Source organism: Mus musculus, chromosome 3 (genome assembly GCF_000001635.26).
Source record: "Mus musculus strain C57BL/6J chromosome 3, GRCm38.p6 C57BL/6J".
In the NCBI taxonomy this organism is placed as follows: domain Eukaryota; kingdom Metazoa; phylum Chordata; class Mammalia; order Rodentia; family Muridae; genus Mus; species Mus musculus.
This window is the reverse complement of record NC_000069.6, coordinates 128,077,728-128,310,227: the sequence shown is the minus strand read 5'-3', so window position 1 is coordinate 128,310,227 and position 232,500 is coordinate 128,077,728. Positions and strand designations below refer to the sequence as shown.

General features: G+C 40.0%; 1 long non-coding RNA gene across 1 annotated transcript; it reads left to right on the top strand.

Annotated features, from left to right (window-relative positions):
* The first annotated feature begins 78,622 nt into the window (after nt 1–78,622).
* Nucleotides 78,623–193,213, top strand: D030025E07Rik (RIKEN cDNA D030025E07 gene). The gene is made up of 6 exons (NR_045704.1): nt 78,623–78,910; nt 98,622–98,709; nt 160,331–160,445; nt 185,503–185,637; nt 185,855–186,056; nt 191,694–193,213. It is a non-coding gene; the product is annotated as an RIKEN cDNA D030025E07 gene (long non-coding RNA).
* The last annotated feature ends 39,287 nt before the right edge of the window (nt 193,214–232,500 follow it).

The window sequence follows — 232,500 nt, the reverse complement described above, 5'->3', positions numbered from 1 at the left end:
CATAGTAACAAAACAAAATAAGAATCCTACTAGGACAAATGAAACATACAGAAAAATAAATAAAGCATATATAAATAAGCCAACATAGATACAGTTAAATAATTTTCTACCAGGATTCAAAAATATGCCTTGTTTTGAAAAGGCAGCCCTTTTTATAATATGCTGGAAAAACTTAACATCCACGCATAGAGAATCAAAGTAGGTTCACATTTCTTACCTGTACCTCCCAAAAAGGATCAGTTTAAAACAGATCAAAGACTTGAAGGTAAGACCTGGAACTTTGAAAGTGCCAGAAGAAAACACATAGAGACAACTTTAAGGGCTAGGCATAGAAAGGGACTTTCTGAAAAGACCTCCAACAGCCCAAGAAACAATCCTAAGCATCAACACATGAAATTACATTAAATAAAAAAGCTTCAGGAGACAAACTTAAACTATATCAAGAACAACAAAAACTAAACAAAAATAAAAATACACAAGCCAGTAATACATAAACAAATCAAATGATTTGACAGCTCTGAAGAAAAGACATACACGTGGGGCCAGTAAGTGTGTGAAAACACCTTCAATATGTGTTTGAATTGCACATTAAAAACTATTTGAAGTTCCATGTCACCCCAGTCAGAGTGACTAAATCAGAGAGCACAGAGGATAAAAGGTTGTGGCAAGGGAAAGAGGGACACATGCACACTGCTGTTGGAAATACAAACCAGTAAAGCCATTATGGCTGTCAGTGCAGCTCTTACTCAAAAGTCTAAGAATAGAATTTCCATGGGACCCAGCTCTACCAGTCCAGAATGTATGCCTAGAGGACTCTATGTCAACACACTAAGTCAACACACTCGCTTTGAACACCCATATTCTTTGATACCTCCTTTACAATAGTTAGAAGATGGAAGTAGTCTAGATGTCCATCTACAGATGTTACACGCCTACAGTGGAATTTTATTCAGTGCTAAAGAAAATGACATCATAACATTTGCAGGAAATAGGTGGAACCAAAAATGAATGAATAGGACCCAAGATAATTATATTCTGTGAAAGAAGACAGACTCAGAAATACAAATACTACATGGTTTTTCTCATATGGAGAATCCAAATTTAAATCAATTTCTTTGTGTGTCGGGCGGGGGTGAGCAGAGGGAGAGGGAGAGAGATGGAAGTAGAAAGGTATCATGAGAGAAGGGTGATATAGTCATGGTTGGGGGAAATGGATAAAGGGAGGAGCAATTGTGACATGAAGAAGGAAATGGTGAGTATTTGACTGGAATGGGGTGACCCACAAAAGAGGCAAAAGAAAAGAATGAGTAAATCAAGATAATACAAGGAGGATACAGGTAAAGAGGAATGGTTCATCACTTTGAAATATCGTCCAACATCCATGTTCTTTTATAGCCCATTTCACATGTGATATTGTGGTGTCCTTGTGAGTTAACCAGAAGATTGAGCCAAATGTTGCATCACTGAAATTTGGGGCCTACAGTCTTTAGAAGGCTGGCCACTTGTCTTGCACTTCGGGAAACTCATTAGCCATCATATCAGAAGTAAAACTCACCAACAAAGAAAGAACAGGGAGAGCTTATGTGGAAAGGCCACAAAGAAGAGGAAGTCCAGCCTTAGAGTCTAAACAAAGAGATCATGAGACCTGGCCTGCCTAGCTTTTCAGCTCTACCCAACTGACGTCCATTCCTTCCACGACCTGACAAGCCATCAGGATGTTCTAGTGTTGCAACCATTTACAACAGTTGTAAGAATGACCCCAAGTGAGACTAGCAGACGATGGCCACCTGGGTCCTAGTCAATCCCCAGACACATAAGAAACAATTAGAAACATTCTTGTTGATCAGTGAGGTGTTTTGTTATATAATTAGTAGACAAAATTGCTCCTACAAAATATATTTTAAAAGATGTGTAGTCAAAGATAAATTTAATACTTAGCCAACATCACCTACAACAATCCTTATATTTTCCTATTGCAGAGTCTTTACTGTATTTGAGCAAATCCATTTGGCTTGCTGTTCTTGTAACCTTTGATAATCTTGCTTGATAGAGAAGTTATCATTGTTTTTATCAAGGAATCTTTCTTCAGTTCTACCTCTGCTCTTTCTCAGCTCTGATAATATACAGAACATTCAGGAATTAGGCTCATTTTTGCCTCCATCCACTCCCCTCTCTGTTTTTCCTTTCTTCCTTTCTTTCCCCCAACCCCTGAAAGGGTTTCTCTGTGTAGCCCTGACTTTTCTGAAACTCTGTAGACCAGACAGGCCTTGACCTCAGATATCATCCTCTGCCTCCCGAGTGCTGGGATTAAAGGTATGTGCAGCCACCACCACCCAGCTCCTCTTTCAAGACTGGAAATGAATTTGTTTTCTACTCCATATAATACTTAGTATACTGCAGTCTTCCATGGTTTGGCTACCTCCCACAGGCACATAGATATCACCAAGCTCTGGAAACACCTAGCTAACATTTGTCTCAACTTGTAAATCTGTACCAGCAATGGCAACTTGCAAGGATGTTGATACCTAGTCTGCATACTTGGCATTTTAATTTCTATGCAATTGGCAGAAAAAGGCAAATTATATTTTGAGAAAGTGGAGGCAGGAGGGTCAGGAGTCTAAGGGTAAATTGGACTTTATAGAGGAACTGAAGTCAATCTGGATTGATTGAGACTGTCTCAACATCAGAAGTCAAAAGCTTGACCTGGAGAGGATGTCACAAACATGATTTAAATGCCTAAAGGAATCTAAGAGACTCTCATGATCCCACACACATAACAAAGATCGCCAGCTATACCCCCTGCCAAGCCCGGAATGTCCTAGGTCATCAGACTGTGCTAGATAAAACCACTACTCTGGCAAAATTTCATTCATTCAGAAACACTGAGAACACATGTACCATGTGATAGCTAGCTAGTGAGGAGAGAGCATGGAAGAAGCGACACTCTAGGAAAGGCTAACAGCTTGCAGTTAAACTCCCTAAGATAAATTTTTAAACAAAGATAAGGATGTGGATATGAAAAAAATCATAAATACTTCACTTCAAATTGTGAATCTGCATTCCGTTAATAATCAGGGAATAAGATTAAAAACTGTAAATTACCAGACATATAAAAATGTTAAGCCACACATGCCAGTGTGTGAGTTCTAAAATATTAAGTCCTTTTTATGAGTGCAGAGTCATTAAAATCTTTTATTGTAAAAGTGTCTCAATTTTTAAGCAAGCATAGTGTATATTGTGTTCTCTGGTCATTTTATGCGAACATTTATTTCTCCACAACTTCCCCAAATATCTAAGAAATGGAGGAGAGTTTTATTTGGTATAATGTAATGGACTGTTCCCATCTCCCATCCCTCAAACTTCTCAAAAACAAAACAAAACAAAACAAAACAAAACAAAACAACCCTCAGTACTGCAAACTTCATCACCTCCCCACAGGAAGCATGCAGCATCTGCATTTACCAGCATAATAGACCATGAAATTCTTTCTATATATTTCTAAAATATATAAATTTCCCTGTTAGAAAGCACATTACCCTCCCCCCTCTCCAACTCTCCCGAAGTATTTAACCTTCAGACATACAGTTCCAGTGACCTGAAAATGTCCATAAACACATTTTCTTCTGCTTATCTAGGGCTCCATTCAGTTCATTGGGATCAATGTTTAGATTATTTCCAGAGAGGAGACGAAACCTCATCAATGCCTGCAGAATGTCAAGGGGTCATCGGAGCTTCTACCCAGCCCTGGAGCCTGGAAGGAATGCATTTACTTTTAACAGGCTGCAGCTTCAGCCTGGGAAAAATTAGTATGTCAAGAGATAGTCACTTAAGGGGTGAGGGGGAGAGTCATGTAAAGTTCCTCTTCCATTTGGCCCACTGGGGAGGAAGAGCCAGGACTTTAAAAAAGTTTGGGAGTATTAATGGAAAGGAAATTATGGCATCATTGAGGCAAACTGTAAGCAAACCACCAGTAACAATAAAGGTGCTAACGGGACACAGGGTCTGCAAGGCTGTGAGGCCAGCTACTACTGTGTGAGCTTCCTGAAGCTTCCTCGCTGCAATACCTGCTTTTCTTAGTACCTCCAGAACACAGCGGCTACACTAGTATGTTTTATTAGCACCTAGAATTCTCTATTTTAAGTCTGTAGTGTATTTCAGTTGTCTTTTTATTTGTGTCTCAATTAGATCCCCTCCTCTGCTTTCAGCACAATTGTAGAACACACACAGAGTTCTTTGCTGAAAATCTTTAGCAGGTGTTTTATTTTTAAAAGGAAAGAGAGAAATTACCTCATCTAAAGTCATGTTTGCTGACCCTGGGGAAGAGAAGTTAACGTGGGACTCAATTAAGCAGTAGTGAGGTTGAAAAATCAGGCCATTGTTGGCTATTTCTCATTAGATAGATACTTAACTTCTATTTCCTCATCTATTAAAAACGTACCACAAGTGTTACTTCAGAAAGTTGTTAGCAGGCTAGTGTAGAGTTAGTGTAGAAGTTACCAAATCCACAAAGGTAAGCTCACATTTATTTAAAACTATATCAAAAGACAAACTATTTTAGCACCCAAAATACTTTCGCATAATGAACACCAAGAGCACACAGGCTCTTCAAATAGATTTCCTCCCTAGGCTAATAGTACCACCAGGCCCTGCCATGTAGTTTTTTTGTGAAGTACACTAGATCCAGAGGCTAAATATCAGTTTGATTAAACAATTCAAAGGAAATGAGACCAGAAGTTTCACAAAACAGGTTATGAATCAAGGCTTTTATACCCAAAGCTCTCCGGTTCTCTCACACAGCCCTTGCAGTTTCCAATGGGTCATGCCCCACCTTGCAGGACTGTTTGTCCCTGAATTACAGCATTACATTATAGGATGCACTTTCTGTGACTATCCCTGGATTTGTGCAGCCAAACAGGGCTCAAAGAGGAACTTGAAAGCCAGGAGAAATCTACAGATAAGAGCCAACACCATTTCTGGCTTGGGTTGAGATCAGGTTTTTGCAAAATTATGTCTGTAGTTTAACAGGCTTTTGAAGGGGGAAATATAATATGAATTCCTACTGCTAAAGTCAATTCTCCAATACTTCTGTGGACAGAGAGCAACTCTGCCTGAACAGGTGACTCATTCCTAGGAATGACTGACCAAAACAAGATATAGCAAGAGGATTAGCAGAGACTCCTGCTCAGCCCTGCTCTCCTTTATACAGGGCTCACGAAGGCCTTTTGCATCTCTCCACGCTAATCCCAGGATATTTCTCCTACAGCATCCTTCCTCTGAAATGCTCAGTCCCTATCAAGGTCACTCAGCATGTTGTTTTGTTTTTTGAAACAGGGTCTTTCTCTGTGGTCCTGGTTGTCCAAGAACTTGCTATGTAGACCAGGCTGCCCTTAAACTCATGAGATCCACCAGTCTTTGCCTTTGCTGGAACAAAAGGCAAATACCACTCCTGGCTCATCAAGGGCCTTTTTAAATACAACCCTTCTCTCTAGAATCACTTCTTAGGTATAGTTAAAGCCCCTCCTAAGATCTCCTTAACTGGAAAATTAGGTTGCCATCAAACTTCACTAAAATATAATTATATCTTATATAAACATGGTTATGGTGTTATACATATCACAGCAGACAGTAAAATGATGCCAGGGTATTGTTGTCTTTCCAAGAGATTCAAACCCCTCCATGTCTGGGGAAGTCAGATATGTAGAGACAACCACAATTATAAAGTAGAGTATCCAGAAGAGAAATTGAGAACTAAATTCTAAGGATGACTTTGAAGGAATATGTGCAGGATGTGACTAAAGTTGAAAGGAGAGAATTTAAAGGAACAGGACAACCCTAGTAGTGACAAAATTTTCCATCTACTCCTCGGTTTATATGAGAGGACCAGATGCCCTAAACAAGTCTAATTCAGGGACCTCATGAAACAACATATAGGGAAATGGGCTTGAATAAAACCACAGAGCACATTTCATACAAGGTCAGGTTAGAAGAAGAAAAAAATTCCACAGTTTGCCAAGGGGCTTCAAGTATAATCTGAAGAGGGAAGTTCCAGTTCAGAGGATGCTATTAACTTTTCCTGGGAAAGTTTCTTATACTCATCTCTTCAGGTAGGAAGCAAGAATTTCAGTGTGCTTACCCTAAAAGCATGTTTAAATGTGTTTGGCCAGGCATATGAGGTCATTGCTAAGCCTGACTGGGCCAGGCACTTTGGTGGCTTTGAAGACTTTAGTGAGTAAAACACATTAGGTCCCTGTCATCAGGGCTTGAAAGGAAGAAGTTTCAGGTTTATTTGGTGGTGGGAAAGTCATCCCCTGTCTCTTTAAAGCAGGGAAATACTGGATGGGAATGACTGAGGATGGGGGATGTTCAATAATGTACCAAACATGTAGTGGAAGATGTTCACAGGAGGGAGCTAAGAAGAGAAACAGCAACTTAGGAGTTTACCTGAAATAGTTCACTGGCATCTAGCTAAAGGAGATAAAAGGCATAATATGTAAATCAAGTGCATATCATTTATTTTCTTAAGTGGAGGTGGACTCTGATCACACCTACCATTTTGAACATTCCTACTCTTGACTGACGTCAAGGAGCACCAGACTTCGAAGAACACGTACTCCTCTTTAAAGATGTATTTATGTGTATGCGTCTCTGTATACATGTACACATGGCTGTGGGTCCCTGCTGAGTCCTGAAGAGGGGATCAGGTCACCTGGAGTTACAGGTGGTTTTGAGCCTCTGAATGTGGATACTGAGAACTGAACTCTGAATCTCTGAAAGAGTACTAAGTGCTCTCAACCACTGAGCCATCTCTCTAGTCCCATGGGAGTGTATGTTCCTTATGTGGGATTTATATTTCACTGTTGTTTTGTCTTTAGATTTCAGAGGTATTATCTTGATTCCCTAAGTAAATGAAAAATCACTTCTTCATTCCTGCCTTAATTCTCCTGGGCTTTGGCAATTGATTCTAGCAGCCGGAGGGTGGCAAACTTCCTCTGTTGAATGATCTATAAGATTCAATTACAGACCCAAGGAAGTCAACAGAAAGGACACTGAGCAGAGATCTGGGTAATCTGTATAAGTTTTATTGTTGCCATTGCAATTTTGAAAATAATATCCCTTTATTCTGCATCTCAGTTTCTTTAAGGTGAAGGTTTTAAGCCAGAGGTTCTTTCGGTCTCTGAATTGTGAATCCTATGACATAACTCATAGCTACTGTTTTCAGACAGTCTGCTCATGCAGACATCACAGTCATTCTAAAGTCTGACTTCAACTTTTCTTTTCAATTAGTAAAATATTTGACTTGATATCTTAAAGTTTTCACTTAATACCACAATTAAAAATAACAACAAATAGTCCAAGCATGATAGTGCACACCTTTATTCCCAGCATTTGGGAGGCAGAGGCAGGCAGATCTCTGTGAGTTCAAGGCCACTCTTGTCGACAAAGTGAGTCCCAAGAAAGTTGGAGTTATATAGTAAAAAGTTGTCTCAGGAACAAACAAATAAACAACAAAATAAAATAGACTGGAGTCAGTCAACGGTAGCTAGAGTTTATTATTAATGGGGATATTAAAAACCAATTGACAACAAGCTGTTAGGTTGAAACTAATCACAGTAAGATCATTGACACAGTAAAATGGAAATTATGTAACTTTTTATTTTAAGAACCAGTTGTTAAAACTTAATGTCATACCACTGGTCTTTAAGCTGGATAATCAACTGCAGAATAAGCAACAAGAGACTGGGATGGTGGCTCAGTCAGCAATGTACCCCTACATAGCATGAGGACTCGGGAAAACATCTCCAACACCCACTTAAAAGCCAAGAACAGCACATCTGCAGCCTCAGCACTGAAGAGAGGGGAGGAGGATGCTGAGCCACGTTGGCCAGACAGTTCATAAAACTCAGTGAACTATAAGATCAATGAAAGAGTGTGTCTCAGAATTAAGACAGAGAGCCTGGGAAAAGTGCCCAATATCAACCTATGAACTCCTTACTCCTCATATAAACACACACACACACACACACACACACACACACACACACGAGAGACAGAGAGACAGAGAGACAGAGAGACAGAGACAGAGACATAGAGAGAGAATATTAAGCAATAAAAATATTTTGTAATATTTGAATTGTGATTGGTTCTATGATATATAGGTCATTATATGTGTATGTATGTCACTAGACATGTATGTCATTATATATGTTTGTATGTATGTATGTCAGTGTGCATGTATGTCAGTATGTATGATGAATGTATGTATGAATGAATGAATGTATGTATGTAGTGGAACGGTTTTGAGAGCTATTCCCAACAAATTAAAGCAATCCATAGGAAGATATCACAGATAACAAAAGTTCTACTCTTGCATTTCATATGTTCCATATTGCCATAAGATACTTTCAGTTTGTATAAAAGAAAGAGAACAGAAGTGTATGGGCCTTCTTTCCGTAGCCCAGTTGGACTCAAAGTCCAGCCTCCCAGGCCTTGAGAGAGTGACTTGTCCTCCGTGCAATGTCCCAGGAAGTACATTAGCTTTGCATTAAATAACACAGGAATAAGCAGAAAAATTCACCCAAGGAGAGCCGCCAGGGGCCTAACATCAACCCACAGAAAGAGCTCCAGGCAAGTTTTACTCCTAATAAATGTCCCGATATTGAATCTAAGGGACTCTAAATTTAGTTTGCAAGATTGCCAACACATGTTACAATGCTTCCTGGGGCCCAGCATCACTCCAGAGCCATTCCAAAGAGAGCCAACAGTAGTGGGTGAAACAAGAATTTTAAATCTGGATTTAATTTTTCATAAATGAAAGAAATGTGTCTTTCTAAGGCTTTCCGTGTGCTGTTGACCAAAAAAGAAACACTGCAGATTTACAAAGCAAGAAATCTAAAAGGCTTTGTCACCGAGGAGTGAAGAAATGTTTGAAGCTAATTCATTACAAAGTCTTGCCAGAGCATTCCAGATGATAATTGGAATTTACACTGAAAAACATAGTTACCAAATCCAGTAATCCAGGGACTCATTGGATCTTTAGAATCTTTGACTTCTCTTGGTGCTTTTTTTTTTTTTTTTAAATCAAAGCATATTCTACTTAACAGTAAAAATAATAGTAAAGATAATTACTATTTTATCATTGCACATTTACTTAGGATTTCTTTTCTTGCCTTATGTTTTGTTGTTCTCATTGTTTGGAAACAAGTTCCTAACCTACAGCTCAGGCTAGCCTGAACTTGCTATGTAGTTCCGGCATCTTCAGATCTTTCACAATCCTCCTGTCTTGTCCTCCAGGGTGCTAGGATTGTATCCATGCCTGGCTTTGGGGATGTAATTGTGGGGTAACAGGCATGTGCGGCAGACAGATATGTACAGCTTCGTGTGTGAGTGCTTCGGCCATTAGAGGACAGGGGTTGTGCAAGTGGCTTTTTCAGTCTCCGTTTTGCTCCCCAGGCCTTTCCTTGAACATGGAGCTCACACAGCTCAGCTAGACTGGCTAGCCAGGGAGCCACTACAATCTGCTTGTCTTTACCTCTCAAGCAGCACTGCAGTTATAGTGCCTGCTCTTACCCCACACTCTTCCGTGCGAACTGTGACTCTGAACTCAAGCCTCCATGTTTACAGGGCAAACACTTTACCAACTGAGTCATCTCTGCAGCCACTATGAGTATAATTTTTAAAGAATATTTTGTTAAGAAAAGAAAGGGACCGAAATAGAAATCACAACAAATGTCACAAAACTCAAAGTGTGTATCTACTCACAAGCATGAACAATGATTTGTGCACTTGTGTTTAAAGTAAGACATAAACTTTATTTCTACCCAAACAGCAAACATATAAATGAGCCAGTCACGCCTGTATGGACTTGTCTATCTAATAATGAGTAGAAATATGAAGAGTCCTTACACTGTACACGGTGACCAATAGACAGCAGGACATTTGTAGACTAGTCCTGTGAGCATCCTCAGGAAATGGAAGAGTAGAAATATTTTCCCAGTAGAAACAAATTAGCAAAATCTTCATCTCAAAATTTAAAGTCCATATTGTTGTTCCACCTATAGGGTTGCAGACCCCTTCAGCACCTTGGGTACTTTCTCTAGCTCCTCCATTGGGGGCCTTGTGTGTTCTATCCTATAGATGACTATGAGCATCCACTTCTGTACTTGCCAGGCTCTAGCATAGCCTCACACAAGACAGCTATATCAGGGTACTTTCAGCAATATCTTGCTGGCATATGCAATAGTGTCTGCATTTGATGGCTGATTATGTGATGGATCCCCAGGTGGGGTAGTCTCTGGATGGTCCATCCTTTCGTCTTAGCTCCAAACTTTGGCAACAATATGAACTAACTAGTACCCCCAGAGCTCTTGTCTCTAGCTGCATAGGTAGCTGAAGATGGCCTAGTCGGCCATCACTGGGAATAGAGATCCCTTGGTCTTGCAAACTTTATATGTCCCAGTAAGGGTAATGCCAGGGCCAAGAAGTAGGAGTGGGTGGGTAGGGGAGCAGGGCCGGGGGAGAGTATAGGAGACTTTCGGGATAGCATTTGAAATGTAAATGAAGAAAATATCTAATAAAAAATTGAAAAAAAAATTAAAGTCATTGTTCTGTGCCTTACTTTAGGATCTTCTTCTAACAACCATTCCTGTTGACTCCAGAACTAAATGTTTCCTAAGATATAAATGAAGACATCAGCAGAAGATACACACATGTCCTGGGAAGACTGTCTTCCCAGTAGGACTCCACTGCCCTGTGGTGTTAGAGCTCTCAATACCAACATGTGTTACTACAGTTATTAAAATGATGTAGTGATGTACTTCTGAGAACTAAGAAAGTTTTCCTTTGCTGATGTTAAATCGGTATAGCATACGAAGTTTTCTGTGTCTCTCATGAGACAGAATTACTGTGTACAATGATTCTCTCGTATCTTTTCCAGTAGTTGTGTCTCAGTTGGACCATGCATGTGTATGTGTGTGAGAAGAATAAAAGGGGAGGAGGAGGAGGAAGAGGAGGAGGAGGAGGAGGAGGAGGGTGTTCTTTTTGAAATGTTCATGAAAATTTGGCAACCAAAGTGGGGCAAACCCTATAAACAGTTTGTGTCTAATGTGGAGATTCCCAGTTGCTGCTACAAAACAAGAGTGCCACACCAAATGCGTCCTGGGTATCACACTAACCACGCCTGACAGGGCAAGGATCACAAATCAGCCATAATCTTATTATTTGGCTGTAGTTTGGACAGTTTCTCGGCATGACTTTAAAAACAGAATTTAAAATATGACTTTCTCAAAAAGCATTTTCCCCTTCGCGCTTCTGTTTCTCATTTGCAGTCCCTCTCGATGGGCTTATTCTCTCCTGCACCCCTTTTCAGCTCACCTCTCCTCTGGCTGCCTGGCTTCTGGGCCAGCTCTTTGCTAAGTGGAGCGGGAGGAAACACACTTCCCTAAGATTGCCTGTTTGCTTATTATTGAACGAAATGCAAATTGTCTCAACAGTATGCTAACTCTGGAAGGCTGGGCGGGAAGTTGGCTTTCACATATGTAAAGTCATTGTTGTAAGGGGCGAATGTGGGTGTGGAGCCAACTGTTTCTCAAATGAATTTACCAAAGACCATTATCAAGGAGCTAGATCTTTGGAAACATTTATACACAACATGGTGATAGTGAGAACCAGATGCGTCTTTCTCGGCTGCAGCACATTTGGGAGGCGGGTTCTGTGTCTGCCCGTGGTAGGGAGAGCAAGATTTCAGACTTTATCACAGAAATATTGCAGCCGGCAGTATCATGCTTGCTTCCCATAATCTGTGCCTTTTATTACTATCAATGGAGAAGAGCTATAAATTCCACTCTGACACAGTTTCGATGGTGTGAACCCCAGATCTTCTCTAATCCCCTGATTAGATACTGAAGTGCGCCTTCAACCGAGCCCTATCCTATGGCTTGGCCCGTTCTCACTGCTGCATTTATTGATGATGCCTGCCTCGCTGTTACTAAGTTGTTAGCACTCAACCTTATCTACTGCTCCTTGCTTCTGACTAGCCCCGTTGTCAGAAGCCCCGCATTGCTAATCATGCCACCAGAGACAACTGGCTTGTTTTGACCCCTGCCTTTAGGATCCAGCCCTCTCCTCCAACAGTAATCATCTACCAATTTACTCTATTTTTAGAGTAGAAAGGCCAATTGCTGTTGATTTTGGTGCAGGGGGTTGGGGTGAGATTCTTTGATAATTTCAAATTCTCTTCTCTGTGTTGATGGGCTGTTCAGACTCTCAAAGTCACAAGGAGGGGTGGGGAAAAATACTTATGTTGATATTCGTGCTCTCCCCCCTCAAAAGGTTGCTTATGCCCACCTTCCCTATAAAAGATAAAGTTAGCAGTTTAGCTAATCATCTAGACACCAGACTGTGAGCTACAGGAAATAACTAAAGGAGCAAAGCTATCTAGAGATGTCCTAACAGATAAGCATATCTTGATAGCCGAAAATAGACCTTCCTAGGTTTTCTAAATTGCTGCCATTTCACAATATACAATTTAAGGCACACAGAGCACCTTGTGGTGTTGGACCTAATCCACATTGCCACTTAGGTATGTAAGATCCTAACACTGCTGCTCTCTCTTCCAAGCCACTAGGTTTTCTCAGAAGAGTTTTTGCATTTTTCTTTCTCTGTCTCTGTCTCTGTCTCTCTCTCTTAACAGGCAGTCATCTTCTGAGCAGCTGTAAGTATAATTTTTAAAGATTTTTTTGAAAGACTAGAAAAGGGCCAAGTTAAAAAAATCACAGCACACACACACACACACACACACACACACACACACACACAATTTTTTTCATGAGCTACACTGTGTTTTATCTTATACCCAGGCACCAGCAATCCATGCCAAGTGTCACCTAGACCATGGCAGTGGAGATTGACCCCTGCTCTTGTACATACATAAACAACTGCCCAAGATGATTTCAGCAGAGCACAGGGGAAGGTAATTGTTCTGGAAGGCAGCCTTTTGCATTTTCTTAGCTTTCCTTCCTTTGTCCATCTACTCTCTCCTCTCCTCCTTCCTCCTAGTCCTAGAAGTAAGACAGTTCTTATCTGTGTCTCACACTGATGGAGGAGATTCTTCCTGGATTTTGATATTTCATGTACATATGAACAAAAGGAAAGCACGATAAAGACAATGAAAGAGAGCCAGAAATAAAGTCATGGGAGAGAGCTAACAAAGTTGGCTCTTAACCATTTCATAGTGGTTTAATCAGCTTCATGATTTTTTTTTCTTTTTTGTCATAAGGTTAACAAAAACATGATTCTCAGAAACTAAACTGTCCCGAGTACTAAGATCAAAAAAAAAAAAAAAAAAAAATTTGTCCCGTTAAAAGGATACTCTGAAATGGAGTGATCGGAATTAAAAAAAAAAAAAAAAAAAAAAAAAAACCTCTAAACTAAATAAAACTATATATATATATATATTCCATGAGTATAAGAGCTTCAGGCAGTTAAATAAAACCAACCCTCTGGGAAAGAGTCAAATCCTTGATTTTGCAGCCACATCAGTAACATACAGAGGAGTAAAATTCAACATTAATTGAAGATGTTTTGAGAAAATTGAACAAGTCACTACTGTTTCTCTGGTTTTGTGGTTAGTGCAATCACAGTATGGTCTTCCACACATATGTCAACACAGTACCAACAAGTTTTTTAAAAAATGTAGTAGTGCTAAATTCATCAATTTTGAACCTAAAATACCTGCTTCTTTAAAAATGTGACATATAAGGAATAATAACATATAATCAAATATAGTTATTATGTTAGTCATTGTTCTATTGCTCTGAAGACACACCATGACCATGTCAACTCATAAAATAAAGCATTGAATTATGGGCCTGCTTACAGTTTCAGAGGTTTAGTCCATTATGATCATGGCATACTTGAAGCTGGAGCAGTAGCTGAGAGCTACATTCTGATCTGCAGACAGCAAGCAGAAAGAACCTGGGTCTGGCATGGGCTTTTGAAACTCCAAAGCCCATCACCAGTGACACACTGCCTCTAACAAGGAAGGCCACACTTCCTAATCCTTCTAATCCTTTCAAATAGCTACTCCTTGGCAACTACACATTCAGCAATTTATTTGTTTGTTTGTTTGTTTGTTTTAAGATTTATTTACTTAATGTATATGAGTACAATGTAGCTGTCCTCAGTCACACCAGAAGAGAGAGAGTGCATCAAATCCCATTACAGATGGCTGTGAGCCACCATGTGGTTGCTGGGAATTGAACTCAGAACCTCTGGAAGAGCAATCAGTGTTCTTAACCAATGAACCATCTCTTCAGCCCAACATAATTTTTCTTTTTTGGGCTGGTTCCACATCTGATCTGCAGCTTTTCTTGGCAGGTATCTCACATCTCTGGCACCTTCAAATACATTGGAATCGCCAACAAAATCCATGCAATGACATCTCGAGCCTACATATATGTACACCTCTGATATACACATGGCTAGCATCTTTCCTTAGCCACAGAGAGAGATCCCATAATCCCTTTCTTATATTCTTGTATTCTTGACTCTAAAGCCAGAATCCCATGGCTGAAACCGGCAAGTTCTACTGCTTGATGGAGCTGAAACTTGGCCCCCATTTGCATCAGCTTTCTATTGTTGATGGTTTCTGTCACCTCTTAAGATTTTCTTTAATTCATTTTCACAAGCTGGGATCATGCCCTGAGGTCACCATCTCTTTATCCCACTTAGCATTAGGTTTTCTTGTCTAGTTCAGCCCATTGAGAGTGCATTCCTGTACTTATGAGACAGATCCTATTTATCAGTGAAACAGGCCAATCAATATTACATAGAAGAAGATCACCCTGAAGTTTTCTTTGTGAACACTGTACTCACAAACATTCAGATTTGGTTAGATGCCTTCTCATCCATCATAGGGAAATACAAGAAGGCATACCCATTCGTACCACATGGAGAATTTCAATATTGCCCTTAAGGATTTTCTATCCTCATACAGCTTAACTTTGGTTGCATATATCATGAGCCCATCAAAGACAATGTAAGTACCTCTCCTAGATTCACCTTTGGCTCTGTCATGCCTGTTTTGGGTGCCAAGTATTGCATTAAATTTTCCTTTGGAGATATGAACAATTACCTAGGCACTTCAGGTCAGGTACCAATCACAGGCCAAAGAAATTATTCTAACACAGTCTAGCTTGGTGAAGCAATGTGCTTAATTGGTATTGAATGACAAGAGTGTAGACAACTTGTAGATGATTACACTGCTGAAGAAAAGTCATCCCCCTGTATCTCAACAATTGTTAACTGCTTGAATATCCAAGGGGAGTGGAGGGATCTAATGAGCTCTTCCAGCTCACATGAAAGGATGTTAATGGGCCAACTTGGGCACATCTGATGTGGATAATCACAACTGCTGAGAGTTCAAGAGAGCAATGGTTATTTCATGCATGGAGAATGCCATTCCACAATAGTTTCCTTGCACTGCTTGAGAAAAACATGAAACAGGTGACTGAGAAGAAAGTAAACCTGATTCTAAAGCTACATCAGCATCTGTACCCCTTTCTAAGATGCTTTTACACTACTAGAGAGCAGCATAGAAATGTGGTCATATTCATTGACACAATTTGATAGCAATAGCAGTTCTTGGATTCATTTTCCCTGTAACATAAAGTTTAAAGCATTTTAAATATTAGCCAAACATCAACTTTATAGTTTGCAGATCTGCTAAGATGTTAACACATGTCTAATGCGTGGAAGCAAATGTAATTATGTTGAAGGATATTAGAAACCAGAGGAGACATCAACCTAAAACAATCAGCTGAGGAGCTGGCAATTAAGGAAATTATTATTTCAAGATGTATTGGTGACTCCCCAAAACTCCATCATAACAAATTTTTAAATGGAGAAAGGAATGAAGGGAAAACATTTGTAATAACTGGGTCCTAAGCTTCAGGGCTTTAAATGAAGTTCTGTGGGGTGACACAAGTGGGCTGGCTACCACTTTTGTGACTTTTGCCACTTATGTAGCTTTAATGACCACCAAAAACTAGAAACATTTTAATTAAAAATTTGTCCATTCTGCCAGGGAAGATCCAGTTGTTGGAACTGAAAACCTTCAGTTAGTCTATGTTTCTCAGGAGCCCCTCAGCTTGTTTTTGACCACCATTCCACAGGATAATATAAAGCTCATCAGCCAATTATGTTGGTAGCCAAACATTTCAACAACAGAAGTGGTTACCTCCTTAGACATTTATCTGAGGGCACAATAAAAATAGAACATCCCTAAGGAGTTGTGTGGGATTCTTATCTTGCTCATCCTTTTCAAAACTAGATGGAGAACCAAAGACCTCAAGGCATCAAAGCAAAACAAATTGGAAAGCCTGTCTGTGATAGAAGAAACAGATAAGAGCTGTGGGCAGATACCACTTTATTCACTGCCCTGGGACTCAGCTGTCATTCTAGGTGCAGATCCAGGGTCTGTATAGCTCTTCAGTTGCACCTGCCTTGGCCATTCCTCCAAACCCATTTATATTCCTTTGTGAGTTCTCATTGCCTGCAGGATTTCTAACTAAATGGAATCCCATAGCCACCACACTTGGATGGGGCTCATGCAGGGTACCTGTGCCCTCCTTCTGCTCTTTCTTTGTGTTGTCTCTGGGGTATTCCTAGATATATTGATGCTGCACACCTCAGAGCCACCATTCCTAGTAAGAACCAGGGTCCCATATTTCTTCTTTGCTGTGTTCTTCAGACATTCCTCTCATTCCATCTCCATTCTCTTAGGACTTGAGATGCCATTCATAGTTAGAACCATTCCTAATTCTGTCTCTGCCCTCCTTCTTGGAGCGAGGTCCTGAATCTTGGTTAAGAGACTTCTGGAGTCAGTCCATCTTTCCTACCTGCTAGCCTATCATCCACACCACTCACCACCAACAGAGAAAATGGAAATGAATTAAAGACGAGAAAATATAGAACTACAAATAGATGATTGCTCCTTCAACTTTATTATGCATAATATATACAACTATATCATACACAATATAGTACATAACAAGAACATGAATTCAAATGAGAGTTCAAAGCTTATATATCAAACTAACTCCAGAACAAGACTGAGCACTTGGTGGTCACATAGTTTTGAGACCTTGTATAATTATAAATCTCTGCTTTATAAGGGGAGAGGGTCAGAAGAGTCAACCATAAGCAAGACAGAAGGGCAACAGAATGAAATTTCTAGTCAATACACAGCTGTTAAAATCACTAACTCTCCATAAACAACAATGACTGAACTGGGTCTGCACAACAGGGGCCATCAGAATCCAGTTATGGATGGAGGAGGGGCCCAAGGAGTCCCACATATCAGTGCTAAGCCATTTGCTACTGAGAGATTCAGAGGTAGGGAAAATGATTTCCTTCAGTGTGTGTCCACTGCTGATCTGATTATCCTCAGTGGACTCTGCAGATCACCTCTCCCTTGAAAAGCTTGGGTGTACGTCTAAGAGATGCCTTTGTCTGCATGCAATTGTGGAATGAGCTTAAATGTGTCACAGAATATTGAGAAGCAGCACAGAAGTGGGGCCATTTTCCAATGCCCTTGGCTTCCATGCAGAAGTCAGATAAGCACACTCAGGCACATGTGGTAACTGTGAAAATTCATGACTCAGATCTCCTGTGATGTGTGACATCATAACTGATGTCCAACCTTCACTGCTACATTTGTCTGTGTAACCAGAACTATATTCCCAGAGGCAACACTTCCTCAGGCTCTTCCTGAGCATCAAAGTACGTCTGGGTCCCTAAAAGACTGGGTTCTTTAATGGGCATCTTTCGTTCAGCATCCTTAGACAGCATGACCAGTCTGAGATGCAGTACACTCAAATGTCATCTCTTTGTTCTCTTCCATCCCAGGCATCAGACCTACAGTCCCAACTTGGCCTAGGATAGATGAGGATAAAAGTCTGAAATCTGCTTACTTATCCACAGAAGGCCAAGAACAAAATTCCCACAGATCATTTTCAACCGAAAGGATATCTTACAACTGTATGATACCATAATTGGCCAAGTGGATTGTTTCCTCACGATGTCAATCTTCACCTTATTTTTTTTATTGGGTATTTATTTCATTTACATTTCCAATGCTATCCCAAAAGTCCCCCACATGCTCCCCACCCACTCCCCTACCCACCCACTCCCACTTCTTGGCCCTGGCATTCCCCTGTACTGGGGCATATAAAGTTTGCACGACCAATGGGCCTCTATTTCCACTGATGGCCAAATAGGCCATCTTCTGATTCATATGCAGCTAGATATGCAGCGCCAGGGGAGGGGGGTACTGGTTAGTTCATATTGTTGTTCCACCTATAGGATGGCAGATCCCTTCAGCTCCTTGGGTACTTTCTCTAGCTCCTCCATTGGGGGCCCTGTGATCCATCCAATAGCTGACTGTGATCATCCACTTCTGTGTTTGCCAGGCCCCGGCATAGTCTCACAAGAGACAGCCATATCTGGGTCCTTTCAGCAAAATCTTGTAGTGTATGCAATGGTGTCAGTGTTTGGAAGCTGATTATGGGATGGATCCCTGGATATGGCAGTCTCTAGATGGTCCATCTTTTTGTCTCAGCTCCTAACTTTGTCTCTGTAATTCCTTCCATGGGTGTTTTGTTCCCAATTCTAAGAAGGGGTAAAGTGTCCACACTTTGGTCTTCCTTCTTCTTGAGTTTCATAAGTTTAGCAAATTGTATCTTATATCTTGGGTATTCTAAGTTTCTGGGCTAATATCCACTTGGATACTTTTGAAAATACAGACAAAATGCATAAACACTCTGCCTTTTTATTGAATACAAACTATTTTAATAAATGTATTCAGTGAGTTGCAATTTATACATTTTGTGGCTATTATCACAATTTTATAAAATCTTTGAGATAGTAAAGCATGGTCATATTTCATGTATGAAGAGAATGAGACACAGAAAGGTGGAGTAGCTTCTTGAAGGCCACACTGCCAGGAAGTGATAGGCTGAGTCCATAAATGCTGGCTCTCTGACTTCTTGGACCTTGAGTTTTGTTATCATGCCCCACTGTCATTTCCTGCATTTTATGATCTGGAGCGATCTAGACATCCCTTTGCTGGTTCAAATGAAGTGAAATCTACTCCATGTTGTATTTAAAGTCCACAAAGTTGACTTTACATACTCCCCCGCTTTGTGTCCTATTCCTGTGCTTAGTGATCTTCCATCATAGACAAAATAAAGTTGTATCAGTTCATTGTCCACCCTTAAATCCCTCATCCATTGCTGTGGGGTAATTTGTCCTCTGGCGTTTTTCAACAAATGTGAAAAATTACCTCACCAAGTGTGCACATACTCTGCCATTCAGTCAGAACTATAGGAAAAAGACATACTGTTATTATTATAAAGATAGGCCGGGAGAGGGTATAGGGGGCTTTGGGGATAGCATTTGAAATGTAAATTAAGAAAATATCTATAAAAATTGCCTTAAAAAGATAGGAAAAATTTTTATACTCAATGAAGTTGATTATATAGTGTCCCACACCACATAAATTAAGTAATATTTATATCTCAAGCAGTGCCATACATTAAAAAAATAATAGAGTGTTATGGTTTGAATATGAAATACACCCCTTAGGCTGATATACAGGAATCTGATAGGGGACTTCTGGAAGCGATTGAATCATGCAAGCTGATTTCACGAATGGACTAACCTCTGGGTTAAGTGAGGGGTTCATAATTTCATGACATTTGTAGGTAATGGAAGTATTAAGAGATCAGCCTGCTTGGGAGAAGCAGGATGCAGGCTTGCTTTTGAAGGAGATATCTCCTTTGCTGCCATATTATCTCCTCAATCAGTCCCTGCTTTCTGTTAGCCATGAGGTAAAGATGATACATTCTACCATGGGCTCCCCACCTCATCAGACCTACTCCAAAAGAGCCAGCTGAACATTAACACCTTGGAAACTGTGAGCCAAAATAAAAGCTTTTTTTCTTTAAATGGTTCCTGCCAGGAATTTGTTACAATGTCACTTAGAGTCTGACTCAAACATGGAGGAAGCACAGAAAGACTGAAGCAGGGTGGGTTAACACCTCCCTGTAATCTGGCACTCAGGACTCTCTTCAGCTAGATCTTGAGTTTAAATTTACCGTGGGCTACATAGTAATACCTTGTCTCAAAAGAAACAATAATTGGGGGGGGGGCAGACTGCAGAAGAAACGTTTTCTAGTTGGATAGTTTATTTTGGGTGGCCTGAAATGCACTATGTAGCCAAAGCTAGCCTCAAATTCACAGAATTCTACCTGCCTCTACCTCCTGAGTGCTTTGATTAAAGTCTTGTTCTACCATGATCAGTTTGGTTAGATGGCTTTGATGGTGAGAAAAGGGGAGGTAGGGAGGAGAGTGGCTGGAGGTGGGGAGTACAGTATGGAGGTAGGGAGGAAGGTGGCTGGAGGTAGAGAGAAGAAAAGCTAGGGATGAGGAGGAGGGTGGCGGGGTGGGGAGGAAGGTGGCTGGAAGTGGGGAAGAGGGTGGTAGGGGTGGGGAGGGTGGCTGGAGGTGGGGAGATGTTACCACAGAGAGATGAGGACGGTTTCAGCTTTGCTAAGGCTTACTTTGATACTAGAGCATAGGACAGAGAGACGACAAGAACCTGCCTCCTGTATCTATGACTGGGACAGCAAGAAAAGGTTGGTACTCTTTATAGAGATTAAAAAAAAACATAGAAGATCCAAAGTGTCCATTTTAAAGATAAGGAATTTCTAATGAGCATCTTGTTGATGACACAGAGAAAGAAACAAGACGGGGCATCCTGGGGTCCAACACAGGAAGAGTTTGGCCTTTCTCCTCCTGGGAAATTCTGTATGGTCTTCAGATTCTCCCAGCTCTAACAAACGAGTTTATATGGTTACATATTACTTGTTATCTATTACATATACTGAAAGCTTTTGAAAAGTAACCACAACACGTGGGAACTTCTCCCTGAGATAAGATGATGCAATGCTGAAACCAACACAAAAGAAAGTTTTCGGGTCTAAATCTTTAAAATTATCCCCATCTATAAGAAGTTTTTTATTATATGCATTTCACGATTACAATTTAACTATGTGGAAGTGTTGCTTATTTATTAATTCAGTTAAGTTATTAATTCAGTAATGGGGGTACAAAAGTTTCTTTTTTGTAGAGCACTGAACATTTGGATAACCACCAACCATTAATGATATTCACTAGAAAAGACATGATCGACTGTCAAGTTCTAATGATTGCACACTGCATTGTGGAAAGAAACAAACAGGGAAATCCCTGCTTCAGGAGCAAAGCACAAAGCCCCTCTGTGAAGTGATGTTTTCCTAGTGAGCTTCTGGGAAGAACACCAACACAAGAGGCAGACGCCCAAGACACTGTAAACGTCACAGTGGTCTAACACGAAATTAACAGGACACTTTAAATCCATGTGGTAAGGGCCGAGGAAATGGCTCAGTGCATTACACACTTGCCATACAAGAGTGGGCACCTGGATAGGAACCCGAGAGCACACATAAAGCTAGATACAGTAGCACAGGTCTGTAACTCCTGCATTCCTGTGGCAAGATGGGAAGAAGAAACAAGAGAAATACCAGAAGTTCTCAGTCCAGCTGGCCTAGCTAGCATATCCTCAGGGAATAGGAAACCCAGCATTAAACAAGGTGGAGGTTGATTCCCAACACCTGGAGCTGTCTAAGGAGACCTCTACATGAATGATATAGCATGTGTGTATGCAAACGTGCATACACACACACACACACACACACACACACACACACACACACACACACACATCATTTTATCATTTTCAGAGATGTACCTTAATAATATTTTCAAATAGTAAGTCTACGTATTTCCCTTCTGATGAACAGTTCCACTTTTAAACAGTTCATCAACATCTGCATAATTATGGAACCAAGTACAGTCTTTCTCTTTCTCTTGTGTGTGTGTGTGTGTGTGTGTGTGTGTGCGTGCGTGTGTGTGTTGTATCATAAAATATATTTCAAAGGTAGTCAAGAGGCTATACTCTCTTGCAGACTATGTATTGGTTCTGAAATTACAAGTTGATTTTAAAGACTGGCAGACTGTCTCTCTGTGTTTTTGACACTTGCTCAAGCACAGCACCAGGACGAGATGGGAACATTGATAAAAGTAAGCTACTTGCCAAGTCGGGTTAGCACATTTCAGTGTTGTTTCCAGTTGATTTCCCATGACATTACATAACAGGCTTCCCCAGGGATATTTACAACCTTGGTATACAAAGGTGGGCTGCATAAGCTCAGCTCCTGCCTGCTGATGTCTCCCAGTGGCTATCAAGCATTTTTATTATCAATTCAGAAAGTGTGCCAAACAGCTGCAGAATCTCCTTAAGACATTTTGAACAATTTTACAGACCTATTGGTACAAATAATAATTACTAACATGAACTAATAAAATAGAAGTAGATTTTTTTACTATCATCAAGAATGCCATCTCACATTGGAATAGGTTCCTGCCCCCCGCCCCCCCCCCCACACACACCTTGAAGTTTAATTTTTTTTTTCTTTTTTTCTTCTTTTTTCAAGACAGAGTTTCTCTGTATAGCCCTGGCTGTCCTGGAACTCACTTTGTAGACCAGGCTGGCCTCGAACTCAGAAATCCCCCTGCCTCTGTCTCTCTGTCTCCCGAGTGCTGGGATCAAAGACGTGCATCACCATGCTTGGCAAAGTTTAATTTCTTAAAACAAGAGTGAAACTCCAGCTCTAGCTTTCCCACCAGTGGAGACCAGTGCTAATCCAGGGGTCTCCCTTTCCCTGGGGTGGCCACACCTCTTCACTGTGCTCTCAGCCACCAGTCTCCTGAATCAAGCTGGGTAACTTCAAACATAATTACATAGATCTATTCCTTTCAAACAAGACAGTGAAGCCAGATGTAGATTTCCACCTCATCGTCAATACCAATCATAATGTTGTAAAAACGCTACTATATAACAAGTCGTAGGTAATGCATATATGAATACTATACCTATAGTACATGTATTAGTTGTTTGCCTGATGCTGTAACAAAACTACTCACAAAAGCAACTTACAGAATGAAAGGCTTATTTCAGCTCACAGGTGGCCAGCCGAGTCCATCATGGCCAAAAGTTTATACTGGTGGGGGCTTGAGGCAATTGGTTACTTCTGTTCATAGTCAGGAAGCAAGAGAGACACACACTTGCTAAACCACCTTCTTTTGTGTATTCAGCCAAAGATCCTGATGTAGAAATCTTGATGCTCACAGTCAAGTTGCATCTTCCTACCAAGATTAACCATTAACCATCACCAGTGTGTACAGAGCCTCGCCTCCTGGATGATTCTACATCTTGGGAAGCTGAACTGTCATAAGATGCATGTGTGTTATTTTATTCTTTCAGCCATCATACAAACCAAAAACTACTCATCTTCAAAGTGCAACAGCCAAAGTTACTCCTCCCCCATGATAGCAGCTAAGTAGTGATGGCACTAGCCTGCCACCCAGGCTTTTAGATTTCAGGTGTTTTCACTGTATAATATTCTGATGTTCTTCTCGGGCTTAACACTATAGAATAAAAGACCTATTGATGCATAAGGAAAAGTTGTCACATTTAAAAATCAATTGAAGAGGTCCATTATTGATATGGCTGTGTCCATGGCACAGTAGAAAAGAATAGTTCTTAAAATCGCAAAGAGATCAGTTAGAATAGAACTTAAGAGAGCTAGGTTTAAAATCTAATTACAAGTATTTGTGAAGTGATAGCTCTATTGTTTTAAATGCAATATGATTTTATTCCCTGAACCAAAGGAAAAAATAAACAACTACCTTGTATTTCAGTGCAAAGACCTCTCATGCATGTATGCCAGATCATGCATGCATCACATGCATAGATGCAGAAGTTGACATTGGATGTCTCCCTCAAGTACACTGTACCTCAATGTTTTACAAACATTGACCCTGGAGCTCAACAATTTGGCTAGACTTAGTCGCCAGTAAAGTCCAGGGTTTCTTCGGTTTCGACTTCTCCAACACTGGAATTCCATGTTTGTGCCATTGTGCCCTGCTTCTACATGAGTCCAGGGCATCGTGCTCAGGGTCTCATGTGTGAACAACAAGCACTTTATCAACTGAACCATCATTGCATCTCCCAGTAAAATCTCGGGGAATAACAAAACGTCAATCCAGGGTGACTTCATAGATTAAAAGCCTTGATTTTGTAAATAGAAAATAAAGCTCAAAACTTTCAAACTATAAAAATGTCATGAAAATATCCATCCCAGCAGTGATTGAAATAACAGAAGAAAAAAAAAGGGGGAGGGCAGGGAGAGATAGACAAAAAATTCTTGCCGAGCTAGCTCTTCTGCTACACATCTGTGCCCGCAAACCCTTAAGGTTCTTCATGGGCATCAGACTAGCCACTGTAAAGTAGGATTTCATTTATAGTCACATCACAGAATAAGATTACTTTCGTTGACTATGAGATTAGGGCTTTTCCCACAAATGTGTATTTTATAGCTACTGTTGGGTGTAAGCAATCATAGCTTAAAACTGGAAGCAAACACAAAGAAACCACCCGGTGGATTCTGACAAGAGGCTCTTAGGCAAGTCACTCTTCATTTGCCCACGTCCAGATAAGCAGTGTTAACATTCTCATTATTCATCAATAAAACAAGAAGGATAAAAAGAATGGGGGGTTACTGCATGTGATAAATGCCAAATAAAATATTTGGGAAAGGTGGATGTAGGAGTCGGGTGAGGGTGAAAAGCAACAGAACCCTGGGTCGGTCACTTAAAAGGCTGGGTACATTCGTCAGGGAATTCAACAGTGTTTGGTGAGTGTGTTAATTATAGACCTAAGGGAATCCTGACATGGCTAATATAAACACCCGACCCTTATCATATATCACCACCAACTATTATAAACTAAACCCAGAAAAACTATGTTTTCTTCCCAGCATTTAAAAAAAAGTGTGAAATTTGGGGGTCACGGTACCAGGCTTCTAAGAAGAATTCTCAACCTAAAAGTACACTCATCAAGTAAGACTTTCAGTAAATACTGACCTGAAAAGATGAATCCAGAAAATACATTTTATTCCTACTTCTTACAGTGTAGAAGGTGCAGTGCTCATGTCGATTGACTAAGATGGAAAACATCCTATTGAGAATACAGTGTTGAGTTTTTTTGGAATTCAGCTATAAAAACACAGAGTGTGATTGAAACTAAAGCAACACGTGACTCTGCATGAAAGCATTCATGCTTCTGCAACATGCAACACATTCATCCCATTCATGCTAACGTGAAAAGGTGACTCTTTAAATACTGCATGTTATCACTAGAAATGCATACTACAGGCAGGGCACTTGACAACAGCTATGCTCAATCATTGCAAGATAATCCAAATTCAGTAGAACTAAGCAAAGAAATGAAGAAAAACAAATGACATTCAGACTCTGCCTTGCCATATTCAATAAACTGCACAGAATGAAGTCACCAACAGTGAAGAGACCTGTTTAGAATCATAATATGCCTCTGATTTCTAAATGTATTATCAGCCAACAAACTATCCAAGTGTATAATGAAATGTGAAATACATCCTGTTCCAAAGGAGGTAAGACAGGAGTGAATAAATAAATCAGACCATAAATTAAATATCTAAAAATTATGGCTGAAATTTAGTCCTGGAAATAGCCTCAATAAAAAAAGTCTGAATTTATACTTTCATTTAACATTGGCATTAAGGCATTTCAAGCTCAAAATGAATGCTTTTGTTTTTAAGTGATAACATCAGAGAGTGAGGTAGCTTTGGGGCAAAGCTGTGGACACATCTTTCTCTTGCACCCAACCTTTCCGGGACCTTGAGGGTTATGCAGCTTTGATGGCTGAGCAGTGAGGACCACTGACTGGTCTTCTAGAGGAGCCATGTTTCATTTCCCAGTGCCCTCATGACATTCACAACTGTCAATAACTCCTGACTCATACCCCTCAACACTCGGAAAAAATCAACACACATGAAATAGAAATAAATATTCTTTTTTTTTAAAAAAAGAGAGAGGAGAAATAATATAAAATAAGGTATTTGTGCATAATTGTATTAAGAAATCTGTCTCTTTTGTCTTTTTTAAGTTTAGATTAACAATGTATATGGAACATAAATTTTAAGTTATATATAATGAGATACCATGTGATATATAATGTATTTTACATTACATGTATATGTGTATATGTCATAATGATTAAATAAACTCAAATATAACTAGGTCATCAAATATCTATCATCACTTTGCTCTGAAATAATTAAAATACTTTAATTTGAAATAGTCAGTACATACTGCTATGGATAGCCACTCTACTGGGAATACACCAGAACTTCTTGCTTTTATCTGACTGTAATTTGGTCAACTGGTCTATCTTTCCCATCTTTTCTTTTCTTCTTCTATCTCCAGCCTGGTGAAACAAGTGTTGTCTTCTCAACGTCTATGAGATCCATATCCCAAAAATAAATAAAAGTACAAGGGTCTCACCTGTCTGCACCTGACTCACTTCGTGGCATGTAGACTTTCTTAGTTTCAACCTTGCTCTCAGAAATTCCAGTATTACATGAGTTTCTTTGAAATACTGATTTCACTTCTTCATACACACAGACACATTGTGTGTGTGTGTGTGTGTGTGTGTGTGAGGGGGGGGAGGGGAGGGGAAGGGGAGCGGGAGAGAGAGAACCAACCAAGGTTTGCTTTGCTTCTGCTGCATCATATAGTCATTCTATTTGTAATTCTTCTGAAAAACAACCCCATGTGGTCTTATTTACATCCCCACTAATTGTCACAACTATCCCCTGCTTGCTAAACCCTCACTAACACTTCTCCACATCAAGCCACCAAGGCTGGGGCATCACACATGTATGTGGTCTGTATGCACATTGTGTGCAAGTGCGAGGCCAGAGGAAGACAGTTACATGCCATCCTGAGCCATCCTGGTCTACTGCTCTCCTTAGTCCTTTGAGATAAGAGCTCAGCTGAGCCACAGAGGCTCTTCTGCCTTTCTCTCCCAAAATGTTGGGGGTGACAAGTGCCATGTCCACTCCTGGATTTTATGTGCGTTCTTGGGATACAAGTCCAGGTCCTGAAGCTAAGATAGCAAGCACCCATTCCAGTGAGCTCGCTCCCCAGAAACCCAAGGACACTTTTACATGAAGCTATGGGAAAATCACCTGAAGGGTCATTTAGTTTAGATTAACTGAAATATATAGTGTGGATTTCAGCCATGTCTGTGCACAGTTAAGCTATTATCAGTCATAGGACTGTCTCATAAGTCCTCCTACTCAAAATTTACAGAGCCAGATGTAGCACCATGATATAAATAAGTCGTTCAAGACTGAACATGAAAAATATGTGCACATTACAAAAGGCGGCAAAGAGGAGAGGAGGTATGAGAAAAATAAAGGGGGGTGGGGAAAAGGGAAGAAAGAAGAAAGGGAAGAAGAAAGGAAGGAGCCTTCGGTTAGATTTTGATTATTTCCCAATCACTATACTAAGTTCTCACCAACGCCAAACAGAACCTCCATCCTCTCCATCAGGAAAAGCTCAAGACTACAGCTCATAACTCTAAGCTCCTCAGTTTCTGTCTGAGAACGTTGTTAGATGCTCCCAGGAACCCTGATTGCAGGACGCCGAGCAGTGCTGCTTTGACTGGAGTGTTTCTGCATGTCAATACATTGGATCATGTCTGAACATATCTGAATCACTGTGGCCTGATGAAACCTGCGGGTTCCAGATGGAAACTCATGTGAAGTTGCTCTGACCTCTGCAAGCCAACATGCAGAAACGACTGGACAGCAACGTTCCCCACATAGCCTTCAACTGGCCAATGCATGGAGCACCAGGGTGTGATTCCCTGTCTACTAAATCGAGGCTTCTGATTTGGAACTAATGGAAGCATGCTTAGTGATTTAAATTTATTCATAGAAGTCTGGTTAATAACTAGTAGGGTAGGCCTTTTGCACCATGTTCCACCCTCTCTACTTAGCCAGACCCTGTAATCCTTTACCAGTGACTGAATAGTAAGTTATCCCAAATCTTGCCCCCTGTACATTCCTCAAGCCCTCATATATAGAAGAGGCCCACATTCACTGTGCTGTCCTAGTCTGACCATCCTTGCTTACATTTTCCCCACACTCCAGTCTGTCCAACACATAGTCTACCAACCACCAACCCGCAGACTTCTCTTGCGGTACTACATCCAGCATCTAGTCAGGTGAATCTAACTGAGCTCCTCTTCCTGTAAACTCCCCAACCCTGGTTACTTAACTAAAGTATCCTATCTTCATATGAATTTGGAAATATTATGAAATCATTTTCTTTGTTTTAAATAACTGCTCCCTTCTAAAGCTAACTTTTAAAATTGTTATATTGGAATGCTTCTATGAGGAGTACCCAGAATATTGTATAATTTGTTTGATACATCACAAAAATTGTCATTCGCACTCAGGATTCAGAATTATAAGGCAACAGGACAGTGGTGGGGTACACCTTTAATCCCAACACTCATGATACAGAGGCAGGCAGATCTCTGTGAGTTCAAGGCCACCCTGGTCTACAAAGCAAGTTCTAGTACAGCCAGGGTCGTTACACAGAGATATCACAAAAGCTAGTTTCAATTCTCTGTTCAGCAAATCCCAGGTGCAATGATGGTAAGTTTTAATGATACCACCTCTATCCCAGACTATTGAAAAGATAAAACACACATGCTTTAACACATCATAATGTATAAGGTTTCATAAATAAGGGATATTACTTGTCTTAACATCTGACTGCCTTTCTTTTTAAAACAGTGTTTGCACGGGAAGTAAAACTACACCTATATTAAAAAGTTATTATATAACAGGCTTACACCACACAAGTTAATGTAAACATATTGGAGACTTTTCCAACAGTAAAAAGTCAAGTTTGGCCATGGGTTATTGTAGGAAATCATCAGGTAATCACATGGTCACCTGAAATTAACTCTGTAGAAATCTAAAGCAAATTATTTTTTTCCAAAATGGATCTGAAGTTCTGCTAAAGGAATTAGATTTTTTTCCTTCTGGTCCCAAGGCCTGTGGGAGTCTTGCAGCCATGAACCACACCACACACAACCAGTGTCTCAAATGGCACATAAATGGCATCAAGAAATCCCAGTCGCAAAGATACAAATCTCTTAGTAGGGTTGACCTCAGTTCCTGGAGAACATGCGCTTTGCCAAGAAGCACAACAAGAAAGGCCTGGAGAAGAAGCAGGCCAGCAATACAAAGGCAGTGAGTGCATGCGCAGAGGCCATCAAGGTCCCTGTGAAGCCTCAGGCCATCAAGCCCAAGATGCCAAAGGGCCCCAGCCGCAAACTCAGCCAGCTGGCTTTCATAGCTCACCTCAAGCTTGGGAAGCGGATTTGAAGCATGGCCAAGGGGCTTAGGCTCTGCCAACCAAAGCCCAAGGTTCAAATCAAGGCAGAGGCCACAGCTCCAGCTAAGGCCCAGGCTTCAGCTCTAGATCAGGCTCCCAAAGGTGCCCAGAACCCCTGTAAATACTCCACAGAAAAGACTTCTGACTCTGTGACACTATATATACTGTATTGCAGATTACCATTGTACACTGTTTGTACAAATAAACTTGAGGCAAGCTGTGTTAAGACAGACAGACAGACAGAATTATATTTATTTCAAGTTACTCCGTTAGTTTTTCCTACAAAATAATAAAGGGCTATTTGAAAAAATATATAAAATAATAAAAGATGAGTTATAAGCCTATGCATACATGTGCCAGTGATTTTCACTTACACAGCAAAAATGCGTAAGTAACTCGTGGAACATAAGTCAAACTCATGTCGCAATTTCACAGTACGAACGACTAGCCCCACAGACCTCATTACAGTCAGCCAGCGCCCCTCCGCATCTGCACTGCCAGTTCCCATGTCCCGCTCGCTTTGTGTTTTATTATAGTCCACTTCTGTGCCTTCATCCTGCTCTCATCATCTGCTTTCCATCACCAGCATATTTTTAGTTTCTGCTTTTGTGCCCTGCGCAATGGAATTCTCACTTTATATGTATTTCCTAAAGGGGAAAAGTTTGATACCTATGGTAATAGAATAATAATTTAATATCATACCTGTTGACATATAGCTTAACAACTGTTTTTGCTATGTCATATATTCATATTCATTCACTACTTGGCATAAAATGTTTTGAGTTATAGTGTATGTAAGACTACTACTACAAGTGAGATCCAATTATAGTATAATCCAATTCATATAGGCCTGATCTTACTTCTCTCATATGCAAATTTGGCTGGAAGGATCGTCCACATGGTAGCTGTGCCCTACAAGGGCCTCAGGGAACAATTTGCACTAGCTACTGCATCAAATAGCCCCAAGGGGAAATTCTTCATGCAAACTGTTGTCCACTGGCTTACATAGCAACATAGGTGCTTTAACTCCTCCACTTTGGGATGGTCTCCTATTTATGACAAAGACAGCAGCAAGTTAGAGGGACTAAAATGAAAGGACCAAGACTGCATCCATTTCATGCTCATAGTCCATTGGCTAGTGCGCTGAGCATCTGTGTCCTCACATTCATCCAGTAAGAAAGTTGTACTGTGTGGTCGTCTAAGCCTGTGGTTCCGGACCTGTGAGCTGCAACCCATTTGGGTTGAATGACCCTTTCATGGGAGTCATAAAAAAAATCAGAAAACATAAATATTTACATTACAATTGACAACACTAGCCGTGTAAATGACAGTTACAAAATAGCAATGAACATAATTTTATGATTTGGGTCACTACACCATGAGGGACTGTATTAAAGGGTCACAACACTGGGAAGGTGGGACATCACCAATCTATTCCATGTGTCAAGGCAAGGTGACAGAAACAGAAGTCAAAGGGAAGAAATGAAGGTAACCTAATGCAGTGTTATAAAAGCAACAAAGTCAATGAGACATTTAGGAACAGGGAGGGGCACCATCTCACTTTGCTTAGACTCTACATTGCTCTGAAGGCTTATTAAAGAATTAAACTTCTATATGAGGTGGAATAATATATAGTTTGTAGGAAAAAGACTTAATTTTTCCATGATGCAGGCATATTTGCATATGGGTGGTAGCTATTCAGAGGACTAATGCACTTTTTTTTTTTTTAACTTTCCAGTATACAAAGCACCTCTGGAGCATGACCTAAGTGCTCTGTCCAAGGGAGAAATCGTGAATGATTCTCACCAGGAGCAAGAAGCAGTGTCTCACACTATCCATCTTCTCCACTGTAGAGCCAGGGGTTTCTGCATCTTCCTCGGTGCCTGAGAAGACAGCTCTGTACTGAGGCAGCAGACCGGAGTGGACATAAACAGCTTGTGGGCAGGGAGGCTGGGACTCCGGTCCTGATGGGAACTAGTCTGCAGGTTCCAATAGTTCAGGGGCTAAAGAGAAGAAAGACTATAAATCATATTTTGATGTTGAGAAATAAAGTATTCTTTCCTGTCATCTGAGACCTTTCTCTGCAGTACTCTGAGAAAGGAGTCAAACCCAAAGCCAGAGATGGAGAGAGATCCCTGTGAGTCTTCCTCCAGTAAGTGACCCAAGCGCACATGGGAGGCATCCTTACTGGACTACAAGCACTTCTGTGGCATGTGCATTGTGAGTCGTTAGAATAATCCAGAGAAAGAGTATATTCTTCTACAAACTCAATGAATTGAAACCCACCTCATGTTGGGTAATTTGGAATAGACTGAGCGAGTTCCAAGCCACAGTATTTCAGCTTTAGCATGATCTTCTCTGGTAACGATTTAAATTTGATAACAAGCCAAAATTCCAATTTTTTTTTAACCTCTTCCCCCAAATTGATGCAGAGAGCTATGAATTTATCATACACTGAAATCATTTTTATATTGCTGTCTTACTATTTTATAGACGGATCATATTTTCAAGAAAAAGAAAAACTGATTTCATGTCCGTATTTTCCATTTGTAGAACCCATAACAAATAATTAACTTTCTGATGGCTAGCTTTTGACTTTTTTTTTCCAGTAAGTAGAAAGAAATGTGACTCTATCTGTGGCTCAGAAGGGCCCCATGCGTGGCATAGCACAATTTTGAAAAGAGACAGATGGAAAGAGTTTATTCTTAGTGTGAAAAGCTATAATTTATTTCTTGGTAAACAAATAAATTAAAGACCAGTCCCATTTGGACTTGACCAGAAACAAATGTGAAAGGCCTTTCCTGGGGTATGATGATAGCTTTGAGGTCCTTTTAAGTAAACAAAACTTGAGCCTACCATTGACATTGGTATTTGGTGCATAATAAACAGGGGAAGGCCGTGATACTCATTCTTAGGCTGTGACCATGTGCCATAGTCCAGCAAAATAGTTAATACTGTACTGCCTCTGCATCTAAAGAAGAGAACGATTACAGACACTTCACCCTGAATGTCATCGTATTGCATGAAACATGGAGTGTAGGGATGGATGAATGAAAGTCTACCGACCTTTATCATGAGCAACTCTGCCTCTCCGATCCCTTTGTCCATTGTCCACATTGTTTGGCTTAAAATCTCCCCCCGCATCTTGGTCATTTCACTATAAATGACAATGTATGTTTTCATTAAAGTATAAAGTCCCTGAGTGGACACAGTGATGCATAACTGTAATTCCAGTGAATTGGGAGGTGAGGATAGGACAGCTTCAAATCAGGAGTTTGAGGCATCTGGGCATGGTGTGATGCCATGACAAATGAATCAAGGATATATCCATACATAAATACATTCATACATAGATGGCATAGCATAGCATAATATTTGTTTCAAATTCAGTGTCAAGGTTTAAGCATGATTTGACTGTCGTAGAATATTGAGTCTAATAACCTTTCTTTGTATTTTCCTTTTTCTTAACTTGCATTAGGTGTCCTGGTATTTGTAGTGTACTAACGATCACTATCATCATTATCCTCATTATCTAAAAGAAATTATGTCATCCTATGAGCTTATATAATCAAAGAATGATGTGGACTCAACTCCTTCCTTGACATCTATATCCTATACAGGCTATAGCCAGCACACAATAAAAATTTGCTTGTGATTTCTCCTATGCAATAGTGGAATTGGATAAAATACATTATTAAAACATCCACAGAGTTAGTGAGAGATCTGTAGGGAAACAGGATTTGAAGAGCAGTGGGAAGCTGACAGTTGACAATTATTCACAATACCTGTGGCTAGACTTAAGCCCTCTAGAGTGAACACATGGTCATATTCACAATGAGCTCGGTACATAGACCAGGAAAATGCAATGTTTATAGAAATCCCACCAGAAACAAACACGCCTAGCAGGTTAGTGCACAATGCTCTCCATGTTGGATATGAGAACTGACCTTTTCAGGCAGACCACTCATTGTCATTGTTCTCCAATTGACATTTGTAGCATGACTTCTTCTCCTGTGTGAACTTATTACCTCCAACAAAGACTAGAGAGCTTGCACTTAGGAGGTGGCTCAGAAGGTGGGACAGTGGCTGCCAAGAATAATAACCTGAGTGCAATCCCAGGATCCACAACGTGGAAGGATAGTCCTGTAAGTTGTCCTTTCCCTGCATACAAAAGTTTTGCCATGTGTGCACATGAGCACACACACACACACACACACACACACACACACACACACACTTGCACAGACACACTCACACACACACACACACGAATAAAACAATAAAGAGCTTAATATTTTAAAGGAACTGATGATTTTATTTAAACTAGTTAGAAATGTATTTCACTCTAATACTAGTCTGTGTATGTGTGTGTCTGTCTGTCTGTAGTATATGTGTCTTTGTGCTGTGTCTGTCTATCTATATGTCTACTCATACAGAATATATGGCTTGCATCTTTGCTTCATCTCAGTGATATTTAAAAAATAAATTTTCTTTTCTTTTCAAGGCTGAGAGAATCTCTGGACTCTCTGCATACTCTCAACCTAAGCATCAGTTTCATTGATGTCCGCCTGTATTTCCTGTAAATAAGCACATACATTTAAAAAGCAAAATGTTTCCCTACAAGAAACATGTAAAGAAGAAAAAAAAGGTAGAAAAATCTTTAACTATAAATAATTAAAATTAAAATCTCATCATTTGAGACAAAAGAAAATTTTAAAAGTGTACTAAAAATGAAATGAAAGAAAAACATCTTGTAAGCAAATGAGTAAATGTCAAGTGATTATCAAGACGGAACATGGATGGATAAATATAGAAACAGATAATAAAGACTCCAATATACAATTAAGTGAACAGAGTTCAGTGAACTGGTATACCACGTACCTGTAGAAACTAAGTTCCCATAAACAAGTCAGAACATAACCAACATTTCAGATGTTACATATCCAATACTAAGAGACAAAATACAGAAACCAGAGTTAATCCACAAATCTAGAACCCAGAAAGAGATTCTCTCAGCCTTAGAAAGAAAAAAAAAAACAAAATTTGTTTTTTTAAATCTACTCACTATGACTGTAATGAAGCAGAGGCTCAAGCTGCGTATTCTGGACTGCAGCTTCCATCTAACGTGAACAAAGGAAATCTGCATACACATTCACATTTGTCCGTAAGCTAAAAAAAAAAAAAAAAAAGATCAAGAAGAAAAAGTGCTCAAGAAACAGATAAATTTCTACAATTATTACAGAAATAAACTTTATGGCACTTCAGGTTCCATATCCCCTGCTGCTAGGAGTCTCAGCTGGTGTTACCCCTATATCCTTCCACAAGCTTTCCCATCCCAGGTCTCAGGTTTGTCCCAGGGATGACCATCACACACACATACACACACACATTTTCCTTCTCTCTCCCAGCCCTCTCCCCGCCCCCCATGTCTCCATTCTCCACACACCTGATCCCCATCTCTGTTCCTTCCCCAACCCCTCTGCCACCCAGTTCCCTTTCTCTATCCATTTCCAACATCTATTTTATTTCTCATCTGAATGAAATTCAAGCATCCTCTCTTTGTCCCTCCTTCTACTTAGCTTCTTTGAGTCTGTGCAGCATGGTTATCATGTACCTTATGGCTAATTCCAGGCAGGACTTTTAGTAGAGGGAGGGGGACACCAGCCCACCCACAAAACCTCCCACCCAAAATTTGCCTTGCATACAAGATGTGCAGGGATAAAGATGGAGCAGAGATTGAGGGAATGGCCAACTAAAGACTGGCCCAACTTGAGATCCATTCCATCGGTGATAGCCAACCATAATACTATTAATGATACCCAGCTATGTTTGCAGACAGGAGCCTAGAACAACTGTCACCTGAGTGGCTTCATCCAGCAGCTGACAGAAAAAGATGCAGAGACCCACAGCCAAATATGAGGCAGAGTCTTGTGGAAGAGTTGGGGGAAGGATTGAGGGAGCCGCAGGGGACAAGGACTCCACAATAAGACCTACAGAGCTAACTGACCTCGGTTCAGGGCGGCTCAAAGAGACTGAACCACAAACCCAAGAACCTCCTTAAGGTGGCCCTGTGTAGCAGATATGCAGCTTCGTGTTCATGTGGGTCCCCTAACAACTGCAGCAGGGGTTCTCTCTGACTCGGGCTCGGTCACCTGCCTTTGGATTGCTTTCTTCTAGCTGGGCTGCCCTGTCTGGCCTCAGTGGGAGGATGTGCTTAGTCCTGATAAGAACTGATGTGCCTGGGTGAGTTGGTACAGGGCATGGGGTGTTGGGAGCTTCTCCTCCTCTTCAAAGAAAGGGAGAGAGGGGGCTAAATGTAACTTAATAACAAAAGAAAAGGAAGAAATAAACTTAGGGAGGAAAGTTTCAAAGTTGCGAAAGGAAATATCAGCACAGAGAAAGGAAATAGCGAAACAAGTAAAAAAAATCTAGGCAGCACATAAAAATGTAAAAAAGTGATATCAGATACATTACCAGTTGCATATAAAAATGAATTAGACATATTCAAACAGGTTCTTAGGTTGGATTGCCTTCAATATTTACACATTATCAAAGGCAGGAGTGCAATGCAATGACACAGTTGTTAGGATAAAATGATGACAAATAACCCCAAACAAATATTGACCAAAATAATATTTAGTTTAAATGGATAAAAACCAAAAACATTGGTAGGGTGATAACATGATACTATCAAATAGTAAAAGAGGTAATACTGCAAGACATCATAACAATCATAAGAATAAATATATATGAAATATTTCTTCAGACTCATTAGAGCAAAACATAACAAAATAACAGGGAAAACTGATTAATCCCTAACATTTAAATGGATTTCCTCTTATTTCTTCCTAAAAACATATAGGCTGTTTGAAGGGAGTATATGTTTAAGCAACACAATTAAGGGCTTTTAATCAAATAGTTCTATGTAGAACCAGACACACAGCAAATACCAGACTCATGGGCTGTTGTGTAGTAAACAATTAAGGAAGTCTAAATCTATCCCAGATGTCAATATAAAAGTCACAGTGATGATAGTGGAGACTTGTGCCACCTCAGATTGAAAGGCACTGGGAGTCTGAAGTGGAGGACTCTCTCTCTCTCTCTCTCTCTCTCTCTCCACACACACACACACACACACACACACACACACACACATCTTTTCCAAGTTGCATATATCATTGTCACTATAGCATTGAAACAAGACCAAAGCCTGAAGAGAAGGAAGGAGGTTTTGTAGTAAATGGAAAGATAAAGAAAGCGCAAATCAAGTCACCTGAACAGAGCTGTGGAAAATAGGATGAATGAGACAGCCATCTCTCTCAGAAGAATTAGATATAAATGTAAGGTCTCTGACAGTGGGACTGCCATTTTCTAGTGCAGTTAGAGTCCATTATATGATGTGTTTTCAAACTAGTTTCTACTTTGGGAGAACAAAACAAATTCAAGAGGATTGGATAAAGCCAGGATGAGTCCAGTGGTCCTGTGCTTCCCCTACACAGAACCTTCCTCACCTTTGAAATGGACAGCTATATGATATTGGGCTCCTTGGGTCTTAAAAACAAACAAACAAACAAACAAACTAAAAACTATGGGGCTTGGTGGTTAGTTATCAATTCTGAGTTCATTTCTCAGGAAGAAGATCAACTTAATTGATCTTCGTTTGCCACATATCCTTCTCACATTCTAACTTCTCCAAAGGAAAAAAATTAAAACAGATTTACAAAAGGTAAGGCAATAACAGTCTGTGCTAAGAAGGGTCAATAAGTAAGATGGTCACTTCTCTTCGAGCCAAGCATCACAGGAAAAGTTAGGAGACGCGAACTTGAATCTAGCTACCCACAGTCTTTGGGTGAATTTTGCCATGTTTTTCTAACTTATTAACGTCTTCCATGTCTCTCCATTTCTCGTAGGAAGTTCTTTCAGGTACCAGGTGTTAGCTGCTATGTTTTAAAATTGGCCAGTCTGGTCTACAAAGTGATTTCCAGGATAACCAGAGCTATACAGAGAAACCCTGTCTCGAAAAACCAAAACCAAAACCAAAACCAAAACAAAACAAAACAAAAAACCCAAAACAAAACAAACAAAAAAACAAACAAAAACAAAACCAAACAAAACAAATGCACAGATTTAAGACACAGGTTTTTAATTCTGAAATGACTGAGAGAATATTGTTGCAACCTTTGGCTTGGTTTCCTTCATCCCCCATTGAGGCATGTAATTATATTTAAATTAAACACTTTAGCATTTTCATTCCAGTGGTATTTTTTCCACCACATCCAGAAAGCTTCCCCTTTTAGACATTAAATGTCCCAATGATGGCTGACCAGGCCATCTTCTGCTACCTATGCAGCTAGAAACACCTGCTCCGGGATTACTGGTTAGTTCATATTGTTGTTCCACCTATAGGGTTGCAGACCCTTTCAGCTCCTTGGGTACTTTCTCTAGCTCCTCTATTGGGGGCCCTGTGTTCCATCCAATAGATGACTGTGAGCATCCACTTCTGTATTTGCCAGGGAGGAGAGGCCCCTTGGTCTTGCAAACTATGCCTCAGTACAGGGGAACGCTAGGGCCAAGAAGTGGGAGTGGGTGGGTGGGGGAGCAGGGTAGGGGGAGGGTACAGGGAACTTTCAGGATAGCATTTGTAATGTAAATAAAGAAAATATCTAATAAAAATTAAAAAAAAAAAGAAAAAAATTTAATGTCCTAACTTTCTTCCACACCTGTCCTTTTAGGGGACCTTAAAAAGAAAAGTATATATTTTTTCACCTAGATTAATGGGTTTCAACCTTCCCAAAGCTGTGATCCATTCATAGTTCTTCCTGGTGTGATGACCCCAACCATAAAATTATTTTGTTGTTACTTTATAACTGTAATGTTGACACTGTTGTGAATTGTAAACATCTGATATGCAGGATATCTGAAATACAACCCCAGTGAAAGAGTTGTGTCAAACACACACACACACACACACACACACACACAAGCCTGACAAAAGCATCATAACCCACAGGTTGAGAGCCACTGATCTGTAGTCTTCATATCATTTGGGACTGCTGAGCCTGTCCTCAAATCTTCTTCTCCATTGTGTGACACTGACTAAGTACAAGAACTAAACAAAGAATTCTATATGCTCCTTAAACCACCCTAGATTACCAACTGAAAAATATATCACAGAAAATATGCGACCACTAAACTGTTTGTTATATAACATGCCTATAAAAAGAAAACAATTTAGATTTAAGTTGATAGGTGGATGGAGCCAAAGAAATGCCTGCCTGTCCCTTGGGATTATTCTCTTCAACAAAGTCTGTCATGCTCGATAAGTTCCAAATGACAGTGTGGGAACATGTGAAATTGAAATTAGATTGTTGGAGAAATATGAGAGGAGACAGGAAAATCAGAGCAGGCTCTGCACACACTATTGTTTTCTCTGTTGGCCATATGATTGAGCTCCTTCTTAAACTATTTATTCTTTAATTGCATTTTACTAAGTTAATAACCAGCTGAATAAATCCAATACATTATTAGAAGACCAAATATATATATAATTTATTATATATATATATATACATATATATATATATATATAAAACAGAATGCTTTTAAGACATTAAATATATCATAATAACACCTCATGGCTCAAAACGACTTAAATAACACATACCCGTTTTTCCCAGTATATAAATATGGCATTGATGCTTCTAAATATCCATCATTCAATCATTTTTTAAGGAGTACAGCTTTAGCTATAAATTATTGTTGCTTTTTTTTTCCTGGAGGCTTCTATTGTTACCCAAATCTATTCTCAAATACGGAGATTATGTAATTCCTGTAACCTTAGAGATGTCCATTTGAATCTGTCTAAAGTATGTGTTTATGCCACGATGTCATGTTCATAATCAACTCACTTTTTTAAGTCTTTAGAAACAGACTCTTCCTTCTGCAGCTGGAACATTGCCAAGAATTCAGCTCGATACTGTCCCTCTTGGCAGCAACTCTGCCCACATGCAGACACATCTACATGCTCTTCAGAAGGCCCCCCGCCTTCCAAGGCCCGTGAGAAAGCAGAGAACTATGGCTGCTATTCCTGCATAAATAACTCACATGAAAGAAATGCCAGGAAAGCTTCTATTATCTGACGGAGTTTCACATCCCAGAAAGTCAAATTGACTACAGTTTTACCTCCTTTCCTGCAGCCCCTAATGGTCTGCTGCAATGCTAGCTACAACACCTTGTGTCTATGTGGTGTTTCAGGTTGGGGGTCCATTATTCTTTCCAATTAGTGATGAAAGTAAATATCACAGTGATTCTTATTTGTTTTCTTTCCAGAAGAGTAATCTAAAACTCTGACAGAATTACATAATCATAGATTGAAAGTTTTAAACTAAGTTTTTAATTCTCAGCTCAGGGCTACTTTTGTTAGATCATTAAGTAGTTGCTCTAATAAACAGTGGCAAATAGTGTATTATATCAAGATACAAATTAGAAAATTCTTCTACATAACCAAGATTGAAAGATTCATAGCAAGTGATATTTGGACAATTAACTTGGATCCTCACATCCTCATACTCATTAACCCTTTATTTTCACTTAAAAGGAAGATCAGGACATACACAACTACCTCATGCATTAGAAGTATTCTACAAATAAATTTCTCTGTATTCGTCTACATTTATCCCGCTTTAACTTCCTGTCTAATTTGACATGACACTTGTGTGGCTTTCCATAATATCTCATCCAACATCTCCAATGACTGTATGAAATAGGGAAGCATTAAATCTGTTTTACGAGGGAGCACCTTGGCCTGAAAAGATTAAGAGACTGGCTCCTCGGGTAACAGTTTCACTGCCTTTTACACAGGATAATATTTCCTGGCATTGCTAAGACTAGTTGCTACACACATTTACTATAAGAACTTTAACCCACATTGTGAAACATAAGAAGAACACACACACACACAATATGACTATTGGCAACACATGCAACACCAGGAAACTTCACAAATAAAACTTCTCTTAATTGCCCTCATTGATTAGCTTTCTTCAAATGCTTCTTGTTTATGTGTAACATTTGTCTCTATCCCCACAGATATCGGCACTAATAGGGATAATACCTCTTGCTCACCTCTGTCTTTCCAGGAGCATACTTAATTAAGGTCAATAAATAACCAATGAAGTATTAGAAGAAAACCAATAAATTTAATATATTCAACTGATAAAGACAAAGCTTTAGCTGGAAAAAATTAAGCGTCATAACCTAAGCAGCCAAGGTGGTTATCCTAGCTGCCTGGGAAGGCATATTATCCTACATGACCCTTAACCTTCTTGTTATCGAACTTTTTGTAATAAAAATTGTTTCTACAGTGTCTACATTAACTTCAAAATATACATTTATTATACCACTGTTAGTTATTAAAATAAAGTTACTATACTCCACAGAGACCACACTTAGGCCTCAGAAGGTAAGAGTTAAAATGTGTGCTATTGTACGTTATTAGAGATGAAAATGAATGATGACCTGCTGAGACGAAGAAGAAAGAAGCACATGACCAGAACTTCCATAAACCACTTTTATCCTTGAGTTGTGTAAATCCTCCAAAGCCCTTCCATTCATAATCACAGAGTGACTTTTCAGCTTCAAATACCACCAGCAGAGCCAGGGAAACAGGTCTAGACCTAATCAGCTTCCCTCTAAGAGCAGCAATGTAGGATGAATGGGAACGGGAAAGAAATGTGATCTGCAATTGATCCCGTTTGGATTTAAATTAAGATACACTATGTGTTAAGAGTCAATCTCCGAGCTTAAAGGACAAATGCCTCTGTGGTTTGCTTCCCAGGGCTTCCCCCCTAATGCATCACTGACAGCAGGCCAGCCTCTTAAGAACTGTGAGACAGTGCCGATTCACCAAGGACAGGGCTAGGTTTTGAACAATTGCTCAAGTCTGGGTCAAACTATTCTGAGGATGACAGTCACGGTGTGCCACACCACTTCCTCGGTCTTTAAACTCCAACTTGTGAGGTCACAGGGAAAGGGTCGTCCGTGTTTGGGTCTTTCATAGGTCTGGGTAAGGGTCATAGTAAGTCAACAGAATGGAGCAACATAGGCCAAAAAAGTATATGGCCCTGTGCCTACCCTGAAACAGTTTTCTGAACGCTGTATGCCTGTTTTTGTGAGCATACGCATGCAATTTTGCTGAAAGCTTCGGTAACATTAATCAAATAAGCTCCCCCATCAGTTTCCCCAAGAATCTAAAGACTAAAAAAAAATGGCTCGAAGAAGCATAGCTTTGCTGCTGACATGTGGTTGCTGAATGTTTTATGGACTGCTGCTAACGGCTATAAGTGAATATGAAATACATTTCTTTAAGTTTTTCATGATCCCATCTCCCAAGTCAAAAGTTGAAAGAGAATGATATAAAGTTCAGTAAGAGGCACTGACTCCATATATAACTGGGTGTGGACAAACAGCAGACTAGCAGAAATGTTTCACATGACGTGATAAGCCATAATACTAATACATAATACATAAGCTAATCTACCTGACTCTGGACTAAGTCCTCTAGCATTTAAAAGAGTAGTAACTAAGATGGCTAAAAGCATGATGTAAGGAAAAAGTATTTTCAAAGTGTTAAAATAATCATCCTAATTGCTGAGATCTCTTGTACAGGCAAGTTAATAGATGGAGATGCTACTATAGGTCTGAAATAAAAATTTTAGCCATCTCTGTGATTTACGTTGTCTTGAAATTAGCCTTTCAATGAATCAATTGTTCAAAAAGATATTAGAAAATTTTTTTGCAGCAGCAGCTTGAAACAAAATGGGAAAAATAGGTTGGCGTGGTGGGTAGAGCGACAGCCAGGCAGCCATCAGTCACTCTTCGTTTGACTGAGCAGCCTGCGCTCACTTTAAATGCTAAGCTGCTTTCTAACCACCCTTGCCCTAGAACCCTGGGGAACTCTTCATGTATGGCATTAGCTTAGTGTTTCCACATGCTCCCAAGGTCTGTTTTCTCTTTTGAACAGAAATCTAGATAGATAGACTGGCAGACTGGCAGGCACACCCTTTTCACAGTATGGGAAAGCAATTTACCAAGGGTTACCAAGTGAAACTTGAATTTTCTTGTGTTTGGTAAAATGAGAAGACAAAAAAGTAAAAAGAAAAAAATAGAAGAAAATTAAATATTAAATAAAATGTATTCTTTTTAAATTTTCATGTCTTGGTTTTTAAAATATCCTTTATATAAGCAAAGTATTCCAGTGGAAGAAGGCAGTTACTTTATTTATTAATTTATCTTGATAAATAAAAAAGGCTCAGTTTTATTTATTTTGTGTGTGTGTGTGTGTGTGTGTGTGTGCCTATGAAAGCCAGAAGTCTTGAAATCATGGGGTTTACATTTCACATGGAAATAAGTATGTGATCCCTGGAAAAATAAAGTACACTTAATTCAGAGGATTGTAGCAGTGATAGCTTTGCTCTGCCCGTATGTATATATCTTCTCATACTGGAAACATCTTAAGAGATTGTTTTTCCAGTAGTAGTTTTGACTCTGTGTACCTATTTGTGTTACCCATCTCACCTTTCCTTCCTGTCTCCACCACAGTGGCAAATATTGGCCCATATCTCCATAAAGAGAGAAAAAATTTTTTTAAAGTAGAGGGGAAAAACAGAGCATAGGTAAGTTCGTAACAGGTTTCTCTGATGAAAGTCTTGAGGGTCCTAGTTACCTGGATTTGTTTTGGTAATTATTCAGAAACCAGTTTCGGAATCATAAGAATAGCCAAGGAAAAATTCTTAAAAATCACTAGAAAATGACTCCAGTTATCTCGCTCATGTTTGTGTAATAAGTTCTCTGTATAGTTTCAGAATTCTTTTCAAATATGTGGAAAGCCGATGAGGTTTTAACGTGATTACGTATGCTGGCTGTATATGTTTGCTTAGACTTGGATAATGTCAAGTCCTGGAATGCAAAGAGAAATAAATCAATCTCTTATTCTCCTGGAGTTTCTTTAAAACTGTCATAATTTCTTTCCCTAAGAATAGCATAGCAATCATATATTTGTCCCACAAGCCTCAGACACAGACTAATTCATTAAAGTAATCAAAAGTTAAAGTGCTTTGAAATTGTTCGTCAAACTATGTTTCTAGGAACTTTCTGTATGACTCTAATTCCTACGTGGATAAAAACTATGATTACCATCACTGACCATTCCAACTGACTTCCATGCCTGAGCCTAACTAATATCACAACTCACTTAATGCTTGTAAGTAGAGAGCAAGAACCCCTTTAAGAGGAAGACATTACATAGGAAAGATTAACACTATATATACTTCAGTGGAGAAGGATATCAAATCATAGGTCTACTTCTTAAAATCTTTTGAATTTGACCATCAAGTGATCTCTACTAAGACTAGATTCCCCTATTTCCTTTGAATTAACAAACAAATTTCTTCGTGGTGGTTAGAATATGATTTCTCCCATACTCTCTGACATTTGAATACTTGGTTCGCACTTGTGTGGCACTGTTTGGATAGGATTAGAATGTGCAGTTTTGTTGGAAGAAGTACATCACTAGACGTGAGCTTTGATGATACGAAAGCCAAATCATACCCAGTTTGTCCCTTTAATTCCCCCTTGAGGTTTGCTGTGGGCTGTCAGCTGCCGTTCCACTACCTCTGCTCCACCATCACTGACTAGTATCCTTCTGGAACCGTAAAGCCACAAAAATCATTTCTTCCTGCCTTAGTCATGTGTTCTATCACAGCAGTAAAAATGTGCCTAAGGCATCCTTCCTTAAGAGAATATTTTATTTGCCAGGCACTAGCATAGCCTCACATGAGACAGATATATCAGCATCCTTTCAGCAAAATCTAGCTGACATGTGCAATAGTGTCTGCGTTTGATGGCTGATTATGGGCTGGATCCCCGGATGGGGTAGTCTCTGGATGGTCCATCCTTTTGTCTTAGCTCCAAACTTTGTCTCTGTAACTCCTTTCATGGGTATTTTGTTCCCTATTCTAAGGAAGAATGAAGAATCCACACGTTGGTCATCCTTCTTCTTGATTTTCTTGTGTTCTGCAAATTGTATCTTGGCAAATACAGAAGTGGATCCTCAGTCATCTATTGAATGGAACACAGGGCCCCCAATGGAGGAGCTAGAGAAAGTACCCAAGGAGCTGAAGTTGTCTGCAACCCTATAGGTGGAACAACAATATGAACTAACCAGTACCCCCTGGAGCTTGTGACTCTAGCTGCGCATATATCAGAAGATGGCCTAGTTGGCCATCATTGGGAAGAGAGGCCCCTTGGTCTTGCAAACTTTATATGTCCCAGTACAGCGGAACGCCAGGGCCAAGAAATGGGAGTGAGTGGGTAGGGGAGCAGGGTGGGGGGAGGGTATAGGGGACTTTCGGGATAGCATTTGAAATGTAAATCAAGAAAATATCTAATAAAAAATGAAAAAAGAGAATATTTTAGGAGTTAAATAAAGTCATCAAAAGGAAACTATTTCCTAGAGGTCAATTTCATATCACTATCTATATTTTTATAGACTATGGGCTAGAGAATGTTTCTTACATTTCTAAAGAAGAAAACTATTTTGTAATTGTACTTGCTGGTTCTGTGTGTCAACTTACCACAAGCTGGAGTTATCACAGAGCAAGGAGCCTCCCTTGAGGAAATGCCTACCTGAGATCCAGCTGTAAGGCATTTTCTCAATTAGTGATCAAGGGTAGGAGGGTCCCCTGTGGATGGTGCCATCCCTTGGCTGGCACTCCTGCATTCTATAAGAAAGCAAGCTGAGCAAACCAGGGGAAGCAAGCCAGCAAGTATCATCCCTCCATGACCTCTGCATCAGCTCTTGCTTCCTGACCTGCTTGAGTTCCAGTCCTGACTTCCTTTGGTGATGAATAGCAGTGTAGAAGTATACGCTGAATAAACACTTTTCTCCCCCAACTTGCATTTTGTTCATGATGTTTTGTGCAGGAATAGAAACTCTGCCTAAGACAGTAATGTTAAAGAATATGCTGACAGTACAACTTCAATATCTAAAATGTAGGTGGTGAAAATCTTTCATGTGGGCTATGTCGATGGCTGCTTTCAGGTGACAGTAATCCAAGTTAGCAGCTGGAAGAGAAAACATTTGCTAGGAAACTGGCAAACACATAAAGTACCGAGGATCTGATTTTATGCTTTTTATGGAACTGTCTCTCACAGGCAATGTGATGGATTGGTGGTCACTTGATGGGTTTCCCAGATATGACTGGGTCGCAAGGGCTCCGACCCAATCTGTGGAATACTCCCATGGCCAGCTCATTAATATGATTGCTTTGCTGGGCAGTTAAAAGTGAGAGATCATAGGGGAGTGTCTTTGAAGAGGTGACTTGTCCACTGCTCCCACTTCTCTGCTTCCTGCCTTCCAGGATTAAGCATCCTCTACCACACGTTCTTATTGCCATAGCCTGCCTCTCCTCAGGACCAAAGTTTAGAACGCAGATGACCTTGACAGAAACCTCTGAGAGCATGAGCTCAAATATCTTTTTTATTTACTTTGTTTTTCTCAGGTGTTTATCACAGTAATAGTCAGTTGACTAACAAGGCACTTATCTATGGTTTTCCCAGCCCAGAATAACAGAAAGAAGAGGGAGTGGTGTAGAAACCAAGCTAATAATAGCCCAGTTATACAATATATTCCTAATTAACATATTCCTGATATAAAAAATGTGATTTTTTTAACCATAACTGTATTTTATATCTAACAAAATGGTTTTGAGAAATTCATATTAAAACATGGAAGCCTAGTTTATCATTTTAGGAATACAATAACAAGGAATCTATTCTTGAGGCTGGACAGGTGTCTCGGCGGTTAAGAGGCTTGTTATTCTTCCAGAGGGCTGGATTTTGGTTCCCAGAAATCATGTTGGGTGGCTCACATCCTTCTGTAACTCCATCCCCAGGGATTGGATGCCTTTGACTTCTATAGGCACCTTCACATATCCACACACATACACACATACTCACACATACACATACACAAACACACACACACACACATGTATTAAATTCTTTTAAGATATAAATCAATTCCTAAGAATACACTGTTTCTGTGCTAAGCCACAGTGGTGAACTTCAAAACCTAGTAAAGGATATATCTTTTATTCAGATAATAGACTATGGTATACACACAAGTAAAGAAATAGATATGACAGATACCAACTTAAGATAAAACTTCTAAAACATTGTTTAAGGGCCTATCATCCATAAACATAACAAATATCTGATATTTTTCTAAAGCCAAAGTTTAATTTTAGAGAAAAGTTCCATGTGTTAAATTCCCAGGACTTCATGAACTTCAGCTCTTGGCTAAATGTAAGAGCCATGTCTGAAAGATGAAGAGGACTCTCATGTTCTGCAGTGCTGGTAAGTAGCGACTAGCAGATAATGGCTTCTTGCTTGTTGTTATTTGCAAGTATACACTTAGGCAGAATCGTCAAATCACCAGTCACACTCAGGAGTTTGGATGTCTAGGTCTAAAGAAAAAATTTTGACTAGAAATATTCATCTCACAATTTTGTCAAATATAAAGTGAAGCAGCATTACATCCTCAGTATCTAAGATGGGGAGAGATGTTATGTAATGCAAGAACAAGGATTAAATAAGTCTATAAAATACAGCATGTGACCTTCACAGTCTTCACACGTCTTCCTTGGACTAGGAAGCAAATCCCACACTGTATGCAATGCATATAAGTGGGACAAGAAAAGATTATATAAGTCCCACTTCTATTTTGAGATAACTTTTTAATAGTGTGAATTAATATACTATTTTGTATTTGTATATTGTCCATTAATGAACAAATGCATCTCTAATGACAGAGGACCATCAGTATATTTTTTCTGGTTTTGTGCTTTTATTGGGGTTTTATTATGGGCAGGAGTTGCCACCACAAGGTATGCCCCTCCCACCAAGCAGGTCCATTTTAGTCCTCCTGTGCTTTCTGGGACTTTTTCTTTTTCTTTGTGCTGCTCTTTGTGAAGCTAGCAGCCACTTCAGGCTCCTAAGAAAATTTCCTTTTCTTCTTAGGGGAGTATATTTTACTGATAGGGATACATATAGAAAAAGTCCCGGAAAATTACTGATCTAAATTATTCTAGGTTGGTGTTAAAGTCTAATAAAGAGCAATATTGTTAAGAATTTTGAAGTAGTTTGTGACAGTCAGTCTTAGAGAAAACACTTGACTCCCTAACATTCTTGTTATAATCTCTAAACATAGGTGACTCTCAGAAGAAGTGAGGGGGGCTCTTTGAGAAAAGAGTTTGTCTCACCTCCAGGATGGAGAAAAACAGATTTTTGTGTCTGGTCCTGCATTAGGAAGGTTCGGTGACTATTCAAGAAGACGTATCCTACGACCCAAGAGGTGAAGGACAGGACAAAGTGCATTGTTCATCTTCAGAGAAGGCCAAGAAGATGAGTTATTTTGAAAATTGTTCAACGAAAGACAATAATGAAGGCTTTAGCCCATCCTTTTATAAAATAAAATATATAAATTATAAAATAAAAATATACCAGGCAGAAGTAGAACAAAATAAATAGAAGTGAAATTGTACACCCGAAGTTAAAAAGTATTTTTACAATTTTGTATTTTCTAATTATAGCATGAATTCTTCTCATGTTCTTGCTATAAAAACACTCAACCAAATGCACAATTACATTATGTTTCCCAAAGAATTTTCGAGCTTCATGCTCTGAGTGGTTGATTTTATGAAGATAAATAGCTCTACTATCTCATTGAAAACCTCATGGAATCTATAGTTGAGATTGGTTCTCTACAAAGATGGTCGAAGCGAAGAACTGTTAGCAAGACTGTTTTTCTTTTCAGTAGTTAATTCATCAACTCTGAAAAAAAATCCCTCTAAGTTGATAATGTTTCTTTTTTGGTTTTTTTGTTGTTGTTGTTTTTGTTTTGTTTGTTTGTTTGTTTGTTTGTTTTTGTCTTGCCAGTAGAAATAAAGCCAAATAAAATGCTCTATCCTGCAGGCCTCCTCCAGGGTGTAAACGGGGCTCACAGTGTTCTCATCTCCCCCCTATGATTCCTGAAGGCCCTGTAGCCATTCAGTTATCTAAGGAGGAACTGTAGCTCCTTTTCTAGGTATTTTATGTGCTGTCTTCTCATGTCTTTAAAACTGTGTGAGCAACAGTAAAAAGAAACCTGATTCCTTATGAAAAAGAAAACATTAAGATGAAATTGGTCACATCCCCTGGATGCTTGCCCACAATGCTAGCACAGGAACATTGCTTCTAACTGCTGATACTATGCCGTTCAGGGTATAAAAGGAGCTATGTATGTTAGCCAGAGGCTCTAAGATTAGTAACATGGATTTAACATGAAGACAGCAGAAGAGAGAGTTGGGGGAAGGAGATGGTGCAGGGAGAGAAAGGGGGACGTTGTGTTATGATCTCATGTCTCACACCCAAAGCTTTACCACACCAGAGATGAAAACAGTCAGTAGCATCCAAATAGGCTACCAATCTCAGTCTTAGTCCTGTTACCTTGTAGTTACCAATGATTTAAACTCCTGGGCACTCACTTTTCTTTTCTATATATGCAAAATAATAATAAAAATAAACCTAATCAAGTGAAACGATAAAGTTGTAAGTGTGATAAAGATATAGAGTAGTCTATTACACAGTTACCATTCACCTGGAGAATTTGAAAGATCATTGATACCACAAAGTCTTCATGTCATACACTGGGTAAGCACCTAATGTTTCTATTTTACTCCACTTAATTTTCACTAGGACTCTGAAGAGTGTGCTAACACCCTCGGATTCTTACCAGTATAACTTGGAAGAACTTTGCCGTGTGCCCAGAGACAGATATAAAATACGTACCCGAGATTAAGTGTGAACCCGGCCTTACTGACTGCACTGTCATGCCTTCCCTCAGGTCTGCAGCCTGCAGCCTGCAGGAGTCAAACGGGGAGCAAGAGGCTGAAAACCACGTAGTACTATTTGGAAACAGCAACTGTTGTGTTGAAAGGGTTGGCACCTCAGTCTCTGAAAAGTGTTTATATAAAGGAGTTTAATATAAGTGTTTATATAAAGGAGGTTGCTTTGTAGGTGAAGCGTCTCTTCTTTAAGCAAATTGTTTCTATATGAACACAGTAAGGTGAACTCTACCGCTCACATGTGGTCCCTCATCCTCTCTCTTCCTGCCTCAGGATCTTAGCATTCACAGAGGAGACCCTTTTCCTGCCTGCTTCATAGGGCTTATTTCAAGTGCTCTAAAATTGCCCTACACAGAAAGCCTTTTTGATACAAATGCAGTTAAATCCTCTTACATTCAACCCGAATCCAGAAAATGAGTTTGAGTTTCTCTGAAACTCTGGGCCCCGTAGGGCGTTATAATGCTGACATACTATCTCCAAAACAAAGTGCACAGCTGTCTGCTTGGACTCTCTCTCTCTCTCTCTCTCTCTCTCTCTCTCTCTCTCTCTCTCTCTCTCTCTCTCTCTCTCTCTCTCTCCTTCTGCCAACTCTCTGTATCTCTCCGTCACTCTCTCCTTCCCTCCATTCTGAATTCTGTTTAATCTCTCTTCCTCCCTCTATGTCTCTCTCTATCTCTCTGTGTTTCTATCTCTCTCCTCGCTCCCTCAATTCCCAACCCCCCTACCCCAGCTCTCCCCACCACCCTACACCTGCCCCAAGGTCTCTACCCCAGGGCCTCACATATGTTAGCCAAGAGGGAAAAAAAAACAAGCCTGTGAATGCCATCCATCCCAGGACAACACAGTGAGTGGACAGTCAGGGAGTAAAGGTGAAGTATAGGCCCGAGAGGCAGATGGAAGATGACTGGGATAAGCACCCTCTGCCGTGTCTCCCTCCTGGAATTGTAAAGATGTGACTATGATACGGTCTAGCAGTCTTGATATGGTTCCCCTGCTCTGCCAGTTAAAGACTGAAAAGGCAGTGGAAACCTCAAGTGCCACAGGTAGCATCAGAGAAATCTCAAACAGCAGCAGACAGAATCAACAATGTGAGAACACCATTTCCTGGGAGGGAGAAAATACAGACACTCAGCAGACATACAGAGAAAAAAGGCCCTCTGTGTGGTGGGGGGGGGGGAGATAAAGGAGAAAATGCAGAGGGCAAACAAGAAGAGCCAAAAAGTCCAATCTCTTCTTGAGGGTTGGTTGTGTCTGTTTGCTTGTTTTCTTTTTGTTGTTATTGTTGTGTTGTGTTTTATTTTGTTTTGTTTTAAGCCTCTGTAGTAGCTATTCCTGGTTGTCAACTTGACTATATTTGGAATGAACTACAATCCAGAATTGGAAGGCTCACCAGTGACCCTTATCTGGAGGCTTGGAGATCCTTATCTGGATCTTGGTTTGGAGATCTTGAGCCATAGTGGCTATGGATTCCAGAAGATTGAATCTCCGAGTTTAAGGAACACACCTTTAATCTGGGCTACACCTTCTGCTGGAGACAATATAAGGACATTGGAAGAAGGGAGTCTAGCTCTTGCTCCTTCGCCTGCTTGCCGTGTGAGACTGAGTAGCTGCTAGATCCTTGGACTTCCATTCACAGCTGCGACTGAACAATTGTTGGGAATTGGGCTGCCGACTGTAAGTCATCAATAAATTCCTTTACTATCTAGAGACTATCCATAAGTTCTGTGACTCTAGAGAACCCTGACTAATACAGCCTCTAATGACTTTTCCTTCCCTAGTCTAGAATTGGTCAGTTTGAAGAGACAAGATGGCCAATTAGCCCACAGCTGTCGTGTATCTTAAGCAGTCTTCGGACTTGTCCATCTGCAAGTTTATCTGCTGGAACTTAATGGCTAGCAGGAGAGAAAAACAAGTCTACACAGCCTTTGTTTTGAGCTGCCAGGTTTTGTCTCAAGTCAGGAGGACAAGGAATAAGCCAGCCATCTTGGAAATTCGACTCCTTCATTGCCTAGCTGTGGCCCTTCTCTCTATTTGTCTGCCCACCAGGTTAGCTGTCTAACTCTTAGTCTCCCACTCCTATCTTTACAATTCTGGAAAAAAAAATCTACCTGTACTTAAAAAAAACAAAAAACAAAAAAAAAACTCTGGACTCTACAAATAAGAGAGAGCATGCACCATTTGTCTTTTTGGGTCTACATACTTAACCCTGTGTAATCTTTTCTAGTTCCATCCATTTACCTTCAACTTGCATTACCTCATTATCTTCACAGATGAAATGGAATTACACTGTGTGTTAATGTACCACACTTTCATAATCCAATCATCAGCCAAGCGACATTTAGCTTGTTTCTATTTTGTAGCTTTTGCAAGTAAAATGGCAGCCAGCACAGTTGAACAATTATCTCTGTAGTAGGGTATTGAATCCTTTGGGTACTTGCCAAGGCATGATATATCTGGACCACAGACCTGCTTTTGGCATTCTGAGAATTCTCGACACTGGTTTCTACAGGACTCTACCCTATCTGCAATCCCGATAGCGAATGTGGATTCTTTCTCAGGACCCTCGAAAGCATTGGCTGTTTTCTTGATCTTTGCCCTTCAGTCACAGGTGAGATGAAATCTCAAAACTGTGCTTGGGTTTCCCTAACAACTAAGGATGGTGACCACCTTTTTTTTTTTTTTTTTTTTTTTTTTTTTTTTTTTTTTTTTTTTTTTACTGTGTCCTCTATGTGACATTTTCTTTTTTTTTAATATTTTTTATTATTACGTATTTTCCTCAATTACATTTAGAATGCTATCCCAAAAGTCCCCCATACCCCCCCCCCCACTTCCCTACCCACCCATTCCCATTTTTTGGCCCTGGCATTCCCCTGTACTGGGGGATATAAAGTTTGCTTGTCCAATGGGCCTCTCTTTCCAGTGATGGCCGACTAGGCCATCTTTTGATACATATGCAGCTAGAGTCAAGAGCTCCGGGGTACTGGTTAGTTCATAATGTTGTTGCACCTACAGGGTTGCAGATCTCTTTAACTCCTTGGATACTTTCTCTAGCTCCTCCATTGGGGGCCCTGTGCTCCATCCAATAGCTGACTGTGAGCATCCACTTCTGTGTTTGCTAGGCCCCGGCCTAGTCTCACAGGAGACAGCTGTATCAGGGTCCTTTCAGCAAAATCTTGCTAGTGAATGCAATGGTGTCATCGTTTGGAGGCTAATTATGGGATGGATCTCTGGATATGGCAGTCTCTAGATGGTCCATCCTTTTGTCTCAGCTCCAAACTTTGTCTCTGTAACTCCTTCCATGGGTGATTATTTCCAATTCTAAGAAGGGGCAAAGTGTCCACTCTTTGGTCTTCGTTCTTCTTCAGTTTCATGTGTTTTGCAAATTGTATCTTATATCTCAAGTATACTAAGTTTCTGGGCTAATATCCACTTATCAGTGAGTACATATCATTTGAGTTCTTTTGTAATTGTGTTACCTCACTCAGGATGATGCCCTCTAGGTTCATCCATTTACCTAGGAATTTCATAAATTCATTCTTTTTAATAGCTGAGTAGTACTCCATTGTGTAAATGTACCACATTTTTTTGTATCCATTCCTCTGTTGAGGGGCATCTGGGTTCTTTCCAGCTTCTGGCTATTACAAATAAGGCTGCTATGAACATAGTGGAGCATGTGTCCTTCTTACCGGTTGGGACATCTTCTGGATATATGCCCAGGAGAGGTATTGCGGGATCCTCCAGTAGTACCATGTCCAATTTTCTGAGGATCTGCCAGACTGATTTCCAGAGTGGTTGTACAAGCTTGCAATCCCACCAACAATGGAGGAGTGTTCCTCTCTCCACATCCTCGCCAGCATCTGCTGTCACCTGAATTTTTGATCTTAGCCATTCTGACTGGTGTGAGATGGAATCTCAGGGTTGTTTTGATTTGCATTTCTCTGATGATTAAGGATGCTGAGCATTTTTTCAGGTGCTTCTCAGCCATTCGGTATTCCTCAGGTGAGAATAATTTGTTTAGCTCTGAGCCCCATTTTTAATGGGGTTATTTGATTTTCTGGAGTCCACCTTCTTGAGTTCTTTATATATATTGGATATTAGTCCCCTATCTGATTTAGGCTAGGTAAAGATCCTTTCCCAATCTGTTGGTGGCCTTTTTGTCTTATTGATGGTGGCCACCTTTTAATATGCTTGTGAGCTAATTTCCTTCCTTTTAAAAAGAAGTTTTTGTTCAGACTTCTAACACATTTTTTTTTCAAGACAGGGTTTCTCTGTATAATCCTGGCTGTCTTGGAACTCACTTTGTAGACCAGGCTGGCCTCGAACTCAGAAATCTGCCTTCCTCTGCATCCCAAATGCTGGGATTAAAGGTGTGTGCCACCATGCCCAGCTCTAGCACATTTTTAAAATTGGGTCATTTTTTTTCCTTGATTTTTTTTTTTATTTTTAGCTCTTTGTATACTCTGGATATGAATCTTCTGGACATATAGCTGGCAAAGATAGTCTCCTACTCTGTGAATTGCCTCTTCATCAGCAGATAGTTTCTTGCTCCTAAATTTAGTTTTAGACTCAGATGTCAGAAAAAAAGAAATAGGCCATGATGGGGAAGGAGGTCGAGACTAATGCTAGAACAGAGACTGTGTTTACAAATAACACACAGCATGCTTCAGCTAAGTTCACACCTCCATATTATTTTGTTTGCTATGGAGTAGTGGTATAAAGCCAAAGGGGGCTGCATTGGCACCATGCACTCAGCTTTTTCAATAAGACAGCAGCATGGGGTTAAATGACAGAATCCTCATACGCCTACCTCCCAGTAGAAAGGCAGAATCACGGAGTGTCCCTAGCCTGCCTAGTATGTTATCAGTGCCTCCTGGAAGACTCTGGAGTTCTTATTCCTTATAGTTCAGCAGCAAAGCTCAGTTAAGTCAAGGTCAAAGTTGATGTATAAAAGATTGGTGGGAACATTTAATAAAAAAAAAATAAGGCTATTTGTTTTTGCAATGTGAAGAGACATTCTTCCAAGAGCAGACAGTCCTGGGTTCCCACTCAAGATCATTGGCCTTGTCTCACAGCTCATTAGGGTCCATGGAACTCCATTTCCTCCTAAAGAAAAGGCGGAAATGCCTACCTCAGTGGGCTCTGATGTTGAAAAGATTATGTTTGCAATTCACCACGTATGATAGCATAAAAACATGTGCATTAGCAAGACAGGTAATAACAACGCCAACCACTGTCGTGGCCAAGACAGCCCGGTCTCAGCCTTTCCTATTCCTATCTGGAGAAGAGTCAGCCTCAGACCCCCACTGCTCCCTACAGGGTCTCACTTCACACCAGTCCTGCAGACCCTGATCACATACTCACTGCCCACGGAGCCAAGGTGCTTTACTGAGGTTGGCTCCGGAAATGCTTGAGTTTTCCATTCTTAGTCGCTGGCATCAGGCTAGTGATTTTAAACCTGTACAGTGAAATATCACACAAAACAACTGTAGAAAACAGAATGGCAATTCTTCCAAAAATTATCTATGCTTCTGTTTTATTATGTCTAATCTATTATATGCTCTCCCATTCTATTCCTGTTACTAGGTATTGCGCAAAAGAACTGAAAACACGTAGTATGCAAGTATTCATAATGGAATTATTCACAATAGCTAAGTGGAGGACAGACTTCAAATTCTTAACAATAGATAAGTTCACTTTAATATGTATGTATGTGGGGTGGGGGTGCACAGTGTGTCATGTGTTTGTGTGTATGTGGTATGTTTGTGTGTGTTTTTGTGGTATGTTGGTGTGTGTGTACATTTATGTGTGGTGTGTTTGTGTGTGTATGTGGTACATGTGTGTATGTGCTTATGTTTGTGTATGTGTATGGGTGTGGTGTGTGTGTGTGTGTGTGTGTGTGTGTGTGTGTATGCTCATGTATGGTGTGGTATAGGCTTAGATTTTTCAAAGCCTACTTTAATAAGGGTTCTTAAAGGCTTCAACCTCCCCTCTAGCCCATCCATCAAGTATAGGGGAGGAAGATGGTTAATGGGATGAAATGGGTGTGGAACTGTTTAGAAGTAGTTTGTTGGGGTGATTCCAAACCCAAATCAGTAGTAGAAGTCCAGTCTAATCAGCAAATATCAAATGTGAACCAGTAGGAGCAGCAGCAGCTCAATCCAGAAGAAACCACGAGGCTCCCCCAAATTGGCATGCATCCATGGAAGCAACAAGACGAAGCTGGAATACCACGAGAAGCCCTTCGGCTCATTTTTCTCTAGAAAGTTATAAGCAAAGATCAGCAAAGACCAGTAAAGTGTTGTAAGTCGAACCAATGCCAGAGTGCCATTGACTGTTGGGCTCTACTTACACTCTTTACAAACATCTCGAGTCCTCTCAAGTGACTGCCTCAGCAAAATGTGCTCTGGAATGTCTGCTTCAGCAAAACATCCTCTCATGAGACAGTCGCCAGTAAAGCATCATGTGCCACAAAAAAGTTCCCAAAGAAACCAGACATTTCCACATTAGTGGTGTGTGTGTGTATGTGTGTGTGTGTGTATGTGTGTGATGAAAGCATCATTCAGTCATAGAAAGGAAATCAAGTTCAACTCTACACTGTATCATGAATCAAACTCCAAGTTAAAGTGGAAAGAGCCAAGAATGATATGCAGCCAAGAAGGTTACATATTACAAAATTCCATTTATTTTAAATTGCCAAGATAGATAAATCCTCAGAGGCAGAACACATACTAGTAATTCCCTAGGGCTGGATGATAAAAATGATTTTAACTAGATGTGTCTGGTATTCATACAGCACTTTGAATGTAGTGTAAGCTGCTGAATCATTGTCTTTTTATATCAAGTATTAAGGGTTAGGTTTTGTAAGGTTTTTTTAACTTTAAGGATGTTCACTAAAGTTGATTATTTCAAAATAAGGTGAAGGTAAATTTATAACATTTTATATACTCATTATAAATACTAATGACTTTTGTTTTCACAAAAAAAATCTTAATTGACATCATTCTTAAAGCAGAAACATTGGGTAGGCAATGTCACTCAGTCCAAGTATTTACATACTACACACACACGTACACACACGTACACACACACACACACACACAAAATTGAAAAAAAAAGAAATGCATTTTGTTTTTAAATTTAGTTTAACATATAATTGATTTTAAAATTAATCATAGCTAGAAGAGTTACCCCCAAAAAATAAGTCAGTTCAAGGTGGGGGTATGCTCCAAAGTGTGTGAGTCACACTTAGCAAATTTGCATACCATAGTGACATAGTGTGCTGCATCCAGAATGGAGCATGTGTTCTTCTCCATTACAGAATAGTACACGTGTGGCCCCTACCTATTATCAATCAATTACTAGAACTTACTGTCATGATCTGATATAATAGTGCTACAGATAACCAAGATAACTCAGAAAAAGTTTGCTAGCAAATTTATATCTCTCCCAAGAAAACCAATTATTCTTACAAACTGTGTGGATTTCTCCTTTAATATTTTTAAACACTTGATTCAAACCTACTGAAATTGTTCCTTTGGGAAACTTTATAGCTTAAAAATTCCAGCTTCTAAGAGAAATTTAAACTGTAGGTCTGCACAGATCTTATAGGTGGCACCATATTTTGACAATAAAATCACACAGTGCCTCGGAATTTTCTAAATCAATGTCTCAAAATACGTTTTCCAAGACCACACATTTGTTTTGATCAGCACTTACTCTGTCACTCACCGTGTAAATGATGGACTCTAGCTGGTTTGCCATTCTGACAGTCCCCATTAGGTCGCATAGCACTCACACGCACCTGATATCACAGAAACAGCTGGGACACCGAATCCCTTTTATTTTCATCTTGACAAAGGACTGTGGGTGACCCGTCTTGACAGTTCACATGATACCATGGCCCTCTGAGGTGTAAACAATGTTAACAACCAGGCCACTTCATTCTGGGGGTTCTGCTGCTTAAAATCTTTGGTTTATCAAAACAAAAATCAGTGACACTTTGAAACGTGTATGGAGACCTCACATGTATGGGGAGTGTAGAACCCCTGAGATCCCTACAACCAATGGCACCCAGTCTTCCTCATTCACTCTCCAGGGTATATGATGGTCTGATATATACCAAGCCATCTTCATCCACACCTCAGGATGTATCTGACATGCTGAGGGGAGGCTAGCGTTCAATCAGTTGCTCAGTATTACGGAATTTCTTTCCTTCCTGGAAATGAAAATCAACATTTGTACAACTTATAACCTTGTTTCCTGCTCCAGCAGACAGAATGTCAAACATCTCAGGGAACAAACGTTCCCTTTGGAGACCCCTATTTCCTTGGACAGCCCAAGAGATACAGAATGAGTAGTTTGGGTGAGCCCATCACATAAACTAGCACATCTAAGAATAGGTTGTTCACACTAAATACATCTTTACTATATTTCTAACAGCAATGTTCTCTGATTTTCAAAAGGAATATTGGTGAGACATCTTGAGGAATAGATGCTGTAAGCAAATGTGTGGTCTAGTTAAGCATCAAACTGAGCTTTGATATTTCATGATTTCTGAAACTTTATTCAAAGATACTAATTGCATAAAGGGTCTGAGTAGCTATAGAAGGTTATGTTCTGGGGGTGGAGAGTGGTGGGGGAGTATGTTCTTTACTAAGGTCAGACAGGCAGAGTTGTTTGTCCTGCACAGGCTCTCTCAGACCTGCAGGTTTCTAGGAGGCATCTGGGACCTCTCAGGCTGGGAAATCCACAGAGACAGAGTTCACATCAGAGATGTGCCTTCTCACTAACCACGCCTACCTGGAGCCCAGAATCAGGCCATTGCACTGGCCAGCAATAGAGCTTTTCTGATCATTATGCACTTACCTTTAATTGACAAATTAACATAACTTATTATAAGGAACAAAAGGAAGAGAAGAAACTGTGCATTCCCTTTCTCAAATGCCAACTTTTGCTGTGTTCCTTTCATAGAAATTTCACAGCTGTTTTGTAGTTTTAACCCTGTGAACTCCGAGCTCATCTCCACCGGTAAATTTTATCTGAACTACAAATTGTGGTCCTTAGCATTACCTTTTGGTTGGTTTGTTTGGAGTTTTGTGTTTCTTTGAAGTAAGATCTTATTCTGTAGCCCAGGCTGGTCTACAATGCACCATGTAGCCCAGGCTAGCTTTGAAGTCATGATTTCCCTGTTTCAGCCTCTTGAATTTGGGGATTAGAGTTATATACTTACACCCTGGAAGTTATGCTTTGTCGCAGTGTTTTGTTTCTTGTCTTAGTTTGTCTGTTTTGTTTTCTTATGGTACCAAGGATTGAATCTAGGGCCTTGAACACACCAGGCTATGCTACAAGCCCAGTCCTTCCTGTACAATTTTTTCTTTACCTTTTCAATCTGGAATGCTCCCACTGGTGAAGTGTTCTCTGCTTATGAACATGCCTGATGCTGTTCTTCATCTTACAGATTTTGAACCTACCAGGACAGGTTACTCCCCGCAGATTGACAAGGTTCACAGAGGTATTCCACTATCATTAATACAAAGCTAGTCTAAGTCAATACACATATTAACCAAAATACTTTAAACTTTTCGCAGTCACAGCCCACATCTCAGTTTACTATTTCTGCAACTTTCTGTCCAGCTAATGGCTGTGCATATTCATCTCACCCTCTTGGGCTGTCATTTAAAATAAAGCACTTCCTCTTAAGAGTAATATTTAAGTCCTCCATCGAAGAACTAATGGACTAATACATTTATAAAGTCCTCCATTACAGGAAAATAGATGACTTCGATGCCCAGTTGGTCTAGACACAACCAAAGCCAATAGTGTTAGTGACATAGTCACTGAGTAATCACACAGTCCCACACCACAAAAGCAGATGCAAATGGTCTTTGTGTCTTCTAATCCCAAGGGATTGTGGTTACATATCCTACCATGGAACGTGCAAAGACATAGAGGCAAAAACCAGCATGAGCATCAGCCGACTTACAGTGCCACCGTCTACTCCCCATCTCTGTCTGTATGGAGGAAGCCACTCTTCTTTCCCTGTGGCTGTGTTTGCATTTTCTCCACAGCACTGATGTCATCCTCTGCATAGCTGTTATTTGTGTATTTGCATTCATTCATATTTATTTATTCACATCAACCTCAGGAGACTGGTGCTTTGCTGGTATTGTCTGCTACTCTCCCTATGTTGACCTTTAAGCACTCACCTAAGATTCATGGGATAATTCAGTTAACAATTTAATACTGGGGAATAATCCACTTTCCCTCACCCAATTTTGTGATATTAAGCTTATTTTTTTCTTATTTTCATTCTAAAAATACATACTTTTTTGAATTAAGTTACTTTCCTGTTTATTGGAAATCAACTCATACACACAAAAGGATGACTTTCTCTTTTTAAATTTTTTATTAGGTATTTTCCTCATTTACATTTCCAATGCTATCCCAAAAGTCCCCCATACCCTCCCCCCACTCCCCTATCCACCCACTCCCACTTTTTGGCCCTGGTGTTCCCCTGTACTGGGGCATATAAAGTTTGCAAATCCAATGGGCCTCTCTTTCCAGTGATGGCCGACTAGGCCATCTTTTGATACATATGCAGCTAGAGACACGAGCTCTGGGAGGGGGTGGGGGGTACTGGTTAGTTCATAATGTTGTTCCACCTATAGGGTTGCAGATCCCTTTAGCTCCTTGGGTATTTTCTCTAGCTCCTCCATTGGGGGCCCTGTGATCCATCCAATAGCTGACTGTGAGCATCCACTTATGTGTTTGCTAGGCCCCTTCTTTATCCTTGTTCACAGAAGTCAGTTCTCAATTATTTTTAACTGTATATAGTTATAAATGTATTGAGAGAAGACTGAAGGTCACACCTCTGGCTTCCGGACAGATTTCTTTGCAGCACTCACCCATCATGCCTCCAACTGATGTGTATCGAAGTTTTACTCTGTACCTCACCCCACTACATGAAAAGTAAGTATAAGAAAATATCTTTCTCCTCTCTGGAGTCTTTGCTCAACAAGGAGGTGTTAGAAAACTTCATCTTTATTCTGACTGTGTCAGGAACTTGTTGATATCCCCAAGCTGACTTCTGAGCAAATAAAGAAATAGATGATTTTTAATAACTGAATGGACTTAATATTTGAAAATCCCTTATACATATGGAATCCCAAACCCAGACTTATTCAAGATGTCTCTTCTTAAAACTTTATGTCAGGTAGGAAAGTAAACACTGAGTAGTTCAGGCTTAACTGTAACACTGCCTGGATTTGAATCTCCAGTTCTCTAATTACTCCACACTGAACCTTGAGCAAGTCAGTTTATTTCCCAGTTGTTTCTTTTCTTCCTCCCCTGCCCCCTCCCCCCCCCCGCCAACACATAAAGTAGTGGTGTCCCTATAGCTCTAACTGAAAAGTGCTATAAAAAGCAAATATCACCACATGGAAGTCAGAGGGAATAACCAAAGCAAAATGAGAAAAAACAAAAAAAGCTGGAGACAGCCCATTGCTTAATTTCAAAATACATTTCAATGGTTGTATAATTCTGTAAAGCATGATACTGGGCTGCAACAAGAAACTGTAACAAACAGAATAGAGCCGCTATCCCAGAAATAAACCCAAGTATTGGTCTGGGCAATGATTTCATGGCTAGGTTTCACAAGGCCCAAGCGAAAACAAACAAAAGATTCTTCCCAGCAATGGATAGCTGACAGAACAAATACAGAAATGCAGGAAGAGATACAACATTTGCAAAATGTATGTCTTAAAAGAGATCAATGTGTAAACTCTATAAGAAACACAAATGACTCTGAAGCAAGACAACAAGCAATACCATTTAAAAGGATGCAACTGATCTGGAGACAGCCTCCTAAGATGATACATAAGTAGCCATCGGAGTATCCCCACCATTTCCAGTTGCCAGAGAAATGCAAGGCGATGAGATGTTACATCTCTCCAAGTCAAATGGCTCCCATCAAATATTAGTGAAAACAGGTATAGGCAGGGATGTAGAAACATCCATTAGTACAGATTCTGGAAAATAGTAGCAAGGTAAGTTAAATGGTTGAAAATAATAGTACCAGCCATTCTACGTTGACCCGAGTATCTACAGGAACTGCACCAAGCATGTAATTTATATATCTGTATCTCATGTTCTTCCATTATAATTCATAAGATTTCATTGCCGTCAATGATGAATGGGGGGGGATGTCATTTGCATACCATGGAATGCTTTACAAAGAATACAATGTCTTTCCCCAAAACTTGGATTGTGGTAGGGAATATTATGCTAAGCAAGCTAAGTCGAGCACATGAATAATGGAAGACCTCATAAGCAAAAGGTCCCTAAAAAAGAGGATTTATAGGACAGAGTCTAGAAAGTCACCTGCCAGAAGCTGAAAGGAGATGAACAGAGGAAAGCATTGATCAAATGGTAGAAAATTTCAATTATGCTGAAGGACACTTTTACCGATCTATCACACTGTGTGGTACCCAATGCTAATCATAATGCACTGCATATCTAATAACTGCTAAAGAATAAGAGTTTTAGCATTGTTACCACAGGAAGCAAGTTGATGCCAGAGTAGAAGGTAGAGAGATTGAGTGAGTTCCAAGCTGGCTTCAGTTACATAGTGAGTTACAGACCAGCTTGAGTTAGAAAACCTTTCTCAAAGATAACCACAATAAAATTTAATAGTAGTCATGAGTTGGTGGTGGGCTGTATTGAGAGTTGGAGGTTAAAGAGTGCTTGCTGTTCTTGCAGAGGACTGGGACCAGAACCCTATCAAGTGTCTGTAACTCCAGTTCTAAGAATCTAGCGCCCCTTATGGCCTCTTCAGGTACTGCATGCAGGTGGTGCATATAGACAAGCAGTCACAGACACATAAATATGTAACCTGATGAGTAAATTGGTCTGTTAATTGTTTGATTTACTCTCACATATATAATATATGTATAGATGAAAACTTCACTTCGTACTCTATAAGTACACTCAATTATTATTTGACAATTCTTTTTAAAAGCTAAGAATTTACCAGTACATTTGACCCAAACACCTTAGACGGTGTTTGCTCCTCCCTTCCCCTCTCCCCCTCCCCCTTCCCCTCCCCCTCCCCACCCCCATACCTGCCAACTGTGCTTCTGCTTATCTGTGTGCTACCTCTGGGTCTCCACAATGACACTGATGGAGACAGTTGCTTTTGGAAACCTTGAAATATGGAGTCTGAGGAAAGACTTTTAAGTCATTAGAGTTGTGCCCTTGCAAGGGTTAGAATATCACTCCCTCCTGGGCTTCCTGTTTAGTAATATACGGTCTTACACACAGACTTTAGCTATAATGTCACCACCCAAGACCTTTGTGAGGGCCAAGCCAATATGGGTAGCCTCAATTTGGACTCTAAATCTCTGAATCAATGAGCTAAATTTACTTTTTGTTGTAAAGATAAATACCTCAGATACATTGCTCTGGTTTTGAAAGCACAATTAACGCATTATATAGAAAATTTCTTTATTCTTATTACTGTGTGTTTGTCTCAATATATTCAAAAGCAATTCCAAAGCTGCTTGTATAATTCTTTTTTCTATGTTGCCAACATCTACCTATTTCATTCACCTTTCTCTCCCCTGATAACTCAGATCTGTCTCCTGAATGTGGCAGGAATTTAATATGCATTTTTAAATGGATTAAACAAAACCAAGACATACCTAATAGCATATCTGCACATTATTTTTGTAAAATGGAAATTTATTTTATCATTTCCTTATTATATTAAAGTAAAACTATATTAAAAAGCTCTTCAATTATAGCTTTCTTAAAATGCAGATGATAAAGTCATTCAAAGCTAAGGATTGCTCCTGTGTCAATCAAAAGTTCTGCTGTGTTCAATACTTTCAAATGTGCTGCTCTGTGGAAACGTGAGTTACAGCATTATGGCTTTGACACTGGGTCTTCGACAGCTACATTTAATGTACAGTGTCTCAGAGCACAAAGAGATCCCCTAAAACTAAGGCCATCACATCTCTTCTTTCCAATTCTCTTCTCGTCAAATACAACTTTTACCTCTGTCACAGGATCAACCTCAGATTTCATAAGGACAAACAGGACACAAGGGAACAGTAACATATTTAAAATAACTCACAAAGCAGGGAAAAATAATGTGTCAGGGCTTAGTTTTTGTCTGTCCAGTTGGAAGTGCCTCCTGATAACTATAACTGAGCTAGAAACAATAACATGAACACATACTATTCAAACCTTGTAATTACTGTAACAGTTCAGACAGGTATTTGTCCTTGTGAAGGTTGGAATCCAAAAACAAAATGACTTAATGGGGAACACAAAACTTAACTAATATTATGATAACTGGCCTGCTACAGCCATCAGCACAGCTCACTGGGCACAAAGCAGAATTGGCATTTTCCTAATCTAAATTCCAAAGCTGGCACGTAAGCCTGATATATTGATGACGGGAAAATCTCAGCCTTCTGGCTATCACTTGGAATTCTCATCCTTTAGAGCAGAACATCTGATAAATCCCCGCCTCGCCTTGCTTTGGCTTGCTGATAATTTCATTTCTCGGAGAGCTGAGGAGGCGAGAATGGTGAAATGGTATTTTGAACCTAATTTTACTAAATCCATCTAAGTCAAAGGTGATGTTCAAACTATTTAATAAGAAGTACTGAGTGGGTACCCACAGTCTCTGTGGCTTTCTGTGGCCCAACAGTTAGTCCTTGAGCTACTGGAATGGAGGAGGGGTGGGGCATGTGAAAAGGAAATGGCCTGAGTATCCAGTGAATTGGGCAGGGGCACCAGAGTGTTTCAAGAGAAACAGGATTAATCCAGCGGCACCCCCAGTAGCTGAACAGCAGTACAACAGCTTTGTATGTATCCACTGCTTAAATTGTAAACTGTCAAGTCCCCATCACTTAATGCATATCGATCACCTACAAACTGTTAAGTCGTCCAACCCTCCCCACTTACTACTTCAGCCTCCTGCATTCGTCCCAGTAACCCGTGGACAGTTTCTTTAACCATAGATCTTATGATTTTCAGCCCCCTAAAATGCATCCTGACTCTTCTTGTCTTCAAGGCACTATTATGAATCCATTTAATACTCTCATTACAGAGTGAACTTGAATGAATTTGGTACAAAATCAAAATCTCCAGTATATTTCTGATGTCTTCAATATGAAAACATATAAGCTTAGCCGAAGTATTAGGAGATAGTCTTCAATTATTTTATCATTTTTTTAAAGTTTTGTAAATGTGTTTTCTTAATTGCTTGTGTGTTGTTGTTGTTGTTGTTGTTGTTGTTGTTGTTGCTGCTGCGGCTGCTGTATATGAGTGCACGTTTGTGAGCATGGAGCATTGAATTCTCTCAGAGTTGGAGTTACAGGCACTTTGGGACATTTACCTTGTTAATGAACACAGGGACTTTAACACCAGTCTTCTTGGTCATGAAGTGAGTGTCCTTAACCACTGAGTTATCTCTCCAGGCCCTGGTCCAATATGTATTTTGGCAAACTCTTTTCTTGCTATTTCTTCGAATAATCTATCTCTAAATATAAAACACAATTTTGAACTCCTGAGATTTTTTTTTCTGCTGTTGCTTTGGCTGGAATACAAAAGCCTTCTGTGTGGAAACACTTCACAGAACACTTTGAATGTAATCTTCCCCTGGTTTAGTGTCTCTTTTCATATGGCAACTTCCATACTGAGATGGTGAAACCAACATCTCTGTACAGTTTACCATGTAATGATATGTATCTGATCTCCCTTGTAGACACTCCTCAGGTAGGATCCAAGGGGGATTTTATTCTGTATACTGATAGCTCTTAGAAATAATGTGCATGCAACTGCCACCTAATAGTCATTTGGTAGATGAAGAAATGAATATTGCATGAAATAGGAAAACAGGGGAAATGATAAAACACTGGCAGACAGGTTCTCATCTGAGAACTTACCTGCCGAGAGAAAGGACTGCTTTTCTTGCTTGCTAAAAGAGAATATTCTTACGTTTAGTGAAAGGTGGATCCGAGTGGGAATCCTAGCACAGTAAGTGATGAAGGTGGAAGGGACTGAGAGTCCATAGACACAACTCTGGACTTAAAAGGCAACTTAAGCTAGAGGGAGGAGAGCTAAAGAAGCTGTGATCAGAAGAGAGGCAGTGCTCTGGACTGGCCTTCTGAGTACCAGCATAGGAAACAATAAAGTCAAGCAGAGCTGAGACTTCAACCATGGCCACAGCAACAGTAACAAAGAGCTGAGATGTCAGTGATGTCCACAACCAGAGTTCCAGTAAGCTGAGATTTCACAGGGTCCACAGCAACAGTAACAATGACCTGAGATTTCAACAGTGTCCAGAGCAACAGTAACAATGACCTGAGATTTCAACAGTGTCCAGAGCAACAGTAACAATGACCTGAGATTTCAACAGTGTCCACAGCAATCTTAACAACAGCATAGAACTTGTTATCCAGAAAACAGGGATTTGTCAGGGTTCTATTGTTTGAACAGTTGATCATTTAGCTAGGCATTGTGTAGTGGACTTCAACTAGGAAAAGAAAGGCACATAAGAAGGGTCAGGCCCAGTCTGTGAGAAAGCACTAAAACAATGCAATGGGGTGATTATGGTATGAACGAGGTAGTGCTGACAATGCCATGACTTTCACACAAATAGAAAATGAACCAAAAGCAAATGGCTCTGCTGTGTTTAGAGCAGAACTGGTCCCCAGCCCTAGGAAAACTTACTCCGTGGAACTGCAGTCAGTAGACACTGCTGTGAAGTTCCTGCAGCATCCTTGGAGTCACCAGAGGAAGAGACAAGTGTGAGAAGGGCAAACACAAAAACCTATGTCCCACTTTAAACAGCAGTGGAAAGTGGCTTGAACACTAGCATTTCGTTGTGCACGTTCACTACTTCTTAGAAGTGAAACAGTTTCAGAACATAAGTGAAATCTTGTCAGTCTTCTGCTATTGAAATCTTCTGTTGGCTTTTTGCCTATATATCATTTTAATTTTGCAAAACTGCAACTCTCCTTAAGTCTTTGGAATCCTCTCTAATTAATTTTATAGAACATTGATTAGTAGAAGTTGGACTAGTATTTTAAAAGAGCAATGTTTTGTTTTACATTTAAAAAAAAAAAAAAACTATGGTCAAGTTAAAAAGCCAAAAGCTACAAACAGAAACGATGACAAGGATACAGGAACCCTCTGTTTATTTAACAAATTTTCTTTAAAGCTTAGGTTACAGAGAAAATAATCATTTGAAAATGAGTGGTTCATCATCCTCCCGTTAATTTAGTGATAGAATAAGTAACCAGCTAATTAAAAGTTAATATGTGCCAGGCATGCAAGCAATGGCCTTCTGTACATCGTAGTACAGATGCTATGCTATGCTTAGTCTATGCTACATTTTCTGAAGGAAAGCATAGTTCTAATGGAATCAGTCATTCTTGTGCAAACAAGAATGTTGGGATAAACATCCTTTATTACCAGCCATGGTATACATTGATAAAACTCTTGTTGGAGATCAATATTGCGTTATTTTTCAAAGCTTAAAATACTTTTCTTATTAACTCCACTTCTCTACATTATTCTTTACTAAAAATTAGGCAAACGCAGGAAGACCCCCAAGGCCACATGTAAAAAATATAAAACTGTTGCCAACAGTAAGGACTTGGATCATCTTTTCACATGCTGTCACTTTAAGCATCAATTTAAAGCAATACCCTTACCTATCCTCTACCTCACTGCCTCTTTTCTTGAGTGTTAGGGATCAGTCCCAGGAACTTTTCCTGCCCTCTAGACAAGGTCTTTGCCGGTAAGTCACCCACCCAGTAGACGTAGGAAAATGCATAGCGAGTGGAGACTGTGTGGCATCGAGGCACACTGGGTCAGTCCAAAGTGCAGAAGCTTCACTGAGTGCAGTCAAAAGGATATGTCCCTTGACACGGGTGGCCATGTTCCTTGCCCCAGAATGCATTCATGGCGCACAGTTCTTGGTGACATCAGGGGCCAGGGCTGTAATTCTGGCAATCACTTTGGGTGGCTTAACCTCCAGCCTCACCAGCCTCCCCTAATTCTGTGCAACAATCCTTCTAAGCTGTTCCCTCTTCCTTTAAACTCTCCAGAATGCACTGCACTGTATGCAGTCAGGAACCTTTGATCACACAACCCTGTATCAGAGATGAAGGTTTTCACCATATAGTAAGTCTTCTCCATAGACTTCAAACTTTGTAAATACTGAGCCCGAGTCCTATCCACCCCAGCATTTGATGTGATGCTTATGGTGTTTCAAATTTTCTACCTTGAGTGGTTTTCTAGATTACAAAATTTAATCCATAAAATGCACAAAAAACCCACAAAGCTCATTTTCATGAATTCCAAAGTGGTTATGTATGTAACCCTTTCATGAGATTAAAAAAGTTAGCAAGAAGAGGGGTTTTAGAACTGGGAGAAGAGGCATCCTCTACCCACGGTGGTATTCACAAACCTCTTCAATGCTTGTCTTCCTAGGAAATACATCTAAACTTCTCGCTCCCAACTCTGTCATCATTCTAGTTCTAAGAACACCAGCATGCCTGTCAACTTGCCCTGAAATCTGTCTTTGTAGGAAATATCCTATTTTTCCTGAGACAGAGACATTTTTAAGAGAGTTTAGAATTTGGGCTCCTTACATACTGTGAGCAGATGAGAGGGAATAAACAGGGAAACAAATGTCTATAGCTCTTCCTTGACTTTCCCAATGTAAGCCATCTGTCTGGGCTGCCATCTTGGAAATGAGAGAAAATTCTGCATGGGCGTATTTACTTTCCAGGACTTACTACTCCCTGCCTCTCTTTTATATGTGTATTCTCTTTTCAGACATGGCAATTTTCATATATCTGATTATTAAGCCATGTATTCAATTAGTGTTTGTCGAGTACTCATTACCTGCTGTGCATTGCCACCTTTCTAAGACCCAGACTCACGCTAACAAAAGTAATCAATAAAGGTTCCTCAGCTCCATGCAGCTTACATGCGATGATTGCTAATACTATGTGCCGCAAAGGTTATGTACTTGGTAAGATAATAGAGATGTACAATCAAAGCTGAAGACTATTAATCTATGCATTAATATAAACGTCAAGGGGAGACTTTAAGGAAGATCCCAATTACTGGAACCTTTGAACCATAAAAAGTAGATGTTTAAGGACCTACCTATTTCTTCTTAAAAGAAATAAACCCTAGTTTGAGAACTAAACTAGACTTGTAGATGTTGATACAGGTTTTGAGAGGAAACCTTGGGGCTCCTTTTATATTCTCCAGTTGAACACATTTTATTGAATATGAGTCTGTCAGGAAATAGATGCCCAAGACACAATGCACAGTTGTAGAGTTCACTAAGAAATGAGTTGTAATTATGAACTAACCAGTACCCCGGAGCTCTTGACTCTAGCTGCATATGTATCAAAAGATGGCCTAGTCGGCCATCAGTGGAAAGAGAGGCCCATTGGACATGCAAACTTTATATGCCCCAGTACAGAGGAACGCCAGGGCCAAAAAGTGGGAGTGGGTGGGTAGGGGAGTCGGGGGGAGGGTATGGGGGACTTTTGGGATAGCATTGGAAAATGTAAATGAGGAAAATACCTAATAAAAAATTAAAATAAAAATAATTTTTAAAAAGAAATGAGTTGTAAATAGAATCTATGTTGGTCACACAGTGCACAAAGCAATGTACCCACTCAGAACACTGCATATAATATGGAATAGTAAGACAGCGGTGCATGCTCTTAAAGAAATGTGTTTGCACAAAGAATGTTCCCCCTGGACAATAATCCAAGGAGCTGGAAATTTTCTTAAAGGAGAACACACACCTTAGAAAGACTATCATGTCTTGAGAAGTTTCCTTAACAAAGAAGAATTCTGCCTTTTATGTAGAATGCTAAGGTACCAAGCTAAAATAAGGAGGTCAGAATTACAGAGCCGTTTCAGATCAATCCTGGGTGAAACTGAATAGGAATAAAAAGCTCCTCAGAGAACCAAAGTGCCTCCCCAACACCAACACGAGGAGAGGCATAAAGACGTAAGGACAGTGGATCAGCAGATCATGGGCTAGAATGCAAAAACTATTTTAATTCCAACATCTCAACATGAGTTCTGAAAAGATGTAGATGTCTTTGGATGGTAGGGATGAAAACAGGAGACTCTGCCTTCTGTGTAAGGTAACAGTGTTGTGAGTTTGCATGCCTTGTAGCTTCAGACCTGCCCAAACTAAATTCTCAGACACCAGTTCATCTGTTTCATCTGCTGCCCTCGACGGTGAGTGGCCATCTCTTTCCCAGAGTTTTCATCATGCTCTCAGAACCAGCCTTAGGTGACCTCCAGCCAATTTTAGGGAAAAAGTGATGCCCGAAGGATCCTGGATCGTTTGCATCCATGGATACTGCACCTTCGGTCTGTTCCTTCTCAGCTCTTGGTGTGGGAACTGGACAGTAACAATTTGTAAATCCTTCAAAGAAACGTGAAAATCAGAGAAGCAGCAATGCTCGAGCCTTGATGGTTCACAGATTAGTGGCCTGCCATTAAGAAGTGCCTGGCATCGGGTCAGAGAGTTGGAGCCATAAACATTATCAGCTAACACTGAGTTTCCTGGAGCCGCAGAAAGAAATGAGTTTGTTACTGCTTCTGGTATTAATCATAATAAGTGTTTTATCTAAGCCTGTCATGTTTAGTTTCTCGGTGCAATTTACCTCTCAGGCACGCTGTTCATGGTATCAGCTGGCCTTATCTTTTAACTTATAGTCTTCAAGTGCCTAAATGTATTTCCTCCAACATTCCCACAGTTAACACAGCAAAGTCAACATGTGGTATTTTAAGACAGTGCTGCACTACCCTATGAAAGATAGAGTTACTGAGGCCAGGAGGCTCCTAGCACCTGTTGAAAGCTCACCAGACAGCTTTGATTCTTTGGCTAATTGTGATTTTTAAGTGTGGTGTCCAAGTATGTGCATTAATATATTCATTTATTTCATTTGTTACCTTTCTCAGGAAAACAAAATAGACATCCCCTGATCCTATATCCTTCTTATGTTTTGTTATCTGACACTCCTTAGCCCGTGCAGTCAAGTGGCAGTCAAGAGAGGGGCTGTACAGGGAAGCTGTGATTCTACAAAGCATAGACTAGCAGAAGGGATACAGTCAGTGAGCAAGAGATGCAAGACAGTAACAGTGCAGAGATGGACATTCTGACAAATGTGTCACAGGGGGGCAAGTGTAAACCTAGACTGCAGTTCACATAGGAGAAAGATGTGTCCCTAGAAGGAAGATATGGCTTGAAGCCTAGGCAGCTAATAATATTCCACTCTGCACAACCCTATTTCATTGTAGTCCTCTTATGATCTGCTAATAATCCTTTATAATTAAGCTTCCAGGATAATATTAAAATGTAATCCACATGAACGCCAATCGCAGTGTCTTTGAAGGGCTGAAGTGGTTCTCGCTTCCGGCCCTGCATGACAATCACCAGGCAGCTCTAATTTCACATTTTAAATGGTTTGCCCCAAGATTTAAAGAAAGTTTATGACTTAACTTCAATCCATAAATGCAGTTGAAATAGGCCTCAGTTAAACCCACACTGTTAAAAGTTTGTCGAAGGTATAGGTCTCATGACTTCACGTTTTCCCCTCTTTAGAGCTAAAAACATCTACAGCATCTTAGAGACAAGAGGGAGGTCATTCCAGCAGTGTCTGGTGGAGCATTCATGGTAACAGAAGCTGTTCATACGAGGCACTGCAAATGGATGGCACGGGACAATAGAAAATGTGATTATTATATGTGAAATTATACCCTATTCCCACATTTGAATGTAGTGCTTAGAATATTTTCATTTCTTCTCTCATATTATCCTCCCTCAAACCTTTATAAATTCAATTTTTGCCCAATAACTGATTAATTTGAATCAATAATAATTACTAGAAGTAAAATGTTCAAAATATATTACTTTAACAGATATAGTCATATATTCCCATACAGATTGCTTATGAACATTAAATCTACTTCAGAAAATTGTTCCTAGAATGTTATGATTATTGAGTCTAGAGTTAGTACAGTTTTTAAAAATACAGTATCTATTTAACCTGATAAAATTTAACTTATAGCAAAAGTGTAAGTCAATTCATTAACCACACACAAACACAGTGAGAGGGGCCAGAGAGACCATCGGATAAGAGAGCAATCTGTACTGATTTTTCCCTCACATGGCAAGAAAGGAGCTGGGGTGACAGCCACAGTGTTCTAATTTAAAACCATGGTTCTGTCCCTTGTAAGGAAGAAAATGGCCAATTATTGTATAATCTTGTAAAGGTTTCATTTAATTTATAATCCACAGATAATAACGTGGCATTTATGCAGACTATTGTCAATGTCAGTACGGAGTAGGGAAATGGTATGTTCTCAGGTGCAAGATAGTGCTTTTATTGTTTTATCTAGACTCATAAACTGCCAGGAAAAGATGATTTCTCCTCAAGTAGCTGTTTGGAGAAGATTACAATCAAACAGTTGAGCAAATCTAAACAATTCTGTTGAGGAGGAAAGTCTATTTATGTAGTTTTAAACAAAAGCAATAGACAAAGTTCAAAGGGCATACATTATGGGCGTCACCCAAACCATCTAAAAAAGCTTACATCAGGACAATAGTAAGAATAACCTTGCAAGCTTTCTAAGAAATACTGAAAGAGCACATTTTTATTTTTATAGATGTTTTATATAATATAATTCTAAGCATGAAGACGATCAGCCTAGGAGCTCGTAAAAGCAATACTTATCATACAGTATTAACGCAATGCCAGCACTGTGACAAATGTTGATGACATTTAAAAGACTCTAAGGATCTAGAGATGTGGTACAGTGAGGAAGAAAAATAAGAAAAGGGAAAGATTAAACTAAATACACAACACAGAACTCAGAAGCAACGGTTCTTGGAGAGACATGATGTGAACTCTGGAATCAGCTAAACGGATGGAACTGGATATAAGTGTAGAGCACACACTTTCTGGAGATGTATTCGACTAATTTGAGATATTGTACATATAGCACAAGTTATTCAGTCCAAGGCAGAATTCAGTTTTCAACCCAATTGCAGTATGGCATTTTTTTTTCTTGGTTAGAAATAATAGTAATTTTTTATTAGGTATTTTCCTCATTTGCATTTCCAATGCTATCCCAAAGTCCCCCATACCCTCCCCCCCCCCACTGCCCTACCCACCCACTCCCACTTCTTGGCCCTGGCGTTCCCCTGTACTGAGGCATATAAAGTTTGCACGACCAATGAGCCTCTCTTTCCACTGATGGCCAACTAGGCCATCTTCTGATACATATGTAGCTAGAGACACGAGCTCTGGAGGGTACTGGTTAGTTCATATTGTTGTTCCACCTATAGGGTTGCAGATCCCTTTAGCTCCTTGGGTAATTTCTCTAGCTCCTCCATTGGGGGCCCTGTGATCCATCCAATAGCTGACTGTGAGCATCCACTCCTGTGTTTGCTAGGCCCCAGCATAGTCTCACAAGGGTCAGCTATATCAGGGTCCTTTCAGCAAATCTTGCTTGTGTATGCAATGGTGTCAGCGTTTGGAGGCTGATTATGGGATGGATCCCCGGATGTGGCAGTCTCTAGATGGTCCATCCTTTTGTCTCAGCTCCAAACTTTGTCTCTGTAACTCCTTCCATGGATGTTTTGTTCCCATTTCTAAGAAGGGGCAAAGTGTCCACACTTTGGTCTTCGTTCTTCTTCAGTTTCACGTGTTTCTCAAATTGTATCTTATATCTTGGGTATTCTAAGTTACTGAGCTAATATCTACTTATCAGTGAGCACATATCATGTGAGTTCTTTTGTGATTGGGTTACCTCACTCATGATGATGCCCTCCAGGTCCATCCATTTGCCTAGAAATTTCATAAATTCATTCTTTTTAATAGCTGAGTGGTACTCCATTGTGTAAATATACCACATTAAGGCAGTATAGCATTTTTATAACAAAATTAAGTCAAAAGTCCAAACCACCCCAGAACACACCAAGGAGGCTATCAGAGTCGAGGCAAGACCTAATAGAAGATTGACTAACAAGGGTGACTCACACATGGTAAAAGGTGGCTGCTATGTGATGTGTTAGTGATAGACTTGGGATTTAGAATCGCAATGCCTGCCATCAAATTCTAGATCGGACACTTCCCAGGACTATGATCAAGGAAGGAGACCAAACCTCTAGAAGCCTTAGTTTTCCCACATGAAAAATGGGTTACTTAAGAGATCAGATGTCAAAATATATGTAAGTTATTGATTTATTGTACATACACACATAGCCATATGGGTTAGTCATTTTATACATCATTTCTAGAACTTAGCACATTCTTTAAAAGTCCATCCCAGATTTCAGCATCCCTTGATCGTTTGTGGCAGTGTAGCTGTCCTCATCGAGAATAAATACAATGGCTAGGGTGAGGATTCCAATTTACAAATGAACCAGATACTGCTAAGTGCTGCCCCCTGTTTAAACACACTTCAGAAGATGTGCCAACATGGTTGTGTTGCATATGTTAGCAGGAAATGATTTCAGTTAAAATACTAAATGGTAAACAAGCAAAATAAATGATGACAATATTTATGCTTAATTTAGGGGGCTACTGGCAGATGCAAATCAGCAAATGCTTGCTCCTCTCTACCATGTGTCTCCTACGGGTGATGTAATTGCCCTTTCCCACTAAGAGCTGATGATGACAATCTTTCTTAATAGAACAAGGTTTGTGAGCTGAAGCTGGGTAAGCGAATAGAGTGACCATGAAAACAAGGCCAATTTCTCTTCTTAACCTCATGTTTCTTCAGCCACTGGGAAAGTGACTGAAGCACATGAGTGCACTGCTGTCAGAGCCTTCCTAACTTGAGGTGCAGCTGTGCCCTTGTCAGTGTCTCCCCGGGTCCCAGGCTGCTCCACACCCAACTCTCTTGTCTTCTTGCCCTACTCTGGACAAATCTTTCCCTCCATCGAAGACCAGCATTGGAGTTGATATGCGTTCCTTGACTCCCGCAGAATACAATGAACTCTGTCCCTCAACTGCCTCCAGCATTCTAGCCTGCTTTTCTGTGTCCTATTTGCTCACAACCAGTCTTATTCGCATCAGCTGAAGACATTCAATTCTGCGGTGATGTTGACAGTTTCCGGAATGTGCTGGTCGTGTGCTCTCTTCTCACAAGAAAGAAAGTTTGCTAAATGTTCCACTCAACTTATTTTAAGGTGTTTCTATAGTATAAAAATAAATGCCTTTGTGACTTTTAAATTTTGACCTTCAAAATGTTTAACCAACTAATACAGTTACCAAATAACACAGTACAATTTCAAAGTGGCTGACTAATAAACAACACTTACTAAATAATGCTTCTCTCCACAGCTTGACTCCAGGTTCCTTAGCTCAACACTCCCACGTAAAGGCTTCCTGGTATATTTCTCTGCCTGTTCTCAAGACCTTCACTGATATATTTAAACTAATGCACTTATACTCTGTTTAATTGCTTTCTTTTTTATTATGGACATATTTTATATCACACTTTTAAATTCTAGTTTTTACAATTTTTTATTAAAATTGACACTGGGTTTCTTTGCAAATTTGTTTTAATATGATTGACACAGTAAGTAGTATTCATTGCTCTCTATTTGGTAAGTTATGTAAAGTTTAGAAGTAGGTTTGTTTCTCTTGTGGTGCAAAATTGACCTCATTTCTCCAACTACTAAAGTTATCCTTGTGTTGCTAACAAACTGAAATTTGCTTCTTCATCCTCTGTATTTATTACTTTAAATACACAGTCAACACAGAATGTACTCTAAGTATTGAGGCACTTGTTTTTAAATGGTTGCATATTACGTTACCAAAAAAAGCAGCATGAACATTCTAGAAGCCATGTTAATGATCATAAAAATAAAAGTTAAAATACTAAATGGTAAACAAGCAAAATAAATGATGACAATATTTATGCTTAGTTCATGCATGCAAGTTTTTTTTTATCATTTATGTAGTAGAACATGCTTGCCACATAAAAAGCTTTCACAAATAAATAAGAAAATGTTTTGCAACGGTAGTGAAGCAGTAAATAATAGCAAATAAGCAAAAAAGTCATAATAAAGCAATAAACAATGACAAACTTGAGTCACTCTGAAAGTCAAGCAAATATAAATTCATGTATATCAGATTTAAAAAGAACTAAGGGAATGACAGGTGGCTAGTGGATCAGGCTGAGGGGTGAGTAAAACTGCACAACGGGAATGAAGACATAAATGCATGTGCCCCTTTCAAAGGCAGCTCAGTGTTGGATGCATAAACACAGATATCATCCAATCTACTCATTTCACCTCTAAAAATTTACCCTGAGAAAATAATAAAGGTAAAAAGAGTAAAATCAAAGAAAGAGTTGAAAGCCAAAGTGTTGATCCAAAGGTTGTATTATTGTGGGTGTATCCATTTACAGTACAGTCTACTTGCAATATCTAAGCAATTGATTTTCAGGATAATTTTTGAGAACATGTTACATTAGGCACTACATAACCCAGTTAAGAAAATCATACATCGACCTGGTGGGGGCTGATCAAAAATGGATTTCCATTCATTAACAGTCCTTATTTGTTCATTCCTTCTACTCAGCTCAAGTCTCCCCCACCCTTTTGCATCTATTTTTTAGTTTGTCATGTCATTTATAATTTTAAATACAAATATTAGTCATTTAATAAATGGGTGATATATTTGTTTACTGGATAAAGCATGTTCCAAGTACTAGGTAAATCTTCATGTGAAAGTCCAAACCACAGAACTTCACTGGGGAGATTTCATTTCAAACTGAGAGCATCTAAATACTCTTTCCAGTGTTCTAAAGTTGTCCCATTACTCATTGGCAGAAAGAGACAAAATCCGAATAGAAATTGGTTTCCTCGTCTTCTAACCAGCAAGTATGGTTTCTTTGAGCTTTCTTTATGCCTTGGACAAATGCCCTATCTAGTTTATTTTAGGGGCTCTAATTATTTATTTCAAATTCCGAGAGTGACTGAGACTCTCTGAAGACTCAAGTGCGGTCAGTCCTGTTTTTTACCACCGTTTAGACCAAGACTTCAAAGGTGCCATGAATTAGGCCAGTGCTGTTTAGATTTTGCTCTAACTACAAACATACCATAATGTGCAGAGCTGATAAGAGATGTGATCAATAGCCAGATAACACCTTACAGCTGGCGCTGTAGAAAGGGGAGATGGGCAAAAAACGACCTGACATTCCCAGCATTTGTTTATAGCCTATTGATCAATGGTGAAAGAAGAGCCAGTGTGCTCTAAACAGTATGACTGCTCAAGCCAGGGTTCCTTATAGCATTATTATCAAACGAAAAGCCAGACTGGGTAGAGGATTTTAGTGTGTGTGAGAGACTTCAATTTAATAGGTATTTTTAATAATATATTTTGCCATTTACCTTAATTCTAAAAATTATGTTCTTCACTTCCTAACTCAAGAGCAAATAAAAAGCTGTTCAATTATATCTCAGGGTGAGTGTTTTAAAATTAATTTACTTAGTATCTCAAAGAGTCAAAGTCACCTGAAAAATGTGATTATTTTATGTGCATGTCAGAAGACAACTTGGAAGAGTCAGTTTTCTCCTCTCTACCAAGTGGTTTGGGGAAATCAGGTTTAGGGTTAGGGGGGAATAGGGGTGGGGCAGGTAAGTACCTTCACCTACCAAATCACCTTACTAATTATTCAAACCTATTTTAGACAAACAAAATCATTAAAGTTCTAACTGTAATTCTAATATGGAGCCCAAGTGTTCTTTGCCATGTGAATCTTAAGTAACCTACATTCCTTTAAACATTGATCAGCTCATGATTTGTGATTATACAGTGTAACGCTGGGAATCTAAGGGAGGCTTAGGTATCTTTGTATGAAGGAGTAATTGCTGGACTGCACTGATGTTATCTGCATGCCAGTTCGATCTCAAACTTTACACCAATAGTCTCCTAGGAATACATGCAATACCACTGTGATAACGATGTTCTCTGTTGTTGAGGGGCAGGGAATATGAATGAAAAGTAAGTTCCAGCCAGAGAATGGTAGGATCTATAAACTAGACAGTCTAACTCAACATTTTGTGCTTTTTACCCCCTTGTAGAACCATTAAGAAAATTTTCTTATACTTGAAATCTATGTGTTATGGTATGCATCCTTAAAACACTATATTCTAAAAAGCTGTAAGTCTAATGCAGGTAATGCAGACTGCTTTAAGGCGAAAAAAATTTTTTAAGATCTAACCATCTATCCTTATTTTCTGGCCTCTGGCATCAAGGGAGAGACTCGGTTATCATCCACGATGTGTCCTCAGATTAGACCCCTGAAGCATCTCAGCATAGAATTTACATTCATTGTGGTAATAAAGCTAGATTTCAAAAAGACAAAACAAAACCAACCAAACAAAACAAAAACACCTTTAACTTGTGCTAAATACAAACTCCTAGAAGACTTCCACTCTAGAGGTTGAATTTTGAAGTTTCATCTTGTCTCTCTGATTTTAAACTTCATCAGTTTCCAAAACAAACATATACAAGTTGGTCAGCTTTAAAACAAACTGTATCTGATACCGTGTTGTTTTGACAATCAGTCCCGGGTGTTCCCTGATGTGCAGAAGTCAGCCACAGTGATTAAGTTACAGCTTCACAGCGTAGTGAACGCTACCAACACTAAAACAAGTTCTCTATTTAAAAGGAATAAAAGAAAGAACACAGGCCATGGAAGATGAGAGGGGAAGACTTGAAAGGAATGACAAAAAAAATGTTTACTAACAACCCCCTTTCTAAATATACTCATTTTACCTTTTAAATAGGAAACAAGCCAATGGTTTATTTTTAAATCTATTTACTCAGAAGCAAATACTTGCACTTATTGCCTCAACTGTAAGCTACAATTAGACACACAAAAACAATACACCCATCCTCAAAATAATGAAATGTGAATAAAATGTCAATCTGGTTAGGTCAAAAACCATAATGTGTGTGTGTGTATGTGTGTGTTTAGATATCTGCAAGTCCCCTTACTTCATGGAAGCCACATCTGGGTGTTTGTTTTGCATAAGGAGCATTCCTGTCTTTCATCTTTTGCTCTGTGGGTGGGAGTTGGGAAGGGAGGGGTGAGCCTTGCCCGTCTTGTTCTTGTAGGAAAGCCTGTGATTAAATGGGAGAAAACCAAAGATGCTCATTAGAAGTCCAAGTGATTCCCACCACGCTTTGAGGGAGAGCTCCGATTCCTTACCCAGAGGCTGAGCAGAGCTCATCCCCTCCTGGAGAAACGGAGATAGCTCACCTTCTCCACACTCAAAAGAGCTGAGTGAAGTTTCATGACATTTCCTAGGAAGCCAAACTTAGTGGAACTTTAGATGTGCCTGGGAACAGTGTCTTCATGCAAGATCTTCCCTGCTGAGGACTCTTGACGCTGCAGAAGCAGGTAGACGCAGCTGTGCTTAGAAGGTAGTGTGGTTGTTCTTTCTGAGTAAAGGATGAGTGATCGTAAGAACTTTTTCACCTTCTTAATTGAATTGCTCCCTTTAAATTCTTGCTCCATTTGATGTCATTTAAATGCCAGGCAACACCAATTTACATTTACTCATTTGGAAACTTCATCCAGTTATTTGTTCATATCAGACTCATTTGAGACCTGTCTGTAAACAATATTCAAATTCACTGTCATGCCACAAGAATTAGTGTGCGTGCGTGCGTGCGTGTGGATACATGTATTGGGAGAGGCAGGAGATGGAGAAAAGGGGAATTGGAAGAGTCGTGTTAGAAAAGAACAAAGAGTGAGTCTTTGTAACAGTCAAACTGGGTTTCCCGTTTGTCCTGCTCTTTCGTCTCTACTATGGTTTTGACCTCATCCTGACAATTAGGAAGTGTTGGTGTGTGATTGTGTGGCTCAAGGAAGGGGTGTATATATAGATATGTTCACAGAAGACTTTGGAAGATTAAGACCTCTCAGTGCTGCTGATCCATCTGCTTCCTCGGGGCCCATATTTTGGAGGGAATGCCATGTGATTTCATATTGGGATGTTCATAACCCGAGTTCTTAAGCTGTGTATGAAACAGATTTCAAGGGATCCAGCCCTGATTAAGACAGTTAGCCTGCTCACATCCCCCTATTTACTGTGGATTACTGGGAGGGAAGTAGGGGTTAAATCCGCAAGTCTTCCAGCTTCCCCAGAGGTTAACCTGGCAGCCAGCTTGGCACCCACAGGAGAGCTGACAGGTAGCAGGATTTGTCTAAGCAGGCTGCCTGAGAGCCAACAAGGCAAACTGAAGCTCTGGATTAGTTCTGGATTATGTTGTCAGGGTGAAGGCTGATGGACAAACTGCAGAGGAATAAAACGCAAGCTGTTTGGGGAGAGAGGCAGCGTGCATAGCTTCCATTTTTCAAGAAATGACAAGAAAAATCATTAATAATTTGTAAATCCGTGTCCATTAACTTTTCTCTTTGTTTCCCAAGACAGCCTTTTTAACATGAGTCCGCCACTGTCCTATATCTCTTCTGCCTAGTGACAGATGGCAAGATAGATATGAAATTGGATTCATAAAATAATACCTCCGTCTCTATGAAAGACACTTTGTTCTCCTAATACCACCCTGTCCCCAACTCCACACACCCAGGATGAAAAGCAACTTTGACATTGAGATAGCCAGGCACGCATGTTCTCTCTCTTCCCTCTGTGATAAATGTTTATCATAATGGCATCACTTAGTAAAATAACCAGAATAAAATAAATATCACGACACCATTAAGGCACTTATTATGATGATAAAATGCGGTACAGAGCATCTTTCCCCTCATCTCTCTTTTTCTTTTCCTTCATGAAAAAACTTGTGAATCAGTCTCTGGGGCTACCTGAGGTAGTTAATAGTTATGAATATTCAAAAGGCTTAATAGAAACAAATGTGTCTCTGTATAGGTGTGTGTGTGTGTGTGTGTGTGTGTGTGTGTGTGTGTGTGTGTGTGTGTTTCTAACACAGGATCAAAAACTTTCCTCAAGAATTGTGAAGTATTTTTGGTGGCAAAAATTCAATGTATTAACAGATCTAACATTGTATAGCAACTTTGGGTTTTTTTCTCTCTCTCTTTTACAAATTGAATAATGTACATTAGCATTTCCTAAAATAGAAGTTAACTGTTCTCAGACAATGGTTCTGTGATTAAAGTGAAACTAGGAAATACTTTCTAAATTCTTCCAAAGAATCAAAATTACAAGTTTCTGAGCATCTTGGGTTTGATGTGAATTATCATCACTGCTTTATAAGAGTTAAAAATCAACAGAGCTTTGAAGATAATGAGACTAACTCTCAAACACTTATCAGAAATACATGGGATGTTTATTTATCTTCTTCTCAATGATTTCAAAACACATTTTCTAAGTAGAGTGTCTTTCTTCTTCATGGGAAACAATGTAGAGTTTGGTCCCAGCTCTTCAGCCTGGGCCCTTCACCACACATAAAGTAAGGAGAGGAAATCCATAATATAAAGAAAGGGTCATATTTGTCTTGGGCAAAGCTTCATCTGTACTGCCCACCACCCACAGCAAATATTCCACAACTTTGCAAATGAATCAGAGGAAAGGAATTGATGCCAAAATCTATTGAATTTACTTTGAGTCCAAAACAAAGTAAATCATTAGAATCTTAATTCTCACAATATTGTTCTCCTGGATAACGTTAATATGTGACGAACACCAGAAGAAAAGCCAGGAAAATACATGGACTATAACTGCTTTGGGGAAGTATGGCATACAGAAAGGTTTTGGGCCTGAAGATATGCAACTGTTTTCCTACCATCAGTTAATCCAGTGTGCTCATAAACAAGTTCAACATTGATCATCGTTATACAAGACATTTATTTAGACAGGACTCGGTGACAGAAGTCATGTCACCCTTAAGGATGTCCATGATCCACCCACACATCTCTAGACACACAGCCTGTCCTTACCCATGAATGATCATTAAAAACAACGCTGGCTTCTTTGTTTCTAATAAGACTTCACGTTGATTTTATGTGTGTAGTACTAAATACAGTGTCAGAGAACTGCCAGAGTTTGTCTTCCCCTGACAAGCAAGGGTTCCCCTTCCCTGGGAGTCAGCACTTCCTATCTGTTTCCGTGCTGTATTGCAGAGGGAAATGATTTCTTTCTTTGACACTGAGAAACCTTTGGTTGCCTTGGATTCTTCCTTGCTCTCTTAGGATAGAAAGTCTCAGCTTTGTTGAACACCTTCAAACTCTAGGTGGGAGCCACATATTCTAACACACCCTAAATCAGCAAATTTTCTGTATCAATTTTTACAATTATGATTCACAACAGTAGCGAAATTACAGTTATGAAGAAGCGATGAAAATAATCTCAGGGTTGGGGTCACAACAACTCTGTATTAAAGGGTTGCAGCATTAAGAAGGCTGAGAACCACTGCTCTTAATGGAAAGATTTCAGGTTATATATTCACTTTTCTTATAAATCACAGACAGGGGAAGGGGGAGCTCACCTTCTCAAAGAAGAAGGGGAGGGGAAGGAGGACGGGGAAGGGAATCTGGGAGCAGAAGACAGCATTTGGGATGTAAATAAATAAATAAGTAAGTCATAGAGCAAGCTAGCCATGAATTTCATTGTGAAAGTACAGAGATGGAGTTTTTGCTTCCTTGCTTGTTTCTAAAATTATGCAAGCACTAAAAAAAAAAAAAAGCAGTTAAAATCTTTTTCACTTTAAGTCATAAAATAACAATGAAAGTAACTAACCCTGCATATAACTACTTAGAAAACCCTGTTGAAATAGGAGCAAAGCTTATGGGAAACCTCAAAGGATGTTTGTAGAATAAGAGAACTTTAGTTTAACTGCCATTCACTTTATGTACACAGAAGAAGCAACGGAAAAACAAACACGTGGGCTATGGTTTGGTTGTACTAAAAACTCCAAATGTTTACAGTTTTAAATATGCTAAAAGATTGGCAAAGGAAAGAGACACTTCAAAGGATATCAAATGGGTGGCAGTTACCGAATCACTCAATGGAGTCCCCTGCAGGGAAGATGTCAAAGCAAGTTGTTTCCCTTTTCCATTTTCTCAAACCTAAAGGAACTGCCAAATATTCTAAGCCAAAGGCTACCTGTCTTTTCCATGCCTATACTAATTGGTCTGACATAGGCTGGATAAATCTTCAGTGTTGAATAAAGAAATAAACGGGAGGGAAAAGAGGAATTAAAGACTCTTGGAACTTCTTAAACTAACTGGTTCATTAGTAGCTCCAACTGCTATATCACAGACCTGTCACCCGCTCTCCTTCGTGATTGACTTCACCCCTGCAGAAAGGGACCGAAACCCTTTCTGACCTGCAAGGGTCTAGTTGGAGGTGTGACTCCTGGCTTGAACAGCTGTCAAGCATAGTGATGTTTGAGGTGGTGACAGGCTATAAATGTGAAGTGTCCCTTCTGAATCCCTGGAAATATTCCCACCCTCTCATCGAGAGATGCTGCCCTGGAGGAAAGACAACAGAAGATAGAGAAACATAGTTTCCTTTCCAGAAACTGGCTCTTCTGAAGCCAGCAAAAAAAAAAAAAAAAAAAAAAATTCCAAAGGTATTTATTCCAAAGGCAAAACCAGAGAGTAAGAGCACCAGTTAATTATTGATGCTATTGGCCTACATATTGTAGTCAAGGTTGAGAGAATAAATTATCTCACCAACAGAGAGAGATCAAAGAGTTTTCAAAAAAAAAAAAAAACACGGGGAATATAAAAATAAGGATTCACAAGTGAGAGCAGGGACAAAGATTTAGCCTCAGAACTCAAACAGAGTTGGGACAAATAACATTGTACAACACTCAAAGAAATGGGTCTTAAGCCAAGTGTAGGAGCAGAAACTGAAAACTCAGAGCCCATGTGGGCCGAAGACAGCAGGGGGACGACTTTTACCATAGACCTTTCTTCATCTTTATGTTATAACCAATACAAATATCATGACCACTTACCCAGTAAATTCTGCTAAACTGAACAATATTAACAGTGCACAAGAATAAGCCCAGTGAGGAGAAACATGGGCTCTGCCCTTTGCTTTGACATGCACCAGTGATCTTGTGCTTCGTACAAAACTAGAACTTTGTACCAGAACAAATTATGACTCTGTACTTCTCCACTCATTTTTTTTTTATACTATAAGCACTAACCCTCTACGGACACAACTGCACATGCTGACAGAAACATTACAACCGATTTTACCTATTCATCGGTGTCTGACCTGCTAAAAAGCAAGCCTAACTTAGAGTCGTCTATCTACAAAAACATCTGAGGTCCAACCTGCCAGATGTGACAGAGTCAGCAGATTTGACTAATGAGATCTGTGAAAAATAGCAGTTTCTTCTGTTATTTTTTTCTTTTTCCTTGTGTATCTCTATACACGGAAAACAATGACGGTTCAGTGTGCTGTGCCCTTGCAGAGATAAAATGGCAAAGCCACTCAGACTCTTGAAGGAGACTTCGTTATTTATGAATAAAAACATCTGAGAACAAGGAAAGGAAATGACTAATAGTGCTGAAAGAACAGAAAGCAAGAAGTCAGGGAAAGGGCTGTCACTGTGGCCACCATCCATGATGGTTGAGAATCCTGGTTGGAGAGGTTTTTTGGTGTGTTTTTTTTTTCTTTTCCATTTTTTTATTAGGTATTTAGCTCATTTACATTTCCAATGCTATACCAAAAGTCCCCCATACCCACCCACCCCCACTCCCCTACCCACCCACTCCCCCTTTTTGGCCCTGGAGTTCCCCTGTACTGGGGCATATAAAGTTTGCGTGTCCAATGGGCCTCTCTTTCCAGTGATGGCCGACTAGGCCATCTTTTGATACATATGCAGCTAGAGTCAAGAGCTCTGGGGTACTGGTTAGTTCATAATGTTGTTCCACCTATAGGGTTGCAGATCCCTGAGGTTTTTTTTTTAATATTTTTTATTATTACGTATTTTCCTCAATTACATTTAGAATGCTATCCCAAAAGTCCCCCATACCCTCCCCCCCCCCACTTCCCTACCCACCCATTCCCATTTTTTGGCCCTGGCATTCCCCTGTACTGGGGCATATAAAGTTTGCGTGTCCAATGGGTCTCTCTTTCCAGTGATGGCCGACTAGGCCATCTTTTGATACATATGCAGCTAGAGTCAAGACCTCCGGGGTACTGGTTAGTTCATAATGTTGTTGCACCTACAGGGTTGCAGATCTCTTTAGCTCCTTGGGTACTTTCTCTAGCTCCTCCATTGGGGGCCCTGTGCTCCATCCAATAGCTGACTGTGAGCATCCACTTCTGTGTTTGCTAGGCCCCAGCCTAGTCTCACAAGAGACAGCTATATCAGGGTCCTTTCAGCAAAATCTTCCTAGTGTATGCAATGGTGTCAAAGCACGTTTTTTTATGTATATCGAGTTGTGAATGTAAGCACTCCAGAACAAATAGCATGAAATGCCATAGCTATTATCAATTATAAAAGTAATAGATACTATTGTGTGCATGTTCAGATGATAAAACTCACTCATTAGAAAAGTCGTCGACTTCCTGGGGCCATTCACTTTAGCAAAGGTGCTATGAAGGAAACTGTTATCTTTCTCCATCCCTGTCTCCAGTGCGAGAATCATGCCCAGAACAGTCAGAGCCCATGCAGCTCCGGGTAGATGGGGGTCTTCTTTTCACCAAGCCATACCTCCTAAGAAGCTATGATAACATTTTAAGTTAAAGCAAACCAACTGGAAGAAGGCCAATGCAGAATATGTAGTCTAAAACTCCAACTGGAGTGAGAGGAAACACCAAGGTGGTTTTGATTTGTATTCTCTGATGGCTAAAGTTGTAGAACACCTTTATATGTTTCTCAACCTTTTGTTTTTCACCTTTTAAGAGTTCTGCTTAGTTCTATACTCCACCTTTTCATTGAGTTGTTTACTTTCTTGATGTTTAGTTTTATAAGTCCTTTGCACACGAACCTGTTATCAGAAAAACAGCTGGGAAAGAGCTCTTCCTATTCCCTAGGCTGAATCTTCACTGGAATAATTATGTCCTTGGAAATACAGGAGGTTTTTAGTTTCATGTGTTCTCATTTATTAGTTGGTCTTAGTGCCTGTGTTACAAGGTCCTTGTTCAGAAAGCCCTTTTCTGTACAGGTGCATTCAGGTCTTCTGCTGAGGTCAATAATCCATTGAGATAACTATCCAGTTTTACCAATGTCATTCGATGAAGAGGCTGTCTTTCCTCTAATGTGTATTCATGACTTTTTTTTGTCAAAAGTTGGCAGCTCTAGAAGTATAGGCTTGTGTGTGAGTCAATAAAGGAGTGCCCTTATTCACTACTAGTGTGAGCACTAATTTGTGCAGCCTCTATGCAAAGCAGTAAGACTGTGCCTTTAGGAGATAGAAATAGATCTTTCATATGATTCAGGTATCCCACTCTTGGGCATCTACCCAAAGGACTCTATATCTCATCCTGTTCACTCTGCTCTATTTTTAACAAGTAGGAAATGGAAGCCGCCTATATGTCCATTTGCTGATGAATGGACACTAAAACATGTGGTACATTTACACAATGGAATATTACTTGGATTTAGGAAAAATGAAGTTTCCATGTAAATGGATGGAAGAGTACACAATCATTCTGAGTGGGATAGCTAAAGCCAGAAAGATGGATGCTCATGTTTACCTCATTTGTGGACATTAGTTTTGATTCTTCAGATATGTATGTTTCATTTAGGATATAATACAATTTGGAAACTTAGTAAGAGGTCATGGGATGGGGGAGCTTTCAAAGGAAGGGAAATGGAATGCAGCTGTATAAAAATTTGAAAGAGAAATAACAGAACAGGCACTAGTAAACTAGAGTTGAAGGTGGGAAGGTAGAATAGTGGAGGCTCTACCCATACTTGTTGAACTATGGACTACTGATGGACTCTGGAACAGGGACAGACATTGTCTTCAGTATGTAACCACTGGTGAGCCTACCATACTCCAGGGAAATACTACGAAACCCATGGGCACACAAACATTCCTGGTTATACACAGCATAGGGTGGGACCCATTGAAGGATATGAATAAACATGTTAAAAATAAAAGTGGCCATCAATAAGTAAAATACATGTGTGTCTTAACTGTATGTTAACTCACTAATTATTATCAGCCAGCTCTTAAACTAATTATTATGGGGGTCATTGTGAGAAAAGCACATAATAAAAGATATTATGAAAAAAATCCCAAGTGATGATTTTCTAAGAGATGTGCTTGCTTTCTAAGAGCCTTCAAATGTAACAGGAGGGGTTTCCAGTAGTCAGGAGATAGGGGGTAGGTTCATAGTTGAATTTGTGAAGTCTTGAATTATAATCTTCCAAAGCCCTCTTATGATCATAGTTTCTATTCTCTCTACATATTTGAGCCAGTCTGGGCTATTCGTGCACACACCAACACCTATAAAGCATTCGTTGACTTAGAAGCTGGTAGCATGGACTCTTCCCACTCCCTTCCATGTAACTGTGCTCTGTACAAATGTGATAAGGAAAAGTAAAGATTTGCCCATCACTGCCTTCTCTTTCCTTCACAGTTATAATTTTCATACAGTTCCTTAAAGGCACTTATTTGTTTTATATTTCATGGGTTAAAATGGGTTTATTCCAGACTCCATGGGTAAAGAAGAATTTATGTGCTTTATAGTAATCTATAAGAAAAAAAAAAAGTTTGGAAAAAAATCTTTCTTAACTCTCAAGAAATTATGACCAAAAGTATTTTAAAAAAATTAAACATCCAGCCAGTGTAGTAGCTGCACATGCCATCCCAGCACTGAAGAAGTAAGACCAAGGGGTTGTGAACTGGAGCACAAACTAGGATACATGGTAACGATTTGTCTGGAAAAAAAAAGTAAAGTTTATTATGAGACAAAAAAAATAATTGGAATGTATTTAGCTGTTTCAAATTTTTACACGTAATAGAAAAATGCCTGACACTTGCAAGCAATTACACAATGTTTTTAAATGACAATGTGGAGTTGTAATAAAGCGCTTTAAATGCTTCCAGACAATTTGTTTTACTAGCCAGTTAGCACGTTCGCTTGAGGAGCAGAAGCTGGACATGTGTAATGCGCCGCTGAGTGTGTTGCCCCGTTGCAAGGTTCTGAGCAGTGTGAGCAACTGAGCTTCCTGAGAAAGTGTCCTGGCAACCTGCTGTGCCTTTCCCTGCTGGTCATCCAAACACTGTCCAAGTAGCAGCTCAGGAACGCCCCCAACTGAAGAGGGCGTGGGAGGGGGGCTGATTCTGTCTTTACCGAGTTGACACGAGGCATGTCGCAGCCTTCGGTGCAAAATGTTACTGGAAATCTCTTAATCCCAAATTAGGTCAATATTTTATCAAGTTAATCTAGCATGAAGATTAATTGCATTAGTTACACATACATGCACGCACACAAGTTATTTGTTCTAGAAATACTTTTAATCACAGAGCAAACCCTTGGTTTTATGATGGCAATTTTTCACTCTGTCCAAAAAAAAAATATATAGCACACGTCTTTAAAAGTTCATCTTTTATCAATAAAGTATTTGTCTTTATAAAAGAGACATTGATTTTTTTTCATCGATGTGTAGCTAAGACTTATACAAGGCAAAGGATGAGGGGCTCGTAATTACTGTAACAAACACCATCAAAAAGCTGTTTGTAAAGGAATTGCTTTTGATTGAGATGCTTTTAACAAACTAGCTTAGCGTTGGTCTTCTATTTCAATTTCTCTTTATTCTCTCAAAAATGTGTGGTTGGTCCCATAAGAAAGTTGGTGATTTTATTTGTTTAACCTTTTGTATTGCCCAGCATGATCTAAAATACCATATCCAAGAGTACAGACTACTTACTATTCTACAATGGCTCCCCATGCATTCAGCAGTTTTGAAAACTGGGATCTGACTTTCCTCCTTACCCACTGGCTTCTGGCAGGAGGGCAGCTGGGGAAGGGCTCAGCTTTCCCTAGGAGGCCGGCCACTGAAAGTTTGAGCATGCTCCAGTGCCTGTATGGGCGCCACACAATGGACCTGGTAGTTGTTTTTTTTTTTCTCTTTCTTCTTTTCTGTGGAAGAAGGTCACAAGGGTTGGGGGTGGATCTGACAGCATTGGAAATTGAATGTGACTGTGATGCATTATGGGAAATCCCCAAATAATCAATAAAAATAGTGGGTTGGAATAAAAAAAGAAAAAAGAAGAAAGAAAACCAAAGTAAGGCTTTGGTGGGGGGAGACTATATTGATCCAAAAGGCAGATCTACTAGCATAAGACAAGACAGACAAATGCCCTCCCTTCTATCAGAGTCTACCTGGTCATTGAAAAATCCCAGACAGCATTCTAGGTAGTTTTAGAGTCCTGCCCCAGACACCACTGTAGTGGCTCTACAGACCACTGTCCACTCCCACTATTCTGGTAGCTTTATACTCCCACCCCACCCCCACTCTCCCGTGCAAGGCAGAGTTCGCACACTGTTTCATCATCCACTGGCATCCTCCAATGGTCATGCCAATTATCAGGACTTCACAGACAATGTTTGAGAATAGTACATGTCAGAAATTTAGCTTTTGTCTTCAAATATTGGTTTACTGGCATTCATCATTGGCGAAAATGATAAGTCAAAGAAATCCAGGAAGTTTTTCATATGACTAGTCTTTTGAATTAATTAACAGATTAAAATCAAATCTCTCCTGTGAAGAACAGATTCACATCAGCACTCTCAGGCGGCATGGTTGAACGCGTTGGGAGGTAGAGTTCATAGTCCTGAATGTCAGCCTCACGGTTATTATGAGGCTGTGACAAGCTGTGCTGCAGAGACGTGCCAAAGGGTTCTCTAATCTCCACTTACAACAGTGCAGCATTCTCCCATGAATATTAAGAAAAACCTACTTCAGCTTGCTAAAAGTCACCCAAGGGCATGGTGCACCTAAATAAAAAACATATTTCAGAAAAGGGTCCTGCAAGATATCCCAGATAAAACCAAAAGAAAGAGCCAGACCCAAGCTGGCTGTGAGGGGGGATGGTGGGTGGATTTCTTTACTTTTCTATATTAATCTCTTTACTATCTGCATGTATGTATGTATGTATGTATGTATGTATGTATGTATACATGCATACATAACATCATATTGATGTGTCAACTGTACACCATAAAATCTGTTTGTTTGTTTGTTTGTTTGTTTGTTTGTTTGTTTGTTTCATACAAAGCAATTTGATCTGGGCAGGATGGCTCACCTCCTAATCCTGGCAATTGAAGGGCTGAGGTGAGAGCATCACCATGGATTCCAAGAGAGCCTGGGCTGCACCAGGACAGCCTTAGATACACAAAGAGAGAGAATTTTTATCTCACAAAGAAAAACTAAAATCAAACAACAGTTACAAAAGCCTAAAAGTATAATTAGATTTATGTTTCTTAGATTTCAATCTCAAAAAAAAAAATGTTGTGTGAATAATGAACAAATCCTCTGTCCTGACCATAGATTACCATCCTGAAGTCGCATTAAAAATTAATGTTAATTCTTTGGATGGTCCCCGGGGGATCCATCCCATAATGAGCCACCAAACCCAGACACTATTGCATATGCCAGCAAGATTTCGCTGAAAGGACCCTGATATAGCTGACTCATGTGAGGCTATGCTAGTGCCTGGCAAATACAGAAGTAGATGCTCACAGTCATCTATTGGATGGAACACAGGGCCCCCAATGGAGGAGCTAGAGAAAGTACCCAAGGAGCTGAAGGGGTCTGCAACCCTATAGGTGTAACTACAATATGAACTAACCAGTACCCCCAGAGCTCATGTCTCTAGCTGCATATGTAGCAGAAGATGGCCTAGCCAGCCATCATTGGGAAGAGAGGCCCCTTGGTATTGCAAACATTATATGCTCCAATACAGGGAAATTCCAGTGCCAAGAAGTGGGAGTGGGTGGGTAGGGGAGCAGGACAGGGGGCGGGTACAGGGAACTTTTGGAATAGCATTTGAAATGTAATAAAAGAAAATATCTTTTTAAAAAATTAATGTTAAAATATAGCATGTAGCCTTCTATTTTCCTTTCATGTTGACCTTAATATGACTAATAAAATCTTACTCATACATATTAAGTGCATACCCAGTGGATAACTTAACCTTTCACTTAGTATTACAGACACAAAAATAAATTTTCTTGAGTTTTAAAATTTCTTTGTATATATAAATATACATACATTTTATTGTAATATTCCACATTTTTGTATTATTAAAACCATTTAAACTTCCTACCTGACCAATAAATTTATATCTCCCTCATTATGTTTATAACCTCTTATATTTAAGAGTCCTGAGCCATATGGCTTCATCCCTCTAAAACAACTGATTCTTACTGAATTCCCACACATACCTGTCAAGCCCCAGGATCAGGTCTGTTTGATGTATACAATGAATATAAAATGCAATTTTAACTGCCAAGTATAGCAATAGCAAACAAACAAACAGAAAACAATAACACCCTTAGTGGTCAGCACACTTAATGGTCAGCACCCTTAGCAGTGTGTTCTGGTCCTTGTAAATATGAAGCCAAGGCTCAGAAAGACCTGGAGGGCCTAAAATACTGGGTGCCATCAGAAACACCTTTGCTGATTGTTTTTATTATTATTCTACGTGTGTCTCTTGTCTCTTTATCCACAAAACAAGAATAACAAGATAGAGGTAGCAAAGCATTTAAGGAGTGAATTATGTTCAATACTTGATAGGAATTTAATAAGTTTATCTAATATATATTGTCATTAACATTTAGACAATCTATAAGCACTAAAGGTGAAAAATCTAAATGTAAAAATCTAGAGTGTTGAGCTTGTTCATTTTTTGTTAACTTGACACAAGTTATAGGCATCAGAGAGAACAGGGCCTCAGTTGAGAAAATGGCTCCATAATATTGGGCTTCAGGAAAGATTGGAGCATTTTCTTAGTCAATGATTGATGGAGGAGGGCCCAACTCATCAAAAGTGGATCCATCCCTGGGCTGATGGTCCTAGATTCTATAAGAAAGCAGGCTGAGCAAGCCATGATGAGCAAGACACTAAGCAGCACCCCTCCATGGCCACTGTATCAGCTCCTGCCTCCATGTTGCTGTCCTGTTTGAGTTCTTATCCTTCAACGATAGACCACAATGGGGAATTGTAAGCCAAATAAATCCTTTTCTGCTCAACTTATTTTTTGGCCATGGGTTTTATTGTTGTGATTGTAATCCCAATTAGTGAAAATAGTTGCATTTTAAATATACAGGAAAAAGAGTCATAAAGATAAGCAATGAGGGAGAATTTGAAAGTTGGGATGAATGGTAAGGGGCAAGAAGGACTGTTGTGTGTAGAGCAAGGAGAAGTGAAAACATACATCTAAGTGGGTGGATGTGGGCACAGTGAGAACTTATAAGGAAGCATTGGCAAGACAGAGAAACATTGTTAGGCAAGAGCATCAGATATGCCAGGCTGTGGGAAAACTGCCTTTCACCTTGAAGACTTTGCACTGGCTTATAAATGTTCTGAATGCCCCTTAAAGGAATTTGGATGTGATTCAAGTGGGCAAGTATCAGTCATAGTTCAGAGGAGGGCTGACTTCTCACGTCTGCAGTTTTAGATCATGGAGAGAAGAGAGAAATGACTCCAGTGGGAAGCAATGGGGGACGGACAAGCTCGGGTTTGAAATAAACTCATCTGTAAAACTGTAATCTTTCCTTACAGCCACATGGAATTTTAGGGTTGGCAGTGCCTTTGGAGTACACTGGACTCACTCTTCTGAGAAGGAAACGGGCATTTGAAGGACATGCTCAAGTGTCCTTCACTTGGCTGTGGTGACTGATCCAGACCCACACCCTAGCTCAGATGCCCTGGCCCCAGCATACCTCCCTCTGATTGGTAATCCTTTCTTATAAAGAGCCAAAAGGGACATCAGCAACATTTTATGAAGGTCCCCTGTCAAACCTAAGTAAACTGAAAGAAGGGAGAAAGCCTCGGGGAAAGGGTGAAGTGGAGATTACATCAGTGACAGTGTCATTCAGTAAGATACCTCAGCGAAGGAAAGGCAGCATGCAGGCTAAGGAACACGCCACAGGAGAAGGGAAGCCAGCCACTCTTCCCACAGTTCAGACTCAGTTCTTACACAAAGTGAGTAGTGCTATCAGATAATTGAGTGAGGCTCCTGGCTATCAATCACTGCAACTGTTTCTCCTACGCCTCTTCTGTGCACCCTTGACACACAGGGCCATGGCCCTGACATCAGAGATCAGACTAACTCATTGCTACTTCATCTAATATCTTCACCTTCATCTGGCTTCTCAATTAATGGGACATAATGCCATAATTGGAGAAGTTGAATTTCTGCCAAATTTTACTTGACGTGTGTGTTAATGATAAGCTTATAGCTCAGAAAGTATCCTACGCAAAATTATCATTTATTTTTTTATTACTATGAATATTATTTTACTTTTTATCCCAAAAATACGAAGAGAAAGTGACATTTTTAATAGTAAAGTCAGAATACAAGGCTAAGGCAACAAATATCTAGCTATACAGTCAAGTTAATAAATGCATTAAAGGCAATAATAGAAGATATTTACATGATTCATATTCAGGATAGTTTAAGGAGTGAGCTACATGGCAGACAAAGTTTTAGGAAAAGCACTTGCAGGATTCTAACCTCTGCTCTATACACACTTTCTCCCAATTATTCAATCAACTACTAATCTAGACACTGAAGTGAAGGATTTTTCAGATATAATGAGGGTCCCAAATCAATTGACCTTAAAGCAAAGTGATTATGTAGATAGTCCTGTGCTAACCAGATGACCCCTCTTAAAGCAGTCTGTCTTCACTAGCTGGCTTCAGAAAAGGAAGTTAAGGGATTGGACAACATAAAAGGCTCCCAGGAGACTACACCCTGAAGGAGTCTGGGCAGCACGTTGCAGATGAAAGGGGCCAATGGGGAATAAATGAAGTCCCTAACTAAATGTGGATTATTGTCACAAGCATGTCCATGTCAAGGACACCAATGTCACAGACCCATGGGAATAGCAAGGCTTTCCCTGGGTCAAGCACAGGCAAAGGGCAACACCGGGCCCTGGTCTGAACTCAAATGTTGACTAATATTGACTGTTAGCTAAAATCAGCACAGAAAGTATACACCTCTGGTGTCCTCGTCTAAGAGCATGCACTATAGGCAGAAACTCACTAGCAGTTTCCTCCTCTGGAGTGAGTCCAACCTGAGACAGCTCCTGAACAAAGACCTCCTACCATAATTAGCTATCCCACCTCCTCCTGGTTCACACTAGGAAACGGAGTTTCCTAGCTAGTGATGCTCTTCTCTATCTTGGTGTATAACCCACCCCATCCCAGTTTTTCCCTGTGTGCCTGTGGTTTCTTCATTACCAGTTAGTTGCTCGAGTCAACCCAATTGCCTAAGTCATAGAGTGCCCCTGCAGGCCACTTACACCCTGTGGAACTGAACTTACAAACAGTTGTGAACTGGGTATGTGTGTTAGGAACTGAAGCTCGGTCCACTAAAAGAGTAGTGACTGCTTTTTTTTAACCACTTTTTTTTTTTTTTTTACTTCTGAGAAGTGCAATCTGTTTTAAAAATTAGTGCACAGTTCTGTTCCACTGATCTACCTCCCTGTCTCTGTACCAATGCTATGAAGTTTTTTTGTTTCTGTTTTTGTTTTTAATTAGATATTTTCTTTATTTACATTTCAAATGCTATCCCCTTTCCTAGTTTCTCCTCCGAAAATCCCCTATCCTCTCCCCCCTCCCCCTGATCCTCAACCAACCCACTCCTGATTCCTGGCACAAGCATTCCCCTATACTGGGGCACAGAAACTTCACAGGACAAAGGGCCTTTCCTCCCATTGAAGACCGACTAGGGCATTCTCTGCTACATAAGAAGTTAGAGCCATGAGTCCCACCATGCATTTTCTTTGATTGGTGGTTTAGTCCCAGGGAGATCTGTGGGTACTGCTTAGTTCATATTGTTGTTCCTACTATGGACCCGCAAACCCCTTCAGCTCCTTGAGTACTTTCTCTAGCTCCTTCATTGGGGACCCTGTGCTAATGGATAACTGTGAGCATCTACTTCTGTATCAGTCAGGCAATGGCAGAACCTCTCAAGAGACAGCTATGTCAGTCTCCTGTCGGCAAGCTCTTATTGGCATCTGCAATAGTATCTGGGTTTGGTGGTTGTATATGGGATGAATCTCCAGGTGGGACAGTCTCTGGATGGTCCTTCCTTCCATCTCTGCTCCACACTTTGTCCCTGTAACTCCTTCGATGGGTATTTTGTTCCTCCTTCTAGAAAGGATCAAAGTGTCCACACTTTGGTCTTCCTTCTTCTTGAGCTTCATGTGTTTTGCAAATTGTATCTTGGATATTCTGAGCTTCTGGGCTTCTGCTTATCAGTGAGTGCATATCATGTGTGTTGTTTTGTAATTGGGTTACCTCGCTTAGGATGATATCCTCCAGATCCATCCATTTTTCTAAGAATTTCATGAATTCATTAAATGTGCATTTTCTGTATCCATTCCTATGTTGAAGGACATCAGGGTTCTTCTCAGCTTCTGGCTATTATAAATAAGGCTGCTATGAACATAGTGGGGCATGTATCCTTATTACAAGTTGGAGCATCTTCTGGGTATATGCCCAGGAGAGTTATTGCTAGATCTTCCAGTAGAACTATGTCCAATCACTATTGCTCTGTAGTACAGCTTGAGGTCAGGGATGGTGATTCCCACAGAAGTTCTTTTATTCTTGAGAATGATTTATGCTATCCTGAGTTTTTTTGTTATTCCAGATAAATTTGAGAATTGCTCTTTTCATCCCTGTGAAGAATTGAGTTGGAATTTTTATGGAGGCTGCATTGAATCTGTAGATTGCTTTTGGTATGCAGATGCTTGCAGCCAACCATTGCCCTGAGCATGGGAACCCTAATGGAAGAGTTACGGGAAGGATGAAGGAGCGGAAGGGGTTTGCAAACCCATAGGAAGAACAATAATATCAACCAACCAGACATCCAGAGCTCCCAGGGACTAAACCACCAAAGAGTACACATGGAGGGACCCATGGCTCCAAATGGATATGTAGTAGAGGATGGCCTTATCTGGCATCAATGGGAAGGGAGACCCTTGGTCCTGTGGAGGCTCGATGCCCTAGAGTAGGGGGATTTAGAGAATGTAGGAGTGGGGGGTGGAGCACTTTCATAGAGGCAGGGAGAGAGGGGATGGGATAGGAGAGGAAATAGGGAAGGAGGACAACATTTGAAATGTAAATAAATAAAATAACCAATAAAAATTTTTTAAAAAAATAAAAATAAAAGTAGCACACAGGTTATGCATTACTCGGTGACTTGGCTTCCCTGCAATGGTCACATCCCCTAGTTTAAATGCGCATAGTTCTTTGTAGCAGGCTTTCTCACATAGCAAGTAAATAAGATTTCCTGGTAGTACCCAGTAGAACTAAATGGCAAAACAATTATCTAGAATATGGCCAACTCTTCAAAACGAAGCGATCTGATTCATCTTTACTGGATTTAAATTAACAGACTGTAAACACTCAAGTAAACAACTCCAGGGCACAGTCCCATCTCCCTTTTTATTTTTACCATAGTATATTTATTGAAGGAAAAGTAGGTTTTGAATAAATGTGCAATAATGACTCATTATTTCCCTTCAACAATTTTGAAATATTCCAAACCTACAGAAAATTTGCAACAACTGTGCATACTAAACCGTCGCTCTCTCCCTAGGCTGACCAGTTGCTAACATACAAATTTGGTTACATTTGCATGTTCATCTATCTTTCTCATTGTCTGTTGCCTGTACATACTCACATATGCAATGTGCATACTCATGCTTCCTGATCTCGGCACACATCTGTGTGTTAGTCTCTGCACAGTATCAGTGTCCAGTTACACACACACATTGTACTAAGTCACGTGGAACCCAGTGGGCTGCACAATCATAAGCTAACAGATAAGGCTAGTTCTTGCCCAGGGACACCAACAAAATCATAAAACCCTCTAATACTTAAGCACACTGACTTTCTCATGAAACTTTAAATTAGTTCATACACTATAATATTTATAAATGAAATTTTATCATCTTTGTCTCAATTATCACCAAGTTAAACACATTTTAGCATTTTACTGAGTCTAATGTCAATAACCTGTCTTCCTTCTGCCATTTTCCCTCCCCTGGCCCCCCCCACTGGCAAGCATACTTCCCACTTAAGCCAAAATCATATGAAACTAGGACCAGATCATTCCAGATTATGCACATCATAAGATGCCCAAAAGCCACTGGCAAGTTTTCTGATGATACACAGTTTAAAAGTGGATAGTCTGGGTACACAGCCTGGCTTCACATCTAACTTTGTACCACTTCACATTTTAAACCTTGTGCCACTCAGCCATGAGAACTGGAGTCACATTGTTACCTTCAGTTCATCAAAGTTCATCTTGTGATTCCTAAAACAGCAAAAGAATTCTAATGTTGTTTAAATGTATGTCTGATAAAGAAATCCACACAACAGACAAAAACAAACAAACAAAAACACTTTTGAATTAAAACCCAGGTGCCCAGAGTGATTCCTCCGACACTTGGATGCCTACAACCCATATAAAAGCTAAGTGTAGGGGCTGGTGACTGACTGTTACTAATAGACAGATACTCAGAGACAGCTGGCCATTTAGTCTAGACAGCTGCTGATCTCTTGAGCTCAATGAGATACCTTGCATCAAAAAACAAAACAAAACAAAACAAAACAAAACAAAACAAAACAAAACAAAACAAAACAAAAACTCATGGTCAGAATGATTAAGGAATTCATCCAATGTTAACATCCAAACCTGGTCCCAGCATGCATACATATTCACGTGTACATACAGACACTCATACATACATACACACACACACACACACACACACACACACACTTACTTTATTCATTCTGTTTACTAAGCAACAGTGAGAAAAGGCAGACAAGCCTGTGTTGTGTTTAGATCAGGTGTGGATAGAATGTCCGATGTCTGACTGTAGCATCCTTGGGCCAATGTTGTTTCCTTCATAGCAGGGATTAGAAAGTCACACACAGAGACTCTCATCCAGTGCTTGAGAAAGAAGATTCCTCCTCCCTTTTGCTCTTCTTCCAAATGGCAATAAGTCACATCAGAGGACACAGTTTCTAAAGCACGATTGCACTTCTTGAGTAGTGGCACACACTTAAGACAGACATGCAGTAATCCTGGGACATAGTGCTTGGAGTGTCTTATTGCTTAATTAGAGCTGGCACTGGGCCACTTCTTCTCAGCCTTGAAACAGTGCAAGAGCCCCGGCAAGAGTCATGGCCATGAGAAGTGTTATTCCAGGAGGACAGAAGGTAATGGCACTATGCCATCTACAGAAAACAAAGCCAAGTGCTCTGTCTACTGCAACAAAACATCCAAACGCCCAGCATTGTTGCAGCCAGGGAATAAATGCACTGCCATGCCCATAGCTTGGCTTTAAGCATGACATGTTGTAGTAAAAACTTTAGAATCTTCACTCACAGGACAACAAGCCATGAAAGTACCGATTAATCTGAAAGATATCACCAGAAAAGCAAGTTTCAATAATCTACAAGCTGTATGCTGACAAATTTCAGATCAAGGTCACATATTATCCAATTATAACAATAAACATAACTTTGCTCCAAAACATTCATTCAACAAAGGTAAAAGAATTATTAAAATAACACAAATACAGTTTTCCTTAAATGGCTTATTGCCTTTTCTATAGAGGAAGGGAAGAAGACACTTGATTGTGACATATGCTCAGAGAACATAATTCTGCAATATTGTCATTGCAGGGAGATCATTGAAAGTGCTTAAAAATTTGATGGGGGTCTTTTCCAAATTTCCAGAAATTATTATTTTTAATTAACTAATATTTATGAAACATGTAAACATTCCATATCATGAGCTAATGACAAAAGAGAGAACAAACTAAAGCGTGAAAATGATTCCTGATGCCTGATTGAGCCTTGGGTCACTTAAGAAATGACTTCCCAGAGTATGGCAGGGCAGGTTGGCCTCTGGCAGAGCTGCAGTACCTCAGTTATGTGAAGCCTTGAAAGGTTGTTGACATTTCTCTAAAATATATTTCACCAGGCAACAAGATCTCCAGACAACAGACCCAGTGACATCTCCAGGTGATCTGATTTCCTATAGTGGGTCCCCAGTGGTGGCATCTTAAATGGTAAGTCCTATAAGGTGTCACTCCAATGGTGGACCCATTTTTATGTCTAGAGTTGGAGTCTGGGAATTGTCATCTCCAATGTTGGGGTAAAGAAAATGTCATCTTTAAAGATGACGACCATAAGAATTGTGATTATTCATTAAAATTCCAAAGGAATTTACTTTTTATGAATATGGTCAACTTCCTCTTAACAAAAGCCCACATAAGCCAGATAAAGACACCTAGAGGCTTTAAAATCAAAATACTTTGGCTCCTCAAATGTAACTTCAGGTAGATAATGGAAACTACAAAGAAATTCAAGAGATTCCAAGAAACACAAGCGATCTTAAGAAACATGTCAACTTGTTTGTTATTTTAGAAGGACCCTGGCCTGTTTCAAAATGCAAAGAAATGGTAGGAATATTTCAAAAGTAGAGTCAAAGGGCAGAATGCCTTTAAAATTCTGCTTTCTGTAAACTGCTGTCTCACAAGCTTTCTTTGATAAGAACGCTAAGAGTCTAGAGGCAGCATACGGTTTTTTAACTCTCAGAGGAATCAGGAAATGTCTCTGACAAAAACCAATCCAAGAATTACTTAATGCTATCTTTTTCTCTCCATGGGAAATAGAAAAAAAAAAACATGCTAAGTACTTTGTCTCCAGGATCACAGTTTGCTCGTCCTCTGCCTTGGCTTTGCTCACTGATGGACTATGATCAGGGCATGGAAGTCAAAGAACCCTTTCCCCCTCTCTTCTTCATGTTGTTTTTGGTCATGGTCCTTAGCCACAGAAACAGAATGCAAAATAGCACTGTGTGCTCTGACTCCTCTAGGGGGGGCCTCAGAAAATGCTCACACAGTTCTCTCCCTGAGCCTCAGGTGCAGGAACTGGGCTGTAACTGGATCACTTAGCACTGGGCTCCACATGATCTCTCTCACTCTTTGCATTTTGATCAGTTGTGGTTTTCGGGAAATAGTCACCATCTGTTACAAAGGGAAGTTTCTCTGATGAAGAGAGAGGATTACATTTATCTGTGGGTACAGGCGAATTTAGAATGTAGTTGGGAATTATGCTGCTTTAATGAGTTCCTGCACCTAAGGCTCAGAGATCAGTGCAGAAGAGGAAACAGAAAGACTGTGAGAGCCAGAGGCATGGAAAGGTTTGCTGTGAGATAGTCTCTTCTAGGAATGTCATAGAAGCTACACCCATGGAGTCTTATCAACATGGCTGCCAAAACAAGACCGACACAGTGAGGAAACCAGTGGGCATGCTAACATGGAATGGGGAAAGCTCAAGGGGCTTAAAGCCCAAAGAACCACGGTCAAATGGAAAGTGCTAAGAGAAAGACAAATGGTCTTCCCCAGAGAAGAGCATCCTAAAGATGTCGTCTCCATTACAAGTGCCATCCCAGAATCAGTCAAACCCTAACCCTAACCCTAACCCTAACCCTAACCCTAACCCTAACCCTAACCCTAACCCTAACCCTAACCCTAACCCTAACCTAATGGCATTGTGTTATATAGTTTGATTCAAGTTCAGACTTGACTGTTCACGGTGATGACATTCAGAAACACATAGACAGACCTCCACAGGCACTTCTCCTCTTCTTTCAATACTGTGTGTTCCTCTGTCATAGGCACTAGGGAAACAGTAGACAAGGGTCCTGGCAGTGTTGGCATGGCCCCTTACAAAGCATCTCTGGGTAGAAAGAAGCAGAGGCCAGGTGATGCCATGGGCCAAATTGCTTCCCGGTATCTGCCCAGAAGGGTTCGTCTTAGATTTATGTGCTGAGACATCTACTGATCGCGGATGTTCTAGAGAAATATCTCCAAAGCTTGGCTTTTCCTGGATCCTATCAAGTGAGGGAGAAGAAACAGATGTATCTTCCCAACTGGGAAAAGAAGACAGGGTTGTAAGTCAGAAAGAAACTATGTATGACGCATATGTGTCTGATTATACCTTGAGGTCTTTCCTTTGTACATATATCTAGAATATGCAGTTTGCTTCAATGTTTATGAATTGTGGACATTCTATCAGCTTGAGAGAAATTTACAGACTGCTCCTATAAATGTCAGGGTGGAATAGAATTATAGCTTGTTTGTTTAGCTGAATAGCTGTTTATCTCTGGGCCTTATCCTGATGCTGGCTAGGATTATCCCTCTGTCCAAACCCCAGAGTCAAGAAAGACTCCTGGCCATTTTTTTTCTTGCTTGTTTTTTTCCTGGAACATGTTTAAAACATGGAAGATGTTTTAAAATCAATTTCTTGGTTATAATTGCCTCATCTTTCAAGAGCATTTTAAACCCTACACATACTTCCCTTTGAGTCAGTCACATATAACATCACTATATACGAGAAGGCAGCATACCAGTCCTTGTATTTTGGTGTCCATTCAGAGTTATAAGCTTCTTGAATGGAAGTTTTTGCCTTGTGATTCAGGTCAAAAGCAGCCAATAATGTGAATTACTAATACACTCCCCTCTTCTCCAACCCTGAGTAATGTGATGATCTTTATGTTTAAGACCAGGGTGGGGATTATGTGTGTTATCTGATTTTCTAGTTTACCAATGCTCTGTGTAGGGTTCATCTGTCTCGTGGATTCATTTTAAAACACAATCCACTAGCCCAGAGGCAGCCATACATCATTCAAGAAACTGACATTTCTTAAATCTTGTATTTATTTATTTATTTACACTCCAAATTTTATTCCTATCCTGGTCCAATCTGGACTGTCCCACATCCCATGCATACTCCCCGGCCCCATCCCCAAGAGCATTGTCCTCACCACCCATTCCCTACCCTAAACTAAACTCTAACATTTTTAATCTGCTAGTTAGACTTCTATGAACCTAATTCTCATATATTCCTACGAATCCCATAGACCAAATATACAGAGAAAAATTTCTTTTGCCTTTCTCCCATGTTGCCAGTCTTCCTCCATTTCTTTCCTTCTTTCTTCCCTTCATCTCTGCTTCTTTATCTATATGAAGATATCTTTTTAAACAATGTAAGTTCTTGTAAAAAAAAGTTGTTCTAAGGACCATATGCCTTGATTGGACTATAATGATCTATCTCCCAACACTTAGGAATGTTCTAATTATAGACCATTATGGCTGATTATATGTCATAATGATATAAGACATTAAGTGCATTGTCTTTTGATTAATGAAAACTATGGAATTACTTATACATGTTCCAACCTTAGGGTTAAGGTTAGGGTTAGGGCTAGGGCTAGGGCTAGGGCTAGGGCTAGGTTTGCAGAACTAAGCCAACTGCTGGGTGATTAACAGAATGGCACTATTACACTTCAGTCTCTGCCCTAGAACAGCTTTTTGTTGACTTGATGCTTCATTCATAGCAAAGTATCTATTAAACTGTTATGTCTTAGAATGTGTTTTGAAGGTCAAACCCAAGGTCAAATACATACCACAGCACTAAACCACACCCCAGCCCCCGTTGCCTTCCTTTATGGACTCATTCTTAATCTAAGAGGTGTACTCTTACTACAAATACACCAAGAGTAACAACCTGCAAAATAAAACCACAGACCCCTTGTTCAAACGTTGTCGAGAGTGCTGAGGTAGTTGCAGCAAACATTAAGCCAAGTCTGGGGTCCTTCTGATTGAGAGCCCCCAATCAGCAGTGCTGACCAGATACAAGCAAAGAAACCCTGGTGGGCCATAGCCAGCTACTTCCCAGTCCTGTGCTGGGACCATATTCCCTGCCACCTCTGCACTGAGATGGGCAACCCCCAAACACCTGGAGCCATTGTTTCTGTTTCTATATAATGAATGAATACTTCTCTTCAAGGATCACTCTGGAAGGAAACTAGGGGTTCCTGGTTTTGTTTCTGTTTCTGCTTTTTAAATACAACATTTTTATTTATTCTCGAAAGATTTCATCTATGAAAACAATATGTTTCTTTCTCCCACATTTCTCTCTCTCTCTCTCTCTCTCTCTCTCTCTCTCACACATTTAATTTCTTGAGCTCCTTGGTTTTGAACCATAAGGGTGAACGTGGACAGGGTGAACAGGAACTGGGGATCTTAGGAGCCTTAGGATCTTCTACTGATGCTTTTCATTTGTGCACCCCCACTTGTCCATGAACAGATGTGGATGAAACACAGGGTTCGGCTGAGAAGAGAGAGACAGGATTTATACAACCCACCTTCCTATTTCACCTATGAGTCTCTCTGCCTGTCTCATTTACTAGAGAGTCAGGGAAGTACACATGACACCTTCCTAAAAAAAAAAAAAAAAAAAAAAAAAAAAGAAAAGAAAAGAAAAGAAAAGAAGAGAAAAGAAAAGAAAAGAAAGAAAAAAGAAGTGGCCCCCAGAAGAGAAAACTAGGCGGCTGTCTGTAAGGCAGATGCTGCCATCTAGAGAGGCAGTGTGAACACAACAGATCCATGGACAGACAGTGGCGTGGAGGTGAGAAGATTCTCCAGTGAGGCCTCATCCCTTACAGGAAATTGGCATTTCATTCAAGGTAGCATCGATGATGCCCTGATGTTACAGAGAAGTTTACTCCATAATAATTATAGAGAATGGGAATCTCCAAGATCTTTTACAGTTTTTAAATAGAAAAAGAAAATAGGATTCTCTTGATGTTTTATGTAAAAACGGCTTCACAACGATTTTAGCTATCTAAAAATAAGTAAATAAGGCACAACTCTGTTTCTACATCTTCTTACAAGCCATAGGAAAGCTGAGTTATCTGTAGACATTGGTCCACTTTCCTTTTTTGCAATACATTACAAAGGCATTCTGCTCTGCCCCACCCCACCCCCCACCCCAGTGGCTTTAAATGAGAGCAAATTACAAAGCATGAGAGGCACACAAAGGACCCAGTAAAGAGCCTTCACACTGCAAGGGAAAGCCTGGCTGTCCTCACAGATTACACGCAACCACTCAAACAACTGGAATCTTACAGTAAATGGTACATATGTGATGGAAGTCCTCACACTACATTCCTCATACCTCACAAACAAGCCCAGTGACTGTAGTTGTCTGAATTCCTGAATTCTTATTTAAGAGAGCCTCAAAAACATTCCAGGTTCAGGCAGTACAAATTAAAGGGCATGCAGATCCCTATTTGAGCTTCAAAACTTATTTCTCTAGCACTTTTGTAGTTTCCTATTATATTGTGATTACAAATGATTCAGAACTATAGATTTATACGGTATACACTTTGATAATATGTGTACATATATAGGTATATTATTCCTTATACTTTAAAAATCAGAAAATGATATATAGATTGAGATCCATCATTTAGTTTCATCAAAGGGCCTATGTCTACTTAGCCATGCTAATTTTGAGTGAGGCCACAAGAATTATTGACTTATTCAGAAGATGCTTTCCCAGCATCTGGTGCAATCAGGGTTCTGCTGTGAGTGATGAGGAAGGCAGCAGTGAACAAGTTACAGAAACGCAGCTCAGCGACAGCCCCCTCATCCCTGTGGGCAGTAACTGGGTTCCAATTTAGAGAATATTGCCCAGCGCCACTGCTTACAGGTGGGACACCTCGTGTCACATTGCCTTGCCTCCTACATTGTTGACTTAGTGTCCAAATATTTAGAAGCTCTGGAAGATGAGAATATTAGTGTGGGTCTTAGAGGGCTTGTTGTAATTTACTGAAAGCACTTAAATGCTTCATCGACACCAACACTAGTCATTAGGGATAGCTAAGATGAGGTAGCATTTTATACCCATTAGGAAGGGTGTGGAGGAAGGAAAAATGAGGGAAAGGTACTAAAGGGAAACATAAAAAGTTTATTAGGGGGGTAGAAAAGTTGAACCCCTGTCTAGTGCTGGAAGGGATACAAAGTTATAAATCCACCATGGACTATCTTGAGGTCATCTCCTCGGAAAGTTATTTACAGAGAATTATTTTGATACAACACCTGCACCTCGAAATACGTATCTAAATAAAATCAAAGTAAACACTCAACGCAAATCTTTGACTCAACATAAATGTTGAAAGCAATAGCTGAAGGAGAAGACAGCTCAAATGTCCATCAACACAGGAATGAACAAAACAAGAGACACACGTGTCGTGGGATATTACTCAGCCTCAGAAATAGGTAACACTCTGAGACTTTCCAGAATAGTGCAATCCTTGAAAACATTGTGCCAGGTGAAGCAAGCCAGGCACAAAAATGTTAAAAAAAAAAAAAAAAAAAAAAACATGATTCTGCTTACATAAAGGATCTGGAGCAGAGTCATTGAGTTGGGAAGCAGGAAAAAGCCTGAGAGTCTGGGGTTTAGCAGGAGTAGGAAAGCGGCTGTTCAATAGTTACAGAGTTTCAATGTAAAGTCCACCTAGAGGCAAGAGTTATAAACCAATGTAAATATACTTAATAGCACAAAATTGTATACTGGAAATGGTACATTTCATGTTATGTCTTAGTGATAGAGCACTTGTCTAGCATTATGCGAAGCCCTAGGTCCAATCTCCAGCAGACAGACACAAACAAACAGACACACACACACACACATACACACACACACACACACACACACACACACACATGGGGGCATATGTGTACACACCACAAAAGATAAAAAAGATCTTTTCAACACTGTCAATAAGACAAAAAGACCACCAACAGATTGGGAAAGGATCTTTACCTATCCTAAATCAGATAGGGGACTAATATCCAACATATATAAAGAACTCAAGAAGGTGGACTTCAGAAAATCAAATAACCCCATTAAAAAATGGGGCTCAGAACTGAACAAAGAATTCTCACCTGAGGAATACCGAATGGCAGAGAAGCACCTGAAAAAATGTTCAACATCCTTAATCATCAGGGAAATGCAAATCAAAACAACCCTGAGATTCCACCTCACACCAGTCAGAATGGCTAAGATCAAAAATTCAGGTGACAGCAGATGCTGGCGTGGATGTGGAGAAAGAGGAACACTCCTCCATTGTTGGTGGGAGTGCAGGCTTGTACAACCACTCTGGAAATCAGTCTGGCGGTTCCTCAGAAAACTGGACATAGTACTACCGGAGGATCCAGCAATACCTCTCCTGGGCATATATCCAGAAGATGCCCCAACTGGTAAGAAGGACACATGCTCCATTATGTTCATAGCAGCCTTATTTATAATAGCCAGAAGCTGGAAAGAACCTAGATGCCCCTCAACAGAGGAATGGATACAGAAAATGTGGTACATCTACACAATGGAGTACTACTCAGCTATTAAAAAGAATGAATTTATGAAATTCCTAGCCAAATGGATGGACCTGGAGGGCATCATCCTGAGTGAGGTAACACATTCACAAAGAAACTCACACAATATGTACTCACTGATAAGTGGATATTAGCCCCAAACCTAGGATACCCAAGATATAAGATATAATTTGCTAAACACATGAAACTCAAGAAGAATGAAGACTGAAGTGTGGACACTATGCCCCTCCTTAGATTTGGGAACAAAACACCCATGGAAGGAGTTACAGAGACAAAGTTTGGAGCTGAGATGAAAGGATGGACCATGTAGAGACTGCCATATCCAGGGATCCACCCCATAATCAGCATCCAAACGCTGACACCATTGCATACACTAGCAAGATTTTATTGAAAGGACCCAGATGTAGCTGTCTCTTGTGAGACTATGCCGGGGCCTAGCAAACACAGAAGTGGATGCTCACAGTCAGCTAATGGATGGATCATAGGGCTCCCAATGGAGGAGCTAGAGAAAGTAGCCAAGGAGCTAAAGGGATCTGCAACCCTATAGGTGGAACAACATTATGAACTAACCAGTACCCCGGAGCTCTTGACTCTAGCTGCATATATATCAAAAGATGGCCTAGTCGGCCATCACTGGAAAGAGAGGCCCATTGGACTTGCAAACTTTATATGCCCCAGTACAGGGGAACACCAGGGCCAAAAAGGGGGAGTGGGTGGGCAGGGGAGTGGGGGTGGGTGGATATGGGGGACTTTTGGTATAGCATTGGAAATGTAAATGAGCTAAATACCTAATAAAAAATGGAAAAAAAAAAGATCTTTTCAAGTCATAATAGAGTACTTTTTGAGTCCTAAGAACACTGGCAACCAGAAAGTTTAGGTGATGAACAAACATAGGTAAAAGAAGCTGAGAGGTACTGATATATACAATTTTTCTGAGCAGGTACACATATTGCTACTTTTATATTTCATAATTTAAGAAAGTATACCTTCCAAATATGTATCATAGTACTGTAAGCGGGTGCTGCCGCATGGGCCAAGATGGCACCCTGGCCCATTGTCAGACCCTGTGAACCCCACATGTTTACTGCCTTGCCCGAACATGCACAGTGAAACTGCATGCATAAGCTGCCTGCCAAGTTAGACTGTTCCTCGTGATCCGGATCTGTCAACCTATCTGTGACCGACCTGAGCTCGTGCCTGGAGCGTGTGTGATTCTGATTGGATGAGGTGGTGTGGAGCGAGATGAGGTCAGCTGCCGCTACTTTGTGAGTAGAGCCCTTGTTGCAAGTAAAAGAAGAAGCTGCTGCGTGAACCGTGTCATTCTTGTCTCTGCGGGTCGAAGACTGCAGCATCATAGAATCTATTTCTGTACTATAATTTATCGCTCATGAACATCAGACACACATACACACACACACATTTTTGGTAATGTTTGGCTATATTTAAAAAGCTAGATCAATTAGAATGCATCTGGTTTAATGGTTTATATTTGCATAGCCTCTTTCGAGTTAAGTGTTTGAAGACTGCTTATTGAGTTTATTTTCTACATTTTCAAAATCACTCTGTGGAGAAGCCTAAAATCGACACTACCCCAATCAGAATTTCGTACTCTTAATTATCTTAGGAATTTAACAGCAAGATCCACACAAATTCGTCAGTCTTAAAACAATTTTTGTATTAGACAACATGAAAAACTGTGAGACGAAAGCAGTAATATTTCTATAAAACTAACTATAGTATGTAAATTGTGAAGTATTGCTGTCAGAGACTTTAAAAATTGCCCATACACGTGTTTCTCATTAAAAATCTGCTTCTGGGACTGGAAAGATGGCTCTGTGGTTCAGAGCGCTGACTGTTTGGTCCCCAGCACTGACATGATGCCTCAGGACGACGGCAACGCCAATCCCATGGGATCCGACGACCTCTTCTGGCCTCCTCAGATACTGCACACATATGGTGCACAGACGTGTGTAGGCAAAACAGCCATAAACAAAAAATAGAAACAATTAGCTTTTAAATCTCTTTCGGCATAGTCCTTCTATACATATTGACCCAAAGCCAGGATAGAAAAGCCTAAAATAAATTATTCTGGCTGGGAAAAAGTACTGAATGTCCACTTAGCTGAAAAGAACTCTATAGTTTTCCATGTATTTAAATTCACCAGGATTAAAATATTGTATCATTATATAATATGTACTTTTTAAATTCATCTGAGAATGAAAGGAAATTATAAAACGTTGATTTCTTTCCTGAGTCTGTATTACGTAAAAGCCTCTGTGGTTTGTCCTGGAGTCTATCTTAATCTTCAGTTCACACTTCGAACTTCACTAAGAGAGAAGGAGTCATAGTTGAGAAACTCGGGAGTGTTGAGGCAGAAACAAGACGGGAATAGAAATTCCTCTTCCCACATTCACTGTACCCTTCATAGCACGACCTCAGACACCACACCCTGCCTTCCCTTTCTTGCCCCAGCTCCCTGTAAATGGGAATAGAGACATGCTGTCCTCACACCATCTTTCGAAAGCATCAATGACAGACTTGTAACTATGTTTGATGCAGAATAAGTAACCAATAAATACTTCCTGCCAGTGATATTCCTCAACTGAAGTCAGACAGAGAGTTATGGCAATGGAAAAAACACTTTACCAGCCACAGTTACATGTGTGCAGTAAAGCTTTGGGTCTGACACTCATCCTTGGGTACATGCTGATGCCCAGAGGAGAGAGGTTTCATCATTGACAGGCAAGTTAGTAAAATGATAACAACCGCATTTACTAGAAAGAAATTAAATATTAGTCTTATTGCTTCTACTTAGGATTATGGTAACCAAGTTTTATTGGAGAAAAATGAATTTTTAAGATGAAAATATTTTCTTCATTCAGATAGCCAAATGTAAAAGATATATTTTGTTAGTTGTTCATATAGTTGAGGGATTTTCTTTTCTTTGGAAAGTTCCTTGTAATGATGTGACTACTGTACCCAGAAGCCAAGTGAATGTTAAGTAAAAATAACCAGATGGATGTCTGGTTTACTCCGTAAAATGTTTGATGCTTTTATGAGAATGAAATTGTAGGAAAAATCTCGCAGTTGGAGACATTTGGAGCTGATGTTCAGAATATCTAATGCCTCTCTGGGCTTCATGGAAGCTAGCCTAAGTCAAATACATTTAACACTTTATATTTACTCTCTGCTAAAATATGTCTTACTTAAACATTACTAATAACAATGAAAACTACTGAGATGTGGGGTGGAACTTTCAAGAAAGATACCAGGGGCAGTCTACCATGGGGAGAACGAATCAGGGTTTTACACAGCAAAGCCCACATAACCTCACCCAAAACCAGTGCAACTTTATTTTCTGATGTGATCAATCATGATTGGCTTGTGTTTGCTTTTGTGCTGAGTAAGCGTGATGTTTGTTTCCTATCTATCATGATTTTGCTCCCCTCCCGATTGATAAACTCTGCATTCTCCTAATCGTATAAGCTACAAAAAATTAACCAAGCTAACTTTTATTGGCTTGTTTCCTTGGACTACAAACATGAAGGCTACCTGACCCCTACACCATCCAGCCCTGACTGGTGACTGGAGTGATTAGAATCTATGGAAAAGTTTGTTCTAGAGTCATTGTTTAGAGACTGGCAGAGGAAATACCCCTCCCCTCCTCTAATGAGTGAGTTATTGCACTGCTTAGTCGGAGCTAACAATGTTTGCTTTTAAGTTTTAACTTTGTTAGGGTTATTTTTGAAGCCTTTGAAAATTTTTTAAACCTTTTGATAAGTTTAAGTAAGTTATCATTTTCTTTCTTTCTTTTTTGCTCCTTCGCATGCTTTTTAATTTTATTAAAGTTTCTTTTAAGAAAAATATTAATGAATATTGCTATACTCAAATGAAATTCTTTCAGGCACTTGGTAGTTGTTTAGTGGAAAGAAAATGAATGCAATACCTCAAGTCTTTAAAATCATCTCAACTAAGGTAGAGTATAAAAGAAGGAAATTAGTACCAGGCTGTAACAAGGGAACTGCCAATAGAATCAGCCAAATTTAGGCCAAATGCTGTCTATGAATAAACCCCTTCCCTAGATCATGCTGCCTGCCATTGTGCGGCCAACATTAGCTTGTTTATTTATGGACTTTTGCTTAGGGAAATTTTATATTTGCAAAGACCTGTCACATTTTGGGTTTATAGTTTTTGAAAGGGATGGATTTTTTCCAACTGATGATACCTTTCACCAAAAAAAACCTAAATTGTGTCATTGATCTATAGCTAACTTCTACATGAGTGTGTATGTGTGTAAAACGTACATCCTTCTGTGGCCTTCAATAAGATACGTTATTGTTGCAAAGTATTTTTAAGTTTTTTTTAAAAAAGGATAGATATAATAGTTTAATAATATTAATACATATTTGCCTGGTCATGTAGACATGAGTAAATCAATTTGGGGGCATAGTTGTTCAAACTGAAGGAAAACTGTCAAAATCCACCTTGATCAATGAATTTCATATACTCACCACCAGGTCCAGGGAATATCTCTGATAAATACACTGTAACTTTAGAAACAGAATAAAACGGGAACATAAGAGAAAGAGACCTGTCTTTTGGGCACCTCCTTTATCTGGACAGCATCACCCAAAGTTCATCTGTCACCTGGCACTGTCTACAGCCTTGTTAAATCATTAGCACATTCCTTTGGTAAGCTTCCTCCTGTGAACTAGTTAAGAAGACTGTCAAAACTTCACCAGCATGCAAAGCTTGCATGCACTGAGTGCCTTCAACCAAACTTGTTGATAGACTATCAAATACTAGACATCACACAGGGCCAAGACCAGGTGCTTTTGTCTATATGCTACCTTTCGGCTTTCTTCATTGAATCTCTCTGAGCACAATAAACCATTCGGCATGCAACAATTACCAAATATCTATTTACTGACACCCCTCCATGCATCAAGTATGCTATTATGAGATTCCGGGCTTTAAAGCATTAAAATGACCACACGAGATTCAAGCTACAGCAAATGGAGAGAGTAAGATTTTTATTTCCTCTTGATAAGATCTGGCTCTGAGTGTGAAACATAAGCTATTTTAAGCAAGGAGATAGACAGACACTATAAATTAGTATGAATGCATCACATTTCTGAACTTTTCTGAACATGTTCAAGCTGATGACAAGATAGTTCAAGTCTTTATTTCTCACCCCCTTTGCAAATAAAGCCCTTAAAAAATTATGTGGAAAGCAAGGTAGGATGCTGCTCTGGAGTCTGCTTCGTGAGAAAGAGCTTTGACCATTAGAGGAGCCATTACTGGCCCAGCCCTCCCTCACCACTGAGGAACACTTCTGCAGTTGGGTGCACTTTTGCAGGGAACAATGGACAGCCTGCATCCGCAACTGACTCTATCCACTGACACAGACTGACTGATGGAAACTTCTCACAGCCCTAAGACTTTAAGCCTTGGTACAAGGGTTTACATCAAGCCCTTCACAGAAGAGGGGCCACTTAATCCTAGAATCACACTAGGCTTCCTACAAGACAAACTGGGAGTTTTCTCTGTAGTCTATTAATTCCCAGAGAACAATAAAACCAAACTCTTACACCTCTGCATCCGCATTCATTGTTCTCATGTATAATTGTGCATCTGTAAAGATGGAGTGCTTATGATGGGTGGCAGACGGCACCCCAGGTTTGCTAAGGACAGCTCATCACTCTTAGTAGGAGCTACTGCTTGCTTAGGTCTCTGGCAATCATTTCCACCATTTCATTCTGAAATGACATGCAGATTTCAAAAAATAAAAGCAGAAAGAATGAGGGGAAATGCCAAAGGACTCTGTGTCTATCCTCCCAAAAAGGAAATTCAAACGTTTCATAATTTAAATGGAAAGTGGCTACAGCTCACACATTTGCCCACATGCTTTTCATTAAATTACTGAAAGGTTTTCTTATTTCTCTGCGTTTTGAAATTCTCAAGTCCAATGTATATTTTCTATGTTTTCATACTGAATGAGGGGAAAAAAAAGAGGAAGAAGAAAAAAATTCCCCTAAGATTGCATACCAAAGAGCAGAGCCTCCTGTTCTCGGAGATCGATGTATGTTTATGAGGAAAGCCAGCATGCAATTTTCAAAGCCTGCAGGTTCATTGTGAGTTAAAGCATGTGGTCTCCACACAAATCATTCCATCTTTTCAAAATCACTCATCAGAGCTCCCGATTGCCTGACTCCCTGAGCCTCTCTGAGCTGTTCTGTCCCTGTCAGGCCCGGGTCTATGTCTATAGAGGCCATGAGAGGAAGAAGTCATCAGGTATTTCAGTGACTTCTTTTATAATACCACTCCAGTTAACCTAAAACATTGTTCCATTTGCTTGTCAATTTCCCCTTTGTGCTTTTAAATGTTGTGTTTTCTTATTATAAAGAAGAAAGAAAACTTCCCTGAAGAATATCTTTTTTTCAGTTTGTACACGAAGGTATGTGGAGTGTGTATGTGTTCATGTGTGTCTGTGCCAGAGCCTGTGGACATCCATTGTCTTCACCAAATCCCCTGCTGTCTGGTTTTTAAGACATGATCTCTTCCTGAGCCCGACACTCACAGATTCTACCAGACTGACCTTCTAACTAGCTCACAGTGATCCTCCTGCCTCTGTCTCACCAGCATTGAGGCTACTGTCACAGGTCACCACACAAGACTTTTCACAGAGGTCCTGGAGATTTTAACTCAGGTCCTTTCAGTGACACAAGGCAAACACTTTACTGACTGAGCTGTCTGACTGGAGCTGGGTGTATAAATGGTGTTGTGTCATTAGGTTGCAAGACTGCAGAACACTTTTATTTTTATTTTCATGACAAAACACAATGTGTAGTCTTTTGAGAAAGCATGAATAAAGAAGATGCTCAAACACATGTTGACATCTGGCACACTACATAATGCACCCTCAGAAAATGTCTTTGAAAGAGAAAGGCTAGGTGGCTTCTGACTTGTCACCTGCTTTATTGTTGTTGTTGTTGATGATGATGATGTTTTATACAATTGCTCAGCATCAAATGAATGAAGATCCCATAATAATAGTTGAACATGACTCTTGGCTTACTCTCAAACCAAAATCGGTGAGGGTGACTTAGATATAGGGGTAATTTATCTTAAAATCTCCGGGTTGGTTTGTTCCTTGTCCCCTTGTGCTCCTCCTTACTTGGGGATATGCTAGAGGGGCTTACACCTGTTAGTTGCCCACCTTTTGAGTGAAGCTCATTTAGCAAGTGGAAGCCAGTGAACACAGGCTGGCTTTGACTGGGGACAAAGGCAGTAAGGAGATGGGTTTTCTGTCTCCACATAGCTGAGTACTGGATATGTGCCACAGGGCTGTGTTGTCAGCAGATTAAGTGGAGACGCTGAGCTACTGACCACCCTGGAGGTCCAGGCAGTCAAGAGGCCAGTGCCACACCAGCAAAACAAATGCTGGGCTGTAGAACAAATGGCACATAGCTTCTGTGTATAAAGTAGCACTTTCCAGGAAATTTGTCCTTAAACATTATGAGATAATGACCCCAAGTAAAGAAGAGCCCACACTCAGAATGATCATGGCAGACATCAAGAAGAACGTGAACGGAGCCAGCTAGGATTCCCTTGTTCGGAAATGTCTTTAAATGCCAGAATTCTTTGCTCCTGAGCTGCAGTGTATTCATCAGTGATAGTAAAGAGAAGGGATTCCTGTGATAGATTCTGTTGTGGTTTTATAGCATAAAGCAGAGAGTATCCCAGACTTTCCTTCTGTGACTCAGCATGTCCCACAGACAGTCACAGGCATGCAGAAACTCCATTTGTATCCTTTGTGAGTCTGGAACAGAAAGGTGAGGTTCAAGGAAATGCCATGGAAAAAGGAGTCAGAGGAAAAGCCTGTTACTCTGAGCGTGGAGGGAGGTGGCTGTTGTGCATTACCATAGAGAGGCCACTGGTTCTGTTCAATTTCTGTTGGTAGAACCAACCCACACAAGAGAAGTAGACTGCAAACAGCCCAGCAAAGCAGATGGGAGAGAAGGTGGAGGACGTTCAGGTGGCAATGGGTACAGGGAAATGCTACTTGGCAAAAGAACAAGACTCTAGTATCTATAGTCCTTCTACCCCAAGTGGCTGAGGGGCAGACACCACCACTGCTTGTTGGTAAGAGTGCTGTTGTTACTGGCTGAACAGGAATCCCCCATTGCAAGTAGATGCCCCAGTGGACCATAAGCACATTTCAGCTTGGGATGCTGTTACAGAAATTGCAATAGGTAAGTCTGCAACGTAGGTATGCAATGATGCATACATGAGCTCACAGAAGAACTGGATTTTACTATGTAGATAGAGATGAGCAAAGATTCCAAACAGGAGAAGAACAGTAATATAAAGCTACACGTTAAAATGTGATATGTCTCTATGTGTAGACACGTCTAGATGAGTGTGTCTATACGTAACATAAAAACAATTAGAGTTCCGTTGAGTAGTTCACTTGAGAGCTGTGCAGGATAAACGGTTTAAGAAGTATTTAAATGTGTCATCCTTAATCCCATATTTTCTTTTGTACTAATTCCTGCAAAGTATCAGAGGCCCTGCTCTTAGCTCTAGGAAGGTAAGTGGTCCCCTGGGTGCAATTCTCAGGCAACATTTTATCAAACAGTGAGTCAACACAGGCTTACTCCCCAGATGATGAGGTCACAAAACACACGTCAGCCTCGTCACCACCTAGACGAACCTAGGCCAGAACTGTGAGGTCCACGCGGAAAGCTGGAAGCAGGATGGAGAAAATGGGAGGAGATATTGCTGAAGCAAATTTGCAATCTAGACATAGACAAAAAGAAACGAAGACCCAAAACATTGTATCCCTTGTCAGGAAATTCTGCCAATCCAAATTCAGAAACCAGTGAATTCTGGTAGCAGGACCAACTTGCTGTGCTGCATAATACTAGCAAGAGAGGCAGTGGGGATGGGGTTATGGAACTAGTCAGCTACCTACAAGTTTGCTGATACGGAATTGGGAGAGGGTCAAGAAGTTTTCTCTCTGGCCATCCTTCCTGTGTACAAACCATGAATGATGGCTGAGGGGTTGCAGTGACGCAGACTTTCAGAGAGCAGAGGTGCTGAGCTTTCTATATCGCTTCCTGTTCTCTGACCTGTCCTCAGAGCGACTTCTCTCTGTAGCAGTGAAAACTACTCAGGGGCAGGCTTGCCTGGTGAGCCCCTCTGCTCTGCAGTGAGTAGGTAGACCTGGCATTGGAAACTTTCCACTGAGGTGCTAAGGAGACTCATGCAGGCACTGACTGGAACATAGCCCTTCCCTCAGCTAATACAGCACCTACTTTTTTCAAGATGACCTTCTTACATGCAAGCTTGGTACCACAAACCACAGTTAATAAATTGACTAACTGGAAATGCACACCCAGCAGAGATCCAAAGGCTTCATTTAACCACCACGCTTCTAGGACTTCCTGAAGACTTTTTCCTTTCAGGAAACGTGTACTCTTAAGAGGTGGTTTGAAAGGCACTGAGAAGGCTATATCATCTGGGCAAGCTACATCACACTTCTTTGGGCCTCCATTCCCTCATGTATAATGTGGGGATAATGTCAATGATACATATTTTATGCTATTCTTCTAAAGACTAAGTGAACTGTTGTCTGTGTGTGTGTTATAGATACATACAGTACCTGACACATTGATCAATGTGCTACATAAAGATCAATTTATTATTTCTGTTGTCAAATACCAAGTCACTTATATTATTAATGTACTACAAGTAAAACTCAAGCCAAGTCCATTGCTCATCATAAGAGAAAGCACAAAGCAGACAGAGTTTGACCATGCAATCAATGGGAGAGGAAATGGAACTTATACTCTGTGATAAGTCTTTCTGTTGGGGCATTAACAGAACAGGGCTAAATTTCAATGTATTTGCAAAGTCCTGTGGCTGAGGCTTTCCCTTCAAAGATCTGAGCTTTGCAGAATTCTTTTAATGGACAATCAAGCCATTTACCTGAGCTAAGTAAAATCATAAAGTCGTGGCCATACCAGTGAAGATGCTAAAGTTTTGGGCAAGGGTGGAGAATGAGAGGATCCTGGGTAACATCAATCCTTGTGGTGAGGTCATATCAAGGGAAGACAGTCCCAGTTGTCACTGTTTATCTTACTCCTTCACAGTATCACTGCTTTTCTCAGGATGGGTTTTAATTAGCTGACTACTAAATCTGCTTTTACCCATAGGCATCGGGGATGTATCAAAACCTTCAAAAAACAAAGCCAAGCCAGAGAGTTTCTGGAGATGTGAGGAAGCACCCTTCCAATGGTGATGAAAGGGAGTGGAAAGGGTGAGAAGAAGATGATGTCAGAAGCAAGCAGCCTGGAGTACCGTCACTTTTCTGTGGCCAGTCTATTCTCTTCAAACCTATCTTATACATTGGCTTTGGTTACTGGAGGGCAAAAAAAAAAAGGATCAACCATTCTATTTGTTGGGGGGTTATTTTTCTTGTCACAATCATTAGCATAGCTGAACAATCCTTTGAGAGAGGATTACAAACAGCTTTACTAAAAGTAAGAGTGACATTTGCAGACAGAGGCATGTGTATATTCAAAGGCAAGTCATGTTGGCAGAGTGACTGTCTCCACATGCCACCATTACACAGTGGAGCTGTATGGCCAAGCATGGTCTGATCAACATCCCAGATCACCTGCCTCATGGAAACTGAATCCACAGCAGGATGTTTCTAAGAAAGAACTAGCTATTAGCAAGGAATAATTATTAGCAAGTTATAGCTATGATCAGTAAGAGTACAGGCTAAATATATGCTCATACATTAGTCTTGTTTATGATAAGTAAGCCTACTACTATATGGTAATTGTAACTTATATGATTTAATAAGCATAAATTAATAATTGGGATACTCATTCTGTTTTCTATATTATATATGTGTATGTATATGCTAACCATAAAATTTAGTTTTAAATTGTCACTCATAATTAAATAAGCATTATATTTAAACTTTCACCTGTTTAGCAAAAATTCTCCTAATATTTATACCTGAGTACTCAGCTTTAATATCACTTTGTCGTCATTTATAGCCTAGGATATTAACTTTTGAACTTTATTTTCATATCACTATAAATACAGTTATCAAAAAATATGAAATTAGGCCTATACTATTAAATCACCATTTTACCAATCTCATTTAGAAACATATTTTGGTTTACAATTGATTTATTATAGCAAACGAATATCGAATCCATGTATTTGACAAGAGTTGGTTAATTAAATAGGGGATGAAACAATTGAAAAGCAATCTACAACTGTAACATCTGATTTTCCTTTTTTCTTCCTTTACTGGCATCTTACAGCTATGTCTGTCCCCTCTGATTTTATTTATGATAAATTTTTGTCACCAGAGATATACAAACAAAGAGATGAAACCTACGTCATAATAAATGGACTTTTGGACCGCGTATAATACATTTCCTTTAATACTGTATTGAAGCTACAGAGCAGCCGTCTTTTTTTTTCCCCCTCTTCATTTTCACGGCTGGTGCCAAAGGAGCCCATACATCCAGGTAGCCTTCAGAAACAGTGTCAGAGCCCCCAACTCTGTCACTCCCCAATGACGAATGAGATTCTTTTTCTAAACAAATAAGCACTTCAGAGGGATGCCCTTGACAGGGCTGTTAATCCAGAAGGCCTCTCTTATCACTGCAGAATTCAAGGGCTGAGGCTTCACAGGATCCCTGCGCTGCCTGGCTCTTGGGAAGCTGGAAAGTACTAGGCGCACAACCAAGGTTCACGGAGAGCAGCCAGACACTGGCCTTTCTGCCCAGGCGTCTGCCCCTTCCAGATTTAGCCTTCAGATAACTGCACGTTGCTCTCTTAGAACACTCAAACCGTATACTCTATGCACACAGCAATTAGTGAGTCGGCTGTGTGGGTAAAATCTTCATTTTCTCTCTCAGAAAAACTATTGTCGACATAGATTGCCATTCACCCAAAGAAAATCGAAGAATCGGTCTCACTCGATGGGTCTGGGTCTCACAGGAACACAAGAAGAAATGGAAACCCCGGTGCTGGGTTGCAGGGCATGAAACATGGAGAGTATCTTAGCTCTTATCAGCATTGCATAAATTTTCTACCAAAACTCTCTGGCTCTTGGCTCTGCCTCCCCTGACATCAGACTAAAGGTCAGTGCTTGCTTTACATTCCAGAAGCTATTAGGAATCAGCTTCGGCTTGTACTCCTGCTAAGAATTGACGAGTTGACATTAATTCACGGAGGCTCAACAAATCTCTCGGTAGCATCTCCCAAAATACTATGTCCAGATGATGGTTGAGAATCTTTGGGTAGCCTTCGCTCTCTTGGTATTTTAAAAGCATTAACATGTGTTTCTAAAATAAAAGGGAATAGGTTTAAAAAAAATCAGCTTCATCTCTGTGGAAGATGGCCTGTTCCCACGGTGCCCCTGCCTCCCTCTGCTCTCCCGCCCCTCCCATGTAGCTCCATAAAGATGAAGAAACCATGAGTGTGTGTTTTTCCCTGTTCACGAGCCTAATGCCTTAGGACTTTTAGGAAAGAATTTTAGCAAAGCATATTTGAAAAGCAGAGCATAATACATTTTAAAATATTCAAAAGCACAGACAAATATAATAGAACGGGTCACTGCTGGGTACCTGGAACTGTGTTCTTTCTTTTCTGCTCTTATCTCTCTGCTTTTCTCTTTCTCCTCCCCCCCCCACACCCCCAAAAAGAACAAATTTACACAAATCAAATGAAAATAAGATATCTTGGGCCTGAGAAGATAAAAAGAAAAACAAAACAAAGAAAAAGCAAAACTAAAGCTGAGAGGGGAAGACCATGGCAGGTTCTTTTCAGTGTTTCAAACAAATCCTAAGACACTCATTCATTTTTTTCCTGAATGTTAAGCTCTGATTTGCATGCTACCTGAATATTAAATCTTACAACTGTGCAGTTAAGCAAAGCAGAAATGCTGGTTTGTATTTTGCTTCCAATTATCTGAACACAGAGCACAAACACTAAAGTTTATGACTATTGCTTCTTAGAACAGAAAGTTTGCTACAGTGTTTCAACTTAGCATGTCAGCCTCCTATCACACAACAGAAGAAATTCAAGTCTGGATTCCCTATTAGATTACATAGGTTGTGTTGCTAAGAACAAGACTATGGTGAATTTGAGTACTTTAATATTCAAAGTCTGTAGGTAGCTACTTATTTTTTAAACCAGGAACATAGACTTTTGTATATATTCTATATAAATGAAACATTAAGTGGACCTTATTGAAATGGTTCAAGAAAATTTCAAAGTACCAAGAAAGTCCATTTTTTTCAAGCATCATACAAATGTGTGTGTGTATGTGTGTGTGTGTGTATACATACATACATATATATGTATACACACACGTATAAATATGTACACATATATGTGTACATATACGTGTATATATAGATAAATATACCTATATATACATACATATATATGTGTGTGTATGTGTGTGTGTTTGTGTCAAATTGAATCAAAAAGTTAAATTGCCAGGTAGAAGCAATCTGTTATGATGCTCATAGATACAATATTAACATTCACATAAAGCATTTCATTAACCTCCATAGCTAACTTAAATTTAAATTTTATTTTATATATTAAAAGCTTATAAAAGGAAAAATGTTTTAGGATATCAATAGAAACTAAACTAGCAAAGCATTGCAAACAGCATGTGGGTGAGCCCAACCTCTCCCAAGCCCAGGACATTGTGTTTTGTGGAAATGTCACACTTTTGTTAAGTTGTCTTCAAACTCCATGACCAGGACATATGTTTCCTTCTAGTTGTAAGGCTATAAATTCACAGCATGAGGAGCTGGACTAAAGGGTCCGAGCATTGGGAAGGTTGAGGCCTGCTGCTCTATATAGTCTCAAACGTTCTGGTCTCAGAGATTATGACATAGAACTCAACCCACTTGCAAGTAGAAGGAAGCAGGAAAAGAAGCGGGGGGTGGGGGGGGGAGGAAAGAAGGAAATAAAATCCATTTCAGAATAAATAAATCTGAAATTTAAAAGGTGAAATTTAAAATAAATGTTTCTCACAAGTTAGGTAGAAAGACTTCATAGTGATACTTAAAAAGGCTTGGTGCCTTTGAGTTTTTAATATAGAAGTAAGGGGATGTTGCATTAGACAGTTTGTTCTTAAATTTCTAGTCTTGGCTGAGTTAGAGAAATTAAGAGTTATCAAGAAATCTTATTTGTTTGAGAAGAGCTGCCAGGTCTATCTCAAGTGAGTTTACACACAGCCCCTTATCTTTGAGCAAACAAGTGATCAGATGATTATATTGCCATCAATGATGGTCTCCTGAGAACTGAACTAAAGAGGAAGTGTTAGGCTTGGGGCGATAGCTACAGGGTAGTCCCCCAACCTTCTTGCTGAGGCGTAGTACTTTATTCAATAATTGGGCATATCTGCCTGGAAATTGCTCTTTAATTTTCAGTTTATTGATTGGGACATTCTGCAAAGAAAGCAAGAGCAGCCTCCATGGGCGACTGATTGGATGGGGTGCGACTATCCCACACAGAGCTGCGTTCCTTGTTCTCCGTTATCTCGATGGACAAATCTATGCAGCCTTTAACTGCTGGCTTATCTGTGCAATAATTAACAGTTTGCATTTGGAGCAGGGTCTTCTTTAGAAAAAAAAAAAAGAGTATGTCATAGGTTATTTTAAACATATGCCTCAATCTAACCATGGAATTGATTTATAAAACAGAAATTGCTTGGCAACTGTCTTTTAATTGTCAGCCTGGACCTAAACCCTGCCAGAAAGCATTCAAATTGATTGTTCTCTACGGTGAGTGCGTGAAGTTGATTCAATTGATACCAGAGTTGTTCTTAACGTTTATCGTTAAACACAATCTATATAGGCAGACAGCATATTATCATCTTTCTGTGAAAGATCAATTGCAGTCAAAGAGATTTTTTTTCCTTTGTAATTTCCTCCAAAATAAACATGAAATCCTGCATGAGAGATGCTAGACAGGGAAGGCTCCAAGGGCAGTGTATCCTGTACATGAGGTGGGTACTGCCTCCAGGAAACTCAGATTAGAAAAGTCTCTTTAATAATGAAGTCAAATAAACCCTCCACGAGGTAATTCACTCGGCCTTCGTCAGTGATACTTGCATCTCATGAGATGTTATTAGATGACTGAACAGGTGAATCAACAAAGATGTTTTCTAAAATCAAATGAGAATCCAACTTTATGAGACAGTATCATTGTCTCTCAGTTAAATGCTTATGAAACAAAACTAGTTTGAAGTTGAAAAATAATTTAGCAATGGGGAATAAGGCATAGTTTTCCTACTGGGCCCTACTTTATGGTGTGATGACATTAGAGAATGTTTTTACTCTAAATGTGTATTTTCCTAGTGAATAGTAACGTCTGTGAAGTGATGTTTCTTGGTATATATGAATGTCATACTTGATTTGGTATTAAAATAAACCCATGTTTTAAAATATATAGCACTTTTAACACTGAACTTATCCCGTAGATAAATAGTTGGGGGAGTAGGGGCTGAAGAGTGTGTTAACGGATCAAATTTAGAGAGCATAGCATTTTGGGTCTTCTTAGGGAAACAATCTAGGAATAAGTGACTCCTGTATGCTATCTGAAATTATGGTATAAAACTGATCTCAACCTTATAGAATTAGATATATTTCTTTATTTTATTTTATTTTATTTTATTTTATTTTATTTTATTTTATGTGTATGAGTGGTTTTGCCTACATGTACCACCTGCAGGCCTGGTACTCTCGAAAGTCTGAAGAGAGTGCCAGACTCTCTGGAACTGGAGTTATAAACAGTACTGAGCCATGGTGTGGGTGCTGAGAACCGAACCTCCATCATCTGCAAGAGCAGCAAATGCTGATGTCTTGCCTCTCCAGCCCCTGATCTCAGCTTATCAGTGTGACCCTGCTGGTAACCATGGGTGAAATGGATCAGGCACCACAAGCACTTAAGAGTTCTCTTCTGCTTATTCTAATCAACCACTCTATTGGTTTCAAAGACCATGCTTTCCAATCGAAAAGCAAAACTAACCTTACTGAAAACACAGGACTTAGAACTCCCAGCTGGGTTGGGTTGCTTGGGGCCTGGCTGCTTGGTGAGTTGTGAATTGGTGAATTGTGAGCACCAATGTGAAACGAAAATGAGGAACATCTAGGGGGCAGAGGGAGGGAACGCGGGGAGTGGGGGTGAGATGCCCGGGTATATCAAACCAGTGCTGAGCTGTCAGCTCTTCCACCCACCGCTGTGACTGCAGGGCTATCCCACCCAACTGTAAAGTCAGCCCTGCTGTGTTGCACCTTAAGAGCAGCTTGAATTGCTGCAGGTCGCTTCTCCAGGATCCCTTCCAGTTGCCATCAAGCAGGCTTGCAGCACAAATCTACATCTGCATCGATTGGCTATCCATCCAGGGACCTTTCACCTGCCCTCTGTTTGTGTGGCTTCATATCTTTATGACACAGAATGGACAGCGTGGCGCCGCGTTGCTGTTATCCATTAACCATTCCTGTTTTACTAATCATCACTGACTCCATCTTTCTCTGTCCTATCTGTTATTGTCTTCTGAAAAGAGATGTGAGGTTTTCTTTGCCTGCTCTGGTTTACATGACATGATTTGTGTATCTGCCTACAAGAGTTTCTCAAATGAACCCTGTGTATTATCTAACCCCCCCCCCCAACCCTTCCTCCTCAGAAGAAAGAAGGAAAGGTTATACATCTGTAAAATGACAGCACTTATGAAAAATTAGAGTTCGGCCCACATGGCTCTCATCAGACACAAGCTCATCTCCTGTGCCACAGACACTGTTCATTTCCTTGACATCAGACCGCAGTTAAAAACAGGAAGCACCTAATAAATTGCCTGCTCTCTCAAATTAACAAAGCATAAAGAACCTTCTAGGTAATCAATGAGTATTTCTTACTCTTAAAAAAAATGCAAGTGTCAAACAGCAGTAACTTCACCATGTGATCACACTTCTCCTATTAAAATGACTTTAAGATGTCAGCCCAACTGAAGTTTGGAAATAAAAAAGCCTGCTCGAGAGAAGGGGTGGAACAAAAAAAACAGGGCTCTCTTCTTATTTTCTGTCATGGAGACATCAAGCATTTCAAAGCCATGATGAAATCTTATCCTGGAGTCACTACACTGAGATTAGGCACACGTGGTTTCAAGAAATGATATGTAATACATAACAATTATGTAAGTGTGAGGATTCCCAAAGTGACACTGTGAGAAATCAATCAGGCCTGTTTTCAAATGTGTGGGGTTGGGGACTCTGAGTCTTATAAAAATATTTTTTTCCCCATCAATATATCTAATTGTTAAGAGCTATTGCTTTTGCCTGTTTTAGCCTAGAGTCGATGCCAAGAGTAGGAAAGTATGAATCAAAAGGGCACTTTCAAAAGCTCTATTTTGGATTTAAAAAACAACCAAGTAAATTTGTTGGCATGGGGGAGGGGGGTGTTAAGCAAGCGTGCTCCTCCTCTGTCTACTCAATGTAAAAAAAAAAAAAAAAAAAAAAAAAAAAAAAAAAAGCTGAAGTCCTTTCACCAAGAAAAGAAAAAAAATAGTGACTCTAAAAAGGTTTGTCCCCTTCTTTCAAAGTCTCTGGACATCTTAATTAGGCTGATGCTTCCACACTTAGGTTTCATCCTTGCCCTTAAAACAAGCTCCCAGGCAATGGAACCATTGGAAATAAAACTTAAGTTCCTGAGTCAAAAACATTCATTGGGAAAACCACATTTCCTCAGCACAGAATTAGAATATGCAGCTTCCAACAGCGACACAAAAGAGCTCTACTCCACTCGGACACTTCCTTACTATGCTGCCAAGAGTGTTCTTGTCTTGTGTGTGAGTGACCCCTTCAGGTGCTAGTTTGAAAAGACTGTTTGATCTACGAAGTAGGAAAAGCCTTCCTGAATGCTAAGAATTTATGGAAAAGCTATTCAACAAAATGTTCGAAATTAATCCAAAAATTGCAGGACAATAATTCTATAATAATATAATATATATAATAATATATAATAATAATTCTATTTTTATGATAAAAAGTCTTAATCAATGCATTCCATTATCCATTCATATACAGCCACCAAGAAAGGTTTTGAATGCTGTGTGCAAGAAGCTATGCTACCAAGAAGGCAAGCACAAGAGTCGGAACACACTGTCAGATTCTACAGATTCTATGCTGTCTCTACAGGTACAGAGGAACTCATTGAATCCTACTATTATCTGAGTCATTCTCAGAAGATATTCATGCCATAAAAACAAGAGGCATAATAATGCAAGATCATGGTTCTTTCTGTGTGCACTAATCACAAACTGCACAATTCATAAGCTATACTTTCCCACCAAACATAATTTCATAATCTTCAGAGTCTCAGATAAAATACCACCTGAACACAGTACTAATAAATCAGTACAATTGATATAAGTCTGACTCGTAAAACATGAAGTGCAGTTAACAGTCATGTCTTTAAATTATGCTCAACTTGAAAAATAAAACAAAAGTAAGACAAGGTATTTCTCACTTGCCCAGTTCATAGGAGTAGAATCTGTGGTAGCTCCATGTACTAGAGATTTCTGAGATGATGGATCTCTACCACAGACGTGACCTACCTATGGTGGTGGCCACCAGCCACAGGGACCCACTGAGCACTTAAAACATGATTAGTGAACTAACACAATTTCACAGTTCATTTAAATGTAGTCACCGGTTTGATGATATCTGTTTTCAATACCACACTGGAAAATAGCCAGTATTTAGAGCAGCAAAAGAAACAATGTCATGCATAGCATTAAAGTGCTTCAGGGGGAAATTTCCATAATTTTTCTTAATATTAGTATTTCAGTATTTTCTCTTATCTAGGAATTCCATTTCAGGATTTGTTTTTCGTATGAAATACTATTGTACTATAAAAGATATCTATGCAAATTAAAATGCTACATTGACCTCAATACAGAATTGAGTAATCTCTTGTACGTTTAAGCAATAAAACTCTGTAGCTTTAAGAGAATTGGAGTAAAGAACATGTAATGACATAAAATATGCCTGTAATTGGTGGTTAAATGAAAACTCAAAATCATCAACATACTATATGATATATTTCAGTATGTGCATAATTTTGGTAGAGTATATCATAAGCAACATTATAGAAATTTAGACAAAAAAGCAAATAAGTTCCAGTTATTCTAAATTGTCACCATTTATGGAGTTTTATTAAAATTTGAAAATGAAAATCATACTGTAACTCCATCCGTTCATTTGTTCCAATTAAAACTATATCACACATATCTTCCCACACCAATAAGAAATATATATATATATATATATATATATATATATATTAACTGAAATTATTTCAGTGTTCCACTGTGCTCATTAAAATAACTTAGTCTTGAACTCATAGATACCTAGTTTCATTTCTAATTGTCCCCTATTTATATACACTCCCAGATGAACATTCTTTCAGTTCAGTCTCTGAAATGTTATTAATGGCTTGATAACACCAGAATAAATCTTTACAAGTTGTAAAAGCTTACTGATAGCAATAACTAAACTGTTTTGAAAGCAAGGCTAAAACCAGTGAATCAATATTAGCCATCATTCCTACTAATACAAATAGTGTGTTGCCTATATGAGTAAATGTTATTAAAATGTTCTAGATATTGCTCTCGAGGCGTTCATTCCACCAACTCAATTATTCCTCTCCATTAATCTTAAGGAAGAACTCAAGACAGTGTTTGCAATGGAAATGATTTACTTTCTGGTAATGAATTCCCTCCTCCTCCTCCTCCTCCTCCTCCTCCTCCTCCTCCTCTTCCTCCTCCTCCTTGTTTCATGGCTCTTTCAAGAAAATGATTCATTTTTTTGGTAAAACTCAGATGCAAAGTGGCTGAGCTCATAGCATCAATGTAGTGGATTTCTAGACATAAAAAGGAAGTCACTCATGACAGGACAAAATACAAGGTACTCCTCAGACACCAAGTCTCAGAGTAAACCTTAGGATCCAGCATGAACCCAGATCTGGAAGCTAATGAAAGGGGAAGAAGGAACCTTAAAGATCAGGAGTTTCCTGGATAGCAAGAGAAGGATCAGAATTCCTTATAATTTGTGTTAAGCTCGGCACTACAGACAGCTTCATAATGATGCAGCCCTGTGATGACGCAGATTTGTGATGATGCAGGAATAGCCTGATGGCCCCCTTTGGTTAATGAATTCCATGCTCTGAGGTGAGGCCAAACCAGTGCATCACCGCTGCCCTGGTTACACACACTTTATGGAAAGTGTGATCAAATTGAGGTAACTGTTAGTTAACAGTGTACACACTACTTTATTCTATAGGTTGAATCATGTTTTAATTCAGTCCTGTTGTGAGTCATAAGAAAGTCATGTGTAGATATAGGTCTTTCTAATAAGTATCTAACATGGAGAAGTTGTATTATTTTTTCAGATAAAAACTATATTTTAAAAAAGGAAGCACATGAACCCTGCAGAATGAAGCCATATCACCCCTTACAGAGCACTCCTTAGGAAAATGAATTCTGTCGGAATCTGTCACGCATTCTATCACATGCTCTGAACTTGCTTTACCAACTCAAGGCATACTTTCCCACTTAGTCTGAATTGGCCATTTCTTTACCTGAAGCACCACAAACTTCACATTTGCCCGTGTGTGTGTGTGTGTATGTGTGTGTGTGTGTGTGTGTGTGTGTGTGTGTGTGTGTGTGTGTGTGTTTGTGTGAGTCAGAGGACAATAAACAAGAGTCAGTTCTCTCCTTCAGAGATCTGAGGGAATCAAACATAAATCATCAGGCTACTGCAGTAAGTAACATCTTTTCCCACTGATTTCCCCGGCCATGGCAGAGATCCCCAGCAACCTTATTTATATTAATCGATGGCCATTGCTTGCTACAAGCATCATAACTGTTTACCTTGTGTAGTGTTTTGTATGTAAAACCTCAGTCGTGAGCTCCCGTGCTTGAACACCTGACCTTAAGCTGGTGCTGCTGTTTTAGAACATTGTGGAAACCTTAGGAGATGGAGACTTTATTGGAGGAAGTGAGTCCTGGAAAGAGGTCCTGACAATTGATAGTCCAGCACCACTTCCTTCCCATTCTCTGCTTCCTTTTCCATCCAGATGTGATTTAAAAGACCAACTTCATACTCCTATCACTATGGAACTACCTCCTGCCACACGGACTCCTCCATGACTGACCGTACTCCCTCAAACTGTAAGCCAAGACATTCCCTTCCTGTAATCCTTTGGCAGGTATTTGCCCACAGCAAAAAAAAAAAAAAAAAAAAAAAAAAAGGAAAACCATGAACTTCTTAGTACACATCTTGCATGTATACATTCTATTTCGTTATTAAATACTAAGAGTACAGAGCAATAGGTTTCAGGGTGACATTTTCACCCTAAGCAAGCCAGCTTCCCTTACACGGTTTCTAGGAACTTTCCTAGAAGTACATCTTATCCCCAATGGAAACATAACTTCCGTGCCCTCCCAGCTCAAGGAATGTTCTTACCCCTGCCTCTCATTCTTCACAGGACCCAAGTATTTAGAAAACAAAGACCACTGGCGATTTACATGCCATTTCTACATTTTCTTCTCTTTAACTATCTTCCTGTGAGTTCTCTGAAGCAATAATCTTGTGAGCAAGTTTGAACTTGAGAGGAAGTTGTTGGGAGACACATACATATCACACACACACACACACACACACACACACACACGAATTAATATTTAACCATCTTGCCCACAAATAATATGTAAATATTTTGTCTTGTCTCTATTACTCCAAACTCCTCATTTGTATGTGTTCCACTTATACAACCCCCCTCTCTGTCTCACACTTTTTCCCCCACTTCCTGTCTTTTTAGGCTTGATATCCCTTACTGAAAATCGTGATGCCTTAAAAACGCCTGCATTTAGAATATACAAGGGTTGACATTAACCGGAGAGGAAGACATCTTGGATCTAAATTCTATCTTTTGGTGTGTGTGTGTGTGTGTGTCTGTGTCTGTGTCTGTGTCTGTGTCTGTGTCTGTGTCTGTGTCTGTGTCTGTGTCTGTGTCTGTGTCTGTGTCTGTGTCTGTGTCTGTGTGTCTGTGTCTGTGTGTACATGCAGACATGTGCATGTATATACATGTGCATGCATGCGGACATGCATGTACCTCAGCATGGCTGTGGAGCACCCTTGGGTGCTGTTTTTCACCTTGCAGCTCGTTTGAGACAGAATCTCTGTTGTTTTCCCACTGTGTATGCCATGCTAGCTGACCTGCAGACTCCTGGGCATTCCCATGTCTCCTTCTCAACACCCCATGCATGGTTTGCTGGGATTATAGATACTCACATGGTGGCTCATAACCACCTCTGATTCCCTTTCTGGGTGTTCTAGAGCCCTCTTCTGGCTTCTCAGGGCTCTGCACACATGTGGTGCACTCAAGGAGACTCACCACACACACACACACACACACACACACACACACACACACACACACACACACATGAGCTAAGTCTCTGGTGTTGTTTTAAGGCTTTCTTCAGACACAAGCACCCTGATACTTCAAGTCTCCAAGGCCTTACCGGTTTAACTCCCTCATGCTCTAGAGTATTTTGAAGCAAAGCTGCGCTTGGGAGCTATTTCAGGAACTCTCCCTGTTGTAAATTAATTGGCTCATTTCAGAGTTTGACAAAACATCTCTCAGAGTCTGCCCTGGTTTTTGCTAAAGGACAGGAAGACTGGGGGGTGGGGACGGGGGTAAACAACAGCAGTGGGTCAGAGAGCTGGCACGAAGCGTCCCCTGAGTTTCAGTAAGTGGCCTTGTCACATGAAACTTATGTTGGCTGTTAAGTGGCTGAGCCAGCTGCAGGCCATGTGCCACACAGGCCGGGCCTCTTATTTCTCCTGTCCAGTTATTGTACCTATAAATCCAGCGGGCCACCTGTGCAATGTGCTCATCAGAGGAGCCCCTGAGGAGGCATTAACATAGCAAGGCTCATAAAGCACAAATCCTTAAATGTAAAACCTGACACTTTCATCCTCTCCAGGCTACATCTATATAGATTTCTTTTTAATGAAAAAGAAAAGGCCTATTTTTTTTCAACTTCCAGCAAAATGCCTGCATATGGGGTCATATAGCTAAAAATCCTATTTTCAAAAGTTCTATAATTGTGAAGCTGTGTAATTATATTTTCCTATGAAAGTATATGTTGTTCCATAATTAGAACACTTACCCTTCTCAGTAGCATTTTAGTCATGGAAAAGACTCGGGATGAACACTTGATGAACATCAACTTGCAACATCAAACAACGATAATGGGATACTTTAAAAAGATGCTGAATGCATCTTCATCCCCTCTTAATTATCTTCACAATTACATCTCCTGAAAATCTGCTGTTTCCTGGGAAAATAGCAAGCAGAGAATGAGTCTTCTCTGTTGCATCTCCACTCACAACAGTGTCAACTAAATATTTTACCATTCTTTGTAGCCTTTTAAATGTTATCTAATGGGTATTTCAGCTCAAGGGTTCAAAGTCTTTATTTATATCTGTCTCTATTATAGTATTGTAAACTTCTAACAACAGTTCTCAGTGGGCCTTAGAAAGAAGCTGAGAAGATTGGCTAGGGACTCTTTAGCATGCATTCATTTGCTTTCCTGGCTTTTCCTACCCTAGCCCAAATACCAGCAGAAGCATAGAGAGCAGAGAACACAGAGGTCATAGGCGTCCTTACACTGCATATGTGTGCACCATGGGAACTCTGAATAGCAAATTAAAACCAAATAAAACAATAACATTCCATTTAAATAAGCCTGCCACAATAATGCAAGCTTTTCAACAAAAATCATCTTGAAGATAAAGCTAAATGGTAAGGCACAAGAAAATGCGATGGTCTTTGGAGAAACAGAAATAGTACTGATACATAAATACTAGAAAAATACTAGCAAAGCTAGAGATGTGTACAAGCAAAGAAGAAGTGGGGTAGCTGTATTGGGCATGGAGGCCACAGAAGTCAGAAGCCCTGGAGCCAGAGATACGGGGTTGCGAGTTACACAGCTTGGTGCCAAGAATCAAAATCACATCCTCTGCGAGAAGAATACGTGTTCGTAACTGCTGAACCATCTCTCTCACCTGCAGATTACCTTAAAATGGTATTGCATGCCGATGACCACAGGACAACCAGTGGTAGTCGGTTTTCTCCTTTTACTATGTGAGAGCTGGGGATTGAATTTAGGTCCTCAGGCATGTTGTCAAGTACCTTTACTCCATGAGCCATCTCACAGGCCAACGTGTACTTTGCAACACATCCTCAAAGCTGAAGTAGGACCTTACTGATAAAACATAGGAAATCATCAGATCCTGACGATCGTGAAAGAGGAAGCAGTTAATACAAGTTTGCGGTATTGCCAGATGATTGTGATCAAGTCTGTTTCTTACTAAGTCACAAGGGAAAGAATTGGGTCAAATATTTATTAATCTAATTAATTTTCAGAGTTCGTGGAAAAGAATCATATTCTCAGTAAGTCCTTTGTCCTTGTGCCTGGGAGTTAATCTCTAGGAAAGTGACCTCGTTTCCTGCAAGCTTTGAGCCACATCAAACATTCTATCAGTGGTCCTTAGGCTGGGGCCCACATGGTCTCAGCTGTACTTCAGGGGACTGGAGCCATCTGGTTGACCTTATGAAGAGCTGGAAGTTCAAGGTCAGAGATCTGACAGTCACCTGAATGAAAAATACTGACTCGAAGCTAGGGGAACTCTTGACTCCCCTCCGTATTCCCAAAGCTTACATGAAAACGGCTGCTGAGTAATAAGCACATTACTTAGTTTTCGAAATTCCTAATTATCTAGAGAGGACCTCTACTAAGCATAACTTTATCATTGTAACAACACTGTACACTGTCTTTATAATGCAATCTCTCTCTCTCTCTCTCTCTCTCTCTCTCTCTCTCTCTCTCTCTCTCTCTCTCTCTCTCACACACACACACACACACACACACACACACACACACACACACACACAGAGGGAGAGACAGACAGACAGACAGACACAGAGACAGACAGACACAGAGACAGACAGACACAGAGACAGACAAACACAGAGAAAGAGAGATGGGAGTTCCTCTGTGAGACTCCTCTGGAAACAGGACATACATTAACTCTCAACACTTGCATAGAAATCCATATTATGATAAAAGTTCAAATCAGTGATACATTTTTTATTTTAGATTAAAAAGAAGCAGGACTTCCAGACCACTACCTTCTTTAATTGGTTGGTTTCTGTAATTTGACAGCTTTCCAACGGCTTCTTTGTTTCACTTGGTTGCCTTAATCCATTTTGGCTTAGGTTCGAATTAAGGATTTTTAATGCTGATCTTCTAGAAAACATAGGATCTGCAGTCTTCTTGAAAACATTATTACTAAGCCAGGATGCAAAGACTTATAGAAACTTAGGGCCCGAGGATCTGGGTCAATTCATAAAGTGCTTATTGGACAGACTTGAGGACCCAAGTTCAGAACCCCAGCTCCCATATAAAAGCCAGCCACAGAAGTATGTGTCTATAACCTTGGGCCTTGCGAGGTAGAAATAGCAGGATCCTTGAAGCTCACTGGCCAATTAATTTACTCACTTTGTGAGCTCCAGGTTCAGTGAAAGACTCTTATCAAAGAAGGACAGGAATGATTTCCAAACTCTGGCCTCACACACAGGTACACACACACACACACACACACACACACACACACACACACACACACACACACACATTCAAAACAACTGCAGGTAGCCAGCTTGGTACTTTGCTAAGCAGGCTAGTTGAAATCCTGTTGAGCTTGTTTTATAGAGATCAAAAGATGTTCAAGGAAGGTGATTATCTCCTTACATTTTCTAGTTTACAATTTTGGATAAAATTTAGATTAGATCTAGTTTTCATGTTTGGAATACATGTTCCCTCATCTCTCAATCATCATTGAAATAATGGTGATAATAGCACAAAATACACATGAATGCCAATTCAACAGAAAATAAATCTGTGCCTTTTCAGTAAACGTAGCCTTGACAACTTGCCAAGAATGCATAGGCAGAAAGAAATAACAATGCTCTCAGTAACTGATGCTGAAGAAGGCACTTAGGACAGAGCCCGAGGAATAACTTAGACCCTTATAACATTATCACAATCCACTTAAGATAGGTTAAAGACTTAAAAGTAAACCCACAAGACCTGAAACTTTAAAGCTAGAACAGAAACAGAGTAACTTGCTTGGCCCTGGCTGAAGTGATGTGCCATTTTCCACAACTCCCAAAGCAAAAGCAAAGGAATAGGATTTAAAAAAATAATAATAAAGTAAATTAGTTTCCATAAAGTGCAGGAAATAATCCAGAGCAAAGAGACAACCTATCGGATGGGGAAGAGATTTGCAAGCCACATATCTGATAAATAGTTAATAACCAAAATATGCAAATAGCCCATAAACCTCAATAACAATAAAGGACAGGAAAGAAACCGACAGAAGACATGATATGACATTTTATTAGGGATATTTGGTTTTGGTTTGGGTTTTGGTTTTGGTTTTGGTTTGTTTTTAAAAACTGTATTTCCCTATATGGTCCCTGCTGTTCTGGAACTCAAGCAGACTGGCCTCAAACTCAGAGATCTGTCTGCTTCTGCCTTCCAAGTTCTGGGATAAATGGTGTGTGCCACCATATCCAGCTTCTACTAGGACTTTCTTATGAGGAGGCCTACCAATAGTGGAAGGGCATGGAAGAATGCTCAACACCAAGAACCATGAGATAAATGCAAAGCAAAACTACGGTGAGATATCAGCTCGCATCTGCTAGGGTGGCTGTTGCCAAAAACTAAACTATGAAAAGTACTGGCAGACTTTGTGAAAATGGAACTATTAGACGTAGTTTAGAGGAATGTAAACTGGCAGAGTTATTAGAGCTTGAGAGTTTGAAAAATAAAGTAATAGACAAATAAATAAACAAATATAAATTACCGTGAGGCCCATTGCTAGGTCTCTAGCAACTTATATCTAAAGAAGATATAAAGAAATATAAAGAAGATATAAAGATTTCTTTATTGCTAAGGAAAATGAAATCAATTCCTGAACAGGGCATCTATCTTGCATGTTGATTGCTGCCTTAGTTCATAGTCAAGATACAGACACATTTTAACTTGTTGAAATAATAGAATGAAACCAAAAACTAAAAGAGAGAAAATAGTATATAGCTCACAGTTTGAGAGATTTCAGTCCACAGTCCCTAGCCCCATTAATCTGCACCATGGGGAGGCATAACATTATGGAACTGTGAGAACATGGCTGAAGATGACTATTTATTTTATGGTAGACAGGAGAGAGTGACACAGAAGGGTCCACATAATACCAAGGACCTGGCCCCAGAAAGCTCCATGCAGAAAGGTCCCAGCCCCTGATGGTTTTAGAACCTCTCTAAAAGGGTCAGCAGGTAGAGACAAAGAAGTTAGCACACAACTTAGGGAGGATATGCCCTATTTAAAACTCAAGAACAATTTGTGACTATGAACAGGTAAATAAATAGAGAGACATATAAAGAAATAGAGACAGAAACACAGAGACAGAGATACATAGAGACAGAGAGACGGGGTGCTAGATATGGACCCCGTGCTCACACAAGTGCTTTATTGCCTGAGCCAAATCTTTACCCTCCTTACTCTTTCTAAAATCCCCAGACCTCTCCTTTTATAACAAAAACCAACCATCTGCTTGGGGAACTTGCCTTTTATTTGTACATCCATGTGTTGACTTAGTCTTTTGTGTCCTTTTTATGTCGCTGAGACTAGTCTGTACCCCAGGTCAACTCCTTTGCCTTCCTCACTTTTACCACAAATGGTTATTTTTCAAATTGGAAAAAAAAAATCTTAAGACACTTTAAGACAAGTCAATTTTGTGTTTCACTCAACTAAGATTGGATACTGCATGATTATATATCTCTGCTATGAATCTTTGTCAAATTCAAGCAACCAGGTCACATTGTACTCAATAATACACTCCAAAGTTCATTTTCATATCACTCATCTTCATTAGAAAAGTTGCATGGTACATTTCTATATAGGAAAACTAGAGCAGATAGTATAGAAATCCAGAGAGCATTTTCTAAAACCATCCAGCAGGCCTGGCATACTATGCCTACCTTGATTGCAACATGGATTAGCAGCCTAACATAAGCGTGTCTTAGATTCATTAAGGCCTTGCTCAGCAAGCTCTTCAGTATCATCCTCAAAGGTTTTCTAAGGACTGGCGAGATGGTTTAGCAAGTTAAAGCACTGTGTAAACCTGGCCACCTGAGTGTGTTCGCTAGTACCCACATACAACTGAAAGAAGAGAACCAGTTCCACAAAGCTGTTCTCTGACATCCATATGTGCTGTTTCATACACTACAACATCAACAACAACAATGATAATAATAATATATCATAACACATAGTGTATATGATAAGTATAACATATATGTTATATATATATATATATTAACACAATTTATTATTATTATTTTCACAGATTTCCACTTAAAATTATGGAAAATCCATTTACTTTTGTTTGATATTCACCACTGACAAAGTGCAGGACAGTAAAGGGACTCAGAGCCAGCTCTTCCAGTGCTGAAAGGGGAGCAGCGATGAGCTAGGGAGGATTCATTGCTCATTTCCAAAGCTTGCGTTGTACTCTCTTCTAGATAATATGATTAAAGGTTCACCAAGAAGGGGTAGATGGGAGCATGTAGTATTTAGTAATTATTAAGTCTTTAAATTATTGGCAGATAGCAAATGAAGTCCCCAAATTTAACAAGCATGAATTACTATATTTTTATATAATTAATTTGTATATAATTGTGTTTTATAATATTTATCAGTTATAGATGAAGTCATATATTTTTGAGGCATATATGTTGATATGGATTTTCTCTCCACAGAGCAGGCTGACCTCATATACACCCAATCTCTCTGTCTCAGCTTCCTGAAATCTAGGATTTCAGGTGTATGCCACCATCTTTTGCAAGACATTTAATTTTTATAGCAGATACCTAAGTTTTTGTTCTGGTTTGGTTTGGTTTGGTTTGGTTTGGTTTGGTTTGGTTTGGTTTGGTTTGGTAGCATTTGGGGACAGATCCTAGAGCCATGTGCATGCTAGTCAATGCAGATGCATAAGTAATTTAGAATTCCATAAAAATGGATGGTTTATGATTCCAGCTGTACATGTTATTAACATTCCTCTGCACTTATCACTAACAGGGGTCAAATAAACAACTTTTAACCCTGACAAAGTTTCCAATAAACTATTTGGTAATGAAAAGCAGTGTAATGTGATGTGTCAAGAGAAAGACTTCTCCTGAAATAGATAAATTTGCTCAGGATGCTGAGGAAAAGCTTCAAGACGGAAGGATTATACACTTTGTATAGGAAAGAATGAGGCCCCATGCATCCCAAACCTGTAAGCAAGAAAAGACAAGTATTCTTCATGCTTCCATCCACTTTCTCAGATTCTGAAAAAAAAATACCTATAATTTATCTCATTTTCTTCAATAATGGTCACCATAAATATATTCATTATAATTTAAGAACAAAAATATCAGAAGTCTGAAGAGATGATTCGGTGTTTACGTACTGCTCTTGCAGACAACATAGATTCAGTCCTACACACACACAGGATGTCTCACAATGACCTGTACCTCCAGGTTCAAGGCGTTTGAGACCTGCTCTTGGCCTCCATGGACATCTGCATGTACAAGGTACATATACAGGAAGTCAGACACCCAAGACCCATACACACATGCACACACACCACATATGTGTAATCACTCATGCACAAGCATAGGAAAGTGGACCCCCCCCGACCGATGCACATATACATGGCACATAATATCACACACAACACACACACACAAACATAGGCAAATGAACCCTCCAGACCCATGCACATACACACCACACAGGCATACATCACAAACACACATGCACGGGGAGGAGAGAGAGGAAATAAAAAAATAATTTTTTAAAGAATGTTTAAGTGTAGGCATAGTGCAGAGGAAAGGTCTGTGTTCATCAGACACAACTTAATGTCCTAGGTGCTCTAAGTTTAGCGTTTGCCTGACATGTGTGCAGCAATGCTAAGCCATTTTGAGCCGCTTGCTACGAACTGCGTAAGATAATCCAAACGATCTTCAGCTCTAAGGTGTGTAAACAATGCAGAGTCCCCTTCTCCCTTCCCAAACACTAAGTGATTTTCAACAAGTAATCTCCAGGTTTTATCGCACTCATTTCCAAAGGATGGAAACAACCTAGCTCCATAGGCTTTCCAAGAACTGTGAGAAACAGTCAGAAGCCAGCCTTTATGTTTTTCTACGTCAGTCTCACAAACTCTTGCGACTCTTGAGTAGTTGATCTTACACATAACTTCATTAGCCCTTATGCCAAAGGATGTTCCATTAGCACTGAAGGGAATAAATGGACTTATACAACATGCAAAATACATGAATACATTCAACTACATACACGTAAAATTCTGCACACATAAATGAATTTCCAAAACACAAAAGACTGTCTGAATTTACTGTCTTTTTTTAAATTGGTTCACTAATTTCTTTAATTTTATTTTATTTTTAATTTATTTTTTACACTCCATATTCCATTTCCCGCCCCCCCATCCACCCTCTGTCTGATCCACACCCCACACCACACCACACCACCCCGTCTCCACGTGTATTCCCCCACCCCCACCCGACCTGATCTCTAAACTCTCTGAGACCTCCAGTCTCTTGAGGGTTAGGTGTATCATCTCTGAATGAACACAGACCCAGAAGTCCTCTACTGTATGTGTGATGGGGGGCCTCATATCAGCTGGTGTATGCTGTATGTCTAGTGGTCCAGTGTTTGAGAGATCTCAGGGGTCCAGATTAATTGAGACTGCTGGTCCTCCTATATATCCCCCTTCTCCTCAGCTTCTTTCTGCCTTCCCTAATTCAACCACAAGGGTCAGCTTCTGTCCATTGGTTGGATGCAAATATCTGCATCTGACTCAGCTGCTTTTTGGGTCTTTCAGAGAGGGCAGTCATGATAGGTCCCTTTTTGTGAGCGCTCCATAGCCTTAGTAATAGTGTCAGGCCTTGGAACCTCCCCTTAAGCTGGATCCCACTTTGGGCCTGTCGCTGAACTTTCTTTTCCTCAGGCTCCTCTCCATTTCTATCCCTGTAATTCTTTTAGACAGGAACAATTATGGGTCAGACTGTGGGATGGCCACCCCATCCTTCATTTGATGTCCTGTCTTCCTGCTGGAGGTGGGCTCTATAAGTTCCCTCTCTAGGGCATTTCCTCTCAGGTCCCTCCCTATGAGACCTGGGAGTCTCTCACCTCCCAGATCTCTAGTGCATTCTGAGGGGGTTCCCCCCCCAACTTCCTATTTCCTAAGACTGCCTGTTTACATTCTTTCTGCTGGCCTTCAGTGAATTTACTATCTTAATGAACTAACAAATAATTATTGATGATCTATTACCATGGACAAAATACATGAAGCTATGGAAAGTGCTGCCAAGCTCAGCTACTAAGAGAACAGGATGCATAAGCAAGTGACAACTCATCTAAAATGTTACCACCAAGACTTTAACAGACACACTACAAGAGGCAGATGGGTTGCATTCCTCTAAAACCTGCCTGTGTAGGGTTCTGTATCTGTCTAGAAGTTTCTTCCTAACCCATTAACTTGGGAATCCACACTCAGCTACACTGCCACCCTGAACATTCTATCTGTTCCTCACACAAGGTGTTTTTTTTTTTTTTTGACTGAAGTTGAAGGGGCTTCAAAAGTGTCCCTTCCAGAGAAACATCCACTTGTCAGTGAACAGATTAAGTCTCCTCTTCTGGACACATCAAGGCAAGCAGAGACATTGGTGTCTATAACAGGTATGGGTCAGTACACAGGACCTTACAGTCACATTCTCAAGGCAAGCTGTTCAGGTGGGATATTAAGATGGTTGGAGATGCCCACTCACTGAACAAACACACTTCTGCCATCTCTCAAGTGCAGTGTGTTAAGTGTTGGTCCTTTGCTGGGGATAAAAGCATCAAATTAGAATGGGGAAGATGTGTTTCTAACAGGGGACCTGAGTGAGAAGAGTCACTAGCTCCCACATCGGATGTTTCCTTTAAAGCTGCTGATTTGTCTCTGAAATTAGCAAAATCCTAACAGCACAGAGGAAGCACATCTCAGTGCCATTGGTGCTAAGTCTCCTGAGTTGGGGCCTCCACTTAACACTGTTCTCTCCCAACCACATAGAATCTCTCTAGTTTCTGGAATGGTCCCTGCTTCCCCTAGGTTGGACAACATTGCAATTTCTAATATGCTATGTGAATGACCCAGGGTTCTTGCAATCCCTGCATGGTTTTCAAATTCAAGGTTAAACCTGGGGAGTATGCACTTTCTGCATCTCAGCCTTCTGCAGCTGCCAGGTGACCACCAGTTTCCCACACTTCTCTCCTGCCCGTTGCTTCTGCCTTGCGTGCTGTTTACCCAAAGTGGGATAGTGGATTGTGAATGCTATTTCTCATGTTGTCTCTTTTACAAGGTATATAACTGTTGCATAATTTCCAAGCCACCAATTCCTGGTTCAGTTTGGGCACTAGGGAATGTTTCCTAAGAGTCCTTCACCCTGATGTGCAAGAGAAAAAAAAATAATAATAACCATCTCCAACACACAAACCTTGACTCTAAACATTGCCTGCCCCTCATGACCCTGGGAGCAGCAGCAGACACGCACGTGCACACCCAGCATGGGAATCCACTCCTCTGGCCTCACCTGCTGCTTCCATCATTCCCGGTCTTCAGCTCCCAGCAGGCAGTAAATCTGTCAATGGGGCCTAGCACCAACCAGCACCAGGTTTCTATCTAGCCTTTTAAGACACCTCACTCCCAATGGCTTCCTCCATTTAGATAGACATAAACGCTACACTCTGAGAAAGCCTGATACCCAAATCTTTATTTAAATTGCTTCCCCCACTGAAGCAATTTTATCAATCAAAACAGATAAGAACAAATTTCAAAGAATCATCTAAATGTATCCATCCCTGAGAAATCAAGGCCACTCACTTTGTTTTGGTCTGCCTGGACAGAGGGCCTGGTGCCTGCAGAAGTGGAGATAAAGTGAGGGCTACACAGAAAGAGGTCATGTCAATTGAGTTTGAAGCCAGCACTTCCAAGACCCCATCCTCTCCTTCCAGCGAAGACTGTATTTATCCACTCTCAGCATGGAATTCTGGTTTCTGCTCCCCCATCCCCTATTCCTGCTCAGGGCCATTATAAATGATGTATTAAAGCAGAAAGAGGGCAACAGAATCATCTGAGGGAGTAGGGAGCAAAACTCTGATTCTCGCCCCTGATAGTCGAGCTAAATTCATGGTATATCAGAGGTATATCTTATATTCTAAGTATTTAATTGTGCCTTTTCTTCATATACATACACACTGAAAATTTGACTACAGGCTAAGGTAGAAAAAATAAAACCTTGGACCGGATTTGGTTTTCAACTGAGTCTAATACTTAAGGAAGGTTTCTGACCAGGAAGTATGATACTTGATAAATAGTGTTTCCCTATCAACAATGAAATATTCAAATTAAATATTTGACTATTTCCCAATAGCCAATTTACTTTTGCTGTTATTATGAAGCCACTGGCAACTATTAAAATTTTTTCTACCTACCAGCTGATAATTATCTTTCTAAACTAAGTTCAAATGATGTGGTGAACAGTCTGTTAAGATAGCTCTAAGATTTCTGAATTATACTTGGGATCAAAGACATGATTCATTGGGGGGAAAATGAGATTGATAGGTCTGAAGCAAAGAAACCCTAAACTAATAAACCTAGAAATAAAAAGTGAAATGTTACTACAAATTTTAGTGAATTCTGAAGAAACATTGAAATCTTCACAACTTATATTTTTACAAAAGGAGACACATTGGATCTCCTAAAATTAAACCAACAGCATGTAAACAACTTTAATAGATTCACAGTAGCCAAGATGGAAGCCATAATAAAAAGCCACTAACAAAGGAAACCCCAGGATTGGATGTATTTGTTACATGATTCTCTCATCCAGAAAGGGAAGAAAAGTACTAGACTTATTCTATAAAGCCATTATCATCCCAAAATCAGATAAGAGCACAGGAAAGGAAGAAAACTGTAGACCAATTTCTCTAACAATGGATTAAAAAAATATGAATAACATTCCAGCAAAGCAAAACTAGAACACATTTAGATGATCATACAACATGACCAAAATGGTTTTCATTCCACGGGTGCAACTTACACAAATCAATAAGTATGATTTGAACACAAATAGGCATAAGGACTGAAATCCTGTTATCTTCTCATCTATAATGTCACTATCCTTCAAGAGAAAAATCCCTGGAGAGACTTAGAAGGAAAGTGTAGTAATCAAAGTCTGTTATCTTAGTTTGATTTCTATTGCTATGATAGAGTTCTGACCAAGGCAAACTTAAAGGGGAAAGAGTTTATATGGCTTATACAACCCAGATTATAGTCCATCACTGAAAGCAGTCAGGACTGGAACCTGGAAGCAAGAAGTAAAGCAGAAACATGGAGGAACACTGTTTACCAACTTGCTGTCCATGGCTCGCTCAGTTTGCTTCTTATATACCACAGGACCACCTGGCTAGGAGAGGTCCTACCCACAGTGGGCTGGACCCTCCCATATCAAACATTAATCAAGAAACTGTCCCTACAGGCCAGTCTGGAGTAAAAGCAGTTTCTCAAGGTTCCTTCTTCCTAGATAACCCAAGTTTATGTAAATTTAATGAAAAATAAAATAGTACATCTATGTATGACAAACCTATAGCCAAATTATACTAAATATATTTTTTTTTAAAGCTGAGATCATTTTCTGTAAAATGTGGTGCAAGACAAAAGAGACTCTTTTATATCAGTTTGATCTCTGAGCATGTCTATGGAAGCACTATCATCATCATTTGATGTAAGAAGGGCAAGCCCCCTGTGGGCAGTACCTTCTCAAGGAAGGTGGGCCTGGGCTCTATAAGAAATGTAATTGGACCTGAACCTGAGAGAAAGCCAGTAAGCAAGCCTCACTTATGGTTTCTGCTTCAAGCTTTTGCTCTGAGTTCCTGCCTTGGTTTCTTTCAGTGATGGAGTCTAACCTGTGAAGTAAATAAGTCCTTCCCTTCCCAAGTTGCCTTTGGTCATGGCGCTTATCACAGCAGCAACAACAACAAAGGAATCAAATAGGACACCAGAAGAAGTCTAAGTCGATATACAAAGTATACGCACAAACCATGTTTATTGGCAGCAGTAAGGAAATGTAATCAGCTGAGGGGTTCTTCAGAGGATGAATGGGTAAAGAAAATGTGGCAAAAAATACAAGGGGAATTTTGTTCAGGTTCCGAGAAAAATGATTTCATAACTTTCAGGAAAAATGAATGAAAGTGGTCATCATTGTGTTAAGGGAAATATATCATTTTTAGACATATGTAGAGTCTAGATTGTGTGTGTGAGAGAGAGAGGGGAGAGAGAGAGAGAGAGAGAGAGAGAGAGAGAGAGAGAGAGAGAGAGAGAGAGAGAGAGAGAGAGAAAGAGAGAGAGAGAGAGAGAGAGAAAGAGAGAGAGAAAGGCTTTATAAAATATCCATATAGGGGTTCCTGAGATAGCTCAATAGTGAAGACATTTCACTTGTAACAAATGAAGGCTCTTGTTCCAACACTGATAACTTGGTTTGCAGCCCAGGGACCCACATAGATGGAGATAAGTGAATCTTCTCTCTACAAAGTTAAGACCAAGGGAAGAGAAGAGCAGGTTTGTCATCCTACGTCAGACTTCAAACATTACTTACACAGCACAGGATAAAGGTTCAATCCTCCCCCTCACTTTATCTCAGCACGTAAGTCACTAAAGCTCACAATCATGGTGAAAAGAAAGAGGGTTATTATAGAATAGATTTTTTTCATACACAAACATACAGATTAGGGGTGGGAGAGGGAGAAACGGAGAGAAAATGCTTAGTTTTTTTTTTTTTTTTCTCATAGCATGGCGTTACAATTATTCTTTTCTGTGATTACTATTCCTAATTTCTTACTATGTCTAAATTTTAAATTTCATCATGGGTATGTATACTTAAGAAAAAATATAGTATAGACAGGGCATAGTAAGCAGAGGACCTGGCATGCATCATCACAGCTAAAGGGAGACTTCTATACTAGAAACTTGAGATCACAGTACGCCAACTAGTGGCTGTGTGCTACATGATTTGTATCAAATGTTGACTTGAACCAGCCCCAATGGGCCAACTCAATCGACCACTTAAGACAATCTGACCATCAATAAGAATAACAACAAATGGGGGTATATTTTTATTAGATATTTTCTTCATTTATATTTCAAATGTTTTCCCAAAAGTCCCCTATACCCTCCCCCTGCCCTGCTCCCCTACCCACCCACTCCCACTTCTTGGCCCTGGCTTTCCCCTGTACTGGGGCATATAAAGTTTGCTAGACCAAGGGTCCTCTCTCCCCAGTGATGTCCAACTAGGCCATCTTCTCCTACATCTTCTCCTAGCTAGAGACACGAGTTCTGGGGGTACTGATTAGTTCATATTGTTGTTCCACCTATAGGGTTGCAGACCCCTTCAGCTCTTGGGTACTTTCTCTAGCTCCTACATTGGGGGCCCTGTGTTCCATCCTATAGATGACTGCGAGCATCCACTTCTGTATTTGCCAGGCACTAGAAAAGCCTCACAGGAGACAGCTATATCAGGGTACTTTCAGCAAAATCTTGCTGGCATATGCAATAGTGCAAAAGACTCATTCTTTTTTTTAATTAGGTATTTTCTTCATTTACATTTCAAATGCTATCCCAAAAGTCCCCTTACCCTCACCCCACACACACACTGCCCTACCCACCCTCTCCCACTTCTTGGCCCTGGTGTTCCCATGGAAGGAGTTACAGAGACAACGTTTGGAGTTGAGACAAAAGGATGGACCATCTAGAGACTGCCATACCTGGGATCCATCCCATAATCAGCCTCCAAACACTGAAACCATTGCATACACTAGCAAGATTTTGCTGAAAGATTTTCCTGATATAGCTGTCTCTTGTGAGGCTATGCAAACACAGAAGTGGATGCTCACAGTCAGCTATTGGATGGAACACAGGGCCCCCAATGGAGGAGCTAGATAAAGTACCCAAGGAGCTAAAGGGATCTGCAACCCTATAGGTGGAACAACAATATGAACTAACCAATACCCCCTAGAGCTGTGTCTCTAGCTGCATATGTATCAGAAGATGGCATAGTCGGCCATCATTGGGAAGAGAGGCCCCTTGGTCTTGCAAACAACAAACGTTTTAAGTCTTTAAAATCTCTGTGTGTACCTATGAATGTATGTACCTATATACCACATGCATGTGGATATCTTTAGAATCTGGAAGAGGCAAATCCCTTGGAGCTGGAGTTACAGGTGGTTGCAAGCCATCTAATATGGATGCTAAGAACTCAGCTGGGACCCTTGGGTAGATTACTAAGTGTCCTTAACCACTGATTCACCTCTCCAATCCCAACAATGGACTTGCTAAACTCACCAGTCTCTAGGACTAAAAAATTAAATAAATTAAATTTAAAAAAATAAGAAAGAATATAGGTATTTCTTTCTTACTTCTAAAAGAATTCATGGTAACAAACACAAATAAGATAATTTAATAAGAAAATATTTTTGTGAGTCCCTAACATCATAAATGATTGAAGGGAAGAGATTGCCTCTGAGTGCCTGGTCAGTACATGGTACAGAACCATTCCCTGTTGGCAACAGTTTATAAAGTTACAAGGTATAAACAGGACATGGATGGTCTATGCAGCTATAAAGGGCAACTATGAAGGACTGGAAGCTGCCAAGTTGAAGAAACAGTTCCTCAAGAGGCATGAACTTGTGAGGACTCCATGGCAAGAGATGATCTTCTAGTCGGCAGAGCCAACTTAGGCTTCTGGAAAATTCTGTACTATGATATTGTCAAGAACTGCCAAGATCATTCCTTGGAGAAAGAACAGATGAGCTAGCTCTTGCACTGTTGACTTGTTACACGTTTCTTTAGGTATAACCATGATTCTGTGAATATATGTAGAAAGACCCTCCCCCTCTTCTTCTAAAGTGATTGCTGAGGTCTTCCAGTGTTGATTTCCATAGTTTGCAATATTTTTGCAAGTAGCTTTTCCAGAGGTGTGGAGAACCATGAATATCTTGTAGAGGAGAAACTGTGGCAAATGTTAGTGGTTCCAGAGTCTGGATGAAGAAGGCATGTGGACACGTCATCTTCTTATTTAAATTTCTTAGTTGTTTTAAATGTTTCAAAATAAAAAGTTAGAGAAAATGAGGTCTTACTAGCTAGTTTTGTGTCAACTTGACGCAAGCCATGCTCATTTAGACAGACAGAACTTCAACCAGGAAAATACCTGTACTAGACTGGTACATTTTCTTGGTTAGTGATTGAACTGGAAGATTCAGCTCACAGTGAGCTATGCAAGTCCTGAGCTAGTGGTCCTGGATGCTATAAGAAAGTGGGGTTGAGCAAGCCATGGAGATCAAGCCAGTAAGCAGGCTTCCTCCAGGCCTCTGTATCAGTTCCTGCCTCCAAGTTCCTGACTTGAATTATTTGGCTATTTTCCCTGAATGATGGAAAGAAGCTATCAGAAGAAATAAACTCTCTCTTGCCCACCTCGTTTTTTGGTGTTTTATTGCAACAATACAATCCCTAACAACCAGTAAGAAAATATGCTTTCTACTTATTTCTATTTTTTTCTTTTCTAATTGAAAAAATTAATAATCTGGATTCTCTCAGAGTGGGCTGCAAATAGCTGACCTTAGAAGTCAGATTAAATTATAGAGAACAATCCAGAACACAGAACGGAGGACCTGCGCTACAATAGGCTCATGGGAAGAGATTGTACAAATTGATTCACATTTGTCCTAGTGTCTAACCGAAGGCTTATATATTCTTCATGTTGAAAGTTGTATTTCCAGGACAGTAAATCTGACCCACTAAAATTTGATACATACACTATCATTATTTGAAAATAGCCCCTGCTGGGCAGTGGTGGAGCACGCCTCTAATCCCAGCACTTGGGAGACAGGGGCAGGTGGATTTCTGAGTTCGAGGCCAGCCTGGTCTACAAAGTGAGTTCCAGGACAGCCAGGGCTACACAGAGAAACCCTGTCTCGAAAAAAAATGGGGGGGGGGTGGAGAAAAGAAAACAACCCCCTTAGCTATAATAACGTGCATTGCTTCATGAAGTGCCCCTTGATACTCTGCTAACTACAAAATCATCTTGTTAAGCTAAACCTTTTTGTTAAATATCATTAGGAAAAGGAACAAATATTTCCCTTGATAAATGCATTCTGACTTCCTCTTAATGCTTCTCAGTTATCTGTGATTATGACAGAATTCATTGTTTTCTTTAGCTTCTCTGACGTGTCTACTTTCTCTCTTTTATCCATGAGATATTTGCTTTGGTTGAATATCTGCCCTGAAGAAGAAATGAAAATTATGTTCCTCTCAATCTCTCTCCAGCATTCACATGAAATCCCTACCTAGCACTAAGTCAATAGATAACACTCAACAGGGGAACAGATAAAGAGACTCATTAGAATCACATAGAACCACACACGATGCTTGAGAAGCTACATTAAGTAAGCAAGGACGGTCTCTCTATTCTTTTCTTGTCTGTAAGAATTTCAAGAAGCCTAAAAGTCTGAGTAGAAATGAAACCTGAAACTTCAAGTCAGCACCATGTGTGAGGCTGCAGGCCCCACTGCAGAAGCTGAAGCACAAAGAATAGGAATCTGTGTAAGACCAACAGAGAAGGCAAATCACACTAATACGCATCAACATCAACCACTGGATTAAATGGTACAATGGTAAACTAAGACCCTCCTCTTAAATTAAGAGAATAAATGTTGGTATCAAATCCTTTTTGATACTAACAGTTCGAGCTGAGGTTCATATTATTTAATGCCTACATTAACCTTTCTGATCTCTAAATTGTCTGTGCATTTCATTGAATTGTTGTAAAAAGATTAAATATGAAGTATTTGGTATATCATAAACCTTAACAAATGATAATTTTCATCCAAATTACTTCTTCAATATGATTCTCCAATGGAGTACCTTTATTTACAATAACATATTAATAGTTGTGAAATTTTTGCCAAACACTTCTGTAATTAATTTGACTTCCTAAACTAAGTGCAAAATCAAATATTCCCAGCCTGTTTGGAAATCCAAAAAGATAAAGGGATTTAATTAATAATCTTTTAGGTTTTCAAATTTTAATTCCATTAATTATTTTTTAATTCTATTTTGCCAAATAGCATATGCATTAATATAATTTGATACAGCATGAATCTAATTAGAACTTTTTATTATTCTTCACAGAGGTCATTAGCATTCAATTAAATCAAAAAGAAGCAAAATTACAAACTCTACTCTGTGTAGTGGGAAACTAAGATACTCCAAGAGTCTAATCAAATGATAACTCTTCTTCACTGGGAGTCCCCAGACAGCCTCAGTGATACTGGTCCTTGGTGTTTACATTGTGTCAAACAAAGTGTGAAGTCATTGGGTTCACAGCTCCCTCAAATCTTGTATCTAACATCTCTCAATATAAACTTGGCCCCATTCCATAGCAAAAGACCCTTAGAGGAAACTCCAGCCACTTAGGGGAAATCCCTTCCTTGGTGTGAATCCATAACTTCTCTATGTACAGCACTGTGCTCAACAGCACATCCACGACACAAACACATAAGTGGCCGTGGGTACCAGTGGCTGCACATTACTTCTTACTGCCCACCTTTCTGCTTCCTATGATAGCAATAATATGTTAACTTTATGGGTCAAGATGGTTCTTAGAGGATGGAGAGAAAAGTAAACTCAACATGGAAACTCCCAGGAGATGCAAAGTAAGAAGAAGAAGAAGAAGAAGAAGAAGAAGAAGAAGAAGAAGAAGAAGAAGAAGAAGAAGAAGAAGAAGAAGAAGAAGAAGAAGTTGTTGTTGTTTAAAATACACCATAGGGTGCTATTTGTGCTAATCTTCCTGGAGAATCCAGAAACTCTGGTAATACAACATTCGTTCGCAAATACAGAAGACATTTGGGGGCTTAACCATTTTACCGCTGTCCTTCTCAGAGGTCCGTGCAAGGGGAAGAAAGGAGAGCTGGACTGTGGAAATGTGCGTGCCGCCTTCAAACACAGCATCCTTTGCAACACTTTCTGCTCCCTCCAACGACAGAGGCAGAGGAAAGCCAAATAAACCCATTGGTTCACGTTAAAAATCCAAGATTTTGCCAGCCTGAACTGCTGTTTTCTTTCTGAGAGCATTTAGCGCGTTACTTTTCTTATCAGGCATAGCTAGGGTTGACCTCAGCTCCATTAAAGGGGCACACGCTTCAGACTGACAAGTATAGGTATGTGGCTCCCCTCAGTGGTCGTCAAGAACATCAGCACAGTTCAGAAAAGGTATGGGCAAGGTAAACAGGGAACTCACTGACCCGTCTAGACATAACGATGAAACGAAAAATGGATGCAGGTACAATCTGGGAAGGCTTTATTTGCGAAGAAAATCAATCCCAAGTAATAAAAATACCAAGAAAAAGTTTCTAAAAGAAAATTCTGGAGCTTCAAAGAGTTAAAGGAGCTACATACAGGTAAGGGAGTGACGATCACAAGGGAGCAAGAAACCCAGCATCATCCTCAGCCCAGTTCATTGATAGCTTCAGGTTTAATAAAGTAGGACACATACTGTACCACCTGAGCAAAGCTAATTCCAGAACATTCCAAACCTGGCAAGTAATTGGCAATGGAAACTGGCACGATGGAAAAATTTAATGTTCAGAATATATTCTAGTTGACGGTTTCTCGGCATAAACAATCCCTGGGGGTTCCCAACAGCCCCTGGGGCATTTTCACAGCGTTAGGATCTCTGGGCCTTGGCCTAGGTTTCAATCATGTTTCCCAACAATGTTTCCATTTTTCTGAGATTGAGTCTGTACATGGGAGCTTCTAGATTCAAAGCCCAACTTCTAAGAATGGAGAGTACTTTGGAATAAAGATCTGAAGATCTGTCTGCTTCATTATTTATAACCATCTGCATTTACCAGGACTACTCAGATTCCCACACTGCATACAATCACAAGCAAGCATCGGTGCCCATTTAAGTAAGAGTTGGGTGGGAAGCAAGGCCACGCTCCCTGTGCCGGTAAACGCTATCCAACAGGACTACCTTGTCAGTTCTGATACCCCACCACTGCTTAAGGATGTCTTCCTGATGGGCAGGATGGCTGGCACCTCTCATCCCAGCACTCAAGAAGGGGCTGGAGACCAGAGGACTGCTGTGAGTACAAGGCCAGCCTGAGCTGCATACTGAGATCGAATCCAGCCTCCACTACAGAGTGAGACCCTGTTTCCAAATCCAAAACAAAACAGAAATGGCCTTGACTTGGGTACTCACGAACTCTTTCTTACCATTGTCCCTTTTCCTGTTGCCTTCTTGCTGCATCCCTTGCCTTCTCCTGGCCTCTTCAGAGCTGGCTCCCTCCTCCAATCCACAGTCTTTTTTTTTCTAGGGTAAGCCAACTTGATAGTCAGGAGCACTTGTTGCTCTTGAAGATGACCTAGGTTTGATTCTCAGCTCCCACATGGTGGCTCACCTGTCACTCCTATTCCAGGGGATCTGTGCCTTCTTCTGACCTCCACTGGCAGCAGGCACACACTTGGTGTACATGCATGCACGTAGACAGAAATGTTCATGCACATAAAATAGTAAAATAAACCTGAGGAGATCAAAAGGAGTGTGGCTTCAGTCTCTCCACATATTCCTTCTAACCCTGCCATGGCTTTTTCTTGGCCTCCTGTTATTACTAACATATTAAGCAGAGTGAGTTAAAAGATGTTCCTAAAGTTGCTCCACCACAGTGCATAATAGAGTTGCAGAGGTTCAAGTCCCAGAGAGTCTCAAGATACTCTAAGGCAGCATTCAGCTGGCATGTTGAGAGGCCTCCGACTCTTTCTGGTAGTGGACTTGAGGCTCATAGCAGGTAAGCATCTTGCTCACTTCTGATTAGCTGTTATCTGAAACTCCTCGGAGACTGAGCGGTTACCATGGCTAGCACTGTCCCTTACAGAAAACACTTTGAGAGCAGACTTAAGAGAACCATAACTTAAAGAAAACCACCTGCCAACAGCATCATTGAATTCCTGTGTTAGGAGCAATCTACTTTCTAATTATGACTATTCTGTCTTTCACATTCTTCTTTTTTTTTCCCTCTCTCTTCACTTCAGCATGGATAATTAGCCCCTTTCTGAGGAATGTCTCCTCTCTGGTTATTGTGTAGTAACACAAGTATGTTCTCATTTCTAAGGGGAATCCTTCTTCATCTGCCAACTGTCATTAAAAATCACATGTGCTTTGCCTGTAGGTTTTTTTTCCCCCCTAATGTTTTGTTTGCAAGGGGAGGCTAATTGTAGCTCTCTCCCATGGCCTTCCTACTGTTGTCAAGTTAACCATGGGTTTGCTGTGCTGGGAAAGATTTAGCTAAGGCCTGGAATCCAAAACAAGGGGCAACAATAAATACCAAATATCCCAGGGCCTTTGCTTCTGCTGCTCTGCTAAGGCAGCAGGCCTGGCTGTTGACTTCCATAAGATTGGACCTTCTTGATGCTCTTGGCACACTTTGCATTTGGCATGCTATTCTGGGTCACATGCTGTCCTTACTAATAGCGATTATTACATAGTAAGCAGTCCCTCCCCTTCTCTCTTCCTTATGGAACCTCCATCTCTTGGGTATCTGCAGTCAGGGCAGACATCATGAGCACCACAATCATACATCTCCTCAACGTTATTCTGTCACAGCCCAACTTTAGAAACTGACGTCGAGGTTCAACTGTAGGACAGAGATTTAGCACAGAGTCAAAACTTTATGTACTATTCAATATCAGCAGAAATGTGCAACATGTCTTCGGCATTTGTACAGCTCCTTGTTAAATTAGTGGCTTATTAAAACGGGAGCTACCTCTATCTAAAAACATACAATGTAGAGAGATGTGTAAACTAGTCTCTCAGGAACAGGAAGACCCAGTTCCCTATAAAAACACTTGGGTGCTGCAGCAAACAGAAAACTGCTGCTGACAATTGCCCTAATCAAGGGACATAGTGCCATGGATATTAGCTATCATGGAACACAATGGCCCAAATGCTGCCTGGCTACAGTGACCTCTAGTGTTCTTTCCCCTTCGTTGTGTTGGACCAACACCAAATGTAACTGTGATGTTTGAAAAGAAGCATGCCCTCCCCAGCAGGGTGGGTCTGTGCACCATCAAAGCACACATGCGCAGCTGAGGAATCTGTTATTGTAACCATCTCGCCATTTAGTGAAACTCCTTTCCCTATTTTCACCATTAACTTTCTAGCCCCTGCTCACAGAATTCATTTCAGATATCTGTCCCCATGTAATAAGATCCTCATCTTCCCAGGGTTTTAGGCAAAAGTTTTATTTTCTTGACTTTCTCCTGGAAACATCCCAAATTATAGCCAAAGGTCATAAAAGGCTCATCACTGCAAAGGGGTTAGATGCTGACATATAATCTCCTTTGGGGGACAAGTTCTACTATAGCTTAATTTAAACCCCATCATTCACAACGAAGGTTAGTAATCATCAAACATAGTCAGATAGCAGAGAAAATGGCGAGTGGGAAATCTCCTAGTCTTTAAAATGCCTTAATATATAGCATTCTCGACATCTTTGCCTGCAGACGTGAAGAACAATGCCAACCTGCAGTTAGCCTCAAGCTGCACCTAGCCTGAGAAATGAGAATGGACTAAGCTTGATAGAGAACTGTTACTGACAGCTCATGGGGCCATTTTACAAAGCAGAACCAAATGATCAAGCAAAATCTATGACTCCTGAAATCTTTTTTTTTTCTGAACAACACCACCATTTTTTTAAAACAAAAACAGTTTAGTCTTCTCGGGTCCTACAAAATTGATAAGTCAAAAATCCAACATAAGATTACTGTTTCTTGTCTCTTATCCTGCATGAAGAATATTTATTGACAATAAATATTTCTAGAATGGCTCTATTTCCTCTTACCTCTGCTATCTATTTCCTCTACTGAGCAGTTTCACCGTGCTCTCAGGATAAATGAGAAAGTTGCAGGCCCTCGCCAAATGAAGCGATACATACATATGCATATGTATATACATAAACCTACACATGTATAGATATACATATGCTCATCTTTTCAGGAGAACTCCAAAATGGTCAATTATTATACTATGATATTATATAGTATTTCCTGAAATCCTGTATTTTCACCTCATTCAGCTACTATGAAAGTAGATTTATACACAATAAAGACAAAAGACTAGAAATTATTAACCTTTAAACTAAAGTGAAGAATATTTTTTACATATAATTATTTAAAACTGTCTCTCAGCAATTAGTTATTGGATCCAATTTGAATTTTAAAGAAGTGAAAAAAAATAAAGAGAGGTGGAGGAGGAATTTGTGTTTGTCTAGCAAAAGAGGTTTTAAAATGATGATAAGCTGAAGGTGAGTGGAATGGCAAAGGGACATAGGAAATGTTACATACAAACCAAATATTAAAATAGAAGATAAAGATTAGCTGCCATCTGTTCTTTTACATAAGTAAAAATAAAGTAAGTAAATGAGGGAGTGATCTAGGACCTAGCAAACCATAACTGTGGATTGTTTGAGAACAACACACTTAGGAGGAGTTTCTCAAAGAGACAGCCAGAGAATCAGAACCCCTATCTCATCTTCATGAGACAGACATCATCAAAGACGACAGACAGGAAACCAGACTAATGTTGGTCCCCAGATCCTCAGCTTCTCTGAGTAAAAAGGAGTGAAATTAAACGAGGTTTTGCTGAAGTTCTAGTACCTAGTAACTTAATGCTTATTTTATCAAGTTTCCTTCAATAAGCTAATAAAAATAACAGAAGAAATAGAATGTTTAAAAATATATCTTTTCTACAGTTACTCTCAAGAATAGAATACAGTGATCTATATCAATGGGGTTTCTGAGCTGAGAATTTTAAGTCCTTTATAAGTCTTATAAAGAGTAGTAATTTTATGCAGTTTTGTCTTTTTTGCAAAAGGTATGAAATTCTTAAGATTCTTTAAATTAACTTTCAATTATTTTGGTAAGCTTCATGTTCCACTTAACTATAGCCAGCCATTTGAATTAATACACTAAAATAAAATGAGTATTCTACATTCCAAGCTGTAAAGATATTAGTCAAACTAAGTAAAAATATTTTAAATATTTTACAATAGTATTACTCTTATCATTAGATAAAAGCACTAATTAAGAATACAAATTACTTGGTCTACCTGCATCAGCAACCTTACTACTATTGACTGATAAAAAATAAAATAATGTGCTATATATTATCAGATATTATAGTATGTAAATACAGATTATATCTCAACGGTTCTCCACAAAAATAATTGTGTTCTTTTTAAAATGTACTGTCCTATAAATTTGTGTGTGTGTGTGGGGGGGGTGTTGGAAAGATGGCTCAGCACTTAGGAGTCCTTACTTCTGCTGTAGGGGATCCAAGTTCAGTTCCCTGTGCCCACACCAGAGAACTCACAATAACCTGTAACTCCAGGTCCAGATGATCACATGCCTTTGTGGGCATATGCATATGCTTACCCACATGCAGACAGAGACATGCAACTAAAAATAACAAAATTAAATCTTCAAAACTATATAGTTGATTGGTTTGTTGGTTGGTTGCTTGGTTGCTTGGTTCTTTAGTAAGTTGGTTGGTTGGTTGGTTGGTTGGTTGGTTGGTTGGTTGGTTGACTGGCTGGTTGGTTGGTTGGTTGGTTGATTGGTTGGTTGGTTGGCTGATTGGTCAGTTAGTTGGGTGGTTGATTTGTTGGCTGACTGATTGGCTATTTGGTTGGTGGGTGGGTGGGTTGGTTGGTTGGTTGGTTGGTTAGTTAGTTAGTTGGCTGATTGGTTGAATGGTTAGTTTGTTGGCTGATTGGTCTGTTGATTAGTGGTTGGTAGGTGGGTGGGTGGGTAGGTGGATAAGTTGGTTGGTTAGTTGGTTGGTTGATTGGTTGATTGGCTTAGTGATAGTTTGATTAGTTTCTTGGTTGGTTAATTGGTTGGTTTTGAAACAGAATTTGCTGTGGTGCTTAGTGTGGCCTCAAACTCACATCTCTTGCCTCAGTCTCTCAATTAGCTGGTATTACAGAAATACACCATCATACCTAGCTTGAAATGTATTGTTAAAATTAATTTTATAATATCCTCTGCACAGAGGTGTTTGGTTTTTATTTCATTTGATTATTATTACTATTGTCAGTACTAGGAATTAAGCTTAGGGCCTCACACATGAAAAGAAAGCACCCTTTTAACTGAATTACAACCCCAGCCCAGTAGTTTGCTCTTTAAATGAGTGAATACTCACACAGCATTTTGCACAATTTCTAATACACAGTAGGCATATAATGAAAGATATTTACCTATTTTCTAGGGATGGTCATGGTTGACAGTATGTGAACACTCATGTGACAGCTTTTGAAACTGTCCTATATCTCTAGAGTTCTTTAATTGGGATGCTGTTATAGTACCTCACTTTTGCTATAGTTTTGTGTTTTCCTAATGACAAATAATGTAAAGTATCTTTTCATGTGTATGTTGTCCGTTCATATATCCTTTTTGATATATTTATTTAAAATTTTTTGCCAAAAATGTAAGTAAGGTCTTAATCTAGGTTTTAAAATGATCTGATTAATTCTGAATAGCCAGGGTGAGGCCTATGTAAGCATCTCCTTTTATGTTGATCTTTATGTTGATGAAAAGCAACTTAGTCAAATTTAACTAACATACCTGAGATAACTGGTGTGACAGTGGAGCAGAGTACAGAAGAGCAGAGCAGAGAGAGAGAGAGACAGACAGACAGACAGACAGACAGGGATACAAAGACAGGGGAATCACAGAGCAGAGCCAGCAAACAAGAGAAGAAGCGGAACTACCTGTCAGGAGGACTGAAAGAGAAGTGAGCTCTGAAACATAGTCAAGGAAACTATATCAGAAGAGAGGCTGGACCACAGTGCAGACTGTTCTTTCATCCTAAACCAAGTCATTTAAATGAAAGCCAAAGAAAGGAATAAGACAATACCACACTTACAACCTTCCATCTCGTTCTTATTTTGAGTTTAGCACTTTAATAGTACACTAAGGTGTCCCATCCCAACTAAGAAAGCAGTCTCTGCTTAGTAGAGCAAGAGACAAGCTAAGGAAATGTGCTTGTGTGGTTGTCACTCTTTCTATGTTCTGTTGATCACCAACAGCTCCAGTAGGAGTACTTGACCCAAGGGAATAAAGTACCCAAAGATCTCCTCTGGCCTACACACACACACACACACACACACACACACACACACAAACACACACACACACACACACACACACACTTGCAGACACATGGTCACATGTATACATGAGCCTCAAACATACACACACACACACACACACACACACACACACACAATACCTGAGAGAAACAACATGAAGAAGAAAAGCTTTACTTTGGTTCATAGTAGCAGAGATTTTGATCCATGCTCAGATATCCACTTCCATACTGTGTACCTATCTTACTTAGACCACCATAATGAGGAGTTTGTAGTAAGGTGGACGAGCTGAGAGAAGGGGAGAAAGGTCTAGAGGGTAAGACATCCTTCAGAAACATCCCTGGTGACCCACTTCTTCCATCAGGCTTCACCACTTAACGGTCCATTCGCCTGTGAATTTATCAATCAATTTACCCATTGATGAAGTTTAAATCTTTGTGACCAAAACACATGTCAGCTGGAAACAGGCAACTGAGCCCTTCTTGTTACCCTCAAACCACATCCCTGTCGTTAGGGTTGCCTATATTTTACCTAGGGAAGTCAAACAGGAAACAAATGAATAGCGTAAACACATTGCATGTCAGATGCTTGTGAAATGAAGAAAAGTAAGTCATGAAAGAGAGCTATCGTGTCCCCAGAGAGGAGAGGAACAAAGAGTTGGTGCTCTAAAGGAGATGAATAAAGGCTCCATGGTGAAGCGACGTTTAGTAGAGGCCTACAGGAGCCGACAGAGCTTCGTGCTATCTGTGAAGGAAAGATCCAGACATAAAGCGTAGTGAAAGGGAGCATCCTTAGAGAATGTGGCAGACAAGTACTTGGCACTAAAGACCTTGCCAGCAGATGCAGAGCAGAAGAGTACAACGGGCCATGCAAGCAGAAAGCAAACAAGAGTATGCCTTGAGGCTTGATCCACTGAAGCAGGAAAGGCATCTTCCTAGGCCTAAGAAATCCCCACATGGATTTCTAAGTTGGCAGTTTGATGAGCAGATACCATCATCAAACCAAAATGACTTTCAAGCCAATGTGTGGAGATGATGACAGGATCCAGCAGCCATCTCCCATCATCTACTTAGCTTAGGTGGGAGTGTCTTTCCCTTTGCAATCCCCACCAAAGCCTTCTTGCTTCCTAGGCTCAGATTTTCTGAGTGAATTTCTACCCCCTGACTCAATCACTGCAATTTGTGAATTGCAGTGTGCTAGAGATTTCTGAGTCTTGAGTTCTATTCTTTACCCTGGAGCCACGATAAGAACCCAAGGATGTGTGAGGACAGAATCCCCCACAGGAGGAAACAGAAACAGAGACACAGCTGGTATAGGAAGAGACACTTAACAAATGTTTTCATGCAAAGAAGAGCATTATGGGCTATTAATACCATTTCCACTTCTGTGTAAGTGGGCTATCATCACGAAGTATGTGTGTGTGTGTGTGTGTGTCCCCAGTTTCGTTCATGTGACATTCGTTGTAATGGAATCCTTTGAGAGATAATGAAGTATTTATGAGAATTTTCCAGCAAGAAGCTACTATCTATAAGTCAGAAGGCTCTCACCAGGAAGCAAAACAGGCACCACCCTGATTTGGGACTTTTCAACCTCCAGAGCTGAGGGTAATAAATTCCTGATATATATGTATCAGATCTGCCACAAAGAAATGATGGTTAAAACTTGCAGACCCAATGTGGATAAAGAATACTATCGATTCAAAGAGATGTACGATTGATGGTCTCGTAGAAAATCTTGCACACCTAAAAGCTTTTCACGAGCCTAAACAGTTTGGAGGATTACACACAGTCCCGAAGATGCTGTGAGATAAAATACATTTTTAAATAATTTTACATTAGACTTGTGTATATATAAATATGCGTGTGTGTGCATGTGTGTGTGTGTGTGTGTGTGTGTGTGTGTGTGTGCGCGCGTGCGTATATGTGTGTTTAAAGTCTGTTTCCTCAAGAATAGGGATCCTGGGTAAACAGGCACTAGTACGGATTTGTTCCAAGCAGGCTGCCTCTATCATACAGCCCTGACACACACATTAGTTTTGTCTCTAGCTGAACTAGTTGGAGCCACATCCTGTAAATGGAACCTATAGAAACCCAACTTAAAACTCTAAAAAGATTTGCCTTCAATAACCTAAATTAGAACCCTGAAACAGACAGATGGAAACACAAAGGAAGCTGAGAAGCCTTCACAATGACTCCAGCCCAAACTATCTCCCACCTCCTGTCCTGTCCCCTGCATCCCTGGGAAGAAGCTTAAAAATCAGTGTTGACACCGATGGGGAGTACATTAGCCTTCGAGTAATTTCAGGGCTGTCAGAAACTTCTGGGAGCAGGGCGGGGCGGGGCAGGGCGGGGGAACTCAGAAGAGGATTACATTGTCTTCCTGTTTCGTTGTTCTTGCCCCCTCCCCTTTTTTTGCAAACCAGAGAGAGAATAGGTGGCTGGACAGACAGACAGAAAATTGCCTGAAGCCGGATTATTAGTAGCTTAAGGAGTAATCTTTTAAGTGTATTGCCAAACATACCACAAAGGGATCTGAAATAGCTCTCCAGCCAAAAAGCCGACGCAGTGTGGTAACCGCACACCTCAAACTGCTTTTCTGACCACTGAGACTTTAAATCGCTACTTTCATCTTGTTAAAAGGTGCGTACGTCTAGGTTTGAAGCTTCCGTCCCTGCTCTCATTATCTTTCCACCTAAGCTTGAATTTTTAGGATTTTTTTTATTATTATCATTGGGGAAAATATTCCTGTAATCCCCTGAAATTTCAATACATACAACTTTTTTGGCTGCATTTTTCTTCATTTTCATTTTTATTTTGAAAGATAGAAAAAAAATTGGCATGTGGTGTTCTCGGCCTCTTTCATTCCATTTCTGGAGCAGGTGCGAAAGGAGCTGACAAAATTGAAACTTGAACGTATTTTGAATTAATATTTACATTTATTGTAACAAATTCAGACAATACATGTGTGTGAAACAGAAAATGGAGGTCCTATCTTTCTCCTATGTCACTTCCTCCGGATAATATAGATTATTTTTTACTCTTTCTTACATTGTATGGAATTGTAAAGTGTTTGTGCAGTTAAATATATTAATTATACTAACTTTCAGTCTCTTTAAACTTACTCAGGAAGCTATAAGAAAGCCACAGTATCAGAGAAGGTAAATATGTTTGGTTCAAAAAATCAACAAATATTTGGTACCTACAACCCAAAACACACAGAAGTCAAGAGAAGTCTGTCTACGTTCACCCGGGTATAATGTTTACAAAAATGATATTATTTGACACGTAAAAACAGTTATAGTCAGAAGGATGAAACTACTGAACAAGACAGATAATAAGCTAGGAGTGTAGACACATTAGTCTGGGATATTAATTCCAGCCAGTAGACACAGATATTTATATACAGCAAAATTCTCAGAAATACTATCAAAATCATCCCTACTTGCAACTTGTAACAAGAGAGGACAATGCAAATTCTAGCGCACTTTTGCTACCCTTCTGTTGTTTTGATCCCTCCCCCTCTCAGTTACACCTTGCTTGGAGAGATGCTTGAAGATCCGAGCCTGATACGCACAATAAAATGCATTGTTTAACGCTACAAGTTCCAAGTTGTATGCGGTTTTGCTTTCCTTCTACTAACAACTTGAGAATGACGCAAATTTACAATCGCCACGTTGTTGCTTGTCTCTGTGTCATTGCCAAGCGCCTGCAGCGACTCAGCTTCCCAGTGACTAAACGGTTTAGGCGGGATTTTCACTCTATTGAGCCATGAAGCGCTAACTGCGGAAACCAGACATAGTGTGGTTGCCTGTATCAGGTGATTCACGGAGACACTAAATCTCTCGTAGCCCATGGTGTGCTGGTAAGCCATTAACACCCATTTCTCCAGGGCAAGGAGCAGCTTATAGCTCTGGTTTGTGGCAGCTCCTTTGGAGTAAATATCTGTGTCCTGACCAATTTAAAGATCTCCACACAAAGCCAGTGACATCAGACTCCGGAGGGGATACAAACTCCCTGGGTCCGGAGACCTTCTGCAAGGTGCTGACAGCTTCTCCCATCATGGAGACCTTAAAAACACAAGTGGAAGTTAGACACACCCAAATTTGTCATGCCCACCCCACCCCCCACCCCCAGTGGTTAACAGTGACCAGGAAATCCTGTCCCTGGCCCATTGCACCCCTCTCCCCTCTAGAAAATTGAGGTCAGTTGCTGAGTCTTTTATCTAGAGCCTTTTAGGCTGAACTCAGGGTGTTTATAGTTTCATGTCCTCTTGCCATATTGCATATTTGATATTCTTGTCACCTGTGGGGAGAATGGGGGTGGGGGGGATGAAAGAAAAAAGCAACTGCCACAATTGTTTCTCATACCCAAAGCACTAGAGGCTTGCTTCCTACCACAAAGACTAAAGTCAAAGGAAGGCTAAGAAACTGTAATTATTCCTGAAAGCACAGTTTCAACAAACAATGTGGTGATCAGCACCTTCTACCACAACGCCCTTCTACCCATGAACTCCCAGAGTCAGCACAAACTGGTCCACGTGGTAAACACACAGCAAGTTGTCTGCCTCCCTCTGTGAAAGAGCTAGATAGACGCTTGCTGAATAACTAAGGGGAGACTCAACTCCCCTCCGCAGCTCCTTACAAGAATGCCCGTAATTACCCACAGCTATTTTAATATGTAACAACATGAAAGTCCTTGATAGAAAAAGAGAATGCCCCGTGATTCCTCAGGTTAGCAGAGAAAGAATTAGCTTGCTAAATTATTAGAGGAAAATACCTATTTCTAAAATTACCCCAAATGTTTGCTATTTGTACTGCTATGGTCCCTCCAAACTTTCAAGTCAGATACCCTGGCGCTTAGGCCAATTGATCAATTGAAATAAATAAATAAATAAATAAATAAGTGGGGCCTGCAGAGAGGACTCAGCAGTTAAGAGCGCTTGCTACTCTTGCAGAAGACCCAGGTTTGGTTGCCAGAAGCCACACTGCAGCTCACAACCATCTGTTAACTCATTCCCAGGGATTCAGTGCTCTCCTCTGGCATCTGTGGGCACCAAGCATGCATTTGATGTATAGACAAATGCCTGCATGCAGGCAAAAAAAAAAAATTGAATAGTGGCAATAGAAGAATGTTCCTGTCTCAGAATTATATGCAACAAATGTTATTACTTAACTCTCTACTCACTCAATACTTCCTTCGTAGTTTTCCTCTTCACCAGCAGATAGTGTGTGCTACAGTTGACATGAGTAATCTCTACCTCGCCTTCTTGCTCCGCTTGGGAAACCAGGAAGCTACGAGGCTCAGTTTTTTCCCAGTGTTTTGTTTGTCGAAGATCTGCTGAGCTGATGTGAGAAGGAACGGTTATAGGTAGCATCAATTCACCAACTTCATCTCCTTAAAAACACACATTGTTCCCAATTTTCCTCCATTTTCCTAAGCCCCATTGAGATTACTGCTCCCCACAAATTTCAGTGGAAATATCCTTCCTGAAGCCAGGCTGGTGTCTTCCTGGCTAGTCTGTGCTCTAGTTTAGTGACTTACGAAGCAGAAGTGCTTCTCAGATGAATGAATGAATGAATGAATGAATGAATGATACCAGATTAAGATCACTGTTCAGGACTATAAACGCTTGTTCATGACCACTCCGATGAAAACGCTCACATAGAATACATCTCATGACCAGCATGCACCACCACCTAGAAGGAGAAAGTTCTCCCTTCTGGAGAGGTGGAAGTATGCCAACTATTTTCCCCTCCCTAAGAAATTAGCCTTTTAGTATAAGAAGATAACTAACTCCAGCTAAAGTTGGTTGACTTCCAGTGTTTAGTCATAACTTGTAGTTAATTTACTTCAATATTCAAGCTTTGAAGACTCCTTGTCTTGTTTTGTTTAGAAGACACCAACCAACACCTGCTCCGTCTATCAACTGAAAACCAATACCTTGAACAGAAAACAAAATTCTACTGATGAAAAATACTGCTTTGTTGTGTTCAAAGCCTAACACTAAGGTAAGTCCCTATATTCAATAGCGAACACTTCTTCAGTATCCATTACTGAATTTCTTTCTTGGCTTTTCTCCTCTTTGACTTTGGAAGCACTGGTGTGCTCAAGAAACCCTATGGTTTGTGATTCTACCTATCAGCCAACCTCCCACTGTGGCAATAACAGAGTTTAAATCAGGCAACCCAGCTTTGTTGGTATTCCTGAGGACAAGAGTGCTGACAGGGTGGGACAAACTGACAGATTAATTCGCACTTTAATCCTCAACTTCCCCAATATTGATATAATGCGGAGGTTTCTCTTACAGGGGGTGCAGTTAATAGGCGTTTCACATTCAGGCACCGAGATACAACACCACTATTAGGCAGGGTCTTTGCAACAGCTGAGTCACTCCTTCCATTTGGTGTCAATTAGGCTAATTAGTGGTTAGCAGATCCGGCTGCTCTTCAATCGGTTGGAAATGCCAGGGTACCCACTCTAAGGTCTTCTCAAACACTAACATGGGTGTCTTCTCTGCCAAGGCAGAAGGCTCCTCAGAAAGATCGCATTTATTGGCTGTAACACGTACTCAGCCAGTGTCACGAACTACAGTTTTTGATGGCCACCCACTAGTTCTATGGCCCATTGTTGGCCACCCTTCTTGGAGTACAATTTGTTGGGCCACTGATACAAGGGGATCCTATTATCTTCTCATCTCACCAGCTAGGTGGTCCGAGTGTGCTTCCCCCGAGGGTGCATGTACCTGTTAAAACACTATTTCTTTTGGCTCTGGTTCTAAACCCAGGCAGAGGGGATTAGAGGCTGGTTTTTAATTGCGCTTGCCTTTTTCTTCTACGAATGCCAATCGTTCTGCAGTACCTTTTGTGATATGAAAATGAACACAGGATTAAAGCATAGTTTTGATTCCTCACCAGCCATTCGAGTCTCTCAGGCACCTTCCTTAAGCTGCTGGGTGTTCTTATCAGGCGGTTCAAGCCTTGGCAGGAGGCAAAAAAAAAAAAAAAAAAAAAAAAAAAAGCCTTTACAAAGACGACCTGGCTCCGGAAGCCAGAGAAAATCACCGGGAGAGAGTCTATGGATGTCAGTCAAAGAAACAGTTGACACTGTCCATTTTGTAATCGGGTGAAAATCTTGAAAGTCTTGACAGATGATCTCCTTCATGATATTAAAATGGGGCTAATACATACATAAGAAGCCTAGATAAATTGTAGAAAACATTTATTATTCTACAAACAGTTACTCTGGAAAACAATTCTACAAAGTACATTATTATTTATGCCACATTATTCCAATTTTTAAAAAATTGCCTCATGACTCACTGATTTAAATGTTTAAGAAAAAAGATCTTGTTCTACTGCATTATTTATATTACCAAGGATTTTTATTTTAGGAAATTGCGTCTTCTTAGGGTATATATCAGTATACTTTTTCCAATGTTAATTAAAAAAAAAATTCAAGGAGGCAATTTGAAATTCTAGGACTTCTTCATCAAATACTGAAAATTACATAAGAAAATATCTAAGCAGTGAATGCTGTGTCAGATTTTATGTTTAAAAGGAATCCTCAAAACACATGGCTGACATAAAAATATACATGGTCTACTTTACAAGTTAAATATAATATATATTTTCACTTTATTTATTTATTTATAGTTTTGCTATATATGTAAAATATACATTGTATGTATTAAGCCATATACAAAAAATTCAAGCATACAATTGAATTGCATTATTTAAACAATTTTAAAAAGAATTTTAAAAGCCTGAGTGTTCTCACAAAAAATGAGACAGAATTTATAGCCTTAAATAATTATGGCCAGCAACAATGACAACAAAAATATCTAACTAATGAAAGGATTCATTTTTGACCAACATTATCGATTAAATAATACAATGTTTTAAGTCATTCTATAAATGTATTAACATTTTAAAATATATATCCTGAGCAACTTCGTTTTTTACCTGGATGATCAGATTTGGTTTGCTTTTACAATTTACATTCTTGAAAATATGCATCTATTTGCAGTCTGCAAACTCAACTCATACAGAGTAGGTTGAAATTAGACAGCTACAACCAGATTGGAATGTCTTTGTATACACAACAGGTAACAGATGAGAAACTCTGAAAGTAACTTTTATTCGCCTAGTGGTTGATCACCAGTAAAATTCAATCTTAGATATTTCCCCCTAAATGTGACATGGCTCTTTGAAAGAGTTTTTCTTAAGCAGAATTACAAAAACCTATAGAGCTATCGAGAGTATGTGGAACATTGGGTTTTTGACATATGCTCTACATAAAAAGTAAATTAGCTTCTAAAAATCGAGATGTGGAGAAGAAAATGAAAACAACAGTTCCTGACAATTAAGCTGACCCCTCCAACATCAAAGAACCCGTTGACGTGTTCTCTAGATTCCCTTCACTAGCAAGGCATGCCCTTGCACCGCAGCACCCAAGTACAAACAAATTCCTCCCCTTTCTCTATTTGAAAGCCAAAGCTTCTGCCTAACTCTTTCTCGGTGATTGTTAGGTCCCTTTCACACAAACACTGTTGAGGCTTGCCATCACAGACACCCGGGTGCAGTTTGTATTCTCCATTAGGCAGACACAGCACCCAAACGAGATACTCAGATCCTCAGGAGAGGAGTCACAGAAAACCTGAGAAACCAATGAAATGACATCAGAGCCTAAGAGAACATAAGAGTAGGGACATAAAAATTTGCAAAGGATACAGGAGATTTCAATCCCGAAAAGGGGGATGGATGCTAAGGAAATGTCTACAGAGGAGGAACTTGGATTGTGTGGGTTACTTTAAACTTTCACCACATTTATTTTCTAGCCATTCCATTCTTTCATCTGTATGAAAAAGGATAATCTTACTGTCCAATATGGTACCCACTGGCCACAGGTGGTTTACTGAAGTAGCTGGTCCCTGTTGAAGACGGCTTTAAAAGCAATGTACATGGGATTTCAAAGCTTCAGTATAAAAGCTATATAACATATCCTTAATACCTTCTTAATAGTGATTACAGACTGGAGTAATATTTTCTACAAATGCTCTTAATATATTTTAGTAAGATATACTTTGTGTTCTTGGTGACCTTGAGGAAATTAAATGTTTAGGAATCATTGATGATTTTAACATTTCTAACCTATTCCAAGACACAAACTAAAGTTCTTTTAATAAATAAAAATGTTAGTCAATTTATAAATATGTTCCATCCATTTCTTTCTTGATGTTTCCACCAGAAATTTTAAGATTATACTCCTTGAATTACACTTTTATTGAAAAGCCACTGTAGACTCTATTTGCACAGCGAGCGGTAGCTAATCACTTGGATCACAATGGTAATTTGGTTTATTTTAACAGGAGTGCCAAAGAGACAGCATAACATATGAAGGGACTTTGCCTGTTTTCAACAATAGGGTTAAAAAAAAAAAAGTCGAACCACAAAGCAAACATACACACACAAAGATAATAATAATTAATAATAATAATAACAAAACAAAAGACAAAAAACACACAAAACAAACAAACAAACAAATCCAAAAGTGAAGAAAAGTCTAACTAGTTAAGAACACAAACTGTGGGAAAGCACACAAAAGCAAATGAACTGAGTGGTTCTCCACTGGTTGGGACATTCGGATCCACAAAGGATTTGTGATGAATGATGCGGCTCAATATTGTATCTAAGTCAGTTGCACGCCTTCTACAATACAATATTTTTGCATTCCTGTTGTCTGTGCACATATCCACATCAGGAATTATTCTAAGCCAATGATAGAGTAGTAAACTGAAAGGAATGGAGCCGCACTGTACACTACATGCAAAGCAATTATTAAAACCCTGGATTTCCGACCGCTAATTTTTTTTAAGTAATGCATTAATCCCGTATGCAATCAGCAGGCTTCTTCTATTGACAAGTGTATTTGATCATACTCATCTAGACTAGATGACTGGAAACCTAAAATGTTTGTCAGCCAGCTGTTTCTAGCGCTGTGCGGTCATAGTAAACAGCAGGAAGTCATCCAGTGACTCGACTAAAAAAACTTAACGTTAAAGAACATGGGGGAAAAAAATGCCAAATTAATGGGAAGAAGCAAAATGATCCCAGCAATCCTGCGCCTCCAGTTAACAACAAAGGTCCCTCCCGCAAACAGTTTCCAGGGCATGCGTCACTTACTTAAGTTCTGTTCACATGGAATTCGATGAAACCCCCAGCAGACCACAAGATGGGTAAACCTGTTCTAACTGCTCCTACAATATCATGGAGCAGAGCTTGAATTACCAATCCACCAGAGAATGCTAATGCAATTATGAGTGTTTACTTACACCATGTGTTTCTCGCTGAGCCTCCCCCGCTGCGTCAGGAGAAACCAAAGGGAGCTAATGTTTTATAGATGGTAAGGCTCTGTTTGTTTTCAGTGGGGCTAAGTCTCCCAAAGTACTCAGACACAGTAATTAAAGTAAACTGCAGAGGCCCATAATAAAATATATGTGTTTGGAGACTGGGAGATGAACCCTACTGGCTTATTAAAAGTCAAAAGAAAAATATACATTATTTATGACTTCAAAGGGACACATTCTGCACTCCAGTTTATTTAAAGGATTAACTAAGCAGTGGTTATTGGTGACCATCTGAAGACTTCTTCTTCCATGGCTCATTACTTCTGTCATATATGTGAGAAGTCACCATTTGGGTTCAGATCAAATATTATTAATCAAATAAATTACAGAGGCTACACCAACATTATTAAATGGAATCTTTGTGAAAATAGCTGCTAATAAGTCTGTATTGCTTTGCAACAGTTGCCTGGCTGCACCAAATGTAATGTGGGCCTTCAAAATGTTTATACATATTAGATAACAGATTCTTCATAACTTTGGCCACTCCAGAAACAGGAATTGAGAGAAACAACACAAAACAAATTGCCTCGTAGCCACCTATTTCCAAAAGATAGTTCCTTTTCCTGGAAACCAGGACATTTCACAGAAAACAGTTTCCCTGGTTTCAAGACAAAAAACGAGAAAGGATAATTGTGTGTGGGAAAGCTTTGCTACATCAAGACTGTTTCTTTCATTTATTAACTGTTTTGTATCAAGGCATGTGTTTCGATCAAGACCGTTATTGTCTCTTGACTTTTTTTTTTTTTTTTTTTTTTTTTTTTTTTTTTTTCCATTTTTTATTAGGTATTTAGCTCATTTACATTTCCAATGCTATACCAAAAGACCCCCTTACCCACCCACCCCCACTCCCCTACCCACCCACTCCCCCCCTTTGGCCCTGGCGTTCCCCTGTACCGGGGCATATAAAGTTTGCGTGTCCAATGGGCCTCTCTTTCCAGTGATGGCCGACTAGGCCATCTTTTGATACATATGCAGCTAGAGTCAAGAGCTCAGGGGTACTGGTTAGTTCATAATGTTGTTCCACCTATAGGGTTGAAGATCCCTTTAGCTCCTTGGGTACTTTCTCTAGCTCCTCCATTGGGAGCCCTGTGATCCATCCATTAGCTGACTGTGAGCATCCACTTCTGTGTTTGCTAGGCCCCGGCATAGTCTCACAAGAGACAGCTACATCTGGGTCCTTTCAGTAAAATCTTGCTAGTGTATGCAATGGTGTCAGCATTTGGAAGCTGATTATGGGGTGGATCCCTGGATATGGCAGTCTCTACATGGTCCATCCTTTCATCTCAGCTCCATACTTTGTTTCTGTAACTCCTTCCATGGGTGTTTTGTTCCCACTTCTAAGGAGGGGCATAGTGTCCACACTTCAGTCTTCATTTTTCTTGAGTTTCATGTGTTTAGGAAATTGTATCTTATATCGTGGGTATCCTAGGTTTTGGGCTAGTATCCACTTATCAGTGAGTACATATTGTGTGAGTTCCTTTGTGATTGTGTTACCTCACTCAGGATGATGCTCTCCAGGTCCATCCATTTGGCTAGGAATTTCATAAATTCATTCTTTTTAATAGCTGAGTAGTACTCCATTGTGTAGATGTACCACATTTTCTGTATCCATTCCTCTGTTGAGGGGCATCTGGGTTCTTTCCAGTTTCTGGCTATTATAAATAAGGCTGCTATGAACATAGTGGAGCATGTGTCCTTCTTACCAGTTGGGGCTTCTTCTGGATATATGCCCAGGAGAGGTATTGCTGGATCCTCCGGTAGTACTATGTCCAATTTTCTGAGGAACCGCCAGACTGATTTCCAGAGTGGTTGTACAAGCCTGCAATCCCACCAACAATGGAGGAGTGTTCCTCTTTCTCCACATCCTCGCCAGCATCTGCTGTCACCTGAATTTTTGATCTTAGCCATTCTGACTGGTGTGAGGTGGAATCTCAGGGTTGTTTTGATTTGCATTTCCCTGATGATTAAGGATGTTGAACATTTTTTCAGGTGCTTCTCTGCCATTCGGTATTCCTCAGGTGAGAATTCTTTGTTCAGTTCTGAGCCCCATTTTTTAAGGGGGTTATTTGATTTTCTGAGGTCCACCTTCTTGAGTTCTTTATATATGTTGGATATTAGTCTCCTATCTGATTTAGGATAGGTAAAGATCCTTTCCCAGTCTGTTGGTGGTCTTTTTGTCTTATAGACAGTGTCTTTTGCCTTGCAGAAACTTTGGAGTTTCATTAGGTCCCATTTGTCAATTCTCGATCTTACAGCACAAGCCATTGCTGTTCTGTTCAGGAATTTTTCCCCTGTGCCCATATCTTCAAGGCTTTTCCCCACTTTCTCCTCTATAAGTTTCAGTGTCTCTGGTTTTATGTGAAGTTCCTTGATCCACTTAGATTTGACCTTAGTACAAGGAGATAAGTATGGATCGATTCGCATTCTTCTACATGATAACAACCAGTTGTGCCAGCACCAATTGTTGAAAATGCTGTCTTTCTTCCACTGGATGGTTTTGGCTCCCTTGTCGAAGATCAAGTGACCATAGGTGTGTGGGTTCATTTCTGGGTCTTCAATTCTATTCCATTGGTCCACTTGTCTGTCTCTATACCAGTACCATGCAGTTTTTATCACAATTGCTCTGTAGTAAAGCTTTAGGTCAGGCATGGTGATTCCACCAGAGGTTCTTTTATCCTTGAGAAGAGTTTTTGCTATCCTCGGTTTTTTGTTATTCCAGATGAATTTGCAAATTGCTCCTTCTAATTCGTTGAAGAATTGAGTTGGAATTTTAATGGGGATTGCATTGAATCTGTAGATTGCTTTTGGCAAGATAGCCATTTTTACAATGTTGGTCCTGCCAATCCATGAGCATGGGAGATCTTTCCATCTTCTGAGATCTTCTTTAATTTCTTTCTTCAGGGACTTGAAGTTTTTATCATACAGATCTTTCACTTCCTTCGTTAGAGTCACGCCGAGATATTTTATATTATTTGTGGCTATTGAGAAGGGTGTTGTTTCCCTAATTTCTTTCTCAGCCTGTTTATTCTTTGTGTAGAGAAAGGCCATTGACTTGTTTGAGTTAATTTTATATCCAGCTACTTCACCGAAGCTGTTTATCAGGTTTAGGAGTTCTCTGTTGGAATTTTTAGGGTCACTTATATATACTATCATATCATCTGCAAAAAGTGATATTTTGACTTCCTCTTTTCCAATTTGTATCCCCTTGATCTCCTTTTGTTGTCGAATTGCTCTGGCTAATACTTCAAGTACTATGTTGAAAAGGTAGGGAGAAAGTGGGCAGCCTTGTCTAGTCCCTGATTTTAGTGGGATTGCTTCCAGCTTCTCTCCATTTACTTTGATGTTGGCTACTGGTTTGCTGTAGATTGCTTTTATCATGTTTAGGTATTGGCCTTGAATTCCTGATCTTTCCAGAACTTTTATCATGAATGGGTGTTGGATCTTGTCAAATGCTTTTTCTGCATCTAACGAGATGATCATGTGGTTTTTGTCTTTGAGTTTGTTTATATAATGGATTACATTGATGGATTTTCGTATATTAAACCATCCCTGCATCCCTGGAATAAAACCTACTTGGTCAGGATGGATGATTGCTTTAATGTGTTCTTGGATTCGGTTAGCGAGAATTTTATTGAGGATTTTTGCATCGATATTCATAAGAGAAATTGGTCTGAAGTTCTCTATCTTTGTTGGATCTTTCTGTGGTTTAGGTATCAGAGTAATAGTGGCTTCATAAAATGAGTTGGGTAGAGTACCTTCTACTTCTATCTTGTGAAATAGTTTGTGCAGAATTGGAGTTAGATCTTCTTTGAATGTCTGATAGAACTCTGCACTAAACCCGTCTGGTCCTGGGCTTTTTTTGGCTGGGAGACTATTAATAACTGTTTCTATTTCTTTAGGGGATATGGGACTGTTTAGAAGGTCAACTTGATCCTGATTCAACTTTGGTACCTGGTATCTGTCCAGAAATTTGTCCATTTCGTCCAGGTTTTCCAGTTTTGTTGAGTATAGCCTTTTGTAGAAGGATCTGATAGTGTTTTGGATTTCTTCAGGATCTGTTGTTATGTCTCCCTTTTCATTTCTGATTTTGTTAATTAGGATTTTGTCCCTGTGCCCTTTAGTGAGTCTAGCTAAGGGTTTATCTATCTTGTTGATTTTCTCAAAGAACCAACTCCTCGTTTGGTTAATTCTTTGAATAGTTCTTCTTGTTTCCACTTGGTTGATTTCACCCCTGAGTTTGATTATTTCCTGCCGTCTACTCCTCTTGGGTGAATTTGCTTCCTTTTTTTCTAGAGCTTTTAGATGTGTTGTCAAGCTGCTAGTATGTGCTCTCTCCCGTTTTTTCTTGAAGGCACTCATAGCTATGAGTTTCCCTCTTAGAAATGCTTTCATTGTGTCCCAAAGGTTTGGGTACGTTGTGGCTTCATTTTCATTAAACTCTAAAAAGTCTTTAATTTCTTTCTTTATTCCTTCCTTGACCAAGGTATCATTGAGAAGAGTGTTGTTCAGTTTCCATGTGAATGTTGGCTTTCTGTTATTTATTTTGTTATTGAAGATCAGCCTTAGTGCATGGTGATCTGATAGGATACATGGGACAATTTCAATATTTTTGAATCTGTTGAGGCCTGATTTGTGACCTATTATGTGGTCAATTTTGGAGAAGGTACCATGAGGTGCTGAGAAGAAGGTATATCCTTTTGTTTTAGGATAAAATGTTCTGTAGATATCTGTCAGATCCATTTGTTTCATCACTTCTGTTAGTTTCAGTGTGTCCCTGTTTAGTTTCTGTTTCCATGATCTGTCCATTGGTGAAAGTGGTGTGTTGAAGTCTCCCACTATTATTGTGTGAGGCGCAATGTGTGCTTTGAGCTTTACTAAAGTTTCTTTAGTGAATGTGGCTGCTCTTGTATTTGGAGCATAGATATTCAGAATTGAGAGTTCCTCTTGGAGGATTTTACCTTTGATGAGAATGAAGTGTCCCTCCTTGTCTTTTTTGATGACTTTGGGTTGGAAGTCAATCTTATCAGATATTAGGATGGCTACTCCTGCTTGTTTCTTCATACCATTTGCTTGGAAAATTGTTTTCCAGCCTTTCATTCTGAGGTAGTGTCTATCTTTTTCTCTGAGATGAGTTTCCTGTAAGCAGCAAAATGTTGGGTCTTGTTTGTGTAGCCAGTTTGTTAGTCTATGTCTTTTTATTGGCGAGTTGAGACCATTGATGTTAAGAGATATTAAGGAAAAGTAATTGTTGCTTCCTGTTATTTTAGTTGTTAAAGGTGGCATTCTGTTCTTGTGGCTGTCTTCTTTTAGGTTTGTTGAGGGATTACCTTCTTGTTTTTTCTAGGGCGTTGTTCCCGTTATTGTATTGGTTTTTTTCTGTTATTATCCTTTGAAGGGCTGGATTCGTGGAGAGATAATGCGTGAATTTGGTTTTGTCGTGGAATACTTTGGTTTCTCCCTCTATGATAATTGAGAGTTTGGCTGGGTATAGTAGCCTGGGCTGCAGTTTGTGTTCTCTTAGTGTCTGTATAACATCTGTCCAGGCTCTTCTGGCTTTCATAGTCTCTGGTGAAAAATCTGGTGTAATTCTGATAGGCTTGCCTTTATATGTTACTTGACCTTTTTCCCTTACTGCTTTTAGTATTCTATCTTTATTTAGTGCATTTGATGTTCTGATTATTATGTGTCGGGAGGAATTTCTTTTCTGGTCCAGTCTATTTGGAGTTCTGTAGGCTTCTTGTATGTTCATATGCATCTCATTCTTTAGATTTGGGAAGTTTTCTTCAATAATTTTGTTGAAGATGTTTGCTGGACCTTTGAGTTGAAAATCTTCATTCTCATCCACTCCTATTATCCGTACGTTTGGTCTTCTTATTGTGTCCTGGATTTCCTGGATATTTTGAGTTAGGATCTTTTTGCATTTTCCATTTTCTTTGATTGTTGTGCCGATGTTCTCTATGGAATCTTCTGCACCTGAGATTCTCTCTTCCATCTCTTGTATTCTGTTGCTGATGCTCAAATCTATGGTTCCAGATTTCTTTCCTAGGGTTTCTATCTCTAGTGTTGCCTCGCTTTGAGTTTTCTTTATTGTGTCTACTTCCCTTTTTAGGTCTAGTATGGTTTTGTTCATTTCCATCACCTGTTTGTATGTTTTTTCCTCTTTTTCTGTAAGGACTTCTACCTGTTTGATTGTGTTTTCCTGTTTTTCTTTAAGGACTTGTAACTCTTTAGCAGTGTTCTCCTGTATTTCTTTAAGTGATTTATTAAAGTCCTTCTTGATGTCCTCTACCATCATCATGAGATATGCTTTTAAATCTAGGTCTAGGTTCTCAGGTGTGTTGGGGTTCCCTGGACTGGGCGAAGTGGGTGTGCTGGGTTCTGGTGATGGTGAGTGGTCTTGGTTCCTGTTAGTAAGATTCCTCCGTTTACCTTTCGCCATCTGGTAATCTCTGGAGTTAGTAGTTATAGTTGACTCTGTTTAGAGATTGTTCTTCTGGTGATTCTGTTACCGTCTATCAGCAGACCTGGGAGACAGATTCTCTCCTCTGAGTTTCAGTGCTCAGAGCACTCTCTGCTGGCAAGCTCTCTTACAGGGAAGGTGCGCAGATATCTTGTATTTGGACCTCCTCCTGGCCGAAGAAGAAGGCCCAAAACAGGACCTTTCTCAGACACTGTGTTGCTTTGGCAGTTCCCAGGTGGTACAGACTCTCACCTAAGCAGACTAAATTCCTAAGTTCCTTGGAGTCCCGGGACCAAGATGGCGACCGCTGCTGCTGTGGCTTAGGCCGCCTCCCCAGCCGGGTGGGCACCTGTCCTCCGGTCCGGAAGGTGGCCGGCTGTCCCCGGCCCACACAGGGTGCTGCCTCAGCGCCTCTGTGCCTCTGCCTGTTCCAGAAGCTGTCAGGTTCTCTGGCGCACCCTCTCACCTGTTCAGACTAATTTCCTAAGTTCGGCGGGTCTCGGACCAAGATGGCGACCGCTGCTGCTGTGGCTTAGGCCGCCTCCCCAGCCGGGCGGGCACCTGTCCTCCGGTTTGGAAGGTGGCCGGCTGTCCCCGGCCCACACAGGGTGCTGCCTCAGCCCCTCTGTGCTTCTGCCTGTTCCAGAGGCTGTCAGGTTCTCTGGCGCACCCTCTCACCTGTTCAGACTAATTTCCTAAGTTCGGCGGGTCCCGGACCAAGATGGCGACCGCTGCTGCTGTGGCTTAGGTCGCCTCCCCAGCCGGGCGGGCACCTGTCCTCCGGTCCGGAAGGTGGCCGGCTGTCCCCGGCCCACACAGGGTGCTGCCTCAGCGCCTCTGTGCCTCTGCCTGTTCCAGAAGCTGTCAGGTTCTCTGGCGCACCCTCTCACCTGTTCAGACTAATTTCCTAAGTTCGGCGGGTCTCGGACCAAGCGTCTCTTGACTTTTAAAAAGTCTGAACTAAGGGTAATTGAGAGCCATGAACTCAGCTCACTTGTCTCTGTGGCACTTGGGTATCTGCAAAGTTATCTAAATGTATTGTTTCTGTCTGTAAAAATATTCTGTTCATGAACTAAATATTAACGTGCATCCAAAGACTTCATAGAATTATTTTTTAATTAATAAATATTGCAGGGTATGATACTGAAACTACATTTTTAAAATTTCTCTAGGTCATCTTGAAATTTACCTGAATTTGTACTTTGTCCTCTCAAATAAGGAACTGGACCTAAGATATTTGTTCTGCACTTTCTAAGAAGCAGACATCTAGACGCTCCTTTGAGGGGGAAGACCACGGCTGTAGATCTGACAAGGCCTCCTGGTTGCTTTGAGCCATTTCTTCTCTCCTTCCTCTCCTCTCCTCCTCTCGGCACTTCTGTACCTCTGTTTGGCATTTGTTCACATCGGAAGGTTTCCCACAGTCATTTAGCATCAGGAGTGAAGGGAAGGACAGAAAACCCTGAAAGCACAACGCGGCTTTTTGAAGATTACAGGTTACGTTTCTTGCGAGTGAATAAAAATTACTGAGTCAAGCACTAATGATAGTCGACTTTTTCTTAATATATCATTTTAATACTTCTATATTATGCCCGCATTAAAGAAAAAGAAACTTAAGCTGAAACCAAAACAGTACTTATTCAGAATTCATTTTTATGATTTGTGCAGCTTTACCTCAGTAAGATTGAGGTGGTGAGTGTTCATATTATGTTAACTTACAGGCTATAAAATTACCATTTCAATATTTCACAGATTATTGGCTGAGGAAAGTATGTATTATTCCCTCTTGGTTGTAAAATGTTTGACTAAGCATGTATTACCAAAAAAAAAAAAAAAAAAAAAAGAGAGAGAGAGATCAAATGTATGGGGCTGAGAGCCAGTCTTCTCTTTAGTTTTATTCTTTGTACCTTTCCTTTTTCTTTTTTTGTTTGGTCCTAAGGCTTTCCGATAGCTGCTCTCTCCGCCATGCTAAATTTTTTAACTGCTTTCCCTTCGTGGCTCTGGGATTGACTGTAAACTCGGCACCGGGGAAACTTTCGGCATCTTTGCTATTATTGATGATATACTCTTTGTAGTCTACCCTGTATTGTTTTAAAAGTATCATAATGACCCTGCACCTGACATAAAAAAAAGAAAGAGAGAGAGAGAGAGAGAGAGAGAGAGAGAGAGAGAGAAAGGAAGGAAGGAAGGAAGGAAGGAAGAAAGAAAGAAAGAAAGAAAGAAAGAAAGAAAGAAAGAAAGAAAGAAAGAAAGAAGAAAGAAAGTCAAAAGTACCTACATCTTTGGAAACCCATATTCCTCTGATCAGTAAAGAACGGATAAGAATGCTCATGGCCACAGGCAGACATGCTAGCTTACTTTCAGTTCCTTGAGCTAAATAGTAACTCCTAACCCAGCCCCTTTAAATTCTTCCTACCAAATTCAGGCTACTTTTATTTTAATATCATATTTAAAGTACTGTACAAACCCAATTAAAAAAATCTCTGTTTTCAAATTATATTTTGGTTAAAAAGAAGAAATGATACAGGCTAGCCATAAGACATCCCGGAAAGACAAGTTCCTTTAATTAAAAAAAAAAAAAAAATGCTTCCCAGGTCTCTGAGACTCAAAATCAACTGCAGGACACTTGTTCTAGCACTTAGCATAATCTAACTTCTTTCCTACTGGACTCTGAAAACAGTAAGAAGTTGGAGAAAATGACCGATTATTCTTCAGTCTAGGGTGAGCTTCGAGACCAATTTAAATCATAACGTTAATCTAAAACTTCAGGCACTTATTCAAATCATATTTATGTAGAAATAAATCAACATGGTCAGTTTTACAAGCACCTTATTTTTTTTAAGTTCTTGATGTATTTTGAGGGGCTGAGATGTGGTGACTAAAGTGAAGAGGCATTTCTTGCATTTTCTTGTCCTACTTTGTATAATCACATTAACATAACAATGTCTCCTCCTTCAGGTGAGAATGTTCTTTAGAACAGGGTTCATGCCTATCTTGTTTCTGGGTGCCATCCCCAGGGCCAATCAACCACTGCTTAGAAAACATGCACATCAAAGAAACATACATGCTACATCAGTATCATACATACATGCTATATCAGTATCAGCCCTGAAGGATATGAGGGGGAAGCAGTTTGGTTCTAATTGGAGTTAATCATATAAACCAGTATAAAGGAAACACCTTCTGAGTTGACCTTGAATAATAAGTTCAAATTCCAGTAGGTGGGGAGAAAAGTGTGCATTTGTGTGCTGTAGGGGATGGGAGATAGGGTTGGGAAGGTTAGAGTATCAGACAATTACTATAGCTCAAGTAAAGCCCAGAATAAAAAAAACATATTCAATTCATATTCATATTCATAGCAAGCAAAATTAATCCCTGGTAGAATTAGGGGCAAGAGATTTCCTACCAAATCAGAGGAAACGATGCTAAAAGATAATCCAGAATTTATAAAGCCTTGAAATTTAGACCATATGTGAAAGATTTTTGAACAATGAATGATGTAAAACTATAGAACAGTTACATCATCAAAGTAACAAAACCAAGTAAAAAAGAATAGCAAATATATATATATATATATATATATATATATATGGGCTTAGCTCAATGACTAAGAGTGCAAGAGGACCTGAGTTCAAATCCATCCCCAGCTCTTACATAAAAACTGGGCAAAGCTATATGTGCCAGTAACCCCAGCTTTGGGAATTGAAAACATCAGATCCAAAACTGTTCACTGGCCAGCCAGCTTCACCCTAACAGCAACCATCAGCTTCAGTGACTGTCTATCAAGCAAGAGGTGAAGGCATTCAATATCCTCTTCTGGCTTCTGCATGGCACACACACCCACACATACATGTGTACACACAACACAGCACACACAAGGAGAAGGAGCAAAAATCCAAGTGGGAAATAAAGAAAACTCAAAAAATATTAAGCAAATGAACTTTTTATTTAATTTATGAAATTTACTTAAGTTTTGACAAGGTTGTTTTAAAGACCATCTTGGGCAAACTACTTCAATAACTGGCCCAAGGTTGCAAAGCCAAGATTGAGAGCTGGTCAAGTAGCTCCCTGCCCAGTTCTCTCCATATAAAGTATGTTCCCTGCCTCTTGTTGGCTTTTTAAATTAAAAGGAATTAACAAAGCAGCAAACACAGAATTAGCTCTTTATTGCGATTTCACTAACCGAACAGTAACTTTATTTAATAGATCTTCCTCGCCACACAGACATCCCACGGAAGCACTGTAATAAATGTAATAAAAGGGGAGATTAGGGCAAACATCGGTGGGAAGACATTAATTAGAGAAGGACCTCACCAATTCTCAGTTGACTAATCCTCAAGCCCTGTAATTCTCATAAGGAAACTGACAATCTTGCTTTACTCCTTATCAAAGAGACTTTGCAGCCAGGGAGAGTGGCAGGCTCAAGTAATCAGAATCTCATTAATTTTATTAAATATACCATAAAGTCCCATAACAAATAATTAAGCCCTGTTAAACAGATATCCAATAGTCCATCTTATCCCTTCTTATTTATAGACAGAAATAAAATGACAGTGCTTACAACAACAATACAGAGTACTTGTTCCTGGTGATAATAATACCTTAGGTTTGTTCCAGAGATGTCAGAGCTCTTCAAAGCATGACTGCCCTGCTACAGCTGTGTTGGCGCTACTTTGGGGGCTACTTTACTGGGTTCTTATACTTCTACCTCCCTTCCAATCCTTACTGCACCCTAATCCCTTCCAATACCCCAACACTAGGTAGAAGAGAAAGAAAGTCAGAGGGGAAAGGGGAGGAAGACTTCTGTAGACTATTTCCTGATGATTAGTGCTGTAGCATTCCTTTGGGCAAGTCCAGTCTTTGTAGTCAGGATATTTCTGACTTCTTCTTGTGTCTTTCCCCACATTGCTTCCAATCACTTGACAAACTGCAACAACAGCAACCAGGAGCATCAGGGGGAGCAGCCTTCTTGTTGTTGTTGTTGTTGTTGTTGTTGTTGTTGTTGTTGTTGTTGTTGAGCAGCCTTGTTGTTGTTGTTGTTGTTGTTGTTGTTGTTCTTCTTCTTCTTCTTCTTCTTCTTCTTCTTCTTCTTCTTCTTCTTCTTCTTCTTCTTCTTCTTCTTCTTCTTCTTCTTCTTCTTCTGCCTCTTCCTCTCATCCTCCTCCACTTCCACCCTCTCCTACTCCTTCTTTGTATTATTATTGTTGTTGTTATTGATATTCTTTCGAGTGCTTCCACCCTTCTCAAGGCTCTGGCATTTATTCCCTCTCCAGAGTTCCCAGAATTAAACTATCTGCAGCTGGCAAAGATCATGCCCCTCCTAGAGCAGAAGACAATCATAGTTAACAGTTGTGGAAAATCTGAAGCAGCCCCATGTCCCACACCTGGGATTAAAACAAAAGCAGAGTCATCTAATGGTTTTTTTAAGAAAGCAAAATTCTCACTATCAGCTGGCTTACTTACGTCCTACTCTATCTAGATAAAGCTTTGATCTGCTTTCTGTTACACTAGACTTGAGAAGGGTAGACCAAATTTGGCATGTTTGTTTACAGTGACCTGTCTTGAGATAAACAAAAATGGCGCTCAACAAACCTACAGCGGGGACATAGGGTTCTCAAAGAAAGAAGCCACCACACAGAAACTGCTATAGAAGTGGAAACAGCATTGGTGCCGTGAACTGAAGTACGTACGTGTGCTCAATGCAAAGTCTGCTTTCTATCACCACAACTGAGAAGGACTTTCAGATTTGTTTTCTGTTTTCTTTTCCCAAATTCCATTCAACTCTGCCTACAGAGAAGAGTTCTCTGGCTGCGAGTGCAAGCTTCTGTGTTGTCATTTGCTTTAAGTTGGTTTTGTACTATAAATACAATACAGAATTTATAATTTTCAATTGAATATTTTTATGACCATATAAAAACTGTCTGATGCTATTGGCAGGATGTGGATGCTCAGACATGCCATTCCCTAATTCCTAAACTTTAAGCATATGTGATAACTTGCCTGGTTAGAGGGGCGGGCCTTTGAAAATGTAATTAAAATCACTCTCTTTAACATAAGAAGAGTACCCTAGATAGGCTATAGTTAGAGAGGCCCATAGAAAGCGTGAAGAATGTGAGCTTCCTGTAGAAACAAAGATTATTCCCCTAAAATCCAATAGGGAAACAGGAAAGACAGTGCTGTGGCTGTAAGGAGCTGAATTTATACAACAACCTAAAAGTTGAAGGATTCCTTTCCTGAGCTGCCAATGAAAAACACAACCGAATCTATGCCGCAAGTTGGCCCTCAGAGACTCATAGGGCAGTGGAGCCCTATCTAACATTTCAGGGCTTCCAACTCACATGAAAATTGAGAGGGAAATGGGTGTTATTTAAATATGGTGATATGTTACAGCGACAATGGAAAACAAATTCTGGTAGGTTTTGTAAATTCACAGCATGTCATGTGTGAATCTATATTAAAGTAAATGTTTTCTGGCTCAAATGACTTACAATACCTTGGGGAAGGTAAAATACATATGTGAAAGAATGTGCATTAATAAGCATGTGTGTTAGTTATTCAAAGATGGTAGCAAACTAAGGGATTAATAAGTGTGCATATGGGCACCAGGAGCAGGGCCCATGTAGGTCATTTAGGGAAAGCTCAAAGATATGTCTTCCTATGTGCAGAGCAATGTTTCCTAAATTCTAATATACCTGCAGACTCCAGAAGATCTTATTAAAATACCTCTTGGTAACTCTTTCAGTTAAATCTGTGACGGAGAGGGGACAGTTGCATGAACAGATCTCAGGATGGTACCAATCCTGTGGATTCTAGAACCACACTTTTGGAACCACTGTGGGAAGGAAAAGGAAAATGGATGGAGAGGCTCTAAGGCTTAGTATGAAGCTAAAGTCTTGCTTAGGAAGCAAGGTGATGGTTAATGACCGATGGGTGGTGGCGGCAGCATTGGTGGCTGCTGCAAGCCTTTAGTCCCAGCACTCAGAGGCAGTGGCAGGCAAATCTCTGAGGTCAAGGCCAGCCTGGTCTACAGAGTGAGTTCCAAAAAAGCCAAGGCTACACAGAGAAACCTTGTTTCAAAAAACAAAAACAAAAACAAAGAAGACAGACAAAGAGACAAAGAAGAAAAGAAGAAAAGATTAATGAGCAAAAATACTCATCAAAGAATTAGAGGCTAGAGGAGATCTAAACCAAAGTAAAATAATCCAAGAAAAAAAGCGTTTCACTCAGGCAAATATGAAGAACTTGCAGAATAGAAAAATAGAGACGGAGAGATGTGTCAGCAGTTAAGAGCATTGGCTACTCTTTCAGAGACTCTAGTTCAATTCTCAGCACACATAGGGTGACTCACAAAAGTCTGTAACTCCAGTCCCAGGTGATCAAACACCCTTTTCTGGCCTCTGTAGACACTGCATGTATGTGGTACATAGATAAAGATGTAGACAGAACATATACATATGCAAATAAGTAAGTAAATTTTAAATAATAAAAGAGAAACTCTAAAAGATTAGCAAGAGGCTATGAATATGAAAAATTAATTAATAACAAGTAGAGAACCTTATTATCCTACATCAAAAGTAAAGAACTAAAACTTAAATTGTTTAGCATTTAATTTTTCACTTCTGTTTATTTTGTTTTTCCTTTTAGAAGTTATAATTTTATTCATATTGACAAAATTATTAAGGTAAATTTGTCTCACAACACTCTCTGATTACCTTTTGATCTCTTTAATATCTGAACAGTATTGCCATTTTTATTATTTATATTTTAAAATTATTTTATATGTGAATGTTTGGTCTGCATGTGTATCTGTGAACCATAGAACCTTCAGAGGCCAAAAGATGGGGTAGTGTCCCCTAGAACTGGAGTTATATAAGGTTGGGAACAGCCATCTCTCCAGCCCAAATAAAGGATCAGAACTCAACAAGAAAAGAGCTATTGATTGATATTGATTGATTGATTGATTGATTGACTGACTGACTGATTGATTGATTGTTTGATTGATTGATTGACTGAGACAGGGTCTCACCATCACCATGTAGTGCTGGCTGCCTTGAACTTAATAGAGATTCAGCTACCTCTGCTTCCCAAGGACTGGCGTTACCACCCCACCTGGCTCTAATGCTTTCTTCTGCTTGTGCTGAGTATTGAACTCATGGCCCTGTGCATGTTAAGTACTCTGCCATTGAGCTACATCGCAATCCCTTCATTACTGATATTCATAGCTCATGTTCTTGGTTGCCCACTCTTCCAAGAAGTTCTCAATTGTATTGCCCTCTCCAGAGAACCAAATTGGAACCACATGTAACCTCATCTCCACAGAATTCACTTCCTCTTCTAGCCTCCACAGGTACCTTCAGTCACGTGCGCGTACCATATATAGACACACACACGTACGTAATCTAAAATAGATCTACAATTAACCAAAATTCCTAAAGCTTTTCCTTTATAATCGCTAATAACATTTTTAGTGTAATACATTTCTTTCCATACTTCTCTTATCTTTTCTAAGATTGTTCTCTATTCCTTTGAAATTCTTCTTAATATCTATGTCAGTTCATGTCTGCTTATGGTAAGGTTTTCAGCTCCTTATCTGCTTAAAATGTCTTTAGAGTGTTCTTAATTTCAAGAGGATATTTTCTCAGCCTGTAGACTCCAGGTAGCCACTTCCTATCTCTTCCCTCTCATAGGTCTTTGGCCTACTCTAAGCTACCTGTTGTAAATCATAAAGTTACTTTTTTATAGTTACTACTTCCCACCCCCACCCCAGATCTTCAATGTTTTTCTTTGCTTTTATGATTGGATTTTTACTTTGGATGTTTGTTATTGTTATTGTTTTGTTTTGGCTTTTCTTGGGTTTTTTTTTTTTTTCAGCTGGGTCATAATGATGTCTACACCCAATACTCTGTACATTTCCTCTCGGATGTGAGTTATTTTTAGTAGGTGGCTGTGGGTTTTTATTTTAATTTATCTGTTCTCGAGGTTTGCTGAGGTGTTTTAATCTATGAATTGATGCCCTCCATCAGTTTAGAATGCACACAGCCCTCAGCCATCATCCCAGTAAATGTGCTTCTTCTGATCTCTTCCTCTTCTTTCTGTCATTCAAATGACACATAAAATAATTACATAGAAGTCTTCACTATATGCCACATCTTCCAGACCACTTTCTACATTTTCCCACATGTTCCTATGTGTTTTTTATTTGAATACTTTTTTTTGGCCCTGCCTTCTGATGACCCATCTGACAGTACATTCATGCATAGCAGTCTTAATTTTAGACATTGCATTCTATTCTACTATAAGAAAACAGACTGGCTAAAAATGGAGCCAATGGAAAGGCATGCATACATGTAGAACACAGAAAATGCAATGAGGACTGGGAGTCTCCAGGCTCAGTGATGTTAGAAGCCACTGTTGTCCCTGTTGTTTTCAGTTATGTGAGTCTATATATCTATTTTTTTTAAGTTTGAATTCAGCCTACAGGTGCTTGAAACTTAATCCTGACTAATATAATCCTCAACTGAAATTTCCTCTATGCCGTTTTTGTCTGTCAGCCTTCTTGTTTCTTTGCTCAGTTGCCCTTTTGTCTCTCAGCAGAACTGATAAAGCCGTGTTCTCGTGGGCCTCAGCAGCCCCAGAGGAATACGAAGCTCTCAGAGACCTCTGGAGACGGAAAGGAGAAAGATTTCTGAAAGGAAGTAAAGTAGCCATGGGGTTGGTCCAGAAATGAGTCTTCAGGGTTATAAGGAAGGAGAACTGGGCTTTGGATGAATATAAAAATTATTATAACAATGTCATTTTAAATATAAAATTAAACTCTGGGGTGGGGAATATTAATTTGCCGTATGCCTTTTCCCGCTAATATTTGATCGTTAAGATGAGCTAACCTCTTCACAGCTGTAGAGTAGGGTGTTACCAGAATGGGTGAATGTAGTTTTTAATTGTGCATGTTTTGGGGAAAGACACCCATATAAAGTGGAGAAAGCATTAACATGGGGATGAGACATTTAGTGAGGTTCACAAAAACGTCTTTGTAGCTCAGCTAATATCTGCTGTACCCAGAAGAACTCTGAAATAATCAAACGAAAGGAGAAAGGCAAATCACTCTGAAAACCCTAAGACAATGTTGTGCAGAGCCCAGGGCTAAGCACACCGATGCTCTTACTGCACGCGTCCATTACATGCAATCTGAAATGTAACGTCAGAAAGCTGAGCAGAGCTGCAAATGAGCTCAGATGTTAAAACCTTGTCCAGACAGCTGTTAGGAACACATAACCATCGGGAGGGTCTATGGGGTCACATTGTGTCCCTGTAGAGTGACCAAGAGCCTAGTACATATTCCACCAAAAGCTTTACCAAACTCCCCATTCATGATTATAATAACTCTCAAAGACTAAAAAGATATTCTCCAGTTTAAATACGTTGACTTTTTAAAAAGCTTATGTTTGAAAATCTACGACTTTTCCCTATCTCCTCTTCTACTAAAATTCATCACACTAGTGGTTTCTAAAACTATTTACATGCCAGAGGGCATGCTTATACTGAAGAACATGTAAGCGATGCTTCTCGATTTGTGAAAGTTCCTAATTTTGTGAACCTAGTTATTATATAATGGTTAGAATAGAGAAAAATGATAGGGGAACAAGTATCGAGAACGCAGTTAAAAGGAACCGAAATAGTCAATCCTCCTTGGGAGTCCTCGGCTAGGTTTACAGTATGACCTCATCAGGCACTTGTGATTGGCTAGGTTTACAGTATGACCTTATCAGGCACTTGTGATTGGCTAGGTTTACAGTATGACCTCATCAGGCACTGGTGATTGGCTAGGTTTACAGTACTAAGCATGAGTTTCCTCCTCGTAAGTGAGCCTACACAGCTATTGGTTGCCCCCGTGAAGGAAGGGCCACTACTGTACCCTCCAGATACCACGCAAGGGGCCATTGGTATGATTGGCAGGCTTCACAGCTGGATAAGAGTTTTCAGTGCTTATCTCCCCTTAGCAGCTTTCAGGACACTCTCAGATACTGAAAGCTGATGCTCAGAAAGGTGACTTCCAGGCCAGCTCCTCCTAGTCCTCTGTACAATGCGTTTCCTCCAGCAATAGGGAGGGTCTTTCTTACCTTTTAAGTTCTAGGAGGCAGTGAAGGACAACATCAATAGCTTGTATTGTCTGGGGGAGTCTCCTGAATTTCTCCATTATCAAGAACAGAAATGGAGGTTCCCCGTGCCTGACACTGGGATTTTATTGAATAGTCTATGACCTCTGAAAGGGTGCATCATCACTCCAAGTAATATAACTTCATTAGTATGTGCGTATACATATACTTACATGTGTATTTTTAAGTAAACGAAGTAATGTTTCCCTATAACTTTTCAAATATTCTTAGTGTTTTTATTCAATCCTCTCCTCAGTTTTCAACTTTCCCCATCATAGTATCTACAATCTACTATCCCTCTACTCTCTCCTGTGCTCCCTTCTCCTTTCCTGGTTTCTGAAGCTACTCCAGGTTCTATACTAACATCTACAGATTCAAAGCTAAGATCCACAAACCAAGTGGTAAGTCCTAAACACACACACACACACACACACACACACACACATGAACAACACTCAGTGGACTTGGCAGGTTGTATATACGCATGTGTGAATGTATGTATGTGCATGCTCGCGCAAAACTCCTCCCATTCCCCTCTTCTTAGGGATATTTGAGGAGCTGAAGGTAGAGAAAATTAGGTAAAAATTATGTAAATATAGTACTCATGGATGAAACTCTCAAAAAAAATTTTTTTTAGTTAAAACAAAAAGAAAAGAAAAACAGTACACAGTGTGTAGCCATGATTTACAGATAAGGGTGATTCAGCAGTTTTGTTTTCCTTTGACTTCCAGGAATTCTTATCCCATCTTCCTTCCCAGTATCCCCAATGCCTTTCCATCCCTGCAGCTGCCAGCACTCTCTTCCTCTCCTAGTCTGCTTGAGCCATTCACCAATGCATTCAGTTTCCTGCCCTTAATGAAGACACCATGTGAGAAACTTCCTCATTCACTCCTTTCAGCTGGCTGTGTACGTCAGTCTCACACTCAGAGCTGCCTCCTGAATGCCTGTGGGTGGAATTGCACAAATCTTTCTTGTAGTGTGACTCACATAGGCAAAGTGATAGGAAACGAAACAGCACTGGGACCACTCACAAGTGTCTTCCTATGGGCAAATGCCCTGGACCAAAACGTTATTAAGCTCATCTCTGCTTTGTTACAAGAGTCCAATAAAAATACAGGCACAGGCACAGACACAGGCACAGTCATTGACAAACAGAGCCTAACACACAATTCACTCAGTTGTCTAAAACCTTCATTTATTTAGAATATGTGTTTCTTTGGCGGGAGTGATGGTGGTGGTGATGGGGTTTTGTTGTTGTTGTTGTTGTTGTTGTTGTTGTTGTTGTTAGGTTTGGCTTGGTTTCCTTTGATTTTTGGTTTGGTTTGGGTTTTTGTTTTTGTTGTTATTATTTGGTTTTGTTTTCTGTTTTTTGAAGTATGAATTTATAGCCCAGGCTAGCTTGGCAGTTTCTATATAGATGAGGATGGCCATGACCTCAAGATTGTCCCCCATAAGAAGAAATGTGTAGGATCTCAAACCCATGGATGTTCCCACATCGATTTACATAATCAAAATAATCCCTTCCAGGCACATCTACAGGTAACCTGACCTAGGCAAGGCATGAAGACTCTCTTCCTAGGTGATTCAAAATTGCATCAAGTTGATGATTAAAGCTAATTTCACATCTGGATAATGTATAAATAAACTCGTAGGTGTATCTAGATAATGTAGAATACTATTCTGTAAAATAAATAAATAAATAAATAAATAAGCAAACCAATGGACGTTTGGAAGACAAGGAACAAACTCAAATTCATATTCATAACTGGAAAAAATCCTACCTACTTCATGAGTCCAATTACATAACATTCTGGAACAGCAAAACTATGGAAACAGAATAAACATATTTACAGCAGGAGCAGGGAGAAGGGTCAAGCCTCTTTTGGTTAACATGAGGAAATTACTATGAGCTGTTCTGTTTGTCTTTGTTATGGTTTTAGAGACAAGGTCCCTCTACTTAGCCTTGGCTGACCTGGGATTCTTTATGTAGCCCAGGGTTTGCCTTGAACTCATAGACATCTTTTTGCCTCTGCCTCCCCAGCACTGGGATTAAAGGAGTATACCACCAGGCCACACAAATTTTAGAATGAGATTTATTGAAAGAAATTGAGTGCTTTGGTTTGTTTTGGGTTTTTGGATTTTGTTGTTGTTTTGTTTATTTTCTGAATCGCTTCCTATACATATACATATGCACATAGTTTTTATTTGTAACGGACTATTTATCTAAAACAAATAGTCTGATGATCACTTCCTATACATATACATATGCACATAGTTTTTATTTGTAACGGACTATTTATCTAAAATAAATAGTCCGATGAACCCAGTTGTAGCTTTCTGTAAGCATCTGGTGGTTCAGGACGCACATCTGAACTCAATTGAAGCCTGCAATGGATACAGTGTCACAGCCTCTTCCTTAGTAAAATCCACGCTGAGGCATCTACAGCGTCCTCGAAGGCCCTTGTGCCCAGATCCCTGTAGTTACTCGGACTGTTCAATTCTAACTCCTCCATGCTTCCTGTTTCCTCACTGCTAAGTATTTTCCCTGCAAATATATCCAAGGGCACTACAACCTCAATAAGCCCAAATATTTAAAAATCCATGCTGGAAAACATCTTGACTTTGCTGCTCTCACTAAGAAAATAAATAAATAAGCTTTTAAAATTATGTAAACAACTGTGTCTTCTCACAAGAATGACATGGTTAATGAATGAATTCTGCAGAAACATACCAACAATATTGAGCCAAACATAAAGGGCTGTAAGCACGGCCTGCATTGGGTTCCTGGATTCCCAGGCTAAACACATGGCACTCTGTGGCTGTTCCCAACGCTGTCAATCAAACACATCACTCCAAGCTTCCTTCCTGTGATGATGCCTTGCGTAGTAAATTCCAACAGAAATCTGTGAAGTTCAATCATTTGGACTTTACTCATTTTGAACATTGCATAAAAGTCTAAAGCAGAAATATTTCACGCAGGTGAGATGGCATAAAAATAAAATGTCCTTTCTCCGGTTTTATTTCTTCCTATGTCCCCTCACCCCTCCTAGATAGAAGAGCCTACTTCTAGAGTAATTCGTATAACTCTGTGACAAATCCACTTCAGCCTTGGTAATGCCTTTCGTTTTGACTTCAAAACATTCACTGGCTCTCGCGGATTTGTGCTATTTAACACCGAGATAAAGGTAAGCTGCCTTTTTTAATAACGATGGATTACTTTTTCTCGTTACATGCTCTTATTCAATTGGATTTTTTCAATTTAAGCACATCAATTCTGGAAGAAAAATGTAACGTCAGTCTGAGAATAATTGTAGTTATTAGGAGAGTAAACACAAGGAAACACAAGCAACATAAACTGAAATTATCTGATTAAATTACTGCCAAAGTCTAATGTCTCCATAGGAAAGGGATGCTGTGCGCAACACTCAACTCTCTGCTTCCCATCCCTGGAACGTCTGGTTGCATGTTCCATCTCGTAAAGAAATGCATGCTGATCATATGAGCACACCTAAGGAGAAATCTGCTGGGACCATGTTTGATTAAAGAGATCCTGTGGCATCTTGTGGGCAGAACTTCTTCAAGTGGTTTCTAGACCCACTGATGGGCGAGTATTTTCATAATTCCTTCCTTTATTTTCTTACAATATTAAGAAATTAAAAAATGTGTATTATATTACATATACAGATGTAGATGACAAATATGATGGCTTCTGGATAATAATAACAATATTACATTTTCAAGAAGAAGTGAATGCTGGTTGCTCTGGCTTGAATCACTACACATGCGCACCCACATCAGACTGTCATAGTCAAACAGCAAGGATGCGTCGTTAGAAATCTGTGTAAGTTTTTATTTGCTTCTTAGGTTGGGTTCATTTGGTCTTTACAATACTGAGGCATGAACCAGAAGCCTGCACACATCAAACAAGGATTCTACCACTTAGCTACATCCACAGTCCCTAAAAAATTTCATAAAAGTTGTAGCCAGGAAGATTAGTCAGGGGTAAGGTGCTTGCTGGCCAAGCCAAGAGGTCCTGAGTTCAAATCCACAGCACATACAATAAAACCGTAACACCGCAGCATGGTCAGTGGTTAAGGGTGGGGACAGAAGAGTTCCTGAAGCCCAGTGGCCACCTGACACAGCTCATCAGTGAATGCCAGGCTCAGTGAGGACTCTATCTCACATCACAAGGTAGAGTACAATAGACGAGGACACCTGGTATCACACACTGGCCATCAACACACACCTGTACCCTCTCCTTCCGCACACAGGTAAAGCCCCAAAGTTTTAAATAGCCTTGTACTAGTTTTCTGAGATTATTGCCTACCACATTGAATCCATTTGATGTGTATAGCTGATACAAATGTAAACAAGTTATTTTACTGAGTCTTATAACCACTTAATGACAAATTTTAAATATTCATTTTAAAATAATTATATTATTTGCTTTATTAGAACTAAAATTATTGGTGTCAGCTGTAATGTTAAAATTATCTATGATAGTCTCATGGTCAATGTGGTATAAATAGCAATTGTGTTATCTGTTGTTTGAATTCATAGGTATTTTGCAAGGTAATTGCACGACCCTTTTTCCAGATGTGGCTGTAAAGGTTCAGAGGTGAAAGTATCTTGCCCCAAAGTGCTCACAAAACTAATTTTTAAAAGCAGTATGTGACCCCTGGCAAATCTAAGTCTAGTTTTAAATTCTTATACCAATGTTAACCTCGAAATTCTGATTCCAAATGCTGAGACTTGAATCCGTTGGCACCCAGCACAGTACCCTGCATCTAGTAGGTGCTTAGTAGATGCACACTTAGTAAATCAAGTTTTAGATTCATTCATTCACAAAGTGAATGAAACTTTAGACTCAGTAGACTTAAAAATTACACGCGTAAGAGCAAATTCCTAGTTGAAACACTGACGGGAAGCACTCGCATCTTAACATCTTAACGCCCTAAAACATATGCTTCTGAGAAATTAGCTACTGTGAGGTCTCCCAGCATCATCACCCACATTCAGATAACACTGAGCCACTGACTTATTATTAGAACGTTTCCTTTGGCTCCGTCTGAACTGAGACCTGCATTTCACATGCACTCCTTTTTCAGGGAGGCCAAAGCTTGATTCTGATATTTGGCATTTATTTCATGTTTTGTAATGGAAATCACTCCCAAGGACAGAGCCTGATACTCTTTGTCTCCAAACATGCTATCCTGCTTCCATGAACCTGAAGGACTGGCAAGATGGAAAAGTGTGAGTTCAGAGGAACAAAAGCCAAGCTAACAAGAGGGAGAAGTGGGAGAGGGGTGGGAGGGGAGGGAGAATTTATTTTACTGCCTAGTAACAGCTATTTAGAATGACACAGTCCTTTCTGTAGGATCATTTTGATAAAATAAGAATATTTTTCTCCTTTAAGACGTTTCATAACAGGCAACCACAAGAAAGGCACAGGCGCCGCTGTTCGGTTTCCTGCCTCTGCAGTGCTGTGCAGCTAAGACGTTTTCATTGCAGCAGAACCTGAAGCTGTATACGATGTTTGCTTGAGGATTATTTTTTAGTCCCTTTAAGCTGAACTTCTGTAATGAAATCTATTTAGAGACATTCCACAGTACCCTATGGTTACTAGCTTATGCAAATGAAGTATGACCCTGGGAATAAACCTCTTGCCCCCTCATCATCCTCTCTGGCTTCAAAGGTCTCTAGGCAATCTCTTTTTTAAGTGAAAAGATTGTTAAGCTGAAGTAAAATAGAAAGGGGAGGGTACAACTTGATATCCAATATTCGTATGACCCAACCATTTACTCTCTACTATTTTCCTATAAATATTTAGATACTAATTTATAAATCCATCTGGGATAACTGTGTTAGTATGTGTGATTGCTTTCCAGCCTCTCTTTCTAGTTTGAATCCTAATAACTACAGATCAGGGTCAATCAATAGCCATTTACTCTCACTTCATTTCTTACTTCTTATCTAACAGAAGGCGTGCTAGATCGGGACTGAATTGGTCTCCTAACAATAAATTTTCTCTACTGACTATGCTCTCACTGAGAATATATTCCTGCTGGGCACCATAATAATCAAAGTGACCACGAGATTTCTACTCCATGAGGACATCACTCATTAAGTGTCCAGGTTGCTCCTTGAATATATAGTTTAGGAATATAATATCATTTACAAGCAGTCAAGAAAATTGTAAGTCTAATTGTAAGCAGATAACAAAATAGAATTATTGCGTCTTCAGAAGGATTAGTGAGAGGAAAGAGCTGTCTACTATTTCTTGAAGTGTAATCATCATAATAAATTCTGTGATGTTAGGCATTGCCTTTCAACTAAATGATAAGATGAAAAACACCCACCCATGTTCGTCTGTATGCTGGTTTTCCAGGAAGGACAAGTTGTGTAAATGTGAATTTGTTTCAGTTTGGCCAGATAACTAAAATTAATCTCCAGGAGGCCTCAGGTCTCTCCAGGTCAAAGTGTCATCTCAGGATGCAATTAAAATTAGGAAATAATCCAATATGGCTCCAGGATTTGTAAGCTAAGAGGTCTGTTATGCAACCTTCCAAAAGTTGGCAAACCACAGAGACTGACTCTTTAACCTAACCCAATAGCAAGATACGGTCCAAGTGGATGAATGCAGAGGCATTCCCTTGAAAATACCTGTTGAAAAGCTCTCTAGCTAAGGTCTGTGGAGGCTACAATTTTTGTTAAAATAGAAAGCTACATTAAAGTATGGCCATTTAAACTGGCATGTTTGTTTTCTGCTCTTTGTAAGTGGTTGGTGTCATGGGGCTTTGCGTTAGGTAGTTAATGTGAGGTAGTCAGTATTTTGAATACGTGGTTGCACCCGCTTTGAAATGTGAAAGACAGCAAATCCCTTGTTTCAGAGGAATAAGGCCTCCAGACCACAGCCATCTGCCTGAAAAATTTTAATTGACTCAAGTATTGGGTAAAATGTCCCAAATGCCTGGCCAGCAACCACTGAACAATAGCCTGGGAGCTAATAAATGACTCGGCCAAAACACAAGCCAAAGGAATTTGCTAGGACTTGGCAGGTTAGGGCAAGTAGTGATACAAATTAAGGTTATTGTGTTTATGAATACCACTGAATGGAAGAGAAGATACTCATGAAAGTAGAAAATGGCACAGAGAGTAAATAATTCTATATAAAACGCAATATAGGGAACACACATTATAGCCAAAATACACTGAAGATCTACAATGACTGATAGAAGAAATGAGGCACACAAACCTGTGAAGATTGGGTACCCAGTACCAGGCAGGACACAATTAGAGAGAATTTCCCCCACCCCTGAAATAATAACAGGTATAGATTGTGTTATGTCAACAGAAACCAAAAAGGAACTCTTTTGGAAGCATTTCGCCAAAATGATATTTCCCTGTCAGGTTTGTAATCCTCAAGGGCTAAGAATACTTGAAAATAACCTGGACAGTGGATGCTGGCCCTCAGGCTAAGAAAGGAACCTTAGACATCCTAGACAGAAAGAGCTATACACTTCGAACGTACCAAAGGCATTGGTTCTTTGGGAATTGCTATATTTGTGCATGACTTATGAGATTGCAACAACACAAACCACTTTCCTGCCCTTCAGCGGGGGTGAAATTGAGTGTGGGAGGCCAATGCTCACAGTAAACACGTGAAGAAGACATTGATGGACATGAGAAAAGAAGAGGCTTTCATGATATAGTGATGCAGAGGGGGTGGTAAGGGGCTGGAACTTATATGTCAGCTTGCAAATGACTCTTGTAGAAATGTTCTGTAGAAAACCCAAGACCTAGAGAGGAATAAAAAGTAGGAGGGGGGTCATTTCGACAGAAGGATAAAGACTGAAGGATGAGGAGAGTGTGAACTAGACGCTCGAGGATCTAAAGGAGTCTAGAGAAAGATGTTAATGAGAACACATAGGAACAACAGAGCTATGGGAAGACATTTATTTTATACTTCATTTGCAGGGGAGGATATTAACGAGCTTTGCACTTGCTGCTAGCATCTCAGAGGGAGATTAGCTAAGAATCGAGAGGATCTTAAACTTCAGGACCACTTGGGGGCTTTCCAAACTGCAGAAAGAGCCTCCAGCACTATTTATGAGGCCATAGGTTTTTGCAATGCTATATAAGTTGTACATATTACCTCTCTCCATCACAAATATGTGCCCTATAAGAAGAGACAATTTCATTTATCCACTGCAAAAATCACAAAGGCTAGAGTACCTGGTGGATGACTGACAGGTGGTAATCAAGTAATTTTTTTCAGAGTGAATGGCCTATAGTGCTCATTTCATCTTTCATTGACAACAGTATCAGCCTTCACATTGAATCTCCACTCCCTGATACTACTTATCTAATACACCTTACATCTAATATGGACCATAGTCAAGGTCTATCCTAACACTACTCTCTCAGCCAAATGCCTTCCTACTCACTACAAAATAGATTCGTAGCAGTTTAGAAGAACACAATCAATAAGATCATGTAGATAATTGACCTAATAACTCGGGCAATCCAATATGATTGCCCATACTTGCAAATAATTACAGCACTTGGGAGGAAAAAGCAGGAAGAGTGTTACAAATTTGAATCCAGTCTCGACTACAGAGTAGAACCTTGTATTAAAAGAAAAAAAAGATAAGAAAAACAACCAAGACGTATCATCTTTTCCAAGACTGTTACTGTATACTCAATGAGTCCCCTCTATAGTTCTTACAAATACAACATAAGCCCCAACGGATAACATGTGCTATGTGCTCAACTAAGTAGATAAGTATAGAATGCCTTTGGCCTTCTGGACCTGACGTTGTATAACAGCTCTTCCTCACTCCACGGACACCAGTGTTGGGTCTTTAGAATAGATGCTGATCAGTCAGACCTTGATGAAAATAGAGAACAAAACAAGAAATGGAAATGTTCTTCTCAGAGGACAGAAAAGCCGAATTCCAATGTGATCATGATCTCAAACCTAATAAGCAGAATCATAAACCTTGGAGCTTGGAGAAGCAGGTAAGCCTGAACTTTGATTGGTGAGGGACCCAAAATACACCCCACACACACTTATTCTTGAGAGAAGATGGGGTATTCCGGATTATTGGAAATTAATCACCTCTCTCTCTCTCTCTCTCTCTCTCTCTCTCTCTCTCTCTCTCTCTCTCTCTCTCTCTCCTTACAGAATATCTTTTTTTTAACACGCATTTCCTTGAAGCTGTTTGTGTTCCACTTACAGAATTTGCTGGTGCCTTCACTAAAGAAAATTGCCACAGATGTCTACTTCCTTGACCTGGATACAATTCATCTGCCAGATTCCAAGTGTCACTCTTTTTTAGATAAACAACTGTGCTGCCCTCATGCCTGCCATCTGACACCCTCCTGCTTGGAGCATGTGTCTCCTCCATACCTAAGCTTCACACCAAGACCAGACTTGTCTATGACCTATGAAGTAATGTGACCTGTTGAGAAGAAACAGCACATGACTGGATGTTCTGCACACGCTGCCTGGTCATCTGACATCATGGGTACCTCCCCCGAGGTCCTCTCACCTTTCAACTAGTTCTTCCCATTGAGACATGCTGAAACAAAATACACGATCTCAATAATTACTATGTTCAATAACCTAGAATTAAATGTATTATCACAACTCTATGGCACAATGGGAAAGAAACACACTCCCCCTTAAAAAAAAATAAGTGAAGTGACACGTATTTAAAATGTGATATACAAAAAAAAAATCCTTTAAAAATATCTTTTTTTGTGTGTAACTTGCTGGAAAAAATCTATTATACCTCCTTGTTCACAAAGTTCTGCTTCATGCTTTTTCTAAAGAAGTAAAAGCAAAACTAAGCTCATTTTACAGATGAGCATTAAAGGGTCTTTTTAGATCTTAATTTCTCCTTAATTTTTCAGCCATCCTAGCTGAAAACACAGCACCCCCCCTCAAAAAATCATTTTTACAACAAACAGCTTCTTATAATTATCCAACGCTGCTTTATAAGCTGAAACCCTTTTAGTAAGTTTACATAAAAACTCCATAAGGTCCTTAAAACATCTGTGATGAAACTCACACAATGCAGTAATATCCAAGGAGAACTCTCGACAGTAGCTTCTCACAGACTGCCAAAGTCCATGACTCTTTCTTGAGATTATGAAAGGCCATTCATTTTTGTTTTCCTGAACTTAACGTTGACTTAACCAAATCCCCTAACAGTAGCTAATGGCTCTTAATTATATGATGAGATAAAGGAGAAGAAAGTTGTATTCACTGAAAGGTAGAATTATTACTAAAATTGTCTAATTTTACATGACACTAAAATTAAAGATGACACAGCAAAGAAAGCAAAATGCCCCCACGCAGTGGATGAGCAAAACCGAAGCTTTTACTTTGCCAAGACTGACTTCCGAGAATACGTGTCAGTTTCAAAAAAATGTCAAGAAAGCAGTTAGATTTCTGCAGTAGATCTCAACAGTTCTTTCTTAACGTATGGACAAATTTCACGTTGTTTTTTGAATCCAGTAACATTTCGATGGTTAAAATGTCTCCTTCACCACTGAACCACACAGTCTACTCTGAGGCATCCTCATTGTTCTCCAGTATTGTCTTGACTAAGTGTCACAAGCAGACATCTGACTTTAAGAGGACTAAGAGATTGAAAAGACCAGTTAATGGGAATGCCTAGCATTGCTATATTAATTCCTTTGTGGGCCAGATTCTGTTTCCCAATGGCTTGTGTAAATAAATGCACTAGTTATAGTGGACGTTACAATCCTTCTTTGTCTCGGGATGGAAATATTTGGGAATCACTCTCTCCCCTAGGTCTTCTTACACAGTGCTCCTGCTACATTGATGCCGCCGTCCCCACAATAGATGTGAAGAGTTTGAGGCTTGGAGAGGTTAAACTTTTCACTCAAGACATACTGGTAGTGAAGATTAAAACTCAAAATCCAAATCCTATATCTGTTTATGAGGGATGCAAGTTCAAATCCATCCAGTGTGGGAGCTTGGTCTCCACCACTGCCCTTTGCTGCTTTCCTTAGATCTCTTCCCCTTAGCTGAGGTGGTCATGCATTTCGAACAACTTTTATGGCGATAAATCTTTAATGCTTCATTCTCATCTCCTCGAGATATACTCTAAGCCATCAGCCTTCCTTTAATTCAGTACTCATAAAGCTAAATTTGTATTATTGTTTCCGACTCTATGAATCGATCTCAAATGTACCATTCTATACTACTGTGGACAACACTACCCCAACCAAATGCAAGGCGAGAAGAAATGCACAACGCCTCCTCCTCAAACCCAGAAGCCATCGTCTCTATTGTCGCTTCTATGATCCGCCTTGCTTCCTGCTAAATTCTCACTACCTTTTTCTTACTTGTATAATTTCCTACCTAGGCTATTTGCAACGTTCTCAGAAGAGATTTGCACCTCCAACCGGCCATCAGGATGAGTTTTCCAATGGGCTGCTCTTGGGCTCGGGGTTACTGTGATTTCAAACCCTGAAAGAGCTGCGCTGAGCCTTCAGAGTGGAGAGCAGCACCTTCTCCAGGTTTTTCCATGGCTTTACGCTCCCTGATTACCTCCTCATCCTAATGGCTCAACGCCTGCCGCAGTTAGTTCGCCTCACAGTTAGCAGGAGCTCTAGCTGCCAACTGCACAGCTATCCTCAACCTTTGTGCTTTGGCACTAATGCCTTCCTAGCTCTAAGGAAATTCTTTCTTCTCTTCCCCTCTCCTTTCTGACTTGAGGTCTCCACCAGAAAGCAGCTTCAGCCTCACTTCCTTTATTTCTTCATTGAAATCTTGCTTGCCACAGCCCCAGGCTTAGATCCCTTAAAGGTTATACAATCATTACCCAGCAGGGTAATGGCTACATGTTCCCTCCAAATTCGGTGCATAAACTAATCTCCTGAGTGTTGTCTGCTTGAGTGGGGCATGGTGGGAAGGAAAGCTCTGCTTTCTTCTCTCACACTGTCTACATATCCTTCTCATCTTTGCCTTTGATATCTTCTTGGCTGAAGGGTCACAGCTGGTGTCTCGTCTGCATCTCACTCAGTTTATTTTGGATGTTTTTCCTTAGCATCCTATAGCATTCAGTGGATAAGGTCTGGTCACAGTCTTTCTCATTCAGTTTTGAATTGCAACATCAGAAGTGGGCCTGCTACAAAGCTCATTTGACCCAGGTTGATAGCGCCCATACCAATAGGATATTTGTTGAGTGAGATAAAATGAAAGATGCGATAGAAGTGCTGAAGAAAGGTGATGTAATTAGAATTAAGAGTTTTCATATGTGTGTGAAGTGTCTGAAATCTACACACATACTATATAATGCTGCAATCTTCCAAGTATAATTGTTGAAAGACTGAAAGATGCTTTCACTGTGACACCAGGCTGGCCTGGGACTTGGCTATGACTCAGTTTCAGGAATGCTAGGATCATCTATGTGTACTACCCATGACCAGCGTCAGGTTTTTGGTTTTGGTTTTGTTCGTTTGGCCGGTTTGTTAGTTGGGTTTTTTGTTGTTGTTGTTGTTGTTGTTGTTGTTGTTGTTGTTGTTGTTGTTGTTTGAGTATTTTTGTTTTGTTTTCAGCTGTGTATCATGTGGAACCTTGATTTAGTCAAATAAAAGAGGCAGGATTCCAGACCAGGAAGAAATCCTATAAGCTAGTCTAGGAATTTCTCTATACATCATTTAGCATCATCACACTATAATAGTCCTCAGATACACAGTTTGAAAACCTCTTTCCTCTCCAGCTGTTCCCTGGGAGATGAAGGATGCAAACGCCAGGCCAGGAAGAGCCAGGCCTGCCCTTGTGCTTCCTTGAGCTGCTCTCCCTGGGCTTCTGGAGAGTCAAATGCATTTTGAGTAGCACCAAACAAAACAACCAACCATGTCTAAACTGATAACCAATGCAAAACGAACTGAGGCTTTAGGAAGATTGTGTAGCTTTCCCAAGAGAAAGTGGCAAATGGTGGGGGGCCCACATCTCCTGGCTCTGAAGTCTGTGTTCTGAGTACTTTTTCATGCTGTCTTTGCCAGGAAATCAGTTTATCTCTGGAAGCCCTAAAAAAGGAGCCCCACTCCTAGATAAAGCTTGTCAAACAAAAATCATTTGTGCTTATGATGTCAAAGAAGTGTAGGGTGAGTTATAAGGAATAAGAATTTGCATAGGACCTTGAGATGAGACTGTCTCCGCTTGTGTAATTTGTCTGATTTTGTCAGACACTACATGTGACAATGGTCTCTGGAGAACGAAAGTTGAAGAAATTGGATGATGGTTTCACCTATGAAGTCACTAAACCAGAATATACCATTGGCGTGCCTAGACTATGAATTCTTGGGTAAGGCTTCTCTTGAGTTCCATTTTTGTTATAAAGTTGAAATTAGGGATATATAAGGTGTAAGAATTGGAGAACGGCATAAAGGACTCTTACTGTGGAGGATTCCATCTGTATTTATGTATGATAACGTAATTTATTTTCTGGAGTGGAAGTAGAGGTTTTAAATGTTACAGTCACGTGTGAGACAATACAAAACAAAAGGCCATGAAGAGTTACACGGTGTCACATGGTGTTTTTCCTCACGTGGAGAAGAGTGATGCGCTCTAGCCTAATCGCTTTATATTCTAAACTGAATTGTTTATATTCATAAGCTGAAGGAGTTTTATGATTCTGCATTTGCTTCATTCTCGGGACATATCATCTATTATCTATCATCCCTGATGTTGTTTTCCTAGGTCAGCTTTAACTAGGGGAAAGTTTGAGTAAAAATACCTAATTTTGTTTGGCATGTGGCACAAGAGAATGATTGGGAAGTTTTGCTTTCTGGAAGCAATCGAACGCAAAGAGCTGTCATCATGCTAAGGTGGACTTTTGGCATCATGCCTAAAACTTAGCACCTCAAGCAACAGGAACTGAGTCATGAAGAAATGGAATCTTGAGTTGTTGGGTGCTGTGCGTGGGGATATAAAGGGGTGGGAGACCCGTGTCCTGCCAGAGTTCAGGTAGACTACCTCGGGACCCCATGGAACCACCAGGGAGGGGCATTGGGCCTCACAGACTGCAGGACCTCTCTCTGGGGAGTGAGGAAGGCACAGTCCAGGCTCCAACTCTCAGGCACCACAGATCGCTGCTGCGTACTAAGGGAGAGCCAGTTTTGGGGTCCCTGGTCCACATGGGCCAGAGACAACTGGACTAGGTTCTGGACATCCCAGACTGATGTACGTTGCAGAAGATCTGAGAAAGGGTCTTGGATGGAATCTGGCCCTGGGGGCCGAAGGGGAAAGAGTAAGAGCTCTGGCAGTTTACCATGGTGACAAGAATCTGTCTAGTTCATGCTGCAAGCTTGGCAGGCTCCTTGGGTTGATTGGCAGCTGTGGCTGGAGCACAGTGGGGCTTCCCTGTGGGAGGCTAGACCTGGCTCATTAGAGGGAGACCTGCTCCATTGCTCTAACAGGGCAGGTCTCCAGCAGAGACAATCCATGGTTTTAAGGTGTTTATTGTAGAAAGGCAGAGAAAGGGAGACGTGTAGGGAAGTAGAAGCTGGCCATGGCCACATGGAAAGAGGGGGGAAGGGAAGGGGAGAATGAGAGCAAGAGGTAAGAGACAAGGAGAGAACAGGAGCTTAAGAGAGAAAGAGGAGGGGCCAAGCAGCTCCTTTTATAGTGGGCTGGGCTACCTTGCTGTTGTCAGGTAACTGTGAGGAGGGGCATACCTGGTTATTACCAGGTTAACTGTAGGGGTGGAGTCTAGCCAGAATACCAGGAGCTTGGGACATTGTCTACGTGACTGATAGCCACAGGATTATGGAGCTGGGGGCTCCGTGGCATCAGGCACCTGTATCTGGGAACGTGGCTCATTGTTCCGTCCCTTGTAGAGTTTTCTACTGGATCTCCACAGTAAGCTTCGCTCAACCAGAAAACAGGCTGCCTTTCACGGTCCCACAATGAGTCAGGCAGGCAGAGCTGCTGCTAGAAGCAGAAGGGGCATCTACTTAGATATCTCCTCTAGTTTCTTGGCTTATGACAGCGTGACTCCAATTTTCACAGAGCATTCTATGGAACATTTGTCACCAATTTTCTAGAGGCCCCTCCTACATTATATGAGGGCATCTTAGCCAGTTTCATCTGCAGATGCCTTATTTCCAAGACAAGTTGTATACTGAAGTTCTAGGGGCTGGAGCTTCGGCAGAGCAGGAGAAGTGACTGACCCAAGTCCTGTAGAAAGGTCCAGAAGATCATGAGCGGATCCCAGACACAATGGGCAGTTGGAGTTTTGAATGTGCTTTGATTTTATTGTGACTGGGTGCTGATTTTTCCCACTTGAAGTAACAAAGAATTTAGTTTAATTTTGATTTTTACTGGAGCCCATAATCTAGAGACTTTGGATTTTAAAAGAAATTGGCCAAAATTGCTTGGTGCCACTCAAGGCAGGTGGAAGACACCCAAAGACCTGGGTGCCACTAAGATGAACAAGTAAGTGATGGAGAGGTGGAAGAGAAAAATAAAAAGAAAGGTATGTGCACAGTGAAGGGAGGTAGGATTGGAGACGTGAGGGTATCGAGAAACGGTCTGATGTGGATAGCCTTGAGATGCTACCTGAGGCCATGGTAAGGTCCTGAATACACGGCCCTGTAGCAGTGGGAGTCTGTGTTATCTGTGGCTCATATTACCATCAAAGGTCGTGCAGCCTTCGGGACTCTGGGCAGTGTCTGGGCTGCCACAGTTGGGAGTGCTAGTCTGACCCCTTGCCTAGGCAGTGTTCATGAGCTGTCCCAGGTAGTGTAGGTACAGAAGAGGCCCTGAAGACATGAGTGTGGGAAAGCTGTCAGGTTGACCAACTCAGCTACCACCCAGGCCAAGATCCAAGCCTTTGAGTTAGACACCCCAACATCTACCCCATCTGTGAACTGCTGGAACATGTAAAAGAGTTGGTCCTGCAGAACCGAAGCTACGAGGTCTCCATGACACAGGGCAACAATAAGGATGTCCAAGAGGAGTCCCAGTGAGAATCCAGTCATGATAGTGGAGCAGAAGCCAGAGGCCTCGAACTATGCCAGTGACTCATTGCAATGAACACTTTCGAGTAAAACTGTTCAGGCAAAGGGATTTGTTTGCTTTGGGGGAGGTTGCAAGGGTGGAGGGCAGATGTGGAAGAGCAGAGAGATGAGCGCGGTTGGGGTATATGAGTGGAATTGGGGTACATGATAGAAAATTCACCAAGAATTACTAAAAACTTTTTTTAAAAAAAAGAAATTGGCTATTTTTTAAAGACCAAGATTTTAATGATTTTGAGTTTGTAAAGACTGTGAGACTTTTAAGATTATGTATGTTTCGATCTTGGGGATGAACAAGAAAAGAAGGGTTGTAACTTAATAGTGATGTGTTTATATGTCAAGCTGACAAGGGTTCAGTTGTACTGGCTCTGTTTTTGTCAACTTGTTACACCCTAGAGTCATCAGAGAGGAAGGGGCCTTAGTTCAGGAAATTCCTTCAGAAATCCAGCTGTAAGGTATTTTCTCAATGAGTGATCAATACTGGGCCTAGCCCATTGTGGGTGGTGCCATCCCTGTGCTGGTGGTCCTGGGGTTCTATAAGAAATCAGGCTGAGCAAGCCAGGGAAAGCAAGTCAGTAGGCAGCTCCCCTCCATGACCTCTGCATCAGCTCCTGCTTCCAGGATCCTACCCTATTCGAATTCCAGTTCTGACTTCCTTCAATAATGAGCAGCAATATAGAAGTGTAAGCCAAATAAACCCTTTCCTCCCCAACTTGCTTTTTGATCAAAGTGTTTCATTTCAGCAATAAAAACCCAAACTACTCAGTTTCATAGACAGTCTATTTCAAACACATATTCAAAATATTCTTTCACCAGTTGGCATAGGAAAACCCAGTTGACTATAGATGCATTTCCTTGTTTTGTGTATAAATACATGTGCGTGGCATGTTTGTGTGGTATGTGTGCACATGTGTATGCAGATGAACACTCAAAGGTAGGATAAACATTGGACATTCTATTCTATACACTTCCTTTGAATCAGAGTCTCTCACTACAGCAAGAGCTTGGCTGGCAGCCAGCCAACCCCATCAATTCTCCTGTCTCTTCTCTACCTCCCCAGAGCTGCCATTACAGTCGTGCATGGCTGCACTTGGCTTTTATATGGGTGAAGGATATTTGAACTCCGGTGATCTCACCTGCACTGACTGCTGAACCATTAGCCCAGTTGAATTATTAACATCTGTTTTTGTGAAAAGCATCTTTCTACACAGCATGCTGGCACTTAGTTTCATTTGCAGTATGGTGACTGTATTGTTCACTACCTCAGCTCATCACCTGCCTTAACAGTACAAAAGTCCAGTCCTGATGTCCAACTCATGCTAAATTTCTGTGTTAAAAATAGCTTTGATACATACAAGTAACATTACTGACTGAGCAGATTATATTTGGGACACACATACACGTGTGTGTGTGTGTGTGTGTGTGTGTGTGTGTGTGTGTGTGTGTGTGTGTGTGTAAAAGACCATAAATTTGAGAGTATGGAGATGTATGTGGGAAGGTTTAAGGGATGGAAAGAGAATGAATAAATAATGTAATTATATTATAACTTCAAAAGTAAAAGAAAAAATACTTCTGCCATGAGTGCCTTCAAATGACAAGCGAGATCATGAAATGTGGAGTTGGAGGAGCTGAGTATGCTGAGATCTGTTCAAGAACACAGAGATAACATTCTGAGCATGGCTTTGAAGCATGGGTAGGCTTTTAGCTTCTTTCTCTACAGTTCTGGAAATGGACATGTACGGACCAATCAATAACCCTGGGTAAAAAAATGTAAATGGCATCAACAATCATGATAGTTTTCTTCAGTTCACTGTTCTTGGCAATGTGAAGAATAAATCCATGAAATTGTGTTCAAATAAACTCTTGACTACTATTCTCTAAGTAAGGTCTTGAAAATTACAAACAGGCATCATCTGGTTAAGACAAAAAGTTTGTCAAAGAAAATGTGACACTTCACCTTAAATTCCTGGCCCGATTATGACAAGAAGAAAAACCTCAGGATTCTATTCACTTTATTTATTTTGAGAAGGAAAAAAAAGTCATTTGCCTTTAGGAAGACTGAGAGCTGTGCCTGATCTATCAGATTGGGTGAGGGGAATCCATGATGGCATCGCACATCCCAAAGCAACTGATAAGAACACACCTACTGCTCAATCACCCCGGTTTAAAAGATTTGGAAAGTGACATTTTCTATCTGTAGCAACACAATTGTGTGTTTGCAAATTCTGATTAAATCAACAATAATCAGTCCAGAATAATTGGCCCACATTTAATGATCAAGTTTTCAAATGAATGAGATGTTGCTGCTTTTCATGGCTATGATCATATGAGCACTGCCACAAGCCCAATGCAGTCTCTAGGACGCAGGTCTCTAATGCAGGTCTCTAGGATGAGATGGATGGATGGATGAGTGCCTCCCACTTGGATCACCCAAAGAGTTAAAAGGCTTTAACATATTATACATGTATTCTTACCTAGGGCCCAAAGAATGGCATCTCATTTTTCATCATCAAAGCATTTATACGAACTTCTATCTTCTTTTGCTTTTGTGACCTCTAGCCAGAAAGGCCAAAGTAAAAAAAGGCCAAGATAGATGTCAAATCAAGCAATTACTAAACAGGGGCCTGGGCTGTGACCCTCAGATTAGAAATGGTGACCCCTCCCAGCGACAGGGGAAAACCTTCCTGCAAGCAGTTGCCCGATCGCTGAAATGCAATTGAGATTTGCAATCCGGACTGGAAAAAAAATTGGTATTTTTCATTTGCCTTTTAATCTTCTCTAGCCTCTGTATTGAGGCTATCTTCCCATTTTCTCTTTGGCTGCAGGTTGCCGACATTTGAGAGGGAGAATTAGTGTATGGAAAGTGCACCTACCATGAAAAATGAGCACAAGCCCGCACAGCACAAAACACTGCAGAATCATTTTCTTCATTACTGCCACTAAAATAGTGTGACAATCAGATAACTTGTGTAAGAGTGGGGGGGGGGGGGTCTCAGTCAACAGAACGGGGGGAGGGTGTGCTTTTGCCATAATTTGCTACATCTAGGAATAAATTTTGAAGAATTATTTCTAAAGTCAACTAAAGAAAATGCATTGCATGTCTCATCCTTGAGCATGTTCTTAGGGGGGATTTCTACAATTTCATTTTTTTCTCCTACTTTGGGGAAAAACAATTGCTATTCTTTTCTCTATGTGCTCTATCCAAAATACTGAATTTTTAGCCATGTCTAATACCAATACCGACATTCACTCCTGAGCACTTGAACCTCATTAAACCTCTCACCCTTCAAAAGTCCTATATTAGTGCATTTATTATTAGCATGAAAGGGAGAAAGGTAAAAAGAACAGAAGGAGGGAGGGAGAGAGAAAAAAGGGAGGAAGAGAAGGAGGGAGAGATCTCTACATTTTCAAGTTGTTCCCCCATTCAAATATGTAAATTTTGAATGGAAACAGAACCCGAGCAGTGAGTCGCATAAACACTTTGGTAAGGAAGTCTTGCAAAGCTATTTGTAGCTGTTTCTTTCCCTGCTTTTTATAATCCGTAAGGGACTCTTGCCCACTAAGTAAAATTCTCAGCCATCTTTCCCAGTAAATATTAAAAACAATTCATTGAATGGATTTTAATACTGACTATAATTATTTCCAATAAATTAATTTAAGCCAATAAATCGTATCTGACTTTGAAACTTGTTGATAGAAAAAACAGTGAAGGGAAAAAAAAAAAACCTCATTGCCAGCAGCAAGCTTATCATCCCCCTGTCAGGAGAACTTGGGCCTAGAAATCTGGTCAAGAGGAAGTAGCCAGAGGAGGAGGAATTTAAGAAAGAAAGTGTTTTCAATATATCAGTTGGTTGCGGTGGAATTTAATTTCAGCACTTGGGAGATAGAAGTAGATGGAGCTCTGTGAGTTTGGGTCAGACTACTACACATAGTGAGTTCCAGGCCAGTAAGGGCTTCGTAGTGAGATCATATTGAAAGAAAAGAAAAGAAAAGAAAAGAAAAGAGAAGAGAAGAGAAGAGAAGAGAAGAGAAGAGAAGAGAAGAGAAGAGAAGAGAAAGGAGGGAGGGAGGGAGGGAGGGAAGGAAGGAAGAAAGAGAGAGAGAGAGAGAGAGAGAAAGAAAGAAAGAAAGAAAGAAAGAAAGAAAGAAAGAAAGAAAGAAAGAAAGAAAGAAAGAAAGAAAGAAAGGGGGAAGGAGGGAGGGAAAAGAAAACAAAGCAAAGCAAAAAAATCAGCATGTATTAAAAACTTTAAATGTTGACTATGAAATTTCAAATTCCATTCAAATATAAGTCTTCACTGAAAAAAAAAAAGAAGGAAAGAAAAGAAAATTCAGAGACTTACTTAACACCTCACATTGAAGAAGGGAGGGAAGTTTCCTTTGCAAAATTAGAACCAAAAAGCTTTACTATATAAGTCAACCATGGTCTTAAATCACATTGTTTTCTGTTGCTATGTTCATGGCTGACACCGCTTTACCTGAGACTACTGACCAAAAATTCCACCAGAAAGTTGGTTTGCCTACTATTGTTGTTATTGATCCTTCTAGCTACCAATAGATTCATATTAACCCTTAGGCTTTAGCAAGTGAATTCTGTCCCATTCTGTCTTCCCCCATCCCAAACCTGTTGGTCCCCCACCCCTGTCCATTCTTTGTCCAACCCACTACCTTCCACCCCAGCCCCTCCCAACCAACCACAGCTCCTCTTAAGAGCCATTAACTTTGAAATATGACTTCTTCCCAAAGAATCAACACAGAGGATGTTAGTGGTGTGAACTCCTGGAAGTGGTTTACTTGAGGGAAGAAAACCACCTCAATCTTTATTATATACAGCCTTATTTACAATATTTCCAGAGCTGAGACTAAACAGGGGCTCAGCTAACAGCCAGCTTGAATCACTAAGTCTTACTTTTCCATTGTGTCTGCGGTTTACAAACCTGTGCATGAATAACACTGAAGATGTGTCCTGTGATGGCTTGATATATTTTTTTGTTTTCTCAGAGGTGTGTCTCCATTCGTACAAAATGTTTACTGAAAAATAATTGTCTTGAGGTGAGAACCTGGCATTTAAGTAGGAGTGGGTTCCCCTAAGTTTTGCCCTGCTGGCTTCAGTCTGTGAGTCACGAAAATGGGGAAATTCCCTGTGGCCATCATGGTTTCTTCCTGCTTTCAGTAATGCCTATTATCTTGGGTGAAGCCACATGGGGTCATATCCCAAGCATCCATATTAATTTAGCTTTGCCTTTGCCCCTTTCTTTGATTTTCATATTTTCTTTCTCCTCCTCCTCCTCCTCTTTTTCTTCTTCTTTTTCTTCTTCTTCTTCTTCTTCTTCTTCTTCTTCTTCTTCTTCTTCTTCTTCTTCTTCTTCTTCTTCTTCTTCTTCTTCTTCTGTGATCAAAGTTCATCTGAAATTTACTATTTAACACATGATGGCCTCAAACTCACAGAATCCTCCTGCATCAGCCTCCTAAATGCTGAGATTTGTAGCTGTGAATCACCACATCCAGCTAGTTTTTCCCTTTAGGTAAGGGTCTGTGGATTTTGGCCAACTATAAATAGTATTAAACAGCTAAAAATGAGAGGATATATGCTTTAAAATTAGAAAAGCATTCAAACATTATCAATTACTGACCGATCTTAATATTGACATTTAAGAACACTACATAACTCAAGAAGACATAGTGACTTTCTCTGTAACTATTGCTATGATCTGAGAAGTGAAAAGTTTATTATATATTTTCTCCTAAATCATTATACCATTATTCTTTCTGTACATGTGACCCTCACAAATTAGACCCCCCAAAACATGTGTTATATATGCAAATAAACTTACAAGATTTAACTTATACATAATCAATAAGTTTGATAGTGTCTAAACAAGTATATCTGTTAGAGAACAGCTAAAACAATGATGCTTTGTACTGTTAGTTTTCCCAAAATCTATTTATACATATGCCACAAATAAATGCATAACTGTTACCAAAGAATCTGAGTAACTTATAGTTACACCGAAACGATGTAGCTGAATATGCGATGGAAATCTACTCGAAAACTTTCTGAACTGAAAACATGAGGAACTACACGATTCCAAGAGAATCATGAGAATACAGAGACTCATGTCTGTGGTCTTAGGTTAATAATTTGAGGATTACGGCTGAGGTTATGACATACCCTTGAATTCCTACACATCACTCCATATTCACCCTCTGAACTTGCAGTCCAGACCCACAGTTGTTTGATACATACTTCCTCATTAGGAATTTAGAATACAGTTTAATTAAGGCTTCAGAGAGAAAAAAATTAAGCCAAGAAAGGAAAATTAACGCCTAGAGGCAAATGGGTACCAACAACATTTATTAAGTACTAACACTATCAGACACTTCAGTTCTGCTTATTTGCATTATTTCCTTTGTTCCCCCACAATACAGGATGTATTAGGAACTTCTCATTAAGAAACTGGGGTTTACTGTGCCACACAATTTGTCCTAAGTCCCAGAGCTAGGAAAAGACAAGCAAAAGCTGGTTTCCAGCCTCGGCTGTGGGACTCCCTTAACCTTTATTTTCCACTGTTTTTTTATATCAAAGGCACATGACATTGCATGGCATACATTAAAAATGACCTGTCTAGAGACATGTGTAGAAGGAGGAAAATTAAGCTGCATGGAGAAATTTAGACCAAAGTATAGAAGCTTCTACAAACCTCCAAAAAGGTATATTGTTGTATGAAAAACTGGGAAATTTTTGTAGATTTTTAACTGGAAAAACAAAGATAATAAAAGGAAGAATTAAAGGGATGTTGGCTTACGATGGGAACCAGAAGGAAGCCAGTGATGAACAGTTAGGCAACTAGCATAATGGTTCAGGTATGACATGACAAAGGCCTAATTGGGTGTGGTCAATGTGATCATGATTCAGAAGAAAGGGAGACAGAAAACAAGTAGCAGGAAGAAGCAGTACAATTTCATGACTAATTAATTAGGTGCAAAGGATCAAGCAGAAGATGAGTCAAAGATGACCGGGTGGTTTCAAGCCTGAGTAACTGAGAGCCCAATGCCACAGAGTTAAAGTCAGAAGAGGAGTTGGTGGGAGGATGTATAAGTGCATTTGGTCACGTGATGAGAAGGGACATGAACACAAGGACCCATTTTCGGCCATCCGGAGAGAATATGCAGCCGATTTCTAAGCAAGGTGTTGCACATTAATGAATGCTATTGGTGTAAGTTGGCCAATGAAGAACATAGGAAGGCAGCATATAGAACTGAAAATGTAGACTAGAGAGTGTCCAAAACTAAAAATACATGAGATAATATCCAATACATAAAGAAGACCACCAACCATTTGCCTCCTTCTGAAGCAAACAATTTTCTGGAAGAGACATTAGCAAAGCTCACCACCACTGGAAGATAAGTTCCCTGGGGGGCAGAAACTTCCACCTAAAACAGGGATTAGTGTATCTAGCAATTGAACCTATATTTGTAGAATAAATAAATCCACTGTACTGCATGTCCCTGCACTGAGCAAGATGTCTACAAAAAGCTGCTCTCTGAAACTTGTAGAACAGAATGGAATTAGTAATTCTATTTCCATTCTCAATGTATGACTCTGACAATGTAAGACTCTGACGAGCCTTAATTACTGCGGACCCTTAGAGTGAGCCACGTGAAACCGTAGACCAGAAGGAGAGGTAGCAACCCTGGGCGCCCATTCAGTGAGCCATACAGTTTCCAGGGGCAGAATAAATAGAGCATCAGCAACCAGCACAATATGATTGGCAGAACAGTGAGCCCTTTAAACTGATTGGTCTTTAGGGAATGGGGTAGTAGGGGCTTAATTAGCCTCTCCCTTCTAGCCTATGTGATCTCTGACCTGTCTCTTCCAGGAGGGGAGGGGCGCCTACATGCTTAGGGATCTGATGGAATTTTCCAAAGGCTGTGAGCTAACCTCTTCACAAAGAACATCTCATTTCAAGCATTGTAATATTCCAATTGTAATATTAAAATTAAGTTTTCAATATTCCAAACAAGTTAATAAATAATCAAAAAAGTTATATTTTTGTGACATCAAAAAATACAGAGAAAAATATTTTAACTGTCTTTAAATGGAAGGAATGAAAATTTTAAAATGTTTAGTTAGTATTCAAATTAATGACCTAGTGATATTTTCATGTGTGTGCCAATATATGTGGTTCTTATTATTTCCACTGCCCCTTCTTACCTCCCTTCCTCCCTTTTGCCAGTTCTCCACAATGCTCCTTTCTTTTACCTCCGTGTCACATAAAAAAGGAATCAGGGAAAGCAATAGTTGCTAGTGCACCGAGGCAGACATGAACTGGATATTTGCACATTGTTGAGTTATTTAAATGTACATGAAGGATGTGACTTACAGAAACCCTATAGTCTGGATGAACATCCCCATGCAGTCCTTAGAGAGCCACATTGGGAAGCACTATGAACCTTTAGGGTCAGTGGGGGTTTACCCTTCATGAGAAGCGGGGACCCCAGTCTCCCTCCTCCCTTCACTTTTGTTCCTTGGCAAACACAGCAAGCTCTTTACCTTGCCACGCAGGCCCACCTAACTGTCAGCTGCCCCAACAGAGGCGCAGGACTGCAATCTCTAAGCACAGGAGCAGACCAGTCCCTCTCTTTATACATGAATTGTCTCAAGTATATCATTATGTTCTGGAAAGCTCAGTATTATTGGAAACATGAAAAATGCTATTATTTAGACTGTGATGTTCAGTCACCAGGAATATATTGCACAGCTTCAAGAATGGCTGTGGTGGGTGGGTTGGGGAGCAGGGTAGGGGAAGGGTATAGGGGGCTTTGTGGATAGCATTTGAAATATAAATAAAGAAAATATATAATAAAAGAAAAAAAGAATGGCTGTAGATGATAACTGTAAGAAATTAGCCAATTAATGACCATGACAAGGTCTTTTGAACTGAGCATGCCTATAGGAACAATAGCAGCAGGCACTCGATAAAACAGCACCAAAAAATGGGCTGATTTTAAATACTTAACTCAAAGTTTTACTTTGGAATCATTATAATGAAATTCATTTAAACCAGTTTGAAAGACATTCAGGCATACCTCAGATTTCAATTGAGCTTAAAATTTCATTTAATAAGTACCTTACTAAAAAAAAAAAAAAAAAAAAAAAAAAAAAAAAAAAAGATTAAAGAAGTGAAAGGGAAAGGAAGGAAGGAAGGAAGGAAGGAAGGAAGGAAGGAAGGAAGGAAAGAAAGAAGGAAGGAAGACTTTGTAAAATAAAAGGTTGTTATTCATCAAAAATCACCTCTTCAGTTTCTGTTTGTCATCAACTTAGAAATACAGAATTAGATGCTGGAGAGATCCTGGGTAGTTAGGGGCACCCGCTTCTTCTTCAGAAGACCCACGTTTAGTTCCCAGCACCCACATCAAACAGCTCACCAGCATCTGTAACTCCATCTCCAGAACAGCTGGCACCTCTGACCTCCTCAGGCACCAGCACTCTCTGTGCACATAGCCACATGCAGAGACATATCTAAGCATAGTTAAAAATAAATCTTATAAGATAAAATAAAAATATAGAGTTGACACTAAAATCTTTAAGTTCTGCTTGAAGGGTCAGTAGCTGTTGCACCAAATATAAATCAATACAAAACCAGGGTGCCACCAACACAGGTAGGCAACTCACACTCCAGAAAATGACACACTTGAAGCACTCATACAGTTTGGAATGAATCTGGCAAACAATATGATTCCTTTACACATAAGATATAGCTTTTAAGCTGACCTATGCACTTTAAAGAGATTTTTAAAAGCTGGTTACCCTCACTTGCGCAATGCATAGTACTACATGGATTAGAAGTAAATTGCAATCTCTAATTCAATAGGTGAGCAAATGTCTATAAATGTCCTAGCTAAGTTAGACAGAACCAAGCAACCCATTCTTGATGGGATTCCATGGCTCCAGGAGAGAGGCGAGGCCTCCACCCACACGAGAAAATTCTCTTATTTATGTGCCACTTCTCTGAAATCATTACAAGAATTTTTATCCCCTGGATTGACAACTTTGATTATTATGATTTGATTGTAATAATATTCCATAGCCCCAGAGACAAATCTTGACTTCTGAATTTTACCATGTTGAGGTTTGCCCATGAACTAAATCTTTTGCATGTGACATAGCCAGGTCTAACAGATACTTCAAGATGAAAAATACTTCCAAATAGAAGGGGGAGGAGGAGGAGGAGGAGGAGGAGGAGGAAGAGGAGGAGGAGGAGGAGGAGGAAGAGGAGGAAGAGGAGGAAGAGGAGGAAGAGGAGGAGGAGGAGGAAGAGGAGGAGGAAGAGGAGGAGGAGGAGGAGGAGGAGGGAAGGAGGAGGAGGAAGAGGAGGAGGAGGAATCAATTGCAAATCTAAAATAGTTTTTGCAGTTTAAAATATAGCAACAAGATTAGCTAAGACCAAAAGAAAGATATTTTTATTTACCTACAAATAGGGAGTCTGATTGTAGTTTTTCATAGTTTGTGCTGCACGATTCACTAAACCTAAATTTTAAACTAAAAGAAAACATAAAAGTCCTCTTTAAACTGCATGTAAAAATACTTAAGAAGCTAGATTGCCCAGCCAATGCTTGTCTCCCTCAAGCAGGAATCCATTTTCATCCTCTTGCTGTGGCTAATCACTTCCCAGGAAGAATTGCAAAAGGCCACACTAAGGGTTCTTAAACATGGAAAAAAATAAAGGACAATTAAACGCATAAGTCCATCATCGCCCACATCCTAATACATGCAATACTGCTGGATCTGTGTATGCAGTCGGTATTCCCGAGTGAGACCCTTCTTTACTACCTCAAAATGATCCCCCAAATGTAAATGTTGCCAAATGTGGATCTTCTAGTACATTCTCTTGACCTCTTCTTTGCCTCTTGGCAATTTAGAGAGCCCAACTTTAAAGGTTAAAAGTGTTTCCAAGGATTACATTTTTATGGTTTAATTTAGCTTTTTTTAGAATAAAAAAAAATGGTTTTCTTCTCATTTCAGCAATGAACCACACAGGTATGCACACCCTTTCTATAAGGATAAGCGTGTTAATTTGCATAGTGACTAATACTGCCTTGACGTAAGAGAGTCAAATGCAAAAACAGAAGTTAACTCTTCGTTTCCCACCAATATTCAGATGCCACTGGGAGTTTCAAGGGATTTTTTTTTTTTTTTTTTTTGATTCAAGGTAAAACTCTCAGTTGTGGGGTCTGAAACTAAATCACAGAGAACGCTAGGATAACAGTAGGCATGCAATGGAAGTTGTGTTGGTTTGGTAGACTCACTCTGTTTTGAGTAATGTTTAGCTGTATTGTAGGCTCTGCGTTATTACAGAGTCTATGTCTTCAATCCCATTAGTGTATCCAGCAAACTCCTAACATCCTTTCAGTCCAGAGTTGCTGAACCTCAACCATCAGTGTCTTTGACATCTACCTTCCTTGTATGTGCACTAAGACGTTAAATCACAACATCTTTTCTGTAGCTTAGTTAAACTGGATATTACATGGAGTTCTTTCAGCAAAGGTCCCCATCCATTCCTGTAACTAGGAAGGTAGAGTATTTTAGAGGAAGAGAATGCAGCATGGATGCTGCCTTTGGTTCCTAGTTCTCGAGCCACAGATGTTCTTGGGCAGTGTTGTTTCTCCTTTCTTTGCATTACCCGAGCTTTCTGGAAAAGCTCATGGCCTTATAAGTGTGGATGTGGAGCAGGTGACTGCTAGGCTTTGGCATCTCATTGGCAGATATCAAAGTAGCATGTGTCAGGAGCACATTTCTAGGCTGTGGACCTTGCTTCATTCAGTTTGGAGAATGTAAACCTCTGCCCCTACTAGAACTAGCTTGTGGGAAGCCAACTCCAAGATGGCGCTGGTTTCCGGTTGCCGTTGTCATAAACAGCACCACTGCGCAGGCGTCAATTCGAATTTGGCGCCAACCCCAGCGGGTGCATGCAAATTGGGTGCAGGCAGACTGACCAATCTCAGGGGGCCAGGGAGCCTTCTCCTGTGCTGGGGTGCATATAAGCAGGGCTCCCTGGGCGCCCATTGTCTTGGCGTTCCTGCAATAAAGGCTGTTGAGAAGAATCCGACTGTGTCCTGTCATTCTTGCTGGTCGAGAGCAGACGCGACACTAGCTGATCCATCAAACCTTGGATGGAGTGAACGCTTCCTTCTGACTCTAGGATTTCTGGGCATATTTGAGTCTATCTCAGTGCTGGATCTCTACTTCTTTCCCATTTATGGAACAATAAATATGCATTTCCTTCTGGCTCCTTCTCTATTCACTCTTTCTAGTACAGTGTTCGACATACACCACACATCTAATTTTAACACTGTAACTCTGGCATTTGTAAACAGCTAATTGAGAAAAAAATAGAGACTACTATTGACTTTAATCGTCTAAAGATGAACCAGAAAGCAAACAAGCCAAAACTATTTATAACATAATGAGAAAAGCCTTAATGATAAAAGTCAAATAAATTGAAACTGAAAGAATTTACCACTGAAAGCTTACTCCCTGTCACTTAATACTATTTCCAAGCTACTATAGGAAATATTTTCCATTGTACAGACTGATCAAGCTTTGAAGAAATAATAGAAACTAAAGAAAACACTGGGCCCATATTCCCCCCCAGATCCACTTACCATCAGTTGGGTTTTCCTAGGCCATAGCATTATCCTAATTAACTTATCTTTCATGAACTTGAAGAAGTAGGGCCTAGCCAACCCTTTCTGCTGGAGCCCAAGTGTCTGAACATGCCTGCATTTGTGGCTGAAACTCAAAGGCTTCCTCCCACACACTGAAACAGGAAAAGCTTTCATTTCCTTGAAAAGGTGAAGTATTTGCAAACTTTAATTTTTATTTTGCATATTTTTTGTTTTATAAAGACCCATAATTTGTCTACTGAAGGGGTTCTTTTTCTGTCATATCATAATCAAAAGCTTACACCCTGAATCCATTCTCTAATTTTATAGCATATAGTTACATATTGTTCAAAGTTATTCAGATACATGGACTCTCTCTGTTCTGTGTAAATTCCATAAATGGTTTATGAAAATAAACAAAACTTTAAAATCTATCCTATGTGATTTATAGGCTCTGATTAACATACACTTGTGGAACTATGTCAACTTTGTGAGAATTTTTATGCTTATGTTTGCACATCACATAAAGAAGAGGGCAGCATTTTAACATTTATTTATATGAAGCCTCAGTACAAAAAGGGTTTCAGTAGACACACACATTTGAGCAATGCAGTTCAATGACTTAACAGGCACAAATGCACATTATGCATCAATGTTCTAAGAATTCCACATGCATTATTGCCTTAATTCTCACAATGACATTACCCAGCACATCGATATTTCCCCCTCAGATTAGACACTAACACTAAGAAAGTCTGACTTGCTGAAATACTGAATTGAGAAGCAGATGTGATGTTGTGATCTTGGTGGTCTGACCCTTGTTGCTAAGGAATAAGAAAGAAAAGGAGCCTATGGTTAAAGTCATGAGCATAAGTTTAAAAAAAAATGTCAGCTGAAAATTATGTGCCATGGCAAAAGAAAATAATTACTTAGAGTTTATTATGACTTCTGGCAGTGCCCATAAGATGAAAAGCAATACCAACAACCCAGAAGATGCACCATTTCTCCTAGCTCTGAAGTCTTATGGACATCATGAAAATAAAAAAGAAGTGTCTAAGATATAAACAAAATACATAAAACAAACAATCATTTTTTTCCTACTGTCCGTAAGTAAACACGGGACATAACACCAGCCAAGCACAAAATCAGCACATTTTAATGTTCCTGAGAAATATTATCCATGTGTGCACATCCAGTGGTGCAGACTGTCTCTGCTAGATGCTTCATCTCCTTGTGCTACAATGTAATGTTTCAGCTAGTTCGTGGCCGTTAAGACGCAAGTACTGATATGTTCACTGAAGGAACCTGCTGACTTAGAGAGAGCATAACTAATTCTTCAGCAACAGCAAACAAGACACAAACCACTGAACAATGAGGAGCTATAATCTTCTACGCTGAAAATAGGAATGATAGCAGTACTTCGAAACTCAGGCCACTGCACAGATTAATCAGCACAGGAAAACTTTGAACAATGTCTGATGCACAGATTCAAATCCAACAGTAAGACAGCTCCTAAACCCACGTGTTAAAAAAAACTCTAAGAGTTGTAAAACTTTTGAGCTTTGTAAAACTTAATAAATCGAACCTGAATATTGTGGCTAAAAGAATTAAAAGTGAAATCCTGATACCATTTCAGAAATCATGCCCAAAACCAATTCTAAAAGACACGTGTACACTCTGTGATCTTGCCTAATTTCTCAAGCTGCTTTAATTTTTTGGTTTTTTTTATTGTTGTTTTATGGTAAATAATGTGTCCTTAATGTAGTGGACCAGAAAATTCCAAACTTTTAGATCTATCAGTCAAGGGACAACGATGATTTCTGCCCAAACTGCAGCACCTGGAAAGAGAAAAGTGTTGAAAGTGAAAGTGCTGAAGTAATTGACAAGAATTAACTGACAAGAAAAAGAGATTGTCCAGCAAAGCTGGGTTCATCTTCCCCATGCATCCTCCTGAAATAACAGTAATAAAGAACTAATGGGTAGGCATTATCCCGAAAGGCCAACTAAGCCAGTACATTTTTACAAAATCATAATTGCATTTAATTTCAATATATTAACTTCCAAAACGAATTAAGCATTACCAGTTGTATTTAGATGCAAATGCAGCTCAATGCATTATGCAAAAGATGGGAACTTATAAACTCCCATCGATTACAGTGCTGTTTAATATCATAACTTTATTCCATTGTATTTTGGAATATATTTTCTCTTACTTGCAGGATTTATGAGCTACTGTGTCCTCGGAATTTTATATGGGGCCTGACATTAAGGAAGTACTCAAGTAATACGGATGGATTGGTGAAAATAAAGCCAATTATTTAGCTTCCACATTTCAGAATTTAAAGTGCTTAAGAAAGAATAACCAATTAAAGAAATAATCCTAAGTCTTAAATTCACAGTAAGGATGCCAATGTGTGGGGTAGTTTCAAAGCCCAATACAGTCTTTTCTTATGGCGGTACAGGAGATCACTTTTGGTTACTAGTATCCCTGTTATGGTCTCCAATAAGCAGATCACACCTCAGAAGAAATGTTGGCAGAGTCCCATTTGTGGAAGGAGAGTGAAGGTACTTAGGTTTCTGGAAGAGCCAATACACCATCACATATGTTGTGAACAAGGTAAAATGAAGCACAATCACATTTTTTTAAAGAAATGTGTTATTTGTAAGGATACCCTTAGCTGGTAGGTGGGTTCCCACTATTCTCAAAGCTGGAGCAGAGCCTCTGACTACATTGCCCTGCCTTTGGGTCCCTGTCCCCTAACTGGGCTGCCTTGTCTAGCCTCAAGAAAAGAAGATGTGATGTGATGATGAGAAGATGTGTCTAATTTTGCACATCCTGATATGCCAAGGCTGGTTGATATCTGTGAGAGGTATCAGATTTTCTAAGGAGAGGGTGTGGGAGGAGAGAGTGAATGGGAAGGAGGGGAGGGAAGAAGAAGGGACTGGAAGGAGAGGAGGGGGTAAGCTGCAGTTGGCATCTAAACTAAATAAATAACAAGAGAGAGGTGGGGAAAGAAAAAAAGAAAGAAAGGAATAAAAGAAAGAAAGGAATAAAAGGAAGGAAGGAAACAAGCAACTAAAAAACAAAACAAAAACAAGCAAAAAATCAAAAACAAAAAACAAGCCAGAATAGGACAAAACAAACAGAACCCATTTAAAATACTGACATCAGACTTTGGAAGAATTGAACACTTCCAAGTAACCAAGAGCATACCAGATATGGCAAGGTAAAATATAACTCAGTTTTAGAATACCCAGAACCAAGAATATATGGAATGGGTCATCTTCTTGCCATGTGCTTTGTCTGGTCTCTACTTAGACCAAAGGAAAGAACTACTCAACAAAGATGCATGGCACAAAAAAAAAAAAAAAAAAAAACCCATAGACCTTAATCTTATTATTCCATCAGCCACCTCCAGATGTAAGACTGTGTGCTGAATTCTGTGCTTTATGGAGAGGGCTCTTTTGAGGGAGTAAGATAGGCTTGCTGCTCACCAAGATGCTTCCCACCAAGGTTGATGAACTGAGTTGGATTCCAAAAACCCAAACAGGAGGAGAGAACAATCTCCATGAGTCCGTCCTCCAACTTCCACACATGCTCCATGGCACAAGCCCCTATCCTACATTAGAAAAAAAATAAATATAAATAAAGAAGGATCTATAATATCATGTGTACACACTGCTGCTTGGAGAGCAAACAGAATTTTTCATATTTTCCAACTATAACTCCAAAGATATGTTTCAAATCTCTGATTCAAAAAGACTGAAAAAGTTGTGACCACCAAGAGATGTCTGTAGTATTAGAGAACTATTGTACTTGACAAAGTCATCAGCTAGCACGCCGTTGCTATGTGTGTAAACAGTAGATAATCGATCTGTGCAAACTCACTATCCTCAAAGTACTTCTCCGAAGTCTTGAGCAGACTGGAGAAGTCCCATCATGTGGGCTTCTGGGTTCTGGTTCACTGGCAATCAGCTGCCCTCTTTGCAGGTGACACAGCTACCTGCCACCAAGTCTGTCCTGGAGATGAGAGAGCTTTACAAAAGAAGTTGACACTTGTCAGTGTGGAACTGAAAAGCCAAGAGCAAACACATTTTTGAATAAATGTCCTATTAAATAACTGACCATTATCTAATTGTACACGGCCTCTTCCCGATTTCACATCCTTCCAGGGACCATGTCCGTGCTTTACCATTTGTTCTTTCATATTTCTCCTTCTGCCTCTCCCCGATGAGGCCATCTTGGAGGTACCCACTGAGGTGATAAGAAGCAGATGTCTCTTCCAGCACTGCGTCCTTTGGCAAGGACGGTCTCACAGCTGTTGCTCTGGGGTCCCAGCTCTCCTAGATCAGTTTCTATCTCCAACTCTTATCAGACTCACACAATTGCCTTTCAATACTACCAACATAAGACCAGTATAATAAACAAATATATGTATTTTTTGCATTTTTGCAACTCATGCTTCGCCTGTGATGTTTCTCCCATGTTACCTTAGTACATGAAAAAAAAAAGATGAACTTTTATTTTTAATACTTTGCAAAAGAAGAAAATGATGCAGGATTAAAAGACATTTCTGTATAAACATAGATTCAGAGATTAAAGTTTTCTATGCAAATTTTCACAGTATCCTTGCTCTAGCCAGACTAATTTTCAGCCCTGGAAATACCCAGAGAGACTCCTTAATCTACTGGTGACAGAGCTATGAATAGCCCTTATTCATCAGTCTCTCACACAAGATAATTGACCACAGAGTCCAAGACAAAAGCGATTTGGAGGAGGATGTGGCAAGGTGCTAAGGGAAGTCACTTAACATGTTCCTGGGGCTTTTGAAAGAGGAAAGAAAGACCTTTGAAGGTTCTTGGGATAATCTCATAAACATGCAAATAGGTGACTAAGATACTGAAAGCTAATTTAGCAATAGATAAAGAATTTATTTCTCTTAGCATGTGGAGGTTATGTTAAAACTGGTGAGAATTAAGCCTAAATCTAGAAAAGAGAAAGCAATGGAGAAGACAGAAGACTGTGGGCTGGAGTTGAGGCTCTGGCACAACAAAAAGATTTCCTTTTGCTCCATTGGGTTGGAGAGGATTAAATGATTTCTGTCTTCTGCATTTCACGGGCGCCAAGTAGATTTTAATTTCAGATGATTTCATTACTGTACTGAGGGGGAAAAACCTTCACTGTTTAAAATGTAAAGCCAAACACATAATTTCACTGTAAATTTCCATTCATTCATAAACAAGAAATAATGTCCATGTTCTCCTCAGAGCTAATGTGAAAGTAAGATTTCATGACAACATCTCACTGAATAATTAATGATATAATCCATTTGTTTTTAAGATATTTATAATTTTATTTGATCAGATTATAAATGAAATATCCCAGAATTATGAAAATACACTACTGTGGAAGAGAACTATTTATTCTATGTCATCAAAGCCAAACTACGAACAAAAAATCTTCCAGTTGACATGTTGTTCCAGACAACAACAACAAAAATTAAGCTCTAAATTTACATACATTAATTAAGAAATTCAAAAACTGATAACTGCAAGAATATCCTTCTTATTAGTGGGGTTATTGCTTTGAAGCCAATGTATACACAACCAGTGTATATGAAGCCAGTGTATACACACTCAGTGCATATATAGCCAGTGTATATGTACCCAGTGTATTTGTACCCAGTATATATGCACCCAATGTATGCACACCCAGTGTATATATACCTAGTGTATATATAACCAGTGTATATGCACTCAGTGTATATGTACCCAGTGTATATGCAGCCAGTATATTCATACCCAGTGTATACACACCCAGTGTATATGCACTTACTATATACACCCAGTATATATACAGTCTGTGTATACATACCTAGTATATATACAGCCAGTATATATGCACCCAGTATACATGCAGCCAGTGTATATACAGCCAGTGTACATGAAGCCAGTTTATACATACCCATTGTATATGCAGCCAGTATATATGAAGCAAGTTTATATACACCCATTGTATATGCAGCCAGTGTATATACACCCAGTGTATATACAGCCAGTGTATATGCAGTCAGTATATTTGAATCCAGTGTATATGTAGTAAGTATATGCAGCTGGTGTATATCAAGCCAGTATGTATTACAGAATCTTGATGCAGTCATTGAAAATGATGATTTATCATGGAAACATATATCTGCAACCAAGCCCAGCAGTCAGGAGACAGAGGCAAGAGGATTAACTTGAGGATAGTCTGGGCTACAGAGTGTGTTCCAGGTACCGTGGACTGTATAGCAAGACTCAGTCTTACATAAATAAATATATGTCAAATGCCTATGCATGCTATCTGCTAGACTAACCTCTAGGTGATTAGAGAACATATTGTTACTGGAAATCTATTGACCAAAAGAAGTAACACAGTTTAGTCTTCAAAAGTTATGGAAGCACTAATTGCAGGAAGTCTGGGGTAGGGGTAGGGTGGGGCTCACCAAGATTTGTAAGAGGCTCATAGTTACAGCGAGGTCCACACTTCCCCTCACCTTTCACATTTTATCAGATGGCTGCCATCTGGATGTATAGTGTTAATGGCAGATTGACACATTTCAGGTGAAAGCATCATTACAAGCAAGAGACACTGAGAAGCTGTCCATCTCTCTCAAGAAAATGTGCCAAGTTGACCTTCCCTAAAACTCTAGCTCAAGACCAAGAAAACCATTGCAGTTGTAGGAATTCCAGAGCTATAATGGTCACAATCTGTTCATATGCCCTTGGAAAACTTAGTAGATTGCAAAACCTTTGTATTTTAAAATATTGTTACATGATCTTCACACACTTGTTTTTCATTTATTAAAAACAAAACATTATACACGTGGGTCTTTTCAGCTTTTTAAAATTAATACTTTATTAGTTTTTTGAGAATTCCATACAAAGTGTTTTGGTCATAGTCACCCCTCCCCTCTACCAAATCTTGCCATAAACACCCTCTCCAGTCACACCTCCCTATATATCCAACTTTGAGATTCTTCCCAACTGCTCTTGGGAGTGGGGCCTGCCCTGGTGTGTTGTTAACCTATCAGGAGTCTCAGAAAACTGACTCTCCTTCTCCTAGCAGCTATAAATGGGATTATAAAATGGGGGGTTTATTTGCTAGCATGTGCAGTCCAATTGGTATACTGTGCATGTTATCACAAACATATATGTGAGTTCATATCTGCAACTGCCCTGTTGTATCCAGGAACATTTCCTTGAAGCTGTCTACCACCTCTGGCCTTTACAGTCTTTCAACTTGCTCTTCCTCAAAGATTCCTAGTCTTGGAGTGGAGAGGTGTGATATGTATACATACACATCCTTTTCAGGTGGAGTGCCCCATGGCTTCTTGCTCTCCACATGTTGACCAGTTTAAGATCTCTGTGTCAATGGTCAACTGTTGCAAGAAGCCTCTCTCCTGATCTTTGAGGGATGCTCTGATCTATGAGTATAGCAATGGAATATTAGTAGTTGGTTTAAGATTGAGTCCATTTAGCAAAACAATATTATTATATTCTTATCTAAGACATATGACCTATCTAGCTACTTGCTTTAAGCCCATTAGCAGTGTCAGATATGCTAGATATGTGTTCCAGTACATGGGTCTAATCTTAGATCCAGTCAGAAAGTGTTGGTTACTGCCATGGCATTCTTTCCATATGTACCAGTAAGCACATCTTGAATGTCTTGTAAGGCACGGGGTTCATAGATGGACAAGACTGGTAATTCCTTTCCTTTCCTGGTACTAGGCATAGAACCTTCTTCCACGGCTACAAATGATAGCCAATAAGAATGAAGCTCCCAGGTGAGTTCCACCATGATTTCTCCATGTTCTATGACTTAAGTACTTGGCAAACAAGTAAGTAAACAGTAGGGTTTACTGTAAAGCTGTGAACTATAAATAACTCTCCATAACCCATAGCACTGGCAGTATTCTGTAGTGCTTGGTGGTCATGATGATAGGGTGGCCTATGAAAACCCATTAGCCTACAACTTAAAACTAAGTAACCCATTCCTGATACTGGGGATTTTATTTGCTAGCATGTGCAGTCTAGTTGGTATACTGACCATACAGTAATTCCATGAAAACTCTTTTTATATATTTGTATGTATATATTTTAGGAAGTTTCTACATTAGTGGGTTTTCATGTGAGATTTCCAAAAGACCTTTTGTGGTTGCTATACCATCTCATGCTCCCTTCTTTACCTTGCCCTCCCAACTGTCATTCCAATTTAACCTTCCAGTATTCCCTTTAAACCCCTTATATACCATTGTACTCTATCCCCCTTCTCTTGAAAGGGGCATATACCCCAGTGGCCCCTTAGTAACTCTGTGGCCTTCTATGTGTATTCCAAATGAAGCACATATCTAAAGATTAAAAGCTAGCATACACAAATGAGAGAAACATGTGACATTTGTCTTTCTACTTCTGAGCTACCTCACTCAGAATGGTTGCTTTCAGCTCCATCCATTTACCAATGATTTTATTTCACGATTTTATTTTTTAACAGCTGAATAGTATTCTATTAAATATATCACATTTTCATTACCTGTTCATACACTGATGGACAGCTATGCTATTTCCAGTCTCTAGCTATTGTGAACAGAGCACCCATGAGCACAGATAAACAAGTATCTCCATAGTAGAATACAGAGTCTTTTGAGTATATACCCAAGAAATCCATAGTTGGATCATGTGGTAGATCTATTCCCAGCTTTGTGGGGAAATGCTACACTGACTTTCGTAATGGCTGCACCAATGTGCACTCCCACCAGCAGAGAACATTCATTCCCATTTCCCACACTGACACCAACATTTCCTGTTATCAATTTTATTCTGTCCGTTGTGATGAACTAAGATGAAATCTTAAAAACAGTTTTAATTTCCCTTAATAGATAATATTGAGCATCTTATAAAATGTTTATCAGCCATTTAAAGTTCATCTTTCAAGAACTCTCTACTTAGTTCAGTGCTAGACATGAGGTATTTTTGCATTATCATTAAACTATAATCAGTTGTTCATTGTTCTTTATTTTTTCCTTAAGCCATGCCAGAATTCTATCCAAATGTCATACATGCACACACACACACACACACATATACATATATACACACACATACACACTGACACACACATGAACACTCACATGCAGACCTAAAGAATATAAGAATGAGGCTAGAGAGATAGATCAGCAGTTAAGAGCTTGATGCTCCTGCAAAGGACCCAGGATCAGTTCCCAGCACCCACATGGCAATTTATAATTACCTGTAACTCTAGCTCCATGGGGATCTGGTGCCTTCGTATGCGCTCCGAGAACACCAGACATGCATGCTCTGTGCACAAACATGGCACCCACTCAGCCACATCAGGTGAAAATAAATCTAAAAAATAAAGGAGGTGAAAAAGAAACACAGAATCAAATAGAGCAAAATAGTAGGGCAGACTTAAAGCTGCCTCCTGGGATCGCTGTCACCTGGGTTTGTGTGGCAGCAGTCACACTTAGGGATTTCCACTTACCCGGCACCAAGAGGGAGATGTGGCTCTCTGGTATTTGTATGGCGTGCTTTCAAAACCTTGTAAAACTGAGCAATCAGCTTTCTCATAACCAGGAAAGTTAGCAAGATTCATTCTTATCACATTACCCTGAAGCCCAGTTAAATTAAACCACACAGTGGGCTGAACTAAGAACTATAGATGACAGCGTCTAGTTGGCCACTCAGAAGACTATCTTAACCGCGATGCTTCCACTAGAAACTTGCTAACCAAGACATAAAAATCGTCGCCTTTATTGAATAGAAATACAATTATAACTTTTAGAGTCTCTTTAAGTAATGATTGCAGAGGAGCTTGGCAGAAACAAAAAAAAATAGAGAACATATCGCAAACAACTATTAATATTTTTTTCAAAAAGAATCATCACACAACTCTAAACAGATGAGGTTTTGAAAATGTGTGTGTGTTCATGGCCATCCTAATCTTAAATAAATGCAAAGCTACGTTTCCAAAATTGCTGTTAGATTTATAAAGTATGCACTGCATACAGGAAAAAAAAAAAAAGAGAATGTGTCTCCCAGAAGATTCAGCAACTGTGTCATAGAAATGAATAACCGAGTTCTTCTTAAAAATACGTTAAACAGAGAGGAGTGGAGAATACAGAAACATATCCTTTTATAAATAAAGTAGAAGAAAGAATAGCTACTGAAGAATGAATGATTTTATCTACAAACCTGATGCATCTCAAAGATTCATTTGTATGTCAAAAGGGAAACTCTAGTAATGAAAGGGGGAGGTTCTAGCACAGTGGATAGACAACGTCCCAGGAAACACTATACAGTGATCTATCTCTGTGGCGGAAAACTATGCCATATGATAGGAAAACGAGATAAGATCTAGAGGGTTCTTCCAAGATATAAATTAAGCTATATTTCCGACCACTCGACAATCCACTCAGCCCCCAGTCGTAGTTGTTCACAGTGTTGGGTTCTTTGGCGTGGTTCCTAAATTCACAGTGCAAGCATAGAATAAAGCAAAGTCTTGGAGAAATGTTGTTTTCAAAGACTGCCAATCACTATCCAGCAGTGTGCCTCAGACTCTGCCTCATAGCTTGGCCAAGTGCTCCACCTTGAGGCCTTTCAGAGTACTCTGTGCAAAGTACAGGGTGTCTCCCTTCAGTCTGGAGTGGTTATTCAAACCTCTCTGGGTCTGTGGAAGCCCTATGCCTCTGGGATCATTCCCTGAGACTCTCAGGAAAGAAGGCTCAGTTAGAAAAATCTGTCTGTATTCCCCTAGTTTACAAACAGTACTGTGTGTGTGTGTGTGTGTGTGTGTGTGTGTGTCTTGTTATTTTTCCTCATCTTCCAGTTTCCTTTTTTCTTTTTTTTTTTTTTGTTTATTAGATATTTCCTTCATTAACATTTCAAATGCTATCCCCAAAGCCCCCTGTACCCTTCCCCCACCCTGCTCCCCAACCCACCCTTCCTGCTTCCAGTTTCTTAAATGCATTCTTAGAAAGCTTCCAAGTAAAGCGAAACAGAGAGGGGTCTCGGCAGGTTTTGCCATCCTCCACTAAATATCTATGTTTTTCTGGTTCTTAGTAAAGTTGGAGGCAGAGGGCATATAAAAGACCTGGATAGAATTAAATGGAACAAGCCAATCTATTTCTAAACCCTTGCTTTCTCGTCTCTAGACTTCCAGAAAGTGGTTTGGCTTCTTATCTAAAAGGAGATGCATCCCCCAAAGATCTGCTGTCAGATTCCGAATGTTTGAAAATTAACACACGTGTTTTTAAGCCAAGCAACTCCTGGAAGGGGCATCAAAGAAGAGGAGTTTATCAAAGAGAACAGCACCGGGCGATTTAGACAGGACATAAATATTCACGCACTTGAAAACGCAAAGCCACTGACCATAAATTTTGACCAAGACCATAACCATTTAAAATTAAGGCACGAATATATTGTGATGTCTTCTGTGAAGACTGTTTCATATCATGATTACATGGGTAAAATATTCATTCAATATGAGATGTCGGCCTACTAAGGCTATGATATAGCAGGGTAGGAGGAGTGTGTCATCCCCCACAGAGAGATGAGTCCACAGCCGCTGCCACCTCAACCCTGCAGAAAAGCCTCGTTCCAGATCATAAAATATCAATCAGGATCCCAGACTGGACAGGCCATCAAAGATAGTCGCTGCTTCTAATGGTGCGGCACCCTTGTCAAGAGGCAACCCGGGCTATGGAGATGGCTCAACCTTCTGAGTTCAGTGCCAGGATTCCACACTGTAGAAGACGAAAACCAGCTCCTGGGAGTTGTCCTCTCACCTCTACATGTATGGCGCATACACTTACCTCGCCGCCACCACATACAGACACAACATAACTAAATAAACGTAATAAAATTTTAATAAGAAGATGACCCAAAGCTCCAGGCAAACACCCTTTAGCTCCCCTGAGTGCCTGTTCTAACTTTGAGCAACTATGACACGTGGAAATTCATTTATCTACCCCGAATCATTCTATTTTTGCTTTAGGTAATACTTGTTTCCATCTGGGGTCCAAATGGTAGTGAGTTTAGCTGTCCCCCTGGGAAAAGCCCTGAGAGACTGTGCAACCCCACTACTCCCTTTCACTCCCCCTCCTCCATACTAGGGAGCCACAGCCTACAGCTCCCTCCTGTGGAATAATCTTAAGCCCTCCTCGTCTTGCTCTGCCCTCACCACACTCCAGGTAGAATAATTTGATATAGATCCTTGAACATGTAATGTCAGGACAGGATGCATTCTCCCAGACATGTCCTTTGCAGAGCTCCATGGTGCGGACCCACACCTCCTGCAAAGCAAATGGCATCTTTCAGTTCTCACTAAATCCATTGTCCTTGTTGGAATCAGAAAAAGGAGGATATGGAAGGCTTATTGTTTGATGAATCAATTTATAGGACGCCTATATCTGCTTTCTCCATCCATACTGCTCTTCTGAAGGTCCTGAGTTCAAATCCCAGTAACCACACGGGATACTCACAACCCCCCATAATGAGCTCTGACACCCTCTTCTGGTGTGTATAAAATCAGCAACAGTGTACTTATGTACAATAATAAATAAATATTTGGGCTGGAGCAAGCAGGGACTGAGAGAGCAGGGCCGACTGGAGCAAGCGGGGTTGACCAGAGCAAGCAGAGGTCCTAAAATTTCGATTCCCAACAACCACATGAAGGCTCACAACCATCTGTACAGCTACAGTATGTATTCATATACACAAAATAAATAAATAAATCTTTAGAAAGAAAGAAAGAAAGAAAGAAAGAAAGAAAGAAAGAAAGAAAGAAAGAAAGAAAGAGGGAGGGAGGGAGGGAGGGAGGGGGAGGGAGGGAGGGAGGGGGAGGGAGGGAGGGAGGGAGGGAGGGAGGGAGGGAGGGAGGGAGGGAGGGAGGGGAGAGGAAAGAGAGAGAAGGAGGGAGAGAGGAAAGGAGAGAGAGAAGAAGAAGAAGAAGAAGAAGAAGAAGAAGAAGAAGAAGAAGAAGAAGAAGAAGAAGAAGAAGAAGAAAAAGAGAAGAAAATTTGAAGGTGAAAAGGGTAAATTAGATTCAGAGTGGGAAACTGGTTCAGTCCAGGTCCAGACGGACAAGTGGATGGGTAGACAGTAGAGTATTCTCCATGAACTGCAATGGGAAAAAAAAAAAAACTACATATTGGAGCCATCAGTCCTTGAATGCACACTGGATATCAGATGATATCAGATGGGCCACACCATCCCAGAATGGGGTGCCCATCACTTTAAAAAATAATAATAATAATAAATATGAAGAAAGAAAGAAAGAAAGAAAGAAAGAAAGAAAGAAAGAAAGAAAGATCCATGTGTGCAGCTTTTCTTATTCCTAAGGAGTCCAGTTTAACCACACCACACTGTTTATATTAATGAAGTAACGTAAGGAAAGCTCCTAACCATGGGGCCACACTTCACCAGCCGTGCTTATGGACAGTCACACCACACACCAGAAAGAACAGAGTTTGCGGGGCTTCCGGATTGCTAGGGGTGCTGAGAAGGTGGTGTTCCTGACGAGAACAGGGAACTCCCCCAGTCCGAACACATCTCTTCACTGTGTCTGTCATTTATACGACAGTTTTATGCAGGGACGTTTATAATGAATGTGGAATTTAGGAAGTAAATTGTTTATCTGAGTTCGGGAAACTCCTCTATTAAATGGTCCAACCCAAGGAGAAGGTCATGGGAACTCCCTTAAAACCCTTCAGCTGACAGAGCAAGTGATAACCTGGACTTGGAATGTCCTCTGAAGGGAGTGGCAGTCTATAGGACTGAGCCTCCACCAAGAGAAGCAACTCTCTCCTCATGGACAGTGTCAGAGTGCTTGTACATTGCAAAACAATGACTTGGTTGCTGCAAAACCTGGAAAGTTTTGTGGCAGGAAGCAATGGCGTTTAGTCACAAATGTTTTGTGTTTTAAGAATAATGAGGCTGAAAACCGATTTTCTCTTCCTGTTCCACAGATGTTTAAATGACTGACATAGTTGTTATTTTTATAAGTAAAACAATAAGAAATGGAGAGAGTGGGGTTTCCTGATGGAAAAGATAATATTTCACTTCCCATGACAGCCTTTCTCAATGAAGAACTAGTGAGTTGTATTTCATCAAACTTCATTATTATTATTTTTTAATTAAGGCAGTGGAATATTTTTACACAGATTAGTGACAAAACAGCAAAGTATTTTATTATATACACTACATAGGATCATTAAAAGTTTTTAATCAATTAGTAGACTTTCAAACAATCTTGGAATGCACAAAATCCCTTAATTTGAAAATAATATTTAGTAGAAAACATTATAATTAAGTAGGTAAAATAATGAAACTTGGATTATATGAATGGATGAGAGGATATTTGCATGCACAAGTGAGCAAGTATCCAAGGAAGCCAGAGACATCAGATCCTCCTGTAGTCACAGGAAGTGTGAGCCATCCAACATGTGTGCTATGAACCAAGCACAGGTCCTCTGCAACATCATTACCCATACTTATGCAGTGAAACATCTCTTCTGGTATGAAAAGTGGTCCTGAATTCTCTCTCTCTCTCTCTCTCTCTCTCTCTCTCTCTCTCTCTCTCTCTCTCTGTATGTGTGTGTGTGTGTATGTGTGTGTGTGTGTGTGTGTGTATGTGTGTATGTGTGTGTGTGTGTGTATACATGTGTGTGCATGTGGATGTAAGAGATCAGCCCTGGGAATCATTCCTCAGACTCTACCCACCTTTTATTGAGATAGATGGCCCAGAATTCACCAAGCAGACTGGCTGGCCAGTGAGTCCCACCTGTCCTCAGCTCCCCAGTACTGGGTAACGAGTCCACTGTGCCTAGTTTCTCACAAGGGTTCTGAGGCTCAAACCCATATCAGTATGCTTGAAAAGCAAGCTCTATCTATTGACCCATCTCCTGAGCCCAGTAGTCATACTATCACATATCATTATCACGGTCAAAAAGTTATTCAGTGCTATGTTTTCAGTATGGTGCTTGGCAAATTATAAATATTAGATTGGATTATTGTTTATGCACACACACACACACACACACACACACACACACACACACACACACAGTTACCTCCACTACTTTTGGATGAGGAGGCTGAGCTGAGATGCCTCATTACCTGGTCCAGGCCCGCTGAACCCAAGTTGTTTCTCAGCTCTGATTCTCTGCTTTAGAAACAGCACTTTTTAAAAATGGCCACAAACTGCTTAAACAATTTACTGTTTAGAATTTGAACTTTATATTTTTATGTTCTCGTGTTCATAGCATATGTTAAAACTAGAAAGTCCTCATATTTTAGTTCTATAAAAAATAATTTATTTGTATAAATAATTAGACAGAATGACATATTTAACCTTATGACATACCAGTAGTCTTGCTGTATTCTAATATCATAGTGGATATTCAGAAATAGGGAAATTAAATTACATACCTTAGCCTAAGCCTGGGTAAAATTATCTAACTCTTCATCTAATAATTAAGGAAAATAAGAAGGGAAATTTTCTGTGTTAAAAAATGGTGCTAGCCAGGTGTGGTGGCACACGCCTTTAATCCCAGCACTTGGGAGGCAGAGGCAGGCGGATTTCTGAGTTTAAGTCCAGCTTGGTCTACAAAGTGAGTTCCAGGACAGCCAGGGCTACACAGAGAAACCCTGTCTCAAAAAAAAAAAAAAAATGGTGCTAAGTATTCTAAGTGGAAATATCCTCCTCTTAAAAATGCTTGTATATATTATTGTGTGAGAATAGCACACTTGAGTGCAGACATGTTCAGAACACATGTGGAGTTCATCAGGGTGTATCCAGCCCTTCAGGCTTCACAGAGAACATTTTCATCCATCGAGCCTTCCCAACATCGATCCTATTGTTGCATGTTGGAGTAATTCAGAATTGCGAATGCTCAAGGTAGGTTGAAATGAACCTTACTATTGACTGTTCTCATTCTCCTGCCCTTAAGAACAATTAGCCATTAGCTCATATTTTGAAATCCCTCCTATAGTTATATGAAATCCCTTTGAAGTTTCAGTTTTCTCTCTGAAAGTATATCCAACAGGGTTCATTTCTATCTATAAAGGAATCTGTTAGGAAGACCCACAGTTCTATACAGAGAAAACTGTCAGTCCTAAGGGTCCCTAACCTGAAAAGAGTGGCCCACCCATGCGCAATGACCACTAGGTGAAGGTCAAGCCCTCCCTCAGTGGAGCTGCTTGAGCTGACCTTGACCCACTTTTCCCTGAGTCCTGGTGTGAAAAGGAGGGTCCAAGTCTACTCCCTGCTGTGTGGGGGCCATCATCACGCCTCCTCGGATGCCCACAGACATGCTGACAGCTGCACCCAGCCTCAGCCCGCCACCTCTCTGAATTTGACTCTCAGCCAGGAATGTAGAAGAAAGGAGTAGTGATCTCACAACCACAGCCAAGCTCGTGACAGCCTGGCCATGCCAAAGCCCTTGTATCATGGCGAAGGCTATCCACATAATCAGTCTTGGAGATACATTTTCTTCTCTAATCTTTTCTGCCAACAGATTCAAACAGCTCAACGGCTCTTGCTGTTGCTCCTCGTTCTAATCGCCCTTCCTCACACTTCTGATACTGGGTTTGCTTAAGAGGCCCCAAAGTTATATTTCTGTCCAAAAAAGGGTAGACATCCCATCCAGGAGTGAGGCTTGTGGAGAGTCATGCCCAGAGTCCACCGGGAAAGTAATCCTAGTGAGTTTCTGTACAGGACACAAGTTGAGCTCGGACAGCAGACATCACTGTGAGCATGGGGGATCTCAGCACACAGGCCACCATCGGAGCTCATCTTGGCCATTACGGTCCAGGCAGGGTCTGATTCATCCAGATGAGCATCTGGAGAAACAACAACCTTGAATTGGATTCTGGAGGAATAACACATCTTGAATTCAAGTTTAAAAAAAAAAAGCAAGAACTGAATAATTATTGAGACACAACACTGGATGAAAATCTGTTTAAAACTCTATCCGATTACACAGACAACTGGAATATAACAATATGTACACAACAAAACTAACCAAGAGCTCTGTGCAACTTTCTTCCTTCAGCACCCAGGACAGTGATGTGGTTGGATGATAAATCCTAAAACCAAGTTCCTTGGACTTGGATCTTGACCTTGTCACTAATTTAAGCTGCACTGACTTTCTTCTAGTTCAGATTTCCTTACAAGGATTAGACCCCCCCCCTCCCTGTCTTCCAAGAGGATGAAATGTCCTATACCTTCACAGCATTGAAAGCTAGTAGCATTTAGCATGTGCTGCCTGCTTTCATCCAGTCCAAACAGTCCTGTTCAAAACCATTGAAGACTCCAAGGGCAGGCCTGATCCCTTTAGATTGGGAAAGAGTATTTTTTACCTACATAGCTAGGTTGTTGACTTTTTGAGACCACATGACCAAATTCCAACTTCATGGACATGTTAGACAAATTTAAAAGGTCACAGGGTCAATCACTAGGGCTGAATCATTGCATAATGTCCCCGGGGGTTGCCACTAAATTTTGATCACATTGCCACTGCTAAGTCATTTCTCTAGCTACCAAAGTGAAAAATGAAAGTCGGTTGTATTTTGACTCATCATGGCCTAAAAGACTCTCTCAAATCTTGGTGGCCAACCAAGGACCCAGTGACAGCTTTTACAGAAGGGTCTTTGTGGTTGAAACATTGAGCGTCCTGGTTTGTTAGAAAAGGGAGGGAAAGGGAAGGAGAGAAGGAGAGACAAGAACCTGACCTTTCCTTCTGAGAATCATAAGATCTATATGGCTGTATTTCTGAGAAAGCTGCTGAGGTGTGGGTTAAACCTGAGGTTTAACCTGGTATTCACATCACTTAGTACTTACAAGAAGGAAAAACTTTCTGTATTTTAGTCTCTATTTTGTAAAAATGAATTTGTATGCTCACACAACAAATTACCGCAGAGGGGGTTAATTAGCAACTCCAAAATGCAACATTTGTTTCCTTTTTTAAGACTGCTTTCTGTATCAGTAGAGACTATGTTCTGGTGGAAAATGAGTACTGACACCCAAGGCTGTCCTCTGCCGTCCACACCTGTGTCACCCCCTTAACAAACTCACACTCTCCAATCATGCACGCACACAAAAAATAAAATTATACTGATAAAAAGAATGCACTGGGCTCTAAGTGCCCAACTCACGTGCTACAACTAAGCAACGGAGTGCTATAACTATATTATCAGCACCTCTTCAATCAGAGAACCCGGAGTGCACAGACTTCCCCGTCAAGCACCTGCAATGAGTAGCTTTGGCCAGAGCTCTTCAAGGGATGCTCCAGCAGGCTAAAGATGGATTGTGTGTTCTATGCTTCCTACTGGCAGCAAAACCCAAGAGGTATCTAGCTCTACTGTGGCCTGTGCTCCGCTGCCCCCTGTGTCACATGATTTGAACATCTGCTTCACTGGCCAACAGCAGATCACAACCCTCCTGTCAAGTTCTAGGTGACCATGGACTTAAGCAAAACACAGCTGCAGAGGATTGGCTGGGGCCCAGAGGGCACCCAGCCCAGCAGCAGCCTCTGACCAGCACCTTTACCCGATACTTCTGTTTGATGTGATATATGAGCCTTTTTAGTAGTGTACATGTGAGGAGCAGGGTGACTCCAGTGACTACTTATGAATTTCTATGGATTACATACATTTCTTTTGCATACTTCATGAGACAAATTCTGGTTCAACAATTCTATATCTGTTTACATTATCACAAGATAGCTTTGTACCTTAGTTGTTACTAAGAGAAAATTTTGAGGTTTATGATTCCTAAAACTTTCGATGTTTAAAATTTTTAAATCATAAAAATATTCTAAGATGGTTGTCTGTTATCCGTGAAAGCACCCTCTGACGGGAGCTCCTTACAATTTGAACAGATGATAATCAAAAGCCTTGGTGGAGTGTCTCAGGTTTCTGGATCTTTATGCAAATTTTGTATTTAAATTTTATGCAAATTAAATGTGGGTTTCTTCCTTGCTTCTCTGCACTTTGTTATTATCATCATAAATTCTCTGCAGATTTTCTCAGAGCCCATTTCAATTCTTATCACTGTCTTGAGATTAGATAAAGGTTGAACAAAACTGGCTTAGAGCCCATTTTTCTAATGTATGGTGATATTCTCGGACTGTTAGTATACTGTTGTCTCCTGTGTGTCTCCTGAAAGCAAAAGTCAGGTTTGTTTCATTAAATCCCTCATGGGTACTGAGAGAAAGAGCAAGCAAATGAACGTATGCAAAAAAGACAGCCACTTGCTCCCAAAAGAAAACTTCAAAACCCTCTCCATTTATTTATGGACAGGCGAAACATCCAGGATTTCTTTGGAAATTCTTTTTTACTTCAAAGCAATTCTTGATCTTTGAATCTGAATCTGCATTACTTGGCAAGCAAGAAGGAATTTTTGAATGGCATTAGAAGAGGGTGATGAGGGGTGAGGTCACCTCTGACCTTCTGTATGACCTCTGACCTCTTTTCACTATCCCCATTTTCCCAAAGCCCCCATCATTCCTGATATGTCTTCAAAAGAATTATATAAAATATTTAAATTATTTCTCTAAAATATTTTAGTCTCATTTAAAAACAAATATTAGGTCACTTAAATATTTCCCTTTAAGTCAACAATTGACCTATGTACAGATAAATGGCTTCCTCCAGCAGCAGCACTTGCTCAAAAAACCTCCACCACTGCCGCTCAATGACAGGCCGCTGGGCCCACTCTTCTGCTGAACTTAACTGTCAAGAAAAAAACATGCTTCTATGTCTGTAGGTTATCAGTAGGTGAAATAAAGGAGACACGAGGGTCAAAAAGACACAGTTCCTTGTACAATAAGAATAGCTGTATCTAGTTAATTATCAAGCACTAAATAAAATAGACTCACGGAGTGCCGGGGGTTTGTTTAAATACCGAAGTCCCTCACTTGACACCTCCATAACCATGGTCAGAATGGAAGCACCCATCTGTGCTCTCCTTGCTCAGAGCAGGACTGAAAGGCAAAATACTGTGACTTGAGAAGATTGCTTCTACAGGAATAAAAGAGACACACGCACACATGAACAGCAGCTGTTCAGGATGGGAAACCAACATGATGAACTATAAATTTGTATTCTCTTGTAGAAAGCATTTAATCCCAACCCAGGGTTTCTACCTTACCTTTGACCACTTAGTTCCTAGATAAAACATGCACTTAACCTTTGTTTTTATAATCAGGCTTAATCAGCCCAAGAGCTGGGCTGATATTTATCCTCTATGCTATTATATCTATTTCCCAGCCAATACTCCCATTATATAATTTGCCATGTTTTGCCTGGGCTGCTCTTAACTCCAATCAGCCCACCCACATGGCCATCATTTCACGACTCACCTAACCCATGGTGGCTTCCTCAACCATTCACCTTCTCTACCTCAAGGTTCACCTCTGACACTGGGAACCCTAAACCCTGCCTATGTATCTTCTGCCCAACTATTAGCTGTTGGCATCTTTATTTGCCAGTCAGAAATAACTTGGGGGGCAAGGTCATATAGCATCACTCAGGTCTACCTGAGGACTCTCTTGTCTCTTGGACAACCAGGTCTTGGGGGACCTGCATTTAGCATTACAATATATAGCAACAAACCAAACTTCAACATTTCCAGCAGCAGTGGGAGCCATGTTCATTTCTTACCTGTCTCAGTGAGTTAGTGGCCCCTATTTTCTCATAGCAATGCAAGGTAAAATAGGATGTCACATTAAAAGAGCCCAAGATATCAAGGTGTTGTGGTAATTCTCCAGCCCAAATATGCCCCTGCAATAAAAACACAACTCGACTGTAATATGAGAATTTGCCACTAGACACCTAGAATTCACCCAAGATTCCAAATGTTTTAATTGTGGTGAGCGGGGTCATCTCAGAAATGACTGCAGGAAAGATGGACCCAACCAGCCTGAATCAGGGAACTCAATTACACATTCATTTGGTACCTGTGATAAAATGGCTTTATTTTTCTTTTTTTCCATTAATTATTTATTTATTCACTCAACATCCTGATTGCAGTTCCCCCTCTTCCCAGTTCCCCCTCACACAGCCCCTTCCCACGACATCCCCTCTCCTTCTCCTCTGAGAAGGAGGAGGACCCTACAGAGTACCAACCCACCTTGACACATCAAGTCACAGCAGGACTGGGCACATCCTCTCCAACTGAGGCCAACCAAGCTAGGGGATCAGGATCCACATGCAGGAATTAGAGTCAGGGACAGTCTCCACTGCAGTTGTTGGGCACC